Source organism: Chrysemys picta, chromosome 1, assembly GCF_011386835.1.
Source record: "Chrysemys picta bellii isolate R12L10 chromosome 1, ASM1138683v2, whole genome shotgun sequence".
NCBI lineage: Eukaryota > Metazoa > Chordata > Testudines > Emydidae > Chrysemys > Chrysemys picta.
The window spans coordinates 287,353,245-287,641,602 of record NC_088791.1 but is presented as its reverse complement, the minus strand read 5'-3'; the positions used below and the strand labels follow the sequence as shown (position 1 = coordinate 287,641,602).

Below are 288,358 nucleotides of genomic sequence, written 5' to 3'. Positions count from 1 at the left end.
AGAGGTACAGGAAACCCATTTCACTATCTCACCCAGATGTAAACTCCCTAGTGAGGAAGGGAAAAGACATGGCAATCTGCAAGCTCTGAGTTGATATATTATTTTATATTGAACTATTTTGCATATATAATTTTTGAGAAGAGACAATTGTACATGAAATGCCTATAGTAAAGAATGCCATTCACCTCAAAACACTTCTCTGCTACTTTTATACCTGGCATATGCTTCATAAAACCATCTAGGATGGAATTTTCAAAAGCGCTCAATGTCAGCCTAACTCTATTGCCATTTAGGTCAATGCTGTTTTACCATTGACTTTAATAGGAGCAGGGATTAGGCAAATGCTAAGTGCTTTTGGATATAATCATTTTCTTCTTTATTCATGCCTTTGGGGGTGATGAACCAGAGAGACATAGTCTGAGTGCCTGGTAGTTAAAAACTTAGGGAGAACAGATTTGGGGAAACTTGGGACTGGAAGGGCTGTGAGTGTGACCCTGCAAGACTGGTGGAAGCCAGGGGGAGGCCTTGAGTTTGTGGGCAAACTTATTGGTGTCAGGGCTCCGAACCAAGGCGGCATAGCAGAAAGGCATCCGTCTGACAGGGCAGGCCGTGATGGAACCCCTTACTGGCCTAGTTGAGACCCAAACATCTCACATCCTAACTCTACTCCCACTTAAGTCAATGCTGTTTTATCATTGACTTTAATAGGAGTAGAGATTAGGCCCATGCTTTTGAAAATAATCATTTTCTTCTTTATTTTCTATGCTTTTTAAAATGTATGATAAAACATATTTCTGGAATATTTAAACATGATCTCTACATATATTTTGAATCACATTACATGACCTATAAAATGAGGTTACATAAAGGCCATTTAGCCCCAAAGTATGCCTTTTCTACCATTAATATATGAGTGTAGCTCCCATCATCTGAATGGTATTTAAGTGTATATCGTGCCTGAAGAATTTGCCTTTGAATTCGAAGGAATACCTAACCAATATACACACAGAGCATGAAATCCTGACCCTATTGAAGTCAATGGGAGTTTAGCCATTGAATTCTGGCACCAGGCTTTCACTCACAACATGTCATCAACAATACAGGGGTATTTATTTAGTCTTGTCCATAGCAGTATGGAATTCGATTTACATAGTGCTGTTCATGGTCAAGAAATTTCAAAGCACTTTACAAACTAATGGATAAGGCTCAGTAGTGTTGTAACTATGTAGACAAACAGAGCAACCATCATATAATCAGACACAGGCAAATAATGGGGGCGGGGGGGAGAATCATTCCAAAGCATTTTCACATAATTTAAACCACGTTTCATTCCAGCCATAGATGTACTCTTTCAGGTTTACTTTAGTGAGAACATTCAAGCCAACTGAATTTAGTTCACACTAATATTTAGGAGAAAAAAGAGCATTCACATATGGAGGGATGTATTCATACAGACATCTTCACCTGGCTTTGGATATTTTGGGAACAAGAATGTTAGAGGTGGGAAGAGAATAGAAGAGTGAGAAAGTCAATGATTTTCAAACTATGTATCTAAATACAACTAAGGGAACACTCAGCATAAGCAACAGACAGGAAAACAGACTGCACTTTGGAAATACTCCATCCCCACAACATGGAGCAAGATGTGAGCAGCATAGCTAGATATTAAACTAGACACTTTAGTGCCTATGGACAACTTCAACTGTATTCAACAACGTCCCCTACAATAAATGGTTGTGCGTACAATCCTGTGGTCACGTAGGTATCCGTGATCATGTCAACAGGGCTGCTGACAGAAAAGTCAAAGATAAATTTGGTGCTACAGCAATAGCCATAGCAATTATTTGGCATGAACATGACAACAGAAAACTATTTGCGAAGTCTGTTAGACTGCTAATCAATCTGCTTTTCCTCTCCCTCAGTCAGAAAAGGAACCAGATACTTTTTAAAACTAGAGTCAACATACATAGCCAAATATAATGTTTTCCTATGCAAACACAGGAAAAGATTTTACCTAGCCTTACAATTCCTAGGCCTGTTTATTTCCTGATCTATCACCCTAAAGTTCTCTCCACGCTCTCGTTGGGAGATTCAACACCCCAATGTTTTTGTCACACACTGGTTCTCTTTATAAAGGTTAGGCCAGTTAATCGGGGAACCATGACTTGCTGACCAGTCATACAGATCAAATAGCAAACATAAAAATTTTATTAAGATGATGTTAAAAAAAAATAGTGAACAGAGTTTGAGCATAGAAGTTTCTGGTTATCAGGGAATAACATACAGATTATAGAGGGGGCGAAGTTTGGTTTAAGATAAGGTGGCATGAGGAATACATAATCTGCAATATCCCTGATTGGGGAGTAAAAGGTTGATGGGTCAAAGTATAGACATTAAGATATGAGGGTATTAAGTTCATAAAGTGGCTATGTTCGGGTGTGGATTATAATGAGTGGATATGATGGTGAGGATGGATTGACCCTCATTTGGTGAGATTTAATGTTCAGGGAGTTTATGGTTCCAGTTCATATGATCCAACGGAGAAGGTCACTTGGTCCCTTTCTCGTAGTGAGAGAACGATGTCACTCTGGCTCACGCCTCCTGGTACTGTTGGTGGCCGGTGATGTGCTTGATGTAGATGTCCCTGGACCATCGGATGGCGTCTGAGACCATGAGGCACCGCATGAGACGTGCGTAGTGTCGACCGATCCCGCAGGTCCGCAGCACACGCTCGTTGCAGGGGTCCCAGGTGCCCAGGGCTCCGACAATCAGGGCGTCCATCTGCACCTCATAGCCCTTCGCTCTCTAAATACTGAACACTTCTTACATGACCTCCGGCACCACTGGTTCTGAGCACCTTGCTAGGTACTTACATGATCTCCGTTACCATTGGTTCTGAGCACCTCGCAGTCTTTAATGTATGGAGCATCAAAACACCCCTGTGAAATAGAAAAGTATTATTATACTCATTTCATACATGGAGAACTGATCTAGAGAGTCTTGGGGTATGTCTAGCTTCAAATCAGTGATATAAATTCCAGCTTGAGGAGATATACTCACTCCAGCTCTGATCTAGCTACCATGTTAAAAATAGAGGTAGCCAGAAAAGGTAGTTGACCGAAGTATATTCCTAGCATCTTAGAGAGGTACAGACTCAGGGTATCTAAGTCCTCCCACAACTACACTTTTAGCATCATTACAGCTAGTTCAGGTATATCTAGGATTTATTACTCTAGCTTGAAGTGTAGACATGCCCTAAGTTATAGAGGAGTCTGGAGTGGAGTAAGGAATTGAACCCAAGCCTCTTGAGTCCAGACTGGCATCCTAACCATGGGGCTAGTCTCCCTCTTAAAGAGGCCAAAACTGATGTTCCCATTGAACTCTACACTTATTATTCCAGCTTGTTCTCGGTGCAGCATGAGCCTTAAGTAGGATAGGGAGATGACTGGCCACCCTTTCTGTTTCTCAGTTGAGTTGCCAGAGGTTCTCCGTTAAGAGACTGGCTTGTTTCAGAAGTGTCCACTTAGTGCACAAGGCCTTGACAACGCCAGCAGAAGGATCCTGTTGAAGTAGAGGCCACTCAGCAACTCCCCAGGCTTCCTACCGGAGTTAATAACATGAGGCAGCGTGCACAGCTGGTATGAGATAACTGCACAGCTTGGATACATAGGGAGGCATGAGAAGCTTGGTATTCTCACAACAGCTGCATGGCCTAGAGTGTGTTATTCCACTTAGAGCCAATTAAAACATTTTGAGGGGAAACAGAGATTTAAAACCTGTTTTTAAATAACTGGCTGTTAAAACAATATTTGGAGTTTATGAGTTCGTTCTTTTATACTCTGTCTGGCCTTGAAAAACTTTGAACCTTACTCTGATCTCACTCGTTTCACACTAGTGAAATTCAGTGGAGCTAATCCTGATTTACAATGGTGTAAGCCAGATCAGAATTGGGTCCTTTGTCTTTATTGTAAGCAAGTCACAAAAGACTATTCTTCATGATCGTATAAAATGATACATTGATATTGATTCAAAAAAGAGGTCTCTTGGCACAATCATTACTTTTTTCCATTTTCTATAGACAAACAAACCCATAAAACAGAACTGACAGATGTTATAACCCAAAAAATGAAAGAGAAAGTCCCACTGTACGGAAAAACAAAAGAAACCCCAAATAAACTCATACAGTGGCAACTCCTGCAATACATCTGTCCATATTCCAATATATGTGGGCCATATAATCCAAAGACAAAAGTTATTGCAGCTACTGTCCCTGTCTGATCAGGATGTTGGCATATATATCAGAAAGTTAGCATAACTCTTGTCTTGGTTTGTGCTGTAAAGTTTTCTCCTGTCTGAAATAAATCAGGTTTGACAAGTTATTCCAGGGTGATGGGAGAGTCCCCTCCCTCCCAGTTCTTAGTAACTGTGTGTTCTGCAATAGTTCAGCAAGTGTCACATACTAATCACCTCCCTCGACCCTCAATGTCCAAAATCTCACCCCATATAATTGCACAGTTGATGTCAGATCATGTTTTTATTTAAAATGTGTTTGAATATATATCTCTACCCTGATATAATGCGACCCGATATAACACGAATTCGGATATAACGCGGTAAAGTAGTGCTCCGGGGAGGGGGGCTGCGCACTCCGGCAGATCAAAGCAAGTTCAATATAACATGGTTTCACCTATAATGTGGTAAGATTTTTTGGCTCCCGAGGACAGCGTTATATCGGGGTAGAGGTGTAACTACATGCTTTAAGAACCAAAATCTCTATTCTATTCAGCCACATTTACATTTGACTGTAGTCTGAAGCCTCTGGAATAATAATAATAATAATAATAAATAATATATGGAGATATCCTATCTCCTAGAACTGGAAGGGACCCCAAAAGGTCATCAAGTCCAGCCCCCTGACTTCACTAGCAGGACCAAGTACTGGTTTTGCCCCAGATCCCTAAGTGGCCCCCTCAAGGATTGAACTCACAACTGTAGGTTTAGCAAGCCAATGCTCAAACCACTGAGTTATCCCTTCCCCCCCAAGCAGCATCTTGGGGTGAAGCCACCCTCAACTCATAGAAAACATCAGTTCCTTTTTAAAAAATAAGCCTTTTGCAGCCATATACCCAGGCTGGAGAGATTTATCAGTTTCTCTTATTTGAGAGTGGTTTCAAATGTAGAGATTTCAAAGCCCTCACTTAATAGATGCCATGGCTCAGGCTGAAGTTGAAAGTGCTGGTTAACACAACACTGCAGGTTTTAGGATTCCTGGAATTAATAGTGGATTACACTGAATAAAACAAAAAAACAAAAACCCTACCCACACTCAAAGATTGTTTCCTATGTTCCCCTTTTCCTTGGATCTGGGGGTGTGGTAGGAGACAAATGTAACTCCTATTCCAACTCATGAATTATTATCTCATAACAGAGCACCATTATATCTAGTTATTAAAGCAGAAGACTAGAAGTCAGTACTTTGAACTCCTGTTCTATTCCCAATTCTGCACTTGACTGACTGACTGACTGACATTGGGCAAGTCCTGTAGATACCATATCTGGACTTGATATTCAAAAGGAGAGGAGTGAGTGTACGTGCATTTCTGTGTGCCTATGTTTGCAATTGGACATAGTAGATTATTGTGGCATCCATCTAGCTATTTATATGGGCAATCACTGTAACTGGAAGTGAAAATGTAGAAGTACAATTGCACACACAAAACTTAATATACAAGAGGGCATCAGTTTTAATTATCAGGTCTCTGTGCCATCCTTTACCCAAATTAAAAGATATAATACCCATCTTCAGTAAATATCACACAGTGGTAATCTAAGGCTCTCTTAATGTTTTTAAAGTGTTCTGAGGTATGGGATAAACTGAAGCTAAAGACAGAATGAACTGATCGTGCATGTTTATATGTGTTTAAAAGGTATAGAACCAGATTTATTGATATGATCTGGGTGCCGAGTGTTACTCCAGCAACACAAAGCAGCCATAAACCTGGCTTATCCAACAAGCTAAGCTAAGTTAATGGCTGTTTTACATCATGGTAGTGGATGCTTTGGGTCACCGGAATAACACAAAGCAGCCACAATGTACTGGTGAATCCAGCCTATATAGTACACCAGATCCTTTGGAGCCTAATCCAAAACCCGTTAATGTCAATGGAAGTAAACTGCTGATCACAATTAGTCTAATTTACTGGAGTGCATCAGGCATTTCCCACTGCGTTGGTGATCTGAAGATTTGCTTTCTTTAGCCTTTTCTCTGCTGTCCCTCTAACAGGCCTTGAACAATGTCTTAGGACTGAAGGTCTCTTGAGTCCATTCATGAGTCCATTCATTGTTGCCTGGAAACACAGCACAAGTAGGTAGCTGCTGTGTATTTTAAAGGTAAACTTATAACTATCCCTATGTTGTGGATGGGATTTCTGCAGTTAAATTCTCAGCCATAGCTTTGCTTGCTTTCAATGACTGATGCTGCATGAGTAATTCTCTGTTGCCGAATATTCATCTTGACTGGTTTGGGTTTTGTGGCAGCTTCAATGATGAATGCCTAATCTCTTCACTATAGCTTGTTTTTTCTTATTCTTGCCTGCCACAACCTCCTTTGCACAGATTCCTCCAAAGGCTGACATCGCTCTTCCCTCTGCTTCCTCTTGCTAATCACTAGAATCCAGAAAGCTTTTCTTCAGAGTAGCATAAATATTGTAATAGAAAAGCAACCAAAAATGACAAGGCTTTTATTCTGGTCCAGTGTCTGCCAACTTCATAAGTCACGACAATGTTGGTTATTTATGATAAAACCTGGATTCTAAAATCTCGTATTTTTAAATATTTTTTTCTATCTTATGTTACCCTAATTCTGTTCTGCTTCTCCACGCTCTTGTTGCTGATTTGATACCCCTTGTCTCTGTGCTAAAATTGAAACTGCCAGACATAGCTTTCTATGGCATGTTTTAAACACAAGCTACTTTAGCTTTTATCTTTAAAATTTTATTAAGAAGTTAAATCCAGTCTTTGTAATGTTCCCAATATGGGGATTTTCAATATAAAATTAAAGTTATAAGATAGTGCATCTGTGGGTAAATTCTATGGACAGCCAACTTGCCAGCTGGCAGTTTCAGCTTTTAAAATCAGTGGGGGTTTTGTTTTCATTCTGGGCAGTTGCTCAGCTGTCAATCAAAAATCTTGTTATACATGAATCTGAAGTCAGATCAATATTTGACAAGATTTTTGACTGGCAGGACAAATTGTTATACGTGGATGCCACATCTGCGTATAACAAGGTCATGTATAATAGTTGCCTAATCATGGAATTCTGCTATTTATATGTTATATCAGGGAGAGCTGCTCCCAGCATTCTCATATACTCAGTAACTTTCAGATCATGAATCCATCTCTACACCTAAACCAAAACTTATTAGAAGCATAGGGCTCGGTGGAGGAAGTAAAGAACCTTGAACCTTTGAGTTTCTGGGTTTGACATTCAATAGTAACATTACAGTTTTCTCTTCCAGCAACATTTTCTTCAAGGTAACGTCTGTACAAGAGCAAGGTACATACTCTATTGAAGCTATGGCAATAGAGATGTGGTGTGTTAGTGTAGTAGATCACTAGGGAAATCTGAGGACTATAATGGCAATAAATGGAAGGAATGGAATTGAAAAAGAAATAGTTTCATTACATAACCAAGGAGCTGGAGATGGGTCACATCAGTATATTCACTGGTAGCCCTCAAAATGCTAGCATCTATAGCAAAGAGTCACATTGTGCATATTTATTGGAAGCTCTACATGACTGTCATGGAGCATGGCTCCTCTCCAGCCTTCTCCTCCAAGAAACTGCACCGACTCCCTCGGTTGTGCCTTTACCGTGTTCTTTTAAGTTCCCTCCTCCCTTTTCACAATGATTCCCATGAAACAGTCTATTTACAATATTATCCTAGCTTTTGGCCCTTTCACCAGGGCCTTAGAGGAACTTAAGTCTCCCTACTCTGAGCCCTGGTCTACACTGGGGGGGGGGAGGGAATCGATCTAACTTACTCAACTTCAGCTACGTGAATAACGTAGCTGAAGTCGACGTACTTAGCTTGACTTACCGTGGCAAGTCACTGCAGTGAGTCGACTGCTGCAGCTCCCCCGTCAACTCTGCCTGCACCTCTCGCGGCACTGGAGTGCAGGAGTCAACGGGAGAGCACTTGGGAGTTGATTTATCATGTCTAGACTAGACACGATAAATTAATCCCTGCTGGATTGGTCGCTGCCCGCCGATCCGGCAGGTAGTGAAGACATACCCTAAGTCTCTGTGTGGCTAGGCTCAGCTAGCCCCTGTTCCTCCCTCTCCCCTTTCCACTTCCTTCCTGTGCCTCTTCTTATCAGCCCTGGGCTAATGGGGTAATTGGCTCAGTCCACTGGCCTGACTGGCTAATTACCCCCATCAGCTTCCTCCAGGGGAACTAATAAATATCTGAGTGATCAGAATGCAGGCTCACCTGTTTGCTCCCTGCACTCTGTCACAGTGACACTTCCTGAAACAGTGTCACAATATGGCTTTAGAAGGATAAGCAGGGAACAACAAATATACCGTTTTCGTGTATACTGTGACGAGCATGATCCAAGTTATTCAGAACCTTGGCTCTCACAGAGTTGCGAGAGCTCTAAACTGAAAGGGAATGGGAGGCATTGTGGGAAGCATGTTTGGAAAATAGATTCCCTGTGAAGAGAGAAGTTGAATTTTAAAGAAAGTGAGAAAAGGCACATAGATATAGGAGACACAGAGGTGTGAAATGGAAGCTGACAGCTTACCTTCCATCTGTGTACCATAGTTTTTTATACAGGGCCCATTACCATGGTATCTAAGCACAAACTACCATCCCATTATTATGGTCCCTCTCAGATCCAAGCTTAAACCACTACTGCTGAGGTTTAGATCATTCCATCAAAGCCTAAAACCTCCATTGCTATTGTTTGCAAGACAAATGTGGTGGGAATCTCCCCTTCTCAATGGTACCCATAAACCATCTCTAGACTTGGTCGTTCATCAGGTATCTGACCTTAAATCTGTCACTGATCCAGGACTGATTATTTCCTATTCCTTGTGCTTTGCAAACCCACAAAGAGATAATTTCATCCACCAATGAAGTGCAGCCATCTTTGGGCTGAAACACAGCAAATGTTTAACAGAGCACAACACTACAACCACAGTTTCTGGATGAGATGTGAAGTACACATTATCCAAGTGGCACTGTCAAGGAAATGTAATGGGTAAATATTAGTCCTGGTCCTGGAAATTGGCTGAGATGGCAAAGTCAATGTCCGTTCTCTTGCAAAGTCTGTTATAGGGCTTTTATGGAATGTAAGTGTTCAGGACTTTGGTTTTACATCTGCCTATCTTATACAATTCTAATGTGCTCATCACTATGTTATCTAAGCACCACATCATCAGAAATCCCTCCAGCACCAAGATAAGGCATTTGATCAATATTGATTTAGAAGGAGTACAGTCACCCATTTGGTCAATGGTATCTGGATGTTCCTTGGAGGACTCCATTCCAATTATTGACCCAGCCAAGCTTGTGATATCCCTCAGGATCACAGTACAAAGAGGCATAGTTTCAGGCTATCTATATTAATACAAGATAGCACTCCGGGTCTCACTTGATACAGCAACCAGGACACTTCAGCAGAAAATACAGACACAAGGGAAAGAGAGATAGAACAATGAAAAGTCTGTGATTCTATGAAGACAAACCACAGCAAAAGATATTCAGGGCAGCTGTGTTGTAGCTTTCAAAGTAAATAAAACAAAATGAGTGTAAGACAAGATTCACTTGAACCTGAAGTGATATATCTTAAAAAATCAAGGGTGGGGGGGAGACAGTAAATAAAATTTCCTTAGATACAGATCAGCAGCTCTCTGCAGGATTGCTTTACAGTAGTGTCATACATCCAGATCCGTTTTACTTATATTTCTGAATATCATACAATTTAACACATGCATTTTATAAGCCTACTAAACTACAAATGATACATTGACAAACCTGTTTTCAGGTACGATACTCTGTACTTCTGTTTGCTGACAATATATTCTATTTATGTAGTTGGTTATGAATTGCTTTAAGTCATCTGAGGTGCATGATTCAAAGATGTTCATATTTCTCCCCTTCCCTGATGGCAAAGAACTACTTTTCTTCCTCGATCTTTTCAAAATTATAATTAGGCTAGATCCTTGCCTCTGTACTCATTCATCATTCTCTCCTATTACTCTTATCACTTCATAGGGCTTGGGAGAATTGGCTAGTAACATCACCACTAAGTCAAATTTGAAATAAGGCTATCAAAACAGGCAGGCTTAAATGTCAAATCTTTGGATAAATTATCATTGTACAGAATGGGACAAAGTTGCAGTTAGAGGGAAAAACCATAAGCCTTGTGAATCCTGTTCTGCACCTCTTGCATTTTTCTCCTTCTGCAGCCAATTTTAAGTTGCTCATCAAGTGGGAGACAAAACCAAGGAGGATTCATTGAAGTTAATCATATTATTTATGTGAACACTGCTCTATGCTGGTTAGTGTACTAACTGTTTATTATGGGGTGTTAAAATGGGATATCATTGTGCCTCAGCACACTCCTCAGCACTGATATGTGGAATCAATCTTAAAAAGAGCTGCCATCACAAATTGTGACATTACAATTTTCTGTCATGAAAGTGATTATGCTGTCATAAACACCAGCTTGTAGCATCACAAATGAATCAGGCAGTAAGAACAGGCTGAATAGAAAGGTTTCAACACTGACCACATATCATGGCAGTCAGAAATGATAATAAAGGAATCACAGAAAGCAAATGACAATTAAATAGATTATTAACTTGTGCTGCTTTACAAAATGTTCTGGAGTGCACTGAGTGTTCCTTACTGCTACTGAAGTTCTTGATGGCCCACGTGTTAATGAAGGTGATGAAAGTTATAAAATCATAATTGTCTGCAGACAAATACAAAGTAATCCCATTCATTGTCTTAACAAAACAACTTGCTGTTCACAGAACCATCTATGCCTCTTCCCCAAATTTAACGAAGTCCTACAATGGTAGGGGAGTGGAATAGATGACCTCTTCTAATGAGGGCTGCGGGAAGCGGCGCGGGTGAGGGATGTGCTGGCCGTGGCTTCCCGCCACCCCCATTGGCCTGGAGCAGCGAACTGCGGCCAGTGGGAGCCACGATCGGCCGAACCTGCCGACATGACAGGTAAACAAACTGGCCTGGCGCTTCAGGGTGCTTATCCTGGCGAGCCGCGTGCCACAGGTTGCCAACCCCTGCTCTATGGTAAGACTACTATAGTGATCCAGGAGTTCACTTAGTTACTGGCTTAGCAAAATCTAATTATAGACTATATCACCATAGTCTGCACTATTTTCTGACAATCTGACCTGAGATTGGCACTCACAGTTGTGAGTCTCTCCAGATAGCATGATGGTTGCGAAGGCTAAAATTTCCAAAATGTAAGTCATTTAGGAGCCTATATCTCATAGAATGTAAATGAGATTTAGACTCCTTAGTCACTTAGTCACAGTTTTTACAAATTGTATCTTAAGTGCACATGAAAGTGACTTCCTTTCCCTTTTCTCTTTGAGACAGCAGCATATGAAAAAGACAAAGGTATCACTAAGTGAGGAGGACAGTTGGATGCAGTAACAGGATGAGTAGCCTCATATGCTACTTTGGGGCTGTCACAGACCTGGGGACAGCTTCTGAAAGCAGGCAAGAGGGAAGAAAAGGGTAATTAGCTATAGTGGTGGACCCCAAAAAAGGCACAAGGGAAAAGGCAAATGTAATGGTGTGTCTAGTTCAGGGGTTGGCAACGTTCGGCACGCAGCTCGTCAGGGTAAGCACCCTGGTGGGCCAGGCCAATTTTATTTACCTGCTGACGTGGCAGGTTCGGCTGATCGCGGCCCCCACTGGCTGCAGTTCGCTGTCCCAGGCCAATGGGGGCGGTGAGAAGCCGCGGCCAGCACATCGCTTGCCCGCTCCGCTTCTCGCTGCCCCCATTGGCCCGGGATGGCGAATCGCTGCCAGTGGGTGCCGCGATCGGCCGAACCTGCCGTCTCAGCAGGTAAATAAAACTGACCCGGCCCGGCGAGCCGCGTGCTGAACGCTGCCGACCCCTGGTCTAGTTGCTTGGGAAGTGTTATAGGAGCATAATAAGAATGTTAGTAGGTTTCCAACAGTAGACTTCATGTGTCTGTGATGTCCATGTGTTGCAGATAGCAAATTTAGGGATGAAGCTTGTGGTCATGGGGAAGATTTTTCAGTTCTATAATTTTGCAGTAAAACTTTCTGTCATGCTTTCTGGAGTGGCTCACAACCATGAGTGCCTTCCTCAGGGCAGACCATCAAAAGAAAGGCACTCACCCCAAACTGGTATGTTCTATAATTAGATTTCACCAACCCAGTAACAAATGTGAACTCCTGAATCAATATAACAGTCCCCCTTAGACTCACCAGTCTATCTTGTCACTCAGGCAAGCTGGACTTAGTGATAAATGGTCACTTGCACCAAAAGAAATCACAAAATATTCAGACCCAAGAGACCAGTCACTTACTACAGATCAATTTGTATCTTAGATCTCAGAACAAAGACAAAGCCTGTAGCCCAGGGGTCGGCAACCTCCGAGGGATGTACTGGCCGCCGCTTCCCGCCACCCCCATTGGCCTAGAGCAGCAAACCGCGGCCAGTGGGAGCCGCCATCGGCCGGACCTGCAGACGCGGCAGGAAAACAAACTGGCTTACCCTGGCGAGCCGCGTGCCAGAGGTTGCCAACCCCTGCTGTAGCCACTCCTTTAATAAATGATCTAAAGGTTTATTAACTAGGAAAAAAGAAATAAGAGTTATTTACAGGTTAAATCAAGCAAACGTATACATACTCAGGTATTACCATCTATGATTCCTAACAATGTCAGAGATGTGGTAATCTGTCAATTCAAGATGTCTTCCAGGGTGGACCCAGGCGTAATCCCTAGGGCTCTCTGCCTCTCTGTGAGTGTTCAAACAGCAAGGAGATGAAAAATTTTCTTCTGACCCTGTTTTATCTTTTACATATGGCCTTCCAGTCCATGAGATGAGCTCCCTTGCATATAGCATTTCCAAGGTGTGATAGGGCCATTCACCAATCCTTTGTATTGTGATGTTTCTTAATACAGGTATGACAATCATTGTTCCTTCCCCACCCCCCTGCCTGTTTAATCTTGATAGTTCTTAAGGGCAGGGGGGTGGGGAAGGAATAACAATTATCATGCCTGGATTCACAAGATCAGAGCAAACATTTTTAAAATTATAAAGCAAAATTTACATATTTCCTTATAACATGGAATACAGCCATTACAAGTGAGATTAATGCAGGCAGCAATTTACAAGCCTGTCATAGAGTTTAAACACTAAATACATTCTTAAAAGACTAATACTTAATCTGAACAAAACTAACATACAGGTGAGCTGGTTTGGTTTCCAGCTATGAGTTTGTCAGTTCTTAGTTAACACCTACAGACTTGATTTACAAAAATAACCCTTACAAACACTGCTATCCAAAAAATGACTGTTATGAACTTTGGCCCTTTACTCTGCAATTTGATGGTCTCTGTTACCCATTGGGTGATTCTCACCCCTACTCCTGCCACTACGCAAGGTCAGAGGGTAGACCAGTGTGAAGGGGTTCTAAACGACCTGTATCCAGCTAGGAGAGGATTCCCTCAGTGCAGGATCTGAGGAAGATAGCCATAGGTTGCCTTTCAACATCTCTCTCACAAACTCAGGTGTAGGGGGAATGCCCAGAGAGCAGCTGGGTGAGGGAGGAGCATATTGGGGTTCAATCTAGTGTACGTAGTGCTATGAAGATTCTGGGTAGCCCTGGGAGGCTGGGCCTTCAGGGCTTAGTTACTCTAGGGGACTAACCAGCTTCTGTAGTAGCCTACAATCAGGATCAAACAAAGATGACTTAAAACTATTTATCTCCCCAGGTTGGGAGTCCAGTGCTGAACCTCTTAGAGGCCTGGCACAGAATCTCAAACCTGGTGATTAGGAGAATGAGAACAGGGACCTGACATGATGAATAAAAAAGAAAAGTGCCTACAGTAACAGTATAACAAAATTACTTACAGGTTTAGAGAGAGTGCTACAACATTATCCTTCTTCCCCCAGGTTCATAAACATTTTTCTTAAACAATACTCTGAAATGTCTTATGTGGGATAAGACAACATGTCCAAATGGAACTCATCCAATTCTTCTTCCACTAGATTTTCATAGGAGCTTTAATGACCTCCACTCATACAAATGGACTGCTTAATGCATAGTAGATTATTATTAGTATGAATCAATGGGAGCCTTTGACAGGCAAAGCCTTCACGGATTTGCAAAGCGACTAATAAAAATCACCTTTGTACCATCTTCCCTTTGTGAATCACTGATCTTTATGAAGTCAGAATTAATTAGTGGGGAATGAGATGAGAAATTCAACCCCTAATATATAAAGTGGCAGGGCTTTTAAAACCCTGTTTTGCCCCAGTTTATCTCCTTGCCTGCTGTCCCTCTGCTACCAAGAGCATAAGAAGAACTCGTTAATGGAGAATCTAAGAGAGTGTTATGAGCCTTCCTAAAATATGTATACTTTCTTTTACCATAAAATCCCTTAATTTAAATATTCTTTGATGGTACAGAGGACTATTAACTGGGTAGAGATCTGGCCACCATGGAGCACGTGTGAGGCTACTTGTACTTTAGGATCTGAGGTAGGTAATCTCCACAACATTACAAACTTTAAAAAAAAAAAAAAAACCTAAAGGAAACTGCAGATTTAACATGAAATAGCAGTGGGATAGTATATAGTCCCAAGCACAGCAAGGTTTCCTCCCAAGTAAAAAAAAAAATAATTCAAACTAAAAATGGAACATTCAAATTAAATACTGCTTGACAAGAATATTACACTGCTGACTAAAGTGAACAAGAGCTCACAGATAAAAATCAGAGCTCCACTACCTCATCACATTGAGGCACGGCTTTCATATTACCTGCAGGGAGCCCTGTTGAGTTCAGATTTTATCTTTAACTGCAAATTTCCATCCATTGGAATTTCCATCCATTCCTTGAAGGCCAACTTATAAAGTTCATTTGCTATCATTCTCCAGGTGAAATTTTGTAACACCATAACTGTATTATATGGAAAGTATAATAATCCATTTTTATCAGTAGAAAAACAAATTGTTGTAGAACTCACACCACCTCCTCAAGTATAACCAGAGCCCATGGAAAGCAGCCAACTTGCTGATCCACATGTATCTGCTACAATTGCTAAAGCAGAATAGACAATAAGCAGGGGAGCACACCAGAGTATGGAAAACCAGCAGGTTACCAACAAGGTTGAAGAATACAAGCATTTTTTTACCTCAAGTACTAATGGCAACTTCAGGGGAGGGAAAGTAATAAACTGAATCAAAAAATTTATTGGTTCCACTCAGCTGGGTATTTTACCTGAGGCTAAATGTTGGTCATGTGTTTTGGATGAAGCTGTGATTTGACACATCGTTTGGGATTGTCCCTTACGGTCCCCTTAATGATATTTTTTGAGAACAATTGTCTTGACACTGGAAACTAACATATAAAAAAGAACCCAACAGCTCTTATTCTTGGAAACACTAAATCTTGTCATATCCTTCACTGGCAGAATCAGAGATAGTTTCTAACTCCATGTTTGTACAGTCTCTCACAAAAGAGCCATCGGGGATTCTGGGAACTACTGCTCTTTAAATAATAACAGCAGAACTATGACTTCATCTGGAAACCATTCCTGGACTTCAGATTTTAGCTGTCTTTGTGGGGGAGCCGTCTGCTAATTTGCATGTTTGATGTGTACATGCAACTGAACAATCATGGTTCTTTTCTCCAGCTTTTTTCTTCTTTAATTTATTTATTAAATTACTTACCTACATTTGATGGGGTTTATGTTTTCTATATTCTGGTGTCTGCTTCATGCTTACCCTTTTACTCTTGACCGCTGAGAAAATTATGGGTAAAACTGGATTGTTTGTCAATAACATCATGGCATCTGTTGCATTTTGTACCAGTTTATATTTTATTGATAAAGTATAATGTAGGGCTATGTAACCTACTTAATATTTAACATTAGTTCCTATTTTAATGTGGAATTTGGTGAAAAAATAATTAAATTTAAAAAGTTATTTTAAATTTTAAAATAATTATTCAGATTTTAAGTTTGAGTAGTAGTTTCAAACAGTTTGGAGGGATTTGTATTTGTGGGAGGATTTGCAGCATATTTTTAATATATGTATTGCTTTTCTGTGAAAATTATTTTTTTTTTCTCACTAGAAGTGTTGGCTAGACCACTCTGACCACTGTATTCCTGTACATAGCCAATAGAAAAGTGTAGCATGGGCAGCACCAAAGAAAGCTCTCCTACACCGTCCACACCAATGTACTTCAGCATTCGCCGGCAGAGACTACATATGACGGGGTAAAGGTAGTTTGGTCTCCAGGCCTATTGAGTTTGTGACCTTCCTGCTTCCTGACTACCAGCAACAGTGACATGGTGGTGATGGATTTGTAATCCTGTCTCTAGAAACTAGGATGTGATTTTCAAAAGTACACAGTATCACTTAGTATTGGCCTAGCTCAGCTCCCATTGAAGTCAGAGTGAGTTTCACCATTTATTTCAGCGGGAATAGAATTAGCCCAATGCTAAGTGTTTTTGAAAATCCTGCCAGCCAGAAAGGCTGTGTGTCCCATTACCAGTTCTCTGAGCTATCTAATTTCTCATAATTTTCTTAATATGTGACAGAACCTAGTAATGTCATATAACTTCTCACGTGCCAGTGTGCTTAAATAAATAACTATTTCATTATACCTCTCACCCAGCGAGAAACCTTTTAAATGTGATCAGTCAAGGTTACTAAAACTTCCAACCTAAGTATCACAGAAAGTGCACCAATGACTTCAGTCAGGGGACAAAAAATAATAGAAAGTAATTTAGAAAAGTCTGTATGCCTAGTTAGCCAATGTCTGGGGAAAACTGTAAATGTCTTAACTATGTTACCCAAGATAGCATAAAAGCATTGACCTTTAAAGGACCACATAATTGTATACGTGTACACACACACACACACAATTACCTGAAGGTCTTGCAGGGGACAGAGTAAACCATGATTGGATACTTAGATAATCATTCTTAGACTTGAAGGCCTTATAGTCAATTCCCTTGATTACAGAGGAATCTGGGGAGCAAGCAGGAACCCTAGGAGGGGTGATTGGGGAATGAGATTTGGAGGGAAGCCTGAGGAGGATTAAATTAACCTCTGTGAAGTGCTTTAGTAGAGGTGCTAAAAGATTTTAACAGAGACCAGTTACTAAGTGTTTTGAGATGGGCCTTAGCTAAGGTGCTTTAGCTTCATCTTATGAATCAGTCAACCACTTACTGATCTCGCAACCCCCTTTTTATCTTTCAAAGATAAGCCTCCTAATAAAGAATTTAGAATTAGTATAAGTACTAATTATTCTTAAACCAATAAGAAATGTGAGAAACTAATTAGCTCAGTAAATCTGATCTCTGTGAAATAACTATTCCCTCCCGAGGGCAGTTCTCCACAGTTTGGGGTGTGTGTACTGTATGTACCCCTCCCTTCTCACTTTTGCCCCATACCACTGTCCTCCATTCTCCTCTCCCCATGGCAGGAGCTCTCTCTGTCCCCCATTTCCCACTGTGCAAGGGTTTCTGTGTACACCCTATTTTACCCATCTTCCATACAAGGGCCGTTATTCCACACCCCCACCCAGGTCAAGGACTCTCTGTGTCCCCCATTCCTCCCCTCCTCTTATGCCAGAGGTTGTGTGTGCCACTCATTAGCCCCTCTGCCACCTGTCAGGGGATCTGTATGTCCTCATTCCCTCTACTCCATACCAGGACCCCCCATTCCCCTCTTCATGCCAGGAGCTCCCTATACCCCCTCTCCCCCAATATTTATTTTTTTCTCTCTGGAAACTAAGTCATTCCTAATGCTGCATTGGGAAAACAGGCAGAGCTGATATGCTCGTGGAGAAGGTGTTATGCTGGTAGGTGTTAATGGTTGCCACCAACTGATTCTTGATCTATAAACAATTCATACCTGATTGAAGCTGAAGGATCTACTAACCAAAAGCATGGGGCTCCACGCATCTCCATTTCCTCCTTCTGGTTTTCTGATTTTCACAAAAATCAATATGGTTTTGCCCACTGATGCCTAGAACAGTTTCTGAAATTGGGGAATTGATCTTATGTGGCATTCAAAAGCTATCACATTTAATCTAAACTGACAAACTGGCTGAAAATCACATTTTGTGATTCAAATTTAGGAGTATTTAGAACAACCAGAGGTGTCAATAAAGAAACATGCTGGAGTTCTTTCCGAACCACCTGCTTATATGACTGCCACGACAATACTATCTGCACTTTACAGATATTAAAATTATCCTCACAGCATCATTGTGAATCAGAAAAGTGTTATCCCAATTTTACAGGTAGGGAGCTGTAACCCAAAGGGGTTATAAGTGACTCAGCCAAGGTCATACTGGAAACCTGTAACAGAGGCCACTATTGAATACAGGTCTCCTGAGCCCTAGTGCACCACATTAACTATACAACCAACCTTCCTCTCTATCTGCTAGATGACTATAGCAGACATCATCGCTGTATTTCTTAAAAGGACTGGTGAGTGGCTGAAGGCAATTTGCATAAAACAAATTGTAAAGAAGAAATGGAGGAGCCGATCCTGGCATCGAATTACCCTGTCCAATTTGGATTGCACAAAGATGGTTTAAGACTGAATTAGAAAGTAAATCAGCAATTACCCTAACATATTGTAAGCTTACTGGCTCTGTTATACTATAAGAATTTTTGTAATGGTCTCAGCATATTCCATATTGTGACTCACTTCAGTACTCTACATTGGTGCTCTTCTCAGCAAACAAGTTCTCCCTTTCTACAGAAGCAGCAGCAGCTTTTATTATATCATTCTGTTTTTTCAAAATGGAGCAAGTCTCCCAATTAATGTAATAATCCTCTGCCTTCTTTTTTGCCAGTTTTTTTAAAAATAACAATTAATCAAAATGAGGCTCTGTTTACTACTGCAGAAATTGAATCAAATTCTACCTTTAGCACAGTGTGTGCTGAGCTCTCTGAGCAAAATGTCATGTTACACCATTTCCTGTGATTCTATTTAATGGAGTTAAGGATCTGATAGGCACTCAGATATTATGGTGGTGGGAGCCATATAAATATTTAGATTGGGTGCAAGAGATTTCGTTTCAGGTCAAATTAACAACATGTGTTTTATTTATTTACAGTAGACTACTGCCACTTTAGAACAAGAACATGAACAAAGTACATATTATATTACTTGCAGAGTCCCCCATGCATGAAATAGTGACTCAATTATTAGCTAATTGTCCCACTCTATTTGGCACTGGTGAGGCCTCAGCTGGAGTACTGTGTCCAGTTCTGGGCCCCACACTGTAGGAAAGATGTGGATAAATTAGAGAGAGTCCAGAGGACAGCAACAAAAATGATATAAGGTTTAGAAGATCTGACCTAGGAGGAAAGGTTAAAAAACTGGACATGTTTAGTCTTGAGAAAAGATTGAGGGGGGGGAACCTCATAGCAGTCTTTAAATATGTTAAAGGCTGTTATACAGAGGACCGTGATCAATTATTCTCCACTTCCGCTGAAGACAGGACAAGAAGTGATGGGCTTAATCTGCAGCAAGGAACATTTAAGTAAGATATTAGGAAAAGCTTTCTAACTATAAAGGTAGTTAAATTCTAGAATAGGTTTCCAAAGGAGGTTGTGGAATTCCCATCATCAGAGATTTAGAACAACAGGTTGGACAAACACGTCTCAGGGATGGTCTAGGTTTATTTGGTCCTGCTTCAGAGCAGGGAGCTGGACTAAATGACCTCTCGAGGTCCCTTTCAGCCCTATATGTCTGTGATTCTACGATTCTTCCATTCTTCTTGTTTGGGCAATTGAAAAGGACAAGACAAGAGGGGTTAGACAAGAGGGGTTCATTACAGAATAAATGGTCTGGTTTCAGTATCAACTCATTAGCTTCTGGAACTGGGCCACCAGCCAACAACAAAGTGACTTTCTCAAGGAATTTTTTTTGGTCAGTAAAATGGTCAGAATCCATTTTTATTCTTATTGGATTAACGGTAAATGTCATGAGCAAGGCCACGGCGGGGAGGGCAGAGAATATCCTTTCAGCAGTAGCTGTGGTGTCTGGAGGACTGAGAGGGGGTGGGAGAGCAAAAGGGTCAAATCTCAGGAATCCATGTGCTGGAAGAAAGGGTCCCAAATTACCTGGGTATTTTTTTTTAAATTAGACATTTACGGTCATGGTGCATCTTGTAATGACCTTCCATCATGAGCAGCCTCTTCCTTCTCCCCTACTCCACTGATGACTGAGGGTTCAGTGTTTGCTTATGCTGATTCAATACCACTGGGTCCAGTTTTCCAGTTCCTCACTCAGCACTGAACCCTGGAATCTGGCCTGAAGGAAAACACTGTAGCAGCAAAAAGAGCATTCCAAATCTAGTAACCATCTGGCAAGGAGATGGAGTCTGCAATAGGGAGAATTCATAGTCATTGCCAGGAGTAACATGATCCTAAAAACTTTAATTAATAACATGTAACACTGCTTTTCATTTCAGCTGCACTTTTCATCAGAGGTTTATCTGCATTTCTGCACAAACATATCTTAAATAACCCTCCAATATACAGAGGTCAAAATGAAAAGAAAAACTCATCTTTAAACAATAACAACACCAGCATGAAATATCAGTTACAGTAGAATGTGCACAGCTTCATAAAATAACCACTTCTCCATTTTTCCTTATGTGAACATAAGAACAGTCATACTAGGTCAGACCAAAGGTCCATCTAGCCCAGTATCCTGTCTTCCAATAGTGACCAATGCCAGGTGCCCCAGAGTGAATGAACAGAGTAGGTAATCATCAAGTGATCCATCTCCTGTTGCCCATTCCCAGCTTCTGGTAAACAGAGACTAGCGACGCTTCAGAGCATGGTTTTGCGCTCCTGCCCATCCTGGCTAATAGCCATCGATGGACCTATCCTCCATGAACTTATCTAGTTCTCTTTTGAACCCTGTTACAACATCCTCTGGCAAGGAGTTCCACAAACTGACTGTGTGTTATGTGAAAAAATACTTCCTTTTGTTTGTGTTAAACCTCCTGCCTATTAATTTCATTTGGTGACCTCTAGTTCTTGTGTTATGAGCAGGAGTAAATAACACTTCTTTATTTAATTTCTCCACACCAGGCATGATGTTATAGACCTCTATCATGTCCCTCCCTTAGTTGTCTCTTTTCCAAATTGAAAAGTCCCAGTCGTATTAATCTCTCCTCATAAGGAAGCCATCCATACCCCTAATCATTTTGTTGCCCTTTTCTGAAACGTTTCCAAATCTAATATATCTTTTTTTCAATGGGGCGACCACATCTACATGAACTATTCAATATGTGGGTGTACCATGGATTTATATAGAGGTAATATGATATTTTCTGTCTTATCCATCCCTTTCTTAATGATTCCCAACATTCTCTTTGCTTTTGTGACTGCCGCTGTACATTGAGTGGATGTTTTCAGCGAACTATCCACAATGACTCCAAGGTCTCTTTCTTGAGTGGTAACAGCTAATTTAGACCTCCTAATTTTATATGTATAGTTGGGATTATGTTTTCCAAAGTGCATTATTTTTATTTATCAACATTGAATTTCATCTAACATTTTGTTTCTCAGTCACCCAGTTTTGTCAGATCCTCTTGTAGCTCTTTGCAGTCTGCTTGGGACTTAACTATCTTGAGTAGTTTTGAATCATCTGCAAATTTTGCTACCTCACTGTTTACCGCTTTTTCCAAATCATTTATGAATATGTTGAATAGAATTGGCCCCAGTACAGACCCCTGGGGGACACCACTATTTACCTCTCTCCACTCTGAAAACTGACCATTTATTCCTACCCTTTGTTTCCTATCCTTTAACCAGTTATCAATCCATCAGACGAGCCTCCCTCTTTTCCCATGACTGCTTTCTTTGCTTAAGAGCCTTTAGTGAGGGACCTTGTCAAAGGCTTTCTGAAAATCTAAATACACTATATCCACTGGATCCCCCTTGTCCACATGCTTGTTGATCCCTCAAAGAATTCTAGTAGATTGGTGAGGCATGATTTCCCTTTACAAAAAACATTTTGACTTTTCCCCAACAAATTATGTTAATCTATGAGTCTGACTATTTTCAACCAGTTTGCCCAGTACTGAAGTCAGGCTTACCGGCCTATAATTGCTGGGATCACCTCTGAAGCCCTTTTAAAAAATTGGTGTCACATTAGCTATCCTCCAGTCATTTGGTACAGAAGCTGATTTAAATGATAGGTTACAAACTATGGTACAGTTTGGTTCATTTAAGATTTTTACTTCATTTGACTATACACTTTCACATATAGTGCCACTCCTCCACCAGCATGACCTGTTCTGTCCTTCCAATATATTTTGTACCCTGGTATTACTGTGTCCCATTGACTATCCTCATTCCACCAAGTTTCTGTGATGCCTAATATATCAATGTCCTCATATATTGAACATATATTGAGGAGATATATATACACACATACAGAGAGCATGAACAGGTGGGAGTTGTCTTACCAACTCTGAGAAGCCAATTAAGTAAGAGAAAAAAAACTTTTGAAGTGATAATCAAGCTAGCCCAGTACAGACAGGTTGATAAGAAGTGTGAGAATACTTACAAGGGGAGATAGATTCAATGTTTGTAATGGCTCAGCCATTCCCAGTCCTTATTCAATCCTTTGTTGATTGTGTCTAGTTTGCATATCAATTCCAGCTCAGCAGTCTCTCGTTGGAGTCTGTTTTGGAAGTTTTTCTGTTGTAATATAGCCACCCGCAGGTCTGTCACTGAATGACCAGACAGGTTAAAGTGTTCTCCCACTGGTTTTTGAGTATTATGATTCCTTATGTCAGTTTTGTGTCCATTAATTCTTTTGCGTAGAGACTGTCCGGTTTGGCCAATGTACATGGCAGAGGGGCATTGCTGGCACATGATGGCATATATCACATTGGTAGATGTGCAGGTGAACGAGCCCCTGATGGTATGGCTGATGTGATTAGGTCCTATGATGATGTCACTTGAATAGATATGTGGACAGAGTTGGCATCGGGGTTTGTTACAAGGATAGGTTCCTGGGTTAGTGGTTTTGTTCAGTGATGTGTGGTTGCTGGTGAGTATTTGCTTTAGGTTGGGGGGTTGTCTGTAAGCGAGAACAGCACCTGCACATCTTCAAAGAGAAGATTTCATTTTTCTTTTTATCATTGTGAAAAGCCCCCTTTTTGTCCTGAGAAATGCAAATTGGATTGGTGTATTCAAAAAAGGGTCACTGATAATTGCTCATGTAAGATCCCTGTCACACAAATGAGTGCTACATGTTATGCATGATGCTGAATCTGGTTTCAGAGACGCTGGATCTGGTTTCTGATTGGATAGTGCCAACCTGCTATGCAATTCCTTTTAAATTTTTTGTTGAATCATTTCCCAATAGCTACATTTATAAACACACTGTTAACTGAGTTTGACAGATCCGTGATCTGCAGTTTTGTGAAGGATGATTGGTTCTCTGTCTGCGATGCAAGGAGAACCCTGGGGTTAAGCGTAAAGGCCTCAGAGGTCAGTGAGGTGCAGAAGAATAATTGGGTATAGCAGGAACAAAAGATTTGTGCTGCGTCACATGAGAAAATCAGTTTCTAAAGCATTGGTATATCTATCTTCTGTACATTCAATTGTAATATTTTATTAATGAAAAGGTGTCATCATTATTCCATAGGAAAAAAATGTTGTGTCTGTGTACAGGAAAAGCTGTTTATTGTGCAGAAAATTCTGGTCATAGTGAAAGGAACACAAAAATCAGAAGGCCAAATTCAAACCAAATTCAAACACACACTTTTTTGATCAAGTTAAAAAAATGCAACCTAATGCATATATACACTGGACAGAATCCCTGGGGTCTTAATGATGGTAGAAATTACAAGATGGAGGAATTGACTTGTAATTCCTACCACTTCTTAGGTCACCCCTGAGTGTGGTCCAGGGTTTTATTCCACCTTTGCACCTCCTTGAATCAGGGGCCAGCTGGGTAGCAAAGTTGTCCCTGAAGTAAGTCAAATAAAACCCTAAGAATGGCCACACTGCATCAGACCAATAGTCCATCTAGTCCAGTAGCTGTCTTCCTATAGTGGCCCATGCCAGATGCTTCAGAGAGAATGAACAGAATAGGACAATCATCAAGTGAACCATCCTGTGTTGTCTAGTCCCAGCTTCTGGCAGTCAGGGGTGTAGGGATAACCAGAACATGGGGGTGCATCCCTGACCATCTTGGCTAATAGTCATTGATGGATCTATCCTCCATGGACATATATGATCCTTTTTGAACCCTGTTATACTTTTAACCTTGACAACATCCCTTGGAAATGAGTTACACAGGGTGACTGTGTGTTGCGTGAAGTACTTATTTTTGTTTGTTTTAAACCTGCTGCATATTAATGTCATTGTGTGACCTCTGGTTCTTATGTTATGTGAAGAGGTAAATAACAATTCCCTATTCACTTTCTCCATACTATTTATGATTTTACAGACCTCTATCATAAACCCCCCTTAATTGTGTCTTTTCTAAGATGAATAGTCCCAGTCTTTTTAATCTCTCCTTGAATAGAAGCTGTTCCTAACCCCTACTCATTTTTGTTGCCCTTCTCTGTATCTCTTCCAATTCTAATGTGTCTTTTTTGAGATGGCACAGCCAGAGCTGCATGCAGTATTCAAGGTGTGGGCGTACCATGGATTTATATAGTGGCATTATGATATTTTCTGTCTTTTTATCTATCACTTTCCTAATGGTTCCTAACATTCTGTTAGCTTTTTTGACTGCCACTGCACTTTGAGCAGATGTTTTCAGAGAACTATCCACAATGACTCCAAGATCTCTTTCTTGAGTGGTAACAGCTAATCTGGATCCCATCATTTTATATATATAGTTGGGATTTTGTTTTCCAGTGTGCCTTATTTTGCATTTATCAGCATTTAATTTAATTTGCTATTTTGTTATCTGATCACCCAGCTTAATGAGATCCCTTTGTAACCCTTCTCAGTCAGTTTTGGATTCAACTATCTTGAATAACTTTGCATCATCTGCAAATTTTGCCACCTCACTGTTCACTCCCTTTCCCTGATCATTTATGAATATGTTGAACAGCACAGGTCCCGGGACAGACCCTTGGGAGACCCCGCTATTTTCCTCTCTCCATTGTGAAACTGATTTATTCCTTCCCTTTGTTTCCTATCTTTTTACCAGTTACAGATCTATGAAAGGACCTTCCCTCATGCCCCATGACTGCTTACTTTCTTAAAGAATCATCCCTGGGCCATTAGTGCAACCCAGAATAGTCTAAGTGCAGTGCAATTGGGCCACAGTCTCTTCTACCAGCCTTATGCCAGGGATGCTTTCCGTCAGGAGGAGTGTCAGTTTTGAAGAGCTGGCATGCAGAGGCCTCAGAGGAGTCCAGAATCAGGGCCTGAGGAAGTAGACAAAGCTACCAACAAAGGCATGTAAGAAGGTGTGTGATAAAGCAGAAGGTGTCACCTTACACTTCACCATCTGTGCAGAATTTAAAATTTGCACTGATCCATATACCTTACGCTGCCACTTACATCCCTCTGAGTCTGGCTCAATATTTCCTATTTCTTCACATTGCTAATGGAAAATGAAATTGCAAAGTAGGTTGGGTTTTGTTTGTCTTTCTCCACCCCCCTTTGGATCATTGTCCCTGGAGCAAGGAGATTATTCCTCAGTTAGGATACATGGATTCATAATCCCCCAGTGTCTCCTAAATGCTTGCACTATTTTTCATAATTGGGTGAGGAAAGGATAACATTATTTAGGGGATTTACTTCTTTGTAAGGATGCCTATATTCTCTACAAATAACAAGATAACAAAAAGACTTCAGAAAAGCGTATTGGCATTATGATAGCAGCAATTATATGCTATCCTGAATTCACTATGTAATTACTCAGGGAAAAAAGTACAGAGGCATATTCCACTGATGTATAGTAGCAGAATAGCAAACAAAGAGATGTGTGATGATACCATAAACCGTGAGGTGAAACTAGTTCGTTATTGCAACCAGGACAGCCCAAAGCAGTAACAGCATGTCATTCAAACCTTCATTATTCACATTTCAACTCTAAAAATATCACCTACTTTAGCTGCTCCTAGGAAACAATTACTTTTCTTTTCATAATACAATAAAGAGCAAATGTGAATTCATTGTATGCCATCAATAGGCTGAGGCACTTGGTACACGCGTAGTAGAAATAATAGAAATAGAATGATTACATTTTTCAGTAGTGCAAAACAAGTGTTTCAGGAAAGTGAGCACACCTTCTATTTATGAACTGGCAAGCTTATTCCTTAAAATAATTAATGATGGATTTCAAATTAAATCAATCAGCCATGAAAACTTTTCGTCATTCACCAGTGAATGTGCCATATATCAAGTGATAGCAGACGGAGCAAGAAATGTTATACCAGAAGAACATAGAACGTAACTTCCTCTTTCATTGGCTCAAGGGAGTCCCACTCTTCCAGAGCTTCTCCTCCTTGTCGAGTGAGGTGACGATTCACCAGACAAAGCAATCTGAAGTGCAAGCAGAAGTATATATTCCTGGGGCAAGCTGTCTTTACTGCTAATTTGGCGGAGCAGAGGCAGCTGCTGATGAGGAAGAGGCATCCCATCTGTGAGTCTCCCATTCATCTAAAGGAAGATCAGCTCACCCTCTCCACTGCAGTCTGTGGAACTGATTCTCTTCCCCCACCCATCCACACTGTCTGCTCTCTCTCCCCTTCCAATGATAGATTAGTACATAATACATAGATTTTGCATAACATCTCATCTTTGAAATACTTTGAAATCCTCTCTGCCAGAAATTGGATCAAAATTTGCCAGGGAAAAAGAATCCCCAGACTACTCCTCACATCCATTTTAATTTGCTTTTACATTTGTACAGCTTTTCCATCCTGGTCAAATCCAGGCATTTGTAGGAATGGAGATGGGGAGCATGAGATATGTGCCCTTCTCTCTCATTACACACACACTTTTGCTTGGCTGGCTAGAAGCCTGTTTGGGGACACAAATCTTTTTTTCTCTTCCCATTCTCTGCCTTTTGTTGTGCCTGATCACCTCGCTATAGTGCAACACTGTCTTACCACATAACACTGCAACCCAAGATGACTGTCGCACTTGGTGAGCTATCTCTTCTATTCCAGTCTGCTTAAACCACTAATCTTCCCATGGTAAATTTAACGCAAATCTGCTGCCTCACTAATACAACGACATGCTACATTTACTTTGGGACAGTACACTTACTGCAGGATGATTACACTCTGTGATGACCTCCATTGAATAAAAACAGCCATGCTCCACATTAAGAAAGGCCATTTAAATGGTCAAGTTAAAGAAGGCACAATTTGGACTAACTTCTTTCCAGAGTTCCCAAGGGTTGTTGCATGAACTTTGGGAAGGGAAGTTAGTCATATTTATCATGGTAACAATAGTAATTGACCTTAAATCTGTACCATGACAATCAGTAATAAGTATAATCTGTGCATGTTTAATTAAAGTAAATGGAAGAAGACTCTCCCTACACAGAATTCCTGTTTAGCTTTTACTGACTAAGGAGGACTAACCAAAGTACTCAAAAGCATGGGAGGGTGGACTCAAAAGATAGATGGGAATTTTCTAATCAGATTTGTGATCAAACGTAACATTGGATCAAGCAAGAGAAAACTAAAGGTAATACAGGACTGAATAAATGGGGAAAATAGCATACCACCCTCTAATGAAGAGTAGAAGACTATATCACTGAGTCTTCAACTTAAAAGAATAACGAAGGACTAGGGCTCATCCCTGTCACAAACCTCTGTAAAACAGAAAAGGATCTGACACATGTTTCTTAGTTTGTACAGCAAGCCAGAGGAGAGCTGGAAATAAGGGCCTAAATCCAAGTGCCAAAATTAATTCGACATTACACTGTAATATGAATCCCCCATTCTATGTATTGTACATGTACATCTGTCTAAAAAACACCTTCTTGTAGTGCCTGGAAAGGATAGTGACAGGATCAAGGTAATGTTACTTAGCATAATCTCTCTATTTCTCAAATGTTATTTAATATTGTCCACAAAGAAGTGATTTTAAACTAAACTTGCCTGCTCGGAATAAATTAATTTTAGCAACTGAAGTTCAAGATCCTCTGCCATCATTTTAGGAAAATATATTTAGAGTGACATTTAGAGAAGAAGTAATACAGTGGGAAGCACATCTCCTAGCATTTTTCTCTTTCCTCCATTTGGAGAAAGGTGTGCCAAATTTACAACAAAGAGGTCTTTTTGAGGCAACCCAGCAAGCTTCCAGGCTTCTGATATTTTAATGGACATTTACTCTTTAGATGATCTGCCAGATTCCAAATGTACTTGTTTTACCATGCTGATTTTTGTCACCCTTAATGCCTCTTAACCCATTCCCAAATAGCTAATATCCTCATTATTTTCTTCCTTTCAAGACCAGACCCTTCTTTTACTGATAAAAATGACAATGGGAAGTTGGTTAGAAAAATGTCATATTCCTGTTCGTTGGCCTGTAATTTAGAAGAGAATAAAAGATGAAAGTGTGGCATAAAAGCCTTTATAGACACTTTAGATCAGGTAAGACCTCCTCCATGTATTTTCTGTTCCAAAAGGTTATCCTCCTTTCTCTCTTCTAAGTTCACAGACCAAAGAGTCCTCTATTTTATTGTCACTGGTAAAGCCCAATCCTCAAATGTGTGAGAGTTAAGTTAGATTTCATCTCTACAGCTCAGGCTAATTCTTGCTTTTGATAAGTCAGAATGTTCAAGGGAATGGGTGTCTGAATTTGGAATATACTAGCCCTAATTTCTTGATCTTATTTTTTTCCCTACCTGGGAGAAAAAAAATGATCTGACCTCTAAAAGGCACAGTTTCAATATCTCCCATAAAACAGCATAAAAGGATGAAGATTGAGAATGCCATTCCATCACCTTGCTCTTTAAAAAGCTTTTAAAGCCTGTCTCATGCATTCATCTTTTAAAAAAGATGAATGAACACAACACCTCATACCATACTATACCTGGTAGGGCAAGTATAATGTTAAATCAGTGCCAAAGTGATCAGAAATGAGATCTGGATCAATGTTCTGATCTGTTACTATAGACTGTGCTGTTTTAGATACAGTACAACCTCAGAATTACAGACACCAGAGTTGCAAATTGACCAGTCAACCATACACCTCCTTTGGAACCAGAAGTATGCAAAAAAAAAAAAAAAGCAAATACAGTACAGGGCTGTGTTAAACAGTATCTACTAAAAAAAATAAAGGGAAAGCAGCATTTTTTCTTCTGCATAGTAAAGTTTCAAAGCTATATTCAGGCAATGTTCAGTTATGAACTTTTGAAAGCACAGCCATAATCTTTTGTTCAGAATTACAAACATTTCAGAGTTACGAACAACCTCCATTCCCGAGGTGTTTGTAACTCTGAGGTTCTACTGTATTAAAAAGAGATCCTTCTAGAAAAAGTATACCCTGGAAGAATAGGCGTATGCCTCTGAGTCTTCTAATATATTTCACTCTAAAAGCAACAGAGAGTCCTGTGGCACCTTTAAGACTAACAGATGTATTGGAGCATAAGCTTTCGTGGGTGAATACCCACTTCGTCAGACGCATGTCTGATACTTCACTCTAAATATTACCCAAATCCAGCTCACAGATAAAATTACAAATCCGAGTGAAAAAAAGCTAAAATGAGTAGAAGCTGTGACCATTACGAAATTAAAATACAATTAAAGTTCTCAAATAGAATGAAATATCCTGGGAGTTCAGCTAACCATAAGACAGACTACAGGGGGGAGAACACAAACATTGTAAGTTAATGAATATGTACAGCTGCAAAATGCTAACCCTTAAAATTATCATGGATGCCCTATACCTGCTGCAAAATATTAATTCAGATTCCACAGTGGAGAATGATAGCAACACAGAGATAATAGACCAGATCCTCAACTAGTGTAAATAAGTGTAGCTCCTTTGATTTCAATTCTCCCTCTGACTTCAATGACACTTCTCTGATTTGTAGCAGCTGAGGATCTAGTCACAAGACTTTCAGATATAATTTTTTTTCTTTTATTTTCAGGTGAAGGGAGCAAAAGGAATGGACCCTTAGATAGGCTGCAGCATCTTGCTGATGGCTGGTGCACTGGGTACAGGGTGTAAGGCCTTCTTTCTTCCCACCTTCTCTGAAGAGTCTAGTGCTGACAGGCAGGTTAGACTCCAGTAGTTTTAGTGCATCCCTGAGCAGGAAGTCTGTGATCATGTCCAATCACTGCACAGGGGCAGAAGTGGTGAAGATCCTTGCGATCTTCTGCTCCTTTTGCAAACTTGCCCAGGGTGAGAATACTACCAGCTGATGTCTCTCAAAAGGCAGATTTGGAAAGACTTTCTTTCAAGACATGAAGAACAATTTCTAAAAATCCAATCCCGCTTTGAAAAATATCCCTAAATTCCATAGGATTTAGCCACTTAAGTTAATGGGGCAGATTCTCAGATGATGAAAACAGTCATAGCCCCATTGAAATTGATGAAGCTATGACAATTTGTACCAGCTGAGGATCTGCCCCCTAAGAGTTCCCTATACAGGCAGAATTACTCTATAAGTAATTTTGCTGGAGTAGAGGCAGCAGAACTGGTCTCCAGGGGAGTTGTGTTGCTAACTACAACAGTCTATATGTTTGGGGTGTATGACCTGATACATGTTGTCTAGTTGCCCATTTACCTCCTACTAACAGAAAATTGAAATTACAGATTTGTGTTAATGTAGTATTGACCTTCCTCTTTTCTCCCCTTACTTCCTGGTTTTCTTTTCAGACACACCTTAGGGCAAATTTTCCCCTCTGTAATTGTGACAAGTATCACAATATCTTTGGAGGACCATGTTGTATTAAATTAATGTATGTTTTATGTATCACTGTGGGCCAGGGACTGTATGCAACTCCAGGACAGAGGGTTATCACAGCTCCTCCAGGAGCCAAAAAACAGTGTGGGGTGATTCAGGTGAATTGATCAGTTTGTAACACTTCCCGAAAGGCACCCTTCCCTTGGATGGTTTGCATATAACAGCTCAAACTAGGTTTTCCAGAGACCCACAGACAAAGAAATGACTTTTTGGCATAAAAGGGCTGCATATGAACTGACTCAGGGCCTTCTTTTTGAGCCAGCAAATGGACAGGAACTTCTGTCCAATGGGGAGGCCCAATCCTTGTGGAAGGGTTGGAAAGTTGTTGGCCTACTAAAGCCCCATAAGTCTGATGGGTAACTCCTACTATGCTTAGTGTGTGTTTTAAATCTGTTTATTTGTTTTTATTATATTTTCTTTATAAGACTTTTACCTTAAGAATAAATGTACTTGCTTGGAAAGAGCTGTGTGGTAACTCGTAACTGCTGGCAATACACTGGTAGGTACCCTTGAAGAGAGAAAGCAATCCATAGGTGCTGACTGTTAGGCAGACTGCCTTGCTGAGTATAACACAGTGTAAGGCACGGAGCTGTGCAGACTTCAAATCCTTGGTCAGAAGCATGTAGGACAAAAGTCCCCATCCAGAGACAAATAATTTATGGACACCTGAGACCTGACTGGGCATTCCTGAAGTGGACCATGCAGGCAGGGATATTGGTGCAGTTATCCTTGAACAGTGACATTAATAACCCTGCAATCCTATTGCAGACAACAGAGATGTCCGAGACTAATTAGGAGCCAAATTTGTTCTGCAGTTCCTGTATATAAAGTGCCTGATAACAACGTTGTTTAGGCTGATTTTATAGGATGTATAAGGGTTTCTTTAATTGTGCCACCTACCACCTGTATCAAAATATATGCTAAGTGTTTGGATGTGGATTTGGGGGTGGGAGGTTTGAGGGATAGCTTTAAGGGAGTGGAGAGACCTTAATGGATAGGCAGACAGAAAGTCCTGGCCTATGCAGAGTTACCCAGAATAAACACTGCCTGCCTGCTATATCTTTATATCCTGTATCAACATGAGAACAATGAACACCCTATTCCCTGCACCATTTCCCTGAATACGACTTGCATAAATCCCTATAATATCACTGAAGGTCATCGTCAAGTATCAGAGATTCTCACATTTTTTAGATTTGTCAGTAGAGATACCTAAGGAATATTAAACATCCAAACCCTTCAACAACAATTATCCTTATTAAATAAAATCTGTATCAGCTGTATCTTCAGTACAAAAGAAATTACAAGCGCTGTGACACATCAGTAGCATAAATCCATAGCAGTACCTGATTTCTGCAAGAGAATATTAATCTATAAAAGTTTTAACTTTATCAACTGTGCTAATGAAAAGACATTTCCCATTACATATCATGCAAAGCTCGATGGGGCGAAGGAGAGCAAACCGTAATCCTCTAGATTTTAGCTGATGTATTACTTCTCCAAATTCACAATGATTTTGAAGTGCCTCAGATCTTAAATCAAGAAACATACACTGCATTGGGGATTTCCACAATAAAATTCACATCTTACTGACTTTGCACGTGCTAGTAATTTTGCTTGTCTTAGAATTTAAAACTGCTACATTTATGTGATAACAACCAGCATGTTCGTCTCAATAAAAAATGGAACCTATTGAACAGTTATACAGAAGCCACAGAAGCCCAAAAAGCAGGGGGCTATTTTAAGTATTGGCTACAGAATTGTTGATACTTATTGCTAAGGCTGAGAGTCTGTCATGGAAGTCACGGACTTCAAGTGACTTCTGCAGCGGCTGGTGCTGGCTCAGGGTTGTCCAAGCCAGGTCGGCCCTGGGCCAGCAGCAGAAGTTTGGGTGTGTGGGAGGGGGCTCAGGACTAGGGGCAGGGGGTTGGGGCCTGTGGGGGGGTGCCTAGCTCGGAGTGGGTGCTCCCTGGCTCCCACTGGCATGGCCCCGCTGCAGCTCCTAGGCAGTGGAGGGGTCGGGGGGGGGGTCTCCGCACCATGCACTGCCCGCAACCACAGGCCACACCTCCACAGCTCCCATTGGCAGTGGTTCCCGGCCAATGGGGGCTGTGACAGCAAGCACTTGTGGCGGGAGCAGCAGAGCTCCTGCCCTGGCCCCTTTGCCACCTAGGAGCTGCAGGGACACGGAGCCAGGTAGGAAGCCCCTGCCAGCCCTGTCAATCCTCCCTCCCCCAGCACCAGCAGGGTCCCGGACCACCTCCCCCAGCACCCGCAGCACCCCTGAACTACCCTAACCCTCAGAGCACCCACGACCCCCTGCCCAAGTTTTAGTCACGGTGTGTATTTTTAGTAAAAGTCATGGACAGGTCACGGGCCTATTAATTTTTGGTTACAGCCTGTGACCTATCCAGGACTTTTAATAAAAATACCCATGACTAAAATGTATTTTACTTACTTACTTATTGCTTAAAAATCGCGTTACAATGCAAGCATAAGTACTTTTTGGGTTGTGACTGGCCAAGATATTATGAACATTTGTACTCAAGTACACAGCTATATAAGGATTCAATTATTATCCTTAGATTATAAATTCAGAAATCTAAAGGCAAAACCCATACACCTCAAGAACAGAATTTGACCCTGGGGACTTAATCAAAATAGTACTTCAGCTGAAAATTTCAGCAGATTTCTTCTCACTATGATGACTGTTAAACTTCTGCCAATTTAGAAGCCTTCACAAACATGACATTCGCTCTGTGGATCTGACTTGTGGGAGCAGTTTGCAGATCCACATTTTAGAACTGTATGATTGATGTTAAACCATTAATCATTTCAACATCAGATAACTGTAAGGCTTCCAAACACTGAATTATACAGTCCAGCAGAACTATACACTTGAGTGCTGTGCACTGCAGTATTATGCAAAAAGGACTGTAATATTTCACAGCATGTGGCATGCATGTCATTGGAGTCAGAGGGATGTTACGCAAATGCTTTTGGACTGTGATGGATTACCTGGGTTGTGCCATGACACTGCTAGTTTGTGGCATGCCACAGTCTATGTGTCACTACATGTCTGAAAAGGCACAATATGAATCTCATTTCACTGATATGCATGATCATGCTGCAAAATTTTGCAATTTCATCTCAGATCTAATGTTTTCTCACATACGGCACTGTAAAACAATTAAAAGAAAATTGTACCCATTCTTTTCAGAGAACAGCTAAATGATGCAAATAAACATATCAGCATACATGAAAACCAAAGGAAATGAAATCAGCAAACTAGATCAGACACAGTGGTCACCATTGGAGGTCATGCATTGCCCGAGTTCCAGACATATTATTACAATTATTTATTTTTTGTGTTACCATAATGCTTAGAGGCATAAACACATTGCACCAGTCACTGTACAAACATATAGTGAGAGTCAATCGCTGCCCCTAAGAGCTTTCAATCTAAATAAACACAGCAAAAGTTGAGAGGGGAAAGAAGTACAGAGAGGTGAAATAACTTATTCAAAGACACATGGTAGGTCAGAGACAGAAATAGTTCTCATGTATCCCAATCCATTGCTCCATCCACTCGAACACGTTGCCTCTCCACATAGTCACTGCAGTTTATTATTTCAAAGAATAGTGAAAAACTATTTTAAATCTAATATGGACAGTGGTAACTTTTTAATGACACCCATGTATCAGATTACAATAGGGAAGTACCAACAACAAACATGTTACTTAAAAACTTTGCTAAGTAGAAGGAATGGGATGACTGACTCTTATTAATAACAAAAAAGCCTTTTTGTCCAGTCATTCATCATTCACACCAGCCTAATAAACAGGTAGGCGTATAAGCGAATACAGGAAAACCCAGAATCATACTACTTATTTTAATGATAAAGTCTAAAATATTTGAACCAGTGGGCAGTTCCTGTAATGATGTTTAAATGTCCCATAGCACTTTGCAAAGTCAACATAAGTCATTTCTCCAATTTCCTTTATTGGAAAAAAATCTAAACAGCATTAGGATGGTGCTGCATTAGTTGTCATGTATCCACTCTCAGTTTGGTCATGTTTAATAGTGCTTTTTTCTTTTCTCTGGACATATTGAAGCACTGGTCCAAAGAAAATTTGCATTTTTATATATAATATGAATAACACTGGAGTACAATTATTTCTAACACTGTATATCTTCAGTGTACAATAGAAGGTTCTGCTTTTCCTGAGTCCTAAGTTAAAAGGATTATTCAATAAAGGAGACAATATTTCTCTTTCATTTTCCCTGAGGTTGCTTGAGCCATCTCTGGATAAGATTGGAGCTTCTGCACAGAAGCCAGCTCATGATGTGAGAAAACCTGTTCTTTATAATCATTCATTATTAGCCACCCTCTACAAAAGAAGAGTGTGGAAAAGATAGTATTGAAAAATCACAATCCAAGCCCCATATTTCACTGCTGATCTTTGTTCACTGATGTCAGTGGGAGTTCCACATGCAGGATGAGGATACAGTTTGGCCATCAATATTTGCAAAGATAAACAGCCTTCTCTTTGGTTCACAGGCAGGCTGGGTGGAGGGGAAATAGGAATGGTGCAGAGGCAGCCTGGGAGGGAAGAAGCGATGTACAGGCTGGGTGTAGATGATGCAGAAACAGAGACATGATGCAGCAACCAAAGCAGGGTGGGGGGGAACAGCGAGGGGGAGAACAGGCTCCAGGCAAGAGGTCTGGACAATATCAGGGAGCAGGGGCTCAGTTGACCATTGCACAGATTACAGCCAGCGAAGAAACAGTATCCAGGCTGCAGCTGCAAGTAAGGCAGGGGGTGGTGGGAGCAGAGGGGAGGCAACAGAAGATAGGAAGATTCTCCACCCACTCAAGAGATGTTCTTAACAAGTGGCACACCTAAGTAACAGGTTTCAGTGGTAGCCGTGTTAGTCTGTATCAGCGAAAAAAACGAGGAGTCCTTGTGGCACCTTAGACACTAACAAATTTATTTGGGCTAGCCCACAAAAGCTTATGCCCAAATAAATTTGTTAGTGTTTAAGGTGCCACAAGGGCTCCTCGTTTTTTTACACCTAAGTAAGACTCAGTCGGTCTAAGCAGGCTTGGGACACTAGGCATTGGGAGTCTGAACATGGCAGTGAACAGCACAGCTTGCTCACTCTTTACATTGCCTGGCAAAGGTGCAGGCAGCAGTTGGTACAGCAGCTATGCCTCTTTCTAGAGGCACCACTTAGCCTCACTTCTGCAACTTTCTACATGCTGTGTGAAAGCTTTGGGACAGGGACAAAGTTTCAGTTTAAAGATGAAGAAATACTGGCAAATTATAGAATCGATGATCTTTCCTAACCATGTGCGATGACATCAGCTGTCCAAGCCAGTGGCAAAATGATTGCGTACTTAAAATCTTGGTATATATTATGCCACGTTATGCAAGGATTTTCTATTTTCTACACAAAGTAAAATTTGCCAGTAACACATATTTAATGTAGTTTATTAACCTGGAAAGAAACTCACTTACACGACTTTACTTAGAGATGCTCTTTAAACTGTGAGAGATTTCCATTCTCTCCAGATTTTCCCTCGCATGCCTGACACTAACCTGCTTATCTCACCTCATCAGCAAGCACTTAAAGGATGAGACTAAGTAGCATTATGTTCAGTGCTACACTGATTGGCTGGAAGACAGCAAATTCTTGTCAATCCCTTTGCTCCATTTACTTTGGTTCTAGATGTTACAGCTCAGTTTTCTCTTGAGGTATATAGAAGCAATAAGAAAAGAGAAAATAATGTCAGTTAGTCAACGAAAGTGAAGATTATTTCAACTCTCCCTTTGCTCATTCTTGCCATTTCTCTCTGTTTTTCTTCCTGTTTTTCTTCTTTTTTTTCTCTCTTGCCCGGAACTCAATATTAATATTGTCAACACACACCAAGTTGTGATCATACTAAAGTCTCATTTGAACTATTTGTAGGCTGCTCCATAGTGTAATGAGAATTCTCAATCCTTCCCAGTAAAAAAGTATAGAAACCATGGCTCTGTGTCTGTTGTTTTCCCATACACAAAGAGGGACCATAAACTAAATAAATTATTTTAGATTAAAAGGAAAAAGAACAAAAGTAAAGTCTCCATGAAATGGCAACATGTGTACATCTCCCCTGTAGCTGCTGCATATATGCTAGCTCACAAAATGCTATCTACAGACAGCAGGCTCCTACCAATTTAAAAGCACAGTGTGCAGGAAACAAGACCATACTGTATATAAGAGTTTCCTTATATAAAAAGTACTATACAACTTTGTACAGCAATAGACAAAGCACTGCAATAACACTATTGTACCCTGTACTGTGTTGGTCTGGACCATTGCTGTTGAATAATGGCAGAGATTTTATACATTTTCTGTTGTAAGGATTTAGGCCTCAGTGTTTCCTTCCCTATGCAAGTCAGAAGGCATCAAATAAATGCAAAATGGGAGAGAAAGATCCTGAATCTCACAGAATGGGGCGTAGCCCTTCTGTCACACACCCCTGCCATCCCCAACACAGGAACTCTAGAAGGCCCCTCAACGGAAACAGCACATAGGTTACATATATACTATGAGTTAGGCGTGTAAGTCTTCTGCTCACACACACATACTCACACACACACATACGGTAGCAGAGGCATGGCTGAGTCATGCCAAGTCCAAACCTGCCTGAAACCAGCAGGTATATACTTGGCACGGTTTAGCCATGTCCCTGCCGCTGCTACCCATGCTTTACTACTATATATACTCTAGCTAGCGCAAGTATGTGTACACAAGCAGGGGGGTCACAGCCCTAGCTCATCGTATAAAGATAGCCATAGTTGGAGTTCACTATTACTAACCCCATGTGATCAAAGACCACGAGTTAGGCCCCCAAATCATGAAATTTAAAACTGTTCTTCTTATTATTATTTGTTGTGTGGGTTGTTTGTGTATTTATTTTTGTTTGTTTGCTTGCTTTTTGTTTTGCTTTCAGGGGTCACATTTTCAAACTTTTCGCTATAACCAAGGGGACAAGAAACTTTTTAAAATAAAACCTGAGATATAATTACTTGATTCCAAGAGCCAGGGCTTTAAAAAACCCTAAATAGTGCAAGAATTAAGATAAAATACTGAGAGTTGGTAACACTGACTGCTGATTTGGAAGATGCCAGGGTGCAGGTGCACCGGCAAGACGCAGCATATTAGGCAACCCATATGGGACATAACTTGAACTAGTCAAAAACCAGAATTTCCTTCCTGCAAGAAATGCCACGATTTTGAAAATTGGTTTCATCTTCCATTGGGATGAAACAAAATCTCTGGGTTTTTTTTAAATGACATATTTTGTAAATATTTCAGTTCAACATTATTGAAAAATTGTATTTAGATAAGGTTGAAAATTTTGTTTCCATTTTATTCTTTTCATTTTATTATAAATTATATTACCATAAAAGTCATAAAAGTCAAAGCAATAAAGTCAAAATGAAATATTCAGACCTTATCAAAACACTTTGACCATTACAACAAAACGATTTGATGATTTCCTGCAAAGTCTGTGGTAAAATAGATATGTTCCTATTGAAAAACTGTTCCACTGATTTTTTTTTTACTGGCTCTAGAAATAACATTAATAGAATTATCATTTAAATCCCCTATCTTAGGTACTTATATAGCTCCCATCACAGTATTATCTGAGCACCTCACAGTCTTTAATATATTTATCTTCACAACACCCTCATGAGATAGGACCATACTATTACCCCAATTTTACAGATGGGAAACTGAGGCAGAGAGGCTAAGTGACTTGCCCACGGTTACACAGGAAGTCTGTGGCACAGCAGGGTATTAAACCCAGGTCTCCGAAATCCTTGACTAGTGTCCTAACCACTGGACCACGCAGTATCACCTGTCCTACCTCTGAAAGAGTGGTAGTGAACAACATAATGGCAATAAGTTGAGGTTGCCAGATGTTAGGAGGAATGGAAAGGCCAATTCCAAGCCACTTATTTGCCATTTTGTATGAAATACTAAAATAGTCACTAGGCCAGAGAAAAAGCAAGAATGACTCTACAGCTCAGGAGTTAGGGCCTCCCCTTGGAACGAGAGACACCCATATGCAAGTCCCTACTCCAGTAGTATTTGTACAAACTGAAATAGCTTTGGCAGGCAAGACTCAGAGAAACCTATCTCAGATTACCCCATAGCACCAATGGTTAAGGCACTCAGGTGGGAGGCCTGGATTCAAATCCTTGCCCTTTACCAGGCACAGTGGGGATTTCAAGCTGGATCTCCCACATCCAGCATGAATGGAGTGCTCTAACCACTGGCCTATAGGTTACTGAGTGCAACCACCACCACAATTTGTGAAATAGTGCATAGGCCCCTAACCTAGGAGCAGGTCCATGGCTATGAATCCCGACAGAGTGGGTTGCCTCCTTCCAGCCCATACTGAGGCGCGTACGTCCCTTGTGGGGACTTAAGCCACATCCCACCCAGCATCCCCCATTGACTAGCTCAGGCAGCTCCCTGTTCGGCATGCTGGCTTTTGTGAACCCCATTTTTAGGCACCTAACTCTTCCCAGGCATCATATAGGGATCCTGGACACCTAACTCAGGGCTGTGATTGGGCACCACCTAAAAGTGAGGTGTTGAAGCATTGAGTCTTGTGTGTCTAGACCTATGTAGCTATCTAGTTATTCAGGCTGGAATTGTTCAAAAGAACCTAAAGGAGTTAGGCACCCAATCCTATTAAAATTCAGCAGGAGCTGAGTAGCCATTTCCCTGGGGTACCTTTGAAATTCCCAGCCGTCTGTGCTTATAACAATGATATCAGAGCACACAAGGCCTGATGTCCTCATACGAACCAAGTAAAGGGGTTACATCAATGCTAGGGCTGCAGTAACTCCTCCAGTTACTCCAGAAGTTAAGTGACAAATACAGACTCATGGACGGACAGCTGGGATTAGAACTCGGAGCTCCTTATTTAGTCCACTAGTAAGCAGTGCTAACTAATGGGGGCATGGAGGTTAAAGTAGGGGGAATGCAATGGAATGCATCTCTTCCAATGAAACAGAAATTGTGCTCTCCCATCTTTATTAGAAGCTCCCCATCCCTTCACTACTGCTCTGCCTGGTGATGCGACATGACTGCTTATGGTCATCTGGCAGGAAGCAAGAGAAATCCTGACCTGGGGGTGAACAGGGGGGAAAAGCACCAGCGGGTTTCTTTCCAGTCTTTGTAGGAGATTAGAGCAGAGCTGTATTTGATTGTCACTGTAAATGGACACACTTGCTGCCCTTCACACTCCATATAAGGAGGGGGAAAGTACATTAGGGTGTGCGATTCATGAGAAATGAGAATGGGGGCTGGCCAGTGGGTCTATCCCACCCACTCCCCAACCTGTCCACACATACACTCACTCTCTGTAGGGGAACATGAGGAGAGGGAAACTTTTGTTTGACTGGCCATAGGCCTGCTTGGGAATATTAATTCCTTTCAGATAAATTTTCTTGTCTTCTTTCTATTCCCCATGCTCCAATCTACTCCCACAAATAATGTAATTACACAGCTGCATGTGACAGTGAAACCAATCATCACAATGACCATCCAAACTGGTGAGCTCTCCCTCTTGCTTTGATCTAATGTAACCACTGGACTGACAGGATGGAATTTTACATGCCCTTTGCAAAAATCTCATGAAGGGTCTCAGTACTGTTATAATAACTACAGCAGATAACATGGCTCACCAGCCCAGGAAAATGTATTATTACCATATCATCTTATCATAAAAGCTTTAATCATATGTTATCATTTAAATTACATGCATTATCTTGGAATTATTTAAGATAAAAGGGGAGCGTATAACTTCTAAGGGTACATCTTCACTGCAGAGTTAGCCTGAGCCCTTATCCGAGTGTTGCTCCTAACTCCCCTCCTATCCACACACAAAAACCTCTCACACAAGTTAGTGATGCTTTCAGCCCATAGGCTAAATCACTCGAGTGCTTATAGTCCTCCAGTGCCTTCCCACAATTCCTCCCATGTGCCCAGAAGGACAGACAAGTTCTCCCCAAATACACTAGAAAAGAATCATAGAGTGGTTCAGCTTACTGCAGGAGCAGCACAAAGAATGTGATGTGCTCCCAGAAGTCCTCGTAACACACACACATGGGGGAGTGCTGCACCACTGTGGACACAGTGACTCGATTATGGCTTTGCAGTATGGCTACTCACACCAGGCTAGGCTAAGCTAAACTGGGTGCCCATCACCCAGGCCAACTCAGCAGTAGGGACACACCCTAAGGTAGATATTGATACTTTTTATGGAAATATTATGACTGCACTAGTTCTCAAATACCAAAGCAGAAGTTTGCCCCTATGCTCAGTAATTTTCTATCAAATCTATAAAGGCAAAAGCTAGGTCAGGGGTCGGCAACCTCTGGCACGTGGCTCACCAAGGTAAGCACCCTGGTGGGCCGGGCTAGTTTGTTTACCTGCTGCGTCGGCAGGTTTGGCCGATCGCAGCTCCCACTGGCCGCGGTTTGCCGTCCCAGGCAGTGGGGGCTGCAGGAAGAGGCACGGGTGAGGGATGTACTGGCCGCGGCTTCCCGCCACCCCGTTGGCCTGGGACGGTGAACCGCGGCCAGTGGGAGCCGCGATCGGCTGAACCTGCCGATGCGACAGGTAAACAAACTGGCCCAGCCTGCCAGGGTGCTTACCCTGGCGAGCCGCATGCCAGAGGTTGCCGACCCCTGAGCTAGAGGCTACCAGCCCTGATCTTAAGGGTTTGGGCAAATTAAGCTATGTAGAGCTCATTTGCTTAACAAATAGACTGTAAAGGGGCATGAGAAAAAGTAACACTGAAGAACAGGTTAAATAAAGTCAGATAATGTAAGGTTTGCCCTGTAAAGGCAATTCATGCTGGCAATGTCATGCATACTTTCCAGCACATTCTTTGAACTTGTCAGTGCATCTCCTCCTGAATGCAAATAATGTATGCAACCAAGAAACCTATTAAGGCCTATTGTAAAAAATCATCAGTCATTTTAGAAATTGTACTAAAGCAAAATCTGTGTTAGCTGATTTCCAATGTAGAAACATCCTAATATAATATAGAATATGACAACTAGATGGAATTCTATCTTCCAGCACCTGGGCAGGAGAAAGCCATCCCAATGTGAGGTGAAGGCAAAGAATTAATATTAATACTGTAACAATGGATACTCATGAAAAACATTTGCATTATCTGTCAGCCCATTCCCCTCAATAAACTCCTCAAACACCAGTCAGGCAAGCACAAGCTTGCAAAAAAATGAATGACACTTGTGCTGTGTTTCTGGCTGATAGCACAATGTCCAGGTTTTAAGACAATGACAGATTCCACCACATACTGCTGAGAAATAATTATACACCATTGAAACCAGGCTGGACTAGTGTTCCAGACCTTTCCAATACCTTTCAGACCATGCACATATCAATTTTAATTGTGCATACCTTTTGCCAGGAACTCAGAAACTAATTACATGACTGGGCATGGTGCAATCTCCCCTTTAGTATGTGTCACTCACTATGGTTTCAAAATCAAACAATTAACATGTTGAATTTGAAGTCAATTATTTTCAAATAATCTCCAATTATCTAGCTATTTTTTTCTAGTTTAGTTGGGTGAAGTATATAAAATTTAAAGAGCTCTAAAATATTTTTAAAGGAGCACTAAAGAGAAGTGTGCTTTTATGTTAAAGTCATTCCTGTGAACACCTGTGAACTGTTGAGTTTAATTGAGCTACAGCTGCTGCTGATTTTGAGCGTGCTGACTGATTATCTGTCCTTGCATTGTGTTGAGTTGTCGTCTTCTTTCTTCCTTTCCAGTTTCTTGTTTTGCATAGCTTGTAAAAGTCTGCAAGCTCTCATGCTTCTCAAATGAAAATATTTAGAGGCAGGCAGATGCACACATGAGGCCATATCTTGTTCACCTCATTCACATAAGTGGTCACTATAACTTTAATAGGACTACCTGTGTCACCAAGGTGAGCATGGATGTGGCCAACGGGGTGTGTTTATTGATCACCCAGAGAATGAGGATGTGGATCTGGAGAGTCAAATTCGCACAAGAAAAAACATTCAGAAGAAAGAACATTTCATAGATGGAGTATTTAGAACCAAATTCTGCCCTGAGATGCATGTGTGAAGTTCCCAATCACTTCAGTGGAGTCCCACACATATCTAAGGGCAATAGGTGTCCCCTAAAGTGGTGACTCCAGCAAGAACAGGCGGAGCTACAGAGCCAAATCTTGTCCTAAGATGTGAGAAAAGAAGTCTGCAGCTCTGCATTAAAATCAATGGGAATTGTGTATGTACACCTATCCCAAGACAGAATTTGGCACTCAGGCCCTGATCCGGTGTCCACTGAAGTCAATGGAAAGGGTCACATTAACTTCAGTGGATGCTGGATCAGGCTCTTAGAGCATATGTTATAAGGCAGAGTAATACTGGAATCAGAATTCCCTCAATGAATTCGGAAGGAGAAAAAAAGGAAGAAATAATACCATAAGAGATAGTGTAAAATAGGTAGCAGAAACTGTAAAGCAGTTTCTCAGTTATAGAAGAGGCTCAGGCAGATAACAGAAGCTTCAAGTTTTTATCACAAAGTTGCTATGAAAGACACCCTGACCAGCCAGGGGAACAGAGAACAGTGCATAGGAAAAGACAAGTGATTTTTAATGGTAGTCAGGCTCTTAAATAACTTAGTTGCTTTTGAAAATTTTACCCAATGACTAAAGCACATCAGATGAGAACTACAGACCTACACACATAACTTTTATATAGGTATAGAGAGATACACTTAACATAGTATACACTATGCTACATACACTTGACGTAGTCCAGAGTGCTTCTGTAACCCTAAGGCTTCCAGCAGCCTGTGTCTTCTCTCAGGGTTGGGGAGCAACACTTTACCCAGGCAGTCTGGGCAAGAAGGCAGGGGAAGAGTGCAGTGTGGTTTCAGCAGGCGAGACACTGAGGCCAGCAGCTGCAGCAGGGATGGCTCCACAGAGACTGATTGTGTTCACCATGTGAAAGATTTATGGGGGCACCCTTGCAGCAACTGTCGCCAGGTATGGACAGAACTTGGACAGAAAATGTATCATTCTTATGAAGCATTGTACCTCTTTCATACCAACTGGAGCTGCCATGTCTCTCTGATTGTCTTGATCTCACTGAGATCTCTTTTCAGACCCTCTGCTGTGAGCAGATATCCACCTCACATTGTTTGAGTCACATTTTTTCTGGGTTGATCTTTAAGTTCTTGTTTCTGCACCGCTATGGAAAAGCTTGTAGTTTTCAGTCAGGGTGTCATTTAGCTTCTGTATCATTGCTCCCTTCATCTACAAAGAGGATATCATTTAAAATTACTTTCACCCCAAGCAGTGCTTCCAATGCTTGAGTGAGTCTTCTCTGGAACATCTCTGGAGCTGAGTTCATGCGCATCGGTATGCACAGCCATCAGTAGTAACCAAATGGTGTTGCAAAGGTGATCAGCATACAGGACTCTATCCATTCTTATGTGCCAAAATTCCTCACATCACAGACTGTAAAGACTCTGGCTTTAAAAAGTTCTGTCAATATGTCACCAGTTGTGGATAGTGGATAGTGACTTCTTTTCAATGCCTGGTTCAGATGCATAATTTGCCTGATATGTTCTCTACCACCAGCATGCTACTTACCTAGGTTATAGAGGCCTCTACAGGTGCTATGAAACCCCTGCTCTGCCGACCTTTGAGGTCCTTGGATACTACATTACATAGTCCCACTGGAATTTTCTTTCCTGGTAAACACACAGGTTGAACTGCAGGGTCTACTTCCAGTCACAGCTTTCCTGCAAAGCTCCCATCACCTTTGAAAACATTCCCATATGATTTTAAGATTGTCTCCATTGTCCATGGAACTCCCCTTTTTGCTTCTTGTACCTTCAGCTGTAAAATTATGATTAGATCCATGGCTCATATGGTTGCAATCCCCAACAGGGGTCTGTGATGCTTACCATCCACCACAACAAACTTTAGTTTGTATTGTCAGTTTCCGGGTTAGTTAGTATGAGGTCACATTTCCCTATGGGCTGCATTGTGCTCTCACTGTACATTAGGACAGCACCAAGGGGCAATACCAATCTCTGTGAATGCAGCAATGTTGCATGCTCTTTGTAATGGGTCCAGTTCACCCTGCGGAATCATGTTATAGGAGGCTCCTCTATCCAGCTGAAATCCCACGGGGCATTTCCTTATCAACATTGCTGCATGCACAGAGATTGGTCCCTTGGTGCTGTCCTAATAACCTGAACCTGATATGCTCTTAGACTCAAGGAGAGAGTCATGATGTCATCACTGCTATCTCATGTGTCATCCTCCTCTTGTACAAATCTGAGTGAATCCTTGAGATCTTCCTCTATGCTTGTACATACTGCTAAAATCTTTCAACTTTCAATGCTGTCCTAGCGTGGGGCACTTCTACTTTACCTACTCATGCTGGTTCCTATGGTAAGTGCAACTCACTATTTTATGGAACTTTGGCCATCTGCTTTCCTTTGCTGTTGTCTTACTGCAAGTACTTCTGGGATGCCGTGTAGACATACCCTTGGACTCTGCCTGCTTAAACATTCTGTTCACTTTTCTTGTCTAAGCCTCTGAGCTTTTTGTCTGGTAAACTGCTACTCCAAAGCTGTTCAACCAGGATTGCATAGTTACAGTGTTGCTCTCCAACACAAAGAAATTGAGAAAGGTTAAAATATACCTTCAGACAAAGAAGAGTGCTTTAACCCACACAATCCCCTTAATGACTATCTGGGTGTGGCTAATGCATGGATTTTCTTCGAGGAAAATTTCATATTAAGTGCTTGTATCTCGACAGTTCATAATGTCCTGACATATATTTAATTTGTCATAACAAAATATTTCCCATGTGCGAAAGAAACAGCCAAGTAATTAGAAGTTCTGCAAATTGAAATCTCTAAGGCTAGATGGAATCCATTTCCAAATTTTGAAACAAGATTATGCAGACTGAAACATATTCTGATGACACAAAAGATGAAGCTGTATCCCGGAGAAGGGTTAATATAATATTGTATTTATTTTTGGGAAGGGAACAGAAGGAAATTACCAAGGATTTACTTTTTTTATTGATTTCTGCAGTGGGAAGATAGCAGGGTGCAATTTGTAGCACTACTGCCCCTGAGATAAAATACAATACAGTTTTGTATTACAGTAGTGCCTAGGCTCTCTAATTCAAGGATCAGGACCCCATTTTGCTAGACACTGTACAAACATATAGTAAAAAGACAGTTCCTGTACCAAAATCTTAGTCTAGATTTATGACAAAACATAACACATGGCTGGAACAGACCAATGAGCGGGGAAGGTGGGGATCAAGAGGGGCAAGGATTTGTATTGCAGTCCCACACTGGTACTTGGCCTGAAACCCAGTGCTAATGCTAATGCTAACACTGGAGGCTGTGCTATTACAGCTGCAATCCTCCAGATGGGCAGGCAGGCTGGTTGGTGTCCAAGGTCCTAAGGTTTCCTTTTATCTAAACATTTTCTATGTTCCAAAATGTACATGGTTCCTAAGTGAGTTTAATCAGAATGCTGACTAATTGCTACCTTTCACAATTGATGCAACATCCACTCAAACCCAACAGTCGATGTAAAAAAACCTCAGCTGATTTATTCACATGAAGGAAATATTAGATTTATTTTTTTCCTATTATTCAATTGTGTGTCCTCTTGCAATCTGGGTTACCATCAACCAAATAGTGTCTGCTGGGGACATATTTTTAGAACTGCTAGTGGAAAAATAATATTGCTGCCTAAAAAATTTCAAACAAAGAACAAGGAATCTTGACAAATTTGACAATCTGTATAACACAAAGCTGCAGAGTAGAAAACAATACAGAACTGAAAGAATAATAATAACATTGCTAATGTCAGGGAAGGGGTTGTATTTTTTTTTCAATAACATATACTAGTATCTTTTTTATTGCACTTTAGTGATGCTAAGAAAAGCATCAGTTCTTATCTTCACTGTAAAGCTCAGAAGGAAATTGTGAAAACTGCTTTATCCTTTACAAGTAAATGTGCCATTTCTGTAATATTGTGAGAATGAGCAAACTCCTTCAGCTAGTAAATAGGCTGTAAAATAAAGAGAGCAGTTGTTCTTCAGGCTGGAATGTATTTATTTAATTTCTTTATATATTTTTAGTTTGAGATTGGCCCTCAAATCATGAGAGGGTTTTTTTTTAAGATTATGTTGTTTTTTCTGTTCCTTTATTGTTGAACTACCTTGTCCACCCACAGTGCATGTGGCATTAACATCGTTGCTAACTCTACAAAATGTGTGGAATAGGACGATTCTGGCCCCTATAGCAAGAGGTATCACTTGGTGCTTGATCAAGGGCATCGGAGCCTTCCCAAAAGTGTGGGGGGAAATCTGGGGGCACCACCCCTTCCCCTCCTCTTTCCCTCAAGAAATGGGGAGCCCAGGCAATTGTGGGATCTTTGCGGATCCTCCACCTGCCTGTGGTGGTGGGGGCACTGAGAAACGCCCCCAGCCCATATCGTCCCCCCACCAAGGGCAAGCGGAACTTCCCACAGCTACCTGTGCAGCTCTTACATGATGGGCTGTGTCTCCGAAGCCCCACCCCCGGCCGGAGCCAAGTCGGGGAGAGCCACGTGGGCAGTTGTGGTGAGCCAGCACGGAGTCACGGACCCTCCACCTCCAACTGCCTTGGGATAGGTGGGGAGCTGGGAGTGGGGACACGGGCTGGGGGCTGCTCTCAGCCCCCTGCATCACATGCAGGTGGAGGGTCCACCTATCTCATAGAGCTGGAAGGGACCTTGAAAGGTCATCGAGTCCAGTCCCCTGCCTTCACTAGCAGGACCAAGTACTGTCCCTGACAGTTTTTCTTTTTTTTTGCGCCCCAGATCCTTAAATGGCCCTCTCAAGGATTGAAGCCAAACACTTCATCTCTTTTGTCAGATATTTAATAGGATAAATGGACAAATATAATGACTCCTGTCTATGCAGATCCCTCTGTTCTTGCTCAGATTCAGAAATAGCCACATTTTTTCCAGGTACACACATGTACTCCTAATGTCACAGAACTTCCCTCACTGGGAAAATCTAAACTAAATCTTGTGTTTCAGATCAGGTCATGTGACCTGAAACATTCTGGTTTGACAAACTGTTCTGTTTCAGGTCATTTCAACATTAATCTGTGTCTGCTTGAACTGCTGTGGTGCTTCATGGGAGTTGCACTTCAGATGCCCCGTGCCCCCATTTTCTTCTGTGAGCTGGGCTTCCTGGCTGGACTACATCTCCCATAATGAACTGCCATGTATCAGGTGGGTCACATGACCATGGTGCATAATGGGTGACACAGTCTAGCCAGATAGCCTACCAGTTGGAGGAGAATCAGGACATAAGGCAGCTGAATTACAACTCCTATGATGGACTGGTGCAACTCAGTAGGACATAGATTAATGCTGAAAGGACCTAAAATGAAACTTTTCAAGTTGGAAATGTCCACGTTGCATTTTGATTGAAAATGTGGAGATGAAACATTTTGACATTTCTGAACTGAAATTTGTTGGAACTTTTCTTTCATCCCAATCTAGGACAAAAACAAATTTTGAAATATCAGAATTTCCCTACATGCTGGAAATTCCTATTGTTAATCAGTGTATGTGTTTGTGCGCGTGTGTGTATATGTGTAAGTCCAAAGTAAAGTTCTGTCAATGAACCAAATGGGTAAGAGGGAAATTCAGCAAGTGCAAACCTCCCTTAAGAGACACACTGGATATGTCTATGCAGCACATGGAAGTGAGCCTCCCAGCCCAGATAAACAGAATCAGGTGAGTGGAGCTCACACTAGCACTCTAAAAATACCAGTGTAGAGAGTGCTTTGAAGATGCTGCCTAAGCTATTTTTAGAGTGTCATGAGCCCGGCTAGCCAGAGTCCGTTGTTTCAGGCTGGAGGCTCCTGTGGGCTGTGTACACATACCGACTCTTGCTGCACCCATGGTAGCAGTGAATGGGGAGAAGCCCCCACGCTTGATGAAGGAAAGTGAGACCAAACTTGCTGAGAGGCCCGAAGTACACCAAGGAGTCTCCTCTTTTGTGACTTCAATGTTTCAGCTCATTTCTTGTGACAGAAGGGTGTGCTGAGAGCCTTTAACGTGAGAGGAGGGGTTGCCATCTTGATAACAAGTGGGTGGGATTTCAAAATGTTGATTGGTCTTTAGTACAAGAGAGAAATTTTGTATTTTTATCCTTAAAAAAAGTTAATGAGCAAATGAGTACTTGTTGTGGCAATAGATTGTACTAAAAACAATAAGAATTAGGCAAAGGATAACAATTAAAACTGAAAAGAAAACATATTTTGTTGATGGGCAGCTGGGAATAGTTCCTTTAAAAAGAAACTCACAAGATAAGCCCAACATTAACTTAATCCCCTTGGGTTCCCCCACCAGTGTAAAGTGAGTGAATGCAAAACTCTGCCGTTCTGATTTAGTAGTGTGTTATAATCACTTTGCACTGGTGTCAGTCACTACACTACACATTGTGCACGGCAATGGAAAATCTGGCCTCCTGTGACTTACATGATCCCCATCACTATAGTATCCGAATACATCACAAACATTAATTAATTTATCCCCACAAAAGGTTTAGTGAGGTAAGTATCCCTATTTTACAACTGGGGAACAGAGGCAGAGCGAGACTAAGCAATTAGCCTAAGGTAACAGAGAAAACTGTTGTAAAAGCCAGGAATTGAAGCCGGATTCCCAAGTACTAACATAGTACCTTAACTACAAAGCAATCCTTCTTCTCTAACTTTGCTCACATATTTTTATCGCTTTCCCTCACCTCCTTAATACAGTATGTCTTGCCTTTTTAGATTATAAACTCCTCAGGAAAGGGGTTTTGTCTTCTTATATACTTGTAAGACACTACACAATGGAGCCCCAATCCTCAGTGAGATACTTGAGAACCGCCATAGTAAAAATAATAAATAATATTAATAATAAGACTCTCTGTTTGCAGAATGCCCATGGACATCAATGAAAATTCCAATTACAAAATATGCCATAGGGAATGCAATAGAGATCTACAATACAATGAAAAAGAAGAGGACTTTGTCTTAAATTCTTGTGATCCGTTATTTTAACTGTTGTCTTTGCTGTTATATCCTGAGAAGATTATTTTGAATGGGGCTAGCTGAATAGATATCTTATCTATAAAAATGTTAATAATCAGGAAGCAACAGAAATCTTAGGAATAAAGAAAGGGACAGATGCTGTGTATAAATACATTGCTTTAATGGTGAACTGACATACTAGCTATAGTGACTGGAAATAATTATGGGCTGAGATGCTTGTGAATAGCCAGTGACCTCATTAATCATTGTGATGGAGATACTGGTAGCTCCCTGCAGTGAGTCATTATAGAAGTGCATCAAATAACAAGCAATGACAGCTAGCTAGTAATGACTGAAGGCAGACAGATGGTCAATAAATTCAGAACTGGCACATTTTTGTCACTAAAAGGTAGGTTTGAATGGTTTTTGGGGTACTTACAGTGCTTCTCCTGTTCTAATCTGGGTCATAAAAGTTAACATCTACATTCAAATGCTTTAAATGTAAAGGGGAGATAAAAAACCAAATTCTTCAGAGAGTAATCAAACTGTGATGTTCCCAAATACCTAATACCACTGACACTTACCAGTTCACTCCAGTTGGGAATGCTGCATCATTTCAAGTTTTCCACCACACCATGCTGTGCTACACCACAAAGCATTTTATGCTAATGTGATGAGACATCACACAGTTTGATATGATGTGGAACAACACAGTGGTGAAAACTTATGGACCAACCTAATTACTTTCAGATAAGAATTATGAATTCAGCTGGCAGAACTCTGATCTAAATGCACAAGATCTGGGGATAAATAAATAGATTAGATAGATTTACTGAAAACAATTTGCAAGAATAGATATTCCATTGTGCCTGCCTCTGCACACAGCTCTATTTAAAGTGCTGCTCTCTATAGAGGAGCACATACATGTGTTAATCTCCCTCTTGCCCTTTGCAAAACTGCATTCTTTTATTAGTATTTGCTTGTTTTCCTGATTTTGCCCCTTATAATTAATTAAAACAAAACTTTGGGGGGGGGGGAATTGTTGTTTTTTTTTTAAAGAGGCTGAAATGGCGAACATTGTGTTAATGAAATCAGTCTCTTTGGAAAGAAATATTATTGAAGGGATCATCACAAAACTGGTGATTAAAAATAGATGGGTAGATCCTCAGTTGGTGTAAACCAGTATTTAATTGTGGAGCTATGCCATTTTACACATGCTGAGAATTTTCCCCAAAGTCCTTATGGCCAGTTTATTGAAGGAGTCATATTGAACTGGAGAAATACAGGGGGGAAATGGCAAATGTTCTTGCAAATAACAGCACTTGCCAAGTGACTTGGCTTGTACTTGCAACTCCTTTTATTAGCAACCCGTCAGGAGAGCACCGTTTTATTCATAAGAATGTTTATGAAAGCAAAAGTGTTGTGCAGACTAGTGTGAATAAATATTCAAGAGGATATACATGCAGACACTTTGTGCTTTTGGTAGGTTAGGTGACAGAGGGGGAAGGGCAAAAGTTTTTTTGTAGATGTAGGAGGTCAAAGTAAACAATGAGCAACTACAGCAGGGGATAGATGAAGTGGGGGAGTGGCGGAGGCCACTACGAGTGACAGAGACATTTTCGCAGTACTTCAGGACACGCCAGGTAATTCAGCTGAGTGAGTGAAATACAGCCAAGTACTGAAGAAGGGGAATGACTAGAGTAGACAACCTCTAGTACAACTTGGTTTGGGACACTTCACAGAGCAATAAGACAGCACACTCAAAAAGCCCAAGCAAGAGACCTGGCACTAACATGCTTAATACAAGTCAAACAACACTTTGCACATATGTGCTGTTAAATGGAGACCAGTGCATTCTATCCATGCTTTTCCTTGGCAGACATATAAAAGTGTGTTATTGTTTATGGGATGAACGAATTACACAGCAGTATCTTGAAGACCCCTGACCACCTTTTCAGTTCTAGCACAGAAACAACTAGATGATCAAAACAAAGATCTGGCTTCATTAGGACCATACAATTCCTTGGCATGAAGAGAAAATTGAATGGAAAGTCTTGCTAGACAACCAATAAATCTTTACATTTTTCATCAGTCAAGAAGGAACCCCATTGTTTTCAAATCAGGAGTCCATATATATAGCTAAAAATAATGTCCTGTTTTGTGCAAAGGGGGACATCAAAACATTTTAATCTCCTATCATTCCCTTTGACTGTTTATCACTTGCTATATTTTGTTTCCTAGAATGAGGGTCTTCACCACTTCATCCAATCCCCAACAGAATCAAAACTTTAGTTATTTCTTCAGGCACTTCTGTTTAGAAAGCTTAGTTTATCTAACCAAGGACCAGAAATGTTTCTATGTGATATGGGGAACCAGTCCTGCAACTCAAATACCAAATCATGAATACTTACGGTGAATTGTTCATGAACAACTGATAGGCTGCAATTTGTTCATACAAATTATTCACCCAACAATTATGCATAATGAACTAATCAGTGAAAATCACTTCTTGAACAAGGATAATTCACAATCAGAAAAAGGGAATTAATTCATTGAATAAACTATTCATCATGGCTGCAGAATATAAGTGGTAGAGGCAGGAAGAGAACCCAGGTTTCCTTATACCTATTCCTGTGTCCTCTCAACCAGCCCTTTCTGTCTCCCAGGCCCCTACACATTCTGACATAGTAGTGGATGTGCCAGCACTTTTTCATTTTGTTGCTTGTTTTGCTTTGTATTTTTATTCCTTTTCTGTCTCTTTCCATTTAAGTAAAAATATTCTCAATAAGAACTACTTATTTTTAAAGGGAGGACTCCTGCAAGGCTAGAATAGGCTAATGGACAGAGAAAAATCCATGTTTGTTAAGTGTTTCTTCATTCTTGCTCACTAACTTTAGACTTTTCTTCTTAAAAAACAAAGAAATGTCCCCACCCAAGCCCAATAACGTTTTCACAGGCTATACTGGAAAACAAATGTAAATGATAGAGTGCTTTAGGATTTCTTCAAGCATATTGTTATGAAAATGAGTTGACTCCATCCCTTTTTGTCAATAAAATAGGATATTACCAAATGGCTGCTTTTACGATCACATCTGAATTGGTTTTCAGACTTCATAGAGAGGTCAATTCAAACAGTGACAAACATCACCTTGGTGGGCACTACTGCCTACCTCCAATTTGGAAAGCTTTTATTAACTGACTTTCAAGCTAGGGGTCATGCTTTGACTGAGTTTTTCTAAGAGACTGAGGCATGAAAGCTCTTGAAATCTCCATTTCCTTAATGAAAATAATATTCCTGAATGAATGATAATCAAGTGATGTTTTCATTATGCCGGGTAGTTTTCTACCAGTATTTCAGTTCTCCTTTCTCTGTGAGAAATACAGCCTTTAGGTTCTTTACCATAACTGTCGCTCCCTCCCTCAAAGGACATCTGAATCAGCATGTCAGAGAGGGTCATTTGACTACATCAAAGCACTTATCTTGTTACCTTGCACTGCATTCATTGCTCTGTACCTAGGCAGTTTTTTATTTCCTTTTATTTATATATAATACACACACACATTTCTATTAGTGCTGAGAAGCCCCATTTTGATGCTCTGTCTGCTGTTACAATTACTACAAGGGAAGTGAGCCTTTTCTTAGAAGAGTAAAAATACAATAGCAAACCAACCATGCTGTACCTTGCACAGCACAAATCATAGATTCATAGATTCCAAAGCCAGAAGGGACCATTGTGATCATATAGTCTGCCTCCTGTATAACAGAGGCCAGAGAACTGGCCCAGAATAAATCCCAGACCAGATCTTTAGAAAAGCATCTAATCTTTATTTAAAAAGTGTTAGTAACAGAGAATCTATCTTGGTAAATTGTTCCAATGGTTAATTATTCTCACTGTTAAAAATATATGCCTTATTTCTCAGTCTGAGTTTGTCTAGGTTCTGCTTCAGCCATTGGATTGTGCTATACCTTTCTCTGGTAGATTGAAGAGCCCATTATTAAATATTTGTTCCCCTTGTAAGTACTTATAGACTGTGATCAAATCACCCCTTAACCTTCTCTTGTTAAGCTAAATAGATTGAGCTTCTTGAATCTGTCACTATAAAACATGTTTTCTAATCCTTTAATCATTTTCATGGCTCTTCTCTGAGCCCTCTTGCATATATCAATGTTCTTCTTCAATTTTGGGCCTCAGAACTGCACACAGTAGTCCAGCAGCAGTCACACCAGAGACAAAATAAGTTTTCTATTCCTATCTGTGAGTCCCCTATTTATGCATCCCAGGATCACATTAGCTCTTTTTGGCCACAGAGTCACAGTGGGAGCTCCTGTTCAGCTGACTATCCACCACAACCCCCAAATCTTTTTTCAAGTCACAACTTCCCAGGATTGAGTTCCCTATAAGCCCCCATTCTTTGTTCCTAGATGTATACATTTCCATTTTCCCATATTAAAAAGCATATTGTTTGCATGTGCCAAGTTTACCAAGTGATCTAGATCACTCTGAATCAGTAATCTGTCCTCTTCATAATTTACCATTCCCCCAATTTTTGTGCTATCTGCAAATTGTATCAGTGATGATTTTGTTTCCTTCCAGGTCATTGATAAAAATGCTAAATAGCATAGAACCAAAAACCAGTCCCTGTGGGACCCCACTGGAAACACACCTGCTCGATGACGATTCCCCATTTACAGTTACATTTTGAGACCAATCAATTATCCAGCTTTTAATCCATTTAATGTGTGCCATATTAATTCTATACTGCTCTAGTTTTTTCATCAAAATGTTGTGTGGTACCAAGTCAAACATCTAAGTATATTACATTGTCACTATTACCTTTATCAACCATATAAACAAAAGGAAATACAAAATTGCCTGGGCACAGAGCAATGAAGACAGTGCAAGATAAAAAGACAAGTGATTTGATGTAGTCAAATGACCCTCCCTGACATGCTGATTGAGACATCCTCTGCATGAGGGAGAGACAGTTATGGTAAAGAACCTAAAGGCTGTACTCCTCACAGAAATGTATTACTGAGGAAAATTGAAATACTGGCAGCAAACATAATAGCAAGCTTATTTGTTTCTTTTTGGAGAAGGGAGATTTTGGAGAATCTCCTTTCAGTTAGCTCCTAAATCCACACAGCTCCCCCCTCAAATAAATGTTATATTTAGTAATCAGCCATGTGTAGGCCACAGTTCATTGGACTTTATGCCCTACAGTGCCTTTGCTAGTGACAGACTTTAGTGTGAGGAGAAAGTTTCAAAGCAGCACGGGCCACTAAATTGCATGGGGTTCTTTTAAGTCTCAGACACGTGAAATGGAGTGCTGCCCAGTGAAGAGGATACATGACACTCTTCACTTCCTGTTGTAATGGATTTAGGGTTTGAGCCAATTCCTGCTACTACAGTCAAAGGGGAGCCTTTCAATTGATTTAATTGGGAGTTGAATTTGGCTCAGGGGGGAGGGCTTTTCAAAGGCAAAGAAACTAGATGTGCCCCCTCTGGTTTACTGTGGGATTTTCAAAGCTATCTTACTCTAGCCTCACTCTAGCACAAGGTAGAAGATGTCCGCTGCCCACTTTTTCAACAGAGAATATGCGTGTGACCCCAACATGTAGTCCTGTGCATTTTTAAGCACCAGCATCTCACTGAAATCACTCATTAATATATGCTAATGAAATATGCATCCTCATAGAAACACCTGAGATGGGATATTTTCACACACACACATACACACATGCAGCATGGGTAATGCATCAGCCCTAGGAGATCTTAGATAGGATCCTAGGCAGGGAGATGGGTCTGGGCATGGCAATGGCAGTGGGGAAGAGCATCCCAAAAAGGGCCAATAGGGGAAGATCAGCCTGACCGAGGGAGTGAATGATAGAGTCAGTATGATTGGCCAATCAAGGATACACTCTGTAAGGGGAGGAGAAGCACATTGTTTCTTATGTCGAGCATCAGACAATCAGGGCCGATACTGCTTGGGAACCTGTCAGGCAACTAAGGGACATGAAGAGTATGCGGCATAACAGTAGTGGAACTCCTTGGATGGGAGTTAGTCACTTTTGAGGCAGCTGTGCTGTCCCTGCTCCTCTCCCCCAGTACGTTCAGCTATGGCCCGCTGAAAATGAAGAATCCACTCTGGAGTTTGAGTGTGTGCAACGGAGTCTCCACTGCTGCTCCTACCGGTCCTCTTCATTCCTAGCCTGTTACTAGATAAAAGAGTATCTAGGCCCAAGGACTAAATTACGCACATAAGCCCGAGGGATGTGCAATAAATAGCAATGTTTGACCGTACATGTGTACTACTTAGCATTATTATAGCACTTTTCAAATTAAGTTCTCGAAAGCGCATCATAAACATTATTAAATAATAGCCTGATTCTGCAAACTTTAACCACATTGTGATCTGAAACTAGGTTAATTTTTCACAGTTTTAGGGTTAAACAAAAATTTATGAAACCCTGGGTGTAAAGAGCAGACTACTGTACCAGATTCCCAAGTGAATTTGAGAATTGTTATAAGCCCTGTGAATTTTCCAATGTGTTTCAGTTCTAGAACTACTTTGCTAAATATCTTAGTGCTAATCCACTGTGGGATAACAGGTGGCAATATAATTATAAAAGATGTAATTATGGTTCTGAATCCATAATGCAATAATTCCAAAATGCAAATACACTTCTTATATGCTTAAGTATGCCTTTATGAGAGTATGCATTTGCCATAACATAGACTAGACTACATAGGTTATGTTAGATTACATAAAAATACATAATTACATAAGAACCAAATTGGATTTGTTTAGATAATGACAGACAGAATAGGTAGAGAGACAAGCCATAAAAGAAGGAAGGTTATGAAGTGTCTATGAGGTGGCATGGAAAACATTCTGAGGTGTGTTTCTCACTATGGGTACAAATGATGTGCATATTAAGTAGTATATCAATGATTTGGGGAATTTGTCAAGAGTTTAGCAAATTTCTTCATTTCTACCCATTTGTTTTAATACACACTTGGTGAGTGTCAGGTTCAGAAAGTAATATGAACAACACCAATTATTATATGCAGTGTAATTGTAGCCGTATTGGTCCCAGGATATTATAGAGACAAGGTGGGTGAGGTAACATCTTTTATTGGACCACCTTCTGTTGGTGAGAGAGCAAGCTAATACTCTCTAATGCTCCAGTTATTGGCAGATACTAAAGAAGCTACAAGTATATGGTTGAGTTATATGGATATCTTGAGTGATTTGTGCCAATATGTATCTATTAAACCATGGATTCATTTGTTGCTGTTAGTAAAACACTATAGATGTGCTAAGTATTACTATTGAGAGTATAGGTACTATGGCCGAATGATAAATTAGTAACAGTTATAATAATAATAAACACCACTAGCATTTTTTCTATAGAAAATAATAGTCAGCAATAAAATTAACTCAGTGAAAACATGATCGATGGTGCCGCATTATCAAATGATAATACTGCTATTAGCGTGCACTAGCCCTGTCAGCAGCTACTCATGTGCTGGGAGCTAGTCAGACCACTTCCGTCAATCTCTACTCATCACAATGCATTGTAATTTGGAAACCACCATATGGCAATAGACATGGCTGCAGATATAACATAGTCCCTTTATGAGAATGTTATTAGACTCTTAGGATATTATGTGACAAAGAGAGAGCAAGATTGTCTAGGGTCGCCTTGTTGCTGACTACATATCTGAAATATGTTAGCATAACGTTTTGCTTTGCAGCCACAGAGAGATAAATATCCTTTCTGAAATTGAATAAACAAATATTTCATTACTGTAGTCACTTTTAATACACAAATCCTTCCATGGGCACAGTTAAAGAGCTGATATGCATCTCAGGGAGAAGGTTGAAATACTCACAACCTACACAAAGGATTATAGACAGTGTTTCTTATATAGTTAGATTGGTCACATTTTCTTCCACAGAAGAGATTGCTTACATCATTATCATGTATTTGGGAAAAGTAAAGAACTTAAGTTGACATCTTTAAAGCAGAAATATTTAAAGCTTGATAGAATCTGAAGCATGTACTGCTCTAATTTTTTTTCTGCTGTGCACATCTGTCGGGAAGCTGTAGTGTGTCTCTAATAACACAAACTGGCCTCTGCTTTCTCATGTCTTTCAGTATTACACTTAAAGTGCAGCTACCTGCTGAGACAATAAACATGACTTCCCATGACTTTTCAGTAATGAAGCTCACTCCTGAGGCCCGAGGGTAGAGTCAATCTAAAATATAGATATGAAGGCTGGAATTAGAAATTTCATGATCAGCCAAGTATACTTATAGCAGCTATATTTTGAAGGGGGCATTCTTTCATCTATTAATTATGTTCCATTTCCCCCTCTCACCGATACTAGCGACTCATCATTTTACATATTTAATGAAACATGACTAAAAATACATCAGAATTAATCGGTATCTGTACTGTACCAAAGAACTTTCAGAGTTATCATTTATTTCTCTTAGATAGGCTGCTACTTCCTGGAGAAACTGCAAACAAAAAGAAGGGATTAAAATATATATATATATGTATATATATATATATTATGAGATTATGACTGCAGGATATAAAAGAAACTCAGTGTTCACTGCATAGCACGATGAAATATAAAATGTAATTTTCCCATCTTTTTCTGTGTCTTTGTCTGCCTACTTTCCCTAAGTGTCATATAGCCCAATATAAATTGTGCAAAATAGATTCCATAGTGACGTAGTCAATTCCCAGAGGCCTCTTTTTAAAAGTTAAACATTACAGAAATGGGGTGGGAGAGGTATACAGATTTAATTACTTTAATGATATTTTAATTTCCTTGCTCCCTCAAATTACAATAAAATTCCAAATAAGTAAATTAAAAGCAAAACAACAAACAAAATAAACCCACAACCAATAAAAAAAACCCACCAAAAATACCAAGATGTGTACTCCTCTGATTTTTCTGTTGGGTACACTTCAGCTTGTGCAGTCTATGGGAACATACTTTCATATTTTGGGCATTGATTCTCTGCTGGGAGGAAGAAAAAAACAAAATCAGATTTCTGATTTCCTTTGTTTCCTAATTATTACAGGTTCAAATCCTGAAATTCTTACTCAGTGTGTTCTCTGGAAAATGGGACTAATATTAACAGCCAATAGAGGACTTTGTAAAATCTGAGTAAGGACTTCAGGATTTGGTACACCGTGTTGTTGTTTTTTTAAACAAAGCTGTTGCCAAATTACTGTGAGTTTCTACCAGCAATATAAAAGAAGAATCCAGACATAACAGGCCAGACACCACCTGCTCTCATATGCTCTTGTGCAGCTCTGTCTGACTTCAGGACCTGACCCATAAATGTTTGCTCACACAAACAGGCACTAACACAAATTGAAAGCTGTTGGAGGGGACATCAAAATGACTGTAGTTTTTCAAATTATCCTTAAAATCCTGCATAAAGAATACTAAAACAATTTTACACTCTAAAATGTGTTTGGTTTATAAAAAGGGAACATGAGATAACACGCAAACCCTGTCCATGAAGCTGCACTGACATCATTGATGGGATTCTATTACATATTACACATTCTATTTTTATACTGCCTTCCTCACCGTTTGTATCTGAGTGCCTTCCAGTAATGCCTTAAGCAACATAACTAACATCTGTCACATGTGGATAATTCTTTCTCTCATCCTTTCCCCATGGGGAGAACTGTGTGTGCAGTGATGAGTTTTGTTTTGGTAGGGTTTGGCTTGCTGGGGTTTTTTCTTTTTCTTTTTTTAAACATGCGCACTGCTATGTGCTTATATTAGAGAAGGGAAAGTTGAAGAAGTAGGTCAGGCACTTACAGAGAAAGTGATGAGTTCATTCCACAGTCTTGGACCAGCACCTGAGAAAGCTTTGTCTCCTGCACAGATGAGCTTTACCCTTATAGGAGAAAGTTCCATTGTGCCAGAGGAGCAAATTTGTCAACCATGGTCTTCCCCTCGATGAAGGTGATCTTTTAGATATGCAGGGCCCCTGATCATTGAACCTGATACTAGTATTAATTATTTATTCTTGTATGGTTTCCAAAAGTGGGTCAGGTTGCTCACAGTAAAATAACAAATAAAAAGGTGGTCCCTCTTCTGAAAAGCATACACTGTTGTTCCAGAAACAAATGCACAAGTGGGAGTTAGTTGCCAATTTTCATTGACTAACTCCCATTTGTGCCTTTGAAAATCTCCCCCAATGTAACAAAGCAGGAAAGGAAAGATTAGGGGTGGAAGGGTGGGGATAACATCTACAATTACATGGCTATTCAGCAAAGGCTAGTGCAATTTCCAGCATGGGTAGACAGATTCATGCTAGCCCTGCTCGAGCTAATGTGCTAAAAATAGCAGTGTGGATGTTGAGGCATGGAAAACATCTCAGGCTAGCTACCCAAACCCAAGCCCACCTAACCCTCTGGGGGTCCAAGATCGGGCAGCTAGCCCAAGCTGCTGACCATGCTACAATCTCCAGACTGTTATTTTTAGTATGCTAGCTTGAGTCTATCTACCAGTGCTGGGAATCACACCTCCCAGCTGCAGTGTAAATGTGCCCAAAGATACTTAGGCACCTAGCTCCCATTGATCTGGGCCATGGGTTCCTGACAGGCAGGCTGGTGGGAGGCGTCTCCCTCTGCTCAGGATTCTCAACTGTAAACCCTCTCCTGGAGTTAGACACCAACATGAGAACAGCCCTTTCTCACAAAAAAACAGAGACTGAGGGTATGTCTGCACTGCAATAAAACACCCACAGCTGACTCGGGCTTATGGGCTCGGGCTATAAAATTTCAGTGTAGACATCTGGAGTCGGACACTGGGACCCTTCCTCCTCGCAGGTCCCCAGAGCCCAGGCCTGAACATCTACACTCCAATTTTATAGCCTGGCGAGCCCAAGTCAGCTGCCACAGGCCAGACACGAGTGTTTTATTGCAGTGTAGACACACACACCCTGAGAGACTCCAGAACAGAAATCCCAGAAGTTTGGACACTCTCATCTAGGAAACAGATTCAACTCCTTTCTCTGCCTGATGTGGAGTAGGGGCTTGAATGCAAGTCTCCCACATCAGCACCACAGCCACTGGGCTTTTGGCTATTCTGGGAGACATCTTTCAATCTGTCCTGTTGGAGCTGTTCTACTTTGTATAAAACATTAAGTATTTCTCCTTGAGCAAGACAGAGTGTGATTGACTTTATAGCCTGGGGCAGTCAGGTTCAAGTCCTTGCTCCAAATCAGACAGAGTAGGGATTCAAACTTGAGTCTCTCACATCCCAAGTGGGGCCCTAACCACTGGGCTATTAGACACACTCCCTCTTTGGCATGAGACCCCCGTCATGTAGGCCCGATCCCTTGTATCCTCTGAGTGTGCCTACAGGATCAAGCTCAATGGTGAGATAGGGGGAATGCCTAGTTTGAGGACCCTTCCAGAGCTTTTGCTTATGCTAGGGCTCCAAGCAGCATCAGGTCTTAGATAGCTTTGCAAATGCTAACCGGTGAAAACTTAGGTACCTACAGGGTTAGGCAGCTGAACGGTAGTTTTGAGACTGTCAGTGACACCTAAATATTGGACTTAGGCACCTTTGTACCACAAAAAAAGATGATACTCTCATAATTTATATGGCCGCTATTATTACAGACCCAAATGACAAAGGATTTTTAATGTTTCTAATGTTTCCACCAAAAAAACCCACTTTTTCTTTGTCAAATCTAGTGTATTGTTTCATTTATTGCTAAAATTTATTGCAATAATGTACCACGAGCTTGGTTTTTTTATGATGATAATTAAACAAAATGTCATCCTAGTTATCTATTCCCAAATTCTTTGGGGGATATAATCTCAGAGGAAAGGCACACTTCTGAAGTGATTTCAGAATGCACAAAATGATTTTTAAAGGGAAAACAAAGCCATACTTTATGGAACATGATTGTTCTGTTTGCCCACTTGAGCACGTAGCAGGAAATCCAGAGCATAATCAGAAACATGTTGCATGCATAACACATTATTTCTGTCCTAGTAGCTCAAGGTCAGAGTTCAATTTCCCTGTTTTCTCTAATTATGATTCTCCTTTTCACTTCCTCCTTCTCTTTTTTCCCCTTCAGAAACACCCCCATCTTCCTCCTCCCCAGCCCTATTACTTACACACATCTGCACACACACTGTAACCAAATAAAAACAGACATATTTGAACTGAAAAGCAGTGCTTTCAGCTTGTCACTCTGAGCTTTATTAGGAAAATAGAAAGATTTCCACACCTATAGTGTTACCCAATTGATTACTTAAGAATCCCACTTATCACTTTGAGGGTGGACAGGTTCTTGGCCCAAGATCAGGCCCAGTATTATTCAAATTATAGTTGGGCACCCCAATGTGCACAGCTGCATCACTCACACTATAGGAACTCTCTTGTATTTACAAATATAGTTTATTAACACATTTAGCACAGTCACAAACACTCCAACTCAGTAAGGTAGATAGAGATACTACAGAACGTACATCTGCACATCCATATACTCACATCATCCCTTGTAGAACAACCTGAAATGTTAGCCATCGTCTTCCTCCTCACCATCACCTTCCCAGTCATCACCAGTGGCCATCATTATGGCACCTCCCAAGGACTACATCTCTCTCTCCTACTGCCCCTAGGCTGGGATGCCACTTTTATGTTACACTGACGCCGTTATGTTCGATGCATGTTCAGGGGCTTTCCCTGCACAAGCGGCGAAACAAGTTTGGGAACCACTGGGTTAGTATATCAATGATCTCATCTTATTATCATGTATGTCAATTTGTTACCAGGACTCATTTGTTATTTCTGTCCTAACTGGTTATTTCGGTTCTTTCCAAGTTCTGAGTTGTGGTGTACCTGTTAAGTTTAAAAGGGTATGAACTTAGGAAGCCCCCTATGACAACCAACTTCAACGCATCCTTTATGTTAAAGGTTGCAGCCATATATGGACCTTATGTTTTAGCTCATCACCATCTATCTAGGTGAAAGGTCTCAAACATATGTACGCTAATTTTGCCTTAGCTCAACATACAGGATGTGGCCTCTTGCAGCTCTTACAGCCAAAATATACTCTAATATAAACCTATAAGCCTATTATAATAAAACAAATAATCAAACCCATAAGTAAATAAGAAACATATAAGAAAAGATATATAGGCTAGCAAGCAGGCTAGCCTTAGATGTATCTCATGTACCTGTTATGTACGTCAGTTCATTTCCAGGACACTTCTGTGGTTGAATCATGTGCCTGTGGTCAGAACTTCCCCTTAAACTCTATTTTCAGCTCCCCAAATACTTGGGGTTTTCCACTAGGTGGTGCAAAGTTTATCTGTTCAAAGTTCATAGGCCTCAAGCCTTATGCTAACTTGCTGAAACTAATGTCTTACAGGATACAGGCCTGTATGTTTCTTGCATTACTGCTGAATATAATGCAAAGCAGAATGTAATGCAAAGCAGTGAATATAATTAAGGCAAGCTACCCACTGGGCTACAGTAGTTTCAGAATCTTTGCAGTATGCATTAGATTGATTTACTGGCCTTTTCTGTAGATTAGGAATAAATCAGATTTGTATAAACTCAGAGCTTTACCTTGATATGAATCCTTGTTTTTAGTTTCAATATATTATGGGGTCATGCCCAAGCTTCATTTGGGGCTTGGGGGTCAAATTAACCCAAAATCTCAAGGCAAAACTGGCAACACTACCAAGCTTTAATTGATTTTCCCCTGAAATGACAAATCTACCCATATTCACGTCACAAAACGTTGGCCCACACGGGCTGATAGGTTTATAAATTTAAGCAAATCTTATGTTTAAGAAACCTACCCCCTGGTTTTAGATTTATAACTTACCTGGTTTGGATTTTTGTTAGAAAAGTTTCATTTAGCTCTGGTTGAAATTCCACTTAAATAACCACTTAAATGCATTCAATGATACCTTCATTGTCCCTTGCACATGACTGTCCATTTCAGAGAAAAGGCAAACACATAAATGTATCTCAATTCTGCACAACTGGCAGTCTCTATGCACCACAGGGCCAGTGCTAGGTTAGCAGGTGTGGTTCAGGTTCAGATGGAGGGATGTTAGCAAGTTGTGTGAAAAGCTTGAACACTACCTAAAGCTTGGCAATAAATAGCACTTATTAGTAACTTATTCACATGATAACTGAATTTTACCAATTTGGTATCATGTTACATTATTGGATACAAATAACTCTGAACATGTGACAATGGTGTGGACTGTCTTGTTTAAAAACAAAACAAAAAAAACTGAATTGAGAAAGAGAAAGTGTAATGAAGAAAAAGGATGAATAAAGGACTAGCTGGCAAAGTTGAATCTCCATTTACATTCACCAAGACCAATAACACTGAGCAGAAGCAAGGAGAAAGGGCCTTTTCATTCCTTAGAGTACTGAGAGAGAGACACTGGCATTTCACAGCTTGAACCATTAGGAGTCCAAGTTGATAAAGTAGACAGTGAGTAACCCCAGGATTTAAGGAGTTTATGACTAAGCAACTCTACTAAAAAGGAAGGATTTGTACCTCAAGCAAGGATCCAGCTGCAGCCTCCCAGAAGGAACTGCAACCAAGGGTTTTTGAGCAATTTATTGCCTGAGCATGAATTACAAAATTTGTGAAAGTGAAATTATGTCTCTATACTTATTTCCTATGATTTATTATGATCTGTGAGTTACAGTGTTACCCATAGTTCTATAGCTCTACATTTCTTGGTACACTAGGAATTACCAAGTTTATATTTAATTTGTGGGGCAATGTAAATACATTAAAGTTGAGATGTCATTACTGGCACCCAGTGATCTATGATCTAGCAACTTATGGACATTTCAAATCCACACGTGAAGTACATGTGCCTGAAAAGGAATTGAGGGTCCAATCCTGCAAAGTGATAAATGCCCTCAGTTCTCTTTCAAGGCAACAGGAGTTAAGTATGCACTCACAGGACTGGGCCACTAGTGATTTTTTTTTTTAACTTTCCAGGCAATTTCAGGAATGTTTACCAACATCTTACCATAACACATTTGTTTGGAATAATAGAAAAGCTTGTAATTAACGACCATGTCCTAACCTTGTACCTACTGTGCAAATACTAAGTTAAATATGCTGGGCAATATTACTGCATATGCTCCCTTTAATCAACATGCACAAGTCCTTATACTATAAATGGGAATCAAGTGCTGATTCAAGGACAGTATAAGACTACACAGTGTGGAGTAAATCAGTGCTGCCTCCCACTCCACACACTACCACCAAAATGAAGCATACTTCTGTGAGCCATCACCGGTTTCATTGTTAGTATTTTATTATGGCTATCTGCTATAAGTTTTTTGTAAACTGCTTTTAAAACAATGTAAATACTTATTAAGAAGCAATACATAAGAACAGCCATACTAGGTCAGATCAATGGTCCATCTAGCATAATATCCTGTCTTCTGACACTGGGCAATGCCAGTTACTTCAGAGGGAATGAACAGAACAGGCAATCATCAAGTGATCCATCCCATTGTTCATTCCCAGATTCCAGCAATCAGAAGCTAGAGACACCCAGAGCACGGGATCGCATCCCTGACCATTATGGCTAATAGCCATTGATGGACCTATCCCCCATGAATTTATCTAATTCTTATTTTAATCCAGTTATAGTTTTGGCCTTCACAACATCCAATGGCAATGAATTCCATAGGTTGACTGTGCTTTGTGTGAAGAAGTACTTCCTTTTGTTTGTTTTAAACCTGCTGCATATTAATTTCATTGGGTGACCCCTGGTTCTTGTGTTATGTGAAGGAATAAATAACACTTCCTTATTCACCTTCTCCATACTATTTATGATTTTATATTCACCTTCTCCATACTATTTATGATTTTATAGACCTCTATCATATCCCCCTTAGTCATCTCGTTTCTAAGCTGAAAATCCCAGTCTTTTTAATCTCTCCTCATATGGTAGCTGTTCCATATAGTTAATCATTTTGTTGCACTTCTCTCTACCTTTTCCATTTCTAATATATCTTTTTTTAGATGGGGTGACCTGAACTGCATGCACTATTCAAGATGTAGGTGTACCATGGATTTATATAGTGGCATTATGATATTTACTGTCTTATCATCTGTCCCTTTTCTAATGGTTCCTACATTCTGTTCACTTTTTTGACTGCCACTGCACATTGAACAGGTGTTTTCAAAGAACTATTCACAATGACTCCAAGATCTCTTTCTTGAGTGGTAACAGCTAACTTGGACCCCATGATTTTGTAAGTATATTTGGGATCATGCTTTCCAATGTCCATTACTTTGCATTTTTCAACACTGAATTTCATCTGCCATTTTGTTGTCCAGTCACCCAGTTTTGTGAGATTCCTTTGTAACGCTTCACAGTCAGCTTTGGACCTAACTATCTTGCATAATTTTGCATTGTCTGCAAATTTTGCCACCTCACTGTTTACCCCCTTTTCCATATTTATGAATATGTTGAACTGCACTGGTCCTGGTACAGATCCCTGGGGAACACCACTATTATCTCACTCCGTTCTGAAAACTGACCATTTATTCCTATCCTTTGTTTCTTGTCTTTTAACCAGTTACTGATCCATGAGAGGACTTTCCCTCTTATGCCATGACTCCTTACTTTTAGAGCATTTGGTGATAGATCTTTTCAAACGCTTTACGAAGGTCCAAGTACACTGTATCCACCAGCTTACCCTTGTCCCCATTTGCTGACTTCCTCAAAGAATTCTAATAGATGGGTAAACTATGGTTTTCCTTTACAAAAGCTATGTTGACTCTTTCCCAACAAATCATGTTCATCTATGTGTCTGATAATTCTGTTATTTACTATAGTTTCAATCAATTTGCCTGGTACTGAAGTTAGGCATACCATCCTGAAATTGCCAGGATCGCCTCCGGACACTTTTTAAAAATTGGGTGTCACATTAGCTATCCTCCAGTCATCCGGTACAGAAGCTGATTTAAGTGATAGGTGCAGCATATCAATTACAGTACAGCATATAAATTACAAAACCGCAGAAAACATTCTATCTGATGAAAGGTTCTTTGTGGTCTTTGAAAATGCATGGTTCTATTTAGTAATCCAATAATATTGCATCACCTACTTTGTCTTGCTGGGTAATCATTAATAAAACAATGACATAGGTATTAAGGAATGCCTATGACACACCCTCGTTAATTATCCTCTCATTCAAGTATTTATTTGCATATCTACTTTGAAGTCTTTCATATGAATTTGTAGCACTATATTACTGCAGTTGATAATGTACCTCTTTGAAGATTTTGCTAAAGATATTATCATTTCCAATCATTTTCCAAATCGCAAAATACAAATTCCTTACAACCTGACCTTGTTGATACTGTGCAAGACCTGAAAGTGCACTTTTATGACTTTGTGCTGACAAAGGAAACAGTTTTTGGAAATACTCTTAAAAGAAAAGGATAGATTACATTGGCTTTAATCGTGAGGGTTTTCCTGAGATCATCTCTTTGAAGATGAACATTGGCTGTATTCAAAGAGCTTGGAAGATGAAGGAGTTCTACAGTGAGGAAGAGAAAAAGCATACCAAGTAACAGGAACAGATGCTCTCAGCAGAATGGCACTAATATTATAAGCCCGGAAACGTACTGCGTGTTATGTGGATTGTAGTAAGGGGAACAACCCTATATATACACCACAGACAAAATGAATAGAACCCCAAAAGTAAACTACATGCTGGCCAAAAAAGCTACTTCTGTACTAATATTTTTCCCTTGTGCTTAGCATTTTCTACCTTTTCATCTTCAGTCTTCTTTTTTAGAGAAGTTCCTCCAAGGTACTCAGCATGAAGGCCATTGGTGGTGACAAGCTGTAATAACATCACAGGCTTCCTTTCAGGAGAACACTGCCAAGTGACCACTATTTGAGCAGAATATGCATCCACAAGAAGGCTGGTTAGTAATTTTCCCTGCAATCAGCATGCATATAAACACAGACACAAATGAATACATGCAGTTGTCATTACAGTACTGCAGATACTTACTTGCATTTCTGACATTCAACCCCAAGCTGGGGTGTGTTGAGGGCAGGAGCAAGTATTTCAGTGATCTAAAACAAAAGGTTTTCCCCTAAAAGTAGAAGAAATGCCAGACCCTGCTGCCCCAAAGCCCTCACATTTCTGCTGATTATAGGGAAAATTAGGGGACAAAAGAGAATACTGTAGATAACAAAAATAAATCCTCCCTGTAGTTTTCCCTCGCCTGAAGGATGAATCGCTCCCAGGAATGAACTCCTTGCCTTTCATGATGCGGTCAAGAAACTTGCTGTCACTACCACAATTATGATTAATGATCTAACTGGTAGTGACAGCAATCAAACTGTAGTCTCTGGAGTGCAGCAGGACTGTGCTAGCCTCTGAGTGGGGGGAGTCATTGCAAAGGAAGAAGATCTATCTGCTACTGCTACACGCTCATGTTTCAGCACGGCATCCTCTTGCTTCTTTCTTGCAACATCATATCATGAAAATGCAGAAGAAACCAGCACAAGGCCTGTCTGTTAAAAAGGAGAAAACATTTTTTAAAAACTTTTGTACCAATTGGCAAAATACAGCATAATGAATAATCAAACTCGTAATAATGTAATCAGCTTAAAAGCATAGAACCTTTGTGCAACAAGATTAAGTGTTTAACAGTGACCAATACAGTGAAAATGGTGTAAGGATGAGGTTGTTCCACCACCCTTTTTGGAAATCGATTCAGTACATTCTCTTTAATTAAATGTTAATAAATATTTAGGCGCTGAGCTCACAAAAATTTCAATATATAAGGATTACAAGGTACAAAGGTGAGAATGCATTACAACATCACATCAGCAAGGGGAGGCACCAAGGGTTAATTTGTGATGTGAGGATGATGGAATAGTCTAAAGAAAACAATAAAGTGAAGATAGACTCCAAAAAAGAGATGACAGATCAGGAGAGAGAGAGTGATACTACGGTTACATGGATATAACAATGTAAGAATCAATTAAGGCCAGCTACATGCTCTGAAAATATCAAGTTCCATCTGGTTAAAAGCTGTCTAAATTAACTAGTTGAACCATACAGAAGATACAGTACTAGAAATAGTATCAGAGGGGTAGCCGTGTTCGTCTGCATCTGTAAAAAGCAACAGAGGGTCCTGTGGCACCTTGCATCTGAAGAAGTGAGGTTCTTACCCACGAAAGCTTATGCTTCCAATACTTCTGTTAGTCTTAAAGGTGCCACAGGACCCTCTGTTGCTTAGTACTAGAATAGAAAGCACTTGTAATGTTCCTGGAGCTGGTTAACAATTTAACTGTATTGTTTTCTGTTTCAAAGTATTTGAAGTTCTCTCTCTGGGTCTACCCCGCAGCTTGATCTTTGATGAGTCAGGCTGCCATGTGGGAGACCAGGTTTGAGGGTAAAGATACATATTGAGATTCGCAAGGAGAGGAGAGCACGCAGATAATGTTATAAAATTCTTGAAGACGAGGAGTGACACATCATCAGGGGCAGCCATTAGGTGCTGTAGGCATGCCAGTCTGTTCAGAAATGTAATTTTGCTTGGCTGGGCATAATTTTAATCTTTTAAATGCACCCAGACAGGCCATGGGTCCGAAAGGTAAATAGGCCAGTTGGGGAAAATCGGCAGTGGGAGGAGGCTGGTTGAGTGTCTGAAGGAGTTGGGGGGAGCTGCCTTATGGAGAAGCATATCTACCATGGCCTGGACCTATAGCACAGCATCCTGGCCTGCATCTAAGCTAGACAGCTCTTCTACATTGCTCCAAAGTACCAAACACCAGCTTCTCAGACAGATGCCATTGTAGACATGTGATTGCAGTGGGACATGGTGGTCAGAGTGATGGAGCAGAGGAAAGCACCATAGTTCCCATTCAAGCAAGTCCTGACCCTGATTGTCTGCATCAGGAAATTAATTGCCCACTTTGGTATTTACCTTGGCTGAGATTGAGCAAAATGAAGGAAAACCAACCCTTGAATGTCAGGAGCTGCCATGAATAAAAGAAACAGGGATGATATTTCTTACACCAATTCTCTCAGGTAAGCTTTGCCCTCCAAACTGACAACTGAGTTTTGATACTCCATTCCATGTAAATGGAAAACCCTTGGTATTCTGCTTCTAGTCTTCCCTAATGGCTAAAAACTGTGCATGTGTGTTTGTGCAAGTGAGAGAGAGAGATCTAATTTTAGACTAGTTTACTGCACTTCAGAAAATAATTTTGTTTCTTCTCACTGCATTTTAGTTGAACAGTCATCCACTGGGTAGACACTGACTCGCTTGTCATAGAAATAATGTCTGTTTCACTTGAAATTAATCTAATCGGTAAAACATTCATGAAGAAGAATTGAACCACATTTATTTGCAGCTGAACGTTAGCTGAGAGAACTACGTTTTAATCTCATTATAATATGACCTCCCAAAGTCTATCACTCTGTTGCCTGGCCCTTTGTTTGTTTTTGTTTTTTTAAACTTCAACAGTATTTAATGGTTATTCAACAGATTGAAGGAAACAGGAAAAGCTGAGCATCCACTTTGACCAGATAAAATGTGGGTGGGAAGAGGGAAGAGGGAAAGCTTTAATATGGATCTGAAAACAGCCTTCATAAAACAAGAATAAACAACGTTATGGTCTAATTTACCCCTACATAAAATGCAAAATAGGACTCAGTATGTAATAAAACATTAGTATCTTTATTGCCAGCATAATCTTAACTAATCATTTCTTATATTATTTCTATAGTTACAGTAATTCATCTGCATGAAAGTTGACTGAATAAGGTTAGCCCTGCAAATGAAACCACACTGCTTCTCCTCCCTGTTCTATTCACAACATCTTTCATTAATGTTTGCACATGTCCCTAAGCTGGTCCCAAGCAGGATCAGCCTCTGTCTCTGCAAAGTGTCAGCAGCACAAAACAGTTTTCTTCTTAACAACCCTTTTCTTTGTAATACATAAACACAATCTTCTGGGGCTCTGTAATTATCCAAAATGAGCTTTACTGTTGCAAATTACTTTAGCAGCCCTATGATTTATCTGTCATAAACACACTTTATAATATTTATATTCATATTAAAACCGCCACTAATAATGAATTGATAGTACATAAATATTTACATGATACTACATGGACAAATGCTTGATGCCCTTATAATAGTTACATTTCTTGCTCTCCCTATCACGTTTGGAAAAGCCAAGCCCTGGCATTTTGCCATGCTCATGAAAATGCCTTTGAAAATGGCTCACAACATTAACAGAGCTTCACATTTGCCACACTTTTCTTTAAAAAGAATGGCATCCCTTCATACTTATACAGTCTGGGTTATTGCTTCTTCACATTATGCATCATTACTCTGAGGAAGTGTCTTATCAGGAGCTCCAGTTGTTGTGGAGACGATTGGAATTAAGCACTGGAAGCTTTTTATTTATCTTATACGCTTTATTCCTACAAGATTTTCAGCATATAAGCTTCTTTGTTCAGCTCAGAATTGGATACATTGCCAGGCATTGTAAAATTTACATCTTGCTTTTTTTTTTATTTGTTCCTAAATTGGATTGAAAACAAAGTAGAGTTTTAATTAAAGCTTTGCTTGACAATAGCAAATTTTTCCATGCACTGGAATTTCGGATCAGTTGTGAGTATTTTGCAAAGGCCTAATAGGTGACATTTGCCACAAGAATGACTGCAAAATTTATTGTAAGTGCTAGAGCTTGTGGTAAGCATGACTGACAATGTTCATACAAAGAAAACTCTGTAATAATACCATTGAATGGCTGACTTAAACCAACAAAAGCCAGGGAATTTAAAGTGAAGGTTATTTTAAACTATGTATGATATGTAATGACTCACAAATTCAAAGGATAAGTGTAGAGGAGGCAGAGAACCAAAAAAAGAAATCAAGGACCTGGATCTGCAGTTCTTTGAATCAACAGTGGATATCAGATACCAAACACAGCTCTTAGATGCACATAAAAAAAAAATCAACCCTTCAGACTACACTATGGAAATCAATACCCTTTATAAGGGGGATGTCAGAACAATCAAAATTCTAATCCAGTCTTAGCTATGGGTCAAACATATTAACTATTCAAAAAACATAAAAAAGGAACCAGTGTCAAAACTTCTCTGTTCTACTGACATCCAACATGCTAGGCTTTGCCCTGTCTTCTCTCCTGAGACCATACTAGATGGAAGAAAAATAACCTGACTCACCTCGATCAAGACTTGAAATTTTGCCATTTCCTGATCTAACTAATGATTTGCAATATTGAATTTCCTACGTATAGGGAATACCACAAATACAGGTAAACCCAATAATGTTTTTTAAAGTATCCATGATATGCCTGCTATTGCAGCCTGAAATAGACAATCCCAAGACTGCTTTGAAAAGAACTAGACTTAAGCCAATACATTATTTGTAATGAGCAACAGGACTTCTGGTATTTATCTGATTCATTTGTTATTTGTATCTTGTGTGTGTGTGTGTGTTATATATATATATAAACTTGAAATCATCTATCTATGCATATTGTTGGCCTACATAATATATGGGTTCTTATTTTTAATTCCCTTATCCACCCTTCCTTCTCCTGCCTATTGTTTGTTGCACCCACTTCTTGCTAGTACTGGGCACAATTTTTCTACTAATTTTTTTTGGTGAAAAATGCAGATTCGGCGACATGGAAACAGTTAACAAATTTGTGTCAATTTCGCTGATTTCCTTCCATTGAAAAAAACCTGAAAAAATAGAAACAAAATGTTTGACTGCACGTAAAAAATACTAACCCTCCTGACTACTGCTGGAATCAATACTCTATAAACTGTAGATGTCAGAATGATCAAAACATTTTGGGTTTTTTAATCTGAAATTACATTTAGTTTCAAAATTTCCTTTAATTTTGTTTTTTAAAACTTTTACATGTTAAAAAATGCTCAAAACAAAAAGGAAACCTGAGCCATATTTTTTTTACTTTTCAACGCACCAAAATGTTTTTGGTGTTTTTAATTTTTCAAAATTGCCATTGAACCAAAAAACAAAAGAACAAAAAACCAACCCTGCCCTACTTCTTGTGTCTTGTCTCAAAGGAGATTAGGGGAAGGACTGGCCCTTGCGGTGTGCTTGCAGAGCACCCAGCACAACGGCACGGTGTGCTCTCAATTTGGGCCTCTCTATACATCAGTAATACTGAAAAAATAATTAATAATAATGCAGGAAATTAAAAAAACAAACCTTGACAGAAGGCCACATTGTGCTGTATGATAGGTCAATCTCTTGTTTATACAGAATGAAATCACCTCTCATGAAGCCCTATTAAAAGGCTTTATATGGGGAACTAAGTAGGGGTTAGGAGAATGGAATCCTCCACCCCCATCCCACACATAAGATGTGGATTGCTATTCCACTACGGCTGCTGCACCAGCATCAGGACTGCTGCACTCTCTAGGGTCCCAGGATACACTGAATATGGTCCCAGTCACTGAATCTCATTGAGCACAAAGCGGTTGCCTCATCTTCTCTGCATGCTGTGACAAGCCACTTTGCCTGGGGCTTCCTCCATGTTCTCCCTTCCTGAGACACAAAAGTGGCCCTACCACAGGGCTTGAGTGGCAAAAAGGGCCTCCTATCTCATGCAGTAGTGCAAGTGGATTTTAACTCCTACAGGTACGGCAACTCATGGGAGTGACACAAAGGGAAGCATCAGATAAGGGGGCAGCACGTCACCGCCCCACATGACCCCCCACGTGAGTCGTCCCCCCCCAGCCCAGAGCCCCCATCCTCTCCCCGTCCCCTCCCCATCCCATGTGTGTGGCTGGAAAAGGAAAGTTTCAGAGTAGCAGCCGTGTTAGTCTGTATCCGCAAAAAGAAGAACAGGAGGACTTGTGGCACCTTAGAGACTAACAAATTTATTAGAGCATAAGCTTTCGTGGACTACAGCCCACTTCTTCGGATGCATATAGAATGGAACATATATTGAGGAGATATATATACACACACAGACAGAGAGCATAAACAGGTGGGAGTTGTCTTACCACCTCTGAGAGGCCAATTAATTAAGAGAAAACAAACTTTTGAAGTGATAATCAAGCTAGCTCAGTACAGACAGTTAGATAACAAGTGTGAGAAAGATTCAATGTTTGTAATGGCTCAGCCATTCCCAGTCTTTATTCAAACCGGAGTTGATTGTGTCTAGTTTGCATATCAATTCTAGCTCAGCAGTTTCTCGTTGGAGTCTGTTTTTGAAGTTTTTCTGTTGTAATATAGCCACCCGCAGGTCTGTCACTGAATGACCAGACAGGTTAAAGTGTTCTCCCACTGGTTTTTGAGTATTTTGATTCCTGATGTCAGATTTGTGTCCATTAATTCTTTTGCGTAGAGACTGTCCGGTTTGGCCAATGTACATGGCAGAGGGGCATTGCTGGCACATGATGGCATATATCACATTGGTAGATGTGCAGGTGAACGAGCCCCTGATGGTATGGCTGATGTGATTAGGTCCTATGATGATGTCACTGGAATAGATATGTGGACAGAGTTGGCATCAGGGTTTGTTACAAGGATAGGTTCCTGGGTTAGTGGTTTTGTTCAGTGATGTGTGGTTGCTGGTGAGTATTTGCTTTAGGTTCGGGGGTTGTCTGTAAGCGAGGACAGGTCTGTCTCCCAAGATCTGTGAGAGTAAAGGATCATCTTTCAGGATAGGTTGTAGATCTCTGATGATGCGCTGGAGAGGTTTTAGTTGGGGGCTGAAGGTGACAGCTAGTGGTGTTCTGTTATTTTCTTTGTTGGGCCTGTCTTGTAGGAGGTGACTTCTGGGTACTCGTCTGGCTCTGTCAATCTGTTTTTTCACTTCAGCAGGTGGGTATTGTAGTTTTAAGAATGCTTGATAGAGATCTTGTAGGTGCTTGTCTCTATCCGAGGGATTGGAGCAAATGCGGTTATATCTTAGGGCTTGGCTGTAGACAATGGATCGTGTGGTGTGTCCTGGATGGAAGCTGGAGGCATGTAGGTAAGTGTAGCGGTCAGTAGGTTTCCGATATAGGGTGGTATTTATGTGACCATCGCTTATTAGCACAGTAGTGTCCAGGAAATGGACCGCTTGTGTGGATTGATCTAGGCTGAGGTTGATGGTGGGATGGAAATTATTGAAATCATGGTGAAATTCCTCAAGGGCTTCTTTTCCATGGGTCCAGATGATGAAGATGTCATCAATGTAGCGCAAGTAGAGTAGGGGCGTTAGGGGACGAGAGCTAAGGAAGCGTTGTTCTAAGTCAGCCATAAAAATGTTGGCATATTGTGGGGCCATGCGGGTACCCATAGCAGTGCCGCTGACTTGAAGGTATATATTGTCCCCAAATGTGAAATAGTTGTGGGTGAGGACAAAATCACAAAGTTCAGCCACCAGGTTAGCTGTGACATTATCAGGGATACTGTTCCTGATAGCTTGTAGTCCATCTTTGTGTGGAATATTGGTGTAGAGGGCTTCTACGTCCATAGTGGCCAGGATGGTGTTTTCTGGAAGATCACCGATGGATTGTAGTTTCCTCAGGAAGTCAGTGGTGTCTCGAAGATAGCTGGGAGTGCTGGTAGCGTAGGGTCTGAGGAGAGAGTCTACATAACCAGACAAGCCTGATGTTAGGGTGCCAATGCCTGAGATGATGGGGCGTCCAGGATATCCAGGTTTATGGATCTTGGGTAGCAAATAGAATACCCCTGGTCGGGGTTCTAGGCATGTGTCTGTACAGATTTGTTCCTGTGCTTTGTCAGGGAGTTTTTTTAGCAGATGGTGTAGTTTCTTTAGGTAATCCTCAGTGGGATCAGAGGATAATGGCCTGTAGAATGTGGTGTTAGAGAGCTGTCTAGCAGCCTCCTGGTCATATTCCAATTTATTCATGATGACGACAGCACCTCCTTTGTCAGCCTTTTTGATTATGATGTCAGGGTTGTTTCTGAGGCTGTAGATGGCGTTGTGTTCTGCATGGCTGAGGTTATGTGGCAAGTGATGTTGCTTTTCCACAATTTCAGCCTTTGCACGTCGACGGAAGCAATCTATGTAGAAATCCAGTCTGTTGTTTCGACCGTCCGGAGGAGTCCACGCAGAATCCTTTTTTTTGTAGTGCTGGTAGGGAGGATTCTGTGGGTTAGTATGCTGTTCAGAGGTATGTTGGAAATATTCTTTGAGTCGGAGACGTCGAAAGTAGGATTCTAGGTCACCGCAGAACTGTATCATATTCATGGGTCTGGAGGGACAAAAGGAGAGGCCCCGAGATAGGACAGACTCTTCTGCTGGGCTAAGAGTATAACTGGAAAGATTAACAATATTGCTGGGTGGGTTAAGGGAACTGCTGTTGTGGCTGCTTGTGGCATGTAGCAGTTTAGATAGTTTAGTGTCCTTTTTCCTTTGTAGAGAGGCAAAGTTTGTCTTGTAAATGGCTTGTCTAGTTTTTGTAAAGTCTATCCACGAGGAAGTTTGTGTGGAAGGTTGGTTTCTTATGAGAGTATCCAGTTCTGACAGCTCATTCTTAATCTTTCCCTGTTTGCTGTATAGGATGCTGATCAGGTGGTTTCGCAGTTTCTTTGAGAGTGTGTGACACAGTCTCTCAGCATAGTCTGTGTGATATGTAGATTGTAATGGATTTTTTACCTTTAGTCCTTTTGGTATGATGTCCATCTGCTTGCATTTGGAAAGGAAGATGATGTCTGTCTGTATCTGTACGAGTTTTTTCATGAGGTTGATGGATTTCCACTCCATACGGCTAAATGCAGTGCCTTGCATAATGAAAAGTTTCAGAGTAGCAGCCGTGTTAGTCTGTATCCGCAAAAAGAAGAACAGGAGGACTTGTGGCACCTTAGAGACTAACAAATTTATTAGAGCATAAGCTTTCGTGGACTACAGCCCACTTCTTCGGATGCATATAGAATGGAACATATATTGAGGAGATATATATACACACACAGACAGAGAGCATAAACAGGTGGGAGTTGTCTTACCACCTCTGAGAGGCCAATTAATTAAGAGAAAACAAACTTTTGAAGTGATAATCAAGCTAGCTCAGTACAGACAGTTAGATAACAAGTGTGAGAAAGATTCAATGTTTGTAATGGCTCAGCCATTCCCAGTCTTTATTCAAACCGGAGTTGATTGTGTCTAGTTTGCATATCAATTCTAGCTCAGCAGTTTCTCGTTGGAGTCTGTTTTTGAAGTTTTTCTGTTGTAATATAGCCACCCGCAGGTCTGTCACTGAATGACCAGACAGGTTAAAGTGTTCTCCCAGCACTCCCAGCTATCTTCGAGACACCACTGACTTCCTGAGGAAACTACAATCCATCGGTGATCTTCCAGAAAACACCATCCTGGCCACTATGGACGTAGAAGCCCTCTACACCAATATTCCACACAAAGATGGACTACAAGCTATCAGGAACAGTATCCCTGATAATGTCACAGCTAACCTGGTGGCTGAACTTTGTGATTTTGTCCTCACCCACAACTATTTCACATTTGGGGACAATATATACCTTCAAGTCAGCGGCACTGCTATGGGTACCCGCATGGCCCCACAATATGCCAACATTTTTATGGCTGACTTAGAACAACGCTTCCTTAGCTCTCGTCCCCTAACGCCCCTACTCTACTTGCGCTACATTGATGACATCTTCATCATCTGGACCCATGGAAAAGAAGCCCTTGAGGAATTTCACCATGATTTCAATAATTTCCATCCCACCATCAACCTCAGCCTAGATCAATCCACACAAGCGGTCCATTTCCTGGACACTACTGTGCTAATAAGCGATGGTCACATAAATACCACCCTATATCGGAAACCTACTGACCGCTACACTTACCTACATGCCTCCAGCTTCCATCCAGGACACACCACACGATCCATTGTCTACAGCCAAGCCCTAAGATATAACCGCATTTGCTCCAATCCCTCGGATAGAGACAAGCACCTACAAGATCTCTATCAAGCATTCTTAAAACTACAATACCCACCTGCTGAAGTGAAAAAACAGATTGACAGAGCCAGACGAGTACCCAGAAGTCACCTCCTACAAGACAGGCCCAACAAAGAAAATAACAGAACACCACTAGCTGTCACCTTCAGCCCCCAACTAAAACCTCTCCAGCGCATCATCAGAGATCTACAACCTATCCTGAAAGATGATCCTTTACTCTCACAGATCTTGGGAGACAGACCTGTCCTCGCTTACAGACAACCCCCGAACCTAAAGCAAATACTCACCAGCAACCACACATCACTGAACAAAACCACTAACCCAGGAACCTATCCTTGTAACAAACCCTGATGCCAACTCTGTCCACATATCTATTCCAGTGACATCATCATAGGACCTAATCACATCAGCCATACCATCAGGGGCTCGTTCACCTGCACATCTACCAATGTGATATATGCCATCATGTGCCAGCAATGCCCCTCTGCCATGTACATTGGCCAAACCGGACAGTCTCTACGCAAAAGAATTAATGGACACAAATCTGACATCAGGAATCAAAATACTCAAAAACCAGTGGGAGAACACTTTAACCTGTCTGGTCATTCAGTGACAGACCTGCGGGTGGCTATATTACAACAGAAAAACTTCAAAAACAGACTCCAACGAGAAACTGCTGAGCTAGAATTGATATGCAAACTAGACACAATCAACTCCGGTTTGAATAAAGACTGGGAATGGCTGAGCCATTACAAACATTGAATCTTTCTCACACTTGTTATCTAACTGTCTGTACTGAGCTAGCTTGATTATCACTTCAAAAGTTTGTTTTCTCTTAATTAATTGGCCTCTCAGAGGTGGTAAGACAACTCCCACCTGTTTATGCTCTCTGTCTGTGTGTGTATATATATCTCCTCAATATATGTTCCATTCTATATGCATCCGAAGAAGTGGGCTGTAGTCCACGAAAGCTTATGCTCTAATAAATTTGTTAGTCTCTAAGGTGCCACAAGTCCTCCTGTTCTTCTTTTTGCGGATACAGACTAACACGGCTGCTACTCTGAAACTTTTCATTATGCAAGGCACTGCATTTAGCCGTATGGAGTGGAAATCCATCAACCTCATGAAAAAACTCGTACAGATACAGACAGACATCATCTTCCTTTCCAAATGCAAGCAGATGGACATCATACCAAAAGGACTAAAGGTAAAAAATCCATTACAATCTACATATCACACAGACTATGCTGAGAGACTGTGTCACACACTCTCAAAGAAACTGCGAAACCACCTGATCAGCATCCTATACAGCAAACAGGGAAAGATTAAGAATGAGCTGTCAGAACTGGATACTCTCATAAGAAACCAACCTTCCACACAAACTTCCTCGTGGATAGACTTTACAAAAACTAGACAAGCCATTTACAAGACAAACTTTGCCTCTCTACAAAGGAAAAAGGACACTAAACTATCTAAACTGCTACATGCCACAAGCAGCCACAACAGCAGTTCCCTTAACCCACCCAGCAATATTGTTAATCTTTCCAGTTATACTCTTAGCCCAGCAGAAGAGTCTGTCCTATCTCGGGGCCTCTCCTTTTGTCCCTCCAGACCCATGAATATGATACAGTTCTGCGGTGACCTAGAATCCTACTTTCGACGTCTCCGACTCAAAGAATATTTCCAACATACCTCTGAACTGCATACTAAGCCACAGAATCCTCCCTACCAGCACTACAAAAAAAAGGATTCTGCGTGGACGCCTCCGGACGGTCGAAACAACAGACTGGATTTCTACATAGATTGCTTCCGTCGACGTGCAAAGGCTGAAATTGTGGAAAAGCAACATCACTTGCCACATAACCTCAGCCATGCAGAACACAACGCCATCTACAGCCTCAGAAACAACCCTGACATCATAATCAAAAAGGCTGACAAAGGAGGTGCTGTCGTCATCATGAATAAATTGGAATATGACCAGGAGGCTGCTAGACAGCTCTCTAACACCACATTCTACAGGCCATTATCCTCTGATCCCACTGAGGATTACCTAAAGAAACTACACCATCTGCTAAAAAAACTCCCTGACAAAGCACAGGAACAAATCTGTACAGACACATGCCTAGAACCCCGACCAGGGGTATTCTATTTGCTACCCAAGATCCATAAACCTGGATATCCTGGACGCCCCATCATCTCAGGCATTGGCACCCTAACATCAGGCTTGTCTGGTTATGTAGACTCTCTCCTCAGACCCTACGCTACCAGCACTCCCAGCTATCTTCGAGACACCACTGACTTCCTGAGGAAACTACAATCCATCGGTGATCTTCCAGAAAACACCATCCTGGCCACTATGGACGTAGAAGCCCTCTACACCAATATTCCACACAAAGATGGACTACAAGCTATCAGGAACAGTATCCCTGATAATGTCACAGCTAACCTGGTGGCTGAACTTTGTGATTTTGTCCTCACCCACAACTATTTCACATTTGGGGACAATATATACCTTCAAGTCAGCGGCACTGCTATGGGTACCCGCATGGCCCCACAATATGCCAACATTTTTATGGCTGACTTAGAACAACGCTTCCTTAGCTCTCGTCCCCTAACGCCCCTACTCTACTTGCGCTACATTGATGACATCTTCATCATCTGGACCCATGGAAAAGAAGCCCTTGAGGAATTTCACCATGATTTCAATAATTTCCATCCCACCATCAACCTCAGCCTAGATCAATCCACACAAGCGGTCCATTTCCTGGACACTACTGTGCTAATAAGCGATGGTCACATAAATACCACCCTATATCGGAAACCTACTGACCGCTACACTTACCTACATGCCTCCAGCTTCCATCCAGGACACACCACACGATCCATTGTCTACAGCCAAGCCCTAAGATATAACCGCATTTGCTCCAATCCCTCGGATAGAGACAAGCACCTACAAGATCTCTATCAAGCATTCTTAAAACTACAATACCCACCTGCTGAAGTGAAAAAACAGATTGACAGAGCCAGACGAGTACCCAGAAGTCACCTCCTACAAGACAGGCCCAACAAAGAAAATAACAGAACACCACTAGCTGTCACCTTCAGCCCCCAACTAAAACCTCTCCAGCGCATCATCAGAGATCTACAACCTATCCTGAAAGATGATCCTTTACTCTCACAGATCTTGGGAGACAGACCTGTCCTCGCTTACAGACAACCCCCGAACCTAAAGCAAATACTCACCAGCAACCACACATCACTGAACAAAACCACTAACCCAGGAACCTATCCTTGTAACAAACCCCGATGCCAACTCTGTCCACATATCTATTCCAGTGACATCATCATAGGACCTAATCACATCAGCCATACCATCAGGGGCTCGTTCACCTGCACATCTACCAATGTGATATATGCCATCATGTGCCAGCAATGCCCCTCTGCCATGTACATTGGCCAAACCGGACAGTCTCTACGCAAAAGAATTAATGGACACAAATCTGACATCAGGAATCAAAATACTCAAAAACCAGTGGGAGAACACTTTAACCTGTCTGGTCATTCAGTGACAGACCTGCGGGTGGCTATATTACAACAGAAAAACTTCAAAAACAGACTCCAATGAGAAACTGCTGAGCTAGAATTGATATGCAAACTAGACACAATCAACTCCGGTTTGAATAAAGACTGGGAATGGCTGAGCCATTACAAACATTGAATCTTTCTCACACTTGTTATCTAACTGTCTGTACTGAGCTAGCTTGATTATCACTTCAAAAGTTTGTTTTCTCTTAATTAATTGGCCTCTCAGAGGTGGTAAGACAACTCCCACCTGTTTATGCTCTCTGTCTGTGTGTGTATATATATCTCCTCAATATATGTTCCATTCTATATGCATCCGAAGAAGTGGGCTGTAGTCCACGAAAGCTTATGCTCTAATAAATTTGTTAGTCTCTAAGGTGCCACAAGTCCTCCTGTTCTTCTTTTTGCTGGAAAAGGAGAGGCTCTGGCCTTCCGGTTCTGGCCCTGCCCCTTCCTCTCCCCACCTGTGCCGGCAGGGGCACTTAAGCCTGGGGAGGGGGTTACTTGACCCTTTTGTGCCCCTCCCACCAGTCGCCTTCATGTTCCATGGCTAGTGCTCTGTGCAGATACAAATTTATACCCGCGGATGCAGATCTCTACAGATAGAAATCGGTATCTGCTGAACTGCAGGGCTCTTCCAGGAACCACAGCGGCAAAAAGTAGAGCTTCTCCAGCACAGCTGTACCGCCCCCAGCCCTTCCACGCAGTTGCATCTCCTGTCTGGGGTCTATACAGCCCCACCAGAGGTCAGGGCTGGGGATGGTACAATGGCGCCGGAGGAGCTGCTTGCGTGGGGCTGCCCGCCGGCCCCACATTCTGCTCCTTTCGCCACTTCAATTCCCAGGAGAGCCCTGCGGTGTTCAGCGGATACCGAATGTGTCTTTCCTGTACAGCGTACCGGCAATTAATGTCTTAATGGTACAGCGTACCTCACTGTATCATCTTACTTGCACCACTGGGCTGACGTTAACCATACTAAATAAACAAACACCTGCAGACCTTTCTGAAAATACCAATTCTGTTCTACTTTCAATTCTGTTCATTTTCTAATGGTAACTATTGTACTTATTTGTGGGGATCCTGTACCAACACCGGTCCTTGTGTCTTCATCTATATACCCTTCAGCAATGTAAAAAATAAATAGTAAAATGAAAGTTACAATTTCCTCCTTAAACTGCCTTATTGTGCCTGTAAATTGCAGAGATCTCTGCCTATGATTTACTGTGCTTGCTACAGAACTGTAGCACTATGCAAGCATGGCTTAATAGTCACCACACAAAGGGCCTGAGAATCAGGACTTGGGGCTCTATTACTGGCTCATGCCACGAATAGTCTACACAACCCTAAGCAAGTCACCAAATCTTTAAGATTCCTTAGTTTACTCATCTGTAAAATGGATAGATGAGCTACCTCACAGGTGTCTTGGCTTAGCTAATTCGAATTTGTACAGCAGTTTGAGATCCTCAGGTGACAACTACTATATAGAGCAAATACCAGAGCATTCATGTTGTCAATATGGTTTAAGAATGGAATATCAGTCTTGACTCAAAATCTCCTTATTTCTGTCAGATTAAGTCAGATCTTTAATATTACTGGGGGTGAATCTTCTATGTTTTTTTTTAAGTTGTTCTCTTCAATGTTTGAGCCTTCCCCTGCTAACTTTTGCTCCTGTTGTTTTAAATTGCTGTTGCACTGACATGACCTAAAATGCTGGGCCATACCAGATACATTCAGTGGCAGAAGTATTGAGCAAAGCACCTGATAGCTATTCCTATAGCAGTGCAGCCATTTGTTGAAAGTTGAGTTGGACCCATGGGAGCTACATTGCAGGGAGCTACAAAACCCTCAGAAGAAGCAGTTCCAAGATTGTACAGTAGCTGGGAACATACAGCTTCCATAAAACCATAAAAAATTGTACACTCTCTCAGCTATTGTGCTGAAGCATTCTAACAGTGACAGCACTGTACATACGGAAATAAAACTGTGTGACAAAGAGAATGGGCACTTCCTGGGCCCTGGTGAGCAAAGGGTTAACACGGACTTATCTTGTGCAGGTGATCAGGGGAACAACTATAGCCCCTTTTCAACAAAGCACTTAAGCACATGCTTCAATTCCTTTGGCCTAAAGGGGACTTAAATAGCTGCTGAAGTGCTTTGCTGACCTAGGGTACATCTATACTTACCTCCGGGTCCAGCGGTAAGCAATCGATCTTCTGGGATCGATCCCGGAAGTGCTCGCCATCAACGCCGGTACTCCTGCTCCACGAGAGGAGTATGCGGAGTCGACAGGGGAGCCTGCCTGCCGTGTGTGGACCCATGGTAAGTTCGAACTAAGATAGTTCGACTTCTGCTACGTGAATAACGTAGCTGAAGTTGCGTATCTTAGTTCAAAGTGGGAGGTTAGTGTGGACCAGCCCTAAGAGCCCACAAGAGTGTCTGTTTGGGAGAGAGGAAGGAGAATCCAGTTGGGTAGGTCAACGTTCCACATCTGGGGGAGTGGGTTGTCAGAACTGGACTGAACCACAACCTGGTTAATTTCTAATTATGTAAAATTATTTTGGCTTCTTGTTGTAGACATTATCCCTTGAGAAATAAACCTAGCTTCCTACAACGTTTGTTTCTTCTGATGGGTTATCCCACCATCTTCTAAGCAAACGGGTGGGCGAGGGGGGGTAATATGCAAAAATAAAACCTCTGTCAAAAGCGAATGAGTTGATAGAAAGAATAATACTGGTAGGGCTCATTATATCATGGGGAAATGTATAATTTCTGAAGGAGAATTTCTGGGAAATGGAGAATTTATTTGATCAACAGTAACAACTGCTGCATACGATTTTTTTTTAAAGTAGGTTATTTTACAATACTCAGCAGGAACATTATCCTGCAATCTGATTCACAGCGATAGTCCATCATGTCAGGGCAGAGTCCCACTAAACAGCATGCCAGGGAGCAAGGGGCTGACTGTGCAGATCTCGACAGGACAAAGCCTCAATATGAATAGTGATTTTTCTTTTCCTTTTTCTCTCTGTTTTTAAATTGGGTATATTTCATTATACTGCTGCATTATGTGTCAATCTTAATGAAAAATGTAAAACTCTAAAGCACATCCAGGTAAAATGAAATCAAATGAGTGAAAGAGGAACTAAATATAGATTTAATATAAAAGTGATATTTAAAACATGATCACTAAGGATTAGAAAACATCACAACACCATGGGTCAAGACTTTTGCTGTTTACTGAACCCCCAACAACATTAATTATAGTATTAACATACCTCCATAAAAAGGAATATTTGTTAGTCAAATATAGAATTTCTACTGATTTTTACAATATTTTAGGTCATTTTAAAGAAATCAAAAATATCTGGTTCCTGTAACTAATAAATGTTGAATTTCACATTTTCTCTAGAAGACCCCACTCCTTTCTCCTCAGCCTTTCCATTAGTTTTACCCTCCTCTGCTCTTCTCAAATGTGTGTTGTCCTTCTCTGGCTGCCTCCTCTCTCTCTCTCATCCACCAGCCTCCTCCCTCTATTCCTGCATATTTAATAAAATTCCAGTAAATCCAAATAGATTGAGATGAGACTAACAGGGGCCACAGTGGTGCAATCCTTCTCCCCTCACTCTTGTAAAACACCCATTAACTGGCCATTGCATGAGTAAGTACTGCAGGATTAAGCCCTATGAAACATAGCAACCACCAGAGTGGATCAGACCCATGGTCCCTCTGTGACCCTAAGAACCTCTCTGTGCCAACTGACAAAGGGTTTACTGTTCTGTAACAACAACTTCTATCAGGTGTGACAAATTCACTACTCCTATGACATTGCAGTCATAGTATTTATCCAAAAAGGCTTGCGTGAAATGTCTAATAAAAGCTTATGTCACGCTGATCATCATAATAATTGCAAGATATATGTACAGATGATATTTAAGGAGTTGTGTATACTGAAAATACATTTTAGAGTCCATGTCCCAGGTAGGGTAACCAGATGTCCCGATTTTATAGGGACAGTCCCGATTTTTGGGTCTTTTTCTTATATAGGCTCCTATTACCCCCCACCCCTTGTCCCGATTTTTCACATTTGCTGTCTGGTCACCCTAGTCCCAGGCAGGGTTGACAAACAGGTTTTGCAAAGGGATATATACTCACCTGGCTGCCTAGGTTCACAAATAGATTATGCATTGTAAATCAACACAATGGAAGCCTGTTCTGCATACAGAGTCAACATGAAGAAAAGGAGTACTTGTGGCACCTTAGAGACTAACAAATTTATTAGAGCATAAGCTTTCGTGGGCTACAGCCCACTTCTGCGGATGCACAGAATGGAACATATATTGAGGAGATATATATACACACATACCGAGAGCATGAACAGGTGGGAGTTGTCTTACCAACTCTGAGAGGACAATTAAGTAAGAGAAAAAAAATTTTGAAGTGATAATCAAGATAGCCCAGTTCAGACAGTTTGATAAGAAGTGTGAGAATACTTACAAGGGGAGATAGATTCAATGTTTGTAATGGCTCAGCCATTCCCAGTCCTTATTCAAGCCTAAATTGATTGTATCTAGTTTGCATATCAATTCCAGCTCAGCAGTCTCTCGTTGGAATCTGTTTTTGAAGTTTTTCTGCTGTAAGATAGCCACCCGCAGGTCTGTCATTGAATGACCAGACAGGTTAAAGTGTTCTCCCACTGGTTTTTGAGTATTATGACTCCTGATGTCAGATTTGTGTCCATCAATTCTTTTGCGTAGAGACTGTCCGGTTTGGCCAATGTACATGGCAGAGGGGCATTGCTGGCACATGATGGCATATATCACATTGGTAGATGTGCAGGTGAATGAGCCCCTGATGGTATGGCTGATGTGATTAGGTCCTATGATGATGTCACTTGAATAGATATGTGGACAGAGTTGGCATCGGGCTTTGTTGCAAGGATAGGTTCCTGGGGCAGTGTTTTTGTTCAGTGATGTGTGGTTGCTGGTGAGTATTTGTTTCAGGTTGGGGCGTTGTCTGTAAGCGAGGACAGGTCTGTCTTCCAAGATCTGTGAGAGTGAGGGATCATCATCATGTTCCATTCTATGCATCCGAAGAAGTGGGCTCTAGCCCACGAAAGCTTATGCTCTAATACATTTGATAGTCTCTAAGGTGCCACAAGTACTCCTGTTCTTTTTGCGGATACAGACTAACACGGCTGCTACTCTGAAAAGAGTCAACATGAGTATGTGAAGACAACCTGAAGCACATTAGCAAAGGAACCACTGGGGTCATCCTGACTCTTGGGGCAAAACAATGAGTTTTGGTAAATCTAAGGAGACACAATATGACATTTTGTTACCCATCACTGAGGGAGCAAAAAGGACAGCACTTTTTGCATTCATGAAACGTGGATCCTACCCCTGTTGGTTGGTAATGCTGGGGGATTGGTTTAGGTGAGATACTACTTGAGATGAGGATGTTAGCCTGTTAAAGTTAAGTTTTGATTTTAAGAAGTGTGTTATACTGTTTGTTTTATATGTAACCATTTCTTTTCATTATTCTTACTCAATCTTTTAAATCTTTTGATAATAAATGTATGATTGTTTTCACTATAACTATTTTTCAGTGCTGTAATGTTATAAAGGTCCTGACCCTGAGTTGTACTAGCCAACCTGTGTGTATACTGTGCCCTTGTGGATAAGAAACTTGGGAATTTCTATGAGTGCTCAGTGGTTAAGGGTTAGACACTGCAGGGGAACACTTCAAGGGGGTTCCAGTGGTAAGGTGCATCTATTGTTAACCTGCAAGGCAAAATAAGGGCTGGCAGAGCTCTGAGAGTTTGTTTGGGTGGCTAACAGACTGGTGAGCTCTGGGAACTGATACCCAGTTAAGCACAAGTAAGTCTTCCTCTCGCTGGAGATGGGGGGATAGCAAGATGATGACCAGTCCTGGGCACCTTGAGAAAGCGTTACACCCTCTAGTTCAGTCTCCAACAGTGGACAGCACTAGATGCTTAAGGAAGGGACAAGAGCTGAGAGTAGGCAGATGTGTCAGTGTTGCCAATGCTCATGATTTTGTCATGGGTCTCATGATAATTATTGTTTTCCTTAAATCCCCAGCTCCTGGACTCCAGTTGATATGTGATGATTTCAGCCTTCATTTTCTTCTAAAAAGTAGGTTTCTAGCCCTTGTGGCTGTGGAGAAAGCTTCAAAATGTGACCCAGTGCACCCTAAAGGCTCAATACGCAGAAGGCAAATAAAAAGAACACCCAATCTATTATTTTTACATAACCTCATGATTTTAAAGCCAATCACATGATTTTTGAACATTTGGGGTTGGCAATACTGTGGTATATTTTGACCAATGAAGATCTCCACCTAATCCTTGCTACGTAGAGTCTGGCATAAATCCTAAAACAGATATGTACAATTGTTCATATGCACATGCACACACATGACCATAAACAAAGGTATTTTACATGACTGAAAAATATTTGTGCTCTTTTACAGGGCTTTTTATTGATCAAGTGCAGTAACAAGAAAATAGATCATGTTATATAGATCAATCAGGTGGCAAATGTAATTTTTGAAATAGAGAATATTTGTAGACTTTATGACAGCCAAAAAAGGATCTGAAATGGGTAATCTTCTATTCCTCTAAATGTGCTCCCCGACTGAGACTTTGTATGCCAGCTTCAGCCTGAAGCAAATTGTGATAGCCGAGCTATTAACTTCTAAAAATAGGGGTCTGTAATGGAAACATTAAGAGACCTGCTATTGGGCAGAGAACAATCCAAGGAAAGATGTAACACCAATCCCTTATTTTCGCTACTTTGCCACATCACAGGAATGCAGTGTCAGTGGGACTGAATCATGCCTGTGCCATTACAATAGGTGTTTTTTAAACTAATTATCTTTTCCAAAGTAGTTTTTAAATATATGATTTAATCTGCCTTTAAAAATATTAAAGGAGCTTGAAAGCGTCCAAATATTTCAGGTCAGGCCTTTGACACCCGAGACTCTGCATTTGAAAGAGGTCTTATTCCTGGGGGAGAAGACAGCAGTCATGACCACTGAGGAGGGATCTGAAATTAAAATATTGTGGGAAAGGTGATTGTGTATTTTTACTTAGACCTAGTAGAGCTAAGGTGTATCCAAGTGAACATCTTGTAACAAAATGTACAGCAGTGATTCATGAATTACTTTTCTGTCAGAAAATGTGCTTTCTCTCTGTTTTATTGCAGCAAATAACATTTCTCTTTAGCTGATATGTATTTAACATTAACCATTGTAAACCAAAGAGGCACTGACTCACAATTCAGCAGTTGGGTAACCCCTATTCAGAGGCTTCTTGGCATTTTTTGTCAAACCAGTTAGCACAGCTGTAACCTTCAGTAAATCATCTTTAAAAGTAGTATTGGTAATCAGAGCCAGAAAGTCTTGAAAGATAAAATGTGGTATGCATTCTACAAACAGGCTCTCAACAGAAATCCCCAGAGTTGGGAACCACAGTAAAAATCATCTCAAAGGAGCAGTAAACAAGTGGAAAAAATGGATCTTGGTATAGAAGACATGCTGTTTATGGAGGTCAATCTGCATCAGCGACATAACATTTCAGGGCTATTCAGCTATAAACACATTCACATGCGTCTAAAAGGGTTTTGAAGAAGAGATCAAAAAATGAGCACATGCAATGTGTGTGTACGTGTGTCTTTTTCCCAATACGTAACAGATTTCTTTTCCACTGTGCCCACAGTGACCTGCATTTCAATTAGGACAGAGGCAAACTGAAAAATAGGCTGTTAGCACTTCAGAAGAGCCAACTAAATCAATATATCCATACCCCAGATCCTGTTTTTAAAATGGCTGGAAGTTTCAAAAGTGACAAAGTGACTTTGGAGTGTAAAGCCCATTGAAAGGCAATAGGACTTATGCTCCTAAATCACTTAGGCACATTCATAGATTCCAAGGTCGGAAGGGAACACTGTGATGATTCTAGTCTCAGCTCCTGTATAACCCATACCACAGAACTTCACCAAAATAATTCCTAGAGTATATCTTTTAGAAAAACATCCAATCTTGATTTCAAAATTCTCAGTGATAAAGAATCCACCATCACCCATGCTAAATGGTTAATTACTCTCACTATTAAAAATGTATGCCTCATTTCCAGTCTAAATTTGTCTAGGTTTAGCTTCTGCCATTGGATCATGTTTCTCTGCTAGGTTAAAGAGCCCATTATTCAATTTTTGTGCCCTATGTAGATACTTATACATTGTAATAAAGTCACCTGTTAATCTTCTCTTTGTTATGCTAAATTGATTGAGCTCCTTGAGTCTATCATTACAAGGCACATTTTCTAATCCTTTGATCATTCTCTTCGATGAACCCTCTCCAATTTTCAACATCCTTCTTGAATTGTGGCCACCAGAACTGGACACAGTATTCCAGTAGCAAATGCATCAGTGCCAAACAAAGGTAAAAGAACCTCACCGCTCCTACTGGAGACTCCCATTTATGCATGCCAGGGTCACATTAGCTCTACTGGCCACAGGTCATGGGAGCTCATGTTCAACTGATTATCTACTACAGTCCCCAAATCTTTTTCAGAGTCACTGCTTCCCAGGTAGAGTCCTCCATCCTGTTAGTATGGCCTACATTCTTTGTTCCCAGATGTATATATTTACATTTAGCCACATTAAAATGTGTATTGTTTGCTTACACCCAGTTTAGCAAGCAATCCAGATCACTCTGAATCAGTGACCTGTCCTCTTCATTATTTACCACTTCCCCGATTTTTGTGTTATCTGCAAAATTTATCAGTGATGATTTTATATTTTCTTCTAGGTCATTGATTAAAACATTAAAGAACCAATTCCCGCGAGACCCCATTAGAACACACCTGCTCAATGACAATTCCCCATTTACAGTTACATAGTGAGACCTATCAGTTAGCCAGTTTTTAATCCATTTAATGTGTGCTATGTTCATTTTATATAATTCTAATTTTGTAATCAAACTGTGGTGCAGCACCAAGTCAAACACCTTACAGAAGTTCAAGTCTATTACATTTATCAAACAAACTTGTAATCTCATCACAAAAAGATATCGGCTTAGTTTGACAGGACCCATTTTCCATAAATCCATCTTGATTTGCATTAACTACATTAGGCTCCTTTAATTCTTCATTAATCAAGGCCTGTATAAGCCACTCCATTATCTTGCCCATATTGATGTAGGCTGGCAGGCCCAGGTCACCCCCTTTATCCTTTTTGAAAATCGTGAGAACAATAACTTTCTTCCAGTCTTCTGGAACATTAATGGTCCAGTTGGCTCCTCAGCCACTTCTTTTAAAATTCTTGGGTGCAAGTTATTTGGATATTCTAAGTTTAATATGTCAAACTTTAGTATCTTCTGTTTAACATCCTCCAAAGATACCAGTGGAATGGAAAGAGAGTTATCATCAGAATGGATTTAAATAAAGTAAATATGTTAAATCACTCTGTGACACAGGGCCAGAAAGGGTTACACAACTAGCAGACTAACTGACCCAGATTCAACCTTTAGAGACATATTAGAAGATAATGATTGTGGGTTTTGTGGGTTTACATACACCTCTACCCTGATATAACGCTGTCCTCAGGAGCCAAAAAATCTTACCGCATTATAGGTGAAATCACGTTATATCGAACTTGCTTTGATCCACCGGAGTGCGCAGCCCCGCCCCTCTGGAGCACTGCTTTACCGCATTATATCCGAATTCATGTTATATCAGATCGTGTTATATCGGGGTAGAGGTGTATAGAGGTGTTATATCGGGGTAGAGGTTGACAATATAGCCAAATGGTTCCTGTTTATCTCTGTATTCTGTTAATTCAGAAATCAAAAGGAGATGTTAACATTTAGATGAACTGTGAATGTAGTAATATCATTGTTCTTATTTCTCTTTGAAGTTTGCAGTAAACTATCTGTAAATAGCTGAAGATGGGCAGTTGCTTTATGTTAATCCATGTAGCTAATTACCAGTGATGCTTGGGACATAGGAGTTCTACTTCAAAAAGCTAATATAATTGCCTATTGTTCACCCAAGGACTGCACGCTGTCAAGAAGCTCCTAAACAACTATGAAAAGAACTCTAGGGCCCTGATACTTTCATCTCATATTTGCTTAAGTTTGAATCGCAAGACTGAGGTCTCCAGTTCCATTGTGGATCGCCCTGACATTGGACATTGGACTATAATGAACTGATTCTGGAAAGGACTCTTTGCAACTCTAAAGTTCATCATCTCTACTATGAAACTAAGAACTTTATTCATATCTCTATGTATAATGATCTTTTAACCAATACTCTCTCCCTTTAATTTTTTAAATACATTTTAGTTTAGTTAATAAGAATTGCCAGTAAGCGTGTATTTGGGTAAGATCTAAAATATTCATTAAGCTGGTTGGTAATGTGTCCGATCCTTTGGGATTGGTAGAAGTTTTTATATGATAAACAAGATTTTTAGTAATCCTCGTCATATTTAATTTGGTTGTCTGGGTGGAAGCTCAAGGCTTGGTTGCTTTAAGGGAACTGTATTTCTGGCTTCTGGGTAACCAGTAAGGTATTAAGTATCAGAGAGGTAGCCGTGTTAGTCTGAATCTGTAAAAAGCAACAGAGGGTCCTGTGGCACCTTTGAGACTAACAGAAGTACTGGGAGCATAAGCTTTCGTGGGTAAGAACCTCACTTCTTCAGATGCAAGAAGAAGATGACTTGCATCTGAAGAAGTGAGGTTCTTACCCACGAAAGCTTATGCTCCCAGTACTTCTGTTAGTCTCAAAGGTGCCACAGGACCCTCTGTTGCTTTTTACAGTAAGGTATTGTAGAAGCTGTTTTGTTGCTGGCTTGGTGAATCTAAGTATTAGAATAATCACCAGTTATTGTCTGCCCCATTCTTTGCAGTTTGCCCTAATTGAACAAGTTCAGGATGGTTCCACCTAGGACTCCGGACACAGACTCAAACTGTACCACGGAATCTCTATGAATGGAATTTCCATACATGAACAATAAGAGTACAGCAGTAGGAATATACTACCAGTCATCTGACCAGAATGGTAACTGTGAATGTGAAATGCTCAAGGAGATTAGAGAGGCTACAAAGGCAGAAAATACAATAATAATGGGGGATTTCAACTATCCTGATATAGACTGGGTATGTGTCACCTCAGGTAGGGATGCAGAGATAAAATGTCAAGATATTACAAATGACTGCTTCTTGAAGCAGCTTTTCCTGGAACCCACAACTTTGCTGTTTCCCATGGTGGCATTTTTTTGTTACTCTTAAATTTTTTTTTAATTTGGGGTATACATTTAGTTTGAGCCTCTATTATGGTGTTTTTAAATAGTCGCCATGCAGTTTGTAGGCGTTTCACTCTTGTGACTGTTCCTTTTAATTTCTATTTCAGCTTTCTCATTTTTCTGTAGTCCTCTTTTGAAGTTAAATGCTACTGTGGTGGATTTCTTTGGCATTTTACCCCATCAAGGATGTTACATTTAATTACATTATGGTCACTATTACTGAGCAGTTCAGCTATAGTCACCTTTGGGAACAGATCCTCTGCTCCACTTAGACTAAATCAAGAACTGCTTCTCTCCTGTTGTTCCAGGACTAGCTGATCTATAAGCAGTCATTTATGACATCTAGAAATTTCATCTTTGCATTCCTTTCTAAGGTGTCATATATCCAGTCAATATAAGGATAGTTTAAATCCCCCATCATAGCATTTGCTGCCTTTCTAGCCTCTCTAATCTTCCCAAGCATTTCCCAATCACTGTCATCACCCTGGTCAGGTGGTCAGCAGTATATTCCAACTGGTATACTGTTACTGTTAAAGCATGGCATTTCTATCCATAGAGGTTTCATGGTACAGTTTGATTCATTTCAGATTTTTACTTTATTTGATTCCATGCTTTCTTTCACACATAGTGCCACTTCCCCACCAGCACAACTTACTCTGTCATCGTATATATTTTGTATCCTGGTATTACTGTGTCCCATTGATTAGCCTCATTCCACCAAGTTTCTGCAACATATATATTATATTAATATTCTCTAGGCACTCAAATTCACTCATCTTAGTATTTTGACTTCTAGCATTTGTATATTTTGTCAATATTTAGTTGCTTACCTTCATATATTATATTTAAATGGGACTCTTTTATGTTTGACTGTTCCTCACTAGCTTCTACCTTTACTTTACCAACTTCTTTTCTATCCTCTTTACTAGGATACAAAATTCCTCCTTTAATAAATTGATGTCTCCTCCTGAACCATGTGCTCCCCCCCCCCCCCCACATGTCTGTTTTCCCCCAACCCTTAGTTTAAAAAATCCTCCACCCTTTCAATTGTACATGCCTGCAGTCTGGTTCCATTTTAGTTTAGGTGGAGCCCATCCTTCATGTAGGCTCCTCCTTTCTCAAAAGGTTCCCCAGTTCCTAATCAATCTAAAACCCTCATCCCTCCACCATCATCTCATCCATGCATTGAGACCCTGCAGTTCTGCCTATATTTCTGGCCCTGCACAAAAAAACTAGAAACATTTCAGAGAATGCTATCATAGAGATCCTGGCCTTTAGTCCCTTACATAGCTGCCTAAATTTGGCCTCTAGGATTTTTCTCCTACCTTCCCTTTCCTCCTATGCACTTCTACCTTCCCTTTCCTTCCTAGCGCTACACATAAGTCTGTTTGGATGTTGCATGAGATCTTCACATCCGACAAGGACATGTTATATTTATTATTATTTATTTTATAGCATCCAAAGTGTGCTAGGTGCTTCAGAAATGTATATGGCATGTCACAGGGCCCGTAAACCCTGGCTGCAGATTGAATAAAAGCTTCATTTAAAAAAAAAAAAACTTTATTCAAGTGAAACAGTTCACTCACCTATAGTTTAAACCAAAATAGCCCTGAGAATATTGGACATAATAGCTCTAATTCATTCCTGGTTTAATTCCACTGAAATCAATTGGCATGCATACATGTAAGTCCAGGCATGTTAGCTCAGCATGGCAAATATAGAAGAGATTATTTTTCAACCCACAAGAAATAAGATCTTCTAATAATGATTGAACTATTTTGTTAACTGACAAATTTCTCTTTGAATTGTGCAAACATATAAAAGGAGGGTTAAAACGTCCCAGATGGAGGCAAAAAAAAGACTGAGCCATCTGGTAGAAGAAATTATCTGAAAAGTGGAATCTTCAGTAAGAATGTTTTGAAGAAAGAAAATAGATGCTCTGAAGAGGAGTTTGGAGTAACGGGCAAAGTAGATGAATAAAAAAGAACCTTGAGATAAGAATTTTCCTCTTCCAGTTTGAAGTGGAAACAGCATGACTGTAAACATTTTATTTAGAAGAAATGAACATTTATAACAGAATGAATAAGATTATTGTCAAATTCTGCCCTCAGTTATGCCTACACACCCACTGCTAATGTTAGATTCACCTGCTTTTATACTTGTTTTATTGGGGAAGACTTCTGTACCAGCATCTGCCTCCACAGTAGTCCCAGACTCTTGGGGTTGGACTAGATGACCTCCAGAGGTCCTTTCCAACCCTGATATTCTATGATTCTATGATCACACCTGCACTTCATGATCTGCATTAGCTACCCTTTGATTCTGAATGGAATTTAATGTGACAATTTTGATCAGGTGGGATTTTCAGAAGTGGCTTAGAATCATAAGTTAAATTGAAAGCCAGTGGGATTTGTGCTCCTATGTCATGTAGGCATTTTGTAAAAATGCCATCCTAAATGGCTGAGGTCCGGCCTACAAGAATTGCACCTTTCTCCCTGCATAATTCTGCCATAGCTGAAATCAAAAAAGGAGCTTGAGCTGTCATGTCTTTGGTGTAAAAGGAAGGGAACTCCTGACAGTGTGTTTTCTATGAGATCCCCTAAACTTTGGAAATCATTCTCAACCTTGGTTCTAAATAACCTTAATCTTCTGGTATTCAGGTTGTATTAATAATGCTCTCTTTGCTCAGAATTTGAGGAAGCCAAGTTCCCCATGCTGGACACTTACCAGACTGCTTTGGGGTAAACCAAACAATGAATCCCACGTGCCCTTAGCTTATGGGGGCTGGGCAGATTTTAGGTCTATAGGTCTTTGGGTCTATAGGCATGCACTCCAGATGCTGACAATGTGTCTCATACCCCTTTTGGAAATATGGACACCATGGTCCAATTCCCTAGGCCCTGAAATTAGTGTAAACCTCCCCATCAGCTGTTGCACATTCCCCAGTATCCCATTGAAGGGGTGGGCCTTTTGGTTTACAGTTTACCTCTTCAGAGACACATGGTAGCACACAGGCTTAGCAAAAGGTTTCTAACACTATTACTCTGTACATAGGAGATAAGGCAAGCACAGATAGTTAGAAAACAACAAATAATCCAGAATGTAGCTGACCTTTCCCTTTGGAATTCTTAAGGTCTGTCTGTGTTCAAGTAGGCAGGGTTCCCCCAAGATCAGGCTCCTGCAGCACTCCCATTGGCTTGAACTGAGGACTCCGAGGAGAGCATTTCCTACCCTTAAATTATAACCTTCCATTCCCCTGTCATATGACCTCCTGATCAGCCTCAAAAGGATGAGCAGACCAATGTGACTTAATTGCCAGGCAACCTCTCCCCTGGGAAAAGCAAGCCTTTTGTACAGGGTATTTCTCTTTCAATAGAGGACCATCCAGATTTAATCCAGATTTAATCACCCACTATTGTTAGTCCTATGCCACTACCCCTCAGAATTGCAGAGCAGCATGGAAGTAAGGGAACAACAGAGAAGACAGCAAACCCCACATTCAGAGTGGATTCTGCAGTCTGACGTAAATACACATCAAGAGCCCCCAATATCAAACAGAATTCCTAAATCATACAGAGACAAATTCTCCAAATCAGCACAGGGAGGAGATGGATAAGGGTTGGTATTATTGGGGAGGGGGGATTATTTCTTTGTTAAATTTATTCTTTTGGCTGGTTAATGCTGGTGAATATGTGCTGCTGGATTTGCTGTTTTGTACAGGGGGAGTTTTGTTGTTGTTGTTGTTTTTCTTTAAATTCTGCCAAAAGCAACATGGCCAACATTTTCAAAGGGAATGCCTTAAGTACCATACTTGGGCACCTCAATCAGTGGTCTGATTTTAGATACTCAAGATTGAAAAGTATGGCCATAGAGGATGAAATATACATAATGTCAGTATCTACCATAAAATTTAATTAATTACTTTAATGTAAACAAAGTAATGGGAGATCTTGTTTTAGTGGCTGTATGGAGAGATTTATCTGGTAATGCCAGTGATTATTTTATTATGTAGCCCCCCTCCAATTTTTTTTTTTGGCTGAGATAAAAATCTCTTCCAACTTAAGTTATACAATCTAATACTGTAATGATGATCTTTTTCTGGCTTGTTTCAACAAACAAGATGAAAATATAACACTAAACAGTCCTACAATCCAATAATATTGCAAAAGAAACTGAATACTACTTGGCATGAGATGACACACTAGAAATCTATATGAAATTAAATGGACAGCTATGTTGAAAAGATGTGAATTGCAAAGAACAAAATCTTATATTTAAACAAACACATTGGAAAAAATATTCACAAAAAGGACTGCATCTAACTGCTTATTCAAAAAGTTAGCAATGGCCAGAAGAAAATGTAATGATCTTCCTATGGTGATCAAACTGGGTGGGGGCTGAAAGGAGAGGGTAAACTGAATTAAAGAAAGATGCTATGTAAAGAAAAAAAAGGTTGACGAGCTCCTTGTTTGTCAGAATGTAAAACAAGCCCAAGAGAATAAAGTCAATAGAACAGTTTTCATAGAATCAGTTTTCATAGACCCTTGGTAGGCTATTCCAGTACTTAACTATACTTATAGTTAGAAAGTTTTTCTTAATATCTAACCTAAATTTCTCTTGCTGTAGATTAAGCTGATTACTTCTTGTCCTACCTCCAAAGAACATGGAGAACAACTGAGCACCATCTTCTTTGTAACAGCCCTTAACATATTTTAAAACTAGTATCAGGTTCCCCCCTCAGTCTTCTTTTCTCAAGACTAAACATACTCTGTTTAAAATCTTTCCTTATAGGTCAGATTTTCTAAATCTTTCATCATTTTATTTTGCTGTCCTCTGTATTCTCTGCAATTTGTCCACATCTTTCTTAAAGAGTGGTGCCTGACTTTGGACACATTTGAAGCATTACTAGTGCCAAGAAGAGTGGGACAATTACTTCCTATGTCTTGCATACAACACTCCAGCTTATACAAGTCAGAATGATATTATCCTTTTCTACAACTGCATCACATTCAGTTTGTGATCCACTATAATCCCAGATCCTTTTCTGCAGTACTTGTCCCTAGTCAGTTATATCCATTTTGTAGTTCTGAATTTGATTTTTCCTTCCTAAGTGTAGTACTTTGCATATGTATTTATTGAATTTCATCTTGTTGATTTCAGACCTATTTGCCAATTTGTCAAGGTCATTCTAAATTCTAATCCTTACCATCCCAGTTTAGCATCATCTGCAAATTATATAATCATACTCTCCACTCCACTATCCAAGTTGATAATGAAAATATTGAATAGTAATGGACTCAGGATAGACCCCTGAAGAACCATCACTAAATACTTCATCCCAGTTTGACAATAAACGATTGGTAACTACATTTTGAGTATGGTTTTTCAACCAGTTGTACATCTATTTTATAATAATTTCATCTGGAGCACATTTTATTAGTTTGCTTATGAGAGTGTCAAATGGGACTGAGTCAAAAGCTTTGCTAAAACAAAGATAAATCATGTCTAAGGTTAAACTTTGTCATGGATATTTCTAGTAAAAGTCACAGACAGGTAACGGGCAAAAAAGAAAAATTCACAGAAGCTATGACCTGTCCCTGACTTTTACTAAAACTATCCATGACAAAATGGGGATCTGCATCTGCAGGTCCCCACACTACCTAAAGCAGGGAAGCTGGGCGGCTGCTAGGAACCACCTATAGTTGCTGGGGGATGTGGGTACCCCCATCACCTGCAGCTCCAGGGGCCCATGGCAGCCAGGAGCTCGGAGGTTTCCCCAAGGCCTGCAGGGACCAGGAGTTGTGGGATACCCCTGCCACCCACAGCTTCGGGGGCCTGCAGTGGCTGGGAGCCTGGGGGTGCCTGCCGCCACCACCTGCAAGCTTAGGGGTTCCCCCCCACCTGCGGCAGCCGGGAGCTGCGGGGATTCCCCCCCCCCCCTGGCAGCTATGGGGGTCCCCACTGCCCACAGCAGCCAGGAGCTCAGGGGTACCCTGCCACCTGGGAGCTGCAAGGTGCCCCACCACCCATGGCAGCTTGGAGCTCCAGGGGCCACCAGAGGCCAGAGTACCTGGCAGCTCCCTGCCCCTGCAGGTAGCGGGGGACCCTGCAGCTCCCAACCACCACAAGCTGAAGTCACAGATTCCGTGACTTCCATGACCTCTGTGACTAAATTGTACCCTTAATCATGTCTACTGCTTCACTCCTCTTTTTATCGGAGTTGTATATTTCAAAGTTCCTTAAGTGACATGAATATTAAAAAAATTCTGCAACTCTCTCCTGTTTTATCATTCTCTGATCCTGGAAAATCAAAACAATCTCCATAAGTAACATAATGCTATAAAATTTTTACCTCAGTTAAAGCCCTCTTCTTGACTAAAATCTTTAATTAGTCAATTGGAAATCACCTGATATATGAATGAGACAATCTTGCTTATTCTCAAGAAAAATATATATGAGGAACTTTGTGGGTTCTCCTAAATTCACTTGCTTATATACTTGGTATCAAGCAAAAATTTAATTGTGTAGTCTAAATAAATCTTTTTAAGAAAAAAAATGTAATAGCTGATAATTTACTCAAGTATGTTTATATTATCCATCCTGCTGGGTTAAACGAGTCCTCCTTAGTTGTTTGGTTTCTTAATGAAGAAAAAGCATCTGAAGGAGTGGAGTGGTTATTTTTGTTTGTCCATGCTTAAAGAATGGTCTTTGGCCATAATTAAGTGAGGTATATTGAAGCTAGGAATGCATCTCCCAAAGCTAAAATTAGTTTAACATCCTGGAATCTATTTTTTGTATATATATATATATATATATATATATATATATATATATATATATATATATATATATATATATATTTAGGTAAAGGAGTTGCCCTTTAGCACTGAGCAATATAGTGTATGACTGGAACCTTTAACACAATTTAGTAGAGCGAGTACGGCTGTCATAAGTTTAAGAATTGGTTGCATGTTGTATATGATTGCACAATATGATGACAATATGTATTAGTTGTTTCTAATCCAATAATATTTTCAAAATGTGTATGGAATTTCTGGGTTCAAAACCAAGTTTGAAAAAGCAGAAGCACTGTTCCCTATGCTCTCCCTGGAGTTCTCTTAAAGTTAGCTTTGATTTCAAACAGACTTCTAGTACAGTTAGTTACATAGGGGTTAAAATATCAAAGAACCATGCAGACTTATTCTCTTTGAATTATAGTCCACTTCTGAAGAAAGTTTCAGAAGAATTAGCTCATTGGAAATCACTATGCCTTTCATGGGGAGACAGAACAAATGTTATTGAAATGAATGTTCTAGCAAGATTCAATTATTTATTAGAGGTTTTGCCTATAATGATACCACTTTCCTTTTTTTAAATTCTGACAAAAATTTGCATGGAATAATAGTTATTCACAAGCTGGTATTATTTGGCTTCAGTGAAGAAAAGAAAAAGGAGGTTTTGCTTTGCCTCACTTTAACTTTTATTTTCTTGCTACTCATTTTACAGAAGTATTTGATTTTTATGTGGAAACCCTTTTCAACCCTTTTCTTAGCCTACAGAACAGTCCATTGGACTAATTTAAAATATATTCTCTTTCTTCCTAAAGCAGATCTCTGAAGATGCGGGGTCCAATCCTGCAATACTCTCATTCACTTCCGTGGTGTAGGACTTGCCTAGAACTTGGCATCTGAGCATGTTATATATCTATTTAACTAGATACTTTTGCAGCTGCTTAAGTGATATTTTGTGCAGGATTGAATCAAGAGAGCAAGCACCCTCTGGTTCAGTATTTCTCCCCCTATCTAATAATAACTAATTAGTTAGTTATAATACTTTTGAGTTACATAACACTGACACCAAGGATCCTCTGGATGCCAATTAGCAGAGGGTGAAGGGTATGGGGATCACCTGGGTTCACCCAAAGGATGTCATGTAAGATCTCTAATGAAAGGCTGTGTCACACTGGTCATCATAATTATTTCAAAATGTATGTACAGACATTGTGTAAGGAGTTACATGTATACATTGAAAAATATGTTCTTAAGGTCTGTGACCAGGGACTGGTCATCAGAAAAGTGAAAAGCAGGTTTTCTTTCATGCAAGAAATAATTATTCATTTGTCTGTTTATATGTAAATTATGTATTGTATGGTTCACAATGGGCATCCATATACAGTCTGAGCCAAATGTTAAAAAAGGATTGTGAAATCTTCAAGAGAGAAAATTTACAGGAAGAAGTGACCCAGCAGGGAAGTGCCCTGTTTACATATAAGGACAATGACATTTTGGGGGTATAACTAAGGGGTACAGAAGTACACCTTCAGCCTTCACCTAGGAAGTAAACTGATAGCACATTTGCTTCATGAAAAAGGAATTTCAGCCAGGCTTGGTTGAAAATGCTGGAAAGAATGTTGGGTGCGATAAACTTCTTTAGGCAGGAAGATTATATGTTATTTAAGTTTAGGCTCTAGAATGCATGTTATGATTTTGTTTTAGATGTAACTATTTGTTCCCATCTCTTACACTGCTTTTTATTTGAATATTTTTATTCTTTCTTAAATACATTTCCTCTTGTTTGTAATTGAACTCAAGTGCTGTAATTGAACTCAGGTAACAGAGGAGCAGTGGTCTAAGGTAGAGCTGGTAAACTGTGATGCTCTGTTCCTTTGAGAATAGAGGATCTGGAATTTCTCTAGGAGCCAGTGATCAGGGGCTGGATACCACATGGGGGATTCTTTAAAAAAAACTCATGGGCAGAGGTGCCACTATTGTCAATCTGCACAGCAAAAACAGCCCCAAAGAAGAGTGCTTGAGTGTATGACAGGCTAGTTGTATTCGCGAGATAATACCCAGTTAAGCACATGCAAGTCTCCCTCATGCTAGAGGCAGGTAGTAACAAGGTGACTCACAGCCCTAGGTGTCCCAAGAAGCATCACAAACACCTTCTACCCAAAGTACTTAAGGGACATTCACTTACATCTGAGACAAGGAAAATTTAAAATCCCTATTTTCAGATATGGAAATCGGTGCAGAAAAAGATTATGTGATTCGCCTAAAGTCACAGAGCAAATCTGTCAGCTGAGAACAGAATGCAGGTCTCCTAACTCCTGAGCAAACAAGGCCATTCTTCCCTTATTTTAACCTACATTGTTTTCTTTTCTCCTTTCTCAGTCCTGCTCTCTCTCCCATCTAGCTTTTTCCATTTCCATTGTCTGTCTTGTTGTCCACCACCTGGTCCTTCCTGTCTCCTCCACCACGACCAATTTCCACTTGTCCTCTCCCATCCAAAGATCCAGTCTCCTACCTGTCTCTCCAGTTTGCTCAGCTTAGATTGATTGCCCCCTGTAACCGCCTCCTAAGGACCAGCAGGCAGCCAAAGCATGTAACTTGCTCCTCTGCATTACTCTTTATTGAGAGACTTAATGGAGGCAAGAGAGCCAGCAGGATTATCAGGGAAACCTGGGCTTCCAGTTCAGCCGGCCAAATAACAGTTTTTAGCCAACTATAGGATAAGCCTTGCTCAATGTCTATTTTAATCTGTGACATTGCATGAACAGTGACAGTGCCACAACAGGGACAACCACACTTCAGCGATTCCTTTTAAGCAACTCTAGTGGTAGTCATTAATTTCTTATGAGAGTGAAAAGTTTATTTGTCTTTTTACTTAAGCAAGTAGAAATGTATCATTTTTTTCTTGGTGTATACCATAGATGGTACAACTTGTAATACAATAATAAACATGCTGGAGTGGCTGGATTTTCAAGGGCCTGTGACACCAAAAGCCTGGTATTTTGACACAAAGATCCTATTGAATCACTGATAGAGAAGGACTAGACCTATTAGATTTCTAATCAGCCTCCTGATCTCCCAGTGCAGGACCATCCCAAAACATACATTTTTCTAGTATTCTGTCCAGACTACATTTTAATGTTTCAGGTGACAGGTTTATGACTATTTCCCTAGGGGAGGCTATTGCATAACCCAACTGGAACTTTCCTTAATATTTAGCCTACATTTTCTGTTTAATTAGGCTTAGTTAAATCCCTTATACTAACGCAAAAACCTCTTCTCTCTCCTTGGATGAAACCCCGGCCCAAATGAAATCTATGACAAAACTTCAGGATTTCACCATTGGTCTTTACAAGCAGCAGACAATTACAGTTATTATATACCCCTTTCTTTTTGCTTAGTCAAGCAAATTTATCTTGCTCTTGTAAACTCTTGCTCTTGCATCATAAAATCAATCCCTGTAGTTCTTCTGTGAACTATTGATGAAGATTTTAACTATGACTGAAACAACACAGATCCCTAGATACCTTTCCCCATCTTGATACATTGCTGTTTAACATTATTACTATTAGTTTACAATCCTTCAGCCAGTTTTCAGCTTGAGTGTTTCTATTGATCTGAATTAATGTTTCGAGTATGATTTCATGATATCTTTTGTTCTATGTTTTATTCAAATTCAATTATATGAATTATTTCTCCATTAATTTTGTAATTGTCAAAATCCTTCATTTTCTAGCAAAACACATTCTTTGCAAACCAGTGTTGTTTATTACTCACTATCCTAGAGATGTTTAGCTAATTTTTTCCTCTCAATATTTGTTCCACTGTTTTATTAGGGACAGAAGTTAAACTTATGAGACAATAATCGCAGAATCACTGAGTAGTTGCAGGATAGTGAGAGAGGAAATAATAAGCAGCTGCCACGGCAGACTTTGAAGAAATGGCCAGCAAATCGTGAGGAAAACTAGTAGAGTCCAGGCACAAGGTAGAAATAATCGTGATCATGATGATCAAAGGCAGCAGGCAAATCAAAAAGAATTAAATAATTGAAGTGCTCCCTTGATTTAGCTAAGAATAGATCACCTATGGCTTTGGAGAGGACTATTTCAATGAAGTAGAAAGGGCTGAAGCTAGATTGTAAAGGATGTCAGAGTTGAAGCACAAGTGTAGATAGCACACTAAGATTTTACATCCAATTAATTTCCAAAGAAGATGCAAATTCATCCCATTGCAGTTGAATCAGGATCCTATAAAAATGGACAGAGATTGAGCTGAGCTACAAATACAAATGTACCACTTAAATATTTCACATGCGTAAGGACCATTTTGTCAGGGCAACTCTAGTAGACTGATATCCTTAACTAAGAAAAGTGGTATTTGGCAACATTTAATAACCTATTTCGGAAATGACTTGGTCTGACCATCACTGGCATAGATAACACAAAGGATCAAATAGTTGAAAGAACATTCTTACATGACTCCCGGAGAAATGGATAATGGTCTCCAATGGCAGAAAGCTGATTCAGAGAAACACAGCAACTAATCAGTATTTGGACCTTGAAGTGGACCCAGTCTGGAGAAATACACCACTAATATATCAGTAGGGATTTCAGAAGGCACATTTGAGAAGTACAACACACAGGAGGCACTTTACCTCTAATGAACACACACATCATTAACAACCTGTCATGTAACAGATGTAGAGAGCACAACAAGTACTTAGAGACACTATTCCAAGGAGAACAAGTCATCATATTTTTGTCCTTTTGATATAGAGCTGCAATTAGAAGCCCCACATTCATTTTATATGACATATGTTATATTATTATTCTGTCTGTTCTAGGGGCTATGAGTAAACCATATAGATATCTGTCTTTGTTTCTCAATACTAACCATGTCAAAATGAAAAAAGCATCTCATTTCTTACAAGTGAAACAAAGGTGACCTGCACTTTATTTTTAAACAACTAAATGTGGTTTTATGAACTGAATGTGCCAAATAGCAAGGGTAATGTGAACACTCTGCACATAAATTATTTAACTTACCTTGCTTGTATTCAGTACATGTCCCTTGAAATCCAGACTAACAGTCTTGATAGACTCTGTATGACCACGCAATCCCTATGACTGTATGATCATATACTGACCCCTATCATATACTGACATCATAGCTACCAAAGAATTCCCCTAGACCACACTGAGGGCGGTGGGTAAATGGTTTTTACTGTACATGATTTTGAAAAAAATACTATTTTATATCCCAAAAGGAATATATAAGATAATATTGTAGCAAATGTTTGCCTAGGACAAGATGGTTGTTGCAATACCGCACACAACAACCACTCTGATCTCATGATTAATTCAGGGATAGATCCAAAATCACAGGGTCTAGAAATGTAGAGTCCTGCTGTCAATGTGAAGATCTGAGCAGCCATGGCCCCAGCATGCTGACAAATACAACAGATACAGACTTGTTAAAACATTATATAACACTCCAAGTTGACAAAGATAACAGAATTCACCTTGCAACAGTTTAGAAAGTTTCTGCTGTTCACTTGTAGTCAAATGCTGAGTTGCATTAACTTGTCTAAAACTAGGTCATCAGATTGTCCAGACAACATCTTCATGTCTGGTGGTTAATTATTCTTTATTATATTTAAATATATACGAGTCGTTTGCAGGAGTTAGAATCACTTTTATTATACTGCAGTTTTCTTTTCCAAAGAAAAAGAATTTCAAATACCCCACAGGCTTTTATAAGCAACAAAGAAATAAAAAAAAATGCTTTAAGAATTATGAGAAATACCTTGACAGTTGTCTTTTTTAAAAAAAAGTGTGGAAACGTTTGTCACAACCTTACTGTTACTTAAAAGGAGTTCCGTGTGTTAATGGAAATAAAGCACAGACATGTTCATTCATCCTGAATAGAGCCTCTGGCATTCAAATTCCACAGTTTGAGGACAGTTGGATTAAGTTCATGAAAGGACCTTGAGCACTCATGGCTTACAGGCCCCCTGTGAAAGGTATGGCAATTTGATTTTCATATGGTTTGGCACTTTGTCTTGTTACTCCTCCATCACCATGAAACTTACTACAGTTGACAAACAAGTTTTCTAATATACTGGAAGTATGAAATCTATATAGCGTGCATAACTCTGTCTGGATAAAGTGCTAAAATAAACCTATACTAAAGCAGTCAGATATAGCTTCTTCTCTGTTCCTGACACAAATGACAGCATCTGCACATGGCAATTGCCTTTGCACCATGTTCCTAACTGCATAGGGATATCACTGATTAAACAAACAGTGTATAACAGCATTGGGAGTGACCTGCCCACTGCGCTAGCAGAAATGCTTCTAACAATGACAGGCGAAACGTGTTCAGGAAAAGAGAGTAATGAACAATATTGCCATCTGGTGTGAAAGTGTAACCTAACATTTTGTCAGGTTTTAACAATGATAAAATAAATTGCATAAATATTAATAATCTTGTCTCAAGGATCTATAAACACTTTACAAAGGTGGGAAAATATCATTAGCTCCATTTAACAAATAAGGACACTGAGCTAAGAGAAATTTGCTCAAAGTGACAAACTGGCAGTCGGGACTGTAAGTCAATTCTCCTGATTCCCAAACATCTTAAACATTCAAATAAGCTGTAGTTTGCCAACCCACTTCATGGTCTCATCAATCAATAACCAAATAGGAAACAGGAAGAGCCAAATGATATGGTTCTTATAAGCTAGGCATGTATATACTTCCAGGTGCCCCCATGATAGCTGTCCTCTTGGTTGACACATTAGAGATTGAACTGGGAGTATCCGGAGCAGCAAATATGAGCTGCTACAGCTGAAGCTAAAGAGTCAACGCACTGCAGCTAGGGAGTATAACAGCTCATATCTTATATGTGGATTTTGACACAGAGAGGGGTCACTATAACCCATACTCATGAGTTACTTACATTCCCCAACTGCTGTCATTGCTAATGCTGTTCAGAGCTATCATACAAAAAATATTGTAAAAGTTTTCTTTCCATTCTGACTTCTTTCATAGAATATCAGGGCTAGAAGGGACCTCATCTAGTCCAACCCCCTGCTCACAGCAGGACTAATCCCCAGACAGATTGAATTTACAACCGTGGATTTTGCAAGGCCAATGCTCAAACCACTGAGCTATCCCTCCCCTCTTCAATAACCTGCCCTGTGATCCCTGTCACATCCACACCAGATCACAAATGCTGCTAATGTTTACACTTTGCTTTGGCTGGATGACTGAAGTAACCCACATTAATTCTGAAACATTTAATTCTGCCTGGAGGCCCAAGTAGCCAATATGATGGCAACTTCAAGCACATGAGGATACAAGTGATACCATGGTCCAGCAAAGACATGACAGACTGAATAAAGGCAAGCAAATTGGAGAGGATTAATTGAAAAGCTTTCGAGTTATGACAGGTATTGAGCTTCTTCAGATAGGACATAATGTAGTCAAGAAAATCTAGAGGGCACATACCATATTAGCATGTTGTTTCTGCTACTGATGAGACTCAACTGGTTACAATAATTGACTCCTCCAGTCTCCAGAATAACTTCTAATGGTCGCTTAGCATTTGCGCCCAGTTTTTATTAGTTATTCCATCATTATTTAAGGATGTGTTATATGTACTGCCTGTTAAGCTACTAGCCAGGGTAGTATCAATTTAATACATGATCATTCCTTGTGGGATTGCTAGATTGCTACATGAAGGAATGTATTCTGCCAATCAGAGGGATGAATTCAAGTATCTAACAGGTACTTTTCATCTCTAAATACTGGGCATATTTAATATAATTTTTAAAGCCTGTACTAACTTTCTTTAAAATTTGAAAAAGTTAATTTCACAGTTAAATATGGGTTTGAAACAAACGAAAGAAGTAGAGTGACCATAGGAGAAGGCTAAAGTGTTGCTTAATAAGTTGCTATTTCTGTTCACAGTTCAGATGGGAAGAATACTAATAATAATGTCAAAGTTTCATTTATTTATTTAAAAAATAACAAACTAACATGATTCATAATAAGATCCTGATATACTTTGGAAACAATATTTCTTAGAATTTTTTCCTCTGTCCAACTTCTATTCATAGTAGTGCAATCTGTATCAATATTTACAAAATTCATCCACCATTTCTTGAGTTATTTTCCTGAAATATTTTCCACAATGAGTCGGCTTCTCTGAGAAGGAAGTTGGCAGATTATTTCTGGTGTTTCTCTTTTTATATTCTCTCCTGAAAATACAGAATACTATGCCAAAAATAATTCCCAGATCAGCATGCTATTTTTATTAGTCTATAGTATACACATTTTTAATAGGCAACTCTTGTCTGCCACTTGTCTGATTTTGCTTTGAGAATGCAGCAAACAGGATTGGTGCAATCTTTCCTTCCAGAGGATTGGAATTTACATTAGTATCATACCAGTTTTTAGTAACTGGGAATCATTAATTCCATGAGAAATGATGACAAATCTTAGCCTTAAGGCTAGAACACTCTTGAAGCATGTTAGCACAGATTTTAACTGATGTCACTTTGTACCAGTGATGACCATTCTGAAGTTCCTGTTATGTTGCAGACAAATTAATTGTGACATACTGATGTAATTTGCTTTTCCCATGAACAGTCAGAGTACAAAACTTGTCCAGTTCAGAAAGACAAAACATTCAGGACAATCACTCTTCATTGTATCTCTTATTAAGAAGCTTTTATAAATAATTCAAGCTGTGACCGTGATTAGTTTTTATATGGTCAAAAAGACATGCCTGTTTAAATCATGACTAGATTTAAAAAACAACAACAACCCCACGGTTGCCACAACAACTCTAAAAATCAAAAAAGTAGAAAACATCTATGTGATCCAGGCAATCCCTAGCCAGTACAGATTGTTCACTATAGTCCTTGGTTCAGTTTATTTAAAAAAAAAATCAAGCTAATTGTGTTTACTGCACATCCCTCGGGAGACTATGCAAGAGTTTTAATAAACCCCAGAAAATGTGTTTTTTCTATATTATCACAAGGTTAGGCCCTGGTTATTTAATAATAAGAAAGTTATTTTCTTCTTATTAAATATGTATGGGCCCTGATCCAGCTCCCATTAAAGTCAATGGAATGACTTCTAATGACTTCCTTGGCAGTTGGATGAGGCTCATATTGCAGAAGCACTCAAAGGCCCCAGTTGGGATGTTGTGTTAAATGCTGCACAAATATAAATTAAGACATGGTGTGAAACCCTGGCCCCATGGAAGTTAGTGGAAGTTTTGCCATTGACTTTACCCACATGATCAAAGAGGATTACATCTGGAGGGTATAGATATCCTGCCCCGACTGCATGCCTGACAGGTCAGTGCCCACCCCTGAGCTGGGCTTCTGGCTCCCTATTACTCTACTTACCTCTTTTGCCTTTCCCTCATAACTCAAGGAAGCAGGAACCCTTATGGGGTCCACAATCCCTTTCTTCTTGCTGCCCAGACAAAGACCTACTGCATTCAGTTGTGGAGTGCACTTTGTAATAAGTAAATATTTTAAGTTATTTAGTATCCTATCTGTCTCTCACCCTAGCCCTCTTTAGTTAGCTTAGCAGGATTGTGGCAAAGGCAGGCCTTGAGGCAGAATATGAAAGAGGAGAGCCTAGCTGCACTCAATTTTGGTTCTAAATGGATTTTTTTTCTCTGTATATAGGAATGGGTTTGATCAACCTACTTGCAACAGTGCCTGGGCTTACCTAACCACCTTCTCTGACTCTGACATAGCAACTACATGTTTTTAAATTGTATTTACCGGGCTCTGAGTGCGCTCATTTTATCTTACTATTTTCTCCTAATTAACGCTGCTTCATCTACTTCCTTCTAGAACTGACCTGAAACTTAACTTTCCATTAATATAAAACAGTAAGAACACTCCAGTCTTTTTTGTTTTCTATCATAAGGCAACACAGTTGATTTCAATAGAACAGTCAGTCTATCACATGTACAAATGCCTTCAGCTAGAATTGCAAAGTCAACTGTTATAAAATCTCTATACAGAATGAACAGAGAGATTAGTCCTTCATTTCCATCAGTTACTCCTGATGTTGCTACAATCTTTCCCCATTTGGTCCATCACAACAAAGTCGTTGTGGTTCTATTTCTTGATTTCTCCAAGATTCTGCCAGTGTCCAGTTTTTCCAAACAAATTTGAAGATCTGATCTGACTATACATGCATTCATGTAACATCAAAAGTCATCTTTCACTCTAGTTATTTATTTTCTAGAAACTTTTCATTTAGCATTGCAGGTTATAATTTGCATGAATAATCAGATTTTTTCCCCTTCCTTTTCTGAAAAGTTATAGGATTCTTATGGAATAGCCCCATGGATTTCAACAGGGATGAAACAATAGAAAGTATTCTAAAACCATAATTTAATAGAAAGTTATAGCCTTTCTATGGAATTTTGTACTGTCTAGTAGATTTTTTATTGGAGAATTATATCCCTTCTATTGATTTGTACAGGTGGGATTCAACTTTTTATAGAGAGGTCACCATTCATTCTAAATACTACAGCAATTTTCCATAACAGAGACAGTGGTATGATATTTTGCATCCCTGATCCTTCTTTTTTTCTCTCTTCTTTTAGGAGAAGGTACCAGAGCTTTCCTGGGCTATCATGTACCACCCTCCAGAATTGATGCTTATTCATCACTGTAAAGAATACCTTCCTGAAAGGTGTGGTCTGGAAATATTTCAAACTTCTAAATATTCAGTCTGGCCAGAATATTTAACTCATTAAGAGAACTGAGCTTTAATAGAGACACCACAGCATGCTAGGTTCTGGTTGTCTTATTATTTATCACTTGTATTGCACAAGTGTTTGGAGACCCCAGTCATAGGCCAGGGCCCCATTGTGCTAGACATTGTACAAACAGGTAACAAAAAGATAGTCTCTGCCCTAAGGAGTTTACAATCAAAATCCACTATGAATAAATAGGTCATTTATGCACATAGGCACTGACTCCGTGGATGCTCCAGGGCTCAAGCACCACAGAAAAAATAGGGGGTGCTCAGTACACATGAACGATAGTGGTTCCTGGCCCCCCTGAGTTTTGTTACTGAAGTCTGATCATCAGGCCTGCCCTAGCCCCAGATAGAGCTTGAGTGTGGAATATGATAAATTCTGTGCTGCTAACAGCTTCTGCCCTTGGGGCAGGCAGTTTGTTTATAAACACAGGCAGGGTGATTAAGATAACAAAAGGCTTGTCATTAAATTAAATTAAGGATCGTTAGATGATCCTGAAAGCATTGCCAGGCACTCCAGTTAAAAGATAAGAAACAAAGGGTAGGAATAAATGGTCAGTTTTCAGAATGGAGGGAGATAAATAGTGGTGTCCTCCAGCGGTCTGTACTGGGACCAGTGCTGTTCAACATTGTGATAGGTTGGATCACAGAGACCCCCTTGGGATTGCCATCTGATGTGCTGAGACTACCTCTGAGCCCATTTTCCCTGCCAGCTTGGGACTCCAGAACCTTGCCTTGTTTGAGCCAGACATGCTTTCCTGCTGCAAACACAGACCCAGGTCTGAACACATCCCCTAAAAGCTGCAGACTTAACTGAAAACAGCTCAAGAAGTGTTCCTGTCTCCAACACAGGTACCCAGCTCCCAATGGGGTCCAAACCCCAAATAAATCTGTTTTATCCTGTATAAAGCTTGTACAGGATAAACTCAGACTCTATAACACTAGTAGAGAGATATGCACATATGGGTTAATTAATAAGTAAAAAGTGATTTTATTAAATACAAAAAGTAGGATTTAAGTGGTTCCAAGTAATAACAGAAAGAACAAAGTGAATTACCCAGCAAAATAAAATAAAGCACGCAAGTCTAAACCTAATACAGTAAGAAAGTGATTACAGATGAAATCTCACCCTCAGAGATGTTCCAGTAAGCTTCTTTTACAAACTAGCCTCCTTCTAGTCTGGGTCCAGCAATCACTCACAGCCCTGTGGTTACTGTCCTTTGTTCCAATTTCTTTCAGGTATCCTTTGGGGGAGGAGAGGCTATTTCTTGAGCCAGCTGAAGACAAAATCGAGGGGTCTCCCAGGGGCTTAAATAGACTTTATTTTGTGGGTGGAGACCCCCTTCTCTCCCTTATGCAGAATCCAGATCCAAGATGGAGTTTTAGAGTCACATGGGCAAGTCACATGTCCATGCATGACTCAGTTCCTTACAAGTGGCAGTCATTGCTCACATGTTACCTTGAATGTCCCCAGGTAGACTTCTTATGTTGATTGGAGTCTTCCAAGGTTCCTTTGTCTGTTAAGTGTTTCTTGATTGGGCACTTAACTTGCAAATTCCTTTTTTCAGAAGCTGACCAAATGCCTCATTAAGGCTACTTACAAATCAAACAAGTACACAGCCAATATTCATAACTTTGAATACAAAAATGATACATGCCTACAAATAGGATGAATATATTCAGTAGATCATAATTTTTGCAGAGATATGTTACATGGCATATGTAGCATAAAATATATTCCAGTTATGTCATATATACATTCATAAGCATATTTCCATAAAGCATTATGGGGTGCAATGTACCAAACATATTCATAAATGATCTGGGAAAAGGGGTAAAACAGTGAGGTGGCAAAATTTACAGATGATACAAAATTACTCAAGATAGTTAAGTCCAAAACTGACTGTGAAGAGTTACAAAGGGATCTCACAAAACTGGGTGACTTGGCAACAAAATGGCAGATGAAATTCAATGTTATGTGTAAAGTAATGCACATGGAAGAACATAATCCCAACCATACATACAAAATAATGGGATCTAAATTAACTGTTACCCATCAAGAAAGAGATTTTGGAGTCATTTGCAGTACTCTGGAAGCACTATGCACTCCCTTCTTTGTCTCTGCTTGTTGTTTCATGAGGAGGTTGAACAGTGTAGGAAAAAGGTCATTCTGCAACCCTTCTGGGATATACAGATTGCATACCGATCCATAATGGCCTCTCACAGTGTTCCACATGGATGTGACACTCTACAGGAAAAAATTGGACCGAGCTTTCTCTTCAAAGTCCTTTAAAAGCAAAGATGCTGTCTTTGCTTTTAAAATAATATTACAACAATTTGACTTCTCAAACTATGTGACTTGTCATAACTAATATACACAAAAAGCAAACCCCAAAAAACCAAGCAAGTCAAACCAACAACAGTTACCCATGAACTAGCACAGCATGTTTTAACTTTTCTTTCAGCATGAAACAAGGAAAATAAATCCCATCAGTAAGTAAATGAAGTGGATCTCAGCATAACCAATCTATGAGCCTAAAATGAGCTTAACTCCCATGGTGGGAAGGTTTCAGCTTCATACATTATAAACCCAGAAGGGACTATTGTGACCATACTTACAAATTTAGGGGAAGATTTTCAAAGACACAAAGGGCAGTTGAAGCATCTAATTCTATTGTCTTTTAGTGGAAGTTGGGTTCCTAATTGCCATTTGGGCCTTTGAAAATCTCCCCGGTGACAAAGATAACACTAAATTGGCCCATGCCCACAATTCAAAATCCTGATACCTAATAACATGCTTTGAGTTATTAACGTCTCCAATGTAATCAAAATGTTAATAGAATTTGGGTTTTGGTATAAGGGATTGTCTTCCCCAACTTGAGTGAGGAAGAGGTTACTTACCTTGTGCAGGTTCTTCGAGATGGTTGTCGAGACGGCCTGTTTGGAGAAAGTAAAAGACATATTACTGAACAGTCATAGAAAGAATACGAGAAAGACATATCCATAAGTGGAAACAATTCAGCACTTGGTGCCAACATAAACAGATCTTACCAACATCTTCCCTTCTAACAAGGGACTACATGTTAGAACTTTAAAAATTGGGACTCTCCACTAGCTCCACGAAGGTACACTTGGTGGCTATCACAGCTCTCTATACTTGCCCACCCAATGACTAACTGCTTTCTTAAGGGCATTGTGGCGGGGCAACGACTCACCGGCGTGGCACCTCCTGCTGGTCATCTCGGGAATTAGCTCTTTCAGCCTCTGGAGCGCCCTCTGCAGGCCAGTGTCTCACCTGCCGCTGGCCCCCGTGTCCCTCCTGGACCCCGGTGCCCTTTACTTCGGGGTTCTTCCCTCTAGCAGCAACCCACAATCTGGGTCTCCCCACCCAGGGGAACCCCCAACCCCTTATTCCCACCTTGCCTCAGTGGCTATGCCAGTCATCATCCAGCCCCCGCTCCCTGGGGCAGACTGCAGTCTATATCCTTGAGGGGGCCACTTAGGGATCTGGGGCAAAAATCAGTACTTGGTCCTGCGAGTGAAGGCAGGGGGCTGGACTCGATGACCTTTCAGGGTCCCTTCCAGTTCTATGAGATAGGTATATCTCCATATCTTTATTTTTATTTATTTTATTTATATTTATAAATCACTCATCATCAGCAAGCGGGGTTTGGACCAGCTGCCTCTTCCTATATCTGGGCTGCCCCTGCAGCCCCAGTACCCTTTAGTGGTCCTTACTTCGGCCTGCAGCCTGGGGCTTTGCTGGGCTAGAGCTCCCCAGCTCCCTGGCCCTTCCCCAGCACTGCTGCACCCCAGGTACCCTCCTTAGTTTCCCAGGCAGCCAGGTCCCTCCCTCTCAAAAGGCTAGAGAGAGAGTGTCTTTGCTTCTGGCCCAAGGCCTCTTATAAGGGCCAGCTGGGTCCTGATTAAGCTGGCTGCAGCTGTGGCTGCTTTCTCAGTCAGCCCAGCCTTTCCCCTGCCACAGCTGTTTTAAGCCCTTCAGGGCAGGAGCGGGGTAACCACCCCACTACAGGCATTGAGAACACATGCCCCACAATATGGAACCTGCTGCCCAACCTCGTCTTATGCGGACTGATGGGAAAGCCATTTGAACCCCTCACAATTGGCTCATTACTACACTTATCTATGAAAGTGGCCTTCTCCAGACGAGTGGGAGAGTGAGGTGCCCTAATGGCACATCCCCCTTACACAACGTTCTTTAAAGATAAAGTTACTTTAAGACCATACCCCAAGCCCTACCCAAAGTCACACACACCCTTTCATTTGAACCAACCCATTAACTTACCTGTGTTTTTTCCAAAACCACATGCAGATGGAAGGGAGGCCTCACTCCACACAGACATTTGCAGAGCATTAGCTTTCTACATTGAAAGAACAAAAACATTTAGAAAATCACTGAGACTCTCTATCTCCATAACAGAATACTCCATAGGACAAACCATTTCAAAACAGAGACTATCCAAATGGATATCAGGATGCATCCATCTTTGCTACCAAAAGAGCAACCTACAAGCCCCAGTGGGAGTCCGCACACACTCTACCAGAGCACAGGCAGCTTCTGTGGCCTTTCTCAACAATGTCCCCATTACCAACATTTGCAGAGCAGCAACCTGGGCATTAGCTCACACATTCACAGAATGCTATACTATAGAACAACGATCAACATCAGATGCTTGCTTTGGACTCACGGCGTTATCCAACATCTACAACACAACTCTGAAGCCCCTCCCTTCCACTGAGGAGCACTGCTCAACAGTGACCTAAAGTGGAGCACCCACAGAGACACTCCATGAAGAAGAAGAACGTTACTCACCTTGTGCAGTAACTAAGGTGTTTTGAGATGGTTGTCACTACCCTCCACCTCCCCTCTACTTTGGAGTTTCATACAGATTCTCTGTGGTAGAGAAGGAACCGAGGGATGGTTGGTTGTGCAGTGCTATATAACCACCTGGAGTGGTGCAAGACAGTGACGGCGCGTGTGTGACCCAGCTAGGAACTGCTACCACAAATCTCCGATTTCAGGTGCAGGGTGTACAGATACCTAAAGTGGAGCACCCAACAGGGACGCTCCTCGAAGAAGAAGGGAGTTGAGTTGCCAAATACATTCTCTGATTATGATGTTATTTTCAGAATAATGAATATATTTACAGTACCACACTAGACCTTCTGATCATTAGACTCATTCAGAAACTTTAGGAATGAGGGGATTTGGGCCTCAGTCTGAAGTTGGAAGTACAATTCTCTATGTAATTTGGTCAGGAACTTTTCAGCTAAACATTTTTCAATTTGTTGAAACCAGAGCTTTTGATGGAAACATATTGGTTATGAATAAACTTTTGTCAGGATTGTTTTTCAAGTCCAGGAGGAAATTTCCTGTAACAGAGAGAGAGAGAGAGAGATATCCAGCCCAGAATAGCCAAGCAGTTGGGGGACTCATGTAGGAGACCCAGTGTTCAGTCTGCTAGATTCAGACTACTGACTTGAGCCTGGGTCTTCCACATCCCAGCAGTGTATGCTAACCATCTGGCTATCCCAGGGATCTCTCCCATACCAAATGTTTTTGTGAAATTGAATTCTTGTTTCCAGGCAGCCCTGTATGTAATCTTACCCCTGGTGTACGTGGCAATAAACTCTGTAAGTAATTGGCAGGTTCTAAAGGGAGGTCAACCTTTCTTATTTTAAATATCTGTTAATTTCACACAGACACACACACACACACACACATCCCAAAGAGAAATTATTTGAGAGCACAGCCACCAGTAAATCACAGTTCTTCTGCCACTCGGAAGAATAACAGTAATTTATTGCATTTAACCTGGAAGAGGTTAAATACATTACAGTTACTATTCTGATTCTATTTGACTGGGATACGGCACTCTTAAGCCAACAGCTCAGATGATTTATTTGCCTGTCTAGATAAACTGCCTCCTCATGTCTGCTTCTCATATTTAAATATAGTTTAACTTAGACTATGCCTGCACTTACGACAGCGTGTAGAGTGCATACACGGCATGCCCCCGTAACACAGCTATAACTAGCAGTGTAGATGGTGAGGCACTGCTTAGGTGAGTAGACACATCAGAACCTTAGAGTATGTACCCTACCTGGCTCTCTACACACAAAAGCAGTAGATCCCATGGCTATACTGCTATTTTTAGCAGTGTAGCATCCTGCTGCCTCTCCAATGCAGAAGCCTTTCCCCACCACAGGGAAGGCTCCAGCAGCTGGAAAGAGATCTGGCAGGGGAAAGCAGTGGGAAAAAGCTCTGACAGCGCCCCCACTTCCAGAGCCTTTTCTCCTGCCTCCCCTGTGCCAGAGCCTTTCATTTCCATGCATAGCTACACACCACAGTGTGGATGCACCCTACTCCACTGCAACATGTAGCTGCATGCCGCCGCCACTGTAGATAAGGCCTTAGTGTTAAAAATAGTGTTGGTGTCATTAGGCATAACCCTAGGTAACTCGGGAGGGTGGAAGACCACGAGTGTCGATGAAGCCTTCCTGCACTAGGCCTAAATGAACCAAACTCCTTCCATGTTTAAACTCTAATTGACCTCAAAAGCCAGATGTAGAAATTGGAATGTGTAACAATTTATCAGGTGCAGCACCGCTCATATCGGTACCAAGCAGTAATAATGAGGCCTGCATACTTCTGGCTGAAAGGCAAGATAACAAATCAAAGGAAAGGGACAAGATAATAATTCAAGGAGATGTTACTAAAAACTGGACTTATAGCCGCCAAGATGACTTAACTGCTTAAATGTAATTGCTTGCTACTTGCTTAATGTAAACTATTACAGGAGGAGGGAGGTGGAAGGGAGGGGTGAAGGGAAAAGCCTGGCTGCAAAAAGAATAAAAAGGGAAAACTGCTTGTCTCAGTGTGCTTGATCTGAGACATGCCAGTCTCCTTGCACCGCTTTGAGATCTCAAATAAACTTTGATTGCTTCTCCACCCTGGTGTGTTCATTGGCGCGAAGCACAATGGGCAACGAACCCCGCTGTTGCTTTCCTCGGGCACTCTGTGCCGGCAACAATAGTGTGTTGGGGGGTAGAATATACTGCAGCTATAACTACCTTACACACAGCAGGGAACACAGGAACACAGGAGCAACCATACTACATGAGACCAATGAGCCAGTTAGTCCAGAATCCTGGCTCTAACAGTAGCCCGAACCAAGGACTCTGTTTTCCATTTCATTTGGCAGTTTGATTCTCACGCTCTCATTGGTGGGGTTATAGGCAAAGTGCTAGAATTGAAGAAAAAAATTGCTAAAGAATGTATTTCACAGCCAGGCAAGGTTTCCAAGATTCCAATGCATTTAAAATGATTTTCTTGAAAAAGCCAAGGTAGAGGTTTGTCAGATTTGTTGGCTTTCTCATAACAAAATCTTTTAGGTGCTCTAATTGCATATACCATTCCGATAATATCAATTACACTTATTTCTCCAATAGTCTTGATCATTTATTTCAAAGTGTTACTGAATCACTATTCTGTAATTTTTCCATTTGGGCTTAACTGATCCTGAAGTGCCAGAAGTTGTTGGTTTACCAAAGCAGTCACACTTCAAAAGTTTCTCCAAGTTTGCAAGATTCTAACACTCTTGAGAAAGATTCCCTGTATTTAAAATGGGGGATGCAAGTATCACCAGCAATCTCTCTCAAACTGGAAGAAACTTTTGACATGCAACTCCTGAGACTGCTTCCTTCCTGACACTATTGAGATAGCCCTGCCCCTTCTCACTTGCTGGTCCCCACCACAGCAAGGGACAGGAAATCTCAGGGGTGTAATGGTTAGCTATGTAGTTATCTGTGGCATCATTACACTACATTTCAAGTTTATCCATTGACCAGTGCCATCCACGCTTTAGTTTCCTTTACTATTAACATTATTACCAGCGGAGCGTGATCCTGAAATGCTAATTGAGCCAAAGCTGAGAAACAATTTCTCTGGCAACCAGATGAATATCAAGAAAAGAGTAATCTAATCTCAGTGAAAAAAAGTGCAATCTCCTTTCAGAGGCTGCAGATGGCATCTTACATGTTTTTGTCTCCTAAAAGTTTTCCTAATTTTTTCACTTTCAAGTTCAGAGAGTTAGTGGGACTTGAGCAATTTTAGAAAGTATGTATATAAAACGGTGACACCTAGAGCAGGGTCCCATTGTGCCAGGTATTCTACAAACAGATATGATATGGCTTCACAGCAAAAGGTACCAGGGTACAGGTACTCTGGCTTGCTAAGCCCGCCTGTAAATGTCCACACTGCAGAGTCACATGCAACTCATACCAATGTCCACACTGCAGTTACCGGAGCTTAGCACTAGGATTTATGTGGGTATATCCCCAGGTTCTTAGAACCTGACTACCTTGAGCCAGACTAGGAATTTATTGGTGGTGTATTGTGGGAAATCTTGTCTGTCCTTGAGTCAGAGGCAGTTCCTACCTTGAAGAGCTAACAATCTAATTGGACAAGACCACCCAATGGAGGAAAGGGAAACAAAAGAGAAACTGACTTTCTTGAAGCTCACACAGCAGCTCAGTGGCAAAGCTGAAAAGAAACCCCCCATCTGCTGAGTTACAGAATAGTGCGTCCTGCACTAGACCATGCTATCTTGCTCACAGCCTCAGCCAATCACTGATCATTATATTCAGGATGAGGAAGGCTTTTTTTCCCCCAAGGCAGATTGGCATGGACACTAGGGTTTTCATAATCCTTTATGACATGGGGAGTGGGCCACTAGCTAGGCTCATCTGGATATAGATCATGTAATCAATTCCCTGCTATTGCAGGGCCTCAGGCATTGGTCACCTCGGTCCCTCCTGAGATTAGTCTCCTGGGGGCTGTAATACTTTGGGCTAATTCTGGTTGTTGGGTTTGGTGTGGTGGTGGCTGGGGGGTGTTTAGTGGTCTGTGACATACAGGAGGTCAGACTTTAGACCTTAAACTCTATAACTCTAGTAGTGACAATGAGTCCTACCACTCCCTATTACCAAATCTTGAATATGTAATGTATGCAAATCTTGAATATGTAATTAAAAATAATCAGACTAGAGCCAGCATATACATTTTATTCCCAGTTTCTCTACCCTCCTCTCATAGTATTGTTGCAGTCAGATGAACGGAACATATTTATGCACACACAAAAAATCTTCTCATCCCTAGCTCTTATACTATGAAGAGTAGAAACACCCCTCCACGCTTCAAATTTTCATGCTCAGTGTTTGATGAAAGGAGATTCTTGAAGGAGGGAAAATAAGCCTGTAGGTTCTTTTTAGATAAGAACTCTTTCATTTTACAGGGATGTTCATACCCTAATGTCTAGTGAGATAATTTTACATGAATCACCCATTACAGAATGTTAACACTTAGGTTTGTATCTTGCAAATGATTGAACTCAGAGTAATCCTTTGTTAGCAAACATCTGGAATGATAAGTGAGAAAGGAACAGAAGAGGTGTTCTAAGACAGATTTATAAAATTGTAATGTTCCTTTGTTTCTTTGTTCGAAAATCCCAGCGAGTATGTGCCTATCCCTTTTTATAACAATTCAAACTCTACCTATCGAGGTAAATCAGTAGGCCATGAAAATAAAAATAAATTGTCATAGCTAAGCAAGAGAGAATCCAGACCATAACATGGATAGGAAAGGAAAGGAAAGGAAAGGAAAGGAAATTATATGATCAGTAGAGCCTTGCTTCTTCTAATAAAATTCTGAACTCCCTCTTTCCACCTTCCACTTCAATAATACAGTCAACCACCAACTCTACAGTAGATACATAATGTTATGTCAACAGTATAGTTGCACACATACTTGAGTGAAATATATGCTTTGTCAAGCCAAGACCCGTGGATAATGAAAAAGGATAAGACAGCAAGATCTGTAGGGGAAGAGATGAGGGATTACAGACAGGATACACTATAAAGAGTAGACAGAAACATTTCCCTGCTTTGCACAGCAAATCTTTGATCCATAGTTGTGTAACTGGCAGAGGTGCCTTACACGCAATATTCACAACTCTCCTAGATTCTAAGAAATTAACACAGTTCAAAACTCAATCATCTATACTAAAGGCTTTTCTCAATAAGTTCTCCACACTATTCCTCTTTCATTCTGTGTTAGGAGGAATGCAGGCTAACCCTATTTTATTCCATATCCCAAATACACGTAAGTTCATGAACACTAGAAGTGGGCCAAGTTAGCCATCACTGTGTCAAATTCTCCTCACTAGGGCTGACATTTGATCCATTGTGTCTTGTTTAACTTGAGCATCTCAGTAGCTTGCTCCTTTCACGTGATTTATTTTCTAGATATCTCTGTATTGTGAATAATTATTTTTCTCATTTGCCTTTTGTGCACATACAAATTCTATCTACCCTCGAGGGTGAAGCTCCTGTGTAAAGCTGATGGAGGTTTCGGAATTCACTCCTGTAGCAACTAAAAATAATCACCAACCTCATCACCTTCAAGTCCAAATGTAAATCCCACTGTCTTTGACCTTGCCTTCCCACACAGAAACTCCAAATCTATTAGCATTTCTGGGACACTCACAAAAAATCTAACATAACTTATTCACCCCAGGGGGAGTTTGAAGAGGAAACTTTACTGATGGTAAGTCACCTTGTATGATTTTTAACTCTGAAAAATACTCAGACACCATGGTGATGGGCATGGTATAAGAAACTAAATAAAACAGAGCGGGAAACTTTTTTGATCAGAGAGAGAATACGCCATACTGAAAAGGGAAATATCTTTTATCATGATTTTGGTTCAGTACAGAGTACAAGTCAGAGTCAGCTGTGGGCTCTTTTAGGTTATTCCAAATATATGAAAATAAAAAATATTTCCCACCTTTAACCATATTTTGTATATTATATGTATATTTATCTTGAGATAAACATATGCATTTGCTTTAACAGACTCTCTCTTTTCTGACAATATTCCACCCCCCGGCAAATTTCCTTTTCAAATTATCAGTGGTGGAAGCTTTGGGTTGTTGTTTTTTTAAGCAAACAAATAGATTACCCATCTTTAACTAGATTCATGTGCATTTGGGAATATATTAAGTGTTTTACATTTTCTTTAATATTGCATTACAAATCCTGGAAGATTGTTCCTTGCAATATGTGTTCACAGATATATTCATCGGTGAATGAAAGCCTAATTTTCTAATGGCATTTAAGATTATTTTAGTAACAGTGCACATATGTTATCAGAGGAAGAAACAAAATTTTAAGTCTCTTCTCTGCTATGTTTGTTGTTTTACTCTTTGACCACTATACCCTAGTGAGTTTTGACAGCTCCAGGATACTAAATCTTCATTTCTCACCATCCAGAAATGCTGAAGTCAGTAGTTCTGATTTTCTAATCTGTTACACCACTTTTGTGCCAGTATAATTCTACTGAAATCAATGGCCTTACACCACCAAAAAATTAATAAAATATAGGGGAGAATCAGGTCTAGGATGTATAGACTGCAGACTTGGGAGTATATGTTTTTTCATATTATCACAATAACGCTAGAGTATGTTTTTCAGTATGTTTCACTGTGATGTAAAAGAAAATACTTTAATCCAGGTTAGCATATTGAAACTACCCATTTGGGTACCGTGTTAGTCAAAACAGGGTTTTCAGAGTACTTATTGTGGTAGAATTCAAACTTGGTCTCATAATATACTAGAAGCATGCTTTTAAAATTGTATGGATACAAATCTGGCCACTCTCTTTCAAACCAAGGTAAATTTTACATGAGAACTGTCAAGGCTGCTTCCCCACTTTGAACTTTAGGGTACAAATGTGGGGGCCTGCATGAAAACTTCTAAGCTTAACTACCAGCTTAGATCTGGTCCGCTGCCACCATCCCAAAGCTAATTCCCTTCCCTGGGTAGCCTTGAGAGACCTTCACCAATTCCCTGGTGAATACAGATCCAAACCCCTTGGATCTTAAAACAAGGAGAAATTAACCATCCCCCCCTCCTTTCTCCCACCAACTCCTGGTGGATTAAGATCCAAACCCCTTGGATCTTAAAACAAGGAAAAATCAATCAGGTTCTTAAAAAGAAGGCTTTTAATTAAAGAAAAGGTAAAACTCATCTCTGTAAAATCAGGATGGAAAATAACTTTACAGGGTAATCAAACTTAAAGAGCTCAGAGGATCCCCCTCTAGCCTTAGGTTCAAAGTATAGCAAACAGAGATAAACACTCTAGCAAAAGGTACATTTACAAGTTGAGAAAACAAAGATAAACTAAGACGCCTTGCCTGGCTGTTTACTTACAAGTTTGAAATATGAGAGACTTGTTCAGAAAGATTTGGAGAACCTGGATTGATGTCTGGTCCCTCTCAGTCCCAAGAGTGAACAACTTCCCAAACAAAGAGCACAAACAAAAGCCTCCACCCCCCCCCCCGCCAAGATTTGAAAGTATCTTGCCCCCTTATTGGTCCTTTGGGTCAGGTGTCAGCCAGGTTACCTGAGCTTCTTAACCCTTTACAGGTAAAAGGATTTTGGAGTCTGTGGCCAGGAGGGATTTTATAATACTGTACATAGGAGAGCTGTTACCCTTCCCTTTATAGTTATGACAAGAACCACAAAGGAAAAAACCATTATGTTTGCACCCTATTTTTCTTCTTTGTGATATATAAAGAAACCCTGAAATTCTTTCCCACATAAAATAAAATTCTGTTTTTGGCTTTTTTCCCCATCTCAGTTATGTCTTTCCTGTTTTTATTTAAGAACTCATTTGAGGACTAGATAAGTGATAGGTTCCTCAGCCCTTTATTGCACAGAGAAAGCTTTTCTCTCAAATGTTTTTCAGAAGTTAGAGCTAAATAGTTATTTACAAAAGCAAGTTTTGCTCATACTTGCTCAAGTTTTAGTCCCTCAGTATGTCCCGCTAGTTTGCCTGTCTTCCAGCACATGCAAGGAAGTGACAACCTAATATTTAAAATGTAAAAAGCATGTAGAATACAATCTTTATATATATCTATATATATCAAGCTACTTAATCCAGTAGAAAGAAATAAAAACGGTGTGTCTACACTTTGTTTTGCTTTTGTTTAGGCCACCTTTACAAGTAGTAGCTTAGAGATGGCTTGTATGACCTCCTGAATACCTAACATCTTATTAGTGGAATTTGTCATAGTTTTTACTCCACTGAATGTTAACTACTGCTACACAGGCCATCTTTAAAACTATCCTTAAATAATATATTTTATACATTGCCCTATTTTTCATTATTAATACCTTTCTGAGGATAAGTTGTGAACACAGCTCTTTCTACTTTCCAAAGGCAGAAATTACGATTCCTGGAGTAGTCAGCTCCAGCTGTGGTGCAGAAGTCTAAAAATAAATGGAGATACTGCAGCCTAGTGAGACTGTTATACCCCTGTGGTGATGATTCTTGCTCCTCAGTGAGTTACACTAGTTCAGAACATCTAGTCCACCGGGCTGCTCTGGTGTATTAGCCGAGAAAGGTTTTGAAGTAGCGGCCTCTTTCTTGCAGATGGGAGAGGGAACATGTCTGTTCATGTTAAGCACATAATAAAATGCATTGAAAAGCCTTTCAAGTCTGCAGCAGTTCTGACATAGCATGGTGCCACGATGAGCTGTTGCTAAGACCTGGATTCTGAAAAAATATAGATGTGTAATCAGTATTCTACAAATCAACTGAGCAAAAATCATTCAATAAAAAACCTTTACTTCCACAAAAATCTTCCCTTTTGTTTCTGATTAGCAGCCAGAGCACATGTGCATTAACCAGCCTCTGAACACAATCACTGACATGTTATTGAAATGGCTTTTGTCACTCTGAACAGCCTTCCATGGGCATTTTTGCCTATTTCTCCAAACAGTCTGTGGCATCTTGGCATAGACTTTTTTCATCAGAGGAAAGGCAAAGATATTCAGAAATAATATCAAGCTATCAAAGCCAGAGCCACAGACTAAAGGATGCCAGCTTCTGAAATAGAAATTAAGGAAATCAAAAGACTTCTCCAAATAATAAAAAGGGCTCTTAAATAACTGAAGCAAAAGCCAACTGAATTGAAAGCAAACACTAACTCTAGTTCCTGAAAGAGAGAGAGAGACAGAGAAATCAGTTGCCTTTATACAAAGAAATGTGTTAAGTCACTTGTAATAACCACCAATAGTTGCAGTTCAAAAAAAAAAAAGTCAAGTACCATCAAAAAATAATAACACTATTAAAAATCAGAAAGTTGCTCCAGGGTATTGAAAATTTGTGAGTATTAGAAACTAAAAGTTTATATATATTCTGTCAACTCAGTGACTTGGCATCAGTTTTAGCTACTGCTATGCAAGAGGTCAGGGTTAAAGAATAGCCACAAGACTGTTGCCTTTAGGACCAGCAGGGATTGGAAGTGTTGCTGACCTTTTGGGCTCAGGGGAAGGTAGGGTGCATCTCATGTCTCTCTGGACCACTCCCCAGCAGCCTCCAAGTAGATATCTAGCTAGAATAATGACAACAATAATTACAATCTTGAAAATAGTGAAATAGCTGAAGTAGCAAGGGACAGTATTAAAAAAGGAAACATCCTCAGGAACTATTGAGGACTCTCCGAAAGACTCAGAGTATGAAGCCAGAGTCTGCTTGCTTCGGTAGCTTCCCTTAAGAGTGAGGAGAGGGATTTAAGACAGAAGGGATAAAAACATGTGTTATTAGAACTAAGGAAGGAGAAAGGAAGATTGTGAATCATCATTAGTCATTATAAGGAAATAAAGGAATAAGTTCTGTATACACTTGAAGCCCTTGACAGGGGGAATGACAGCTATTGAAAAGACAACACAGCACTCCAACCACTATGACAGTGCTACAATTGGATTTTACATGAAGCACAGTCTGCTTGCTCCTGAGATGTCATTTGTGAATCAGCTAGGGTCTGACACATCAGCTGCTCCAGCAAATAACGTATCACTGAACGTACAAAAGGTTAAAGTTCTGTTTACTTACAGATCATAAGAGCAGAGTAGCAACAAGAAACCATACTGCCCACCCATGAGCTTTTTGGAACGATAGCCCTAAAAAGCTGCTGGACTTTTAATCCTGGATCCTGGTGGGACTCGTGCATTATGGTGGACCTGAAAAGAAACATTAAGGATCTAATCCTCAACTGGTATAAACGGATTCAGCTCCATTCAAATCAACATCTAGTCCAAAGGGCTGCTCTGGTGTATTAGCTGAGAAAAGTTATGAGTTAGCAGCCTCTTTCTTGCAGATGGGAGAGGAAACATATCTGTTCGTGTTAAGCACATAATAAAATGCACTGAAAAGCCTTTGAAATCAATGGAACTGCATCCATTTACACCAACTGAGGATCTGGACCTAATATCTCAGCCTACATCCCTGCAAGATATGTAAAATTTAGCACCATCCCCAAGAGCTGGTAAAATTGAACATGTTTTTATTCAGAATAAGGTAAAATGCTGACTAATCTTGTTCTGAAGGTGATTTTTTAAACAAGAGTTGGGACTAGAGTTACATTAGCAGTGGGCGCTTTCACATAGCTCCTTGGCACAGTGTGTTAAGTGCACTGGCCTTTCACCTCAGTTCAAGTCTAACATAAGGCTAGACAATAGAGAATCAGTTTGGAAGTCTCATCTACTGCCTAGTAGATATTATTCCCAATTGAAAGAACCCCTTTGAAAGACTCCCATTGACCTAGATAGCAAAATTACCTCACCGTTTGGCACAACTGGCAGTCTGCCTGTAAGATAGGGCCCGAAATGTAGCATAACATCAGCTGCCAAGTGTGCCAGAATTGCAGGGCAAACTGCTGGAGTCTACAGTATCTTGTGGGACTTGCCACAATGACTCCTTTCTCTGAAAAAGGAATCCCACACAGCTGCTTTAAAAGCTTGTGTTTGGCAAAGCCGCTTTAAGCATTGTGTGCACATAATAAAGCTTTTTCACAGGAAAAAAAATAACAAAGCTTTTAAAGCCCCTGAGGCAGCTACAGGGATTTACTCCCCTCAAAGAGGGAATCCAAGTGGAGGCTGCACAGAGACTAGGTTGATAATTTTTTTATAGTCAGATAAATCATTGCAAATAAAGAAGAGAATCAGATCTATTGAACCACCACAGATATTATTACACTACTTAACTGAAGAGACCTAATATGGCTTTACAGTTGGAGCAAGGAATAGGATTCAGAACTCCTGGGTTCCACTCATGTGTCCCAAAGTTATACAGCAAGTCAGTGGTGGAAATGTATTTCCGCATTTCTCTGCCTTGGTTACCCATGTCTACAAGAATATTATTAGCACTTATTTACTTCACAAGGATGCTGTGAGGCTGAAATAATTTATAGTTTAAGTGTTTTGACATTCCAGAATGGAAATCATTTTCAGGACTTATACATTATAGTATATCTCACCCTATTTTTTGTTAATATGACAACTATAAAGACTCTATAGAATGCACAATTGCATGCAACAAAATATTTCTTTGTAAGCTTAAAACATTATAGGGAAATAAAACAGTAAGTTCTGAATAGCAGTTGAAGCAAACAAGTTAAAGAAAACTAACCAGATGATCTTGTCTACCTCCAGCCAAAAGTTAAATCTGGTAGGATTGAAATGAATTTTAAGGGAAGAGTCCACTTCCCCTTTAACAACAAGGTCCAAGTTGGACAATAGCCACTCAGTTTAATCCTTCTAAGCGCAAGTACTGAAAAAAAAATCTATGTTCCCATCTAAGGTTAGGAGAGGGCATAGGGGAGCCTGTTTTTAATCACACTAAGGACTTTCCTAGAGGTGCATATTGATTTCACACTGTCAAACTGCAAAATACGTTATAACAAAGCAATTAAAACTGTTGATAATTATTACAATTAACTCGCTGCGTCTTACTAATGGAATGTTCAAGCATCCGAGAATTCCTGATTATCAGAAACCAATGAATGTTTGGAAGAGGAATGTCATTTTCCGTAACAGTATGTTCTTAGCTGATTTAATGTTCTCTGCAAACAGTTTTTCTCCTCTCTCTGTTTCATTTGTGGTTTTGCAAGGGAAAGGACGGTGGCAGTGATTTGTTTTTCTTGAGAAGGAGCAGGGCTCTTCACTTTGCTTTTGTGCCAGGGGGATGTGAAGTCAGGATAAAGAAAAGGTTTGCATTTCTTTATACATGAATTCATTAGATTCATCAGGTCTAATTCTGGTCTCAGTTACATCAGTATAAATGTGAACTAGCTCATCTGAAGTCAACAGGGTTACACTCGTGTTCGTGAAATTGGAATCAGGCCCGCTATATCTAGCAGTGTTCCTATATTATGGTCATAACCATGGCATCAGAGCACCTCTTTCTTATGGGGGTCTGAATTCATTCTTACACTGGTGCAGAGCCTGGCACAGGGACTCAGGGGAAGCAATGCACTTCTCCTATCCTGGAACTGCCAGAGGCCTAATTACAGAACCCATTGCAAGTTAGCTACCCTAATTTGCTCCCTGGATACAGCAGTCCCCACAAAGCTATGTGACAGCTAGAGAATAGCAGAGGCACAAAGACACTCCAGTTACACCCACCTCTCTCTCCAGAACCGCCTCTTGTATTGCAACAGCAGTTGTGCTCCAGCCAGAGGGTGGCCCTACACTGGGATATTTTCTGCAGGAAGCCTTTCAGCGGATTTGCAGCCCATTAAGGCCGGTGTAAAGAGCCACAACACAAATTCAGCTCCTAATTTGTTTTCAGGAATAGTGTCTTCATTTTGTTATTCAGAAAAAATATTATAATTAACAGGGACATACAAACTATTCATTATTTATTTGTTGAGTACCAATGGTGTGCTTGGCACTGTAACTGAACCTACAGGAGACATAGTGTCTCTCTAAGGTACTTAAAGGCTGCTATAAATAGACAATATAATTCAGACACAAACTATTAGAACCAAAATGTCTCTTCCCATGGAAAACGAGTGAGAGGAGGCTACAAGTGGAGGAAAACTCCATATTCTTTCATTAGAATGGTAATTAAAGTCTGTTAGGTATTTAATAATAACAGTGTCCATTTGAATTTTCCTAATAAAATAATTACTTACTAACCAGAAAAAAGTGTCCAAGAAGTAATAAAAATTAAGGTCCCAATTCATGGAAAGCACTTAAACCTGTGCTTAAAGTTAATCAGCACATCAGTGCTTTGCTTAAAAGGGATCGGATTACTCATATTCTTAAAGCTAAACTCATAGACTCATAGACTTTAAGGCCAGAAGGGGCAATCATGATCATCTTGTCTGACCTCCTGCACATTTCAGGCCACAGAACCTTGCCTGCCCACTCTTGTAATAGACCCCTAACCTCTGACTGATTTAAAATCAAATAATGATTTAAAAACTTCAAGTTACAGAGAATCCACCATTTACACTAGTTTAAACCTGCAAGTGACTCATGCCCTATGCTGCAGAAGAAGGCAAAAAACCTTCAAGGTCTCGGCCAATATGACCCAGTGTGAAATTCCTTCCCATCCTCAAATATGGTGATCAGTTAGACCTTGAGCATGTGGGCGACATCCAGCAGCCAGACACAATTGGGAAACAATTCTCTGTAGTAGCTCAGAGCCCTCCCCATCTAGTGTCCAATCATTAGCCATTGGAGATATTTGCTTCTAGCAGTTGCAAATCGGCTACATGGCATTGTAGGTAATCTCATTAAGCCTAAGGCCCAAATCCATAAAAGGATTTAGGTACTACAATAGTCAATGTTGCAAGGCCTAACTTTTAGGCACCCAGTTGAGTCTACAAATTCTGAGTTGGGCACCTAGGATCAATACACATTGCATGGGGAGATATAGGCTCCTAAGAATGGGATTCACAAAAACCAGCACACTAGGTGGGAGCCTCCTAAGCTAGCCAACGGGAGATGACAAGAAGAGGGGTCCATGCTAAACCCTGTCCCTCTCAGAGTTAGGCTGGACTATCTCCATTTGGGATCCACATCTGGAAACATTTGGCAACTCAGCCTTTTCTTGTAAGAAATGGCAGCAGCACATGCCTAACTCTACAAAAAACAGCTGAGGTCGGGAAGGGGCTACCTTATAACCTTTTGCCCTGTGATTAGGGAACTCACCTGGAATGTGGGAAACCACTGTTTAAATACCCTCTCTGTCTGATGAGAAAAGAAGTAGAAGACTCCTGTTCAAACCCTAAGTGAATATCCTAAACACTGGGCTATGGGACACTCTGGTGTGGGGCTCTCTCAGACTGTCCTATTGAAGCTGTTCCACTTTATATAACTAATTCAATATGCTGAGTGGATTATGTTCAGGGCCTCAATTGTTGAGGCAGCTCAGACTCTATGGTGATGGAAGTCATAGAAACACCTTTGACAAGTAGCTTTGACTAGATATGTAACGATCTTCACGTTCATTAAATAACAAACCCGTGAATGAGAAAGGCGCACATAATAAAAATTCATTCGGCACATGGATGTAAAAAATCAGAAGGAACATTGCTGAGCGGAGGCCCCGAGGCTGACCCAGGACATGCTGAAGGGATTATATCTCCCAGCTGGCCTGGGAACTCTGGGGAATCCCCCAGGAGGAGCTAGAACCTGTTGCAGAGGAAAAGGAGGTCTGGTCCTCCCTACTGTCCATGCTGCCGCCACAACCTTCACCAGGAAAAGCAACATAAAGGAAAAAGCAGCAGCAGCACTGCGCTAAAGAACAAGTGAGACTGATTCTATAGCCCAGTGGTTAGGGCACTCCCCTGAGAAGTGGGAGTTTCCTCTCTCAGACACTTTCCTACGCAATTCACAAGGAATCATTTGGATTAATTCACATCCGTAGAGCTCTATGGTGATGTACAGTGCTATGCGCTTGTGTAAATTAGTCTTATGAAGAGAACCAAATTCACCTGCAATAAGTTAAAGAAAAAATAAACAGTTATAAAAAACACAGAGGGAAGACTGGATATGGCTTCACGGTCAATTTCTGATGTGCCTTACACCCATTGCTCCTCTGAAGCTGCACAGGGTGCAATTTAGGGCAGAACCTGACCTGTAGTTACATTGCCTTTCTCCCATGATTTTAAACAAACATATCCTAGGCTCACAAGCTCAGAAGACTCAGAGAACATTTTTGAAGTTTAAAAGTGAGGCAGTTTGTTTCCCAAACTCTCACAGTTGTACCTATGAATCAACGACTGTGAAAGTAGAACAGCGAGTCCTGTTTCTGACATCTTGTTGCCCTTCATAGACCCTAAGGTCATTGGCACATTCAAGGGTCTGAAATGCATGCAAACACATTCTAATTCTGATAATGTGACAAAATAAGCTGGAAATGAAAGGATGAAGACATATCATCAGGGATCCACGGAAGAAAAGCAGAAAATAGTGTGAATGTAAACATAGTGATAACAACATGTCCCAGTCCTAACTGAATTTCAACTGAAAAATGAGAGAAGTAGCACAAAGATCAATTGAGGAAAATGTGAAGTCCCAGCTGAGTTATATGACTTAATTTTAAGTGTGGAGAAAACCTTTCTTTCTTGAAATTGAGACATAGGGGGCAGTTTTATCAGATGAGTTTTGAATTCCTTGTTGCCCATAACAGACAAAATTCCCCCAAAACACTTGCAATTTAAGCCACAATGATGATTGATGATGGGGAGGCAGCGGATTGTCATTCCCTAATTCCGATATTTTATGGAGGAAACAACAATCTGAGATAACACAGTTAAACAATTACATGTCGCCTACTGTGAATTTTGAGTGTACAGAAAAACAAATGATTGTCATCATCTCCAGCAGTTTATGACCAGCTTTGTATCTGGGCAGCAGCACTGTAGTGTGAAAGACATGGTGTGGTGGAGCAAGTCAACCTCAAGTTTCCTACTTCCCTGTCGAGTGAAGCTCAAGCAGGTCACAGAGGTGAATCACACAGAGCTTTTGATATAGTATTTGAAATGGGGAAGTATTTTCCATTGTTCAGTTCTCCTCTGTAGGTTACAGGCGAATATTGCAAGTGTATTTGTGTTGCCAGTGAGAACGGAGTTTCCCTTCTTTCCACAAATGCTTTTATCCGCCACATTTTTAGCAACTAAAATGTTGACATTAACTAACTGCAAAGCAAATGTGATAGATGCAAAAATAATCAGGCAATGAGTGAACCTGATGAGTGCACTTCACATCTAAAATTTGCTCCACCCTCCATCCCATGCTGAAGTAACTGCGAATCATTTTAATTATTCTTCCATAAAATGCCGTACTCTAAATGAGTTCAAAAATATTTCAATACAATCCATAGTGCATCACAAATACCACCCTGAGCTAGAGCCAGTTCTGCAGACTTAAATCTGAGAGACAAGCGGATGAGATGACAGGTGTACACATAAAAGAATAAAATATAGTAGAAACCAATTACATCCAAGTCATTTTTCTTCCTTAAGCAAAATTATAACAGAAAAATTACTACAACAAAAGTGACTGTAATTTCTTTAGTGATTGAAAGATATACCTATTTTCTGTAAGAACCAAATTTCACTCTTTCAGAGTAAATTATAAATAAATTGTCTTTTTCGCCATGATTATTATAGTTCATTGCACTGGAAACCATGTCACCTGCACTGCGAGATACATTCAGTAACTCATGTCCTAAACAATCAGATGTAATTAATATGATTGTAACAATTAATATGTTTTCATATCTAAGATGAAATAGGCAGATGGAGACAAGAGTCTTCGATGCACCTGGTATTAAATAACAGGAGCCTGACGAAGGATCTTTTGCTTGACTTGTTATTTACATATTTGTCTAAGAATGAAGAGGTCTACTGTGTGCATGTGCAGAAGGTGAGCACAGGCCAGAAAATCCCACAGTGGTACTCCTTAAAATTCAAATATATAGCATAATGCATGCCAGCTTCATCATGTCCCTGTCTGAGGGAGTCAACAATTGTAAGCATTATTAAGAGGGAGTGTTCTCACATGTGGGTAGATATATAATTAGCACTGGGCAGCTCCCACTAGATCTGGAAGATTGATTTGGAAATCAAAGTACTTACAATAAGGATCCCGTGTAACTGTAGAGTGCCTTGCATCAGATGATCTCAAAGCGCTTTACAAGCATTAATGAACTAAGCCTTACAACAGCCATGTGAAGCAGAGAAATATTATCTCCCTGAAACACAGAGAAGTTGAGGGCTAAATCATGGCCCCTCTGCTGTGACTATGACTGTTCCCCTGCTCTCCCAGTATTTGTTGTTGCTGTAAGTTTAACACCACCACAGGAATATCTGATTGACAGCTATGGTTTGCTTATTTTCAACATGCATAGGGGCAAGTAGATGAACATAAATAAACATGAGTAATTGGGATTATTTAACTTGCTAAGGCCTGGTCTACACTACGACTTTAATTCGGATTTATCAGCTTTAATTCGAATTTACCCTGCAACCGTCCACACAACGACGCTATTTATTTCGATATAAAGGGCCCTTTAAATCGATTTCTGTACTCCACCCCGACGAGCGGAGTAGCACCAAAATCGATTTTAACATTTCGAATTAGGGATAGTGTGGCCGCAATTCGATGGTATTGGCCTCCGGGAGCTATCCCACAGTGCACCATTGTGACCACTCTGGACAGCAATCTAAACTCGGATGCACTGGCCAGGTAGACAGGAAAAGCCCCGCGAACATTTGAATTTCATTTCCTGTTTGCCCAGCGTGGAGAGCACAGGTGACCACAGATAGCTCATCAGCACAGGTAACCATGCAGGCCGATAATCGAAAAAGAGCACCAGCATGGACCGTACGGGAGGTACTGGATCTGATCGCTATATGGGGAGAGGATTCAGTGCTTGCAGAACTTCGTTCTAAAAGACGAAATGCCAAAACTTTTGAAAAAATCTCCAAGGGCATGATGGAGAGAGGCCACAATAGGGACTCTGAGCAGTGCCGCGTGAAAGTCAAGGAGCTCAGACAAGCCTATCAAAAAACAAAGGAGGCAAACGGTCGCTCTGGGTCAGAGCTGCGGACATGCCGCTTCTACGCCGAGCTGCATGCAATTCTAGGGGGGGCCGCCACCACTACCCCACCTGTGACCGTGGATTCCGGGTTGGGGATAGTCTCATCAGCTACACCTGAGGATTCTGCCGATGGGGGAGAGGAGGAGGAGGAGGATGAGCTTGTAGAGAGCACACAGCACTCCGTTCTCCCCAACAGCCAGGATCTTTTTCTCACCCTGACTGAAGTACCCTCCCAACCCTCCCAAGCCAGTATCCAAGACCCTGACCCCATGGAAGGGACCTCAGGTGAGTTTACCTTTTAAAATATAAAACTTGTTTTAAAAGCAAACGGTTTTTAATGATTACTTTGCCCTGAGGACTTGGGATGCATTCGCGGTCAGTTCAGCTACTGGAAAAGTCTGTTAACGTGTCTGGGGATGGAGCGGAAATCCTCCAGGGACATCTCCATGAAGCTCTCCTGGAGGTACTCCAAAAGCCTTGCCACAAGGTTTCTGGGCAGTGCATCCTTATTCCATCCTCCATGGTAGGACACTTGACCACGCCATGCTTGCAGCAAGTAATCTGGTATCATTGCCTGACAAAGCCTGGCAGCGTATGGTCCCGGTGTTTGCTGGCATTCAAGCAACATCCGTTCTTTATCTTGTTGTGTAATCCTCAGGAGAGTGATATCACTCATGGTAACTTGGTTGAAATACGGGAACTTAATTAAGGGGACAGAGGTGGCCATTCCTACTGGGCTGTTTGCCTGTTGCGGAAAATAAATCCTTCCCTGCAGTTAGCCAAGCGCAGATGGGAAATTGGCCCTGAGCTTTTCGCGTTTGGCTAGCAGGGATCTTCCCTGTTACCAGCCACGCGGTGGGGGGAGGGGTACCGTGATCATCCCAGAGAATTTATGGCGGGAGGGGGGCGGCGGCGGCGGGGGGGGGTGGTTAGTTTGGTTCCTGCAGGGATCTTCCCTGATACCAGCCACGCGGTGGGGGAAGGGGTACAGCGATCATCCCAGAGAATTCATGGCGGGAGGGGGGGGGGTTAGTTTGTTTTCTGCTGCTGCTGAATGTTAACAGAAAAACCGCAGCACTCTACAGGCTATGCTTGGTATGTGGGAAAGGAGGGCGCAGAAGCTGTAAGACAATGGCTTACCCTGGCCGCATGCAAGCCGAATTCTGTTGCCCAGACCTGTGATCTCTAGCAGCAAAGCCACAGGCACTCAGCATTAAGAGGCAAAATGCGACCTTGCACAGAAATCACATGTGCTATGTAATGTGAATAGTGTTGGTCACCGTGAAAGAGTATAAGCATTGTTCTGCAAAATGTATCTTTTTAAACAATTCTCTCTTCTTTCCCCTCCCTACAGCAGCTGCAAATTCCTCAAGCCTCCCTCCTCCATCCCGAAGGCTATCACAGATAAGGCGTCGTAAAAAGAAGACGCGAGACGAGATGTTTTCAGAAATTATGGAATCCAGCCGCAGTGACAGAGCTCATCTGAATGAGTGGAAGGAAACGGTTGCAAAGTATAGGAAAGAAGCCAGTGAACGTGAGGACAGGAGGGACCAACGTGAGGACATGAGGGACAAACGTGAGGAGAGGAGAGACGCTCGGGATGAGAGGTGGCGGCAGGAAGATCAGAGAAGGCAGGATGCAACGCTGGGGCTGCTGCGTGAGCAAACAGACATGCTTCGGCGTCTGGTGGAGCTTCAGGAATGGCTGCAGGAAAACAGACTGCCGCTACAGCCCCTGTACCCCCATCACCCCTCCCCATGTTCCGTATCCTCCTCACCCAGACGTGTAAGAACGCGGGGGGGAGGCTCCGTACACCTTCCCATTCCACCCCAGTAGACAGCCCAAGCAAAAGGCTGTCATTTTTTTAACCTTTTTTTAGTGGCCTTTTCCTTCCCACCAATCCTCCTCCCAAATCCCACCCGGGTTCCCTCCCTCTTTTTCTAATCTATTAATAATGAATAAATGATTTTTAAATGATAGTGACTTTATTTGGTTTGAAAGAAAGCTGGGGGAAGGGGGAGGGTGGGTTCCTTACAGAAAATCAGTCAATAAAGGGGGCGGGTTTTCATGAAGGAGAAACAAACAGAAATTTCACACTGTAGCCTGGCCAGTCATGAAACTGGTTTTCAAAGCTTCTCTGATGCACAGCGCTTCCTGGTGTGCTCTTCTAATCACCCTGGTGTCTGGCTGCGCGTAATCAGCAGCCAGGCGATTTGCCTCAGCCTCCCACCCCGCCATAAAGGTCTCCCCCTTACTTTCACAGAGATTGTGGAGCACGCAGCAAGCAGAAATAACAATGGGGAGATTTCTTTGGCTGAGGTCAGAGCGAGTCAATAATGATCGCCAGCGACCTTTTAAACGGCCAAATGCACATTCTACCACCATTCTGCACTTGCTTAGCCTGTAGTTAAACAGCTCCTGACTCCTGTCCAGGCTGCCTGTGTATGGCTTCATGAGCCATGGCATTAAGGGATAGGCTGGGTCCCCAAGAATAACTATTGGCATTTCAACATCCCCAACGGTTATTTTCTGGTCCGGAAAGTAAGTCCCTTGCTGCAGCCCTTTAAACAGAGTAGTGTTCCTGAAGACGCGAGCATCATGAACCCTTCCCGCCCAGCCCGCGTTGATGTTGGTGAAACGTCCCTTGTGATCCACAAGTGCTTGCAGCACCATTGAAAAGTACCCCTTGCAGTTTATGTACTCGGTGGCTTGGTGCTCCGGTGCCAAGATAGGGATATGGATTCCATCTATCGCCCCAGCACAGTTAGGGAATCCCATTGCAGCAAAGCCATCCACTATGGCCTGCACATTTCCCAGAGTCACTAACCTTCGTAGCAGCACCTGAGTGATTGCTTTGGCTATTGCATCACAGCAGCCCCCACAGTAGATTTGCCCACTCCAAATTGATTCCCGACTGACTGGTAGCTGTCTGGTGTTGCAAGCTTCCACAGGGCTATCGCCACGCGCTTCTCAACTGTGAGGGCTGCTCTCATCTTGGTATTCTGGCGTTTTAGGGCAGGGGACAGCAAGTCACAAAGTTCCATGAAAGTGCCCTTACGCATGCGAAAGTTCCGCAGCCACTGGGAATCATCCCACACCTGCAACACTATGCGGTCCCACCAGTCTGTGCTTGTTTCCCTTGCCCAGAATCGGCGTTCCATGGATAGAATCTGCCCCATTAACAACATGATCTCCAAAGCACCGGGGCCCGTGGTTTCACAGAATTCTGTATCCGTGTCTGTGTCCATGTCCATGTCCTCATCATGCTTGTCGCTGCGCTGCCGCCGCCGCTGCCTCCTCGCCTCGTTTTTCTGGTCCTGGCTCAGCATAAACTCCACGAGAACACGCGAGGTGTTTACAATGTTCATGACTGCTGTTTTGAGCTAAGCAGGCTCCATGCTTGCCATGGTATGGAGTCTGCAGTGTTCACCCACCCAGGAAAAAAGGCGCGAAATGGTTGTCTGCCGTCCGTTGCTTTCATGCAGGGAGGGAGGGAGGGAGGAGGTGAGGCTGTACCCAGAACCACCTGCGACGATGTTTTTTGTCCCATCAGGCACTGGGATCTCAACCCAGAATTCCAATATACGCAGGAGACTGCGGGAACTATGGGATAGCTATGGGATAGCTACCCACAGTGCAACGCTGCAGAAATCGACGCTAGCCCCGGTACTTGGACACACACCGCTGAATTAATGTGCTTAGTGTGGCCGCATACATTTCGACTTTATACAACCTGTTTTCCAAATTCGAATTATATAAATTCGGATTAATCCCGTAGTGTAGACATACCCTAAGAGTCACTGCCTGTTATATTAGTGTAAGGCCTTGTGGGAGTAGTTATGCTAAAGGCTGGAACTTAGCTAAGATAGTGTAGGCCTGAAGATATAACACTAGGTCATCATTCTGAACTCTCCACATTCTGAGGAGGTAAACAAGTGACCACAAAGGGTACAGTACACCACAAAATGCTGCCAGATGGGAGTGAGGGGATTTTTGCAAATAGGTTGTTATGCAGTATCTAGGCAGTTAAACCATATTGACTCACAGGAATTATTAGGAAATTATTTATGGAAGTTATTAATATTAATGTTTATGGTTAATTATGGATGTGCAGAATGCCACAGATGGGATAGGGGCAGGAATTGATCTTATGATAATTGGGATAACAGAACAAATAAAGATATATATCCTGACATCTACATAACGTGGGGTATAAGATGCCACTACCAGTTCCCTTTTCTTGGGTTCTCTCGCACTCTGGAATTGGTGTTAACTGCATCTGTGGCCTTCTGAAGTGCTCCGTTAAGTGATTCTTCATCCTTGTATTCATCGTCTCCTCCTTTAGAATGTAAGTATGAAATGCTTTTATTAGCCCTGCCATATTAGGTGCACAGGCTACTTATTTGGATAGGTTTATATTGTTTAGTAATTATATGTAGTACAATTGTTTGGTTTCTTTGTAAGGTTATAATTGAATCTGTATTGCTCTGTAGCCATCACATCAATCCCAGAGAGAAAGAGAGGAATTCTGAGAGAAACTTGGGTGTAGTCCATTTTGGGAAAGAACCTGTGACTGATTATTCATAATAAACATTATAAGTGGGACTAATCAGTTGTGTCATCATTTATCGGGCTACAGCTCGCACTTAGAGGGGAGAGATGGTTCCTAAGTGTATTTATTCCCGACACAGTGCAGCCATGTCACCTCCAGGGGCTTCTGCTCAGGCAGGTTTCCTCTTTCATTTCCAAGAGCAGTCATAATATAATTATTGTAACGTAGTAGCAGAGCGAGGAATGGAATTCTGACACAGAGCGATACTCTAACCCCTAGACGGGACTGCTCAGCCTGGGGCTCACACCATCCTGCCCTTCCCATATTACTAAATGGGGAGAGTGGGCGGTTGTTCGTTGCTAGACTCTGACTTGAGGGGTGGGGGTTATTGATAAGCTAAAGGACATCCCAATATGGAAAAAGTTGAGAAGAACTATATGAGGCTACGCTTCCTTTCTGATTAGTACCTTTTGTCAGAAATTTAAAGAAATATAGGCATGAAATTAATTAACACACAGCCCAAACATCTGATCGGAAAACTAGTGTTCAATGCTTCATTGTAATGGGATATGATACTACAATAGTTAGAGTTTTGTGTTTGAATATTATCCTCCTTGAACAACAACTTCCTCCTCTCAGGCCCCACTTTCCCAGTTCAGGCAGATGGCCACCCTGCTACTCCATCTCCCAAATACCAACTGGGCCCAGGTGCTTCGAATGCTGAAAGATTTATAGCCTGTCTGGTAAATGGCCCTAGAAAAGATACAGGTATGCCCTGTGGTAGGATCCATTTTAATCATGGCCAAATAGGGAAGAAAGGGTCAAAGTAAGAAAGATGTTTACAATCACTTATCTCTCAATATTTCTAAGTTACATCACTGAATGCAGATGCCCTAGTAATATTTTCAAAGGTAAAGGATGCTTTTGGAGATCTGCCAGGGAGCCTATTCTTCATCCATTTAATGTGTGCTCTATTGATATTGTAAAGTGCTTTTTTTTTCAATCAGAATGTTGTGTAGTACTAAGTCAATTACTTTACAAAAGTCTGTTACACTTATGCAGTTACCTTTATCAACCAAACTTGTAATCTCCTCAAAGAATGACATCAGGTTTCTTTGACAAAACCTATTTTCCATAAAACTATTGTAACGGTTGGTGCCCCCCATTAGGCTTTATGGAAATATGCTTATGTATGTGTATATATATATATATATATATATATAAATAAAACATAACTAGAATGTGTTGTATGCTACATATCTCTGTAAAGGTTATGATCTACTGAATCTATTAATCCTATTTGTATGCATGTATCATTTTTGTACTCAAAGTTATGAATATTGGCCGTGTACTGGCTTGATTTCTAAATAACCTTAGTAGAGCATTTGGTCAGTTCCTGGAGAAAGGAATTCGCAAAGTTAAGTGACCAATCATGAAGCACTTAAGGAACAATGCATCTTGGAATGCTCCAATCCACATAAGAAGTCTTCCTGGAGACATTCAAGATACCATGTGGGCAATGGCTTCTGCCTGTAAAAACTGTGAGTCATGCATGGACATGTGACTTGCCCAGGTGACTCCAGAACTCAATCTAGGAGCTGGACTTTGCATAGGAGAGAGGAAGGGGTATCCACCCACAAGAGAAGGTCTATTTAAGCCCGTAGGAGACCCCTCCATTTTGTCTTCAGCAGGCTAAAGAGAGAGCCTCTCCATCCCCGAAGATACCTGAAAGAAATTGGAATAAAGGACAGTGACTGCAAGGGGTGTGAGTGATTGCTGGACCCAGACTAAAAGGAGATTAGTCTGTAAAAGGAAGCATTCTGGAACTGGTGAGGATCTTATCTGTATTCAGTTTCTTACTGTATAAGACATAGACTGGCGTGTTTTATTTTATTTTACTTGGTAATTCACTTTGTGCTGTCTGTCACTACTTGGAACCACTTAAATCCCACTTTCCGTATTTAATAAAATCACTTTTTATTTATTAATTAACTCAGAGTATGTGTTAATACCTGGGTGGGCAAACAGCTGTGCATATCTCTCTATCAGTGTTATAGAGGGCGAACAATTTATGAGTTTACCCTGCATAAGCTTTATACAGGGTAAAACGGATGTATTTGGGTTTAGACCCCATTGGGAGTTGGGCATCTGAGTGTTAAAGACAAGAACATCTCTGTTAGCTGCTTTCAGGTAAGCCTACAGCTGTTAGGGGACGTGATTCAGACCTGGGTCTGGGTTTGCAGCAGGCTAGCGGATCTGGCTCAAACCAGGCAGGGCACTGAAGTCCTAAACTGATGGGGCAGGAAAGCAGGGGCAGAAGTAGTCTTGGCATATCAGATGGCAACCCCCAGGGGGTTTCTGTGATCCAACCCATCACAACCACGTTGTCTGGAATTATATTCCTACCCTTTTCAACTTTATCAGTTTATCAATTATTTTGGCTAGGATTGATGTCAAACTAACTAGCCTACAGTTATCCAAGTCATCTGCTTGCCCTTTCTGAATACAGGAACAACATTAGCACTGTTCCTGTCTGATGGAATTTCCCTGGTATTCCATATTAAAAATTAACATCACTAGACTAGAGACCTCCTCAGCCAACTCTTTTGGGACTCACGGGTACAAATTATCCAGGCGTTCTGAATTAACAATGTTTATCCCTAGTAGATGTTGTCTAACACCATCCTCAGTTATTAATGGATTGAAGGGAGCTCAGCCTCTATGGTGATGGAAGTCATAGAAACACCTTTGATAAATAGATTTGACTAGATATGTAATGATCTTTATGTTCATTAAATAACAAGCCCATGAATGAGAAAGGAATAAAACTTTAATAAAACAAACCGGAGAGCGTCTCTGGTGAACTGCTGTACACAGCCATCTGGTGTTCCCAACCCCCACCTTTAGGGCAAATCTCCAAATTCCCACTCACAACACAGTCCCTTATGAGGGAGCATCTCCAAATAATAATCTTTCATAAACATATCTGTACATCTTCCCTCTTAAAGAAAACAAAATTAACTCATATATAGTTAACTATCTAATAACAAATGCATTAAATTCTCAACCCACCTAGTACATTTCAATAGATCCAATGTGTCAACTACCTAGAGAGGAGAGATTATAAGCACATCACTCTGGAGTGAATCTTTACCACTTACTTTCCTCAGATAGTCCTTTTCCAGGCAGGTTAGGGAGTCTCTATGAGTCTTTCAGAATGTTTAAGCTCCCGCTCTGATCTCTTCAGTATTAGCCTTCCATTAGAATCTGAGTTGTTCTCTTGTTTCTTGACAGTTTCTCCTTTGTGCATCGATGATAAAAGATCAGTCAGATTGGAAATGCCAGAGTTCAGATCAGCTGTCAATGTATTGGAACTTTCTGGGATTACTCATAGATCTCATTGACTATGTTGAACATGTCCTCCGGGTCTTTCTGGATTACATAAGACTTTGGATGCAGTTATTCTTTAATGGTACCCCTTTGGCCCCAAATATTAGAGATGTGATCCTCAGGCACACTCTATCACCTGGATTAAGAGATGGGAGATCACGGGCCCTTTTGTCAAACTAGATATCTGCTTCCACTTCCGATTTTCTTTCATTGTTTGGTTTCATTGTTATGAGATTTCAGCAGGTTATCAGTAATTGGTAAATTAGATCTGAGCCTTCTTCCCGTTAATAGCTGAGCTGGAAAAAAAGCCATTCTCCAGTGGTGCACTTCGGTAAACCAGTAACGCTTTACACAAATCGCCCCCACTGTCAAAAGTCTTCTTCAGAAAGTTCTTTTACTGTCTGTATAGACCCTTCCACAAGTCCATTTGATTGGGTGTAATTTGGATTTGATGTTTGTGATGAAAATCCCAGTCTATGGCAAATTGCCTAAAATCTGCATTGGAAAATTGTGATCCATTATCGCTAAAGACTTCATCCATGTCTGTAAAAGATTCCCTTCATGCCGGCTATCACTGACTTACTATTAGTACTGTGCAGTGTGAAAATTTCCAGATACAGAGAATAATAATCTGTGACTATTAAATAATCCTTTGATTGCTAGGTAAAGAAGTCAATGCCAACCTTCTCATGAGCCATTTGTGGAACTGGATGAGGTCTCACTGGCTCTGCCTGTTGGCATGTCTTGTATTTCAAGCATGAAAAGCAGTTTCCTGCCACATTAGTGAGGTTATGATTGGTCCATGGCCAATACAACACCTCTCATGCTCATTGTTTGCACTTCTCAATTCCTAAATGACCCTAGTGGCTCTTCTGTAGCATGTCTTTTCAGAGGCTCATTGGAATTACCTTACTGGCCTTAAAAATCACAAGTTCATGTCTGAAGTTCCAATAGTCTCTTATACTTGGATAGCAACTGCTTATTTCTTTAATTATCCTTTAATAATCCTTTAATTATCATTTCTTTATGGATTCCCAGTGATTAATCTTTCTCCATTCCCTCTTTTATTTGTTGCAGTTTCTTGTTAGCTATGGGAATTGATCTTACAATCATATCTACATGGCCTTGCTTCTCTGTCTCTAAAGTCTTCTTTTGTTTCATGGGAGCCACGGCTATGGAAAGTGCATACGCAGTGAACATGAATTTACCAGGCATGTAGGGCACAAGGAAAATCATACTTTTGCAACATTATTAGCATTCTTTGAATTCTTTAGGTACAGTCATTTAGCAGTTTGCTAAATAATGCTATCGGGGGCTTGTGGTCTGTTTCAACTTCCACTCTCTGTCCATAAATACATGGATTGAATCTCTCACAGGCAAACGGTATTCCTAAAAGCTCCTTTTCAATCTGTGTGTATCTGGTTTCTGCCTCAGTCAGTGATTTAAATGCACATGCCATTAGTTGTTAACAATCCTCATGCTATTGTAAAATCACTGCACCTAACCCAGACTGTGAAGCATGTGTTGAAATTTTAACAGGCCTTCCTGGTGCATAAAACTTCAACATTGGATCCTTGTATCAGTTGTTGTTTTCAATCTTCCCATGATTCCTCCTGTTCTGCACCCCAATACCATTCATTTTTATCTCTAGGAGTTTTCTCAAAGCTACTGCTTCGATAGATAGATTAGGTATCAATTTTGCAAGATAATTAACCATTCCCAGAACCACTGGACATCTTTCTTTGCCCAGCTTCCGTGGAATAATTATTCCATTCATTGTCATAGGCAGTATCCAATCCCTCTCATCAGGCTTGCTAGATCCCGTATGTCTATGAAAAACTCCTCAACCAAATTGACTTTTTTGCATTTGGGATCTGCAGCACTTTGCAAAATGATCATTTTTCCCACATTTATGACAGAGTTTCCCAAAGGCAACATGTTATTTAGGGCCATGCTATGATCCATACCTTCCACATAACCATCTATACCCAGTCTTCCCCCTAGCAGTGGTTTTCATCGTAAGTGGTTCAACTTTCTGATTTGACCTATTCTGATTTTATTCTTTAGTACTTAGTACCTGGATAACTCTTTCTGGTGAATTCAGCTATTTGGCTTGTACTTTCAGTTTCTTTTGCCCTGCATATTTAGAGAGCTTTTTCTAAAGTTAAATCTCCTCCACGGAGCAGTCTCTATCTTAACATATTGTTTTTAATGTAAAAAAATAGGCAAGAGCATTCTGTTTCTTTTCACCCCAACCTGTACAGGGGTGGCCCGTCCATATAGCCGAACTAGGCGGTCACTTGGGTGCCAAGTTAAATGGGGTGCCAAATTCGAGGGAAAAATCAATTTAAAAAAAATAAAATGAAAAAAATTGAAAAAGATGAAAAAAATACAAATAAAATAACAAATATGTCATTATTTCAATCCCTGTGCGAGTACAGAGGAAATATTAATTATAATTCATTTCTCTACATTTCTGAGAATTTATTAATATGCCAAATCTTTTATGTACTGCAAAAATAAATAATATTGTAGAGAATTTTTTCTTAATTTGTGACAGAGGGTCAAGATGACCCACTCTGCAACTTTGATAAGCAATAACTCAGCCACAATGAAACACATCAGCCAATGGCAGGAGCTGCAATGCTAGTGACACCTAACTTGAATATACATCAATGTCGTATAGCCAGAAATTCATGTAGAGCGGAGATATCATGAGTTGATGCCTGTCAAACAGTCATTTTAACACATGTCACAGGTAGATGGTTAAGAATCGAGCAAATACTGTGGAAAATTCTTGGTGCCAAAGAATAAAGAATAACATCTTCAGCATTATAAATCCAAAATGTGAGTATCTTTAAGCATTATTAAACCTTAGCGTGATTATTGGGCTGTATAATTATGAACTTTTCTTTGTTATAACTGGTTCACATGTAATAAATAAGGTTCATAAAAGAAAAGTAACAGCATTAACGCTTAATAGACTACAAAAGTGATCATGTCACACTCCAAGCGGGTAACCATGAGGAAAGGGATTATTTTCCAAACAACTGGTGATGGGTTATAATGAAAAAGGTAATTTTGTTTCCATGTAAACACAGTAATTAACTGTTTTAATAAGTGAGTGTATGTTACTAATCAATGAACCTTTAAGCAGTGAAAAGATATGTTGGGATGGCTGCAATGAGGTTTAAATCACCAACCATGTGGTGGGTGTGTCAGCCATCCTTAACACTATAATGCTTGCAGTCGGGAGCACAGTACATAACAATATTCAAATGCCCCATGGCAGAAAGAGGAAAAAGAAAACCCTCAGGAGCTGAGTATCATAAATGAAAGGCTGAGAATGAAAAGGAACAAGCAAAACAGCAGGGATCCTTCCTGAAATATCGTCTCTTTAATCCAAATAAAGATGGAAGCAGTTTACAGCATCCAGATGAAGGAATTTTACTTCAAGATGAGGGTAGCTCACATCCACAAAAAAGCAGTTTGGAAACTGATGGAAACTTACTTCTAGATGAAGGCAGCTCACAGCATCAGACTGATATGGAAGTGGAGACAATTTATTCACCTTCAGAGACACATGCAGAAATTGAAGTAAATGAAGTAGAACAAAGAAAGGATGAGGAAGTTACAAACAAGTTACAGTAGGGGGCCCAGCTTCATGGCCCAGAATGATGACAGTGTGCGGCAAATTCTCCTGGAACATGGACCCGAACAAGTTTATGAATTTCCCTTCCCTAAGGATGGAAATAAAAGAAAATTCTCTGCTTGGCATTACAAGAGGAAACTCATTAATGGGGAAGAAATTCATTGAAACTGGTTACAATATTCAGTGTCGAAGGACTCTGTTTTGCTTTTGCTGCAAGTTGTTTAGAAATCAAGCAATTGGTACATCACTTACTGAAAATGGTTCGAAGGATTGGAAAAACATATCTTCAATTCTCTCTTCATGTGAAAGAAGTACAGAACATTTGGAATGTTTTCAAAATGGGAAAGAACTTGAATTATGATTGAAAAAAAGGAAAAACTATCGATGAAGAAAATTTATGTGTGATCAAGGAAAAAGAATAATATCGGCAACAAATATTAGAGCATCTGATTGCTTTAGTGAAAGTTTTCGGTGGGCAAAATTTAGCATTCTGCATCCATGGTAGAAATGAAAAATTATACACCTCAGGTAATGGAAACTTTTTAAAATTTGTTGACTACCTAGCTTTGTTTGATCCAGTCATGAAGGAGCATCTACATAAAATAACTGATCATGAAACATAGGTTCATTACTTAGGAAAAAATATGCAGAATGAACTGATTCAAATCCTAGCAAATGCCATTAAAAAGAAAATTATAGAAGCTGCCCATTCTGCAAAATACATTTAAATAATACTGGACTGTACACCAGATGTGAGTCATGTTGAACAAATTATGATGATCATTCATTTTGTGGATAGGGAAAAGTCTGCAGACTAAGATAATGTTGAAGTGCTAATAAAGGAACATTTTTTGGGTTTCGTACCACCGAAGGAGACGACTGGAGCATTTATGACTGAAACTATTCTACAAGAGCTTGAAACAATGTCATTATCTGTTGAAAACTTACATGGCCAAGGCTATGATAATGGGAGTAATATGAAGGGTCAAGAAGGATGATGGAAATCCATCCTAGGGCCTTTTTTGTTCCTTGCAGTGCACATTCTCTGAATTTGGTTGTCAGTAATGCTGCTAGATGCTGTTTGGAGGCAAATAGTTTCTTTGACCTGGTGCAATGTGTTTATGTGTTTTTCTCAGGCTCAACATGCCATTGGGAGATTCTGACTCACCATGTGAATTCTCTAACTGTGAAACCACTTAGTCAGACAAGATGGGAGAGTGGCACTATGCTTTGAAGCCTCTTCACTATGAACTTGGAAACATTTATGATGCCCTAATTGAAATTTCCGATACTACCTTTACTGGATCATCTGGCAATACGGCACATTCAGATGCAGAAGCTCTTGCAAATGGACTTTCCAAGTTCAAATTTGTGACTTCACTCATTTTGTGGTATAATATCCTTTTCGAGATTAACATCACTAGTAAGGAAAAGAACTTGAACATACATTCTGCTATTCAAAAACAGCAGCAAACTAAAAATATTCTGGAGGAATTCAGAAGTAATGAAGGGTTCAAAAGCACACTGATAGATTTTCTCGAGCTTGCTGAAGAAATAGACTTTCTGACAGAATTTGAACCAGAGCCAGTTTGCATTCGGCAAAAGGAACAGCAGTTTTCGTATGAAGGACGAGACACACCCATTCAGAACCCAAAACAAAGGTTCAAAGTGAATTTCTACTTTGCAGTCGATACTGCTATTCACTCGGTTGATGAAAGATTTCAACAGATGCAGCGGCTAGAGTTAGTATTTGGCTTTCTATATGATATCTACAGCTTGCAAAAGAAAACAGCAAAACAGATAAGAGAATTTTTATAAAACTGGAGTCAGCATTGACTCATGAAAATTCAAAAGACATTGATGCTACAGATTTGTGTAGTGAGCTTCAGGCTTTTTCAAGACGACTTAAGAAACATTCTACTCCTGAAGAAGTACTGAAGTTTGTTTGTGAAAATAAACTCTCAGATAGTTTTCCAAACATTTTTATAGTTGTACGCATTTATGTCTACGCATTCTTTTAACTTTGCCAGTTTCCATAGCTAGTGGGGAACGTAGCCTCTCAAAGTTAAAATTGATAAAAACGTATCTGCGTTCAACAATAGTGCAAGAGAGACTTGTTGGACTTGCCACAATGTCAATAGAGCATGAAATAGCTGGAAAACTGGATCTAAAAGAACTAGTGACTGAACTTTCAAAACTTAAAGCAAGAAAAGTCATGTTTTAAGAGCACAGAGTGTTTTTTATTCTGAGTGTTTTGTAAATACAGGTTGAAGTTCATTGAAGAGTTTTCTTATTTCTATCTATATTGGATGTGGTGGTAATGGCAGTTAAAGGAGGATAGCGTAATGGATGTTTTTGGATTTGTAATAATAAAAATTATAATTAAAATTTTAATGCATTTTTATTTGAAATCAGACTGAAATATCATCTAGCTGTCCTGTACAAATCTATTCTGAAAATTTCGTGTGTCTATTTTATCTGATCTCAGAAACATTGGTTGGAAAGACGGACGGACAAACTGAATAATTAAACCTCTATTTAAAAAATAAAAACAAACACTTAAAAAACATTAAAAGGAGAAAAGGGGCAAAATGTTTCCCAGTTTACCAAAAACCTCAGCCTAGATCTGCCCTTGAGGTTTGGGGGTAGGGGTGCCAATTGCATTGTTCGCCTACAGCGCCAGTTGCTGGCAGCTAGTCTTGGGCCACCCCTGACCCTGTGCATACAAAGGCTTTTTCAATTTCTGGACTCACAGAGTTTCTTGCGGTAGCAATGAGCCAAGTCAGGGATATCACTGGTATCCATGTATATGAATAAAAGCATAAAATCAGATTGTTTGCAAACAATGTACTCTCTCTAACTTAAATTAAACAAAGACTTGATTAACACTGGTCGACAATTTTTGAGAAGTCGTCTGCTTCAGAGATAAAATGTGCTATTTATTATGTATTTTGATGTGCTGAATTCAAATATGACAATTAAAAGAACTGATTGGCTACTGTTTCTAAGATATTTAAGTTTTTACATTTTATGTCTATGTATATTGTGTAGATAGTAGAGTTTTAATCATAAATTGCAAACCTAGGTCTTTTCCTGTGTTTATGGTTGCTTTACATGATAATATTTCACCTGTCCTGTTTATGTAACACTTAAAAATCAGCAAAAGGGTTATATAAATAAAATGTATTATGAAACAAAAGGCAAAAAACTATTATGTACATAGTTTAATCCTATTCAGTGTCTATTCGGCGCTTCTTGGCTTGTCTCTTGTATTCATTAAATGGAGCATCTCTTGTCACTGTCCAGCAATAGTCTGCAAGCATTGATGGGCTCCATTTGCCCTGATAGCGTTTCTCCATTGTTGCACTATCCTGGTAAAATCGCTCGCCGTGCTCGTCGCTCACTGCTCCGCAGTTTGGTGGAAAAAAATCTAGATGAGAATGCAAAAAATGTATCTTTAGTGACATGTTGCAACCAAGGCTTTTGTATGCCTTGAGGAGGTTTTCCACCAACAACCTGTAGTTGTCTGCCTTGTTGTTTCCGAGAAAATTTATTGCCACTAACTGGAAGGCTTTCCGTGCTGTCTTTTCCTTGCCACGCAGTGCATGGTCAAATGCATCATCTTGAAGAAGTTCACGAATCTGAGGACCAACAAAGACACCTTCCTTTATCTTAGCTTCACTTAACCTTGGAAATTTTCTACGGAGGTACTTGAAAGCTGCTTGTGTTTTGTCAATGGCCTTGACAAAGTTCTTCATCAGACCCAGCTTGATGTGTAAGGGTGGTAACAAAATCTTCCTTGATTCAACAAGTGGTGGATGCTGAACACTTTTCCTCCCAGGCTCCAATGACTGTCGGAGTGGCCAATCTTTCTTGATGTAGTGGGAATCTCTTGCACGACTATCCCATTCGCAGAGAAAACAGCAGTACTTTGTGTATCCAGTCTGCAGACCAAGCAAGAGAGCAACAACCTTCAAATCGCCACAAAGCTGCCACTGATGTTGGTCATAGTTTATGCACCTCAAAAGTTGTTTCATGTTGTCATATGTTTCCTTCATATAGACTGCATGACCAACTGGAATTGATGGCAAAACATTGCCATTATGCAGTAAAACAGCTTTAAGACTCATCTTCGATGAATCAATGAACAGTCTCCACTCATCTGGATCGTGAACGATGTTGAGGGCTGCCATCACACCATCGATGTTGTTGCAGGCTACAAGATCACCTTCCATAAAGAAGAATGGGACAAGATCCTTTTGACGGTCTCGGAACATGGAAACCCTAACATCACCTGCCAGGAGATTCCACTGCTGTAGTCTGGAGCCCAACAGCTCTGCCTTACTCTTGGATAGTTCCAAATCCCTGACAAGGTCATTCAGTTCACCTTGTGTTATGAGGTGTGGTTCAGAGGAGGAGGATGGGACAAAATGAGGGTCCTGTGACATTGATGGTTCAGGACCAGAAGTTTCATCCTCTTCCTCATTTGACTCAAGTGAGAATGATTCTGGTGCATCAGGAACTGGCAGTCCTTCTCCGTGGGGTACTGGGCGTATAGCTGATGGAATGTTTGGATAATGCACAGTCCACTTTTTCTTCTTTGACACACCTTTCCCAACTGGAGGCACCATGCAGAAGTAACAATTGCTGGTATGATCTGTTGGCTCTCTCCAAATCGTTGGCATTGCAAAAGGCATAGATTTCCTTTTCCTGTTCAACCACTGGCAAAGATTTGTTGCACAAGTGTTGCAGAATATGTGTGGGGCCCACCTCTTGTCCTGATCTCCAATTTTGCAGCCAAAATAAAGGTGATAGGCTTTCTTAACCATAGTGGTTATACTGCGCTTTTGTGATGCAAAAGTCACTTCACCACAAACATAGCAGAAGTTATCTGCACTGTTCACACAAGTACGAGGCATCTCTGCTCACTTTGGCTAAACAGAAATGGGTCCCTTTGCAAAATCAAACACTGACAAATAAGAGAGCACGACACTGGATGATTTCTAGAGCTGATATAGGGCAATTTGTTCAGCAGAGTGATGTAAGCTTTGTTATGATTGCATCATCCATGACTTCTAGAAATAACATGATGCAATCCATGTATGACGTAATACCAGCTTCAGATTGCATCATTCATTGTTTTGCCTAAAAAGCAAGTACTGTCCAAACCCAGTCATAGATTTATTCATAGATCCAGTCAAAGATGTATTTTAGTCATTTCTGGTTTAAATTGAGATCCCTTCCCTTTATAACTCACTTATCCTCCGCCATTCCCAAGTCAAGGGTCGTATATACTGACCCAATAGCATATATTGAAAACTAGAGCCAATCAACATCATTTTCGTTCTCAGTGACCCAGAATTAGTCAAGTTTGACTACATTTATTTCAGAAGCATTTTGGCTGTAGAGCAGTGTAATTAGTGACATGATTGGAGAACATTCCTCAATTTCTGGTTTTCAAATCAATGTGTATAAGTCAGACACAATTCCACTTGGCTATCAGCATTCATGTTCTCTTCTCTGGACCTCACAGCCAAATGGTCATCTGTGAAACTCAAGCTGTTCACTTTAAATGTATGCCCCTCGTTACAAACTCAAGCATGGATCTGCAAAGGTGACAAAGCCTTCTCTTGCCTTTACTTAAGAGAACTGATCTCAAGATCACCATTCTACCTCTGACTTTGTATTCTCTACAAATTCTCCTGTACTATTCCCAGCATGCTCTAAAATGGAAATCAACAGGAATTGTAGCGGTTTTGTAAGGAATAAAAAAAATTAGTTTCAAATAAGTAAAAATTCATGGCAATTGGCCCCACTATACTAATTTTAGGTACCCCTTTTTCACTATGCCTGGGATTGACTGCATAATACTGAGACTCACTGATAAACCTACCCTGACAAGCATTGAAGCTTTTTGCTCCCAGTCAACTTTGTTATCCAACCTAATAGATGGAGAGAATTTACATCTACCACAAGAAGTCAAATAAAATCTGATTATAAGGTGAAAACCTGGTGTCACTGAAGTAAATGGGAGCGTTGCCACTGATTTCAATGTGGTCAGGATTTCCCTGCTAAAGACTCCTCTGGGAGGATTGGAAAAAGGCTACCAAGTGCCTTTACACCTCCTTGCAGTATATTTGCCCCTTTATATTTCAAGGCCTGCTAGGATTCTCCCCTGGACAATCCCCTGGATTCACCTCTCATTTTATGAGGTGGCATGAATTTGGGTCAAAGATTATTAATATGCTTTTCATAAATAAAATACTGGCTACTTTTGCGTAATTCTAATCATCCCCAGAAAGACTTCAATATGTTTCTTCATTCTCTACCTGCTGACCACCATTTTTGGGACCATAACACTTGTTAAGGCCCTCGACTAATGGTAAGACACTAAAAATCTCTGATCAAGAGCATATATTGTGTTTCGCACCAACAACTTTCGGATCTATGCTTCCAGCAGTAAACCACAGGTCCAGGATCTTGGCATCATATTAAATCCTGACTGCTGCCAAGAGGCTCTCAGATATTTTCAGAATAGGTTTGCAACACATAAATAGATATAGTGCTGTATATTACATGGACCATATCATTCCTTCTATATATATTAAATAAAATCTGACCAATTTTAAGTACACGCTTTCTGAAGTGTAGATATGGAACAGCCTCCCTCTGTGGATCACAGACGCATTTTTAGATGCTGGATACATGAGCATTGCTTCATAAGCACCAAAGTGCTCTTAAATACCAACCTCTACTAACTTCTCTACCCATTAAGGGTAAATTCTCAGTGTGAATTCTCCCACAAAACATTATTTGTGCAGAATACAATATCCCTTCTCAATAAGAACCCGATTATGAACCTACATATTACTTCTGCAACACAGCAACTGCATTTAGTGCTGTCACGCTATCTGGAGTGGCTCAAAACTGTGAGTGCCTATCTCAGGTCAGACTGTCAGAAATCAAGGGCAGACACCCCAAACTGGTGTTATATTCCAGGGAATGGCAACCTTTGGCATACAGCCCACCAGGGTAAGCACTCTGGCAGGCCAGACCAGTTTGTTTACCTGCCATTTCCGCAGGTTTGGCCGATCGCGGCTCCCACTAGCCGCGGTTCGCTGCTCCAGGCCAATGGGGGTGGCGGGAAGCGGCGCAGGCCAAGGGATGTGCTGGCCGCCACTTCCCGCCGCCCCCATTGGCCTAGAGCAGCAAACCACAGCCAATGGCAGCCGCGATCGGCCGAACCTGCAGACGCGGCAGGTAAACAAACCGGCCCGGTCCACCAGAGTGCTTACCCTGGCAAGCCACGTGCCAAAGGTTGCCGATCCCTCTTATATCCTATTATTAGATTTTACCAAGCCAGTAACGAATGTGAGCTCCTGGATCACTATACCCATCTCACCATGGAGTCACAGACAGTCCCCTTACACACTCCAGTCTATCTTGCCACCCAAACTGGACTTTGAGATAAAAGGTTACATAAACCTAAAATCATATCACATCGGGTTTTTCCCAGTGCCAAGAGACCCAGTCACTCACTCCAAATCAATTGGTACTCCAGATCTTACACCAAAGACAATGCTGATAGCCAATTTTATAGTAAACTAACTATAGGATTATTAACAAAGAGAAAGAAATGAGAGTTATTGAGATGTTAAAGCAGGTAAAATACATTAACAGATGAGTCAAAGTTTTTAAAACCATAATGATAGAGTTATAATAATCTGCCCATTTCTCCAAAGTCTTTTCAGGGCTACCCAGAATAACACTGGGGATCTCTGTCTTCTTGTTCAGTTATTCTACCCTTTTAGAATCCAAACACAGTAGAATCTCACCTTGAATCAGTACTTATAGCTTCTATTCACAGACAACAATCTGACAAGTGTCTGTACCCACACAATGGCCAATTGCTTTAAATTTAGCCCTTTTCTTCATTTGCATTCAATAAGTTATTTAGTCACAGGGATATATATAATGTAAATTCCTGCCATTACATTATAATAGAAATAGATACATGAAAACAATACAAGTAACATTCCATTAGTTTTCATGAAGTTCTAACAGCTGAATACATTCTTACATTAACACACACCTTGATCTAGGGTTATTTAATTATCGAGCATACATAATGTAAATGTAATGTAATAGTAAGCATCAAGATACAGATAGGCAAAAACAATACAATTAACATCTCCTTTGATCTCTATTAACACACAAGTGAATTGTCCTGAACATACATATATATGTGTGTATTATATATTCACACAAAAGTGAATTGGCCTATGGCTCTGGTCTGAGCTGGTCTGTCAGCATCACAAAAACTGATTTGAAAGATTCTTCTATTTAAGAAATATTCCCTACCTTTAAAGCGGAGAATTCTGTTAGAGCCAGTAGAATCTTTAAAACGAATGGGACTTTTTAAGGGTATCTATTATCTCTATAGTGGGGATATGAATTTTGGAGTTTAAAAGTCTATCTTTAACCTTCATCTTACCCACCTTTCACAAAACCCACTGAACAATTTTATAATACCTGGTGTTCTTGCGTAGTAACTGTGCAATGGGCCTGAATGACCCTTTACAAGAGTGCCCAAGATGCTCAAAATGACCTGCAGACAATCCCCCTTTATGCTGGATGTATACAAGATTTACTATATTATTTCCTCTTCTCTTTTCTTCCTTGTTTTAACCAATAGTTAATGAGATATTACAGGGGTGGTCATGATCCATTTATTTAAGCTGTCATAAAGCTAACTGGTTTCAAACTTTAAATTGTGAGTGCTCATCATATTACATATCATTGTTGTTAGAAATTTCTAGGAGACTATGTTGCTCCTATGATAACTCTTTCATGCAATTATCTAACTGCTTTACCTTAAACCTATGTAATTCTTATTGCTATGATATCATGTCTCTCTACCACTATATAGTATGCCTTGTGTCTCTATTGTGCAATACAAATACAAATAAATATCTGTTATTTTCATATTATCACTGGGTATCCATATTGTATTTACACTGCTTTGGGGCTTCTGGTGAGTAATACGTTGTCATTACTGCTACTATGCCTGAATGTCTAGTCACACTTGAAAGGAGTTTAATATTTAGGGCCCTTTTCACCAAAGTTCTTGCAGACACTCAGTTGTAAACTTGGGAGTTTTGGCAGAGAGGTATGTTACTGGAAGAATGCAAGATTTCATTGTACTTCGACTGACTGTAAATTATTTCCTCAACAAACGAGTACAAAAGGTAGATGTTTCTCAAAAAAAAAATGTACTTAGGAAAAGGTGAATTGTACACAAGAACAAATTATACAGATAATCTAAGCCTGATACTAATCTCATCTGCACTGATTTTACAGCTCTTTTGATTTTAGTGATGTTACTCTTGATCTATATTGCTTCAGGATCAGAATCAGGTCCTTTGTATCCCTATTTTGAGACACCATCTCTGGTTAATTTCTTTTCCTTTGAAGTCTTCACTGTTCTCATTTGCTACAGTTAACTTCCTCCTTGTCTTGCATCTTGCTGTGCATGCCAAAGGAAAGCATCATTATCCAGTACAAAAGTCTTCAGTGACTAAGCTCTCAAACCTGAGAAAAATCAAGGCACTGGTGTTTAAATACAAATTCTTTCATTTTGAGAATGTCAATCTGGCAGTCCCTACCTGTCAGGATAGTTGAACTCCCAATTTGACACAAAAAAAATGTGCCTTTTGGATTGCTGGGGGTTAATGCAGCCTGCCAGGAAAGCCAGGAAAAAGAAGCCAACTCCCAGGTGACACTGCTAGAGAAATTAATCCTGGAGTTTAGCATCTGGATCCTTCAACTGCCAAGCTTGCCCCAGTGGTCCGTTTCATCATTGGGCCAGATTAAAAAAGAATGATGAACAGGAGCAGGTTCTGCACCATCAGTGACAAGAAGGAAAAAAAAATCTCAAAACCAAATGAGTCTTGCCATTGCATGTGTGCGCTAATGGGCTTTGAAACAATGTGCAGCTTTAAAGCTGTGTCAAGAAAAGCCAGCCAAGTCTGTCAGTTTCTTTTTGCAAACAGGGTGAAAGTTAGAAGTGGCAAATTTGTGCAGGTTCAAACTCCCATTAGGGTGCCACCTGTTACATTTTTACCCAAGCACACAGGATATTGAAATGTATTTGCTTTCAGGGTGCTTGCAACATTTGTCAAGCATTTCACTATCAGCCCCTAAACATTCCTTTTTTTAAAAAAAATGCAATTTCAAACTACAGATGGGCTCCAGTTACAAAAATTCACATCTGGATTTTGATATCCCCAAAATTCAGACAAGTTACAATCTAGGATTTGTTTCAGTCCCATTAGAGTTTAATGGCCACCTGCAAAAGTTGGATCTCGGTTCAGATTCTGAACTCTTTAGTTTAGTATTCATATTGTGAGGCAACCTACCCCTGACTCACACACCCACACAAATTCGGGAAGGTCAGGTCTAGGATTTTGCTTTTTGCCTAGCCCTACTTAAAAAAAAAATCATTAAAATTCCACATCCTATCATTTCAGTATCTAACATTTTCCAAGATACAAAAATTATCCTGAGCTCCTGGGTTCTTTCTCAAAGAGTTTGTTTTTACTCTTTTAAAACAAACATTACAAAAATATTAATTGTAATCATATCATTGGGGGACAAAACTGCACTCTGATGATGGAGAGGTAGAACAGGCAAGAAAGGTGAGATCCATTATAACACTAATTTTCAGGGCAGGACCCTAAAAAATAATGAGTTCCCAGGAGAGGTATATTTTATTTCGAGGTGGGAAAGATTAATCCAGCTCCAAAATTTCAATAAGAATGCTGTATTTTTTTATTGCAGGATCAATTTGTGTGTGCTGCATGTGAGAAAGTTGCTGGTTTGATCTGTAGTAGGAAATGTATTCCCTTGAATAGCTGCAATCTGTGAGAAGGGTAGCATATTTGTCTAGATTATGAATATTCCAGGCCACATTTATGGTTGTGTAAGGAGGATGGAGATCTGGGAGAAAAAAGGGCTGAGAAAACTTATAACATCCCACTGCTGCAGCTGCTGCTGCTAGAGCAGGGGCCGGTAACCTCTGGCACGCGGCTCGCCAGGGTAAGCACCCTGGCAGGCCAGGCCAGTTTGTTTACCTGACGTGTCCACAGGTTCGGCCGATCGCGGCTCCCACTGGCCGCGGTTCGCCACTCCAGGCCAATGGGGGGTGGGGGCGGCGGGAAGCAGTGCGGGCTGAGGGATGTGCTGGTCGTGGCTTCCCGCCGCCCCCAGTGGGAGCCGCAATCGGCCGAACCTGCGGATGTGGCAGGTAAACAAACCGGCCCGGCCCGCCAGGGTGCTTACCCTGGCGAGCCGCATACCAGAGGTTGCCAACCCCTGTGCTAGAGATTTATGTAAATTGTAAGTCTCATCTGATAGAACACTTATTTTTGAGCAGCACCAGCACATCTGTGCAATGCTGTTTGTGTGGCAAACAACTTGTACAAGTGAAAAGAAGGAGGAAGATGCAGCCACAGAATACTGCAATTTATATCGCTTAGTTTGGTATGATATATTGGTCATCATGGTCAAGACTTTCAAAAGTGACTAGTGATGCTGCTTGCCTTTGGATGCCCAAATTGAAACATCTTAAAGTAGCCTGATTTGCAGGAAGTCTTAAGCACCCATTATAGTGTGAGGACAAACACAAAGAGCCATGCTTTTAGCAGTAACTAGAGAACTCCCTGACCAGGAAATTCATACATTTACTATGCTCCCCACTGCAACATATCCTGGTCCTCTCTGGTAATTGTGGAGGGCAAGGAATTGTATAACCACTTGGCACCCATCCTTGGAAAATCAGGCCCCTTTTCAGTGTTGGGCAACCAAAAACTGAGTTACCGATGCGACATCACAAGGCAATCACAAATTACTGAAATCACAAGGAACTTTACATATCAGCATTCTCACTGGATCTGATCCTGCTCCCACCAGAATGAATAGGAGCTTTAATAACTTCATTTACTATTGCTATTTATTATTTTGGCAGTTCCTGAAAGTTTTGAGGATCAGGCCTCGCTTCCAATCACTCAAACAATCCATGTCCAGAAAATACATTGGATAAGGTTCAGACTCATGACTAGGGTGGTAGGGAGCTACCAGAAGGAAGGAGATGAAGACCACCAGCAAGGGAGAGAGGTTCCTGGAGCTCAGGTGGCCGTCTGAGAGAGGATGACCTTCACCTCTCTCATCCAGTTAAAATAGGCCTGTCTCTCTCTCAGGTAATTTCTCCTTCAAATACCTCTATCTTCATCTAGGGTCCCTCTCTTCATCTACAGCCAGGATCTCCGGGCAGAGGAGTCATTCTGGAGGCTTCCAAGAAAACAAGCAGCCAGTCCCATCCTATATATTTAGAATGGCCCTGGCAGCATTTTCTCTCTTCTGCTGCCATTCCCCTTTCTCTGGACACATCTGCTAAAATATGTGAGCCAGACCAGATTCTCCCATCAGAGTCTTCTGCTCACCGTGTGGAGAGGTCTCAGGTGAGCCCATACCACTGAAGGGCAAGAATTCGCCTGAGCACTTTGACTCACTCACCTGAACTTCTGTGAAGTGGGCTCACAGGTGATGAGTGGGACGTCCTCCCAGCCCTGTCTCCTCCCCACCTCAACACCTCCCCATCTCTTTGTTCCTCCTTCCTCCCCCTTTATGTAACCCTACATACCATGCTCCTGCACAAATTAAACTGTAAGGCCACCTTGCTACTTCCTCACAAAACAAGTTTGTGTTGTCAAGTTTGTGTGGTATTCAGTTCAGCTGTGGAACTGAAATATATTTTCCACAAACATTCACAAAATGCAAATACAAAAGTGATGCAACCACAGCAAATCAAAAATCAGTTTCTAATTTGTAGATTTTTTTTCCATTTACCCAGCTCTACCTGATAATGCTATAGAATTTCCTACTGCAAGCAAAGAGGACATGCTGGTAAAATTAGGATGTCTGGATGGAGACTACAAAATGAATACAGAAATGATCTACTCAAAGCAGCAATCTCTATTCCCCTAAAAAGATGTAAAAACTAAACTTGATAATATGGGAAATCTAAACGGTATTCATAGAATGGAACAATCTATGGATTGGATTAATTCTAGATCAGTGATTGGAAAATCATAAATATGGATATGTATTGTTGGTTCATGTCATTTAAATCATGCAATTAAATATATTAGCTGATTAAAAGTGTTGAAGAGGCGGCAGAAAAGCTCTCAGAATCAAAACTGTTCTCTTAATCAGATCAAAGACATGTATTCTAGCAAATAAAATTAGATGAGTCAATCTTTAATTTAATAACTTCTAATACACAAACTGGATGTTGTGAACCAAATCATCAAAGCAGGGCACAATGTGCATACCCACAGAAATTCATATGTATCCTGTATGCCAGCAAACACTGGCATTTATGTGCACAAAAATGTAGATTTACATTCACAGATGACTGTGAACCCAACTGCAAGATGAATTTGCATGGGTCATTACCTGATTCAGCCTGCAAACACAGGAATTTGCACATATAAAGACTAAGTCCTTCTTTGCAAATGTTTTGAGTTTAAGCTAATGTCTAATGTGGTATTTGGTCTACTTCTGAAGTGTTTTCTTCAGTCATTTCACAAAATTGTGAAGTTTTCACAAAATTCACAAGGTCCTGAAGTTATAATGAATAACACTTCATTAATGGATGTGGCAACATGATTGAATGATTAGTGTAAGAGACTAAGAATTAAAAGACCTCAGTCTACGCCAGGGGTTCCCAAACCTGATTCGCAGCTTGTTCAGGGTAAGCCCCTGGCGGGCTGCAAGATGCTTTGTTTATCTGAGCATCCGCAGGTACAGCTGCTCGCAGCTCCCAGTGGCCGCGGTTTGCCGTTCCTGCACTGCTTCCCCCAGCTCCCACTGGCCAGGAACGGCGAACCGCAGCCACAGGGAGCTGCGAGCGGTTGTACCGGCAGACACAAAGCATCTCGTGGCTCGCCAGGGGCTTACCCTGAACAAGCTGCGAACCAAGTTGGGGAACCCCGGTCTACGCCTAGCTCTGGCACTGACTTGCTATATCTGATAAGGCAAGTCACTTTAGGCCCAGATTTTTAAAGATATTTTGGCATTGCTGCATTACCATTGCAATGCCTAACTGATTTAGGAGATTAAATCTCATTTTAAAAAAAGGACTTAGACACTTAGGAGCCTAAATCCCATAAATTGTCAATGAGATTTAGACTCCCGAACCCCTAAATCCCTTTTGAAAATAAGATTTAGGATCCTAAATATATTAGGCATTGTGATGCAGAGCACAGCAACATCTAAATATATTTAAAATCTGAGGTTTAGGGCCAAATCCACAAAGGGACTTAGGTTTAGATACCTAAGAGCTAGTTTCAGGGGTCGGCAACGTTCGGCACGCGGCTCGCCAGGGTAAGCACCCTAGCAGGCCGGGCCAGTTTATTTACCTGCTGACGCGGCAGGTTTGGCCAATCGCAGCCCCCCACTGGCCACGGTTCGCCGTCCCGGGCCAACGGGGGCGGCGGGAAGCCATGGCCAGCACATCCCTCAGCCCGCGCCGCTTCTCACCGCCCCCATTGGCCCAGGACGGTGAACCACGGCCAGTGGGGGCTGCGATCGGCCGGACCTGCCACGTCAGCAGGTAAATAAAGTGGCCCGGCCCGCTAGGGTGCTTATGCTGGCGAACCGCGTGCCAAACGTTACCAACCCCTGCACTAGTGTGATCCACAAAATCCTTGCTCAGCTGTACCTAACCTGAATTGACCCTGTGCCTGTATTTTTGCTGTAAAAGTTCCATAAGCACCTATTTTTCTGGGCATTGCACACTATTCTTAGGTGCCTATCTCCCCCCATGTAATGCATATAGACTGTAGGTGCCTAACTCAGGCTTTGTGGATTCCAGTGATTTTCAAAGTGTTGAAACACTTCGGTCTCTTTCAGAGGGGTAGCCGTGTTAGTCTGGATCTGTAAAAAGCAACAAAGAGTCCTGTGGCACCTTATAGACTAACAGATGTACTGGAGCATAAGCTTTCGTGGGTGAATACCATTTTGTCGGCTGCATCTAAAACCTGTTTGTATGTGCAATCATGGGAATTGCACAGGAAATCATACTATGTGTGCAAATATAGATAGGAAATTGCACATGCAATTGGGCACTAAAAAATTAATCCTAAAAAGGTAAAATTAAAAGAAGCTTTTTATATTAGTCATACAATGAAATGAGCAAAAATATTTGATTGCTCAAATGAATAATCCAGATTGTTAAAACACCCTCTCTGCAACACAAAGCCAATGTATGGAGACTTATGGGGATGAGGCACAATTTTGCAAAATTATTTCAAAGTTTCACATCTCTTGGCACTGAAAAGCTGGATATACCACAAACCTAGTTAAAACACTGGCCACCAATCCACATGTTTAAAAATAAGAGTTAATTGAACTAGATGCAGTATAAGTAGATGCATCTTCTGCAGGATTTGGTGCATGCCTTATGCAGAAAGGGCCACCATGTGTGTTTTCATAAATGTTACACACACACACACATATACACAGACACACAAATAAATGCTGAGAAAGAAATGAAGGTTCAGACAATTGATTAGTTAAGTTCCAACATTATCTATAAATAAAAGAAACAAAAAGCTGACTCCCTGTTAAAATAATACCTGACTTTTATATCTGTAGATCTCAAAGTACTTCACCATCTCTAAGATAGTTAACCTAACACTACTTTACATCTGTAAAGTGAGAGTGAAGGATTAGTACTCTCACTTTACAGATGTAGATGGGAGGCACACAGAAGCTTGCTTAAGGTCATAACAGAGAAAGTTTTGTGGTGGAGTAAGAACTTCAACCTAGGTCTCCCAACTCTTCTTCTAGTATCCTAGCCACTGGGCCATCCTTGATTACAAAGCTAGTGAAAACTGGAGTGATATACCTTTGATAACCACCTAGCCTCCATCTTAGGATATCAAAGCCGTTAAGATACAGGGACTGATTTTCTACTGACTTGTACTTTGTGCAGTCATTTACTCCTGTGCAAAGAAAGTGCAAAACGGCTGTAAAATGCTACTGAATCAGAATGACATCATTCTAAACCAGTGATTCTCAAACTTTAACCACCCGAGGACCCCCATTTTGATGTAAAAATGTTCACAGACGCCCAAACCCACTATTCAGCCCCAGGCTCTGTCCCCATTCCACCCCTTCCCCCAAGACCCCCACCCCTGCCCCACCTATTCCCACCCCGCTCCTCCTCTTCCCTGCCTCTTTCTGCCCCCTCCCCGAGCACACCCCATCCTCGCTCCTCTCCCTCCCTCTCAGCGCCTCCTGCACACTGCTGAACAGCTGTTCCCTGGTATGCAGGAGGCACTGGGAGGGAGGAGGAGGATTTGAGGAAGGGAGAGGGAGGAGTTGATCATCTGGGCTTGCGGACCCCCTGGAGTTCCCTAATGGACCCCCAGGGGTCCGCGACCCCCATTTGAGAAATGCTGTTCTAAACCGATCTGATTTGGTAACAATGTACACTCATTTTTCCTCAGTGTAAATGACTACACAAGGTGCAAGGCAATGAAAAATCAGGCCCTTTATCTTCACAATCAACTAAGGACCATGATACCCATTAGCAGGGCTATAAACAGCTCAACAAAATCCACCAGTGAGATTCATGAATTGAATATGGTGTTTATACAACACAGAATATGTTGATCAGTCCAACTAAACTATCAGGGTTTCAATAAGAAAAACAGACACACCGTTTTGAATAAATTGAAAATGCTAGTTTAATGAGGTGGCAGAGAGAGAGAGAGTACAGAGTTTTATCCCTCAATCTGAGATCATCCTGGTCAGTTAGGAAAGAGATGAAGGCACTAAGTGGGTAACATTTTCCCAAGGTTAAAAAATGGGATATTCATTAATAAGCTGCCAGCCACCATCTAGGTGCTGAGTAATGTAAGAAAAGGATAGGAATGTATTCTGTATTGTGATGAATGGAAAGATAGCAGCCATGATAGGTCACTGGGTCACATGTGGATTCAGAAGAGTCCCCCACATAACAGAGCTGGGGAAGGGTCGTGAAATACCCAACAGGAGGCCATGAGAAAGCTAGGAAGAGATTTTTGAATGTAATGCTATTAATGTAGTTGTTTATACTAGGGTACTGCTGCCAAAGTTTCCTGGCACCTCAGCTAATTAAAAAAAATCCAAATACAAATCGCCCAAATAGATGGCCCAATAAAATATGGCAGCAGCAACCCTAGGTTCTCGTACTGGAAGAGCCACATGACCATCGCATTGAATTAGCACAAGTCGTTTCAACCCCATCGGTGTCAAGTGCCACAACTAAAGTTCTAAGTAAGCTCACCACACACCTGTATATAGAAGGATGGCAAAATTAGCAACAGAATAGAGAAGTTTGTTCTCATTAATGTAAAGAATCTACATCCATGCCTTCGCCTCAGCTCACCTGATCTATTGCAATTCACTTATTTATGGCCTCTATAAATCCTAGACTTCTAGACACCAGCATTTGTTCACCTCTGCTTTCCGTCTTTCAGCCACCCACCCACCCAGAAACGTGACAACATCTTCCCCCGTCTCAAACAACTCCACTGGCTCTGCATTCGTCTCAGAAAACATTTCAAAATGCTGTTCCGTGGTCTTGAGTCACCAAAGCAACACTCCTCTACTTTTATGCTGATGTAGCTCCACTGATTTCAGTTAGCCAACTTCAGTGGAGCTATGCTGGTGTCAAAATGGAATGAAGTGTGATGGATCATGCTACATATTATTAAATCTCTCTAGAGACTTCACGTCCCTCTTTACTTTCCTTCCTGGTCCCTCCTTTCACCTATCTCTGCAATTTCCTTATCGCTTCATACAGTTTCACCTCTGTTGACAAAAGCCTTCCTCTTTCACTCCCTATGCCTCCTTGCTACTCTCTTAGTACTTGATCCTGCTCCCATTGAAGCCAATGGAATAACTTCCATCACTTTTAATGATGTGGGATCAAGCTCATCAGCTCTCCATCTCTCTTTACATTTTACCTGAAATATAATCTTTTCTCCCCCATTTATGCCTCCTAATGTCTTCTTCCTTCCCTCCTCTGAATAGTTTTATGATCTCATCCATTCACCATAAAAAGTCTCTACACTATTGCTGCCACCTGTCATTTATACTATACAGTTAAATATATTATTTAATTTTGTAAAGAGTTTTGGGATATAGCTTAATAAAAAGCACTCTACACAATAAACATATCATAGTGTAATTTGAATCGGTTACTTTACTGTATTTATATGTTTGAATACCTTCTTCCCTAATAATAAAATTCATTTATGTCACAGACACCTAGTTATTGGTCTCTTGCCTCTTCTAAGAAGTAGTGTAATTGAGCACCTGTGTGTGGGGACAGTGGGAATTGGGGGTTCTTGATTAATTTTCTCCAGTTATAAATTATTTATTACCTTGTTCCATTTCCCTGTTATCTTCATAGGGACCCTTTCAAAGTGTCAGAGAAACCTATTTACTTTTAATTGATTGCTATTCTGCATTCATTGAGATTTCCAAAATGACCAAGAGAAGCAGTAGTACTGAGATTAGCCATATCAATCTACAATATGATGGGTGACATAAAATATGTCACTGACAGTGAACTGCAGTACTTAAGTGTGGGATTTCAAGTATTTCCTAAAACATAGCAGAGCTTGAGAAAAATCACTTCACCAAAAGATGAGATAGCTGAGAGTTCAGCGAATATCATTTAAACAGTGAAAGACATTTAAACAGTATGATGTAGTGTATAGAGTGCTGGACTTGCTATGTTACCAACTGGCCATGTGATTGTCAACAAGTCACTTTATTTTTCTGTGCCTCAGTTTCTGTATCTGTAAAATGGGAATAGTGGTACTACTCTTCTTTTGTAAAGCACTTTTACAGCTATGGATGAAAGGCATTATATAAAAGTTAAGTATTATTTTAATATTATAATAAAGAACTCTGCTTAATCCAACTGAATCTTGGGAATTTGCCAATATAGACTTAACATTACTATAACAAGTACTAATGGGACATCAGTCAAAAACAAGCCCAGCAACTCAGACCTAAGCTTTGTAGCCTGGACTTACAGATAAAACTCGAACAACAACAGAAGAAACGAAGCTATTACTATGGCTAAGAAAACCGTTGTCCAGACTGATAGCTGTACTTGAAAATAGCAGGAAGCCAACTATAGCTGTTACCTCACCATAGTAGGTCAGCTACCACACACTATGCAAATTGAAGATCAAAGGTACGATGCCAGAGAAGTCAGGGAAATAATGACAACTTACATTTATAGGAGCCAATGGAAATCTTACAAACACAATATCTAAGTCCAAAACCATACAGAAGACTCAAAATAACCATTCTTTTAAGAGTAGTGTTAGTCAATATCATATGAGGAAAACGGCATCATATGTAGACAATTCAAACTATGTGACTAGTTAAGTGACTCTAAACATTGTTGAAGATGGCTATGATTTCTTTTAAGTTTCCCTATCATATTTGTTAAAGTACATTCAGGGTGACATTTTTAAAAGCATCTAACAGGCTTGGGTCCACAAGTCCCACTGAAGGTCAACAAAGCTGAAATATAATAAACAGAGGTGACTGGAGGTGAAAGAAAAACGCACTACCATATTTAGTCTCTTTCTACACACATGTGCCCCTGATTCCTGAAGAAATGCTATCATAAGAGAAGCTTTTAAAAACAGTGCACACTGAAATTGCAGCTATGTCTGCCTGTGGAAAAAAATGTTAGTTTAGCCCAGAAGTGCACATTTTAGCCCAAAGAGCACATTATCATGCAGAATGTGTGTAAGTCCTTATTCACAGGAATACAAAGTAATGCTGTTCCATTAGGCTTTCAGTGGTGGAAAACCTAAAATGATATAGCATAACAGACTGCTATATCTGCATCTCCTGTTACAGTCTTCTCTGCTGCAGCTTTGACCAGGTTACTTCACACAGGTGTAAGAAGTGATCAACAATAAGATGTTTTAATTGCTCTTTTATGCATCATCAAAAGAAATCAATACAAATCCACATCTTGCACCTGTGAATAGTGGATGTGCATGTTCCAAACAGTCTTCTACAATTAGAGTTCTCCATTGAATATTAAACTATGTACCTTCCCATACAGTGATACATTAATGTCATATGTTAATAATAGCAATAGCTGACAATGCCCCTGCTTTTCACTGAATTCTAAAAGCAGTGCACTTGTGTGACTAGTCACAGAATCTAGCAAGAGGTTCATAAATCACTCTTATCTTGATTGTATAGTTAGTTATTTGTGAAGTGGAAATGATGCCACTTGTCTTCATGTTGCTGGTCCTTAGCACCATAGAAAGAGTTATTTAGTAAAATATCCTTTTTATATTAGTAACACCCAGTATATGAATTTGTGTGGATTTGCAATAGACATGTGAAGATGAGATTTGCTCATCCCACAGCATTTCTTTTTCTCTCTCTTTTTAAAGTAATACATCCTCTCAGGAGAGGACTTTTTTTAAAGAAGAAAAGCTCTTATTGCCAACAGTATTCACACCTTAAAACATAGTGACCCTAAACAATAAGATCTTTGTAAAGGAATCCCACTTACACTTTGAAGTGCATTTGTGGGGAGAATAGGAAGATTCATTCACTTATATACAATCCATGGGAGAAGAGAATTTTCCTTTCCTAGCCAATTATATTCATAATATTTTAACTGAGCCATCAGTTAAAGAGCCATTGCACTTTTATAAAGACCTTATCATAAACGAGTAGTGCTTAAGGCATGCTCAAATTATGAGGCTTTTCTCACACAATGAATTAGTACAATGCCCCTCTGGGACTGTTTAGAAATTCCTTATTTGCTCTACAAACATTAAAACACTGGCAGAGCATGAGTGAAAGAGAGAGCAACAAATTAGTATTATTTAACAGCATTCAAAATCAGCCCAATTTTTATAAATGATTTTGGAAGGTTATTATAGTCTAACACAATTAAGGTTAGAGAATAAAGAGATATGAAGTGCTCAAAATTAAAGCAAAAGCTACCACCACTGAGAATATTAGTGTATTACCCCAGGGTTTAACCTCCTTTGACTGGCTTTGCAAAAGCAACTAGCTCATTGCTAACAAGAGCCCCGTGAACAGTATTTGTTAATGATCAACCTTGTTTTCTCTCTCTCCGACTTTTTTTCCCCGTCACATGCGGATATCAGCAGTTTCCCAACAGTATACACTTTATTTTTCTTTTTTATAATCAACTTTAGCCAAGCAATAGGAGGATAAGATTTTTTAGTTATTCTGGCCAGTTGTATAGATTTAAGGCCCAGTCCTGGAAGGTGTCAGCAGCTCCTGCAAGGTGCTGAGTTCCTTCAAAGCCCAGTGAAGTAATATGGTGACAGACAATTATCTGGAGAAATAATGTTCAACTATATAATTTGCAGCATGTTATAGGGAGTTGACCAGCCCTACCCCAGCCTACCTCAAAGCTTGAACAGTGCCCTAACCAGTAGCCTATGGCAGACCCTGGGATAGATGCCTCTCCTTTTGAAGTTATTCCACTTTATATAGATAATTAAATACTCTTTGAGACAGAGTGAGAATGACTCTATAGCCAAGTGATTAGAGCACTCAGGAACCCAAATTCAAGTCCCTGCTCCAATGATTATTTATACAAAGTGGAACGGTTCCAATAGGAGCGCTTCCTAGCCAAGTAGTTGCAGCACTATCCTAAAAAATGGGCAACAGAGGTTCAAATCCCTGCTCTATATTAGGCCAAGTGGGGGTTTGAACCCAGGTCTCCCTTATCCAGGGTGAGAGCTCTGGGCTAAAGATTATGGGGGCACCACTACCAACTCTTTCAGCAGGTGTGTTTTGTGTGGGAACTGATCAGTTAGCCTCTGAAAATGCTCACCAGATTGCACAGGGGAAAGATTAGTTTGAGGATCCCTCTGAGTCTTATGCATGAGATAGGTGCAGGAGACTGAGACTTAGGCATCAGTTCACATGTTCACTGGCAGATTTGTAGTCACTTACCAGACTTTGTTGACAGAGCCCTAGATGCCTCGGGACTGTAGGCACCTACAGAGTTGGGTGGCAACTAAGTGGGCGGGTTTGAGAATCTAAATTTGACTTGGGTGCCTAAAGTGGCAGTTGGGCTCCTAAGTCACCTAGCGCTATATCCACAAATGGGGTTTAGGTGCCTAGGTCCCGTGCAAAATAAATGGGACTTGTGCTCCTAAATCACTTAGGTGCTTTTGAAAAATCTATTGTTCCAAAACCAACGCTCAGCAGGTAAAATTCAGAAAGGACAACTATTGCTCCAAACAACTTCCAATTCAAAGCAGGGAGGTCAGCTCTTCAGATATCTCCCAGACCCTCTCTTGAGATATATTTGTTTATTTTCACCCAAAAGTATCTTCACAAAGTAATTGTAAAAATGAAACAAAACAAATAAATAAGCAAACAAACAAGCTAACCCTTCACCCCCGTTTTAAAATTTGCCAAGAGTGTTTTAAACTGAATAAAACCTGGAATTCAAGTATTAAGCAATGTGTTCCAGCTCTACCTATCTGATTGTGTCCATTTCAGATGATATGATCATAAATGAAGAATGACCAGAGAAGAGATGGTAATTATTGCTATACATGAAGGAATCAAACACATATTGTTTGATACAGCAGAGTATAGATATATACAGCTGTGAGGTATTCTTAGGCATATCACACTGAAATGAGCTTTAATTCTGAACTTCTTGAATTTTGTTATTTTAAGCCAGCACTTTAAGCATATTTCTGCCTGGATACATACATATATATAGAACAATAAAAGAAACCAAGGAAGTATTACCTGAGGATGGAAAACTACAAAGACTGTATGGTTAAAAGAAGAATGAAAATAAGGAAACATCTGATTTGACTAAATACAGTAAGTGAGGAGGTCATGTCAAGAAAGCATAAATATTCTTAAATTTTAAGATACAGTAAGTCAAAAATGGAGGTAATATAAAGAGAGAATAATCAAATGAGCCTAATCTGATCATTAGTAAGCACACCATGCAAAGGAAAAGAAGAGAGGAACAGATGAGACACTAAGAAGCTGACCAGATCATGAAAACAAGTTGGAAAGAAGGGAGGAAAAAAGGAAATGATAGTTAATCCATGTGGGGGCTCTGCAAACTAATGGTACAGAATAGTGAACCTTTGCAGCTCTGGGCCACCCTCTTTGAACCCAGGTCTTTGTCATTCTTCATTAAAGAGAGCTGGGATCTGAGTTTCTGCAGCAAGTAATTGCTACATATTTCCAAAATTACACCAGCCGGTACTTATTCTCTCTGTGGTGAAGGTAACTGTTGCCCTTGAGCATAGAAAGCACCAGGAAATGAGTTATCTTTGTAATGCTCAGAAGCAGGTATACGGTGCTAGTACAAGAACAGACGTTGGTGTGTGCAGCAGTCATGGGTAATGCTTCATTTACTTCAACAGCTCTCTCTCTCTCTCCTTCCCTCCTCCTCCCCAGCCACTGATTATTGCTGTAGTGAAGTGAATTAATGGAGCTTTAATTAGGAAAGGGAAATGGCTAAATAAAACAAAGCACAGAATATAAAATGTGTGAGAAACATACTGCATTGGGAAATAAAATTATTATATTACTAATAAAATTAAATAAAATTTGTTGCAGCTATTCCAGGCTAACCTATCATTTATTGTTCAATAAAGACTGTGCTGATAGTAACAGTGCAGTACAAGGTGGAGGTAAAAGAACTGTCATCTTAATCTAGTGATTTCATTATTTACTAGCACATACAGAGTTTGTTCAAATCTCACATACAGACTCACAAACCAATGAAAGCAGGGAAATTCAAAGTTACTTAGACAGTGTCCTTAGCTGATCTTATATTGCAGTGGTATCCAAACAGTTTAACATTATATCCCATGCTATTCTGTTTTAAGTGTAGTACATAGGCACAGCGGGGAACTGAGGACAGCATCTCTGAAATCCTTTGCATTTGTCTCTAAGTCAGGTCCTTCAGATGGGCCTGATTTTCTTCTCACTTACACCAGTGTAAATCAGCAGTAACTCTCTGGAAGTTGGAGTGATCCTGATGAAAATCTTGTGAAAGAGGAGAACCAAGTCTATTGTTTTTAATGTCGCATTTTGTGTTTATTTTTGTAGCTATTTTAAAACAGCAAATATTGACATGTTACATCTTAAACAGCAACCTAAACAGAAATATCCAAACAGTCTGCGGGAGAAAAAAAATAGACTAGCCCTGTTACTGTTAAATGGGTCTGCCCTACTCTGCTCAGTTTCCACTGGGTGCTGCCCAGGAGTGGGACAGGAGAAAAACAATGCAGCTCCTGAATTTCTAACCTGTTGCAGTAGCCTTGATGGAATGTAGAACAGTCTAAGGGGATGTTCTCAATTCATCCAACTGATAATGGCTCTCGCCAACAGGAGATAGGAGTGGCCTGTGCTCTGGCTACCACAACCCCAGACCAAACATGCCGCTACACCAGAGACTGCAGGGCCCAGAGTAGGCCTGAGAATATGGCCAAAAGTTTTTATCATTACCACTGCCAAGAACTCTTAAATTAAAATAGTACAGAAAGAACATATGCCTAAACTGTGGCTGTGAGCTATAGCCCTGTTACGCGAAATGATCCATTTATAGATATCATTTAGTATTTGTGTCTCCATGATCAGATGGTTGTTTAAATATGGCACATGTGCACAGAGCTACCCGCGCATTGCAGTGAGCCTCACTCTGCCACATGTGTACAACACATGGTCCTATTAGACAGCTAGGTCTGAAGGACAGTTGGAACATGAAACCTATCTTGGGCAGGGCCGGCTCCAGGGTTTTGGCCGCCCCAAGCAGCCAAAACAAAACAAAACAAAAAAGCCGCGATCACGATCTGCGGCGGCAATTCAGCGGGAGGTCCTTCACTCCCAGGCAGAGTGAGGGACCGTCCGCCGAATTGCCGCTGAATGCCTGGACGTGCCGCCCCTCTCCGGAGCGGCAGCCCCAAGCACCTGCTTGAGAAGCTGGTGCGTGGAGCCGGCCCTGATCTTGGGAAGGGTCGCCACGCTCTCCCCAGGAGCTGGTGGACCTGCTAAGTCCTGCAGATATTTAATAAAAGCCAGCATCTGTGCTTTACATGCCTCAAATTACACCACTTCATCCTAGGGCCAGTTCAGAGCTTCTTACATGCACTGATGCTTGAAGCACAGCTATAACAAAACACTGGACCAACAGTTTTCTTTGCCTCTAGCTACCATTGGGTGCTCTGTTTTATTTTATTTGCCTTTATTTTGTGTTTGGTTGGCCACCCTAAATGAGCAGCCTGGAGCAGCTGCACCCTTCCAAGAGTCCATTTGATCAATCCTGCATACACTACACCTTACAGGGACAGGAAATATCAGTAAGGGGCTGCCAGGCCCCAATTACATACACGCACACATCAGTACTGCTGCAACCCTGTCCGGGCTGCTGAGATGGTTAGAAAAAGAACAATGGGGATTCTTCATGATGAATAGTGCTATATATTAGAAATATAAGCTTGATCATTATTATCAATGAACTCCCTACCTTCAGATTATCTCAGAATCACTGCATACAGCTATTTCTGGGGGTAAGTTCAGCATGGATGAAGGTCAACACCTGTTAAAGACGTATTATTTATAGCAAAAGAGAAGCTGCAACACACTGCCGTGCCCGTTCGGGAATGAGTACAGGGTTCAGCCTCCAAGACCCTGAGCACATCACAGATGGAGAAGATGGAGGGAAAACTGATATGAAACATTCTACTGGACACACGGAGGAGTAGCACTAACGTCAGGAGAGAGTCGCCCTCTCAGCTTCACAATTAGGAAGCAGCAAATGGGAAAACAAAGAAAAGGGGAACAAGTACAAAAGGAAAATAGAACAATTCTGCTGACTCCCAATCTTGAGAGGAACCAACCCTTCATGCTTCTGCAGGGATTGGTACCCTATCCAACCCTTCTACCAGCTGCTGAAACCCTCCCCACGCCACTCCTAATGGCGAGCTCTCCCATCAGTCACTGAGGTGCTGCAATCATCTCCTTCCCACTTATGCTGCACAGTTACACAAGACTGCCTGAGTTGCCAAGAGGCCCTATCAAGTCTATGGCTACCTGTGGTAATATGGCTAGTATCCTCAAACCATGACACTTATCTGTAATGTTTTGTAATCCTTTTTAATAAGCTAATAAATATTCAATACCGGGATAAAAAAACTCTCATATTATTACCTATTGTTCCATTATAGTATCCCTGTGAGAGAGCTGCACACAAAAATGTAAAACAAACTTCCACAATCCCAGAAATCAAGGGCTTTTTGACTCATTTCAGTTCTTCAAATGTGTTTAGGTTTTACACACAAAACATGAACTTTGCATTTTTCTCTCAAAGGGTTCATCTACACTGCAGCTGGGACCACCAGCAAGGGTAGACAGATATGCTAATTATGCTCAAGCTAGAACACTAAAAAGAGCAGTGTAGTCGGAGGTAGCACAAGCAGCGATTCAGGCTAGCCACGCAAGTACATACCCAGAGCGTCTGGGAAGGTTTGCACTCAGTTCAGCTGGTCTGTTGTGATCCGGGAGGTGGGCTCTGCCCACCCACTACTAAAGGACCTCACCCCAGTTCAGTTCAGCTAGCCTGAGTTGCCACCCATGCTACTCCCTGCTACACTGCTATTTTTAGCTCTCGAGCAGAAATAACATGGGTCTGTCTACCCAGGCTGGAAAACACAGTTCCACCTGCAGTGTAGACATACCCCCCAAATTGTCCTAGTTTTAAATTTAAAACAAAAAAAAGACAAAATGTCAAACAATAATTCATAATTTCTTTTATATGAAAATCAATCTACTAAAAAAGCATGGGATATATTTTAATATCTTCTGTGCTTTCAAGGCAAAAAATGCCCATTTTGAATAAATATAATAAGAAACAATATATCAGGGTCACAACATGGCCTGGAAAGAAATGACAAAATATTAACCGGTGAAATCTACATACCAGTTTTGTCACTTTTCACCAAGCTCCAGTGAGCACGCAGCATATTTGACTTAAGGTGATTTCAAACATAATGCTATCTGATCAGTAAAAATCTTAATATTTTCGGCCAGGATTTTCAAACAACTAGCAATTTTGATTGTCTCAATTCCTGGGTGCCCAATTTGAGGCATCTTAAAAGGGCATGATTTTCAGAGTGCACTGAACACCACTGTTCTAAAATTCAGACCCCTTTAAGGTGTCTCAAGGCATCCACAAAATAAGGTGTTAAATCACTTGCCACCTTTGAAAATCTTGGATTTCAAGCTAAAAAAATTCCACATCTACTATTGTAATTTTTTATGACATATGTTGTTCTTCTAAATCAGGTCAGAAATGTGTAAGTAATTTTCTGCCCAAATAAACAGATAACTGAATATTTTTATATATGGTAGGATTATTTATTATGAAATGTTGCTCCGGAGCACAGTTGCCAACTTTCACACAGTAAATAAGCACCCCAACTTTCACAATAAACCAAAAATCAAGCTAATCCCATTTCAAAAAAGAACCCCAACGTTCTATGTGACTAGATCCCCCGGCGTGCAGTCTGGGACTGTGGTGGTCCCGCTGTGCACCCCTGACTCTCTCCCCCTGCTTGTCCTGCTTGCTCCCCTTATCCCTGCTTGCTGGAAGCAGATAAAAAAAAAGAAGCAACAAGCTACAAGCCAAACAAGCAACAAGCTACAAGCCAAAAACTAGCCAACAAGCAACTCACAAGCCAATTAAGCCAAAAACAAGCGCAATTTCTGCATTTTTTCCACAGGTTTAGCATGTCTGCTCCAGAGAGATGTCTCCCATCCACATCACACTACTCCAAAATAGGCTTAAACACAAGGTAATGCAAGTAAGAAGAATATCCTTCTTGCTCATCATGAATTCTGTTAAGTCCCTAAGACACAAACAGATTTTTTTTCCCCTTTTCTTCCATGGTTAACCAGCAAATGGAAATGAATTGCTCTGCCATCACTCGACCACTTTACAGAAGGGCCTAAATAGAAAAGTAGCTTGATTGTGACATACACTTTCAGATAGTGACCCATCATTCAACTCACTAAACTGCTGTACTGCAGTGAATTGAGCTAGTGAATTTTTATTCATTCCCAAACCTACAATTAATTACAATTTCAGTCTCACCATCAAAAAAGCCAAGATCAGACAATCGCCACTGATGAACACCAGGTCAAAAAAGAATTCAGCATAATATAAATCTATATTTTTCCCCCTGATTGAACTGCCTTTTTAATAAGCAGCAATTAAAATTGCCCTTCTCTGCTCGTACATAATTTGTACAAAACTGAGTGTTCAAACTTTACTTTCAGATAGAGCTACGTAAGCATACGCATGCTCCACATATGTGGAGATATCTATATGATAAATTGCAGAGCCCTGTGATAAATTAATTTACCATACACCTTTAACTGTGTCACCTGACCTCTATCTACTCCATCTCTCCCTGAACTACTTCAAACCCCTGAGCATTTAAAAAATGAACCTATTTAGAAAAAAAGGTCCTTTCTCCCTCCAAATAAGGAAATCCTCCTCAAAATTACACCTACCTGAAGTGCAGGATGAGTAATATTCAGGACAGCTTTTCTATATATAAAATTTTCATAACTTTTAAGTCAATTCCTTGCATCCCTGTAAGTCTAGAAATGAGAGCTTTATACCATTGGAAAGGATCAGTTTCCCACCTTCTAAGTTTGGGAATTGGGAAGATATTGGATGTTAATGTCTTGACATTTTGGGGTATAGAAAAACTCTTTTAGGCTATTTTTAGAGCTTTTTAAGGCTCCATGTGAGACCTGCACACAGTTGGACCTAAGGAAACCAGTGCATCTAACTTACCATTAACTGTACAGGAAATAGACCATAAACATATTTTAGACACTTCAAAATACCCCTGAAATAGTTTATAAATTATAAATAAATAAATTAATGGAGATATTCCATCTCCTAGAACTGGAAGGGACCTTGAAAGGTCATTGAGTCCAGCCCCCTGCCTTCACTAGCAGGACCAAGTACTGATTTTTGCCCCAGATCCCCAAGTGGCCCCCTCAAGGATTGAACTCACAACCCTGGGTTTAGCAGGCCAATGCTCAAACCACTGAGCTATCCCTCCCCCCCCCCCACATATGTTATATGTAACATATGTGTCATGTACAAGAAATATGACAATATGATTATACCTTGAAGGCTTTATCAGCATAAACTCAGTGCTATTAAAGGCCAAGATTTTCAAAAACCGGAGCTAGGTGCTAAAATCCATGCTAAAGAACAGACCTGATTTTGAAAAGTGCTGAGCACCAAGAAAATCCTATTAAATTCACTGCTTTGTTTCAGCAGTAAATTCAAAATGGAAAGTGCCCCCTACTAAAACCTTAAACACCACTTTGTGTAGCACCATCAGTTTTCCAGTATGCTCTCCCCTTCAAGAGCTGACCAAGCCAAAACTTGGTTGATATATGGGGGGTTCCAAAGAGGATGGAGCTCGGCTGTTCTCAGTGGTGGCAGATGACAGAACAAGGAGCAATGGTCTCAAGTTGCAGTGGGGGAGGTCCAGGTTGGATATCAGGAAAAACTATTTCACTAGGAGGGTGGTGAAACACTGGAATGCGTTACCTAGGGAGGTGGTGGAGTCTCCTTCCTTGGAGGTTTTTAAGGCCCGGCTTGACAAAGCCCTGGCTGGGATGATTTAGCTGGGAATTGGTCCTGCTTTGAGCAGGGGGTTGGACTAGATGACCTCTTGAGGTCCCTTCCAACTCTGATATTCTATGATTCTATGATTCTATGATCTGGCACTATCACAGTCTAGGGTGAAATGTTTTACCTGACCTTTTGATCTTTCATGTGTTGCTTATCTCAGTAAAATAAGAACATAAGAACATAAGAGCGCCAAACTGGGTTAGAACAAAGGCCCATCTAGCCCAGTATCCTGTCTTCTAACAATGGCCAATGCCAGGTGCTCCAGTGGGAATGAACAGAACAGATAATCAAGTGATCCGTCCCCTGTTGCCCATTCCCAGCTTCTGGCAAACACATGCTAGGGACACCATCCCTGCACATTTTGGCTAATATCCATTGATGAACCTATCTATCCTCCATGAATTTATCTAGTTCTTTTTTGAACCCTGTTATAGTCTTGGCCTTCTCAACATCCTCTCAGCCTTCACAACATCCTCTCAGTACTCAGTAGTGTCCCTTAATGTGAGAAGGAAAACATAACTCATTCTTTCAGGAGGTGGGAGAAGACAGAATCCCCAAGATCCTTCTATTTGTAAATATCCAACCCAGAAAGTTCACTGGCATATGTTTATTTTATTTGATGCATTTTTTCAATGTCTTCATCCAGTTCTTTCTGCCAATGTACCACCTCTTAAAAAACTGAATAGTCACCTTTAGATGTAGACAAAAAAGTCCCTTATAGTTATCCTGGTTAACACCAACCTCTTAAGGAATAACTTTAGTATCATGTACTCTCCTATAGTCTTCTTCTTTTTTCTAGATGGCGGTGATTTATTCATTTGTCAAACTGAACAAAAATATAAGAAACAAATATAAACCTGGGTCAAAAGCAATGTTCCTTAAATGGGCTATTATTTCTTTGTGAGACAATTTGTTTTGTCAAATTTCTCCCACTGAAGTTGGACTAACTGGTTTCTTTATTAATTAAAGACTGATCTAGGGCCAAATGCTTCTCTCTAGTTACACTGCTGCAATCCCATAGAAATCAATGGGGTTGTAAAAGAGTAACAGTGGAAAATTAAAACTCCAGCCTGGAAAAAGGTGTATTCCTTCTTTCTTATTTTTCCCCATTATCATAAGGTACTATCTGGTCATTCATATAAGTAAATCAGTTGATACAGCATAGCATAAGTGACACGATTTTACAAAACATCTAAGCTTTAGGAAGCAAACCTCCCAGTACAGACAGCAATTCAGAGACGTTTTACATAGCACAGCAAAAGTAGATGTTCACACACAGCCAGTCTTACCATAAATGAGGTTAATTTGTGTTAGCAAACTGTCAAAGAACCTGTCATATCCTATTGTCTTTCCTAGTACAAAAATGTTAAACAGATTACAAGAGTTAAATAAAAAAAAACCCACTCACTTTGAAGAAAATCACCAGGTTTAATAGCCTCTTTTTTCAAATTTCATTTCCATCTGATTTTCAAAGGACTTTTGTTTGCTGAATTTTGTATATTGAAAAATAGCACTCTGCTGTACTGTAAGGTTTATTTTCCTCCAAAGCTACTGCACAAGAACCATGATATAAATTCAAGGGCAAATGCTTTGCTCCTTTCTAAACTTGAATTAGTAAATTGATCTTCTTCACCCAGCATGTTTTTAATGAACTCAAAGATAAAATTTGATAAGTTCACAAAAACAATTAAATTAGAACAGCACAACGAATAAGAGGCGTTAATATAATACGAGCCTCTAAAATACATGTAATAAACCAAAATGCACTGGAATTGTTCAAGAAAGATTCTATTAAATTGTGGGTACTATACAGCTAATATAATGATTTATAATATATTTGTAAAGGCTTTATTTACATCCTGCCCTTGTAGAATCTACTGTTCCAAAAGGTCATGAGAAAATGCTGTCACATCGGCATGTTGTTCTGAAAATTATTCCAAAGAAATTGGAATCAAGGGACAGTTACCTGAAATGATAGCAGGTGTAATAGTTGGAAAAGAGGTTTTAAAAAATTGATATTCACTGAGTCACTACTACGAGGCATCATGTCTTACACGTGTCAACAAAACAAATTGCATCCCTATGTAGTACAGTGGGCCAAATTCTGACCTGTACATCTATGCAATCACATTGATTTTAAACAGGTTGATTTCAATAAGACTGCTTTGATTTCACAAAAGCATGGGGGAAAGGAGACAATTGGACCAATAGTAACAAAAAAAAAATCTAAGAAGTATGTCATGTTTGGTAATTAGATTCATTTTTGGTACATCAGTTTTCCACTATGAGTAAAAGAAATATGTGGGGGCATTGACCATGTTATCATTGCTTTTTCCTCCTTGATAAAAAAGACACAGTTGGTCAGACTGTTTATATCTACATTGAGAGAAACAGTGAGTGAGTGAGTGAGAAAGTTCATTTTTCTTCAAACGTGCTGCAATCCTGTTTCAAGTTCAATTTACATGTACATATGGGGGCTGTTTTCCTCCCTGTGGGCCTAATCCTGAATGTCAGGGCCAATCACGTAAGGTGCTGAGAGACTCCTGAAAGGTATAAATTCCCTGAATACTCATTGACTTGGAGTTATTCAGTACCTTTCAGGATTAGGCTCACAGACAGGAAAACAGCCCCCATATGTACATGTAAAAGGGCTTGTCTTCACAGGAAAGTTGTACCAGTATAAAGTAGGGTGTGAATTTAAACAGATAGAGTTATAACAGTTTAACTCCTCGTCTGGACACTTTTATTCCAGTATAAGAGTGTCCACATGGAGTGTTTATACCACTATAATTATATCAGTTTAAATATACCCATATAATTATATGGGTATAGTTGGAAAAATCTCCCATGTAGACAAGCCTTTACAATATATTTTACACTGTGGTATTTCTAACGGGTTGTGGGATCATTCACAAGTTAACAAATAAAATCTACCACTCCTTCCATGTTTTTCCTGTTTTACAATGCAGATTTTATGTGAAGTCACAGTGAATTTTGATTCCTAATCCCAACATATTTACAGGATGCCACATATGCAAACATGCACGCAACTCTCACATACTATGTCACCTCCTTTTGACTTTTGTATCCTGACTCACCTCATCTGACAGCAAGCAAGGATAAGTAGCATTCACCCTCCTCCCTGCACACACACACACACACACACACACACACACACAAAGATTATAACCTTCACTGCAAATATTTCACCTAGAAAAGATTCATCAGTAAAGTCTCCTAATTTTCACCCTTTACATTAAACATGAAAAGCCAAAAAATAATTTGCAATCCTAATTTTTATTTTTCTTCATTATTGTCTCACAAACTCTTAATTAGAAAAGATATTTCTTACCAAATGATTAACTCTTATGTCTGCTTTAACACTTGAAAGGTTACAGGAATAAGAAAAGGAAAGAGCTTTAATTAAAGAATAAATTATTGAATACTCAATTTTAATTGATGTAGCCTTCTGCTATTATTTTGCATGTTTATAGATATTTTATGTGAATCTGTAATCAAGATGACACAAAGAAAGACTAACTACTGAGGCTAAAAGAAGGAAGGGCTGTTGCATGATCACATTCAGCCGTTTAAGTTCCAGAATCGTGTGAAGTGTGGTTTCCATGACAACAAGTCACTAATTGCTAACATAAAATAAAGTAAAAATCAACCTTGACTGAATTTGGCAGCTACGTGGAAGCTGTAAAATCCTTAAAATAATAATAATAATAAATGACATTATTTCTGTTTGATGAAAAAAAAACCACACCCAAGCCCACCTTCTGGATGAAGGCACCCAGACTTCCACGGTTAATTCAGATTTGGCAAAGGTGACAGCATAAAGTAGTCATTGTGTGTCACACTTGATAGTCAACACCTACCTTTAACAAGAGATAAGGAGAGATGATTGTGATGAAGAGCTGAAGGATTTTTGTATCCTTGGGCTAGAGATCAGCAAAGGAAAATGCTGTGGAGAATGCATGAAGTAAATAAAAGACACAAATAACAGGATTTAAAACATAAATTCTAACAGGGTGAGAAGAAAAACAAATTAAGGGGGAGAAAAGGGGAGCTAAATCTATACACACTTTCCTTGCTAACTTGTTAGTGAGGGGTTTCAGACCCTCTGGTTTGCAGATTAAAAGAGTCTTTTGAGACTGTGGAAAACTGTTTGGGAGGCACAATGGCACCATTCAAAATTCACCAATTTATGAACTGCTACGTATCATTTGTAAAAATTGCTTCAGCCTGAGTTACCTTTCACCAGCTCTGTAAGTCGACTCACTGGGTCACTAGGAGTGAACGAGAACATTTTGATAAATTCAGTTTCCATGACAATGAATTAACCGTGGAAAAGGGGGAGGTGTTGGAAGATCTGTGTTCTGTAGAATACTCCTCAAATGTTTGCCTGTTTTCATTTTTAGCCATTTAGTTCTCATGGCTCTGTTCCAAGTCTCTTTAATTTGCCAGTAGCTGTTTTTCCTCCGCAGATTAGGGGAGTAATTCATCAGTGAATGTTTCACTCAGTGGTCCCATCTAATGTAAGAGAACATAAAAATGATTTTTTCCAATTATGCTTTTTGTTTGTTTAAAAAGAATGCAGCAGCCTTTTTTGTTGTTTCACTACAACCTGGCTACAGTGTTCCTAATCTTTCTTATTTGTTGCCCATTATTGTACTTACAAGTACAATTGCATCTTGTGAGATGTTGGGAGTTGGTTTTAAATACCAATGAGTCCCCAAAACAAAATAATGATTTTATGTTTGGTTCAAGAGGAACAAGCCAAAAAAAGAATGTCATACTCTAGAAAGCCAGCTTCAATGGAAACAGCTCAGAGAAAGTTACAAAAACAAGTAGCATTTTTCTGTGATAGAACTGGTTAAAATTATGCTTCATTTGTATCGTTTATAAAAGCCTGAAACATCCAAAAAGTAGGGCCAAAACCAAAAGCCACTGAAGTCACTGGGTGTCTTTCTGCTGACATGCAGTGGGGTTTGGATCAGGCCCTTATACCAATGAGATGGAGAGGAGAGGTATACACTCACTCTTTAATGTCTGTTTAATTGAGATTGAAGCAGGGAGATCTAGTGATCTGTTTTCACTCCGGGGACAGTTAGTTTGTCATTCAGAGACAATTTAGGCAAATTTGCCCCCTCCCACCCCCCAATCCTGAGCACTTCTAGCAAGTGCTGAGCCCCCAGAACTCCCCAATTGAGTCAATAGGCGTTGAAGGGGCTCACCACCTTTCAATCTCTTCCTGTCTGCAAAACGGTGTCATTTTATGCACTTTACAGGAGATTGGAGGGTTTTGCTGTGAAGTTGCTGGTGGCTGCGCCAGCCCAGCAGGGGCCCAAGCGTCTGCATGATTTGCAAAAGGAAAAAAATGTTGCTAGAAAAAAACAAGGCATACAACGCAGGAAAGAAAGGAAACAAAAGGAAGAAGTCAGTTACCACTTATGCAAGCACACAATGCCTGCAGAACAGCACTCTGTGAATTTCAATAAGGAGTGAGAAAAAACTATTTCCTTTCTTTAATATGCACACAGACATATCTATCTATCTATAATATGCAGATATATATGCAAGTGTATGTATGTATATATATATAGAGAGAGAGAGAGAGAGAGAGATGCTTATTTAAAATTGCACTATATCTGAAAGCTTATATTCTATCATAGGCTCCCAGAGAATTTCTAATTAAAAAGAATATGATCATTCTCTTCCACACAATAATATTATTAGACTGTGCATGGCTGACAATCAAAGTAACTGTTTTAGTCAATGAGATTTAGTTGCTTTGAAGCAGCTCCTCACGAGAAAAATAAAAAAAATGATTCAGAGTTGAGTGAAATTCAGTAAATCAGTAGCCTTGAGTCTCTCAGTCTTGATTTAAAATAGCAGGGGCACTTTCTGTCAGCCAGCTGAGTACATGTGGACAAGCATAAGCCTAATGACTTCTTTTGTTCATCTGCCATGTGGAACTATTTCAACATTCTTATCTAGGATGTGAATGAGATGCGCTAATAGCTCCATGTTTCCATTCCTGGAACCGAGGAACTAATGCAGGTAGCATGCACTTATGTCCCATTGATATTAATGGTGTGAGATCACTCAGCCTGCTGCTTTCAGTGAAACTGAGTCTGCAATACCCACAGTGACAGACAAATGCCTGATACATCCTTTGCTCTCCCCCTGACCTTCAGCTGGCACCAGACACTGCTGCACATCATCTCTTGTTAATGTAATCACAGGTGAGATATGGATAAACAACAGTTGTCTCAGAGCTGTAGATTGCTAATAAGTGTCACACAATACAGTGGAGCTCAGGTGCAGATCATTAAAAAGAAGTAAGAATGAGAGGAATAACAACTTGTCAGTCCACCTTGAGTCAAGCTTAACATTCTCATGATACTAGTGAGCACCATGCACAAGCAGCTGTGTCCTCTGCTCAGTGGAACTTGGACTCAAAGTACAGCAGTGGAACTTATTTCCAAATACTTTTGGTTAAACTTTGAGCCTTTGCTCAAATTAAGGAAGAATATAAGAACATTCAAACATTCAAAATTTCATTTTTTCCCTAATAAAGGTCTAAATGGTCTATCCAAGCACTGTGAACTTTAACTAATAGTTTCATGCTACAGTAATGGCACCTATTATTTGAATTCATTCTCCACACTGACAGCACAATTCAGACATACTCCAGTCTGTGACATTTTAAGTGACTTGTGATTTTCCAGTGTACCTTCTACAGTATACATACATTAACTACAGAATATAATAGATACATATGTACACACAACCTGATGCTTTTACGTCTGCTGTTATATTTCAGAGTTTGAACCACTGTGAGCTCTTTAAAATATATTCTGTTCTTGAAATATACAGTATGTATAATAGTGTGCTAAATTTAATCAAAAAGAGGAGATGCCTAAAATATTCCTGGCCTGTCCAAAGTTTTTAACTCTTTGCATCAAGGTGCTCCTCTCCCATTTCCCAGTTACTATGTTTTATAATGTTCTTAAAAAATGAACTACAAGAAATAAATAGGAATGATAACTTTTGATCATAAAATTACTCAAACAACAGACATTTTTGAAAAGAATCATTTATCACAGGAGCTGGCATAGCTGCCATGTTTTAAGCAGTTCCATGTGTGGCAGATAAAAGCAAGTTACTAATTTTCCCCTGCAAAGGTATGCAAGCAGGTATATAAATAGACAAAAAGCTGGGAGGGAGAAGGGATTCCTCTTGGGCCTCTTCTCAAGTAGTGGGAGGAGGAATAAGTGGCATGGATGGAGTTAGGAGTCAATCCCTCACCACTCCCAGAAGGAGGTTTGTGGCAAGAGGGTTCTCTCTCTCTCTCTCTCACACACACACACACACACACACACACACACACACACACACACACACACACACACACACACAAAAGCACACAGATATATATTTGGGAATTTCTTCTCCAGGGGGTGGGTAAAGAAGCCAACCTTTGCTCTTCCCCTCATCATCAAATCTGGCACTAGTAGTGTTCATTCCACTGTTTGGTCCTGCCTCTTCAGAGTGAAAGAGGAGAGTAGGAATGCCAGGGATCTGGTTGTACAGGTTACCATAAATTAGGGAGAGCAGTGTTTGGCATTGGGAAGATATGATGGTGCAGTGGGAGTTGGAACAGTGGGGCTGGAGTATTTGGGACAACTGCAGTTTAGGGAGGACCAACGTTAACTTGAGGAGTTGGCAACATGGATTATTTAGGGGGCCTGGGTTTTAGACTGTGTTCTAGTAGCTGAGTTTCGATGTTATATTGTTATAGTAGCTGTTGTGTTACAGCAGTGGCAATAAACGATTGCAACCAATGTCCTCCAAACAACCTCGGAAACATTAGTGATTATCTCTGAGAACTCCTGGAGGACAGGTGACATCCCACAGGACTAGCAAAGGGCAAACATAGTTCCTATCTTTAAAAATGGAACAAAGAGGACATGGGGAATTATAGACCAGTCAGCTTAACTTTGATACCTGGGGAGATACTGGAACAAATTATTAAACAATCAGTTTGCAAGCACCTAGAGGATATAGAGTTATAAGGAATAGCCAAAATGAATTTGTCAAGAACAAAACGTGCCAGACCATCCCAATTTCCTTCTTTGACAAGCTTACTGTCCTAGTAGATGGGCATAAGCTGTAGCAATGATATATCTGTATTTTAGTAAGGCTTTTGACACAGTCCAACATGACATTCTCACAAGCAAACTAGGAAAATGTGGTATAGATTAAATTACTATAAGGTGTGTCCATAACTAGTTGAAAACCTGTACTCAAATAGTAGTGATCAATGGTTCACTGTCAAACTGGGAAGATGTATGTAATGGTGTCTTGGAAGGATCTGTCCTGGATCCAGTACTATTCAACATTTTCATTAAAGACTTGAATAATGGCATGGAGAGTATGCTTATAAAATTCGTGGATGATGCCAAGCTGGCAGGGCTTTCTAGCACTTTTGGAGGACAGTGTTAGAATTCAGAATGATATTGATAAATTGGAGAATTGGTCTGAAATCAACATGCTGAAATAAAGACAAGTGCAAAGTACTACACTTGGGAATAAAAAAATCAAATGTACTAATACAAAATGGTGAATAATTGATAAGCCATAGTATTGCAGAAAAGGATCTAGGAATTATAATGGACCACAAATTGTATATTAACCAACAATGTGATGCAGTTGTGAAAAGGGCTAATATCACTCCGGGGTGTATTAACAAGACTGTCGTATGTAAGACACAGGAGGTAGTTGTCGCCCACTACTTGGCACTTGTGAGGGCTTAGCTGGAGTATTGTGTCCACTGTTGGTGCCCATTGTCAACCATCCATATTTAATGGTGTAAATACTAAAATAGTAGAGTGACTGTGTCACATTGCAGCATTGCAAATGGCTAAAAAGTCCAATTCATGAGTAACAGTCCTTGCCACAAATAGCACAGGTGTAAGTCGCAGGGCCTGAGGATGAAGCCACTATTAGCACTAGAGGCCTGTTGTGCTTTCCTCTTAGTTCCCTTCACTTTCCTCTCCCTAAACCACAATCAGATTGCAATCATGACATGGGCCCCACACATTAAAAATGTGGACAGATTGGAGAGAGGAGAGCAAAAAAAAAACATGTAACAAAAAGATTAGAAAACCTGACCTATGAGGAAATGTTAAAAAATTGGGCATGTTTAGTCTTGAGAAAAGACTGATGGCGACCTGAGAACAGTCTTCAAATATGTAAAAGGTGGTTACAAAGAGGATGGTAATCAATTGTTCTCCATGTCTATGGAAAATAGGACAAGAAGTAATCAGCTTAATCAGCAGCAAGGGAAATTAAAAGTTAGATATTAGGAAAAACTTTCTAACTATAAGGATAGTTAAGCACTGGGATATGTTTCCAAAGGTGGTTGTGGAATCCCTGTTACTGGAGGGTTTTTAGACCATGTTAGACAAAAACCTGCAGGGATGATTTAGGTATACTTGGCCTTGCCTCAGCATGGAGAGATGGATTAGATGCCCTCTCAAGGTCCCTTCCAGCCTTGCATTTCTATGATTCTATGATTCCATGATCTTAGCCTGATGAGGGGTCCAGGAGTATCTCAGCACAACAGGAAAGGTCATACACAACACAAGATATACATTAATGGGATTTGTAGCCTAATTTTCACTCACTGGGAAAGTTGCTTACAAACAGGTGATGTGAGGGGATCACTCCAGCAGAATGAGAAGAGGCCAATACAGAGAAAAAGCATGGACAGATAAGGAGGGTAACGTGGAATTGTCCATGGAAGGCCTGGGCAGTTACTCCAGAAAGAAATCAGAAAGATGATGAGGTTTGTTGGGAACACTGAGCAGTCAAGTTTTTTGTTTTGTTTATTTATGCGTTTTTGGAGGAGGGGGTATTAGGAGCTTGTTGGGTGAGCCAAGATTGCTGGGGAAGCCTGAGAGAGGTTGTTCTGGGAGGCAGCTAAGCTCTGCTGCCTTCCTGCAGCTATATTAGCTGTGGAAAAATCCAGTGGCGATGCAGCAATGCATGACAAGGGGCCTAATGTGTGCATGCCATGCAAGGGAAGTGACACTTGACTGGTTTGGTGTAGCAGCACCTCACACATTGAAACCCAACTCCACCCGCACAGACCCCTCATTCCATCCACCCACTAACAAATGAACACAACACAAACCACAATTACCTCTCAAGGTTAGTCTGCTCAGCAATCCATTTCATGAGGGTGTAATTTAAACCAACTCTGTGCTGCATAGGCTGTGTTCCTCAAACTAGGAACTAAGACCCAGGGAGATTTAGAGAGTCTGGCATAAAGGATCCCTTTTGTGTTCCTTAAAACTGACACTATGAGTGACAATATATAGTTCAATCCTCCAACCAATCAACTTCAATCCATACAACTTAGGAACCAATAAATCGCTTTCTAAAACTTTGTAAAAGTCATATTAGAAAAAATAAATAAATATGTTTTATAAAACAAACAGATGACTGCAGGCAGTATGATATTAGAAAGAGTCCCACTCATTAAGGATGACCTATAATAACCCATTCATGGCTCTGTTTCTCTCTACAACTCAAATCATGAGAAGTTATTCCTAATGTGTGAAAATATTTCTCATAGCACTTTGTCCTTGATTATGTATTATATAAATTATGGAGTATACTACTGTATACACTGTCTATATAGTAGTTTTGACAATCAGGAGTTCCGAAGAAATATAAAAGAAATATTTACCAGTTCTGCCCTTACAGAAATTTTGTCAGTGTTAAAAATCAGTAAAACCTGACTTCAATAACTGGTATTAGGTTCTCAATAATGCCAAAGTCAATAGCTGCTTTTGTAATAGTGTTACAGTTTAAGCACTGCTGCAGGCCTATGCTAGACTTGAACATGGGATCAAAGACATAAAAGCAATGTGATTGCATTGCTTTCACTTTATATTCTAACACTCTAAGGATCTTTACACAAGTTCGATTGTCAGTGACATTTTGTCGTTGATCTTTTCTAACGCAACTTTTGCATCAATATTTTTTTTCAGGAACCTCCTTTGAGGAAGATGATGTCTAAATGGGTTAAGTGTACGTGTGTCTATTGTAATAAGAGAGTCTAGAAAGCCAGCCAAATACTTCAATTCAAGATCTGCAAGCACAGTGCTAGAATAAGGATACCCATGCCCAACTCTCTTAAGTTCTAAGTCACCAAACTTTCAAGGAAAATGCCCTTGACTCCGATATTAGTCATAACAAAAGAGTATGGGTGAAATCCTGGACCCACTGCAGTCAGCTGCAAAACTCCCATCAACTTCAGTAGGACCAGGATTTCAATCAAGGCTTTTAAATGGATATTGTAAGGCACTCCAGCACATGGATGTGAGATTCCACAGATCAGATTTTCAAAACAGCTGAAGAACATATTTTCAAGTATTCAGTACCAAGTAGCTCCCATTGTGACACTTATTGGCATAACCATACACTCTTTTGAAAATCTGGCTAATAATTTTGGTGCCTAAACAGAAGATAAGAACATAAGAACAGCCATACTGGGTCAGACCAAAGGTCCATCTAGCCCAGTATTCTGTCTTCTGACAGTGGCCAATGCCAGGTGCCCCAGAGGGAGTGAACAGAACAAGTAATCACCAAGTGATCTGTCCCCTGTTGCCCATTCCCAGCTTCTGGCAAACTGAGGCTAGGGACACCATCCCTGTCCATTCTGGCTAATAGCCAGATGGACCTATCCTCCATGAACTTATCTAGTTCTTTTTGGAAGATGAGCTCTTTAAATCTCCCCCCCACATCCTCATATGCCAAAACATAAAATATCAGAAATGTTGGTTTCTTTCCTTTCTTTTTTTAATCACATAGAGGTAGGTAGTAAGGTAATGGCATTGCACAGCCCAACAAAAACAATCTCAGTCCTCGGTATCTTGAGTTTGGGAACAGGTTAAAGCTTTCAATCGCTAAAACAGCAAAAGTCAGCTACATACAAAGTCCTTTCAGAGTCCAAAGAGCACTCTTTCATCTGCTCAGTGCATGTGATATTCCTGCTGGCTGAGGTGTAGGCAACTTATGCTGCCACATTAGAGTTGGCCAGTTACTTGCCTCCTCAGTCAATTCAGGAGCCATCTAAAAAAGAGGGGAAGAAGATTAGGGAAACACATTAAGACCAATGCAAGAAAAGTTCTATTCCCTGAGTTGGTCAGATTTACCTGCAAATTCTCCTACAAAATCCAAAGGTTCTGTACTCCAGTCCCGGCTTATATATTTATGATTTCACGTTCGAACTTATCATACCACCAAGCAAATGGTACCATATCATGATCTGAACCAGTAGATCGGTTTCTTTGACACTGATATTGATTTTCTTCTTCTATAAGGGACCTGGCAATATGAAGCAATATAGTGAGATAGTCTTTTCAATAAATAGAGCACAGCCAGGGCAGCCATTCTGGCCTGTGGAAATCCTGCAGTATAAACAAAGGGATGCATGGCTATTGGAGAACAAATCCCTTACGCGAAAAAAATAGTTATGCCACCAAATACTTACATCATTATGCTTTCTCTTCCATCTTCAGAATAATATCAATTTTCCCAGCCTGAGCCCTGTGTTCATAGTTGCACATTCTCAGTGATGTGTTTAAGATAATGAACCCTAAAAAAACAGAGGTTACTATTACTAAGGGGATTTTTCTATTAAGTTTTAACTTCACTTACAATCCATCTTTTTCCTTTTCCTTTCTTTTCAAAGATTTTGTTTGGTAGTGAATAGGATTTTAGGCTATTATATAACTCACATTAGCATAACTTTCTCATCTAAGGAAGTTACTTCAATACATCTTATGCATATTCTGTATTTTATACAAAGTTTCAAGAACACTTATTTTTCTCCTGTCCAGCTTTTATATTCTTCAGTGACTTTTACGTTTCTCACTAATTCTTGCCCCTAACAGAACTAACAGCATCATGGAATGTAAAAACTATTATATATAGTTACTTTAAAAAAAACACATTTCAAAAGTCCCCTAGGACGGATCTGTGATTATTACTGCTCTGCAGCAGCCCCTGCTGGTAAAGGACAGCTGTCAGACCAACAGGTCTCTTCACAATTATGCCTATCAAACCTACTGCTTAATCACTGGCTAGTTGTATTCCAACATAGCCATGGGTGACCTGCAGGTTCATGGAATCTTGAAACTAGTTTTCCTACCATCTGCAGACTAGCAACTGTTCATTCTTATCACAGTGGATAGCGAAAACCAAAGGAATAAATAATGTTTATGAGCCTTTTTTGACATGTTTGTAGCATCAACCAATAAAAAGAAGACTGGAAAATATTAGTCTAAGAAAAGAAAAGCAATGCAGTGTAAGATATACCACCTGAAAAGGCTTCACTTAAAGTACAAGTCATGACATAGTGTCAAAAAAGAATTTTTCACCCAGTGGAAGCACATTAAATTATGCTAGTACTGTCTGCTCTTCCATGTGGTTGTTGACAGATGTTTGTGAGAGAAAATCTTCCTTTCTGCTTGACCTTAAAAGCTGTCCCACACACAGCCTTTATATTACAATGCTAAAAAGCAAAAAATAAGAATTCCTCTGGTATAGAGACTAAATATTTACAGGATGTTGACCAAAGTACACACAGAAAAAAAACTTAAAGATATTTATCAGAAAAAAAATCACATATCATTTAAAATGAAAGAACTAGAGTGGAAAACACCCAGGTGATTGCAGTTTGTTTTGCCATACATCCCTGAAACTCCCTGTAGTGGAAAGAAAATATAGCAGGAAATTTATGATAACAAAACATATCTATTTTTCCCACATTTATCATCATATTTAAGTCAACCTTCCCAAACAGCTCTGTAAAACATATACATTTGTAATAGGGATCATATTCCCACAGGACTAAGTTGAGAGAAAAATCATAGGAATAATTTACATGAATGTGAATCGTGTAATCAAGAAAGCTGAAGGCAGTGGGTGTGGGGAAGAGAAGGGACAAGAACAATGGAAGACAGGAAACAGGACACAGAAGACAAACCAATTTAAAGATTTGGAATGACTGGCTATTTTTATACGAGGAAAATGATCTTAAGGAGGAAGAGTGATTAAGCCAGCAACAATGACAGCTACCCAAAAAAAAAAAAAAGTAGTCTAAACAGGAACAGCATCCTACAAAGGAAGACAGTGCCTCTGGGTTATCTCCATGAGGAATTTCAAATCTCAGAATGGTTGAAGAAACAAGTCTTATTTAATAGCAGGTGCTATGTTGTATGCTGTATTTTGTCAAGCCCAAAGGAACTATCAGACCCTTCCACATATTAAAAGGAGATCAGAAGGAAGTGATTTTGTTCACATTCCTCCAGGAAACATGATATACTGGCACACCCAGAAGTACAGACTAGTGTAATAGTTATAGGTGGGTATAAAAATAAAAATAAGGGAGCGATTCATACATGAAAAAGTAGAATCATCCCAAGTATTATTGTCAAAAGAGAAGCAATTTTGATCACAAAGGGTCAATAAATTAAAAAAAAAACTGTGAAAAAATGTCTTCATTATATTGTTTGAAAAATATTTTCATTTGAAAGGAATTACTTTTTCTTAATATTTTCCAGTTTGTAATCCAGCTAGAAATGACTACTTCTATTTATTATTTCTTCAGTGCCCCAAAATATGCTAGCTGCTTTATGAATAAATGAATTGGACAAGGTGAGTTTGTTGCAGAATCTTTTGCATTCAGGAGTAGCCCTAGCCGTTTTGCCAGACATAGCAAAAAACATTTCAGCACCCCCACTTCTCCTGTCTTTCCTGCCTTCCCCCGCCCCCTCCAGAGGCCAAGCAAAAAGAAAAGAAAAGAAAAGAAAACCAAGTGTCACAGTGGTACAGCACCTCTTGAAAGCTGGCACCAATGGAGGTTGCTCTGTTTGCCCACCCCTTCCCAACTGCTTCCAATATACAGGCCTGGTATTTCAAACACTTGTAGCAATTATTATAATTAAAAGGCCTCTGGTTGACAAAGGGACTAGTCAAGGCAGTAAATATGGCACTGAATAGCAAAGGTTTGGAGATCAGGCCCTAAATATTAGGCAAGAAAACAACTGAAAGGGAAAACATCTGTGGAGAAAGGAGGAAGGTAAGGATAAGGACTACAAATATAGGTCTTGATTCTGTAAGTACTTGTGTGTGTGTTACTTTATGACCTATTGAAGTCAATAGGACTATTCATACCATTAAATTTTCTCACATGATATTTTGTGTTTGCAGACTTGTGGCCAGAAACTCATGCAGTTCCTTAAAGATATTAGGTGATTATCTTGAAGTTGCCATCAGTAGAGTTGATGACATTTCAATGAGAAACAGAAATGAAATGCCACAAAAAAAACCCCAAACACTGCAATTTTTTCCTTTTTCCAACCAACTCTGATATTATAGATGTACACCCACAGGTACATCTAAACATAGCAACATGTGTCTGAGTGTTTGATGTGCATTTATCTTTTTATTAAAACATTATTTTTAAAGATCTATTAAGCAGAAAGTATTATAGTGGCTACAGCTTTTCAACTCAACTAATGCAAGTGGGCGCTAAATACTGAAAGGTAACTTCTGGATGAGACAGGAACTTTGACTTCTTGCTACCTTGATTTAAATGAAGTAGAGTACAGATGAGATACTGTAAATCCTCTGGTCTTTGTCTGCAGCTCACTGCACTGTTACCCAGGAAATATCGCTGCCATATAATGATGCTAAAAAAGTCACTAATGTATTACCATATCCAACCAGCAGACCTTTCTAGAATTTAATCATTGTTAATGAATTAGCAATAGTTGGAGAGTATTTATATGCTTTTGCACACAAAAAAGTAAAGTTTCATTATACCAATGGGTATATGTGCCTCTGACAACCTTTTTGGCAGCTATTATCTTTGAAAAAAAGTCATAAGCGGCCAGCTTATTAAATTTTGTAAATCATAAGGCTTGTCTGCAAATGCAGAGCACTACAGCTGATTTAGCTGTTAGCTTAGAAACTCTGCTGTTAAGACCAATAAATGGGTCCAGAGTTTAAGTTGCATAGTAAATTATACATAGAAGAAACAGACAGAATCTTGCCTCATGTTTCCTATCTTTGAACCATAGAGTGGCTGCACTGCAGCTTTCAGAAAGATGAACTGATAACACATTTTTGTTGCTGGGCTTCAAATTTTAAAATGATACATCAAGTTCCTAGATCCTCATCACTCTCAGCAAGGGAAGGTTACTGAGTTCTTGACTAAGTAAGAACATAAGAACGGCCATACTGGGTCAGACCAAATGGTCCATCTAGCCCAGCATTCTGCCTTCTGAGAGTGGCAAATGTAAGATGCTTCAAAGGGAAAGAACAGAACAGGGCAATCAGCAAGTGATCCATCCCCTATCATCCACTCCCACCATCTGGCAGTCAGGGGTTTAAAGACACCCAGAGCACGGGGTTGCACTTCTGACCACTTGGCTAATAGCCATTGATGGACCTATCCTCCACAAACTTGTCTAGTTCTATTTTGAATCCAGTTATAGTTTTGGCCTTCACAACATCCCATGGTAATGAGTTCCACAGGTTAACTGTGCATTGTTTGAAGATGTAATTCCTTTTGTTTGTGGTAAACCTGCTGCCTATTAATTTCATTGAGTGACCCTGGTTCCTGTGTTATATGAAGGAGTACATAACACTTCCTTATTCACTTTCTCCACACCATTCATGATTTTATAGACCTCTATCATATTCCCCCATAGTCGCCTCTTTTCCAAGCTGAATAGTCCCAGTCTTTTTAATCTCTCCTCATATGGAAGCTGTTCCATACCCCTAATCATTTTTCTTGCCCTTCTCTGTACCTTTTCCATTTCTAGTATATCTTTTTTGAGATGGGGTGACCAGAGCTGCAACAGCAGGGCCACCCAGAGGATTCAGGGGGCCTGGGGCACAGCAATTGTTGGGGCCCCTTCCATAAAAAAAAGTTACAATACTATAGAATACTATATTCTCGTGGGGGCCCCTGCAGGGCCCGGGGCCTGGGGCAAATTGCTCCACTTGCGCACCCCCCCCCCCCCCCCGGCAGCCCTCTGCAACAGTATTGAAGGTGTGGTGATATCATGGCTATATACAGTGGCACTATGATATTTTGTGTTCATCTATCTAATGGTTCCTAACATTCTGCTGGCTTTTTTGACTGCTGTTGCACATTGAGCAGATGTTTTCAGAGAACTCTCCATGATGACCCCAAGATCTTTTTCTTAAGTGGTAACAGATAATTTAGATCCCATAATTTTGTATTTAGAGTTGGGATTATATTTTCCAATATGCATTACTTTGCATTTATCAACATTGAATTACATCTGCCATTTTGTTGCACAGTCACCCAGCAATGTGAGATCCTTTTGTAACGCTTTGCAGTCTGTTTTGGATTTAACTATCTTGAATAATTTTGTATGTTTACCCCTTTTCCCAGATCATTTATGAATATGTCAAACAACACTGGTCCCAGTACAGATCCCTGGAGGACACCGCTATTTACCTCTCTCTATTCTGAAAATGAACCATTTATTCTATCCTTTCTTTCCTGTCTCTTAACCAGCTACTGATCCATGAAAGGACCTTGCTTCTTATCTCATGACTGCTTATTTTGCTAAGAGCCTTTGGTGAGGGACTTTGTCAAAGGCTTTCAGAAAGTCCAAGCACACTAGATCCACTGGATCACCCTTGTACACGTTTGTTGACCCCCTCAAACAATTCTAGTAGATCAGCAAGGCATGATTTCCCTTCATAAATGCCATGTTGACTCTTCCCCAACAAATCGTGTTCATCTATGTGTTTGATAATTCTGTTCTTTACTACATTTTCAACCAATTTGCCTGGTACTGAAGTTAGGCTTCCTGGTCTGTAATTGCCAGAATTACCTCTGGAACTCAGTGGTGAGAATAAATGAATAAAATGGAGTGTAATTCTTCACCATTATACCAGTGAGTCTGCAGAGTTTGTGCAAACTAAGATTACATAAAAACCTACTGGAGTCACACGCTGGTTTTCTGGCATTAACTGCTGTAGACAGAGTAAAATGATGACCATCAAAACTGAAACGTAGGAGAAAAGAAATATGTTCGTTCTACATTATTTTTTTCCTTTTTCAGATACTGCATGCAAGTAGTCAATTACCCTCAAGTATGTTAACAAAGTAACATACACTCTTGTAATAAACATCTGACTAGACATAAAACAGGGAAGAAGCTGGGGCAAAAGAATCATATCTGAATAATGTGTGAGAGAGGTTGTTTTGTTTTACAATACTTAACTCATTGCTTTGTATTCTTCCCATTCACAATGACTTATGGTGCATCATGTTGAAGTGCAATGTGATTAGAAACTGCCCACTACTGTGTCCTTTCATGAACAATGGAAGCAAATGTATCAGTCAAGAATTCTTAGTTTGCATCTGCTCAACAATCATTCTAGTGCTTACTTTTATATAAACTAATAAAGGTTTTTTTTAAACAAGAGTCAAGTACTTTTCATTTTCAGTAGGCAACCAGCCCTTTGGTACTCAGACTAATAATCAAATCAGTATGCTAAATTATATTGTGTAAGGAGGTAGCAAACCTAAATACTGAAAATCTCTCTCAAAAAATTTTCTATACCAACTGTCAGCAGGGGGAACTATTAATTCATACAAAACTTTCTAGGCTGAAATGATGTAGGGAACTGGCATCATACTAGCACATATATGTTCACAAACTGCAACAGTCAACCTAGATACCTAAAGACATAAAACATGGTGAAACACTGCATAACTTGATTAAAGACAACAAAAATTATAAACACCGGCAAAGTGTCTTTTGAGTATTATGTGGATTTTGGAGGCTAAGATTAAAATGCAACATAATCTTAATGAATAAAAAAAATAGTCAAATGTAGGGCCCCATGCTACCCTCCCGCAAAAAAATACATCAGATGGGAAAACTAAGTTAAAACATCTATGGTTTACCTCATAATAACAGCAGTTTCATTGTTCTTTTGATAGGGAATGATATCGGGCCATGCAGATCGGGCCAGGGATATGTCTCTCAAAGCTATTCGGAGTCACAGGGAACTCGGAGAAAGCATAGCTTCTAATGGAGAGAGGGATTTGGGCAAAAGGTATGACAGGGAGCTAAAATCACAGATCACAACTGTTTGATACATTGAGCAGCTTAAGTAGTGAGGGGAAGTCCACCCACATGACCCTGCCATATAGAGTGGCCTCCTTCAGCCCTTCCCTGTCCACCCTGACAGACTCTCAAAATCCCACAAGGCCCTCACTGTATAGATGCCAAGGAAGGACTTCTTCATATTCAGAGTGAGGGGGACACAGCAGGCAATGAGCTATAGAGAGGTGTATAGAGTCCAGAAAATGGCAGCATAATAAATAGAATAATAACAGAAAAAGATGTGGGGTAGTAGTGAATAAAAAACTAAGTACAATTCTACACTATCACAAAAAAAGACAAATATTATATTAAATGGTATTAACAGGTGTATCCCATGTAAAGCAAGCAAGGCAATTATTTTGCTCTTCCCAACATTGATTAGGCCTCAGTTGCATTATTGCATTCGGTTTTGGGCACGACATATTTAAAAGGACAACAAATTGGAGAAAGTTCAGAGGTCAACAACAAAGAGGATAAAAGGTTTGGAAAATAAGATCTATTAGGAAAGGTTAAATGAACTGGACATGTTCACTCCAGAGAAAAGACGACTAAAGGGAAACATGATCTTTACAAATATATAAAGGGTTGCTATAAAAAGGAGAGATTTGACAATCTCCTGGGATTTCCAGAACTGGGAGCTACTGTGTTATGCCTCTCAGCCTCGGCAAGTGAGAAATTTGCTGCTGCTAAGCTTTGTGCTAGGTCTCTGACACAAAAGCCTGTTTGCCTTTCCAGCAAACTCTTCAGATTCTGCCAGTCCAAACCTTGTCTAGGAGATAAAAATCAGTGAACCTCAATTCCCGAATTCATCAGAGACACCTTTCTCTGCAGTGCTCAGCCTCTCTTACTGTAGTACCCACCAAATTGTATCAAGTGTTGCTGCTCCTTTCAAGGGAATGCAGATTATTAACTTGACTGGGGTTGACTCTACTTCACTTAAAGCACTGAGTTGGTTTATAATAAAAAATAAAACAAGTTTATTAACAAAAGGACCCTGATTTAGTAATACCAAGGGATAAGGATAGGTTATAAACAAACAAAAGTAAAAATACTCTTCTAAGTCTAAAACTCAACAAACCAGAATCTTTTGTCCAAAGAAGTTTTTCTCACCATAATCTTTCTTCCAGCATGACCAGCTAGACTTTTAGCCAGAACCAACACATAGAACTCAAAGCACTTGGTTTCTTTGACTCCTTATGTGAAGGATAAATACTGGTTCACTCCCCCTCTTTTTATAATTCAGTAAACTTCTGAAATGTATTCTTCTGAAATGCATCCCCAAATAAAGTTCCTTTCCCCTGTTTGTGTACATGCCCAGGCTGCCTGGTGTAGACTCCATGTAGTTCCTCCCCCACTGGTGATTTTTATAATGCAAGTGATTTCAACCTCCAATACAAATTAGCCTATTGAATTTGGTCACACCTGGTTTGAGGTATTGGCCTCTTTTCTTTTGTCTGGAGAAAACCTGTTTATCAACTTCCCCTGAAATGCCTGGTTTAAACATATTTTAGTCACATATTTCCAGCACATCTGTAAAGTTATTTGTGGGTTAATCGTACATACATCACCCAAGAACATGAATGATCGGTAAGTTATTAGTTTTCCAATGATATCTCACATGCCACTTTTTGGATAAATATCATGACAACTGTGTGCCAGCTGACTTAAACTGGCTCTTAAGGTCACAACAGGGAAATATTATTCCCATAAGTCAATAAGGACAGAACAAGAACTAACGGTCTTAGACTAAGGCAGAGAAGATCTAGGTTAAATACAAAGAAAAACTTTAACTATTAAAACTGTTAGGCAGTAGAACTTGCTGTCAAAGGCATCCACAGAAGAACTATGATCAGAGATATTTAAGGCTAAGCTGGACTTTTAGAGGACAGCTAGTGGAAGTATGGCCCGGTGCTGAGTTGGGACACATGGGTTCAGTTCCCTACTCTAGGCAAGCCAGTTAGTCTTTCTGTGTCTCTCTTCCTCATCTGTAAAACAGGGATAAGAGCAACATTCTAGCTCACCGAGAATAAATACTTTCAGAATTGTGAGGCACTCAGACACTACAGTAATGAGCGCCATACAAATCTGGATAGCTAAAAATGGTTTATGATAATACATTCAATCTTGCCACAATGTAAGGGCACTGACCACCTGACCTACCAGAGGTCCATTCCAATCTGAATGATTTCTATGACTGTTGAAATGTGCTTTAGATAACACATCCAGTCTGGAGCCACTACATCCAAGAGTGGAGACTAAAAAGTAACAATAATTCAGTAGCTCTGCCATAATACAACAGCTCCCCAAAGGCCTAACTCAATCACCCACTGAAGTCAATGGAAAGAGTTCATTGGCTTCAAGGAGTTTGATCAGGCCCTAGATACTAGTTATCAAATATGAAAAAGGGTTGTTCAGAATCTAGAGGACTAGTTGTGTAAAAATGATCAACTACTGACACTGTTGAGATGAACCCTGGAAAGGAGATTAAAATCTAGTGTCAAAGTCAGAAAATATTACAAGTAACTGGCAAGATATGTCTATAGAAAAGTATATTCTTTATGTTTCTTTCTTATTTTTAAAATGGGAATGTAACTCCCTTATTAGATGTTTCATTTGATGTGGTTAGGTTTGACTGGATTCTTACAAGGGGAGGTGGTTGTACTTTTCTAAAAGCTATTTTAATGTTTAGAGTATTAAAGGCTCCGAATTAAAAGGGCACCAGCTACATGCTTTTTTTTAAAAAGTGGTTATTTGTAATACTAAAATTGTGCTACCTTAGAATGTGAAAATGAAAATATTTTTTAAAACTACACAATTTATACTATATATTTATGTATTTCACTCAGCTTCTACTTTGAGAATAGATTGGTCATTTTCATTTTTGTTAATTTTCCTTCTTAGTTCTCATACATTTTCATTTTATCTAGTTAGTTACTTCTCCATACAGATTAAATACATCTGTCCCGGCCTCTGGTACTGTTGGACTCCTAATACTGTAGTGGAATAGTTAAATTGAATATATATATATTCCTCGAAAAACAAAATTCATGAAAACATTTCTATTTGCATTATGATTTTTCAAACCCTTTTAAGTAGGATAGGAGACACTGAAGGAACATTAAAGGTAAAAGGAAAGAAGTTAACAGAAGGAATTAATTTGCTATCCATTTCCTAAACATAAGAAGGAACAAAATGGATAACAAATCACTAGGACTTAAAAAGTTTAAGTAAAGAATAAACTAAAGTAATGTGAGATTTCAAGTTTCTGAAGCATAAAATGGGACACACTCCAGAAAAGGGATGTGCACAAATGGTTTCACTCACTATCAGTTATGCAGAGAAAAGTGATGGGGCATAGAAGAAAGCGTAATTGGAATGAAAGTCATGAACACAGGTGGCTCACACGGAAAGCATCACATAACATCTCAGAAGACACGGACAACTCACAAGACACGTACAGCTAACTTCAATAAACCCGAATACTGTACAAATTTCATATTGAAAGTCAAATAAATATTTACAGTACAGAATTACCCATGTGTATTTATGCAGGGGCTCACAGTAGTTAATGAGCATATGGGGTAAAAACACTGTGCCCTGAAGGATCATATGTCAGCAAAGTTATATAATGAAAAACAATATGACCAGAGAGGAGAATATATCACCTTTAAAAAATAATAGCATATAGGAGACATCCAGGAGGGCCCCACTGGAGATTATAGAATATGCTGATGTGCATAAGGCTGGCATGCATATTTCTTTTGCGTTTGTCACATCTGTGTAATAGGCCCGTTGTAAGCCGAGCATGAGTTAGAGATGCCTATGTGCCTGCTTTGGAAGCCTGGGCGGCACATACTTTTGATAGATGGATGGGAGAAAGGGAACGTGGCACACAGATCTTTTCTTCGGTGTACTGACATTACAGCACGCATGCCTTTCAACCTTCATGCCACCTTGGAGTAATGCAGCAACACCTGCCTCTGAGAGTACACGTTGAGAGGGCAAGGGGGTCAGCCCTTTTTGTCTACCTTACTCTCTTCTGGCGAAAAAAAAGACACAACTTCCATTTTTCACTGTGTTGGACAGAGTGCAAAGGGGAGTGCAGAACCTCTGAGTTATTATTCCTGGGAAGCAGCAATGGCAGGAGAGAAAAGGCAGGGGAAGGAGGAGGAATTCAGTGAGGGGCACATTTTAGTAGCTACCATAACAACAAAGCTGCTCTCTCTTTCACACACACGGATACACACTGCTTTCAGTTTTTATACAGATGAGCAACATTTGAATTCAAGTGGCCCCATTTTACATATACTCTGTCTCCCACTGAAACTTCCCTTATTCTCTGTGAAACCCAGTTGTGCAGAAGGCCACATTACTTGGAGCTGCTACAGTTGCCCAATGTTACCATTTTATAAAATTTTGATTTGCTCATCTTCAGTCTTGTGGAATGTACTACTCAGATTCAGTGATAAGCTGGATACACATTAAGAAAAATGGGAACTTGTTAACTTACAGGATTTCACAGGCAATAAACCACAAACCCAGGTGTACATACTCACATGAAACATATGTCTTAACATTTGGGTTTGCACAAATGTAAGACACATATTAATTTAAATTATGGTTTGCCATTCACATGTGAAACAGATCAACAAGAGAAGATGTACAATATTGAGTGAACCAGTTTAGGACAGTTCTCACACAGCTCAAATCAGGACAGTTAGTATGGCTGTTACAGAAATCATGCAAAGATTGGTAAGGTGGAAACAAAGATTTTGAACCTAGACACTTCCCACTTTGCAATGAACTAACTTATTAGCAAACCATAATTGTGTACCAGAAAAGCAAGTGACAATGAGATAGTGAGCGGTTTGATAACAATTCTCCACTTATACTACTTTCATCTTATAATGCCCTAATACATCTGATGAATTTACCAGTAGCATTTTTTCATGTTGCAGATGAATATCCACCTAATTGTCTGTAAAAGGTGCACCATTAATAAAGAAGAGTTAAAGGAAGACAATATAACAAGATGGAACTTGTACATGTTTTGCATAGGAATGACTTGTGAGGTTCTCACACATATACTCATCAAAGATGACAGTTTTAGCCCAATTATTTTTAGGCTTCAGTTCAAAAAGAAAATGTAGATTCCCTCCCTTTTCTCCTTGAAATTTCTAAGGATATTACCCCAGTTCCTATGGAAATAACATGGATAGGCTATTTTAGTCTTCAAGAGTCACTGAATGGAAAAATAGGATGCAAAATATTTCCTGGCATTATTTAGGACTGACTCATTGTACTGTGCACGTTAGTCCAGAACCATAGTTAAACATTTCAATAAGTTCATGTATTTATTTGCATTTTCTTTCCTTTGAGCTTTACTGCTTGAATGATGCCAATAATGGAGGGGAAGCATGTTTGTCTTTCCTAACTGTCACTGATGACACAGATAAGCAAAATGGATGTGGGCGTTTCTGTTTTGTTTCTTGGTAATGAGGCTTTTCAAGTATTTTAGTAACTAAAAGAATTTGACATTCAAAGTGTTGGTATCTATTGCCCTCAGCAGGTTTTCTAAACAGAAGGAAGTACAAAGTTTTATACCAAAAAAAAAAAAATACACATTTTCTGGTAAAGAGGACAACAACTAGACATAAAATGTGAACAAACTTAATCCCCAGGTACTGTATATTCAGAAGTACATATCACTTTATAGCATATCATTTTATTAATAATTCCTGTGTGTTATGAATCATTGATGTTTAATAATAGAAAAAAACAGATTCAGGCGCCAAATCAAGAATAAGAGACAGGCATGTTTAAAAAAAAAAATCTCAAGGAACATTCCAAGTAGACATTTAGTGCTTGAATTGTGAAAGAAATCTGAAATGGGAAGGTATTGATAAAAGCAATTCTCAACAAGTTAAAAAAAAAAGCCAGTAGCCCATCTCTTGCCCTTGCTTCCGTAAGTGATACTATTCCTGCAAAACACTAATATAGAAAACTATTATTTTAGTGAGACTCTTGGCTCACTCTTGAGTTTTCTATTCCTAGCTTGTGCAATTAGATAATGTGTGAGTAAAAAGCAGTGTGGTTTTGTGGTGAGAATACAAGAGTGGAAGTCTAGAGACTTTGTCTCTGTTTCTGACCCTGACCTGCTGAATGACTTTGGGAAAGTTATGTAATCCCTCTGAGCCTAAGTTTTCCCGCCTGTAAAACGGAACAATTATACATTCCTTGAGTACTACACAGTGGCATAGTGTAATGATCAATTTACGTTTTATAAAGCAGTTTGACATTCTCTGATGAAAGGCACTCTTAGGGCTAACATTAAAATTGAAGACATTTTTGAGGATTTCGCTAAGCACTAGGCCTTTCAATTCTTGGTTTCTAGAAAAAAAAAATTTCTTACCCTCTAGGTAGCACCTTGTTTTGTAGAGTACTTTACAAAATGTTTTGACTTCCTGTATGTCATTGAGAACTTCCATTTAGCCAAGACACTGGAAATAAGTAACATCTTAACTTATAAAAGTGCCATAAAATTTTAATGAACATAGGTGGATAGGACCTTGATATTACATCTCAGACCAATCTAAAAGTAGCCATCTCAAGAAACATAGTTCTTCTGTACTGGGGCATTGACTCACTTATGACTCAGAGGCACGATAGCTGTCTTCTGAATCACCAACACCAGTTGCAGCACCATCTAAGGTCCTGTCTACACTAGCAAGTTTCTGCGCAGTAAAGCAGTGTTCTGCGCTGTAACTCCTGAGGTGTACACACTGCCAAGCCACTTAGTGTGCAGAAACTGTTGTAGTGCTCTACAAAAACCACCGTGGTGATTTCAGCACTGCGATTGGCCTCAGGGAGGTGTCCCACAATGCTTGTTCTCACCTTTCTGGTCATTGGTTTGAATTCTACTGCCCTGCCCTCAGGTGACCAACCGTCATCCCCACCCCGTAAATTCCTTTGCAAATTTGAAAGCCTAGCCAGTCACAGCAGTTGGAGCTTGGCAAAGCGCAAATAGGAGAGGAGGCCCTTGGTAAGTGGATCTGATTTGGGGAATTGCTGAAGCGAGTTGTTGTGGGCATGAGGGTTGCAGAAATCAGGCTTGTCTTCCACCACATGCCTAGTCTGAGCAGCAGAACAGGCTGTTGATTGACTCCCTCATTTCACGGGACTCTCCCTCAGAGATCTCCAGGAAACTCTCGTGGAGATACTGGGCAATCCACTGCCACAGGTTCTTTGGCAGAGCTGCTTTGTTTCTTGCCCCATTAACGGTAATTTTCCCACGCCACTGTGCCGTCACAGGGGGGACAGGGACACAACCATTGCTGCACACAGGCGAGCCACATAGGGGCCAGGATGGAAGACGCAGGCTTGGAGAAGACCGTCCCTTGATTCCCTGATCACCTTCAGCAGTGAGATATCTTCCATTATGATCACATCCTGTGGAAAGTGTGGGGACAGGAATGATTATCAGGCCACCCCTTCAGTGCTAGCTCTCCCCAAGAGCCACGTGCCCAGTGTACAGCAGGGTCCAGGAAGAGTGATTCTCGCTGCCCCCGTGGCTACTCACCATTTTGGGGGTCTTGTGCTTACCTGCGGTCAGCCAGTTAGTGACAGGTGTGAGAATACTGGCTGTGTTTTAAAGCACTGATTCAGTGTTGTCTGTGTTGCAAACAATACTGCTTCTGTAAAATGTTGCATTTAAACTTCACATAGATGCCCTTGGGAGCACAGCTTCCCTCTTTGTTATTGTCGGCAGAACGGCTACACAGAATTAGAAAGCAGATGAGAAGAACTAAGGAGGACTTTCTCCATAAGGATATGATGCACTCCGCCATTGAAGGAGTGGCGAGACAGCAAGGAGAGGGACCGAAGAGAACGTGGCACACCAGAAAGAAGCCACAGAGCAGCTCTTAAACATTATGGAGCACCAAGTGGACACGCTCCAGGCAATACTAGCTCTTCAAACCGAGCAACTCTGCTCCCACTCTCCCCTGCAGCCGCTGTTGCAAAACTCTTACTTACACACACACACACACACACACACACACTCTGCCAACACACTGTTATCAACCTTCTGGCTCCACTTTCTACATGGAGCATTCCACTCCTCCCTCCTCACAGTCCAGCACTGTTGACTTCCACTACCCACTGCACTCAACACCCATCCCTCTGCAGTTTGGCCCTGCTGAAGTACCGCACCCGCTGCATTGTACTCCAAAGGAGAAGGTTGGGTATGATCCCTGGACAAACACAAATCTTTAGCCGTCCTGGGACCCCTCCTCCTCTTGAGACCTTCCCTTCCTCCATCCTCCTCCCTACTGATATATTTTTTCGTTTGACTCTCTCCTCCGGTTGTTGTCTTTTAATAAAAGAATTATGTTGGTTTGAAAGCAACCTTTATTCTATTAAGTGAAAGCAAAAAGAGCATTGCAAAGCAACATAAAATTATGTTAAGCCCCGTTCTTGCATCATGTGCACCACCAATCACCTCCTAGCATTACAAGCACTGCAATCCTGAGCATAGCAACAAATATTAGTGACTTTCAGCTTCAAATTTCTGCCTCAAGACATTCCTGATTCTTATGGCCCTGCACTGTGCCCCTCTAATAGCCCTGGTCTCTGGCTGTTCAAACTCAGCCTCCAGGCGCTGAGCCTCTGCGGTCCAGCCCTGAGTGAAGTTTTGACCCTTCCCATCACAAATATTATGGAGTGTACAGCACGCGGCTTTACGCATAGGAATATTGTCATCGGCTAGGTCCAGCTTCCCATACAGGCATCGCCAGTGGGCTTTTAAATGGCCAAATGCACACTCAACAGTCATTCTGCACTTGCTCAGCCTGTTGTTGAACCACTCCTTGCTGCTGTCAAGTTACCCCATGTATGGCTTCATAAGACACAACATTAAGGGGTAGGTGGGGTCTCCCAGGATCACAATGGGGATTTTGACTTCCCCTGTGGTGATCTTCTGGTCCAGGAAGAAAGTCCCTGCTTGCAGCTTCTTGAACAGGCTAGTGTGTTCCAAAAGATGCGTGTGTCATGCACTTTTCTGGACCAGCCTGCTTTAATGTCTGTGAAATGCCCATGGTGATCCACAAGTGCCTGGAGAACCATTGAGAAATACCCCTTGCGATTAATGTACTCGGTGGCTAGGTGGTCTGGCGCCAGAATTGGAATGTGTGAGCCATCTAGCGCCCCTCTGCAGTTAGGGAAGCCCATTTGTGAAAAGCCATCCACAATGTCACGCACGTTGCCCAGAGTCACGGTCTTTTGGCAAAGGATGCGATTAATGGCCCTGCACACTTTCATCAACACGAGTCCAACAGTTGACTTTCCCATTCCGAACTGGTTAGCGACCGATCGGTAGCAGTCTGGAGTAGCCAGCTTCCACAGTGCAATCGCCACGTGCTTCTCCAGTGACAGGGCAACTCTCATTCTTGTGTCCTTGAGCTGCAGGTCTGGGGTGAGCTCATCACACAGTCCCAAGAATGTGGCTTTCCTCATGCGAAAGTTCTGCAGCCACTGCTCGTCATTCCGGACGTGCATGACGATGTGATCCCACCACTCAATGCTTGTTTCCCAAGCCCAAAAGCGGCATTCCACTGTGGTCAGCACCTCCATGAATGCCACAAGCAATCTCGTGTCATAACTACTATGCGTGGCGAGATCAATGTCGCACCCCTCTTGCCTTTGTAGTTTAAGGAATAACTCCACTGCCACTCGTAACGTGTTGATCAGAGCGAGCAGCATACTAGTCAGCAGTTCAGGATCCATTCCTGCAGCCCAAAAGAGGCAGTGTGCGCAGTACACAAACTGTTGAAAGATGGCGCCAAATGCAGACGGAAGCACAGGGATTGCTGGGATGCAAACCAATGCATCACGGGGCATTGGGACAGAACCCCCCGCAACCCCCTCTGCCTTCCCACAAGTCTCAGCAGCAAAAGAGGGAGAGATGCTCTGTGGGATAGCTGTCCAGAGTGCACCGGTCCAAATACCGCTACAAGTGCCACAAGTGTGAACACGCTATTGCGCAGGCAGCTGTCAGTGCGAACACACAACAGCTGTTTCCCTTCTGCACTCTCTGAGCAGCACTAACTGCCGACACTGTAAATTTGTCAGTGTAGACGTGCATTAAGTTTTCCAGGGTGGTTTTTTACCAAGTATTAACTAGATACTCAGGTTCCAAGGTGATTGACATTGCATCAGAGCACAAACAGATGGACAGGCCTGAGTAGTTTGGAAGATACAAAAAAGCTGCAGAGGATATAGGTTAAGTAAAAGTGTTCAGGCAGTCTCATATGGAAATTCAGCGGCTGATTTTTATAAAATCAATGAAATTATAAATCTCTTTGAATACTGGCACTGGAATCCCAGGGTGTTTTTTTAACAAAAATTGATAATGTAATTTTTTAAAATGTCACCCACATAAACATGTTTCCATAGACATGCACTATCATAATAAATAATAATAATAATAATATTTTGGATTTGTATAACACCCTTTATCCAAGGATCTCAAAGCACTTTACAAAGAAGGGCAAATATTATTACACCTATTTTACATATGGTTAAACTGAGGCATGCAGAAGTGAAGTGATTTGCCTAAGGTTAAAAGGGGAGGCATTGGCAGAGTCAGGAACAGCACCCAGGCCTCCAGACTCAGTTCTAAAACTGATCAAAACAGGGTAAGTATATTTAATTAGAAATTTTGAATAATTTTTTTTCATTTTTTATTTAATTTTCTGTGATTGTTTTTATGAAGATTTTTTAACTTTTAAAAAATCTGGATATTGCAATCATGTGTAATTTTTGGGGAACATATTATATTAAGTTTATGAATGTTTTAAATATCATTGGGGGATGAGTTACCACAGTCTCCAGGAACTCAGAACAATAGGTGGTGATTTCCGCAGTCCTTGATATTGCAAACAGCTCCAGAGAAGTATAACCTCCTGGGGTGGTTTACATATACTGGTTTAGGGAACTCCTGGAGGAGAGGCAAAACAAAGAAAGAATTTTAGCAGAAAGGGCTGTGTTTAAACAGTCTCAATGTCTTCCTTTTGATTCAGCAAATGAACAGGACTTTTTGTCCAAGGAGAGCCCCAATGCTGCTGAAAGCTTGGAAGGGCTTTGGTCCAGCAGGGCCCCACGTGGCAGATATGCATGTAAATCCGTGTATGGTTTTTTTTAATGTTTTCTCTATATGTTTTTATCCTGAATAAATGTGCTTGGTTTGAAATAGTTGTTGGGTTACTGGTAAATCACTGTCATTATCCTGGGAGAGGAACTAAAGAAAAGGGGCTGGATGTTTGTCAGACATGCTTGGCATAATCACAATGAACTGCAGGGGTCTGCAGCCTAAAACCCCAGTCTGGAGAGAGGAGGGATGTGGGTCTCTGCTCATGGAGAGGTGAAGGCTAGAGGCAGACCAAAAGAGCAGTTGTAATGCCAACAGACCCCAATCATCGGCAGGTGGGATAAAACCTGGGACCTCTGAAGCTTAGTGCATATCTCTACAGCAGGGATCGGCAACCTTTGGCACGCAGCTCGCCAGGGTAAGCACCCTGGCGCGCCGGGCCGGTTTGTTTACCTGCCGCGTCTGCAGGTTCGGCTGATTGCGGCTTCCACTGGCTACGGTTCGCCACTCCAGGCAGTGGGGGCTGTAGGAAGCGGCGGCCAGCACATCCATCAGCCCTCACCGCTTCCCAAAGCCCCCATTGGCCTGGAACGGCGAACCATGGCCAGTGGGAGCCGCAGTCGGCCGAACCTGCAGACGCGGCAGGTAAACAAACCTGCCCAGCCCGCCAGGGTGCTTACCCTAGCGAGCCACGTGCCAAAGGTTGCCGATCCCTGCTCTACAGCATGAGCTAAAAGCCAAGTGTCTCTTAGCTAAGGCTGTAAAGCAGACTCATTTTACCTCTCACTCTAAGTGGTCTCAGTACTACTAGATGGGACAGAACACCACACTCAGAAGGTGTGTGGGTTACACAGTCACCCAGGAATTAGGACAGTTTCACTGGGGGAAAATCCTCTCTCTCACTTTTAAACCTTTCCCCTGGAAAAAAAGGAGTGGGACTGATGGGGATGATAAAAAGGTGAAATATAACTTCTCCTACTTTCTCTCACTTTTTTATTCCCCACCCCCCACCTTTTACAGTGGACAAGTGTAAGAAAGTACTTTTTTCCCCCCATTGAAACAAAATGAAAATTTCAATCAAAATTAAAAACTCCTTGCAAAACTGTTTGTGGTGGTCAAAAAGGTATTTTCCATCCAAAGAGTTTGGATGGAAAAATGTTAACCAACTCTGTCCAGTTCCCTATTTTAATCCCTAGACAACAACATTACCTCCCCAAACAAGTGGGTGCAGCAGCCTCCTTTCAAGGTATCAGGCCACTCGGGAGGCAAGTGGGTGTTAGCAGCAGCAGAAGCAGCCACCCACATGGCAGAGATTGAGCTGACAGCAAATAATAATCTTAACAGCGGTTGCAGCCCCTCAGACAGCAAGGCGAGAGAGTAGGTAGTGCCCCCAAGGTGAGCAGGGAGCACAGTTTAAAGTGCAGCCATCTCACCAGTGACCTCATTATTTTGTGAATCCCAACATTCAAAGGCAAAAAGAAAAAAAGGAATACGTGCCCTTGCTTCTCCTAAGACACTTAACTATCCCTATTCATCCTTATTTGATTGATAAAAGATCAATTAGGTCGGCCTTTTCCCTTACTTTGAGATAGAAAGGTCATCTAGTCCATTTCCTGCCACTGCAGGATTGTTCCAACCAGTACTTTGTTAGTGTCCTGTCTAGTTGAAAATGTCCCATGCAATAGGGCTTCTGACTACCATGTTCCTTGGGAGACTATGCAACAGTTTGAAAAAAAAAATCACCTTCTCAGGACAATCTTTCTGATATTCAGTATACATTAGGGCTGTCGATTAACCGCAGTTAACACACACGATTAACTTAAAAAAATTAATCATGATTTAAAAACAATAAAATACCAATTGAAATGTATTACATATTTTTGGATGTTTTTCTACATTTTCAAATATATTGATTTCTATTACAACACAGAATACAAAGTGTACAGTGCTCACTTTTTATTATTATTTTTTATTACAAATATTTGCACTGTAAAAATGATAAACAAAAGAAATATTTTTCAATTCACCTCATAGAAGTACTGTAGTACAATCTCGTTATCGTGAAAGTGTAACTTATGAATGTAGATTTTTTTGTTACATAACTGCACTCAAAAGCAAAACAATGTAAAACTTTAGAGCCTACAAGTCCACTCAGTCCTACTTCTTGTTCAGCCAATCGCAAAGACAAACAAGTTTGTTTACATTTACGGGAGATACTGCTGTCCGTTTTTTATTTACAAAGTCACCTGAAAGCAAGAACAGACATTCACATGGCACTTTTGTAGCCGGCATTGCAAGGTATTTATGTGCCAGATATGCTAAACGTTCGTATGCCCCTTCATGCTTCGGCCATCATTCCCGAGGACATGCTTCCATGCTGATGATGCTCATTAAAAAAAGAATGCGTTAATTAAATTTGTGACTGAACTTCTTGGGGGAGAATTGTATGTCTCCTGTTCTGTTTTACCCGCATTCTGACATATATTTCATGTTATAGCAGTCTCAGATGATGACCCAGCACGTTGTTTTAAGAACATTTTCACAGCAGATTTGACAAAATTCAAAGAAGGTACCAATGTGAGATTTGTAAATATAGCTACAGCACTCGACCCAAGATTTAAGAATCTGAAGTGCTGTCCAAAATCTGAGAGGGATGAGGTGTGGAGCATGCTTTCAGAAGTCTCAAAAGAGTAACACTCAGATGTGGAAACTACAGAACCCGAACCACTAAAAAAAAAAAAATTAACCTTCTGCTGGTGGCATCTGACTCAGATGATGAAAATAAGTATGTGTTGTCTGCTCTGCTTTGGATCGTTATCAAGCAGAACCTGTCACCGGCATGGACGCATGTCCTCTGGAATGGTGGTTGAAGCACGAAGGGACATATGAATCTTTAGCACATCTGGCACATAAATATCTTGCAACACCGGCTACAACAGTGTCATGCGAATGCCTGTTCTCAATTTCAGGTGACATTGTAAACAAGAAACGGGCAGCATTATCTTCTGCAAATTGTAACCAAACTTGTTTGCCTGAGTGACTGGCTGAAGTAGGACTGAGTGGACTTGTAGGATCTAAAGTTTTACGTTGTTTTATTTTTGAATGCAGGGTTTTTTGTACATAATTGTACATTTGTAAGTTCAGCTTTCATGATTAAAAGATTGCACTACAGTACTTGTATTAGTGTGAATTGAAAAATACTATTTCTTTTGTTTTTTACAGTGCAAATATTTTTAATCAAAAATAAATATAAAGTGAGCACTGTACACTTTGTATTCTTTGTTGTAACTGAAATCAATATATTTGAAAATGTAGAAAACATCCAAAAATATTTAAATAAATGGTATTCTATTATTGTTTAACAGTGTGATTAATCGTGCGATTAATCACAATTAATTTTTTTAATCACCTGATTAATTGTGATTAATATTTTTAATCGCTTGACAGCCCTAGTATACATTTTATTTTTCTTTATTTATTCCCATTTTCTCTTCTACCCACTAGATAATCTCCCTTGTTACACACTTAAGCTATTTATAGGCAGTCACATGCAGAAGAAAGTGAGGGTTAAACTCCTTTATTATAGTTGAGTTTTAGTTGAAATCAAAACTGTCAACTCTTCTTAGGGGTCAAAATGTAGTTAACAGATGAAACTATCTCATGACATCAAATTACAGTCACTGCAGGGGATTTAAAAAAATTTAAATTACTGTATCAGAATTTCAACAATATGGAACCTTTCCTTTTTTCAGAGTGAGGTGACATTAAGACAATGCTACGCACTGGGAGAAGGGGAGAGAGAGAGGTGTACGAGAAAGAGTGAAACAGAAAAACTACACTGACTCTGTAGGAGACCATATTTTTGTATATATAGAGAAAGACAACTAAAAAACAGTCTCTCTTAAGACAATTTGTGTGGCACTTTCTTATTGTTTTACAAACGAAAACAAGAGTATGGAGTGTTTTGTATGGGATTCAAAAGTCTAAGGCTTTTGAATGCTGTTTTGTTTTTTTAAGAAGCTTTGTAACAAAAGAAAAGCTTCACAGTAAGACTATTAATTGAGGGAGAAAATTAATGTGACAGGACTTTTTAGAGTTTTTTGTTTGTTTTAGACTTGATACATTTCACTACTTCAACTACTTCTAGATTCTTTCTCTCTCTCAACCATAAAATACTGCACCCAAGATGATCTTATTTGTAAACAGAACCTATAGGACTGATATTAGTGTGTAGTTTAATTTGTTTGGTATAATCTCTAAAAAGTAATAAATTCTCTTTGTATCTTTACTTAAAGAGATATAAAGCAGATGCTTATAATAAATTGTAATACCAATGTGACAGAAGGCAAGGAAAATTGACTGGGGGTGTGAGAGACGCCACACACAAAAAGGCACATATGTAATTAAACCTTTAAAGTATAGCTGAATGACTTTCTTATACCAGTCCAAGAATTATTAATACATGTGTCAATGTCAATTCTAAAGAAGCTCCTGTGTTAATTGTAACTATGGTGTCTTGTGCAACACCTGTCAAGGTATTTCTGGCGCGGAAATTTTGTCTGTCTGTGTCTGTAATTTTGTCTTGGGCGAGCTAGATAGCACAGACTGTGAGTGAGCTAGCCTTTTACCTCTTGAGACCTGAATTCAAATATTGGTTTAAGTCTCAAATTAATTGTTTGTCACACTTCACTAAACCACCAAATATGGCACAGTTCTGCACGGCTGGAAACCTGTGCTCAAGAAAGATCTAGGAGTAGAATATCAGGGGGTGTTGCTAATCAGGATTGGGGTGCACTGATGCAGACAGGTGGGACAGTCTACGTAGCAACTGCCTACTCCATCCTGTCACTAAGCCAGTTTTATTAATAGTCCTTCATTTTAACAAGCAGGAAATTCATCACAAATTTTGGAAGGAAAAAGAAAGTTCTCTTATTAATGTCATCAGTGCTACTGCTAATCAATTCTAATGCATCCATATATCAGGCACTACCATCAGAGACAGTGTTATTCCAACCATGACCACTGCTGTTTGGTGTTTCATGCCAGCTTAAGTCCTTTTGATGCTAAAACACAAAAGGCCATCAAGAGTACAATTCTGCACCCATATTCCTAGTAAGTCAAAGACCTGCTCTTGGTATAAAAATAATAGTCTTTTGAGAGATTTTTCAGTAAAAAAAAATAAAAAAATCCTAATGCTATGAGAAACATTATCTTCTTTCAAACTTCAGCCAAACACGACATCTTAGTAATCCAGTAACAATATATCACCATCTATTACTATCTCTCTACTGCAAATGTACTTAATAAAGTTAATGCACCCATTCTTCATTGCAAATACTGCATAGTACTGAAAGACTGCTACAGCTTTCCATCAATGTGGTGTTCCTATTATAAACGCAGGGGCATATCACAGTTGGCCCTGCAAGTAGGGTTGCCAACTTTGGTTAGATGAATTCCTGGAGATTTCATCACATGATATAATCTTTAATTAAAGACTAATCCTTCATTCCTGGAGACTCCAGGACAATCATGCAGGGTTGGCAACCATACCTGCAGGAAAACTCATGTCGACAGGAATTGGGAATGAGAAGCTTTCATACACACAACATGCAGGAACTGTGCAAGATTAATGTTGCTGATAGCACCTGCCTCTCCAAGTGAACAGGGGAACTTTTTAGCAGCAAGCTATGAGGCACAAGGGGAGCCCAGTCAGAGATTGGCAGAGCTCCTGTTGTAGCCAGAATTCACCTGAAGTTCCCAATTCCGTGTGCTCCTCCCCCATGCACAGGTCTGTGCCTTAAAGACACAATCCAGACCTTGATTTTTTTTTTTTAGCAGTTTATGCAATACCTCACTAATACACACAATCTCTGGGCTAAAAGTGGGTATAAAAAGTGTCATCTCAAAAGTAAATTGTTCTGTTTTCACAGACACAACCAACAAAACACATAGGGCCAGATCCTCAGCTGGTATAAATTGGCATAGTTCCAACTTCATCAGTGGAGCTAGACTGATTTACAACAAATGTTCCCTGTATTTTTTTCCATGTATGTGCAGAATGAATTTTGTTATGTGCACCATATCAAGGTAATGTGTAGATATGCACCAACAGGAGAAACCAAAAACCAAAATATATATTTTTAAAAAGTTACCATAGGGATAGGTTTCAGAGTAGCAGCCGTGTTAGTCTGTATCCGCAAAAAGAAGAACAGGAGGACTTGTGGCACCTTAGAGACTAACAAATTTATTAGAGCATAAGCTTTCGTGGACTACAGCCCACTTCTTCGGATGCACTTTAAATATGCATCCGAAGAAGTGGGCTGTAGTCCACGAAAGCTTATGCTCTAATAAATTTGTTAGTCTCTAAGGTGCCACAAGTACTCCTGTTCTTCTTTTTACCATAGGGATAATTACTCCAACCAGGACAGGTTAGGCATTTTAGAACTTACTACTCAAAGAATTAAATTTAAGTGTAAGACAGACATAAAAATTATGAAATGTAAGACCAGTTAAAAAACTAAAATAACACTTTGAAAGAAGAACCAAGTCGTAACAGCAACAATAACAACACAAGTATGTGTTAAGAGGTGAGTGTGAAAGACAGAATGTGTTTGTGAGACAGAGACACACACAGTGTGTCTGAGAGAGAGACAGAAACACAAACACACTGTGTGTGCGCGTGTGTGAGAGAGACGCATGTTGCCCCTTTAAGTAAGCTGCCCCCACTTTAAATATGCTGCCCTTTTAAGTAGATCAGCACATTCAGACACAGCAGCAACTGCCAGCAAGCTCCCTCCATCCTGAGCCCTGTCATATCCCATCACCCCACTCTGTGGAGATGGGGTACAGAGGCAGGGGGACACCCTGACATCAGCGCTCCCCTCCCCCGCACAGCAAGCAGGAGGCTCTTGGGAGCAGCTCCAAGGCAGAGGGCAGGAGCAGCGTGGCAGTGGGTGGAGGGACACCTGAAGTGCATGGCACTTGATAGCCTGCTGGGCAGCTGCCCAGCCGTGCAGCTCAGAGGGAACTTAGTTTACAACATCTGAAAATCTGGCCCTATCTGAATGGATGTATAAACAGAGGACTCAAGTAGAGAGGATTATTTCACTTCTGCAGTTGTCACTGATGTAACTGCCATGTCCAGTTCTGGTGTCCATAAATCAAGAAGAATGTTGAAAAATTGGAGAGGGTTCAGAGAAGAAACATGAGAATGATTAAAAGATTGGAAAACATGCCTTACAGGGAAAGACTCCAAGAGCTCAGTCTGTTTAGCTCAACAAAGAGAAGGTTAAGGGGTACCTTGGTCACAGTTTATTAGTATCTATATGGGGAACACAAATTTGATAACAAAGGGCTCTTCAATTGAGCAGACAAAAGTATAACAAGATTGAAAGGCTGAAAGTTGATGCTAGACTCATTCAGACACTGAGGCTTATTAACCACTGGAACAAATTACCATGGGCTGTGGTCAATTCTCCATCATTGGCAATTTTTAAAACAAGATTGGATGTATTTCTAAAAGATATGCTCTAGTTCAAACAGAAATAATTCAGGGAAGTTCTGTGACTGTGTAAAGGAGGAAATCAGCCTAGATGATCATCTTTTTCCCTTCTAGCCTTGTAATCTATGACTCCATTACATTTATTTTAGATTTTAAAAAACAACAAAGAACAAATGTACTGTGGCAAAATGGGAATTTTTTGTAATATTTTTATTAATCCTCTATGTGCCTCAGTTTCCTCTATATTTTGCATGGCAACCCAGTCGGGGGAAAAGGACTAAGGCTATGTCTACACTACACAGATTTTAGCAACAGGGCTGTGTTGCTACAGGTGCGCAGTGTAGCCACTGTTTGTTGGCTCTCCTGCCAACAAAAAACATCCACCCCCAACAAGCAGTGTTCGTGTTGTCGGCAGTAGAGCGCTCCTGCTGACAAAGCGCTGTTCACACCAGCGCTTGTCCTTGGCAAAACCTTTGTCTTTCGGGAGTAGGTGGTTAGCACCTCTGAAAGACAAAAGTTTTGTTGTTCAGTTGCCTGTGTAGACATAGCCTAAGTTTGCCCTCAGGGCAGGTTAAGAGACAAAGGTGTGTTTGTCACCCCATTGTCTGAGCCTGAATAGGTCATTTAAAAGATATGGGGTCAGACTGAGCCAATCAAGTGGAAAAGCTGAGAAGCTAATGGAAAACCCAATCACCAGGACATTGACACCTAGCAACCAGCAGCCCAGAGGAAGCTGCATTTCCTCACCTCTCACCAGGAAAGCTGAGTGAAGACCCCAGCTCGGGAAAAAAGGACTGGAAGGTGTGAGGTGGGGGCATAAAGGGTTGGCTTCTGGAAGGAATCTCAGCTCTCTCACCTGGGGACTGACTAAGGAGGTCACAGAGAGTGTGCCTGATCATGGGGGTTCACTACAGCCTGGCTGAGGCTCTGGGATAACCAGAATGGTCTATGCTGTAACTTTCACTCCTCTATGCTAACGTAAGGACTTTCAGTTTGTGTGTGTGCTGGGTGACTAAAAAATAGTTCTCTTGTTTTTGAAAAGGCTGCCTGTGTCACTATAAATACTCACTGAGAGCACTGTGCCCTTAAGGATTACAATACAAACCTTCCACAGAAGTCTGGCTCAGGTGGATTTGCTGCGGAGAGCCAGGGAACAGTGGTACCAAAGACGTTTCTGTTGACCTTTGTGGAAGAGGAGGTGGGATGTTATGCTGGTAGGTGGTAATGGCTGCCAGCAAACATGTATTTGATCTACAGGTAATTGCAGACCCCATTAACACTAATGGGCATGCTAGCTACCCTTCATTCTGGCTAAATGGTAGAAACAATTAAGCTCTTTTATGGAGTAAGACAGCTGAAACAGAAGCCACCACACTGGGCCACACAGAAAGGCCTGAGCAAGAACGAACTCAGGAAGAATAAGAGGAGTTTCCCTGGGCACTGATTGCAAATGCAGGGGAAGGGGCATTGATGGGTTGCCGCTATGTGAGTCTGTGTAGGTGTCAGAGGAAGAAAGCAACCAGAAAGCAAAGTAAAGCCACCAGACAATAGAAAATCAGTCATGAGCATGGCCATGAGAGAGAGCAGAGACAGAGCTCTGTGGGGCATAGGATTGGCTGGAAAAGCAGGCTTGGAAATTGTAAGCAAGGAAACTGCCTGCTACTGTTACTTCCTACTGTGTACATTCTTTGTAAAGAAATCAAAGATTTCACCAATGTAATACCTGACTCATATCATCAGTTTCTCCTCATAATGGAAACCATGGGTGGTGGGTGAACCACAGGCTAGGGGAGGCTTGCCCCTGGCCCAGCCCACCCCTTCCGCCTGAGGCTCCACCTCCCAACCCCCACGGAAGCCCAGAGGCCCCCTGTGGCCGCCAGCCAAACCCAACCCCAGGGTCCGGAGCACCTCAAGCCCCAGAGCACCTGGTGGGAGGGTGACGCGTGCCTCCTCCCTCCCCCCCCCCCACGAGCCATGGAGCACTGGCCAGCATGGCCCCAGCGTCAGAGGCCCCAGCCACCCCAAGTCCCAGCCACCCTAGCCCAGCCTCAGCAGCCTGCCCAGAAGAGGAGAAGCCTGTCTGGGCTGGGGCCAACTAGCAGCAAGCAGGAGGGACCTTGGAGCAGAGCAAGGGTGGGGCCACCTCAGGCTGTTTGGGGAGGCACAGCCTTCCCCTGCCTATGCTACCTGCCGCCCATAAGGGAAACAACCTGGTAAGATACCGAATATTAGCTAACTGCTTGGGCTAAAATGAGGTCTTGTTTCTTCTCCATTCAGGCAGCTAGCACCACTTGTGGCACTAGAGCACAGCAGTACTTGTACACAAGTCAAAATATCTGCGGGCATACCAGGTGGTGCAGTACAACATATTGCCCCAGCAGAGGGTGCTGACCAAAAGCCATATTAGAACACTAAACTTCATCCTGAAGGAGGGGTTAGACAGTATTGGACAAGGATGTGAGTATGAGGGAATACTTCACTTCAGAGTTGTCCCTAGGCTCCTCCTCAATCTAGATAACTTTACCCAGTTTCCTCAGGAATCAGGAGAGATCAGTCAGATATTGTAGGATTGAATGGAATCTGCCTGAAACATTTTCCAAATAATTTAAACAAACTAATTTGTAAAAAGATTAAAATGTGTCTTGCAAACTGTCACAGTTCAGGGCAACTGAACCTGTATTCCCTCTCCATGTTTGAGCAACAGCACCCACTTTACCCTCACCGCTCCTCAGCCGTCACCTCTTGGGTGAAAACCTACGTCTCTCTCCCTCCTGACTGGGATTTTACCAGGCTGCACACAGTTCCCTGCCTACACTGCATTATTCCCAGACAGACAGACTGCCTCAACAGGCCAGCATTTGCACCTTGCTTTCTCCTCTTACGGTGAAAGCACCACAGAAAAAAAATATAAAAAATAATAGAAGTTCCTGTATACATGCTAACAGCTCAGCAAAGGTCACCCTCAGTCTTATGGGGCCTCCATAGGACAAAATCATTCTTCTATTCCTTCCCTGGAAAGATTGGAGGCCCCCCCTTGGACAGAAGATTGCTGGACCAGAAAGAAGTCCCTGAGTCAGTTTAAACTCATATACAAAAGTCCTTTCTTTATTGGTCTCTGGAGAAACCAGTCTGAACCAGTGTATGTGAGCCTCCAAGTGGAACCTCTCTGGAGGGGTTACAACCTACTCAATTTGCCACTGTTCTTAGTTCCTGGAAAGCTCCCCCATGGAATCACGTACAGTCCCTGGCCCATAATGATACATAAAGTTAATACAGTAAGATCTCCCAAAGATATTGCAGGAAATTGTCACACAAACCATTAGTAAATAGAAAAAGGAGAAATTCACTGAGAATTCACTACAAATAGTTCACTCAGCTTCAGTAATGACCTTTGATATTTATCAACTTGGGTTGGCTTTGATAGAGTAAGCTACAGGTAAAAGCCTCTGAATCCCCCATCTAAGCATTTAGACATATAGTCCATTTTTCTACAATGTTTTAACTCAGAATTTTCTGGTTTATGGCAGTTTAGGCCAGAACCTTCATATTAACTTAATATAGTTTATATGTGTGAATAGCAATGCTTATTATACAATTAAATGAATGAGTGAGTGGTGACAACGGGGACAGTGGCTGGGCCATTTGCATTCAATATATGTTCCTGTCCTAATATTTATTCTTAGGTGTTAAATTTCAGAAGCAATATCATATATAGGTCCTTTAATAAAATGTATCCCTCTTCCTAGAATTTATCACCAAATGGGAAAGTAATAGCTTTTTTCAATACAGCTGATAGAATGCAACCTGACTTTATCTGGAGCTTGGCATAAAGGTATAAATCACTAGACCCCTACTACTCTCATCAAGAGCCTATCTTTAAAAAATGTCAGAAATCCAGGGGTCTCAGTGCACAGAAGCTCTATTTACCAGTTCTCCATCAGTGCTGCAGACACCTCTCCCCAAGGCTCCATCAGATTCTGAACAAAAAGCTAGGCAGGTCAATAACACCAAAATCAGCAGCTTCCAAAGTTCCTGACAAAAATATTCTGCTTTGGCAGATTGTTTCAGAATACCCAGTTTATGCTTTGGTGATGGATTCTAAATGGTTAATTTAGTTTATCAGCAGTAATTGCATACAACCAAAGCCTTAATGAATGCCTTCTTTCATTTATGTAATGAACTTAAATTTGTAAGTTGTCAAGGAGCAAACTATATATTTAACAGATATGTTACTTAGCTGTAATATACAAGCCTCTTTGTATAGTTTTATGTTGGAAATGTACATATATGTCTATAGGTATGTATTTATAATAGAGGCACATGCATCTGTGTATATTATGTATGCGAGAGAGACACAGAGAGAGTCTCCATATATCTGTATGTCCAAGATACTAAAAATGGAAGCCAGGAATTAGACTCCAAAATTCTTATTTAGAATCATAGAATTTAGGACTGGAATGTGTAGTTGGAAGAGGGCCTGAAACATAAGCCCTTGTATAAGAGTCCTGGACTAAAGTAATGGTCAAAACTAATATAAAGCAAAGTTAAGTTGTGAGCAAGAGGCAGGCCGTTTTCACAGAATCTGGCAAGAACAGGGCTGATATTGCAGAAATACACATTCCTAAGTAGTGCTAGGCATAAGGATATATAAGCAAACACATTCCAGAAAGGTGGTACCAGAACACCTCAGTACCAAATACATTCCTGAAAGATAACAGGAACACACTGACCCATTCTAAAAATAAGGTCAGAATGACAGCATGATGGATAGAGATATTTTGATCAAACCAACATATACAAGGTAATGGGTGGCACCCAAATATGTCAGAGGGTGGCACCCAAATACTTCAGAGGGGCAATACATAACTTGTTTGTATCAGTGTATAAAGATGTATCTCAGAGGGATTGTCTTTGGCTGACTTAGGGGATAATGGAAAGTCCCGCCATTAACTGAGCTAGTCCAATGCAATGGGCGTACATGTGTTAGTGTACCTGTAAACCTTGAGCCAGGACATTAGGACCATGCTTCATTGACAATAAACCGGACCAAGTGCCTTCACTACGAACTGAGTCTGTGGATTTATTGGGCAATTTGATGGAGCCTGCTGTATGAGCTATCTGGACAGAGCCAGTACAGCATGCAGAAAGAACACGCACATGCAGCCAAACATCTGATCACGGAAGGGACCTCAATATGTCATCTAGTCCAGTCCCCTGCCTCAAGGCAGAACTAAATATTATCTAGACCAGAGGTTCCCAAACTGTAAGTTGTGACATGATCAATGAGAGGTGGGTTGCTGTGATCCCTAATTTGAGGAGGACACCATTTTGCTCCTCACAGGATGATCTCAGATATGCGGTGCATGCAAGGTGACAATGCATGGAGGACACTGTGATGGGATCCCCCCCAATCCAAGGTGCCACCTGATCTACTGGGGTACCACTGAGCCTGCGTGTTCCACCACCCTGGGCTCCCTTACACTTTCCTGCTGAGCCAGGCCCTCAAGCCTCCTCCAGCACACACCCAGCTGCAGAAAGACACAGATACTGAAATCGGGGAAGAATCAGCTAGGGAATTGCCCAGCACTCAAATATATACCTCTGGAATGTAAACCCAAAATGTATTGTCTTGCACAGCACAGAAATCTGTACAGCGTAAGCTCATGAAATTTGCTCCCTCCCTCAATGTGGAGGAAGATATGCACAGCTTTTTACCCTCCCCCAGTTATGGATTCCACAAACTGGGTTTAGAGAAAACAAAAACAAGTTTATTAGCTACAAAAGATAGATGTTAAGTGATTATAAGCATAGCAATCAGATCAAAGCAGATTACTGAACAAATAAAAGAAACATGCAAACTAAGCTTAATACATTAAAGAGACTGGTTACAAGTAGTAATTTCTCACCCTATATGTTGTTTTAGGCATTTCTTTTCCAGCCTGGGATCAGTCCTTCTCCCTCTCCTCCCTCCCCCTCTTTGTTCTACAAAATGGTATCCTCCATATATGTACAAGGTCACTCTGTGCAGAGGATGTCAGTTTGCTCTACAAAATGGCATCATCCATGCTGTCTGGGATCCTGGGAAGAAATAATTAATTAAAATAGGGATGTGCTGGCAAAAAGTTTGGGAACCCCTGATGTAGACTATTCCTGAGAGGTGTTTGTCTAACATGTTCATTAAAAGCTCCAATAATGGATATTCTACAACCTCTCTAAGTAATTTGTTGCAGTGCTTAACTACCATCACAGTTAGGATGTTGTTTCTAATGTCTAACCTAAATCTCCCTTGTTGCAATTTAAGGCCATTACTTCTTGTCCTGTCCTCAGCAGTAAAGGAGAACAATTTATCACCCTCCTCTTTATAACAACCTTTTATGTACCTGAAGACTGTTATCATGTCCCCCCTTAGCCTTCTCTTCTCCAGACTCAACAAACCCAATTTTTTCAATCTTTCCTCACAGGTCATGTTTTCTAGGCCTTCAATAATTTTTGTTGCTCTCCTCTGAATTTTCTCCAATTTGTCCCACTTGTCCGGGGACTAGACTAGATGATCAATGCATAGTGATAGGCATTGAGTGCAGCAATACTAGATCAAGGAAAGGTGGAGTGAAAGCTTTAATTGTGAATTTCTTAGCTCAGGGGTTGGCAACCTCTGGCACACAGCTCGCCAGGGTAAGTACCCTGGTGGACCGGGCCGGTTTGTTTACCTGCCGCGTCCGCAGGTTCAGCCAATCGCGGCTCCCACTGGCCGTGGTTCGCTGCTCCAGGCCAATGGGGGTAGCAGGAAGCTGCAGCCAGCACATCCCTCGGCCTGCGCCACTTCCCGCAGCCCCCATTGGCCTGGAGCAGCAAACCGCGGCCAGTGGGAGCCGCAATCGGCCGAACCTGTGGACGCGAGAGGTAAACAAACTGGCCCGCCCCGCCAGGGTGCTTACCCTGGTGAGCCGCGTGCCAGAGATTGCCGACCTCTGTCTTAGCTCATCATTTTTCCCAGACTCCTAATTTTATTTTTGTGTGTAGTTTCTACCTGTATCATTAAAAAAACCCAGAATCCTCAGATTATTGATAACAGCACCTGATAATAATTCTTGTATAGTATTATTAAAAAGAAAACTAGGGGAAATGTGATCTGCAGTGTATCAATACTCTATATCAAGCCAGCTCCTTCAGAGCAGTTACAGTCTGTCATCTCAAAGTAATCTACAATCAGTATCCTACATCATGCACAGACATGAAGCCTGAGTACTAAAAGCCTTATTTTAAGAATTCACTGTGTATTCAGAGTAACTATTTTATATGTCTCAGTATCCAGCCCATTTACCCTATTAAATAAGAATAGTCAGATTTCCATCGTATTGTCTACCAGATAGAATATTTCAAATTAAAAAAAACAAAAAATTTTTAGTCATAAAAATGCATAATTAAATGCAAATTCTATAGCATCTTCCATCTCAGGATCTCAAAGCTATTTACAAACTTTAATGAAGCCTCATAACTCCTCAGCAAGACAGGGAATTATTACTTCTAATTTATAGATGGGGATGCTGAGTTATAGAGAGGTTAAAAGTGGCTTGCTTAAGATCATCAAGTCAGTAGCAGAGCTGGATATAGAATCCAGATCTCTGGATTCCTATTCCTGTGTGCTATGATAAATTGGGGATGCTATACTATGATTAGGTATAAGAACTATGAGAACTCTACTTTCAGGAAGTTATTTTGACAAGAGAGAATAGCATATATGGAGGAAGTAATAAAGCCTGAATGCTGCACTGTCTTACCTCTCTCTCTTTTCATCCTTGAATACTAAACATGGTGTCAGCAGCGAGTTGGCTCCTGCAAGTATGTAAAGTCAAGGACTAAGAACATTGCAAAAACTAAAAACAAAACAAAACAAAAACCCAAAAGAAAAGAATATTCATGGCAGCTTACCAGATTCCGAAACTGATGGACACAAAAGAGGATGTGTTTAGCAACTGGACAATCTTTAGATCACAATGGGAAAACTAGAAAATTGCAGTGGCACTGGATAAAAAGGAAAACAAAAGAAGAGCAGTCACACTATTAATGGAAATGGGCAAAGGCTGCCACATGCTGCAACAGCATCGTGATATGTCAGTAGCAGTGCAGGAGGATATATTTAAAATGCTAAAACCATTTTCGACTCACAAAAGATGTCAGATATGAAAGGTATCTTTTCAACAAGTGTAATCAAGAATGAATCTGGAGAACCAATAGATCACTATATTGCCAAATTGTGCAAAATGGCTGACCCATTTGATTTTTCAAATCTCAAAAGATTAACTAATTCATGATAAATTCAAAATAGGGACAGAAGATACAGGAGCTTTAATCAGAATGCTCAGAGAGCCCACACTAACTCTGCCAATAGCTATAGACACGAACAAAGCTAGTGAACAAGTTCATATGCAAATGCAAGCAGAAGTGGAGCAGACTCTGAGATAATTCACCAAGTAGCACAGGAAATGTTAGAAAACACACCAAAAAGAATATACACCAACATTTCTGCAAAGGCAAATGCACAAATTCAAAGCAGAGTCGATAAACAAGGTGCAAAGAAAGACCTGTGGCTACTGTGGAGAAAAACATGTTAAGGGAAAATGCCTGGCATATGCGGTAATATGCAGTAATTGTGTCAGGAGGAATCATTATGCCAAAGCTTGCAGACAAGAAAAGCAAAGAGAAAACATGCACCATATCGAAGAGGCAAGCAGTGATTTAGAGGATGAGATTTTACACACATATGACATTAATGCAGTGCAGCACTGCAAAAATAAATGGTTTGTACTAGCACCAGATGCAAAGACAAGGCAGCAGCAGACAATCAAACTGAATGCCAAATATAAATAGTGGGGCATCAGTGAATGTGCAAAATTACAAAGATTTCCTCAGTATTATGCAGGAGAAGAAAGTAAAATTGCAGGAGAAGAAAGTAAAATTGCAGCCAAGCAAAGCCAAATAAAAATTATATGATGGCACAACCATAACACCACTGGGACAATGTAAATTACAAGCAGAATACTAAGAAAAAATAAACAGGCTGAAATTTCAGGTAGCACAGAAAAAAACAGATTCCACTGCTTTGAGTCAAAACAAGTGAATGCATAGACCAGGGATCAGCAACCTTTGGCACACAGCCCATCAGGAAAATCCGCTGGCGGGCCAGGACGGCTTGTTTACCTGCCGCATCCACAGGTTCAGCCAATCGCAGCTCCCATTGGCCGTGGTTCGCCATTCCAGGCCAGCACATCCCTCAGCCCGCGCTGCTTCCCACAGCCCCCATTGGCCTGGAGCAGCGAACTGCGGCCAGTGGGAGCCGCAATCGGCCGAACCTGCGGACACGGCAGGTAAACAAACCGGCCCAGCCCGCCAGGGGCTTTCCCTGAACAAGCTTTTTTTTTTTGAGAACCACTGCAAGAGCCAGGGAAGGAAAACTAAAATTAAATAAAATAAGATGAAATTGTGTTTGACTGTGGTAGAATACATGGGACCCTTGCTGACCTCCCAAGGACTACAACTTGACCCTGAAAAGGTAAAAGCAATACAGCAAATACCCACACCTAACATATTACAATATGATTGAAGAGACAATCATACAATGTGATGCCAGTGGGACAGGGCATGGGGATCATTCCTTCAAGAGGGACAGCTGGTAGCTTTTACCAATGGGTGATTTCAGCTATCCTTCTATTGTCAGGGTAAATGTCACCTCAGGGCATGATACAGAGATAACATTTCTAGACATCATAAACAACTGCCTCTTGGAGCAGGTAGTCCTGGAATCCATAAGGAGAGAACAATTCTTGATTTAGTCCCAAGTGGAGCACAGGATCAGGTCCAAAAAGTAAGTATAGCTGAACCTCTGAGTAGAAGTGACCATAATGTAATTAAATTTAACATCCTGGTTGGGGGTGGGGAGGGGTGTAATTTCAAAAATCACCACAGTAACATTTAACATTAAAAGGGGGAACTCCACAAAAATTAGGACACTTTTTAGACAGTAATTAAAAGGAGCTGTTACAAAGGTTCAAGGCTTGCAAGTAGCTTGGGGATTATTTAAAAACACCATAATAGAAGTTCAGACTAAAGGTAGACCCCAAGCCCTAGTGAGGATAATAGGAAGGTACACACACTCTGGCAGGTTAAATATACCATTATAATATGACTGGCCAAGAAAGAATTTGAGCTCATAGACTCAGACTCTAAGGTCAGAAGGGACCACTATGATCATTTAGTCTGACCTCCCGCATGATGCGGGCCACAAAAGCTGACCCACCCACTCCTGGAAGAATTCTTTCCCTTGACTCTGCTGTTGAAGTCCCCAAATCATGATTTAAAGACTTCAAATCGCTGAGAATCCTCCAGCAAGCGACCCCTGCCCCATGCTGCGGAGGAAGGCAAAAAACCTCCAGGGCCTCTGCCAATCAACCCTGGCGGAAAATTCCTTCCCGACCCCAAATATGGCGATCAGCTGAACCCCGAGCATGCGGGCAAGATTCTCTAGCCAGACCCTCTGGAAAAAGTTCTCTGTAGTAACTTTTAATATCCCATCATTGACCATTGTTACTAATTACCAGCGATGGCACGTTATTGACCTATTGACTAAAATCACTTTATCCCATCAAACCATCCCCTCCATAAACTTATCAAGCTTAATCTTAAAGCCAGAGAGGTCTTTCGCCCCCACTGTTTCCCTCGGAAGGCTGTTCCAAAACTTCACCCCTCTGATGGTTAGAAACCTTCGTCTAATTTCAAGCCTAAACTTCCCGACGGCCAGTTTATATCCATTTGTTCTCGTGTCCACATTAGTACTGAGCTGAAATAATTCCTCTCCCTCCCTGGTATTTATCCCTCTGATATATTTAAAGAGAGCAATCATATCCCCCCTCAGCCTTCTTTCTGGTTAAGGTAAACAAACCGAGCTCCTCGAGTCTCCTTTCATACGACAGATTTTCCATTCCTCGGATCATCCTAGTGGCCCATCTTTGTACCCGTTCCAGTTTGATTTCATCCTTTTTAAACATGGGAGACCAGAACTGCACACAGTACTCCAAATGAGGTCTCACCAGTGCCTTGTATAATGGAACCAGCATCTCCTTATCCCTACTAGAAATGCATCCCAAGACCGCATTAGCTTTTTTCACAGCCACGTCACATTGCCGACTCATAGTCATCCTGCGATCAACCAGGACTCCGAGGTCCTTCTCCTCTTCCGTTATTTCCAACTGATGCATCCCCAGCTTATAACTAAAATTCTTGTTAGTCATCCCTAAATGCATAACTTTACACTTCTCACTATTAAATTTCATCCTATTACTATTACTCCAGTTTACAAGGTCATCCAAATCTCCCTGCAGGATATCCCGATCCTTCTCCGAATTGGCAATACCTCCCAACTTTGTGTCATCTGCAAACTTTATCAGCCCACTCCTACATTTGGTTCCAAGGTCAGTAATGAATAGATTAAATAAAATCGGACCCAAAACCGAACCTTGAGGAACTCCACTGGTAACCTCCCTCCAACCTGACAGTTCACCTTTCAGTACAACCCGCTGCTGTCTCCCCTTTAACCAGTTCTTTATCCACCTCTGGATTTTCATATCGATCCCCATCTTTTCCAATTTAACCAATAATTCCTCATGCGGTACCATATCAAACGCTTTACTGAAATCGAGGTATATTAGATCCACCGCATTTCCTTTATCTAAAAAATCTGTTACTTTCTCAAAGAAGGAGATCAGGTTGGTTTGGCACAATCTACCTTTCATAAAACCGTGTTGTAATTTGTCCCAATTGGCATTGACCTCAAGCTCCTTAACTACTTTCTCCTTCAAAATTTTTCCCAAGACCTTGCATATTACAGATGTTAAACTAACAGGCCTGTAGTTACCCGGGTCACTTTTTTTCCCCTTCTTGAAAATGGGAACCACATTAGCTATTCTCCAGTCAAATGGTACCACCCCCGAGATTACAGGTTCATTAAAAATTATCGCTAACAGGCTTGCAATTTCTCACGCCAGTTCCTTTAATATTCTCGGATGAAGATCATCCAGTCCGCCCGATTTAGTCCCGTTAAGCTGTTCGAGTTTGGCTTCTACCTCGGATACGGTAATGTCAACCCCCACTCCTTTATTCCCATCCATCTCACTTCCACTATTCCTCAGCCCTTCATTAGCCTCATTAAATACCGATGCAAAATATTCATTTAGATATTGTGCCATGCCTAGATTATCCTTAATCTCCACTCCATCTACAGTCTTAAGCGGTCCCACTTCTTCTTTCTTTGTTTTCTTCCTATTTATATGGCTATAAAAGCTCCTATTGGTTTTTATTCCCCTTGCAAGGTCCAACTCTACATGGCTTTTGGCTTTTCTCACTCCATCTCTACATGCTCTGACCTCAATAAGGTAGGTTTCTTTGCTGATCCCTCCCATCTTCCACTCCCTGTACGCTTTCTGTTTTTTCTTAATGACCCCTCTGAGACGCTTGCTCATCCAGCTCAGTCTAAATCTCCTGCCTATGAACTGTTTTCCCTTTCTTGGGATACAGGCCTCCGACAGCTCCTGCAACTTCAACTTGAAATAATCCCATGCGCCTTCCGCCTTTAGATCCCTAAATATGTTAGTCCAATCCACTTCCCTAACTAGTCCCCTTAATTTATTAATGTTAGCCCTTTTGAAATCGTAAACCTTAGTCTCCGATTTAATTCTGTTAATCTTTCCATTTAGTTTAAACTGAATTAGCTCATGATCACTCGAGCCAAGGTTGTCCCCTACAACCATTTCCTCAACGAGGTCCTCACTACTCACCAAAACCAAATCTAAAATGGCATCCCCCCTCGTCGGTTCAGCAACTACTTGATGAAGGAATTCATCAGCTATCACGTCTAGGAAAATCTGAGCCCTATTATTGTTACTAGCATTTGTTCCCCAATCTATATCCGGGAAGTTAAAGTCTCCCATGATTACACAGTTCCTATTAGTATTTACTTCCCTAAAAACGTTAAAGAGTTCTCTGTCCATATCCAGGCTAGATCCCGGCGGTCTATAGCACACCCCAAGCACTATCCCAGGGGAGGCTCCAGTAGTTCTTTTACCCAATGTGAGTATTGCCCAGACAGACTCCGTCTTATCCATTCCATCACTTATTATTTCTTTACAGTTTACCTCATTATTGACATACAATGCTACTCCCCCACCTTTACCTTTGATCCGGTCTTTCCTAAACAGCACATACCCTTCCATACCTGTAATCCAGTCATGACTACCGTTCCACCACGTTTCAGTTATTCCTATGATATCCGGTTTCATTTCTCGGACCAGGAGCTCCAATTCCTCCATTTTGTTACCTAGGCTTCTCGTATTGGTGTATAAACATCTTAATTTATGCCGTTTGGCCTCTCTCACATTCGTTATCCCATTTGGTATGGACACCGTACTGCTAGTATGACCTATTAGTCTAGTATCCATCCCCCCCCCCTCCTCCTTATGTCCAATCTCTTCCCCTGGCTATATCTGTTCTTATCTCATCATCCTTCTTCTCAGTGTTATAATCTGGTGTGGAGATTAACTGGACATCTCATAACCATCTCCCCCAAATTCCTAGTTTAAAGCTCTTTTGATGAGATGAGCCAGCCTCCCTCCCAGAAGTCTGTTTCCTTCCCTACTCAGGTGAAGTCCGTCCCATGAGAACAGTTTTCTGTCCCCGAAAGCCTCCCAGTGGCCATACATCCCAAAGCCCTCTTTATAGCACCACTCCCTTAGCCAACTATTTATCATCACAATCCTGTCACCCCTTTGTTGCCCTTCTCTAGGAACAGGCAGAATCCCACTGAAGATGATCTGAGCCTCGATTTCCTTAAGCGTCTTCCCCAGCCTGGCATAATCTCCCTTGATTCTCTCTAGCAAGAACCTAGCCATGTCATTTGTTCCTACATGAAGGATAATCAAGGGGTTCTTACCTACTCCTTTTACGATCCTTTTCAGCCGCAGGTCCACATCCCATATCTTAGCGCCTGGTAAACAGCACACCCTTCTGTTCTCTGGGTCTGCCCTGGTCACAGGCCTGTCTAACCTCCTCAGTAAGGAGTCCCCAATCACGTAAACCTGCCTTTGCCTGGTGACAGTGCGATCTACTACTCTATCCCCTGTTCCCTCTAGTTGCAACCCCTGTCCATTCCTATTTTCCCTTATAATCCCCTTTATGCCATCCTGTATTCTCCCGGGGCCCAGATTTGGTGCTGTCTCCATCAACTCCTCCCCTTTTTCTATGGGACTAGCAGCTCTTCTCTTTTTCCTCCCCCTCCCCCCTTCAGTTACCACCTGCTGCACCCCTTCCTCGTTTTCCAAACACCCAAACCTGTTCCTGAGCTCTATTTCTTCTTCACTGGCCCTCCTTTTCCTTGGCCTGCTTCTCACGGTCACATGCTTCCACTGCCCTTGTTCTCCCCCTGGCATTCCCCCCTCACAGGTCTTTGCCCGTGCTTCCACCTGTACCCCTGAGCATTCCCCTTCAGCCACTCCTTGCCTTTGCTCCATCAGCTGCTCGAACTCCCTTCTAAACTCTATCAGGGTATCTACCTGCATTTCCAAACCTCGGATCTTTTCTTCCAGCAGCTCTATTAGGCGGCATTTCATGCACACATACCTCTGTTCAGGCACCGCCGCTAGGACCATGTACATACCGCAGCTGCCGCATGCAATCATCGGCATTGTGTCCCCCGCTGTTTGGCTCATGGCTGCTGTTGTCTGAGCCTGCCTGCTCAGCTGTGCCCTCTGCACCTGGGGAAACACAGCACACGATGCACCACACCCTCCTGCCTCCCCTTCCACCTCCCCCTGTGAACTCCCACTCAAATTCCCCTGTTAGCAGCCCTGTTCGCTGGCTCCTGTGCCACTGCTCGCAGCTGAAACCTTTAAGTGGGTGCCATCAAGGGACCACAGAGGGGGAATACAGGTGTAGTTACCCTGAAACTGTGACACACATGTACCATTGTGCCCAGGGCCGGCTCTGGCTTTTTGGCCGCCCCAAGCAAAAAACAAACAAAAAAACAAAAAAAACGGGGCGGCCAGAACGGCAAAGCAAAAAAAAAACCTGTGGCGCGGCCAGAACGCGGGTGCAGGGGGACCGGCCGGGGGGGAGGGGGAGGAAGCGGGTGGGAGAGAGAGAGAAAAGGGGGCAGCCAGGGCTACAGCAGGAGCGCTGCCACGCAGCCCCTCCCGCTGCGCCGCCTCCTGCCGCCTGCCGCGAGGGCTCCGCTCCGGTCGGCGGGGAGGGAAGGAAGAGGACTGCCCTGCAGGGCGCTCTGGTTCTCCATACCGCTGCCCCCTACAGGGCGGCCGGAGCGGAACAAGAACAAAAAAAAAAAAAAAGAGGCCGTGCCGCCCTAGGATTGGGCAGAATGCCACCTCCAACAATCTGCCGCCCCAAGCACCAGCTTGCTCAGCTGGTACCTGGAGCCGGCCCTGATTGTGCCTATAGCCCCAGCATTACTCCAACTAGATGTAGTGGAAGGAGTAACAAACTAAAAGAAAGAGAGACATGCAAAGGCCAACGCCTGCTATGATCCACAGTTAAAGATCTCCCAGAACTACAACTAGGTGATGCTGTCAGCATAAACTATTTCCTCATGACAAATCATGGAGTTGGAAGCAAGCTGATGCACTGAACAGATAAATCCTTGTTCAGATAACATAGGATGAATGGACACAAATATATATGCCCACTACAAACATAAGACAAAAACTCAGATGAGGAGGTGAGTGAAATACACACTCCACTGAGATTTGATCAGTAGGACATGGACGGCACTCAGTCTGACAAGCTACTGATTGATATCAGAACAGACTCTCAAAACAACACACCCCTAGAAGAACCAAGTGCAAGGCAGACTCCTGTTGTTACAAGAAAGACTCTCACTCATTCTGACATCAAACTGCCTGCAAGGTATATATACAAGATTTTCTACAATACTAAGGCATGAAAGAAAGAACAACCATCCCAAACACAAAAGAAAATATCTTAGTTGGCAAGCAAGTTAAAAGTTAACTAAAAAAAAAGTTGGTGTCATGTTCTATATCTATATGATTATATACACGTTATGGGGATATAATAGAATGTTACATGTTAAACTGGTCATGGTATTCATGTTTAATTTTGCTTTCTCAAATAAATCTCACAAAAGTGATGTTATGATAAAGAGGTCCTCAACGGTGAGGGGAACTTTAGCATGATGATGTATAGGAACTCTCCAACACCACATTCTATAGGTCACTATCCTCTGATCCCACTGAGGAGTACCAAAAGAAACTACACCATCTGCTCAAGAAACTTCCTGCTACAGCACGGGAACAAATCTACATGGACACATCCCCTGAGCCCTGATGAGGGGTATTCTATCTGCTACCCAAGATCCATAAACCTGGAAACCCTGAACGCCCCATCATCTCAGGCATTGGCACTCTTACAGGAGGATTATCTGGCTATTTGGACTCTCTCCTCAGACCCTACGCTACCAGCACTCCTAGCTATCTTCGAGACACCACCGACTTCCTGAGGAAACTACAATGCATTGGTGATCTTCCTGAAAACACCATCCTGGCCACCATGGATGTAGAAGCTCTTTACACCAATATTCCACATGAGGATGGACTTCAAGCTGTGAAGAACAATATTCCACAGCACACCTTGTGGCTGAGATTTGTGACTTTGTCCTCACCCACAACCATTTCTGATTTGGGGACAACTTATACCTTCAAGTCAGTGGCACTGCTATGGGTACCTGCATGGCCCCACAGTATGCCAACGTTTTTATGGCTGACTTAGAACAGTGTTTCCTCAGCTCTCGTCCCCTAGTGCCCCTCCTCTACTTGCGCTACATTGATGACATCTTCATCATATGGACCCACGGAAAGGAGGCCCTTGAAGAATTCCACCTGGATTTCAACAATTTCCACCTCACCATCAACCTCAGCCTGGACCAGTCCACACAAGAGATACACTTCCTGGACATTACAGTGCAAATAAGTGATGGTAACATAAACACCACCCTATACCGGAAACCTACTGACCGCTATACTTACCTACATGCTTCTAGCTTCCATCCAGGACACATCACACGATCCATTGTCTACAGCCAAGCCCTAAGATACACCCGAATTTGCTCCAATCCCTCAGACAGAGACAAACACCTACAAGATCTTTATCAAGCATTCTTAAAACTACAATACACACCTGGGGAAGTGAGGAAACAGATTGACAGAGCGAGACGGGAACCCAGATATCACCTACTACAGGACAGGCCCAACAAGGAAAAGAACAGAACACCACTGGCCATCACGTACAGCCCCCAGCTAAAACCTCTCCAGCACATTAAACAATCTACAACCTATCCTGGAAAACAATCCCTCACTCTCACAGACCTTGGGAGGCAGGCCAATCCTCACTTACAGACAGCCCCCAAACCTAAAGCAAATACTCACCAGCAACTACACACCACACCACAGAAACACCAGCCCAGAAACCAATCCCTGTAGCAAACCTCGTTGCCTACTCTGTCCCCATATCTACTCTAGCGACATCATCAGAGGACCCAACCACATCAGCCACACCATCAAGGGCTCATTCACCTGCACGTCTACTAATGTGATATATGCCATCATGTGCCAGCAATGCCCCTCTGCCATGTATATTGGCCAAACCGGACAGTCCTTACGTAAAAGAATAAATGAACACCAATCAGACATCAGGAATGGTAACATACAAAAGCCAGTAGGAGAACACTTCAATCTCCCTGGACATTCTAAAACAGATTTAGAAGTAGCTATGCTTGAACAAAAAAACTTCAGAAACAGACTTCAAAGAGAAACAGCAGAACTAAAATTCATTTGCAATTTAACACCATTAATTTGGGCTTGAATAGGGACTGGGAGTGGCTAGCTCATTACAAAAGCAGCTTTGACACCTGGAATTGACACCTCCTCATCTATTATTAGGAGTGGACTACATCCACCCTGATCGAATTTGCCCTGTCAACACTGGTTCTCCACTTATGAGGTAACTCCCTTCTCTTCATGTGTCATTATATAATGCCTGTATCTGTAATTTTCACTCCATGCATCTGAAGAAGTGAGGTTTTTTACCCACGAAAGCTTATGCCCAAATAAATCTGTTAGTCTTTAAGGTGCCACTGGACTCCTGGTTGTTTTTATAGGAATTTTAGATAACTCTACTTTCAGGAAATGCTCAGTGAAAGAGAATACAACATGTGGATGAAGGAACAAAGCCGGATTATTGCATTGTCTTAGCTCTCATCTTTTCTTGATTGAATGATGAACACTGTGCTAAACCATTGGAGCAAGGCAGGGAGCCATGGGGGAAGGTGTCACCAAAAGACTCTAGGGGTGGGGTCAAAGGTTGCAACCCACCCTCCCTTACTAAAACCAGATAAATTTCACCAACCCAGTAACAAATATGAACTGCTGACAAACTCTAATAGTCTTACTGTGGAGTCACAGATAATCCCATTGATCATTCCAGTCTATCTTGCCATCCAGTCAAACTGGACTTTGTGATAGTTGGTTGATGTACACCAAAGATCAGAAAATATTCAGGTTGCTCCCAATCCCAAGAGACCAGTCACTTATTGCAGGTTAATTTGTACCTTAGATCTCCCACCAAAGACAATGCTCGTAGCTAATCCTGCAATAAACTAACTAAAGATTTATTAACTAGGAAAAAAGAAATGAGTTATTACAAAATGAAAGCAGGCAAACATATATACACAAATCAGTTACAATCTTTAGTTTTAAAAGGTGAGAGTTGTAGTATTCTGTCAACTCTCTGAATGTCTTTTAGGGCTAACCCAGGTTAACTCTAGGGATATCTGCTTCTGTTTCATAGCTCCAGCCCTGTGAGAGTCCAAACAGCAAAAAAGAGATGAAAATTTTTCTTGTCAACTATTTTTATCATTGCCTTCTAGAATTCAAGCTGATGGGATGAACCCTTTTGCCAACAAAGTCTTTGTATCGAGATGTCCCACAATGGCCCATTCAGTTTTGATAGCTTTCTAGATAGTGAGGAGATTATCTCTCCTGACTGTGTTCATTGTTTCAGAGCAAGCTTTTTTTTTTACAGTCATAAAACAAAAACTTAAATGTTACCTTATAAAATGTGATAAAGATATTATCAGTGAGATTAATACATGCAGCAATTTACAAGCATTTCATAAAATCTAAACAATAAACCTATAAGTTCAATACCCATCTTAACCATACTAACACACGGGTGAAACAGAATTTGTCAGTGCTCAGCTAAAGCCTAAAGCCTTGGTGAAGTCTGGCACCTGGTCTGCCAGTGTCATAACACACACCTCTCCAGAGGGGTGGCTTCAAAGGGCTGATAACAGAGCATCCCCCTCTAGAGAAGATACATACAATGTCACAATACATACACAACTGCCGGGCCTCCAAAGGTTTTAACACTAATTCAGTAAGGTTTAACTTAATTCAATAAAGTTTATCGTAAATCCATAAGGTTTATCCAGAATATTGTCAGCCACATTATTTTAACACAGGGTCATGAAACGGAAAAGGTTGAGAACCACTGCACATGCACACATATTCTATTCTAATTACTTTCATATACTTCAACATCTTTGCAGTGTTCTCAAACTAGGGCCACTGCCTGTTCAGGAAAAGCCCCTGGCGGGCCGGGCAGGTTTGTTTACCTGCCGCATCCGCAGGTTCAGCCGATCGCGGCTCCAGGCCAGTGGGGGCTGCAGGAAGGGCGGCCATCACGTCCCTCGGCCCGCACTGCTTCCTGCAGTCCCCATTGGCCTGGAGCGGCGAACCGTGGCCAGTGGGAGCCGCAATTGGCCAAACCTGCGGATGCGGCGTAAACAAACCGGCCTGGCCCGCCAGGGGCTTTCCCTGAACAAGCAGCAGCCCTAGTTTGAGAACCACTGATCTAAGTGGTGAATAAGTTGCTTATAACCATCTGCAATGTCTTCTACTTATATGCTTATAAGTTATAACCATCTATTAAGTATTTATTAACCCTTTTAAGACATAAGTAGTATTTGTTATAGAAAGTTATAAGCATGTCAGTAGAAGTTGTTATAAACTATAATCAAACTACTGACCTGATAGATTCCATAGTAAATGATTAACCATTTTAAAGCATCTGTTAATCATATATTAACACTTTATAAACTATTTATAAATGAACCCTTAATATAAAGGGTGACAGAGATTTTTGAAGTGTCAGGAGGTACACACTTAAATATATTTTTGCATTACAGAAAGATGATATTTGCCAGGTTAAACTACAGCCATGACATTAGGATGATATATTTGTAATGGCGTCCCCTTCCCCCAAACAAAAATAGTCAGAAATACTCCCATCCACCGAGGCTGAATTTTTCGTGGTCTTTTATGTTACATACAATTTGGTATGCCGCAGAGCTCATTTAAGTGATTGCTTTGGCTAATTTGTGTTCACGTTTAGCTTTTGTTAGATCTGTGGAAAATATTCCATTAAAATATTAGATAAATCAATGGAAAAAAGTGTCTAGGATGAGACTATTTATGCCAAGCTTCATTCCCGAATGAAAATAACTTTAAATTAGAATCTTCAGTTAATTACATCATCAAAGCAGAGGGAAAATAAATTTTATCATTAAAACAATGACAACAATAGCAGTGTTAGTGAGACCCATTAAAATATCCTCATCTGCTGAAGATTCCAGTTCTTATATACACACATTCTCCAGATGGACTCAGCTTAGATGAGGCATGCTCTGTGCTTTGGCTGTTTACTTAAGCAGCAACAGAGTTCTAAGAAATAGTTGCTATGCCAACCTGCCACAGGACTATATATCCAGGCTTCTTTTCAGGGCTTTGTTACCTCTCTTTCAAAAGTTTAAATATCTTATTACAATACCACTTGCATTAATGCAAAACCATATAGTCTGTGGAGAGTTTTGCAGTCCTACTTATTTCTTTCTTTTGGGGATTGGGGGAGATGCATATGAAATAACACACTATGAGATTTCAAACAAGAAGCAGACCAGCCTTTTGACGTCACGTTTCTACAATCACTGAACAGACTGTTCTATTTGCAAGCCTCTAAAGATTTGGTATTTAGACGATACAGGACACTACTTTTTATAATCTATTATTAACTGTTATGTGTGTGTACTACTGCAGGAGTTCTCTGAAGAAAAAGTGCAGCATGTTTTGGAGGTGCAATGATGAAGTGCCTTTTTTTTTTTACTTAGTGTTTACAAAACAAATTTTGTTACTAACCCCAGCCAGCCAGCCTTCTTTCTGTAACAGGAATCGGCAACCTTTGGCATGCGGCCCGCCAGGATAAGCCCCCTGGCAGGCCAGGCCAATTTGTTTACAGCCGCGTCCACAGGTTCGGACGATTGCAGCTCCCACGGTTCGCCGCTCCAGGCCAATGGGGGCGGCAGGAAGCAGCAGCCATCAAATCCCTCAGCCCACACCGCTTCCCTCAGCCCCCATTGGCCTGGAGCAGTGAACTGCAGACAGTGGGAACTGCAATCGGCCGAACCTGCGGACACAGCAGGTAAACAAACCGGCCGCGTGCCAAAGGTTGCCGATCCCTGTTCTATAATATACGAATATTGAAAACAATCTCTGGTCTTTTACTAGTGAAGCCTTTAATATAAATATGAATTTTTGAAAGAAAGAAAGAAAGAAAGAAAGAAAGAAAGAAAGAAAGATCTCCAATTACTTTTTTCTATTTAGGTTCTATTTAATGGATTTTGTTCAAATGCATCTGAATTTTCAGTCTGTTTATTTTATAATTATTGTATGACTGCATGCTGCATTGCCATTTCAATTAGATTTTGATGGCTGATAAACCATTGTTGACAGAGAGTACGCAAATGAATGTAGGGAAACCAGATTAGTAATGTTTGTATTGTTACATTTAAATAAAATGAAATGTCCCAGCAGTGATTTGATCAAATCTGAACATTTGAAGGGAAAAATAAAAAATAAAAAGAAGCAAATGGGCGGAGGAGCAGGATAATTATCTCCTTCAGACATGAGGTTTTCTATAGAGAAGCTGTTTTCTGTGCAGCATCATTTTAATTCCTCAAGTGTTTAGCCACTTCTTCTTCCAAGAGATTATAAAACCTGAAAACAATCATATAATCTCAGTGTAGTAGTCCTGTGCTCGTCCCTCTCTGTCAGGCTAGGAGGGAGGCCACTCTGCCTCACTGCAGCACATAGTAAATAGTCAATTCGCAGGCTAGGGCTCTGGCCCTCTGGTCAGGGCAGAGCAACACACAGTCTATCGCCCAGCCTCCTGGCTGAGCCAGGCAGTGATCTACCATCTGTAGTTCTGGCCCTCTGGGCGGGGCAGAGCAAGGAGCAGTCTTTAGCCCAAAGCCTCCAAGAGCTGTCTTTAGCCCAGGGATTATATAATAATAATAAATGGAGATATCCCATCTCCTAGAACTGGAAGGGACCTTGAAAGGTCATTGAGTCCAGCCCCCTGCCTTCACTAGCAGGACCAAGTACTGATTTTTGCCCCAGATCCCCAAGTGGCCCCCTCAAGGATTGAACTCACAACCCTGGGTTTAGCAGGCCAATGCTCAAACCACTGAGCTATCCCTCCCCCCTTTGGGATTGGCAACCTTTGGCATGCAGCCCACCAGGGTAAGCCCCCTGGCGGGCCAGGCAGGTTTGTTTACCTGCTGCGTCCGCAGGTTCGGCCGATCGCGGCTCCCACTGGCTGCAGTTCACTGCTCCAGGCCAATGGGGGCTGTGGGAAGCGGCGGCCAGCACATCCCTCGGCCCATACCGCTTCCCAAAGCCCCCATTGGCCTGAAGCGGCGAACTGTAGCTGTGTGCCAAAGATTGCCGATCCCTGCTTTAGCCCAAAGCCTCCTGGCTTGTGCAGACAGCAATTTACCCAATATATAGCACCTGCTAGGGCAGACAGCAAATAATACAGTACATTGCTCTGGCCCTCTGGGCAGGCCAGAACAGGGATCAGTCTTTAGCCCAGCCTCCTGGCTTGAGCAGACAGCAAACACATAAAGCACAGGCCTTCTGGCCTAGGGTGAGAAGGCTGCTACCCCAGGTGTGGGTCAGTGAGAGGTGGACTAAGGGGAACCCAGGCCCACCCTACTCCACCAGGTCCCATTCCAGGGCCCTAAGAGTGGCGGGGGATCCCACCACTGGATCAGCAGTAGGGTTGCCAACTTTCCAACTGAACAAAACTGAACACCCTTGCTGCGCCCTCTGCCCTGCCTCTTCCGAGTCCCCTCCCTCCATCGCTTGCTCTCCCTCACTCTCACTCACTTTCACTGGACTGGGGCCGGGAGGTTGGAGTGCAGGTGGGGTGAGGGCTCCAGCTGGGTTTGTGGGCTCCAGCGTGGGGCCAGAAATGAGAGGTTCAGGGTGTGGGAGCAGGGGCAGGGCTGGGGCAGGGGGTTGAGGTGTGGGAGGTGATGCACGCTCCAGATGGGGGTGTGGGCTCTGGGGTGGGGCTGGGGATGAAGGGTTTGGGTTGCAGGAGGGGGCTCCGGGATGGGGCCAAGGGGTTTGGATTGCAGGAGGGGGCTCAGGGCTGGGGCAGTGGGTTGGAGTGTGGAAGGAGGTGTGGGGTGCGGGCTCCGGGAGGGAGTTTGGGTTCAGGAGCAGGCTCAGGGCTGGGTAGGGGGTTTGGGTGCGGGGTCTGGGAGGGAGTTAGGGTGCGAGAGGGGGTTCCAACCTGGGGCAGGAGGTTCGGGGTGCAGCCTCCAGTCAGGCAGTGCTTACCTCAGGCAGCTCCTGGTCGGTGGCACAGCATGGCTACCTGCCTGCCGTAGCTCTGCACTACACCTGGAAGTGGCTTGCATGTCCGGCCCCTAGTCAGAGGCACGGGCAGTTGGTTCTGCAACGTGCGTGCTGCCCGCAGACACCAGCCCTGCAGCTCCCATTGGCCGCGGTTCCCAGCCAATGGGAGCTGCGGAGCTGGTGCTAGGGGTGGGGGCAGCATGCAGAACTTTCCTGATCACCCCTGTGCCTAGGGGCCGGACATGCTGGCCACTTCCGGGGAGCTGCGCAGAGCCAGGGCAGGCAGGGAGCCTGCCTTAGACCCACTGCGCTGCCGACAGAAATTTTAATGGCCTGGTCAGCAGTGCTGACCAGCCTTGCCAGGATCCCTTTTCGATTGGATGTTTCAGTTAAAAACCAGATGCCTGGCACCCCTAGTCAGCAGGGATCCTCCTGAAACATTCTGACTTGTACTGTGACAGCACAACCTCACTAATGCCTGTTCCCCCGGGTACTTTCTACTACAGTCCATTGGTGTGGATCTGTAATCTGTGGGTCCTCAGTCTCCTTAGGGTAAGTGGGGGATGGCAGTCCCAGCAACTCTTCCCCACTCTTGGTCTCCTCCGGGGCAGGGCACCACATGGCTTGGGGTCTGGTCCAGAATCCTGCAGCAAGCTAGTGATGTCTGCCTCCTTTGCTGGCTCCGACGCAACTGAGCTGAAGGGCCTGCCTCTTATGCTTCCTGTCCCTCCCCTCTGCTTCTGGTGTGAGGCCAGCTTGGCTCCACCCACCAGCAAGAATGCATTGGTCCCTCCTTGTCAGGCTCTGAAGGAGGCCATTCTGCCTCACTACATTCTTCTAACAAGAGTTTTGCAACTAGACAGATTGCTTGAATGTGAAAGAAACAGGAAAATAGGAAAAATCTAAATGCAAATAAGGTGAGCTCAACTTATTTAAATTGATAAGACAAGGAAAGCAGTTATAAATCCAAGGGTTAAGACTTTATGTCTACTGTAAAGAGCAATACCAAGGGGGAAATAATATCTCCAGTTAAGAATGGTATTATACATGGCAGGTGAGACCCTGTGCCAAACAGTTGTTCTTTTGACAAAAAAACAGAACACAGCTGAGGTGAAGCTCTGACAGGTCTGTTGTCCATCTCAAAACCAAATGAATGACATTTTTAATATACTTCCAAACGTCTAAAGAGAAGAAACATGAACTCCCAGCCAAGAAAGAAAACATGTTATATCATTTGAGTTAAATCCATAGGGCTGAATTACCAATTTCAGGGTTTGATTCATTTCAATTGATTTCAGTGGGCACTGAATCAAGCCTTCATTGGGGGGGATTTCCTTCTTCAAGAAGTACTGAACTGAGGCCCTTTTTTAGTGCTCTAATTAATTTCAAAGTTATAAAAACAACATATTGATTAGTGAAGAAACCTTACAGACCGTGCTGCAGTTCTGAAGATCTTTACTTTGCTTAGAAATAGCTTGTTTTGCTCATATTTCTTTACATACCTTTACTCTCTTCCCTCTCCTTACATGGTTTCTTTGCTCAAAGAAAAGTAGTTTGATTTGTTTACATTCTTAAAGGGCTAAAAAACATTGTTCTGCATCTTGTATAATCACTCTCTCCACCATTCTTGAGGCTGGAATTGCACCTTGCAATGAGCACTAAGTAAGGGGCCGCACAGAAACCTGACAATATCTCAGTCATAATTCAGTCCCTGTTTCCCCCATGCTCCAGGAAGGAAATAAACTGTACCAGCCCTTTTCCAAATGGATAGCTTTGGTAAGTTCAGCATCATCATAGTACCTGAGCCTTGGTTGCAGATATATAGGTGCAAGGTGTAGCAGCGAGTGGGAAGTCCTGCTGCACTGATGTTCTGCTGCCATGAAGCCAAGACAGAGGCAGCAGGGTACATGAAGCAATGAAGAGACACAGGACATCTTTGTGGATGGCTCTGGCCCCCAAAAAAACCCTACAGTTTGTGTGGCTCTTGAGATATCTGTGGACATTCGGGAGGCCAAAGTACTTCTCATTCAGAGGAATGCCTACCCAAAAGGAACAATATAAAGGAAACTCCATGAGGGGAGTCTGGTTTCTCATGAAGTCTTTAGACTGTGATATGGGATTCTCACATCTGGTCCAATGTTACCAGAATATTCGCACCCATGCTTAAACTCTGTGTGATTAATCCACTAAAAATCAGAGCCACACACCTTTAAATTAATTCATATTAACTCACTTTAAATTAGTATGTCATGTATTTTTAAAGTGTAACCCTAATAGAAATTATTGATTTTTTTATATAAATATTCAATTTTCCATCCAAGAATGGATTTGGATTTTTCCATTCATTTTATGAAAAAAAAGGTAGTTCCCTGACTGCAGTATCTCCAATCAAATGGTCAAATCCAAGATAGTCAAAGCTGGCTTCCCATTGTCAAAGCAAAATAAATCAATGATGGACTGGAATTACCAAAAGGGAGTAAGGTTGAGTTTTTTTGTTCTCCTTAAATTGAATATAGGTGGCTTTCCTAAATGATTTATGGTGATGGGAATCCTGTCTGTTTCTTCCCTACAAGAACAATCACATGAGGCTGAAATTGTTGGAAAGACTGAGCTATGGGAGAATCCGCATCCTTTATCCTATAACGCTCTGGTGTTCACTGATCTGTTGTCTCAGTGTTCTATTCATAACAAAAGTGCTGATCTGAAGCCAGCTGTGTTATTTCTGTTTTAGTGCTCAATCACCAAAGAGAGAAATATGTAAGAGATTAATGAGATCTCTTCTTTTATGATGCTCAATTTATCTTATAAGAACTATTTCATGTGCTTTTATTTCTAGATGTGCCTTATATCTCTTTGTTTTCTCCATCACACCTCTCCACAGAGCTGGCCTTACCATGAGGCAAACTGAGGCAGCCGCCTCAGGTGCCAGACTGTGGGGGGGCACCACTAGGACCCAGAGTATAGAAAATTGTGTCTGCTGCTGGTGCATATGTATTCTCTCTGCTCTAGATGCACAGAGATGGTGGAGTGCTGTGCTGGAGGAAGGAGGGCACAAGAGACATAAAAGGCAGGCAGGAGAAAAGGTGAGAGAGAGTAACAGAAAGCAGCAGGAGTTGCAGGGAGAGAGAGGAGGAGGAGCCTCTTATGTACCTTTCTAGCACCCCCAGGAGCCTGGACTGATTAACACCAGCTTCTCAGGGAGCTTCCTGTTTCCTGCTGCTTCCCTGAACCCACTTGAGGAGAACAGGCAGTCAACTGAAGTAGTAGGAGCCAGTTAGGCCCTTAAGACGCTGATATCTTCCCTCACTCAGGCCCTGCTACCAGCCTGCTTATTTGTCCCCTTCAAGTGAGTGTTGAGAGCCACTATAGCTGGCACAGAACAGCAGTCATGAGTGAAAGAAGAAAACGCTCCTCTGGGGCAGCATTCAGAAAAAGAAAGAAAGCTGGAAGGAGCTCTCCTGAGATACATAGACACAAATGTTCACAGTTAGCCTTCCGGCCCCAGTGAGGATGTGAGTAGTGAGGAGATGCCTGATCTTCCAATTAGTCAGAGTGCAGGTGACCTAGCAGCTACTGCAGCAGCCATATCTCCATCTCAAATGGATGTAACCTGTACATTCATGAAGAAAAGTGTAGATCAGAGAAGAGTGTGGTGGAGGCACAAGAAACAGCTGCTGCTGAGTTTAGTTCCTTAAGTCTAGATGATCCAGGACTGTGGACCCACTTGAGCAGCAGCCTGAGGGACTTCCTTGTACTGCGTGGGCCACAGCAATTGAAAAACTTCATTATCCCCTTGACAATGAAAATAGAAGTTTCCATCCAACACTACTGGCGTGAAATCCCCAATGATGACAAAGTGGAGAGGTCATGGCTTATGTACTCAAAAACCCAGAATGCTGCATACTGTTTTTGTTGCAAACTCTTCCAGTCTAATGTTCCAGCCACATTGGGATCTACAGGAACAAAGGACTGGAAAAATCTGGCTAGAAATCTGGCATGCCATGAGAAGGCAGCAAATCACCAGAGAGCATTCCATAGGTGAAAAGAGCTGAGATGAGACTAAGGTTAAAGGCCACCATAGATGATCAGCATCAAGAGAAGATTGCATCAGAGTCTCTTTACTGGCAAAATGTTCTGAAAAGGCTCATTCCCATTGTGAGAATGCTTGCTAGCCAAAACCTAGCACTGTGTGGCACTTCAGATCAGCTGTATGTGCCAAACAATGGAAACTTCCTTAAAATTGTGGAGCTGATGTCCGAGTTTGATGCGTACTCCAGGAGCATCTAAGAAGAGTCATCACCCAAGAACTGTACACATACCACTACCTTGGAAAAACAATTTAAAATGAGATCATACAGTTACTGGCAACAAAAGTTAAACAGAAGATTGTGGCAGATCTGAAGTCAGCAAGATATTACTCTGTTATTCTGAACTGCACACCTGGCATCAGCCATACAGAACAAATGACTTTAATGGTGCGTTTTGTAACAACAACAGAACCTAGTGAAAATGTCCCTGCAATGGTGACTGTCGGAGCATTTTCTAGAATTTATTGCCATTGATGATACTACAGGAGCTGGTATGACAAATGTGCTTCTTAAAAAGCTGGAAGATACAGGAATTGCGATAGCTGACACGAGAGGTCAGGGCTACGATAATGTTGCCAACATGAGAGGAAAGAACAGAAGAGTGCAGACACGGATCCGAGAGTTAAACCCTTGAGATTTTTTTGTCCCATGCAGTTCTCATTAATTGAACTTGGTGGTTAGTGATGCAGCATCAGCTTCTAGTGAGGCTGCTGATTTTTTAAACGTAATTCAAAGCATGTATGTATTTTTCTCTGCATCAACTCATCGATGGCAAATTTTGAAGCGACATCTGGGAACATCCTCTCTGACACTGAAACCACTGAGTGTCACACGATGGGAAAGTTGAGTGGAGGCGAAAAAGCCTATCAAACACCATATTGGGAAGATAGATGATGCCGTAGTTGCCATTATGGGGGATAATGCTATGACAGGAACTGTTCGTGGGAGAACAGTGGCAGAGGGAAATGGAATCACCAGAAACATACATAACTTCAAATTTTTGTGTGGCTTAGTGTTGTGGCATGACATACTGTTTGAAATAAATGTTGTAAGCAAGAGACACAAGGTGTTCACCTTGGTATATCTGGAGCAATGGAACAACTGGACAAAGCAAAGTCATACCTACAGTCTTACCAGTCAGATGAGGGACTTCAAAACGTTCTGAAGAGTGCACAGAAGTTGGCAGAGGAACTTCACACTGAAGCTATTTTCCCACCCGTTCAAGAATACAAGAGAGTCACTGAAGAAGAAGACATTTTGATTATGAAGCATGGGATAATCCCATAAGAGACCCCAAACAACAATTCAAAGTTGAATTCTTTAACCAGGTGCTAGATTGTGCAATACAGTCAGTTGAAGAACGTTTCATGCAGCTCAAGGAACACAGCAGTATATTTGGGATGTTGTATGATATTCCAAAACTCCTCACTATACCTGAAGAAGACCTATGCCAGCAATGCAGGGCACTAGAGACAGTGTTGACATATGATGACATGCATGATATTGGTGCGAGTGATTTAGGTGATGAACTGAAAGCCCTTTCAAGATACATTTCAGCAGGAACAACTCCAAAGACTGTTCTGGAATATATGTGCACAAATAAGATGACCACCCTCTTTCCAAATGCTTTTGTTGCTCTGTGCATACTTCTAACACTTCCTGTAACAGTTGCCAGTGGAGAACGTAGCTTCTCCAAACTGAAGTTAATAAAAAAACACATCTACCCTCAACAATGACACAGGCGAGTCTGGTCGGCCTTGCAACCATCTCAATAGGGCATGAGCTGGCCCAGACGGTGGACCTTCAGGAAGCAGTTCAAATCTTTGCAACCAAGAAGGCACGGAAAGCACCACTTTGATTATTCAAACAGATAAAAATGCCAGTGTTTACTATGCAGACAAGAGAAGTTACATTTGCTGTTCAGGCATTTGAAAGTTAAATGTTACTTAAAATTTTTGAAAAAGGCATTTCAAATTGTTAGTTCTCCTTTATTGGGGTAGGTAGCTGAGCAGTACCATGAGAGGAGTAGAACAGGAAGAAGGCAGAATTTAGGCCTTTCAAAGTTTTGACCCAAGCGAGGGGGTATGGGGATGTCATTTGAGCTCCCCGCCTCAGGTGCCAAAATGTTGTGGGCTTGCCCTGCCTCTCCAATTTCACATTTTCTTTTTCAATGCTCTCTCAGGAGCTTCTCAAAATTACCACATTATGGGTGAAAAAGTAATTATTAACATCATGTTTTCCAATAGGTTCCGGAGTTACCTATCTAACTGCACTGGAGATGAAGAAAGAGAAAAATATTTGCCACTCATTTTCACAAAGGAAAACGTTACAATTGACTACTTCTTACCACAAACTCAGCCTGTTAGTTACTCATGAAAATTGGGGTAGTAAATGGCACTGTATTTGCAATTCATCTCCACACTGAGGATATTTATGATGTGTGCAGGTAGGAAAAGGTTGACATGTGCATGCACTACAATACAAGAAAGCAAATACTTCCCAAGCAACTTATCTATATAATTGCTAGTTCTTTCAGAAAAAAACTTGGAATTCTTCTTATTTTGGGATCTTGCCATGTTCATTTAGTTCACATATTCCTCAGTTGTAGATTGCACATGAAAAAACCCATTCTGTAATATTTTCATATTTTTTAAAAATAATGTTTTTAGGAGTGATTGATATTGCTGTACTGACGGCATCCCAAATTAATGTAGCTGAATAAGTGAACAACCATTGATTAGACACAAAATAGAGATGTTCACCATTTGTGTACAATAAAGATCCAACGTCATTGTAGGCAAAAGAAGGGGTCTTAAACATGGTTTACTGGCCAAAAAAGCTAATTTTTGCAGGAGGTAAAGCATCTGTTCAGAAGACAGAGCTTTTTGGAAGGCCAGTCCAAGGCTGTGGAACAAACGCCCTCAGGGTCTAACAAACCTCACCAGCTACCATTTTAAGTGCAAAATGACCTTGCCTTCAATAATAAACATGTATAGCCCAGCAAACATGAAATAAATAAATAAAATTAATTAATTTTTAAAATCCAAAATCTTCACATAATTTTCCCCTTGGAGGAAAAAAAGGGGAGAAAGAATAATATGTGATAAATCGTAGTCACATCATTCAATTCGCTTCTGGGATGCACTCTGATACCACTGTCCAATGAGGACAGCGTAGGAACCTGAAAAGAAGAAAATAAAAAATTCCAATGTGGATAATTACATTCTACCCAAATTCCCTGTCACAGTGTTTCAGTTAATTATGATATTCTTCTCCACTTCCCATCAGATAATTGTGGAAGTGGGGTTGTTAAGCAATTGCAGTATTTGTAGTACAGATCATAGCTGTTTCAGGATAACTGCACTACCCCTTCTGTGTCCACTCCAGGAGTATCCAGTCAAGTCTCAGTCACCTTCTCTGTGGGCAGGAAGCCTTGTCCCACTCTCTTCTGACCAGGGAGTTTTAAGGCTGCTCAGTTCCCTGCCTTACACTGCGATATCCCTAGCCAAGCCAGTTAGCCTAACAGCCAGTGCCTGTGCGTTGCTTTGTCTCTCCCAGGACAATGAATAGTGTACTGCCAGTAGTTACAAGTTACCACAGAACTCTTTCTAAGCACATTTATTCTTTAAGTAAAAGCCTTACAGAGAAAACATAATAAAAACAATGAATATATTTAAACACACACTAAACTTGCCAGGAATCATTCATAGACTTATGGGACCTGGGCAGGCCAAAGACTTTCCAACCTTTTTGCCTGGGTTGCCCTCCCACTCCCTTGAACATAAGATCCTGTCCATTTGCTGGATCAGAAAGCAGCCCTGTGTCAGTTCAAACTCATCCTTTTATACCAAAAGCCCTTTCTTTGTCTCCTAGTCTTTGGAAAATACAGTTTGAACCTGTACATATGGACAACCCCAATGGGTGGAATGTCTATGGAGTTATTTACAATTCTGGGGTAATTGCCCCCTACTGTTTTAGTTCCTGAAGGAGCTGAGGTAACGGTCTCCCCTGGAGTAGAACACAATCATACATAAATCATTAATAAATGTAATACAATGGTCCCTAAAAATAATGCATGTGTCGCACTAACTGTCAAACAGGTGTGATTAATTTCAGTTAAGTTATTTTATATGCACATATTGTTGAGTGCTTTTGGATCTTTCTGGATGTCGAGTGGTAATATAAATGTAAGTCATTATCATTCATTCTGTCTTTAAGATTCATGAAAATAAAAATGTGTTTGCAGTATGTTTTTGCTAAAGAATTTTTTTTTAAGTTGAGTAAACTGGGAAATATTCAATACTTATTGCTCACAGTGAGAATCTGAATCCTACATTTCATCCCACCACTGTCCTCAGTATCTCAGCCATTTTGATAAGTTGCAGTTTGTTACCACTGGTGTAAAGGCTGGAGAGATTTGCTGGTATCTTCCTCTGTATGATTCATGAGTGGTTTGGAGTGCATTCATGCAATTTAGCTGGGTGTGTCCCTGCATTATTGTTGTCTGAGTGATCACAGCACCTGGAGGGGTTTGCTGCTTGTCACTAGCAAAGCATTGTGAGAGACAGCCCAGGCTGGAGAATTAAGGGGCCACAGCAGTCCCACAGTTCTAGCCCCCAGCCTTGCAACCCCTGTCTTACACTGTTCAAAACCTTCTCTTGAACAATGCAAGCTCATTAATTAGTTCACTGCTTCGTCAAAGGGTAGTGAACATGCACAAGCTTTTGTTATCTGAATAGATTCCCCAAGCACTTTAGACAAACTCACTGGTTAAGATAAAACATTAAAATATGTTTATTAAATTACAGAAAGATAGATTTTAAGTGATTATAAGTGGCAGACATAAAGGTTAAAGAGAGTTACCTAAGAAAATAAAAAGTAAACATACATTCTAAATCCTAAATTTTTAAACTAAGCAAGATTTGAATCAAACAGCTTTTCTCACCCCATTGGAGGGAGGTTACAATTCCTAATACACAGGCTGAATTTCCTTCTCGGCCTGGGACCAATCTCCTCAGTTCAAAACCTTTGCCTTCAGAGTAGTGGGGGGAGAGGAGAAAGGTGCCTCTGTCCCTCATTTTATACTCTCAATTCATATCCCAGGAAAGATACTGGCCCAGGCATGTCCTGGTGGGGCTTGCTGAATCACTGAGTTGAACAATCCTCATGATGTGGTGCTTGCTCAACTGTCTCTTACAGAATTATAAATCTCTTGTTTACAATTCTTCTGCTGGTCAATGGCTCATGATGGTTGCTCACTGCCTGTTTGGGTGTGAGTCACCAACTTTGTTGTCACTGGAAAGCTAGCAGTGGGCATCTCCCAAATTCACCACATATTTCAATCTCATAACGTTATACACACTAACAATGTACATATTTTCACAGAACAATGAGTTTCAGCAGATCGTGACCTTTCATATGGTATCTTACATGGCATGCTTTTTATGAAACATCACTACCATACACAAATGATGAATATGGAGGTTACAGGGTGCTACTTTGAACTACAGCGTGTCACACTCTCCTAGTATGTAAAATTGCTGTTGAAAGAAAGCACAGAATCAAGGCAAAAGGATTACGTGAAGAGAACTAAATGAACTGTTGATTTAAGTAGTCATGGTTCGTGGTGAGGTTACAGGATTGTTCTAGCAACAGACCAAAATGCTGTTAAAATGAAAGTGTGCATGTACACACTATCAGATCCTTGATTTGATTGGTTAGCTCTGGTGGGATAAAGTTGTTGCCCCTTTTGAACACTGTTATTCTGAGAAGCACTTGGCAGTTTGCTTACATGTGGTGCAGAGTGTTAACCAACATTAGTATCACCAACACCACCATATGCTGGGACCCAGGGATTTACCATCAGACCTCTGGGCCTTCTTTTTCCTGACTCTGGAAGATGTTCTCAATAGATTAGACAAAGAGATTACATCACTGTGTCTCAGTCTGCATTCTGAGCTGTGAAGTGAGCCTAATCTTCCTGCTATAACCTCCTCCCTTGTGTGCCAGTTTCATCAGTCAACTTATTTCTGTACCTCTTTCCTATCTTTTTGCCTTCTAATAATAAGACTCCAGCTTAGCCAGGCAGGATAGATTTCACCTTGCAGCACTTTACTGTGACCAGTTTGGCAAGCAGAAAGCAATACTGAGTAGCTTGATCTGCAGTGACAGCTTTGGCTACCACCGATTGGCAAGAAAATCAGAGCAATCTAGCCAAATGTTTTTCAAAGCCCAGATCCTGGAGCTATGATTGGAGTCCTATGATGGGTGCTGTGCTGTGGGGTTCAGCAAATGAACTGCAATACAGCTTCAGAATTCTCATACTTATCCATTCTCCCTGGGGGGAGGGATAGGTCAGTGGTTTGAGCGTTGGCCTGCTAAAGCCAGGGTTGTGAGTTCAATCCTTGAGGAGGCCACTTAGGGATTTGGGGCAAAATCAGTACTTGGTCCTGCTAGTGAAGGAAGGTGGCTCAACTCAACTCAATGACCTTTCAAGGCCTCTTCCAGTTCTAGAAGATAGGATATCTCCATTCATTTTTTTTTCTTTCCCCTTTGTGCATGCTGGTCTTTTTTTTCCCCACTCATAAGGAGAAACAGGATCTGACTTTAAAATCAAAACCCGAGAGCAAGGAGATACCCTTAAAATTGACTCTCTCTTTCTCTCAACATGGACATTTGATACTATTTGAGACATGGCCAAACGAGGACTTTTCCCTCTAAAAACTCTATAGAAAAGAAGGGAAAAAGAGAGAAGGGGTAAGAAAGGCTGTTAAAATAAATGTTATCTTGATTTATTTTTATTGTATTTTGTCTATGTGCATTTAATAAATGTTAAAAAACTGTTTGGTGATGTGCAAAAGACAGTTAAGGCCACTGCCTACGCATAATTCAAAGGGTCTTTGCGGACCAAGAAGTTGGATGACCTCTGTAATTGTAGTCAGCACTCCAAAGCCAAGTTCGTTAGGAGATAGAGCACAGCATTTTTATCAACTGCATGAGGTATTGCACACATTGCAAATCTGCTGAGGTTTCTGGAACCAGTTTACAAGGAGAATGTGCAGAGGCTTAAAACAGGTAATAGCATAATGACTCCTACACTAGCATTACATCATCTCATTTGCACATTACTCATGCTGGTAACTAAGAGTAACCTGATCCAAAGCCCGTTGATGTCAATCAATAGAATCCCATTGATTTGAATGGGTTTTGGACAGGTTCTTCATATCTATCCTTATCCCTCCCCCTCCACACACACACACTAGAATGGTTGGATAAAGGAAACATTCCGACTCCTTCTGAACTTGCCTCAGGGACAGACAGCCCCCAAATCTCTAGTTTTGCAAACATGTGGCAAACATCTGTGCAAACAGCATCAGATCAGCCCCTGTAAACTTTTAGATCTGGGATAACTTTCATTTTGTGAAGGTTTACAGTTCTAGTCAATGGATTCTCAAACTTCTCACAAGGTATTGTGTTGTAACACAGAAATTATCTCATGGACCACCTTTAATTCCATTGATGATTATGTTGACCACCTCACTTTCTATTGGCAAACAAATAGCATCCCAGGAGTGACTACAACATTATAGCAATAGAATACACAGAAAAGTAACAGTAGGAAATTATCTCATGTATTTTTTAGTTTCTTCTAATGCAATTTAGAAGTAGAGGAAAGGAAGAGAGCCATCACCGTGTAGCCAGCTCTCCATGGGCTACTGAAAGCACTGATTGTCCACAGATCACCACTTGGGAACCTCTGTTCATGGTTGATCCTTCAGGTAGGATCAGAGGCTAAAATAGGGACAGAACAAGTTAAAAATTACTTTGACTAGTTAGATGTCTTCATGGCCTGATGAAATACATCCTAGAATACTCAAGGAGCTGACTGAGGAGATATCTGAGCCATTAGCAATTATCTTTGACTGTTCCCAGAGAGTAGTTATCAATGGTTCACAGTCAACCTGGAAGGCCATATCAAGTGGGGCCCCGCAAGCATTGGTCCTGGGTCCGGTTCTGTTCAATATCTTCATAAATGATTTAGACAGTGGCATATAGAGTATACCTGTAAAGTTTATGCACAACACCAAGCTGGGAGGGGTTGCAAATGCTTTGGAGGATAGGATTAAAATTCAAAATGATCTGGGCAATCTGGAGAAATGGTCTGAAGTAAATAGAATGAAATTCAAGGACAAATGCAAAGTACTCCATTTAGGATGGAACAATCAATTGCGCACACACACAAAATGAGAAATGACTGTTTAGGAAGGAGTACTGTAGCAAGAGATCTGGGGGTCATAGTGGATCACAAACTAAATATGAGTCAATAGTGTAACACTATTGAAAAAAAAAAAAAAAAGCATTAGTAGGAGTGCTGTAAGCAAGACATGAAAAGTAATTTTTCCACTCTACTCTGCACAGATTAGGCTTCAACTGGAGTATTGTGTCCAGTTCTGGGTGCCACATTTCAGGAAAGATGTAGACAAATTGGAGAAAGTCCAGAGGAGAGCAACCGAAATTATTAAAAGACTAGAAAACATGAGCTGTGAGGAAAGATTGAAAAAAATGGGTTTGTTTAGGCTGGGGAACAGAAGACTGAGGGGGGACATGATAATAGTTATCAAGTACATAAAAGGCTGTTGCAAGGAGGAGGGTGAAAAAATATTCTCCTTAACCTTTGAGGATAGGACAAGAAGCAAAGGACTTAAATTGCAGCAAGGGAGGTTTAGGTTAGATATTAGGAAAAACTTCCTAACTGTCAGGGTAGTTAAGCACTGGAACAAATTGCCTATGGAGGTAATGGAATCCCAGTCACTGGAGGTTTTTAAAAACAGGTTAGACAAACACCTATCAGGAATGGTCTTAGTTATTCTGTAGTGCTGCCTCGGGTGCAGGGACTAGACTAGATGACCTATTGAGATCCCTTCCAATCCTACATTTCTATGATTTTATGATTCAGCACACACAAAGACCTACTACATAGGTCACTCACAAGAAGCAACCCAAATAGTGAGAAAAAACATCCACCAAGCAATATATTCTATATTCTGTGTTTTGTGAAGAATGTGTCACTGTGATCCAGGCTGCAAATAAGAAATCTCTAGTTCAGTTCAGAGAGAACAGATTTTTATCCTAAATAAGTAAATGAACATGGAGCACATTTAGATCTTTAGCACTTGATTTTCAGACTCTGGTCTCCCCTTCTGTGTATGCAACTTGGCATGCACAAACACCTGCCTGTGCATTTTTCCAAACCCAACTCTTCTGTGGGCAATTGACTGAAGTTGTATGTTACAAACGCCATTTGTCTAAGGAGGTTTTGCATGTGCTAGTTCTGTACCTACTGCTGTTAGAACTTATAAAGTGCATGTACAAACATTCGTGTTGGGAAAATTTTAGGGTGCAAAGTTGTGTGCACACAAGTGCATACTAGGCCAAGACCCTGCTCTAAACTATGGCTTTAACATGTAACTATTGAATTCTTCTTTTATTTAACCATGTAACCATGACATTGTTGTGTTGTTAAATATATCTCTAAAATGAAAAATATCTTTACAAAATGAACTGACATCAAATTGGTTCTTGTTTGCTGTGTGTGTCATAATGGCTCATCTCAGAACATATTTACAGTCTCCCAGTTCCCTGTTACTGAAATAAATCTCTCAAGACTTATTCAATTTTTGATGGCTTACCTAAGCTGTTGCAAAATTCAGAATCTCCCTCTTTCTCCTTGCCCTACCTTTCTCCTCTCTCTCTCTCTCACTCTCTAACAATGTATCTCTCAATTTGTCAAGGAGCTCTCTCTCTCTATTACTGAGTTTTTCAAACCTTTTCTGATTTTTGGAAACTTAAGAGAAATGCTGAATAGGAAATGAAATACATAATCAAGACAAAGTTTTCACCTTCTTTGTTTATCTAAGAGACATGAAAAAGATTTTGATGAGGGAAAAAAATCCCAACTCTTCTAGAATGGTCTTTTCTATGTTAATCCTCCCACGGGGCATTTTAATATGTAAATCACGTTATTCTCTCACACACGATGATCTGATGAATTTAAATTCCTCATTTCTTAAAGTGTAATAATTAGCATTTTGCTGTATGTATTGATGCACTAGGCACTTTGTTCACACATGAAGTTTTAGTTGTGCCAGGCTACATAAGGTGGTAGTATTCATCAATCGTTTAAGTGCTGGCAAATATAAATAGTAAGGAGTCCACAGAAATGCACATTTACCCCTGCTGACAGCCGAAGATGTACAAAGCCATTTTCATGTCAGCAAACCAGTATCCTCCGGCCTGCCTGAAGAAAATAAACTGCTTACCAAAATATATTCTTATCTCTATAGTGCCCAGTGTGCAAAGGCTTCTTGGTACCTAACTAAATACAAATGAAGGCAGACAAAGCAATATGGGCGGAAAATAAAAAAGCACCAAAGCTGTGACAATAACTACAAACTTCCCCTCCTCGCACACCAGCTCGCCCACATCCCACCTCCAATCATAAATAAAAGCAAATCGCATGAAAATAAAGAGGAAATAAAAATAACTTAAGTGGAAAGATGCTGCAGATATTCTTTGGCATATAGTCAAAGGGACAACATTGCACAGCCCTCAAATCCTTGCCCTGTCCCCCATCTTTTGGAGATTATGAGTCAGATTTTTTTAAAGTTATAAAACTAAGAGATGAATGTACCCATTGGGTGAATGTAATATTGTGCCTTTGAAAATCTGGCCATATGTTATGGAAAGGGCAGCAGACCCAACCCAGCCAGTTTCAGCTGAAATGAAGGGGCAAAAGGCAAGAGAGAGCCCCTTAGATTGACTGACCTTATATTGTTTAAGGGTTCAAATACTAAAAAGAAAAGAAAAAGAAAAAAATCCCACCAGACTCAGATCATAGCATGGGATTTATTTTAAAATATATCAAGCACATTTAAAGATCTTGAATAAAGGTCTCTCCTTTGTACTGCAACCACCCCTTTCATACACCACAATTGACCTACAAAAGATCCTTTAAACAGCTTTAAAAGCCGTAACATTTTTTTCTGTTTTCACTCCAGACTCTTAGCGTTTGCCCTATAAATTGATGGAATGATAACTTGCCACTTGCTCTTCTATCTCCCACTCTTCTTTTTGAGACCTAGGTGCACTGGCACATCTGCAAGAAGAACAAACTTGTACCTAGACACTTTTGCAGACTGGTTTAAAGATATATAAGATGGCTTTATATAAAATAGGAGTTTGTATCCAGTCTAAAGCCGAAGGACAATTATGTTCTTAAAGAAAAGCTTGAAATCTCATTATTAAATGGGCGAAAAATTGAATCTTTAAGCAACTGAAGAAAAACCATATGATTATTAAACTTTGAATTACTACTTAGATTGTAAGTTCTTTGGAGCAGGGACCATCTTTATGTTATGTGTTTATACAATGCCTAGCACAATGGGACAGAAATACCTAATTGGCACCCCTAGGTGCCACAATACAAATTGTAAACAATAATTACATTAATGCATAACACTACCAGTTAGAACAGGGGTCGGCAACCTTTGGCACGCGGCTCGACAGGGTAAGCACCTCAGCGGGCTGGGCCAGTTTGTTTACCTGCCGCGTCCACAGGTTCGGCCGATCACAGCTCCCACTGGCCGTGGTTCGCCAGGCCAATGGGGGCCCACGCCACTTCTCGCAGCCCCTATTGGCCATGTGCCAGAGGTTGCCGACCCCTGGGTTAGAACATAAGAATGTCCATACTGACTCAGAACAATGATCCATTTAGCCCAGTATCTTATCTTTCAAGTGGCCAGTGCCAGATGCTTCAGAGGGAATTAACAGAGCTGGGCAATTTATTGAGTGATCCATACCTCGTCATCCAATCCCAGAATCTGGCAGTTAGACATTTAGGGACAACCATGAGCATGGGGTTGTGTCCCTGACTATCTTGGCTAATAGCCATTGATGGACCTATCCTCCGTGAACTTATCTAAATTATACTTAGTTATATCACAGTTATACTTTTGGCCTTCAAACATCCCCTGGTAACAAGTTCCACAGGTTGAATGTGCATTGTGTGAAGAAGTACTTCATTATGTTTGTTTTAAACATGATGCCTATTAATTACATTGGGTGACCCTGGTTCTTGTGTTATGTGAAGCAGTCAATAACACTTCCATATTACATAAGAGCATAAGAACAGCCATACTGGGTCAGACCAAAGGTTCATCCAGCCCAGCATTCTGTCTTCCGACAGTGGCCAACGCCAGGTGCCCCAGAGGGAATGAAAAGAACAGGTAATCATCAAGTGATCCATCCCCTGTCACCCATGCCCAACTTCTGGCAAACAGAGGCTAGGGACACCATCCCTGCCCATCCCGGCTAATAGCCATTGATGGACCTATCCTCCATGAACTTATCTAGTTCTTTTTTGAACCCTGTTATAGTCTTGGCCTTTACAACATCCTCTGGCAAGGAGTTCCACAGGTTCACTGTGCGTTGTGTGAAAAAATATTTTTTGTTTATTTTAAACCTGATGCCTATTAATTTTATTTGATGACCTTTAATTCTTGTGTTATGATAAGGAGAAAACAACACTTCATTTTTTACTTTCTTCACATTAGTCATGACTTTATAGACCTCTATCATATCCCACCTTAGTCGTCTCTTTTCCAAGCTGAAAAGTCCCAGTCTTATTAATTGCACCTCATACAGAAGCCTTTCCATACCCTTAATCATTTTTGTTTCCCTTTTCTGAACTTTTTCCAATTCCAATATATCTTTTTTGAGACGGGCTGCCCTCATCTGCACGCAGTATTCATGGATTTATATAGAGACAATATGATATTTTCTATTATCTATCCCTTTCTTAATGATTCCCAACATTCTGATCACTTTTTTGACTGATGATATGCAATGAGTGTATTGATTACAAAATATAGATTTAAAGTGATTAAAAGTGGTAGGCAAAAAGTCAAGAGAGGTTATCAAAAGAAAAGAAAATATAAGCATGCAGTCTAAACCTTAACCCTTATCACACTAGACAGTATTTAGATCAAACAATGTTCTCACCCCACTGGATCCTACAGTCCGCAATATACAGGTTTGTCTCTTAAACCTAAGCCAGTCTCCTCTTGGAGTCTTCAGTCTTCTGAGCATTCTTGCTGCCAGTTGGGTAGGTGGGAGGAGGAGCCAAGCATGTGGCCATTGTGTTCTGTTTTATACCCTTAGTCCATGTGCTTGGAGAATACAAGTCCAGGCTTGTCTGGGGGGCATTGCTGAGTCATCAGGCAAGGTTGAGAAATTCCCCTGATGTGGCCTTGTGCAAATGAGTCATTGAATTGTAACTCCCTTGCTTAACAATGGCTGTTGATGGTTGTTCAACATTCGCCTGGGCGTTGGTTATCCCCCTGGTTATTGTCTTTGGGGAGGTAGTATCTGGGTGCCTCCCAAACCCAAAGCATATTTTACGGACAATCATACAACACAATTCTCATAACGTCATATGCATTAATGATACACATATTTAGATGGAACAGTGGGTTTCAACAGATCATAACCTTTCCCCTGATACCTCACATAGCATGCTCTATATGCAATATCACAATTATTGATATATGGGGGTTACAGAGCACTCCCCTGAGGTGTAGAGTGTCACATCCATAACTTCAGGAGTCCTACGTCCCCCAGCATCATTTACCCACCAGGAAGTCCTACTGCTCACCTATGCCTCAGCCCCAGCAGCGGTCAGTTAGCTACCTTCCCCCACATCCCACTCAGACTCTCCCACACAGCTACAGCCCCAGATGGCCTTGAGCAAACATCCAACAACTGCCAAGTTTTGTGCAGCTTCACGTCCTACGCCTTCACTTCTCAGGGCAGAGCATGTTGACCATAGGCCTAAGTTTACAGCTATATGCAAGGTAGCTTATTAAATACTTTGCATAAAATATCACAGGTGCAGCAGCACAAGATCTTGCCTGGATACCAGCCACTCTGCTTCACTGTTGCTCCTCTGCAATTATTGAACCTTGCTGCTCCTTCTCCACTTTTCCTTCCACCTCCTGCAGATTGCCATGCTATGAGAAAAAAGGTTTGCCCCCTGAATGAATATGTTATCTCCAGATAGGCTCCATCTCCTAGTCACACCTGCAAACTGCACCCCAAGAAATGTTTCTTCTCAGTTTGAACAGATTTAAGCCCTCCTTGCAAGTGTCCATGCAGCTCCAATTGACTTCAGGAGGAGCTACATATACATGTCCAAGGGCAGTATTTGGCCTTTAGCCTTGAAATTAATGGCAATAAGGAGTACTTCATTCTACACCCTGTTCCAGCACCTTATGTGACAATTCACATAACCACCCTATGCTAACCATCTGTAAAATGGTAGTCATAATATTTTTCCCAGTTTTGTAAAGTGCATTGAGATTCTTGGATGAAAGATGCTAGGCACAGGCAAAGTCATACTGTTTTATAGCTGTTTTAAAATATGTTTTAGCTTTGTTTGGTTTTCATGTTTAATGAAAGACCATTAGGCTGAGTGAAGGACGTGATATGACCATTTTGATTGGAGCTTTGTAAAATTACTGCTCAAGTAAAGAATTTCACTGTAAGTCACTTTGTGACTTGTCTGCAAAACCTCCTGGACCCTGTTTTCTTCCCCCAGAGAATTAGAAGAGACCTTAATTTTAATTCAGCTTTCGTATGAGTTTTTCATGATATTTTTCAGCACACAAGAGGAATTTCCTACTTTTTAATATCTATTACTAAGGCTGCTTTGGACTTAGTTTTAACTGTGCTTGCTCTCCTTCTAAGCCAAATGTACTAGACAGGACACTGAGATTGTCAGAAATTGGTATATATTTTTCATTTTTCTGGCCTGCCAAGCATGTCAGGTCAGATTCTTTTTAGCTCCAAAATTGTTTTCTGATCTTTTATAATAGCATTGCATCGCATTTTGTCTGAGGAAAAGGGAGACTTTAGAAAGGGCATCTGATAGGCCTTGACAGGCACATTTTTAATGGGAAATCTCCCAACTTGTCTGAGGGCTGGAGGCAGTTATCCTTTGACCTTATGCTGCAAAGCACACCTAAGCACCTATATCGCACTATAATTGTTACAATTGTTATGATATGCTTACATACCATATTCCTTAAAGCTGACAAAAAGTGGTCCGTTTTTTAAGTGTTTTAAATCTATCTGGTACATTTTCACAAATTAAAAAAACGGACTTTTTCTATAGCATAAATAGATTGTGTACATAGGTACAATAAATATTGCAAAGCAGAGGGGGAATGAACATGCAAGCCTTACTACTAAAAGAACTATGTGTGCAAACATTAATCACAACGCTGGCCATTTTTATGTGAGTAACACAGCAGACTACTAGTATGAGCAAGTGACCTCTGATATAACTAAGGGTCCATAGTTGAGCCAATAACCAATATGTGAAAGGCCATAAGTATGCTTAGAGCCAAGTTAGAAGAGTTGTAGCCTTCTTATAATGGAAGGACAAGTTTTGGTTCCAGGCTGCGGCTCCATAGTTAAGGTAAGTTACGTTTTCCATTTAAAGCAAGCATTGAACCTCTTTTCTGTATAAAGAGTTCAGCATATCCTCCCCAAAATCACAGCACTTTCTCTGAGTACAGAATGAATCTATATAGGACCACACACTTGATTAGGTATCTGGGGCATTTCTCTGCCAATAATGACCTCTGGGACTTTATTATTTTTTGAAAATCAGTACATTTGTTCTGTTCCAGACCTTTTGTATCTCCCCAGATCTCCTTGAATTTTCAAAAATTATTACCTGTCATTTGCGTTAGCTGACTCATTAAATATTCTCAGAACTGTGTTATTTGGAATTGATAATATTTTATTATCAAATTTCATAAATATTCCCTTGCCTAATTTTCTTTTGTTTAACTTGTCCAACTCTGCTTATATGGCTCTTTTAGTAGATATCACATTGTCACTTGGCTAAATAGTTCTTTTCTGAGTTGGCCTTTTATTTTTTATTTTTTTTCTTAATTGTGAAATGATTTGGATCCATTTGAAAATACTGTATTCAGCAACCTTTTCCCATAGGAGATAGCATTCAGTCAGTAATCAAAGAACAATGGCATACCCTCAGCAGAGATCCTAGGCCACAGAATGTTTTACCTAACTGTCTACTTTTTGTACACAAAAGAGGCAAACAAAATAAGAGACTTTTGGTATTGTACCACATCTAGACGAATGCTTTCTTAGACTTGGCACAGCACCGCCACTGGGTAACTTTAAGCACAGGAGATGTGCCCAGTGTAATAATATATGTTAAATAAGTACTATTCATTACCTCCCAACAGACAAGGAATTTAAAATCCATCAGTTCATCACATGTGAGGCTGATTATGTGATTTACATGTTAAAGTGCCCCTGTGGATTAATTTGCATAGGAAAGACTACTGGGGCACTGAAACAAAGGACTAGTGAGCATGACAAGAGTGCTATTAACATAGAGAATGCAGAGTCTCCTGTAGCCCATCCTTTCAAACAATTTAAATATATTCCTCAGTCATGAATACATGTGTCTTGATGGGTTTCCCAGCCTCACAAGGGACAGCGCAGAAAGACTTCAACTTAAGAACCAGAGGACAGACTCTCTAAGGGGGTAAACAATGGGTGGGCAAGTAGACATTATTTAGGTTTAGGAGTTAGAGGAATTAACAGTCAGATCTCCCTGTTTCTAACCCCAACTCTATCACTCACTGTGTGATGACACCAGAAAAGTCACTTAACCACTCTGTTCCATATGAAAAATGAATATAATAATATTGACTTACTTCACCAGGGTGTAGTTAGGTTTCATTAATATTTGTAAAGGGCACTGAAGTCTTTAGATGAAAGGCACCAACTATATTTCTATAGAATTGTTTAGTTCTACAACAAGCTGTTGGGCTATTTGCAAGAATCTCTGGGTGAAATCCATGGCTGGACCTCAGACTTGATGATAGTAAAGATGCCTTTGAGCCTTAACGTTTCTGATTCTATAAATGCAAATTACAGTATTATAAATATATTTTTCCATGAGTCCCCAATTTTAGAATTCATGTCTCATAATCTCTATTTGATTCTGTACTGTGTCTTCCTTTTTTAACTGATTTAGTTATTAGGTACTTTTACTAAGTCCCTTTACTCTATGGCAATTTACTAATGTGATATTCTACTAAAATATGCTTACTATGTCCGCTGCAGAGGGACTACAATACCCAATGTAATAGTTGTACATTCTTTTATATACTTCTTTCTTGTACTGTTCATTCCACAACTCCCTACTCATGCAAATGTATTCTGTTTATTTTATTTGGAACTTATGAAACATCTGGCCTGAAAACACTTTACATCAGGTATTTCAAGTGTTTAAATTTGGAAATTATCTCAAGACCCTCAGTGGAATGAGGAGCACTTTCGTGCACTAGAAAATTCAACTTTGTAAACAGAGTAAATGAAATCTAAACCAGATAACCAAGCCTTTTATCTTAAAAAGAGATTTTTTTCCCCCTGCCTCATAGATGTCCAGTCTTGCAAGCATGGTGGTGAATGATGGTGATACCTTACAGCAAGTCTAGGTGAGTTCAGTGTCTTCTTCCTATAAATGTATTCCTTTTTGCCTTGACGGCTCTTGAGATCTTAGCATTATGGCACTGACTGCAACTATGAAACACCTTGCTCTCTCTAATATATTATCCAATGATATAAGGACTTAGCCCTGTGTAACTTTATGCACATGAGCAACAGAGGGTCCTGTGGCACCTTTGAGACTAACAGAAGTATTGGGAGCATAAGCTTTCGTGGGTAAGAACCTCACTTCTTGCATCTGAAGAAGTGAGGTTCTTACCCACGAAAGCTTATGCTCCCAATACTTCTGTTAGTCTCAAAGGTGCCACAGGACCCTCTGTTGCTTTTTACAGATTCAGACTAACACGGCTACCCCTCTGATACTTTATGCACATAAGTAGTTCTGCTGAGATCATGTTTTTTCAGGATCAAGTGTTTATTATTTCTTAAATGAAACAAGTGTATAAATTTAAGATGCAAAAATAAAACAAAAATCAACTGACCCGTGTTTTCTAATGGGCAACACTTGTAGTATATTTGAAGAGAGTCTTTTGAGCTTTTAAGATGGCATCATCAAATTGGTAAGGGGAATGGAGGAAAAAACTACTATTTATTGAGCTACACTAATTGAATTTAATTGAATTGTTAGCAAAATACTTTTTTATTTAAAAACAATAAAAACCTCTTCTGTATTGCTTTCCCTACATTGTGGACATAAGTTAATTGAGAACATGTTTCTATTAAGGGGACATAGTCACATTGCTAGAGAAAACACGATGAAAATTTAATCAGTATCTGAGATACTCTGACCTTTCAGACTTGCACAGTATTTATTATTCCTATTTTATTTTGTGTTGAGAAAGTCTCCACATTCATCTGTTTTGCTTTAAATATTTACATTGTGACTTCCATGGGTACAGCATCAGGTGTATTATTTGTGCAGGTGGCTTTCTTTGCCAGTTTTCCCACCTTTTTTGTGGTGCTGTCTCCTCCTACAATTAAAAGTAAAAGTATTTCACTTTTACTATTATTTATTAATGATATGTTGTAAATTATCTTTAATTATTTTATTGTGGTATGAAAAATTTACTGTATAGTTCTAACGTTCTCTTTTTAATGTATTATTGTCCCACCTTCCCGCTTTTTCACTATACTCCCTCACTTCCCTCTTTCTTGAGAAATAATTATAACTCATTTATACCTTATATTTAATGTATAATCTTTGTTTCAATTGTCTTTCCTGATAATTTATTCTATATGTAAGAAGTATTTCTGTATCTGTGAAAGTAGAACTCTATGAAGTAGAGTTAAAGCTATCTCAGTTCCCCATTTACTCCATGTTTGTTGGTGGTGGTGCTGGTGTGATGGCTGTTAGTTTTTAACCACTTATTAGAATACAAATGTGTCTCTGTATTGTGAATCCCTCACTCACAACTTTGCATTTCCTGCTCATAATTAATAAAAAAAAAAAAGCTCTAGTAGATCGTGTCAAAGTCTTTCCTTTCCCATTGTGAAAAAAACTTCGTTCCCTTAATCTCATAGATCCTGATCCAAAGTCCATTGAAGTCAGTGGGTTTCTTACTATTGACTTCAGGAGGTATTGGTTCTGGTCCAAAAGAAACATTCTTCAGATCTGGTTGCTCAGCCATGCATCCTTTTCAAGGCAATAAAATCCTGCTTCTGGTACCGTAGCTAACACTAAGCATAACATTTGAGGTGGTGATGATACCTTCCTTACAAAAGGAAAAAACAAAGTCATGTAAGGTTTTAACTTAATTTGCTCCATCTTATTAGATGTTCTTTTTGACCCCTTTTTATTTCTGCAGCTGATCAAGGACAGAATGCATGGGGAAAAAGGCTTTCCCATCATTTGATCTCTGAGAATCTGGTTTCCTTTTCTTTTCACTGTGGAACTTCCTGGCTTAAGGATGTATAAGATAAAATCTGAATAACCCATTTTAGACAGAATAAATATCTATAGACATTATCGCTAAGGTTCTGTCTGTGCTAAGAGTAGCTGATTGTTTCTGATAGATTCTCTGCTGGGCTCAGATAGTAGACCTGATCTTACAGCTCCAAGACATAGCATTAACCTAGGAAACAGAAGATTTGGCTTTATTTCCATCATTGAGTTTTCCCCTGCCATAGTATTTCATTATTTGTTTATGTTATACCATCTCTTGTTAGAGATCTACAACCTTCAACAGGCACAGATATTTGTGTACAAATATGGTTTCTCTGGTACTCAGCATGGTGCTTTTGTTCAGCTTTTTCTGTGAATACTCAGGGACAAGGTCTAGCTCAAAAGATGAGAATTAAAATAATGTAGATTTTGTATACTAGCACTAGAGCTGTGGCGGCTCTAAAATACTTCCTACCTGCTTCTCGTACAGGATTAAAAACAAACTGCTCCCTGCAGTCTGGATTGGATTTAGAAATGCCAGCAGCAGCTAATTATTCTGATCTAAAGTTGAAAATGGAAGGGAACTCTTTTAGCTGATAGCTACTCTCTTTGTTCCTTTATGTACCAATCACATCATGAATGGTTTGTTTTTACTTGTTAATGAGTGAGAGTCAGGCACCACCCTGTCCTTACCCATCAAGTATCAGATTTTTTTCCTGTTGCTTTGCAGGTACATAAGAATTGGGAAAGATGCAAGATGCCTCCTTCCTTCCTGTTTTGGGGTAACATCATGGCTTCATGGCCCAGGCACTAGGCAGCACAGCTTGCCAAGCCTGCAGGGGCTTAGTATGTTGCACCCCTGAAGGGGTGAAAAAGTGGATATACTGTCCTGCTACACCTGTGCTTGTACCTAGCTGGCATATCTGAGCCTTAAGAGAGTCCAATGTGCTTTTATGATGACTATTATGTTTTTTCTCCCTCTCTTTTGCTTAATACTTGTCCACATGGGGACACTCAGGAAGGTTAATATGAAGGTGTGAAATCAATATGTATAAATTAAAGGGCAATAAGGTGACCATATTTTGTAAACCAAATCCAGGGACACACAGAAGGTGGGAGCATAGTTTTTAAGAACAGGTTAGACAAACACCTGTCTAGATATACTTAACCCTGCCTCAGCATGGGAGAATAGACTAGATGATGTCTTGACATCCCTTACAGCCCTACATTTCTAGGATTCTGTTAACTAAGGGTCAGTTAAATGGTCAAAGGCTTGTAGCTGCAGCAGCTACAATATAGGTACATTAATCACATAATTAGTTCTCCAACCCCCACTCTTTACCTGAGTGTCACGCTCTTTAACGTAGACCCATTATAATGAACAGAAACATCATGATATCCATTGTATGTTGTCGCTCAAGGTGGGTTCTGGTGTTTTTCTTTACCTAGATGTACAATCCCAAAATGGTGCTGGAGAGTTGCATGCAAGATTATATTTGGCCCTATAGAAATGATGTCATTTGTTCTTCAAGGCTCTCACAGCAAAGGAAAAACAGTAAAATCAATAATAAAAATGGAAATCTTTAAGAGCAATAATACTGAAGCAAAACTCTAAAAATCTCCATTAGTTCTTTTTAGTGTACAACACAAAAAATCAGCATCAGTAGGGAGCTGTCCAGCAAAAGAACTTCTGAAGAGGAATATGGTATTGCTATTGACTGCCAACCTACAAAACCGAGGGTGAGTTGTATTGTTATGCAAGGAGGCCACATAACCATTTTTGTGAGACATTTACTCCTGTTTTGATTTATTTTATGAGTAACATTTTAAGCAGCTTGTTTTACTTTCTAATTTAATGAAAAATGTAGACATCTCCGCTTCTGCATCCTAAGGCTTTGGTTTTTGTATTCTAAAGCTGCCGTTCACAGAACAGTAACCTTTTTGGGGTGGGGGAAGGGTGAAAAGGAGAGATTCTCCCAGCTAAATTAATTAACACAATAAAGAATAGTCCCTTTTGTACAATGGGGCAGATTAAGAGATTACTCTTCTTTATCCTTTTTACTAAACATTCTTTGGCAAGCCTCAGTTATATGGGGGAACATTATGAAAGTAGGCATGAAAATGGGGACATATTGACAACTTTTCCCTTAAAGACAGAAGCACAACAAAATTACATGCTCCAAGCACAGTTCCCTCAAGTGCTCAACCAGGGACTATTTTGTTTTCCTTTTACTAGCTCCTTATGGGTACTTTATGGACCAGTTGTCTCATCTCAAGTGTCTGATCTGGAGACATAAATTAATTTTAGATGCACCTTTTATCCTTTGGCTGCTAAGGCAGTATTCAGTATTTGTTTTGGTTGCCATGGAGATAATTGACTTCCTGCAGTGGTAGAAGCCTTGTTTGGGGTATTAAAAGGGGTTTGGGTCCAGGGATTCTTTAATTTTCATGCAGTGAGGAAAGTCATTTCATCAACAAAACCTTTATAAATTTCTCTCCCTCATAATTTGAGTCACTCTCTTTATAATCTTGTGAATGTTTTGTTTATTTTTCCTCTGCTTCTCTGTTGAAGCTTAACCCACATGCTCCTCAGTACTAACTCAAACCACAGCCAAGGGCATATAGTCTATTTATTATGGTGTTGCACGTTGGGCAGACACAAGCTCCCCACTGAATATTATCTGATAGAACAGCATAAGAAACAAAGATAAGAAAAAGTTGCTTTTAAAAAGTGTTATTCTTCTGGAAGCACTGGTGGGAGTTCATCAAAAGGAGATAGGGGTTTCAAAGAAACAATTCTGTAGTCAGCCTCTCTATAACCAACCAATTTCCCCCAAACTGCACTCCTTAACTTTGGCCAGATTATAGTGCATGGTACCTCCTCTCCCACGTAACTAATCAGAGGTGGGGCTATTTAGAATTGCAGTCCCTAAATTCAGAGATTGCCATTTCTAGCTACCCAAGCAGGGAAAGAGAAAGGAGCAAGAAAGAGGTTCTGTCCCCTTCAACAGCTACCAGAACTGTCAGTCAAAGGGGAGTATACACTGGACCCTGTAAAAGGGTGTAGCTATGTATGTGCTCCCTGCACTCCTTGGAACACCAATGGAACTGCATGTCCCTGAGGAACAATGCCTTTTAAATCCCTCCACTGGAATGGTGCAGCTATGATCTCTCCCCAGTGCAGGGCTGCATCTAAAGATTCGGTAAAACCTCCAGGCAAAAATTCCATTGACAATCAGAGTTTAAAAAAGGGATTTGCCCTATTTCCAAATTAATAAATGTTAAGAGTTTAAACACAGGAGGGATTAATCACACCATTAGCTCCCACCCTCCAACCCCCTGGCCCTATCCTAGGTGTTATGCCCTTTAAAACAGACCCATTATAATTAACAAAAACATCCCTTGTCTGTTGTCTCTCAGGGCAGCTTATGGTTGTTCTCTTTACTTAGATGTGCAATCCCAAAATGGCACTAGGGAATTACATGCAAGATTATATTTTGCCCCTACAGAAATGATACTATTTGTTCAAGCCTCTCATAGCAAAGGAAAAAAAACATTAAAATCAATAATAAAAATGGAAATCTTTAAGAGCAAGTAATACTGAAGCAAAACTCTGAAAATCTCCCTTAGTTCTTTTAAGTGTACAACACAAAATCAATTTGCAATGACCCTGAGAGTCAGCCATTCTTGCCCCTGTGACAGCAAAAGAAAAAAGGGAGAGAAACAAATTAAAGTAGTACATAAAAATCTTTTTTGCTTTCCAAAGTCTTTAGAGTGCTTTTGAGCAAGGAGAGCATTTAAAGCATGCTTTTGAAGTGTTATCTATATCATCTTCCAACTTTTTTTTTTTTTTTTAGTGTCTGCCTTTAGCCTTAGCCTTCTGGTATATCTGCCAGTTCTCTGTCTTTTTCCCTCTCGCATAATGATTGTACTTCAGATAGGTATCAATCTGAGTACCACTATCTATGCAGTTAGCTGTTTCCCTACTCCTGTGTTTGCAGCCTCCCCATCCTGTTCTTATGTATTTATTAAGATCCCTTTTTCTAATATATCAAGATGTAAACCTGAATATTTTATGCCAGACCAACAAACTGCACCTTAAGCAACCAAAAAGGCAATTCAAGCTACAGCAAACCCAAGAAGGGTTACTTTATAGAAGATATTTCACAGTTTTCTGGACAAATATTGTGTGCATCTGGAATTACCATTAATCCTTTCCCCTAAATTAAGTGAACTGAGACTTCTGGTTTTCTGTGGTGAGTTGTAGAGTTGCACAAATATGGAACTTCTAATATCATATTTTCTTAAAAAACAGCCTACAAAAGATAAGCATGTGGAGGGCAGCAATGAAACTATGGAAACATTTAATTTTGTTTTAATAAAATAAAAGAATGAATATGTTTTCTTTAGCACCTGTGTATATATACTTATAATAAGTGGTTTTTAATGCATAATACTTCCTACCTTCTTCCCTTCCCTCCTCCTTTATACTGCATTTTGAAATGCTGAATAGAAAAATCCTATTTTCATATTATAAGGTCAAGTTATATCAAGGTCTTTCTGGTAAAAAAAGATCTTTAGCATCTTACTAGAATGTTAATATATTGAAAGCCTCTGAGACGCAATATTGTGATCTTTCGTGATGATTTACTATAGATAAAACTGATGTGGAACTTCAGTAGCTCTTTAATACACAGGATTTTGCTAAGTAGCACAAAGATTTTCAAGCTAAAGTCATCATATGAAAAGATTCAATCTAATGTCACGGAGTTTGGGGACCTGCGTTTTAAAAAAATCTAGCATGCATACAGTGTTTAAATATAATATCAACTCTTCCTGACACAGATATGGTAAGTTTGAACTTTCTGCATCTTAAGGCTACAACACAAATGTTATGGTTGCAAATAAGGTACCCAATAAAAGAAATTACTAATGCCATTTCTCTCTGGCCGTCTTCCTCATTCCACCCACTTTGTAGTTATTCATCTTCTGCTCCAGATTGTCAAACTGCAAGCAGAATTCCAATAATTATATGGGATCCCCATATTTTTGACCAGATAAAATATGTGCATAATTTCTGCAGTGCGAAATGAAATTCTCTTTCCAACAACATAAAGTTTAAATCTGGCAAGGGACTAAGCTAGCAGCAGCAGATGTTTGAGATCCTGAGTTCCCCGTGTTGAAGGTTAATAAGTACAGGTGGTAAATACTTACAAAAGCAACAAACAAGCAGCAATAGAAAACTGAACATTTCTACTTGTTTTACAATATTTTCAAACACTGAAAGATTATGCAGAAATGCATCCTTCAGAAGTCTGACATTTAATAATTCTGCCTCTAACATACTCCTAGGGAAACCCATTAATAGTTTTCTTGTAAATGGTGGTGTTACTACTTTGTAGATTTTTAAAAATTCATTTATTAGATTCTATAAATAGAAAGAGGTTTATTTTAGAGCAGCAGATAGTCATCTAAGCACCAGTCTTCCAAACACTTACACATGTGACTATGCATGACCATTCACAGCACTGGGAACTTAAGGCACATTTTCATTGGCTTCAATGGGTGTTAGATAAGACCCTCTAGTATGGTCTCACAAAATTACTTCTAATACCACTACTTCTATTTCCCCTCAGAGACAAAGTTAAGAATCAACATGGTGGGAACAGAAATCGAGTATATGCCTGCACTTTTTTAGTGCAATTTTAATGCTCAGCGTTCAACAATTTTTAAGTAGCTTCCTAATGTATATTTTTCAGATACATAAAAATAGAAATTACGCTTCCTTGGCTTCCCTCTATTACCACCAAATAACATGAACACAAGGCCCAGGATAGACAATTTTCAGTCCTGCACCAGTCACAGGTTTAAGGTCCAGTATCTTACTACCAATCCAGGCTACAAATGGGAGCTGTATATCATTGGGAAGGGGCTCAGCTTCTAATAATGGAAGATCAGGAGACATCAGGCCATAAAACCATGACATTATTATGTATGGAAAAGCTATTTTACAGAAAGTAACTTCTAGAGGTTTCTAACATTTATTAGCTATCATTTTTCCCTCCCTCTGAATTCTGTATTGCTGGACTCATAGTAACAAAGACAACCTTGCCTTAAATGTTGAGAGATATGAAAAATAGTAAGAATAAAAAATGCTCTACAATATTTCTAAAATATTTTTTTCTGTCAAATACATGACAAACAAAACGCATGAGAGTGGCATAAAGGATTTAGTGGTAATGATATGGCATGACATGCATAACACATTTGCACTCATAAATGTTGCAGAAACCCAAATTCATGCCAATAAAAGCTTGAAACTGTATGATCATGTAATAAATGTCTGGGACAGATCCTCAGCTGATAAAAATTGGTGTAGTTCCACTGAAGTCAATGGAGCTACAACAACTCATACCAATGGAGGATCTGATTCGATCTCTATAAAATTACATTTTTTTAAAAAAAACTGTTAACAGAACATTCAGATTGCAAAGTCAAATCACCCAGAAGTTAGTATATGACAGAAGTAAGGATGTCTGTGCAATATTAATTCATCCCCCTTGTGTGTATGTGTTACTAGTCTTTAATTACAGGATCCCATATTATTTTTTCCACAGGACTGTTGCCTGAGCCAGCGCACAGGCCAAAGCGTGCTCACTAGGTTTGATCCAGTGTTCATTGGAGTCAATAGAACGATTCCCATTGACTTTGTGGACACTGGATCAGGCCCCAGATGGGTAGCTATTCAACATTTCTTTGTATCCTAATCATTGATTATGTGGACCCAGTCCTTATTTACTACACACCATCATTATTACTTTCTTCTTGGGCTTTTGTATAAGGTGCCACAAACATGAAGAAATATAGTGTTACAGCACAGCCTGGGGTAAATTGGTGTTATCCCCATTTTATAGCAGGGGCACTGAGGCACAGAGGGCTAGATTCACAGAGGGTACTTGGATGTTGCAAAGGTTAACCTGTAGGTGTCCTGCTGTCCAGTGGAATTCCCCGCCCCGAATTAGGTGTCCAGGCTCCCCATGCATCATATGCAGCAAGTCAGAAATGGATCCCTAGAAGCCAGCAAGCTGAGCAGAGAACCATCTAAGCCCACCCAAGTAAGGACCAAGCCTCATTCCTCACCCAGGCCAAACTCTCAGTGAAGTCACTAGGAGCTCAGCTTATCTAAGGAATATATTGAAAGGCCCTCAGGAGAGCAGCAATAGCAGGAAAGGAACAGACCACTCATGGGATACATAGGGATGGGAGGGGATTATCTGCTGGCCTTCTGCAATATCCCCTTGTTAGTAGCAGGTCTTCTCCATAGCTATTAAAAACATTTGGTTCATAAAGGTCATTCACCCTGCAAACAATTTAGGGTTAATGTACTCTCTGCAACTCAAGCTGTTCATGAGATTAACACTTCTAAATATAACATCTGTATATTTTACAGCAGAACAATTTGCTTATATTCCTGATAAAAATAAATCACAAGGAAGAGAATCTTTTAGAAGAACACTGTTAAATTATATATGCATATTTTATATACAATTTTTACAAAATTGTTATCCACCTATGATGTCCAGAATATTTGGAATCATGTCTGTCTCAATTTCCTCCTCTGTAAAATGAGGAGAATAATGATGACCAATCTCACAGGAGCATTGTGAGGACTCACTAGTTTATACTTGTGCAGTGTTTTTAAGATGAAAGGTGCTATAGAACTGTTAAATGATATTATTTTATTGCAATATATACAAAGAACAAGAAAAAAATTCACAAAAGTCTTAAATATAATTCCATAGAAAGTACCCATCTACTTGTTGTCCTTATTCATTTTAACCATATGTACTGATCGCTTGGTATTGAAATAAAAAGGATAACCATACTGATGATTTATTGCTTGGATTTAATTAAGGTCAGTGGAGTGCCATTTGCTGTATAAAACAAAAACACGGGCCAAGTCTTGTTCTGATTGCACAAATCAGCCTTAAAATTAGGTTAGCCAGTTATTTGGAGAGCCTCCTGGATGCATTTTTTCTGCACCATTTCCCCCTAGAGTAGGGAAGATTGGTTTGGAACAGAAGGACTGACCAGAACATGTCCGCATTACAACAATATCCAGTTCTAGGAAAAGCTTCTGTGTCATAAGAACACAAGAACGGCCATACTGGGTCAGACCAAAGGTCCATCTAGCCCAGTATCCTGTCTTCCAACAGTGGCCAAACATAAAACTGAAAATATTTCTGAAGCTGTTCTAAGTAAATTGAAACTCAGGACTGGCCCAAAGCTTAACAGCATTTACACACACACACCCCGGTGACAAGGATCTGGCCCACAACTTTACCATGAAGAGCTAAGCGTCTAAAAGACTGACAGTGATCAGACAAAAACCCTTTGAAAAACAGCTAATCAGGACTATTTTGCAATCCTTAATTTGTGGGCTAGCGCCTCTAGATTCTAGACTTGGCAGTTCATAGCTGCAGCTGTGGACTTGCCATGTCAGTTATGAAAGTAAAAAAATTGCTTGAGCCCTGGGACCTATTTCATTACAAATTAAGCACTGCTGTTTTGGTTTTTGGGTGGTATAATCAGCTTAATGTAACATTCCTTAGTCACATTCACATACAGACCCCATAGTTAATAGTGGGGATTAACTTCAGACTTTCAACCCAAAAGCACAAGCCCTCAGCACTTGAGCAATGAACAACTCCTTTAGCTGTAAGATAATGGCAGGATACTTAGTCCCTTAGACCAACTGCTAGAGAGAGACATGATAACACACAAAGCCAGTATACATCAGCATTTTGGGGACTTGTGGAAGTAGTAAGCTTTCAAGAGGGTTTGTTTGTTTGTTTTTTGGATGAAGAGAGATAGAAAACACCTCTGACCCTAAACAGGTTTTGAACAGAGATAGAAATGATCTAAAGGTCAGTTTAAAAATATCAGAGAATAACGATGAAAAAGAAACATCTGCATATGGGAAAGGCACCATCCTGGCTACCATGCTGGGGATTAACCAGGGACTTCCAGATCCAAAAGCATGAGTTACTACACCTAGAGTCAAAGCTCTTTAACTAGAGCAATACCAGACTCATCCTCTGTGCCCAATCCACAGAGGATAACACATAAAACATACTTACCAATGAATTTCACATGACATCATCCCTAAGACGATCTCATTTCCACAGAAGGAAACCATCTAACCACAGTCAGTATTTAGAATAGACCAAAAGCAGTTAAAGAATTTAGCTTATTCTAGGAAGCTCTAACCAACATCATAGACATGATTCAAAACAATCATCTTAGACCACAACACATAAAAGTGCGTTAGCATCACATGGTGAACTCCAGAGTAACACACATCACCATATATTTGCATCTCCCAGTAGAAATAACAGTATTCTGTAAGAACTGTTAAATTAATTACAGGTCTCAAACAGGAGTATAAACCCTGCCTCCTGTTGTCAGTAGCCAGTGTGGAGCTCTGCTCTTGTTCGATGATGATAACAGTCGGCCTCGTGCGTGTTCCCTCTGTGTGGTGCCCCAGCTCTGCGCAGATAGCTGACACAGCAGACCCCGAGAGAACCCCCAAAGACCACAGACTCTAGTAAGGTACGAAGGAACCCGAAGCACAGTAATAGTTTCCCGTAGACTCTACAAAACATACTACAAATTTGTGCCCCCTGGCAATGGACCGGCTCAGTCAGTGGCGGGACTTTCCACTGCCCCGTAGGCCAGACAAAGATGCACACTCCAGGACCGACTTTTATACAGTTACAGTTCAGTTTACCCATCCCTACTGACGTATTGAGGTACAGCCTCTTGGCTCATTAGGGTGCTGTCTGCCCCTTTGATCATGTTGTTTCAAACAGATCTATCCATCATGCTGTCCTTTTGACCCTGTCTTAAGATACACCTGCCTATTCCTTGTTATGTCTATGGAGTGTCCTTGTATCAGACTGTCCAGGTGCCATCTTGGCACAAGTTCCTCTTATTAGCGCTTGTGTGTGAATGCACCTGCTTCTAACAACCCTCTTCTCGCCAACTTCTGTGAGTGGGGCCTGCCTCTGGCTCATAGCCCAGCTTTTGCTTAGCAGTGTCTGGAAGTACTTTGGTTCAGGCTTCAGGCCTCAGACACAAGAGCTTATGTTTCAGGGCCTCATCTTACTACACCCCCATAGCCTCAGCAGTTCTTGGTGGTTAAGGCTAAGTATCCTGAAGGTCCTGCAGAAGCAGAGGATGGAGGCAGCATACAAAAGATGCCCCATCCCACTCACTCAGATTGGCCTGCTTGGGGGGGCGGGGGGGGAAAGGGCAGGGATGATGGAAATGCAGCATGGGTTAGCAAGGAACACCCAGGGCACAGGATTAGTCACCCACACATCTGTACTTGTTTTCTGTTACCCTCTGAAATCTGTATGATCCAGAAGCCATTTGTACAATAACAATAACTTTGTTGGTGCTACTCATGAATAATATTACATATTATTGTGTTCCAGTAGTTGTCACTCATTAACTATGTACCTATGCTCACATAGGTACAACTATCTCTCTTTTTTATATAGTCTCCAGTAACATCCTACACAGAACCCATAATATCCTCTGGAGCAGCAGCAGCTGGTTATGAGAGCAGCAGAAGTGTTTAGTAGTTGCAGATGGTGCCAAGAACCTACTTGGTCAAATGCTATTGGATATATTAAGTGGGAAGAGGGGTTGGATTTGAGGCAGAAGACAGGAGCAGAACCACCAGGGAGGAATGAGAGGTAGGGGTTAAGGAAAGGGTACTGTGGAATGCAACAGATATTTTTGAGAGGGTAGCAAAAGAGTATGGGAAAGGGCGCTCCAGTGTTCTTCAGGAAAGGTCCCACATTGATTTTGAGCCTGGGGAACCATTTATTCTTCACTGTATCCGACCATATCTCAGATATACAGGAGAGTGGTGGCCACAGGGATCGAATTGTGACTCCTTGGCCAGGGTCAGCATTAGAACAGCCGGGACCTTACTCCACTACAGCAGACTGTATGCCAATGGACTTTGGCTCCATCATGCTCCCTCCCACCCAAGCTCACACCCCCAGAGCACTCCTGACATATCCCTTTACTAAAGCAGTAGAGGGTGGCTAGTATAGGAGGTGGCACAGAGCCCCTTTATGCAAGCAGTGTGCTTTAATGGCAGTCACCATCTGTTTTAAAGCCACTTTGTGCTGCTTATAGTTATGAAAACAACAAGGAGTCCGGTGGCACCTTAAAGACTAACAGATTTATTCAGGCATAAACTTTTGTAGGTAAAAAACCCACTTCTTCAGATACATGTTTTTGTGGATACAGACTAACATGCCTATCCCTCTTATACTTACTAAGTGCATAGTAGCCTTTGCAGAGTGGGAAATTCATCCCTATAGGGGATGCAATTAAATTCAGTTATACAGAAATTGCTCTACACATTTATAGAATTTAATGGGGAACTAGATCCTTTCTATAGAATGGCTCAAAACTTGTATAGAATTTAATAGTGAATTTTATGCCTGCTGGAACATGGCTTACAGTTTCTACAGAAAGGCAATTATTTTCTATTTAATTCCATAGGATTTTTCCATTAAGGTAATCTCGGGTTCATTGAAGTGCTACTCTTGTTCTACCACAATGGACATTTCTCCCAACTTCATTTTGCTCAAGGACAGCTGTCTTTAGTAAGCAAGGATCCATCAAGAGAATCAAAAGCACAAAACTCGTGTTCCTAATGTAGGAGTACAAGCGTAGCATTCCATAATTTCCAACCTGATAATTTATGAGTGGTAGGACCTTTTCTTCTATAGTCTTACATGGATCATTAAACTTAGATTGCCTTTTTTATTCTTGTTTTTAAAAACAGTTATATTTACAAAGATATTTCACATAACAGTATCTCTGTCCTACTGATTTTGCTTTAATGAAACTAAGCATTGTACATTTCTTTGTGCTACATGCATAGCCTTTTGGAGCACAAGGGACACAATTTCAGTTTCTTTTGTATTGGATGTACAGGCCTTGTTATTTAATTTGTGAGTTTATTTAGATTGTAAGGTCATCAGGGCAGAAACCTGGCTTCCTTATTTTTCTGTAAAATGCCATGAACACATAGGGTGCTACATAAATAATAAATAACACTTCCTTCAGAGTTTTGCTTTATTCACAAATGAAGTTGCAAAGCTCGATGTGTCAGACTCCGTGGAGTCCGGCACAATGGGAAAAAAATGAAACAAAACAGTTTACATCTAAGCAGGTGTGAAAGAATGCAGCAATTAATAACCTGCAGTTTTAAACCAGTAAGCTTCCAGTTCATGCCAAGCAGGGGCAGCTCTATGTTTTTTGCCGCCCCAAGCACAGGAGGCAGGCGGCTTTTGGTTGCGCGCCTGCGGGTGGTCCGCTGGTCACGCGGATTCGGCGGCATGCCTGCGGGAGATCCACCAGTGCCGCGCCATCGGCGTCCCTGCTGCCAAATTGCCGCCGAAGCAGCGGGACTGGCGGACCTCCCGCAGGCATGACGCCGAAAGCCACCTGCCTGCCGACCTCACAGCGACCGGCAGGCCACCCCCTCCCCCCCGCGGCTTCCTGCCCCAGGCACACGCGTGCCGCACTGGTGCCTGGAGCCGCCCCGATGCCAAGCACAGAGGTGGCAGTGTTCACAACAAAATGATATCTGTACGTTAATAGCAACTTGCATTATCACCATGCATTCACCAAAGGTACGTTATGTTCTGTACCCTGGATACTAAGAAAACATTGCAAGTAAGTAGGCTGGAGAAGAACTGACACAGCTGAATTAGTATGTACCACCAGTTCAACAGACCGTAGGGGTGCAAATGTCAACATAGCAGTTTGGCAAATAAAGCCATTTATGAACAGAATCTGGTGAACTGCAATTATCTAAACAGAGTAACAAGCCTTTATGTGCTTGATTCTGAACATGGTAATATCTATTAGCAAAATCTCTCTTTCCATGTTAGTGTCACTGGGAATTTTTTGTAAGGAATCCAAGGTACCTCATTCTATACAGCATACAAAAATTACTTTGTTTAATATAATGGAGGCTGCTGAAAAGTCTCTGTATATTGTATGCTGAACTGTATGCTGTTTACCACCATTTTGCTGCCACTCCTATAATGTTCTGGAAATTGCACTCAATGAATTAACATGCTATGCAGTTTTCTGAGCAATTAATTCAGTCTCTGCCATAGCAGACTCAATTTGGCTAGCAGTAAGTACAGCTTTCTGTAAAGTTAGCTCTGATTCTAATAATAACAACCACTCACCTCTGCACGAGATGGCTGGTTTCTCCACAAACTGATCTCAAATCATCACCTCAGACACACCCCATGTGGTACCTGTAAAATATGAAATTTATTCATCAATAGATTCATCTAGCTTTCTTATGCATTGGTGAAATATGTATCTTTCTACTAGCATAATCATGTTAGGTACCAAAGGGTTCTTTGACATTGAAACTGAAGTTTGAATACGAATTCCCAGGAAAGGAATTGTATAAAATATTCCTAAACAAAAAACTTAGCTTAAATTTTCCAAGGTACTTTGGGTTGAAAAAAATTGTAGTTGTTAAATTATATTATATTGTTTCAAAAAATACCTTTTTCAGATTTTTGGACCAGGAGTTTCACTAAAAACAAAAAACTTCTTTTGGTCAGAAAAAACATGGGAGCTTTACAGAACCCCAGGACACTCTTCAAAGTTCACATACTGTAAGAAATTATCATTATTGAGCAAAATGTACTATTGCCCTACACCACAAACACCACAGAAATAGTGGTTGAATAAGGTTGATTTGTTAGAGGAATGAAAATTCACAGATAAATCTTCAGTGACCAGCTAAGTCTACTAGTAGCAATAAATCCTAAGATTTGAACTATTAGTATAAATGTCTTTAGAACTGCACAAGCTACTTATTGAAGACAAAAGTGAAAAGACTGATGTAGTGTTCTCACTAAGGTACGTAACAAAACAACATTGGAAAAATTCAGCTCCTCCGCTGAATTAAGTATGGACTTTGACATTGATGATGGAAAATCTGATATTGTCAGCAGAAATTAAACAAACAAGAGAAGAAGAAAAAAACAGCAAACTCATCTGGACTTCCATATGTTTTGTAGCTCAGGGCCTGAAAATATTCCCAGAAAAATTGGCCATTAGGAAATACTGTGTAATTGCTGTGTAACATGTTTATGTGTGTCTTTTCTCTTTAAACAATAAAGCTGTTGAAAAAGTGTTAGCCAAAGAAATCATTGCCACTTCTGTCCCACCACAAGAAAAGACATACCCAATTTTTGTTCCTGAATGTTAGGGAAGATGTGAGCTAATTTTGGTGCAATGCAGAGTATTGACATGAGCTTGGTGCCGCTGGAAATGGAGGCAAATTGAGGAAAATGATGTCAGTGCTTATTCATAATATAGCTCCTAACATTAAACTCATTTTTCAAGTTCATTCACTCTGATGTAATTTGGGTACAACTCCAGTGAAGTCATTGGATACACCAAAGGCTGAATTTGGCCCTGTGTGTTCACATACTGGGGAAGTGATGCTTACCATGCACTGAAAATAGTTCACATTCCCTCTTCTAGCAAATATGAGGAATTATTTTATTAAGAGCCTTAAAAGATAAATAATTGGTGCCAGCATTTTTAAAAGGGCACAATTTTCTCCTCTGCTCTATACACTGAATCCAAGAACTTGATATCCTACCCTACATCCATCTATCCATAGAACTCCCAGTGGTATGGCAAAATATCAGAATGAACATTTATCATGAAGATATCTCCTTACTTCAGTACAGAACATTTCCACTCTGTATTAATCCTTTCCATAATCCTTATGACGGCTTTCAAACAATTCAACTGAAACCCACCTCCAAAGAATTCACCCCAGATTTGATACAAGATTCCATCCTCAGAAAAGGATATGTCCCACTTGGTTATACTAGTATTGTACTCCAAGACTTAGCACATTCTTTACAGGATTCCACAGTACGATCCTCCTTCTATGTCCAGGTAGAGCCCCATTGAATCTGCAAAGGGGCAGGATGCCAAGCTAGCAAATCACATTGCAGAAGCAGGGTGATAGTCTGACTGTTAGTATATTAATTGAAGGCTGAGAAACAAGTACAAGTACCACCTATTCCAGAAATAAACTTACATGGAATGGACCACAATAGTATTGCTGAATGGGTCAATAATACCTTCCATACTTCTAATTACCCAATGTATTTTTCAATGAAAAGGCTTTTAATTCATTCATAAACCATCTTGTAAACCAGTGGTTTTCAACCAGGGGGCCAGGGCCTCCTGTAGGGCCCTGAGCAGGTTTCAGGAATCCACCAGCTGAGCCATGGAGTTTTTATAGCATGTTGGGGGGGAGGGGAGGGCTCAGATAGAAACAGGTTGAGAACCTCTGTTGTAAACTACTTCCTTAATTTAAAATAATTAATACATTTACAGACTTCTGAATCCTTCAGTTATTTTATGTAGAAATATCACTGGATGGATTTGATTTTTTGTAACTCACTGTTTTGATGTTGGTTTTTTACAATGCCCCTGATTTATATGTCTGCAAGATACAGTGAGAACCATGCCTCTGGACATTTCTGATTTTTAATACAGAAATTAAAACTAATTTGATTTAATTGCTCTAGTTTTGTTTCCAAATTCTTCTGTTAAAGAATTTCATGAAAGTGCAGGATATTCAATAGCTTGTATGCAGTAAATGTTTGAGAGGGAAAGGGTTATTTTAGATTTACACATTCTGTATAAAATCAAAATTATTGCTATAGGAAAGAATTTAAATTACCCAAGAGTGAGGATTTGGCCATCGAAAGTGGTAAATGTCCATGTATAATTTACACAGACTGCTGTATGCTAATGAAAACTCCTCATTTATCCATACTTTGTGTAATTATCTGTACCAAAGAATCAGACAGTAAGAACTAAAGGAAAGGATCCGGGACAGTTTTGCTGAGTATTGTTTTGTAGGTCAAACAGGCTTCAAGGTCATCTTTTTAGTAAATGTTACAGTTGAGCTATAGAGAATGATGTGAATTAGATTTGGATACCAATCTCAGCTGGAATTGTCTGTGTGTGACCTAAAGAAATTGTCAAAGAGAGAGTGACAGAAGAGGAGAGGTTTCAGAGTAGCAGCCGTGTTAGTCTGTATCCACAAAAAGAACAGGAGTACTTGTGGCACCTTAGAGACATAGAATCATAGAATATCAGAGTTGGAAGGGACCTCAAGAGGTCATCTAGTCCAACCCCCTGCTCAAAGCAGGACCAATTCCCAGCTAAATCATCCCAGCCAGGGCTTTGTCAAGCCGGGCCTTAAAAACCTCCAAGGAAGGAGACTCCACCACCTCCCTAGGTAACGCATTCCAGTGTTTCACCACCCTCCTAGTGAAATAGAGACTAACAAATTTATTTGAGCATAAGCTTTCGTGGGCTACAGCCCACTTCTTCGGATGCATAGAGTGGAACATATATTGAGGAGATATATATATACACATACAGAGAGCATGAAAAGGTGGGAGTTGTCTTACCAACTCTGAGAGGCCAATTAAGTAAGAGAAAAAAAAAAAACTTTTGAAGTGATAATCAAGATAGCCCAGTACAGAGAGTTTGATAAGAAGTGTGAGAATACTTACAAGGGGAGATAGATTCAATGTTTGTAATGGCTCAGCCATTCCCAGTCCCTATTCAAGCCTAAATTGATTGTATCTAGTTTGCATATCAATTCCAGCTCAGCAGTTTCTCATTGGAGTCTGTTTTTGAAGCTTTTCTGTTGCAAAATTGCCACCCGCAGGTCTGTCATTGAGTGACCAGACAGGTTAAAGTGTTCTCCTACTGGTTTTTGAGTGTTATGATTCCTGATGTCAGATTTGTGTCCATTAATTCTTTTGCGTAGAGACTGTCCGGTTTGGTCAATGTACATGGCAGAGGGGCATTGCTGGCACATGATGGCATATCACATTGGTAGATGTGCGGGTGAACGAGAGAAGATCATATGTGGCTTTGGTGACAGTGGAAGAACATTTCAAAAACTCTGAAGTCTTCCAAAAAATAAAATGTTCTTTTTTAAAAATAAATAAACACACCACACACAGAGAAACAAATGAACCTACACAGTAAAACACAAAACATATTTTCAATTGAATTGCTTTGTGTTACAAAATTGAACACATTGGAGGATAAAACAAAAATGTATAGAGGACTATTTTATTGGTCCAATATTTGGAGAACATATCCCTCTGATAAATGAAACAATAGATCAGAGCTACTTCTATTTTTGCTAAAATGCTATACGCAGAGAGGAAGTCTTGAGAAGCAAACACACTAGTTAATTCTAGAGCTGGGTCTGTGCTGCAAAGTTCAGATCTAGATCTGAACTTCATAGGTATTTTGGTTTAGGCTTTGGACTGTAGAAGCAGCCTACAGCTGTCACTGTAGCCGCTGATGCCGGAGTGGCAGCTGGGGCTCCCCGTTAAGTGAGCCCATCTTCCCCACTTCCCCAGCACCAGCAGCCCAAGTAACACTCCAGGCAGGGGGAGAGAACCAGCAAGCCAAGGGAATTGGTTTCAGTGTGTGCGTGCATGTGCACGCGTGTGTTTTGCACCCCTAAAATATAGTAGTCAAACTACACCTATGGGCAGAAGCACCCATCTGAACATTCCTTCAACCTCACATAAGCCACCTCTTCCCTCTGTGCTTTGTCCCTTAAATGCAGGGACACTGCTCCTGCAGATAGTTGTACATCTGTTATATTTAATGTATGTTGGGACCTGGCCACAGCTGCCATAGGCCACAGCTCACTCACTCTAAAAGTGCGAAAGAGGGCAACAACAAATGCCACCTACAGCAGACCCTGTACTAATCCTGTCAGGATTTCCAGTGTTATGGGAAACCTGTCATCCCTTCGGCACCCACCCTTCTAAGAGTTTCTGCACTATGAAATACCCACATGGTGGGTTTCCCAGATCTAACTTACTCCAATAGGACAGGCCCACTACCTGGCTCCCCTCTGTCTAAATTCTCCCTCACACCTTAACCATGCTACACCCCCGTGGCAAGATGGCCAGTCTTAGTATGGTGGGTCCTACACTTTTCTTGGCAGGGGGGCTAAGACACTATCCCTTGCCCCTGCTCTTGGGGCACTGAGGTCTCCACTAGTGGCCCAGGAAGGTGGTAGATGAGGGAAGCAGGGGAGGGGTCTGGGTTTGCTCCTCACGGTGAGCCCCAGCCGCTCTCAACCCTGCAGGTTCTTACCCTCTTCCCCATTGTTGGGGTACCTTCAGTCCTTAGAAACTGGGACAGGATCTCCCTTATTTCAGTTCTCTGGTATTTCAAATCTCATAGCACACCTTCAAGCTTCAATCCTCTCTCCTTCCGCCTCCACCTCCTCCACTGACTGCCTGAAGCAGGGGGTTTTATTAGGTTCCTGACAGGGCCTCCTTAATTGACTACATGTGCTTCAATTAACCTGTAGCAACCCTCCCTAGAATACAGGGAACCACACCTTAATTAGCCTAGGGCTTATATATTTTCCCCTCAAACACTCTCCCTGGCCCTCCTGTATCACAGTCCTTATACGTGAAGAAGGAAATACATCTCTCATATTACTAGAGAAAATTCTCAGGTGTCTACTTTGTATTTCTGATCTCCATTCTGAATAAGCAAACATCACTCCACTCTGAGATGGAGGCTGCAAACCCTGAGCATGCTCAGTAAGCTCTTAGGGTTTCTTTTTTTAAAAAGGATCCTGGCAAAGAGCAAAGTGGGTGTGACTCAACAGAATCACAGTTCTGAGGCAAAGGAGAAAAGTGAACATGTGCAAAATTGGTAACTATTGAGCATGTGTAGCAAGGTGACAGAGAGGTCAGGCAGTTAAGCCTCTAACTCAGGGATCGGCAACCTTTAAAACAAATTGTGACCAGTATGAGTGGGTTCTGACCAGTTAGAGCAGGTATCGGCAACCTTTGGCCCACGGCCCACTAGGGTAAGCACCCTGACAGGCCGGGCCAGTTTGTTTACCTACCGTGTCAGCAGATTCGGCCGATTGCGGCTCCCACTGGCAGTGGTTTGCTGCTCCAGGCCAATGGGGCGGCAGGAAGCAGTGGCCAGCACATCACTTGGCCCGCGCCGCTTCCCGCAGCCCCCGTTGGCCTGGGACGGCAAATCGCAACCAGTGGGAGCCGCAATCGACCGAACCTGCGGATGCGGCAAGTAAGCAAACCAGCCCGGCCTGCCAGGGTGCTTACCCTTGCGGGCTGTGTGTCAAAGGTTGCCGATCCCTGCTCTAACTGGTCAGAACCCACTCATGCTGATCACAATTTGTTTTAAAGGTCAGCGCTATCAATCAGAATTCTGAGACAATGGTCAAGACGGAACATGTGTCAAGTGAGATAACTGTGGCTAACTGGAAGGTATATAAAGAAAAAGCTACAATGCAACATAAAAGGCCAGCTGCCAGCAGTACTTTTGGAGTTCAGAGGCTGCATCTGAGAAGGAGAGAGGCATACAGGGAGAGCCAGGAAGCCAGCAAGAGAAGCCAAAGAAAAACTGCAATCCCCTCCATCAGTAGCTGCAGGCTGCTGCAGAATTCACCACTGCATGCTGAGGATGACTGCTGGACCCGCCGCCTCAGTCCCAGGGCCACTCATCCACTCCTCCTCATCCTCATCCACCTCAGTGAGGCTCAGACCCTCACTATCGTCCAGCTCAGACCCTGAATCCACCCCATGGACCTCCTGTATGGGGATTCAGAACCCCAACGGGGGGAGTGCCTGTCTCCCTCAGAATAGCTCCTGGAGCAGCTACCTGGCTGTATCCTGGGCCCAGGCCCCACGAGCCCCTCCTCTTTCCCCACCAGAAGTTGGACATGGGGGAGGTATAGGCAAACACACAGACCACCAATGCACTCCCAAAGCTCCTCCTTCTGTGCAGGGGGGAGGGGTGTGGCCAAGGCAAAAGATCCTGTTCCAACAGGGTCCCTCCCAGCCACTGTAGCAGCACCATGTGAGCAGGGATGTGGGGCATAGTTGCAGGCCTGACCAGGGCTACACCACTTCAGGTCCTGGTGGCCCCAACGGTTTCTCCATACAGCTCCTACCTCCCCCACTTGACTGGGGCTGGGGAGTCAGCATGGAATCCCTCCCTAAGGGGGCTCCTGTTCCAATAACAGGCAGAGCCCCCATGGCAGGGAGCAAAGGTACAACCCCCACAGTGGAAAAGAGATGCCCCTCCTCTGGGGCAGACCCTCTGCCCCTGGGAAAGGGGTCCTACAAAACTTACCATCATTCCCCTGAATCTTGAGGACTGCTGCTGCTGGAAGCTTGTGAGTAATCCCTTCTCTGCTAGAACTAAGCCAAAAAAGGCTATTCATGGCCCCTATGCTAGGCTAAATCCTGGGAACTGGGGAACACTGGCCAATCAGCACCCATCTCCCCCAGCTGGCCAATGGCTGCCAGAGACTCCCATGGGAGCAGCTACCTATTGTCCTTTGGCAAGTGCCTCACTCCCTTGCTACAGGGACAGCCCCCCTTTCACCGCTGGCCCCATCAATTTACCCCCACCCCTTGATGTGGGTGGGGAGCATTTTTACCAGGTCCAGAAATATGCCTCATCTTTAAAAGGGAGAATTCCACTGGAAATTGTTGAATCTTCCAAACTGGTGGGGTTTTTTTTGCCATACAAAGCTACTAAGTAAAACATTAAGGCTCTACGTTTCCACCCCAGTCTCTTTAAACCTCCTACTGTGCACCCAGGTCAGCTGCAGGAAGTGCATTGCTGCAGGGGTTTGAGCATTCAAACATTTCCAGTGTGAGCTGTGTGTTGTCTGAATTTACAGGTACCATAACCCTTTTTAGTTAAAATTACATTGTTGTGATGGTTTGTAGAGGAAAGCATAATTAAACCATAAATATCAATTGCAGAAGTAATAATCACAAACTATGACTTAGTAAAACTGATTGCTAGTCTTGAAACACATGATTTCAAAGAGGGAAACGTTCTGGTTAAGTTTAATAACCTGAAAGGCAGTAATTTTATGAAGCAAATATGAAAACAATGTGAAGAACTGTGTTTTGTTTAAAATTGAAGCTTGGTAATAGTTTTAGATCAAGTCTTAAGAAAGTGCATTGTGATCATTTACCGTTACTATATTCATTCTTGGGCTATACAAGGTAACTCAGGGTAAATCTAGGTAGTGTTGAAGACATTTATGAAATATTCTTTACCTTTCTAATTGTATTTTATGTTAAGAGTTCAAGTGATTTGATTGTTTTTAACTGTACAAAGAAACTGCTTTTCCTGCAAGAGTTTGAGCTCCCAAACCTCTATCAATATACTGATCTATGTCTTTAAATTTGCAGCTGTCCTAATACAGTGTGTCTGATTAGACAACAGCTTAGTAACAAAAGGCCACCAGTCAAGGGCCAGTAATCTGAAGATATCTTTGTAAGATTAAAATGCTTGTTTTCTTGTATTAATATTGGTTGTATAAATTATGCCAGAGAGAAAGAGAGAACGATATTTGTGATTCTGATGTAAACTGGAAAAATCTATTCCTGTTAGCTTCTTTCTCTTCCCCATCCCTCACAACTACACCCCAATGATCTATTGATAAGCTTCTCCCTTATTGAAGCAGAGAAAGAGAGAGATTCATCTGCCTGTCTGACCTGAACAGACCTACTAGATCGAGTCCCATTCAAAATCTAGGCAGAGGGTTGCCAACATAACTTTTAGCTAGTGGTTAGTGCGCTCACCTGGAATGTGGAAGTCACAGGCTCAATTCTCTCTTTGACAGGAGCGGAAGAAAGAATTTGAACAGGGGTCTTCCAACTCTGAGGAGAGTGCTATAACCACTGGATTATTGGAAATTTTGATGAGGGCTTCCCTCAATCTCCCCTCTTTCATCTTTATTGTTGTAATGTCTAGGTCTCTGTGCGTAACCAGGCCATAGCGTTTGCTTGCACCCAAGCTCATCAGTCAATCCAGATCACTCTGTATCAGTGACCTTTCCTCATCATTATTGACCACCTATCTTTAAGAAATAAAACAAAAAGTCAGAAAACAATGAAAATTGTGAAACTTCTAATAATGTTGCCTGGAAAGCTTATAAAACTGCAATAAGGGATACACTTATTAATATAGCTTTGGGGTGAAGTTGTGGGGGTGGAGGGAGGAAGAGAGAGGCTGAAAGGAATAGTCTTCACACAAATTTTAAAGTTAAAAAAATCCCATTTAAAAAGAGGCTCTACAAAATCTGAAATATACCAGCCTTTTGAGGTCAGTTAAATACTAATCTCCAGGGGAAGAGGGAGAGGCAGGCAAAACCAGTCAGCCTTCCACTGCCAACATTTCCCTGAAAGAGGGACAATAAAGCTCTCACACTGCTGGCTTATATGATCAGACAAGGGAAGAAGAAAAAGATCTATTTTAGTAATTAAGGACTGTATTGGAGCTATGAAATATAAAACAAAAGAAATTTGTGAAGTTTTTCAAGACGTCTATTAGCACCTTTATACGAACAAGAATCGGGTCTCTGGAGATAAAAGGTCATATTGTGAAGGCTAATATGTCTGGTTACTCAGCAGAATAAAAGGCCAGGTTAGACTGTCCTTTTGAGCCTGAGGCAATTCAAAGGAGATTTAAAAACATTCTATCAGGAAAGGCCTGAGGGCCCAACTGCTTCTTTTGTGATTTTTTTCTTTCTAAGTTTTCTTGGTGCTTCCAAATATGCTGGCTAGTCTAAATAGCTTTTAGAATACTAAAAACTCTCACCTCTCTATTGTGAAGGAAGCACATTTTATTTATTCTAAACTTAATAAATACAATGTAGACTGTGCCTGTTCTAGACCCATTTCACTGTTCTATTTGCCCACTAAGATATTTTCCAAAGTAAGAGCCACTAGGGAATAGCAACTAGGTTTGTTCATAGTAGAGTGACCAGATCACCCAAGTCAAATATCGGGACGCGGGGGGGGGGGGAGGAGAGGGCGTGGCGGGAGGGGGCAGGGCAAAAAAAAAAAAAAACCACCCTTCCTCCACAAGCGCTGGAGGGAGGCCCCGGAGACGCAGGGGAAGCGCGGGGCCAGGGTGAGTGAGAGTCCGGCCTGGCCCCAAGCAGGCAGGACTCAGTCGGGCAGTAGGGAGAGTAGGGGGGCGGCCCGTGGGGCCAGGCGGCGGCTGTTCTCCCCCCCGGGCAGCGGGACTCGGGAGCAGCCGCTGCTGCAGCTCCCACTGCCGCGGGGGGAGGAAGCAACCGATGGCCAAGCTCGGCGGCTGCGGCTCTGGCGCCCGGGCCCGAACCCCCTGAGCCTGGGCCTGCTGCGGGGACCTAGCAGCGCGCACGCTGTGCCCAGCCCCTGGCCAGTCACGTCTGGGCTGCTGCCCAGCTGGTGCTATCCCGCGGCAGCCCGGGAGTGGGGGCAGCAGGCCCCAGCCCCCCCGTCCCGCTTGGGTCCCACAGGGGAACAAAGGGGCCTGGGCTGCCGATGCCTCCACCCCGGGGCAGTATGCAGTAAATAAGACCTCTGGCCACACACTGAACAATGGGGATAAAACAAAATATTTAATAGCTGCTCATTAACTGAGTACTCACCATTCTGTTAACTGAATGATGCATGGGTCCTGTGGAAGAACTATAATGTGATCATGCAATTAAAGTCTGTATTATAATTATAATTAAGTCAATGATTTAGTCATGGGTATTTTTAGTAAAAGTCATGGACAGGTCACGAGCAATAATCAAAAAGTCATGGGCTGGTGACCTGTCCGTGACTTTTACTAAAAATACCCCTAACTAAATCTTTGGTGGGGGGCGGGGGGAGGAGGGGGCGCTTCCAGGCATGCTGCTCATCTGGCGGGGGCACTCCGGACCCAACTGCCGTGGAAGGGATGTGGCCTGGGGCCCCCCTGCCGCTGCTGCTGGGGAGGAGGTGGCCCGGAGTACTCACGCCCCGACCGCTCTAGGCGGGGGGCAGCCCGGGGCCCAGCTGCTGCTGCAGTTCGCAGGGGGGCTGGCAGCCCAGGCCCTGCACTGCTGCTGCTGGAGGGCAGGGGTGGCCCAGGGCCCTGCTACCGCTGCTGTGCTGAGCGGGGCAGCCTGGGGCCCCACTGCCGCTGTTGCGGGGGGGGGCACAACCTGGGGTGCCGCTGCTGCTCTAAGGCAGCGCCTGGGACCAGCTGCCTGGTGCTGCCCGAGCAGCGGCCGGTGTGGCTCGCCCTGGAGCCACCCCAGCTCCATGAAAGACTCGCACCCTTAATTATAATGCAGATGTATAGGGAGGCTGAGTTAAGGTTGCACAGATAACCTTAATTCTGGAATTTACTTGACTTTGAAACCTTGAAAACATTCTTTTCACATACTTTTTATGTGTAATTCAGATATTGAATAGTATGGGTGAGTGCACTGAGCTTTGTGGAACTCTATATCTGGAAGCTCTGGGGGAGGAACAAGTACCTATAATATCTCAATGGGTTGCATCAATGGGGAAAGACCTGAGCCATTTGGGGATATTACCATTCATTCCTGTGGCTCCTTGGAGATGACACAGGAATGTTTGGTGATTTATTTAATCAAACTATTCAAGTCATAGAGGAAGATTTGTTAAATTAGAGGAAGCGGAAAACTATAAGACAAAAGGTAAACCCAACGTATAATTCCCATAATTTGGAACAATTTGTTTAAAGATCCTATAGATTTATCAATAAATAATCCTCTTTCAGCTACAAAGATGTATTTTTGTGTGTGTTTGTTTGTTTTGCTTTGGCTACCATATGCAAGTATCCTTTTCTCTTAAATTAACTTTCCAGGAATTTGAAATAAGTTCAAATACACTCATCTTAAACCAGTAGGTACAGAGGCCCACTGAAGACTATGCCAAATGCACCTTTGTTTATATTAGATAGATAGATAGATTAGATAGATACTGGGGAGGAAGTGGAGGGCAGATAAACTATAATCAACTTTCCTTTGCTATCTCATTTTCTTTCACTTCCTCCAATCAACCACTGCACTTTTTCAGGGCTGAATTCTCCAAACTCACATTGTACACTTTGTTGTTCACATAAAGCACTTCTCATTGCTTCTTATTTATCAACTATATTAGAAACATAACTGAAGAGAACACTGGCCAGCCCAACAACAAAAAAGGCATAATTGTGAAATACAGACCTTTAATGATATCATAGTTCTGACATATAGAGTATGTCACATTTTTTTCTTCTAACCAGCAAATACTTAATACATATAAAAAAGCTATATTTGTTGAGTAGCCACTGGGTAATGCAAGTGCAGAAACTTTGAACATACATATTTCTCAGAAGATGCTACAAAATACATAGTTGGTCTGAGATGAGTGGAAGTATCGTTTATGCAACCTATGGTCTCGTCATACAAAGAAAAGCAACTAACTTGTTTGAAAAATAGGAACTTGACTAGGAAGGTCACAGTAAAGAACTTCAAATGAAAATTTGCTCAAATTATACAGATTTCAGTAATACAATATGAAAGGTGCTGAAACAATTCATTGGAATGTCACTAATATAATTATCCTATTGTATATTAGCAAGCATTAGTTTTGCTAATGAGCTGCGAAAAGGCTTGTATTTACAACTATCATACTGATGGTGGGGTTTCACTCCAAAAACCTTGACCCTATCCATGTATCTTATTAAAGACTGTCAAAACTCATTAGCAAATGTAATTTTCACCTGAGCAGTAGAAAAAATGTTATGTTAATGGCAGCTTTCTTAATAAACTCTATGAAGAATCACGTTATTACATCCAGTGCTATACTGGTTTCTTTGGCTGTGTAATACCCCTTTCAGAGGGATTTAATTCTGTTCTCCCTTATCTAGTGAGAAGTGCATCTCCTTTCATATCCTGTACAGGCATCTGTACCTGTTGCTCCACGAAAATGCCAAACATAGATTTTTTCCCCCAACTACAATATTTTTTAATATTGTACTGCACTTCCACTAGAGTTTTAGTGTTAAATAATGCATTTTAAACAAGTAGAGGCCATAAACTCTAATAGCATGATTCTTGTCTCTTCCTTAGTAAGACAAATCTTTCACTGATGACCATACCCAGAACCAAAAGATGAGAGTGGGGAGATACTCAGTGCTGGCAAAAAGGGAAATGTAGCAGTGTCATCTGCAAATGTCATGTTTGGATTTTACATGCTGAATCAATAGGAGACTTTTTTTTTTAAATCAACTGCCTGTAATCATTTTTATTCACTGGCATTCCGTCAGCTGCAGTGTGTCACAAAACATTTTCCCCAGTCTTTTGGGAATAGTACAATGTGCTGCTGCTGCGCTATAGATGCGGTAGTGTTCTGATTCCTGAGTGGCACTCTTGACTGTGGCATACAAACCCAATGTTTTCCAAATAGCCCCAAGGAGGCCCTCTGAAAGGGGGAACGAGTGATTTTGAAGTTTTACTTGTACAGCTGGGTTCCAAAACATTCTAACTAAAGAGTCTCAGAAGGGTTTATTTTTACCCCTGTTAAACTGCCCTGGAGTGCTAACATAAGGGGAGATGCAATGGAGCTCTGCTGGAGAGATACAAAATCTGTGGCAAGCTTCTTTAATTCAAATGTTCCACAATGCCAAGTTCAACCAAGGTTAAAACAAAGATATTCTAATCTGATGAACCATTAGTCGCTGTTCAGAGTAAAATTTATCTCCATTGTTTAGTATGTTAATAAATCTGAATCCAAAACTCACACAGAAGAAGCATGCAATTTATATTTTCTTTTTAATTTTTACCTTCATCTAAGCATGCTATTTACCATGCAAATGAATTGTTTCAAATCAGGTAGGCAGAGAGATTACGTGAGAGCAAGTGATTAAATACAGAGGTGTTAAATCCTGAGTTGCCTCATGTTTGTCCCTGGCGCTGTCACTATAACTGGTACTAGTATCCATTCCTGTTAAACCCCATTAAAAACAATCTGTTCCTCAATGCCCCAGTTGTAAAGAAGATCCAATAGTGACTCAAAAAAGCATCAGGGCAAGAGAAAAAACATTAAAAACATAATACTGGACCTCTTATGGAAGGAGATTGTTATTATGGAAGGTAACCCAGCATCCCATCTCAAGACAAGACTTGCAGTTAGAGGGCAGAGAGGGGCCCAAGGACCTTCTCCTAAAGATCATGAAATAAGGAGAGGAGATTGTTGAGGAGGAGTGGAGTGGAGGCAAGGAGAAGACTCTGTTTTATGCTGGAAACTAGAAGTTGGAAAAATATTTTTGGTTCAAAGTGTGTAGTCTACTAATCTTCCATACTCCTCAGACTATAAACCTAACTAGAAAGGTCCATGTTAAGTGCTCTGGCAGTCTTTACCACTGCTACCTGGGGCTGGTGGGGAAAGGTCCTCTCTCTTGTTGCTATAAGAGAGACCTAGAGAGATAAAAGTAGAAACTGACTATCTGTATAGCAGAAACATTGAGCCTGACTGTCCCCCAAAAGTGTTGCTGTATACATAAAATAAAAGGGAAAAAACAGACATTTTCCCTCTTATGTTTCAGTTATATTATCATCTGTAACTCATAACAACAGGAAAGAATTCAGACAAGTATGATTTTTAAATTCAGAGTCCATTTATGTTTTTGTTGGCAGATGGAGTAATTTGAATTACAGCTACATACGGAGATGCAGAAATGCATT

At 40.9% G+C, this 288,358-nt stretch overlaps 3 long non-coding RNA genes across 3 annotated transcripts; all 3 read right to left on the bottom strand.

Moving 5' to 3' along the window:
• Positions 1-2,190: 2,190 nt before the first annotated feature.
• On the bottom strand, positions 2,191-12,923 carry LOC135980863 (uncharacterized). The gene is made up of 2 exons (XR_010597768.1): positions 12,789-12,923; positions 2,191-2,939 (listed from the first exon to the last, which is right to left on the bottom strand). It is a non-coding gene; the product is annotated as an uncharacterized LOC135980863 (long non-coding RNA).
• Positions 12,924-111,892: 98,969 nt separating this feature from the next.
• LOC122172410 (uncharacterized) lies at positions 111,893-179,883 on the bottom strand. The gene is made up of 5 exons (XR_006172718.2): positions 179,605-179,883; positions 179,229-179,314; positions 115,225-115,300; positions 113,820-113,855; positions 111,893-113,166 (listed from the first exon to the last, which is right to left on the bottom strand). It is a non-coding gene; the product is annotated as an uncharacterized LOC122172410 (long non-coding RNA).
• A 7,700-nt stretch (positions 179,884-187,583) lies between these two features.
• On the bottom strand, positions 187,584-281,036 carry LOC135980862 (uncharacterized). Its single transcript, XR_010597767.1, has 4 exons — positions 280,972-281,036; positions 273,942-274,013; positions 187,922-188,026; positions 187,584-187,755 (listed from the first exon to the last, which is right to left on the bottom strand). It is a non-coding gene; the product is annotated as an uncharacterized LOC135980862 (long non-coding RNA).
• Positions 281,037-288,358: the final 7,322 nt, after the last annotated feature.